The sequence below is a fragment of the Panthera tigris genome, chromosome D1 (genome assembly GCF_018350195.1).
Source record: "Panthera tigris isolate Pti1 chromosome D1, P.tigris_Pti1_mat1.1, whole genome shotgun sequence".
NCBI classification, from domain to species: domain Eukaryota; kingdom Metazoa; phylum Chordata; class Mammalia; order Carnivora; family Felidae; genus Panthera; species Panthera tigris.
Window position 1 is genome coordinate 2,269,847 of NC_056669.1, and position 288,358 is coordinate 2,558,204.

Below are 288,358 nucleotides of genomic sequence, written 5' to 3' on the forward strand. Positions count from 1 at the left end.
CAAATACCGTATATCTTCAAAATTCTCTTCCCCCGCTCACATCCACAAGTTAATGTTCCTAGTTTCTTTGTCTCTTTGTACACGCCCATCATGTTTGCAAGCCTTCTGATCGGAATAAATACAGGGCAAGGACCCTCACTCGGGGCTCTTGTCTTTTTCCCGGACACGAGCCATCTCTCGTTTGAATCCTGTGTCCGCTCTTTTGCTAGGCAAAAGAGAACTTTAGACTTGGAGTCTATGACACTGGCCATTTCTCTCAGACCTCAGAGGTGGGGCCATCCCACCAACAAGAGTAAGAGCCTTAGGAATTCACCAACCAGTGTAGCTGGATTGGATGCTGGGACAACAGCCCCCTTCACTGTATTAGCCTATTCCATGTGCTGAGAATCTCCCGAGACGCACAGACGACAGGTCTGAGTCACGAGGCGGTGCAGAAAAACAGCCTACTGACCGTGGGAAAGTGGGCTCTGATCCCACCAGTCAGTAAGGTGAGACCACGAGCAAAGTCTTAATTTGGCTGGACTTCAATTTCATCATTTGGAATAGAAATGGTGATGCCTGCTCCGACTGTCTTGGTACCATTTCCAGGATCAAATTAGAGGTAGGTAATGCCGTATTTTAGAAAACAGAAGGCCTATGACGCAATCACGAGGCATTACACAGTTCATCGTCACCATCAGGATAAAGCTTCAGTAGCCTTGGAGCTGAAGACATGTGCCACGCTGACCTCCACGTACCCCAGCTTCTCTCCCAGAGGACACTGTGACCTTTTTGAAACTGTATCCTGTCTTGCTCTATCACATTCCCTATCTGTTGGCCGGTGCCCTGCCTTCCCCAGCGGTGATCAGCTCCCAGCTTGGTTTGCAAGCTTCTAATTCCACTTACTTTTCTTTACTGCAGACTAGCGTCAATTTGCAGATGTTGACCGAGGACCTACTTCGTGTGTTAGACACCTTACCAGTCTCTTCAGAATGCAGAGAGGACGAAGGCACAGCCCACGAACTTAAGGAATTCACAAGAGCTGTGAGGCCATCACGGGCAGGAAAGAACGGTCAGGTTCATCGGGATACCCTCAAGGGCCGCGTTCGGGAATAGCTTCCACATGCGCCACGTTGGCGAAGAGACACATGACCCCAACATGGCAATAAAAGAAGCCGGGAAATGCGCTCTTCCGGAGGGTCTGGGAAGACGCAACATGGGATAGAATGTGCTGGCTGCTTCACACGGTCCCCACCACGCGATGCGCTCGGGAAGCGTGATGCTGGAGGTCGTGTGCGTGCAGCGCTAAGGGACCAGAGGGGATTGCTGTCATTCGAATCTGCCGAGAGCTTGGGGCCGAGGACGGTAAAGCAGAGGCTTGAGAGCCAGGTGCACCTTGCCAGACGAGCCGGAGAGAGGAAGGACGCTTTTCACAGGGAAAAGTGCAGAGTCACCGTCGAGGCGTGGAAATGCACGTGCTTTTGGCGAGAACAGAAGGTGTATTAAGTGGGGCAGCACAGCTTTAGACAATATAGTAAAATGCAGAACTAGGAAAAGAGGGCGAAGTAGATTTCTAAGGCTCTGGGATGCCAGGTTAGAATCTGATGAAGCCATGGAAAGCTATTCATTAGTTTTAATGAGAAACTTTGATGTCAACTGAAAAGAAGGTCTTCTGGTGGCCAAGTACAGGGAAAACGTAGCGTGGGAGAGTAAGAGAGGAGCAAGACTGACAGATTTCACACTAGAATTTCCTGAGGCGCTTTAAAAATACAGATGTATGGGCCCTTTACTCACCAACTCAATCACAATTTCTGGGACAAGTACTGTATTTTTCAAAGCCGCTCAGGTAACACTCATGCAGAGCCAAGGCTGACAGTCAGTAGGATACGGCAATGAAATTATAAGGGCTTGAAGGGCGGTCTTGTTTGTTACACATTTTAAAAGTCTGAATTTGGCAGATGAGACGAGGACACGATAATTTAATTGACTGATGGGTACTTGGGGTCATGAGTAGAGCTCTTCTAGCGCAGGCTGACGTAAAACCTTGGCTGGGCTCCCTTCGCGGGAGTAAATGACAGGACAGCATGCGACTATGTCCCAACTTGTGCAAGGCATTTTTCCACACTACCGATGTCATTCTCCAATGTTCTTTAAGCGTGCATTAGGTGTTATTGAGGGTAGGATTCATTGGCAATGTTTAAACACTTTCCAAAGTCACTTCTGTTTTGAAATGATCTCCTTTAACAGCAGAAAAAAGGCTCTCAGTCCATCTCCTAATCGTTCTTCACACCTGTCCCACCAGGAATGTGTGGGGCCGGGGGTTGGGGGTGGATTCCAGCTCACAGCCTTGACACCCACCCCAGGTTCTTGGATCACCAACCGTCCTGGTCACCAGCTTCCTTTTCATGGTGGATGAAAGGCACGACCCCCGTCCTCAGGACAATCGCAATCAAGAAGAGGAGACTGGCATTTTCCACTTAAGAATGGGGTCCTCTAGCCCCGGGACCCACTCTGGAAATTCGGGAGGCAGACGACTTGTGGGTGTGTTTGAGGCTGTTTCTCCCTGGATTCCGCATACACCTCGGACGTGCCTCCCTGCGTGGCTTTTGCCGCCTTGTTCTACGGCGGCCCCAGGGAGTGGAACACCTTGTTGCATCCACCACAGGCCCCAAGTTCACATGTGCTTCTAATAGTTCCCAGTATTCACACTTGCCATCTGGTCCCGGAGGGTCTCTCCTGGGCAACCGGACTGCTTGGCAGTGAGACTGACGTCTTCAGCTCTCAAAAGCAGTAGCTCCGGGGAGTTCCTGGGACATTCCCCTGACCCTGCCCCCGCACCGTCCCTGAGGAGTCCAGAATGTGGCCACACGGTCTTCTGCTCCAGGCGGCCCCGCCCTGCCATCGGCCGCCACGAAGCCCTCGGGGCCAGTTTGGCAAGTGCCCACGTGTCCTCCTCACCACCCCCCTTCAGGCCATGCGCACACGCTGACCCTCTGGAACACCACCGGGCATCTCCAGCTCCCCCAGCAAAAGGCAAACGCCAACCCACTAACGCCCCGCCCGCAGCCGTATTTCTCCATCACATCAGCCCCGTCGGCACTGCTGGCGTGGGATTTGAACTTTACACCCTCCGTTTCAGAGCGGAGACCTGACGAACACGCTTTCCCTAAACCAGGGTCGCGCGGTTTCTGACCCAAACTTCTGTCTGTGGTCCTTGGGGGGTGGTGCCAGATGCTGCTGAGGCTGCTGAAGGTGTACCGTGCGTGTGTGCGTGTGCACGTGTGTGTGCGTGCGTGTGTCCATGTGTCCGTGTGAGGCTGCAAAATGTGTAGTCGTGCGCGCGTGTGTCCAGCAGCTTGTGGTCATGTGTCACCTCCCGCAGGGTGTGAGGTGGGGCAGACTTGCAGCGGCTCTGTCCCCAGGGCTCTGCCGAGGGAACCCGGGGACGGCTGCGGGTTCCGGGGCTGAGCAGCCAGAAACAAGGCGGCACTCAAGCGCGCACTACGCTTATGCAACATATCACGGGTCCTCGGGTCCCAGCTTTCGAGAAAACAGGTGTGGAACATGAACGGAAGACATCGCACTGGCACCTCTTACGAGTTTTCGGCACTGCTTTCAAAGTACACAATCTGCACTTCACGGGGTCGCCAAGTGCTCGGGTGAGGCCGGTGTGCTCATTTGCATGCAAGTCCCCGAATGCCCTTCCGGCCCCGGCCCCTCCAGCTGCCGTTCCTGCAGAATAAAGGCTGACGTGCCCTGTGCTGTTCCAGGTTTGTGCACATTATCCCTCTGATATGCAAACAAGAGGAGGAGGAAGTTCTCCCTCTGCCCTAAGCATCGGGGGACTTCGAATGAAAAGGAAGAGGCTGGACTAAGCAGAAATGGTAATATGTTCACTCAGCACCCGTTTGAAGTCACCTTTGAGCGGCTGAAATATCTAGCTCCTTCCAAACCACTTCTTGGCTCATTTCAGCGGCAGAGATCACAGATTCGGAGATGTGGAGCACTGAAATGGATTTTGGGGATCTAACGTAGGGTACTCCTGTCGATGGGTCATCATCTCTGGGCGATCACTCACCTGGTCACTGCTGCCACCGTCCGGTGTCCTCGGTGACAGCTGCAGCAGGGACACCGTCAGCAGGGGCCACGCTTCGCCGACCCTCGGTGGCCAGAAGCACGTTTGACCATTCTACCCCCAGCATCTGCTTCAAGTCTCAAGGACGTACACCCACCCAAGTAAAACCTATACCTTTCTCGATCTCGATCGCTACTGTGAGGGGAAGAAAGGTGAGACCGGAGTGGCGGAGGCTTCCCCAAGGTTTTGTGGAGCGTTGGTGGCTGATTTGGATATAAACCTAGGGCTCTCATTCTTAGAGCTCATTCTGCACCATCTAAGTGGCCTTGAGCACATACCATGGGCCAGTCACTGCCCGGGACTGGGGACACAGCAGTGACCAAGACAGAAACCAGAAGAGCTTTTTCAGAGACACTCCCACCACCCCCCCACCCCCACCCCCAGCACAGACACTGGTCACGGGTCATCACCATCACAGCACAGATGATCAGAACCGTTGAAATTTCGTTGTGGAATCGTCCATCTGCCAGTGAGGGAGGGGAACATTCTCCTCCATGTGTTTTTCTTGCAAAGTATCCAGTTAGGGGAACACAGTCCTCACAGTGTAAGTGCCAGGAAAGACCAGGATTTTCAGCACGGTCGATTGATTGTTTCATTAAGTCAGTTGATTGGACACCTTTTATTTGTGACACGCTGTCTTAGGTGAAAAGTCTGGGGGGGGGTGGCGGTGGTGCTCTGAGCGTCAGTGAAAGCCCAGTCAGCGGTGGAGGGCAGGGGACAAATAAGACCTGTGAGGTGGTGGCATTCAGGTGGCCTTGGGAGGACGCGCTGTGGCTCAGCAAACACAGAAGGCATACTGGGGGGGAGCCGGGCCCCAAACCAGAGTGCACAGCATGAGCGAACTGTACGGGCAGGAGGCGTGCTCTCCGCCCTTGGTGTGGTTCTCAATTCTGCGGTTCTGAACCCACCGGTACCCACTCCTGCCCGAGTGAGGACCAGCTCTCCCCAGCGGCCCGTGGGGTCCCGTGCTCCCTGGTTAGGAACACAGGCCCTGAAAGCAGACCTCCTTACGTTCCGGCTTGGAACCTTTTTTGCTTTGGGATCTCAAATTTTCTCTCACCTGTCTCGTCTTTGAAGTGTGCACAGGAGAGGCCTAGGATTTCTGCAGGAGTCCAGTGAATGCCTGGCGTGAAGTCCTTACAGCACTTGCGGGGACATCCTCGATGTGTGTTCTTGATTACTGCGTGGACCGCAGGGAGAACTGCGTGCGGTATTAAAGGCTCCTGTTCAGAGGGCAGGTGTCCTACTCTCCACTCGGAACCCTGAGGGACCCTGAGGAACCCTGAAGGACCCTGAAGGGCGAGGCGCTGTTGCAGCGATCATGGCTTGGGCCATACGCTCCGTGGGGAAAATCGTAGAAATGTTTCCTGAAAACTGTGTGCTGCCTGCCACCCCCTGGGATGGGGCTGGGGGTTGAAATGGGTTTTCCCCTTCCCCACTTCTATTTTGGCTGTTTTTACCACCATCTATTACAATGCATGAAATACCTGAGTAGGATTTGTGGGCAGTTCGGTCCACCCACCAGGAGGTTCTGCAAATGGTCTGCGGTCTCCTGAGGTCCGTGTCCACTCTGCTCAGCTGGCGATGGTACCAGCCCCACTCCCCTGGGGCTCCTTGTCCTTCCCTCCCCGCCCCCAACAGCTTTGCTGTGTGGGATCCTTGTCCCACCTCCCGGTGTTTTTGGTCCATGAAATGTAAGAAGCTTTCTGCCAGCTTGACAGAGAGCCCTGGGCTCCTTCTCGGCCTGAGAGCAAAACTGCACTCACGGGTTGCCATCCAAAGCCTATGTGGGGCCCCTCTCCCCGGACCAGCCCCCTCTCGCGTCTGTGCACTGAGCCCCCAATCCAGCACTGCCCCCAGCATCACCATCCAACGTGCCCGCCCACATTGTCACCTGACCAAAGACACAGCCTATAAAAATTACGCTGATGATCCTCTCCCTGTAGCTCGTGAGGTACGTCTGATGGAACCACTTGTGCTAAATCATTAGGTTTTGCATAAACCCATCTACCATGAAATGAAACGCAAATTACTTCTGAAAGGAAACATTTACTTTTTTACCAACGATAATTTCCCTCTCTGGGCAGGACACCTGGGAACCTGATAATTGAACTTTCCTTTTACGGGTCACCCCTCCACCTCCCCACTTTGGTCCCTGGCCGCTGGCTCTGCTCGGTTGACTTTTAACACAACCGTCCACCTCTCTACTAATTCCAGGCTTGGTCTTGGCCAATTGGAGGAATGATCCTAAGTCAATAGACAAATTTTGGAAGGTGGACGATTTCTCAGAGGACTTGAACCAGGTTCGCACAAGATTGGCCGACTATCCGAGTAATGGCTGCATTCCATGGGCAACACAGGAGCAGGCTGTAACCCTGGAGAGGTGACGTCGCTCGGGGCCTTGCAGAAAGCTGACCGTTTTTTTTTTCCCCTTGAAACACCAAGCTCCATGTCACTGGAACATTGCACCTTTTTGTACAAGGCGGGTTCTGAAGGAGCAACTTTGAAACAGGGAAGAACCACGTAGCTGGTACGAAAAATGGTTAAAGGACTTAGAATGATTTAAAAAACCCCTTAAGCCTAATCCTTCTCCAGAGAGATTCGAAACCACGTTGGGAGACAAATAAACAGCTCGAGTCTAGCATTGTTCTTCCATTTCCTAAAGGCGACTGAACATTGACCTTCATACCGTTCCCAGGTAGGCGATGAGCCTCCCCGTGGCCTGTGAAGTCAGAAATTGCACACACACTTGTGCGTGCACACACACACACACACACACACACACACACACACTCAGAAGAAAACCAAAGAACTAAAGCACAAAAGCCATCCGATTCCCACAACTTGACTTTTTGGACTCACCTGCCTGTGACAAGATGCTGTGGACGATGTGGTGGCCATTCAGGGACATGTCACGAGAGCCTGGACTGGCCGAGGATGGAAAGGGAAGGTGGAACAGGAGACTTCTCCTCCAACAGAGCAGTGAGAGCTAAGGCGTGGTCCCATGAGCAGCGAAGTTAGCATCACCTGGGGCCCTGCTGAAGGGCCAGCGACTGGGCTCCCTCCCACACCTATCGAATCAGAACTCTGGGTCAACAAGCCCTCCAGGTGATCCCAACACATCAGGAAGTTGCGGGACCCCACCCCCTGCCCCCGCCCCCCACTCTGGCTCGATTCAGAAGGTATGGAACTGTCCAGATGTTAGGAAAGCAGGTGTGGGAAGCCTCCCAGGTGTGAGTGTCTGCTTCAGTCATTAACTAACTCAGGCACTGATGGCCGAGTCCTGAGTCCCCGGCCTCCTGCTACTTAGGATCTTTAAGGGGACTGGATGTATTTGCAGATACATACCTCCTACCACTCTTCCTCAAATGCACCCTGGCTGGCTTGTCTCCGACACTCCACAGTGGCCTCCAAATGCTGAATGGGATGGCCATTTCTAAATCTTCACCCTGTCTGTCCCTGCGGGAGCTCTGGGCACAATTGGCCACACATGCCTTTTAAAGCCATGTGTTCACTTTTCTCCGAGACTCTTACATCAGTGACCCTGATGACTCACTCCAATCAGGAACATTCAAAGAAACTAATTACCGAGCTCTGAGTAGGGTGCTGGGGACGGACAGGGGATAGGGAAGGATCCTGGGGCCATCGGGAGGGAAGCTGCCACCAGCTTCGAAAACTGGAGGGCAGGAGGAAGTTGCTGGAACCCCAGAGGGCACTGAACCACTCAGTCCAGGCGCCGCAGGCTGGGACCACGTTCTGTGGGCACAGGTGAGCACAGGTGCACTGAGCACAGGGTAACGCAGACTCGCGGCCCCCACGTTGTACACCTGAAACTCAGGTAACCTTGGGTGGCAACCCTACTCCAACACCAAACAAGTACAGTCACCTGCTCCTGGCACTTCCAGCGGGGTGGGGGGGGGGGAGCCCAGCCAAATTCCACTTGCTGGTGGCACTGTCATTTTCGGGAGATTTCCTGTCCATTTCTTTCTCCTTCATTCACTTGGATTCACTTCCAAGAATACCGGTTAGTAAGGTAACTATTTTAAATCTAACTGGAAGTGAAAGTGTTTACAGCTGTACGTCCTACACAGATAAAAATATTCCAAATGAAGAAGAAGAAAAAATACAGATAGATAGATTGATCGATCTGCCTCCTGGGACAGAGACCCAGGTGGAGAATTCGGAGGAGCTGAAGGCACACAGGTGACGCGTTCACCACCACCACACACGCATTACGTGTTGTTTCACCGACTGTTCCTGCCGGTCATTTGCTGTCCCTTGACCCCAAGGTCAAGCACGCCCCAAGGCTCGAACCTCTTTTCCATCTGCTGTCACCCTCATCGTGACGTCCTGCAGTTTCCTGGCTCTGCACACCCACTCAGAGTCATGTCTCTGCCAGAGCCCTGGACCCGCTCTCCACCTGCTTCCCGACTTCCACACGACTGGTCCGGTCAGGTTGCAGACTTTGGTTCATGCAGCTCCCCCCACCTCCACTCAGCCTCAGATTGTGGGAGCACAACCATCCGTCCTCTGACACCCGCATGCCATCCACAGACAAATCTCGGCAGCTCTGTTTCCCAAATATTCCAGGATCGGAGCACCTGCTACTCTCCCACAGTGTCTGGGCCACCATCACCTGTTGCCTGTGCTAAGGTGGCATCAGCCACCCCCTAACTTGTGTCCAAGCCGCTGCCCCACCCCCTTCAGCCCATCCTTAACAGACCCGGGGTGAAATCACAATTCCTCACCTCAAACCCCGGGGAGGCTCCCTGCACCAGCCAAGCCAGGATGTGCTGCAGAATCGGAAACCACAGCAGCTATTCCCACGGAGTTTTCTTTGTTTCTCAGGATCTACAGCTAGTATGCGTCATCAGGGGCTCTGCTCAGCACATCCCTCAGAACCAGGGTGATACACGCTCGGCCTTGGCGTGTGCTAACGTCGTCCCTGCAGTACGGACGGGGTGGGAAGATGGGCAGCGTCTTCTCAAGATTCCTCGTCCGCTTCCGTCTCACTGGCTAAGCCAGGTGTGTGGCAGCACAGCACAATTCTGCTCTAAAATCTCCGTGGCATGAGAACGGTCGGCCTTCATTGGTCGAGCATCTGCAGGCCAGCAGGGGTCTGCTGATCTCCACTAGGCTGGTGGGGGGGTGGTCAGCTGACCTCCACCAGGCTGGCTGGGGGTCAGCTGGTCTCCAGTAGGCTGGTGGGGGATCAGCTGATCTCTACTGGGTTGGCGAGGGCGGGGTGGGGTTCAGCTGGTCTCCAGTAGGTTGGTGGGGGATCAGCTGATCTCTATTGGGTTGGCGGGGCTGGGCGGGGGTTCAGCTGGTCTCCAGTAGGCTGGTGGGGGTCAGCTGATCTTCACCAGGCTGGCTGGGGGTCAGCTGGTCTCCAGTAGGCTGGTGGGGGATCAGCTGATCTCTACTGGGTTGGCGGGGTTCAGCTGGTCTCCACTGGGCTGGCTGGGGTTCAGCTGGTCTCCACTGGGCTGGTTGGGGGTCAGCTGGTCTCCACTAGGTTGGTGGGGGTCAGAGGGGGGTTCAGCTGGTCTCCACTGGGCTGGCTGGGGGTGGGCTGGCTGGGGGTCAGCTGTCCTCCAGTAGGCTGGTGGGGTTCAGCTGGTCTCCACTGGGCTGGTTGGGGGTCAGCTGGTCTCCACTAGGTTGGTGGGGGTCAGAGGGGGGTTCAGCTGGTCTCCACTGGGCTGTTTGGGGGTCAGCTGGTCTCCACTAGGTTGGTGGGGGTCAGAGGGGGGTTCAGCTGGTCTCCACTGGGCTGGTTGGGGGTCAGCTGGTCTCCACTAGGTTGGTGGGGGTCAGAGGGGGGTTCAGCTGGTCTCCACTGGGCTGGTTGGGGGTCAGCTGGTCTCCACTAGGTTGGTGGGGGTCAGAGGGGGGTTCAGCTGGTCTCCACTGGGCTGGTTGGGGGTCAGCTGGTCTCCACTAGGTTGGTGGGGGTCAGAGGGGGGTTCAGCTGGTCTCCACTGGGCTGGCTGGGGGTCAGCTGGCCTCCAGTAGGCTGGTGGGGTTCAGTTGGTCTCCACTGGACTGGTTGGGGGTCAGCTGGTCTCCACTAGGTTGGTGGGGGTCAGAGGGGGGTTCAGCTGGTCTCCACTGGGCTGGTTGGGGGTCAGCTGGTCTCCACTAGGTTTGTGGGGGTCAGAGGGGGGTTCAGCTGGTCTCCACTGGGCTGGTTGGGGGTCAGCTGGTCTCCACTAGGTTGGTGGGGGTCAGAGGGGGGTTCAGCTGGTCTCCACTGGGCTGGCTGGGGGTCAGCTGGCCTCCAGTAGGCTGGTGGGGTTCAGTTGGTCTCCACTGGACTGGTTGGGGGTCAGCTGGTCTCCACTAGGTTGGTGGGGGTCAGAGGGGGGTTCAGCTGGTCTCCACTGGGCTGGTTGGGGGTCAGCTGGTCTCCACTAGGTTGGTGGGGGTCAGAGGGGGGTTCAGCTGGTCTCCACTGGGCTGGTTGGGGGTCAGCTGGTCTCCACTAGGTTGGTGGGGGTCAGAGGGGGGTTCAGCTGGTCTCCACTGGGCTGGTTGGGGGTCAGCTGGTCTCCACTAGGTTGGTGGGGGTCAGAGGGGGGTTCAGCTGGTCTCCACTGGGCTGGCTGGGGGTCAGCTGGCCTCCAGTAGGCTGGTGGGGTTCAGTTGGTCTCCACTGGACTGGTTGGGGGTCAGCTGGTCTCCACTAGGTTGGTGGGGGTCAGAGGGGGGTTCAGCTGGTCTCCACTGGGCTGGTTGGGGGTCAGCTGGTCTCCACTAGGTTTGTGGGGGTCAGAGGGGGGGTCAGCTGGTCTCCACTGGGCTGGCTGGGGGTCAGCTGGCCTCCAGTAGGCTGGTGGGGATCAGCTGGTCTCCACTGGGTTGGGGGGGGGCGGGGTTCAGCTGGTCTCCAGTAGGCTGGTGAGGGTCAGCTAGTCTGCACTGGGCTGGCTGGGGGTCAGCTGGTCTCCACTGGGTTGGGGGGGGGGCAGAGTTCAGCTGGTCTCCAGTAGGCTGGTGGGGGTTAGCTGATCTCCACTGGGTTGGTGGGAGCCGGGGGGGGGGGGGGGGGAGTCAGCTGGTCTCCAGTAGGCTGGTGGGGGTCAGCTGATCTCCACTGGGCTGGATGGGGGTCAGCTGGTCTCCACTAGGTTGGTGGGGGTCGGAGGGGGGTTCAGCTGGTCTCCACTGGGTTGGGGGGGGGCGGGGGGGGGGGTGTCAGCTGGTCTCCATCGGACCCAGCAGGGTCAGCTTCAAGCTGCAGGTCGTGTGGGGTAGCTCTGTTAGGCAGGTTCATCCTCCTCCTGCAGTCAGTGGACTGGCCAAGGCACGTGGTTTGACTGTTTTGTTTTCGCTCTAGAGAGCGAGCCCCACTCGGCAAGTCCTTGCTGGCATCGCAGCCACTTATATCCCGTTGTCTGAAGCAGACCGCATGGCCAAAACCACGTGAGGAGAGGTCTCCTCCGTCTATGGTGAAGCCGGGACATGTATGTAGATGAAAGAAGGAGTGAAGACTTGGGGTGGGTGATCCAACCTGGCACACGTGGCCACACCCAACTTGAAGGGAGCAGGGAAATGCAATCCTCCCGTGTGCTAGGACATTCCGGAATGTCTGTAGGGCACCAGTAAGGATCTTCGGTGGTACAGACTAGAGTCTCATAATGGCCTAAAACGTTCAATAAAATCTGGCTTCTGTGAGCTTCCTCCCTTCATCTCTGACCACGCAACCTTGCTTACCCCATTCCAGCCCCACACCAAGCAAACTTCTACCTCAGGGCCTTTGCACTTGCTGTCCATTCTGCCAGGAATTCTCTTTTATCAGATATTGACATGGCTTTCTCACTCCGCCTCCCGAGTCTGGGGCCTCATGGGTCTGTCAGCTTCTACTCTGGTTTCCTACATCAACTCGATACCCAGTAAGAGGCCTTTTAACTGCCTGTCCTACCATGTCGCTCCCTGGATCAAAAACCCCGAGGACTTCTCAACACATGACGAACCCCATCCTTGCCATGACCTAGAAGACTCACGTGAATTAGTGCTGCCTACTTCTCTCCCTTCCGTGTTCTTGCCACTGAGTTCCTTGCCCACAATACCCTAGTCCTCTCGCTGTTCCTTACACCATCCCTAGCTTGCTTCTGCCTCAGGACCTTTGCACGTGCTATTTCCTTTGCCTGGAGTGCTCCTCCCCAGGGTATTTCCACCTATTTTCACTTCTTTTAGATCTCAGCAAAACTGTCACCTCCTTAGGAGAGACCTTCCTTCGTCTCTCTCAGTAGCTTTGTTCCTTAACAGCACTGATCATTATATGAAGCTACATGTGTGATTATTTTCTGTATCTACCTTGCTGCAAAGTCCACAAAATCTAGAACATTGTATTCTCGGTGGTCCTCTTCATTGGCCCTTGTGCCTAAAAGTGTGCCTGTCCTATAATGGATGTTCAATTATTATTAATTAAATAATGAAACTTGACCAGAATAGTCAATGATGACCTCTGGATCCATGCTCAGGATTGTGGGTGACAAGACTCTATGAGGAAATCCTTTACCGCTGCCCCCCATCCACTGGCCGAGACAGCAGGCGTACATTGTGATTAAGGATACTGGCCGTACAGGAATGGCCTGGAGGTCACCACTGGTTGACCTCGGGCACTTTGTTTGAAGTCTCTGGGCTTCACGTTTTCACCTTCATGAACCATAATAAATATAATAACAGGGTTGCATAATAAAAACTTTATGCATACTCACTCTTCAATTTCAGAAAACTCATTTGTCATTGGGTTATTATGAAAATTAAATATAGGTAAGCTTCAGAAAATTTCGGGGATACTGTAAGCGTTCAATGAACAGACACTATTATTTTTTATTTATCTTCTTACAATTTCTTAATGTTTATTTCTTTTTGAAAGAGAGAGAGAGCGCGCGTGCGCGAGCAGGGGAGGGGCAGAGAGAGAGAAAGAAGGAGATACAGAATCCGAAGCAGGCTCCAGGCTCTGAGCAGTGAGCACAGAGCCCGACACAGGGCTCGAACCTGAGAACCATGAGATCATGACCGGAGCCAGTCAGACGCTTAAACCCCTGAGCCCCCCAGGCGCCCCAACAGACACTATGATTAGTCAGTATTCATTATTTGTAGCGTCTGTCTTTGCAAACGTGCCCACTCCGCACGATTTATACGTAACTCCAAAGTCAAATCAACGTGGCGCTTTTGTGCAGTCATTCAGGGACAGGGTGAGAGCGGTGAAGCACCTGACGTGTCCCCCACGGTCCCAGCTGCGGTTGAGCCGTGGGCCTCTGTGCTCTTGCCCCAGCTCTCAGACCGTCTCTGTGGCCTTTTCAGCGTCCCGTCTTTTGCAGGTCTGTGCTTTTTGGTGGTGCATGTTGCCATTGAAAGAGGCACCCAGGCAGGTGCTGGAGTGCTGTGTGCCCTCAGTGTGAGAGGCTGCGGTGACGAATTAGAGCGCTGTGGCTGGCAGCTCAATGCTCGTGGCTCAGTAATCCATGGTAGATGAGGTGTCTCTAAGCAGAGACTCCTGCAAACAAGGGGATGCATTTGCCAGTGGAGGGAAATGTGACCAGAGGCTCCCAGAACGAGCCCCCCGTTTCCTGGCCGCGGGGCTGGCGATCAGTGCTCCCTGATCCCATGTGTGTGGCCGTGCTGGGGCAGCTAGGGACGGCAAAGAACGAGGATCCGCCCTCGCCCCCCGCCCCCTGATCAATCAGCTTCTCCAACGGGCGGTTTTCACGCAAAATCCTCTGTCTCCACAGGCTTCTTCCCTCCCCGACGCCCCCGATTCACGCCTCTGCCATCTGACATTCCCAGAGGAGCCAAGAGTGGGATCTGGCCGGACCTCGGGACCCAGCGGAGCAAGGGGCTCCCTCACAGCCCCTCTGCATGGTGGGGTCATTCTTCTCTCCCCTCCTTTGCGGTCTGACCCTTGCCGGGCTTTACGATCGGTGTAGACGGATCACGGCTGCCATGTAACTGGGGAGACATCTTCGAGTCTTCTCAGTTCCGTACGTCCTGACACGGACTCAGGTCCCAGTTTGGGTCAGGTGCGGCTACCCTGGCTATTCGGCCGAGGCACGTGTGTGTGTGTGTGTGTGTGTGTGTGTGTGTGTGTGTGTGCTGTGAAGTGTTATTGGGGCTGCAGGCCTGTGGGGGGAGCCCTAGACCCCCAGTCACGTGTGGCTGTTTACCCTTACACCTAGACTCCCTACCGCTGGCACAACGAAGGTGTCTTTGGCCACACCAGCCACATTTCACGTGCTCAGCAGCTACATGCTTCCGCCCCGTTCCCAGACCCTCCTCTGAGCTGCAGACCCACAGACCGAACTGCCTACCTCATGTCTCCGGCCATTTGGCATTAGTATCTCATATGGATTTCTCGATCTAATGCAAACCTCTCCCCCTCCCTGGCTCCCCATCTCAGTAAATGGCGTCTTTGTCTGCCTAGTTCGTTATGCCAGAAGCCCCCAGAACATTCCGTGACATCCTCCCACTGCACGCTCGATCCACACCAACTGTGGCCAATTAAACATTTAAAATGTGCTCCTCTTCGAGCCACAATCTTGTTGTCATTTCTGATGCCACCAGCTTAAATCCTGATGCCTCAGTCTCCTTCCCGTTTCCCGCTGGCTGACAGGTATTCAAATTTCGGTTCCTGCTCCAGTGTCTTAAGAAGACCAATTCCTAAAGGATCTCTTCCTGCCCCTGCTCTACACTCTACCTTTTGACATCGTCTCACGTCAGGCTTCTGCTGTTCACGAACACAGCGGGTTGTTTATGTGTTTGTGTGGCACCCACCAGCCCTCTCTCGTTTGATCAGAGCATTAGACGCGGCCGCTTAGTCGTTCTCCGAATCTGGTCCGTCGGGCACCGCCCTCAGCGACGTGTTTTCCGAATTCTGGAGCACTCACTTGTGAGCTTTGTGAACTGCTGTTGTCTCGTCTCCTCTGCGGTCACGGGTGTCCTTCAGCTTCCGCCCTTTATCATCCTTCTTACGGGGTCACCCTCGCTGCCCGAAGGACGGTACCCGGTCAGCGTCACCAGCCCTGGCTCTGCAGACGGGTGTGATTTCTTCTCTTGAAATGAGCCTCCCCCTCCCTGCCTCCCTAAGAGTTCTGAGTGAGGAGAGTCCTCCCAAGCATGCAGCCCACACGACTTCTTCCTCTGGGACGCGCCTGGAGCCTGCACTGCTCTCCCACCGTGTCACCAAGGCCCTGAATCCTCTCGAGAACTTTTCTCACAGCACTCCTAGAGATTTGCCCTTGACGGTCCGTGCACCCACAGGGGATCCACCCCTTCCCGTCTCTACGGCCTGAGCCCGGGGAGAAGCTTCCTAATTCGCATTCCCACCCCATCCTTCCCGCACGGGGCCATCTGCCAAAGTGCAGAATCCGCCAAAGTGCGGAAAGGCTCTCTGTCGCCCTTCTGGTTTTGTAAACGAGGACGCACAGGTCCAGAAAGGGAGGGCCTTCTGAGGTTCTCTCTCCTCCATTATGACACCTGCAGGCCCGTATGCTTACAGCCCCAGGCTTCCTCTCCTCCACATAAAGGACACAACTCCCTGCCAGCCAGCCACACAAGAGGATTCCTCTGTGACCACAGGATTTTCTACCTTTTCAAACTTCCCTCCAGTTGTGCCTCTAGACATTCCTTCCTGCCACTTCGCTTGTGAATCCCACCTACATTATCTGTCTCTACGTTTACCTTGTGTTGCAGGCCCTGGGTTGGGACCCCAAAGCACACCTGATACGTAGCGTGTTTTAACACGTTTTGTTGAATGAATGAACGAAGCACATAGTCAGTTTTCCCCATATTGATGGTGGCTAGGTATCCGTTCATAGAAGGTGATAAATACTCTGAAGTTCGTACCAAAAGGGGCCATAATGGCAAACATTTCCTTGATGTGTTCGACGCTCACGGAGCAGTGATTTCTTCACATTTGGCAATTTAAGCCTGTAAAGTGCTCCCTCGGGAAACCACCCGCTCTCCCGGTCTCCTCGAACGGCCCCCACCTCCTGAGCCTTCCCAACGCACACACGGACCCTGATTATGACCCTGAGACTGGTGTGTAGAGACCAGTGAGAACGAGAAGGAACGTGGAAGTCACAGGGAGAGAGGAAAGGCTAGAAAACACTGGAAGAGAAGGAATTTGTAATATGGCCTCCACCAAAGACTAGAGAATATGACCCAGAACACATTCTCAAAACAGAATCGGTACTACAGGAATTATGTAAAATATAAATTGAATCCAAGAGTAATTTTAACATTTGGTTCCTGGCCACTAAACCTGGCAGCCGGTATCCAACAGTTTAAAATAATGAGAAAGTCAAATGGTTTTATTGGAAAATGAAGATTTCTTGGCCCATAACTTGCTGCCCTAGGAACACGAAGCATTGGTTCCGGACTCAGCCCCACTCTCTTCTGATGTGGTCTGCTAAAGAATTGTTACGGATCGCTATAGAAATGAAATTTATTTTGAAAAAGATACAAGTTAACTTGCAAATTCAGGACTGTAACAGGAAGAACAAGCCTGAAGTCTTAAATTAAGTGTCTGGCCATTATGTTCAGGAGATACCCCGTGTTTTATGGTAAGTTTTGCAGACCTCTGTAGGCTTCAACTCGATTTTTGTAAACAACAAAATTTAAGTGGGTGTCAGTAAAAACCAGTGAGTTATAAATGTTCTCTCTTCTAGCATATTTGATCAAAGTTGTCAATAAACAACATTGTATTTCCTGCAATTTCAGGCATGAATACTAATCTATGAATTTTAGTTTAATATGCTATCAGAGGACCCTGGGAGGCTATGAACAATTTGGACATCTGTTAAGTTATTCTCGGAGTAAAAGTGGACACATGTACGTTTCAGGAAATAAAATAAGATTATTAATGTATTTGCATTAAGATACTGTGTAAACACACACACACACACACAGCTACCATGATTTTTATATAAAAATCCAAGTTATCTGAATTGACAACTATGCACAGCAGTATCTGCTTCCTTCCTGCCCCTTCCCCACACTTTGACTCACACATTACTGGTACTTCTGATGGTAAAATTGATCCTTTTTAATGTTTATTTTTTGTTTTTGAAAGAGAGAGAGAGAACGCATGTGGGACGGGGCAGAGAGAGAGGGAGCACAGAATCCGAACCAGGCTCCAGGTTCTGAGCCATCAGCACAGAGCCCGACGCGGGGCTTGAACCCACGAGGCCAAAGATAGGCTGCCAGCAACAGCACCAGATCCTGCAGTGAGGAGAGCCCCCCTTCCACTCGCCTCTGCCCCCTCGCCCGCCCCTGCTCAGAAGCCAGTGTCTGCACGCCTGTAGCCCCTGGCCTGGTCTTCTGGAGCGGGTAGGCCTGACCCTGCTGTGGGAAAAGGTTCCCAGGCGTCTGGGTGGTACCGACGTCGGGCCCCTAAGGAAGAGACAGGCCGTGCGCTTGTAGGGATGGAGGTCAGACGAGACCGTGTTTTATTAAAAGGCCAGCGGGGAAAACAGTCCAAGAAGCAAACAGCAAAACAGCAAAGTCTCCGGTCCCGCCCTGCTGCCCAGCTCGGGGACAGGGACCCGGTGAGAACCTGCCACCAAGGCCAGGCCTTGCCCTGTTCCTGCCTTCTGAGCCCCGGCCCTCGGAAATCACCCAGCCTGGTCACCCCAAACAGCCGCAGGCGTTCGTGAAAGTCAATGTGTAACACTGCACACTGGGGAGCTGCAACTGGGGAGGAAATGATGAAGGAGTTTTGTTCAAAAGCAATATATATTTTTCATGGAGATAAGAGGCATATTACATTTGCTACAGAAAAATGCCACGAGACGAAAAAGCTGCGTGCTGCCGATACGACAAAAAGCATAAAAAATTCTACTTACGAAAGTGTTCTGCCCTATGAGGTCACACGGAATGAAAGGCATTATTCCAGGTGAGTGAACCACGCAGAAATGCGGATTTATTAGGGTTTGTTTTGAAATGTAATTTGTACGGCGAGCTTTTTATTCCTTTGACGGCAATGAAACATTTATCTGCTCCATGTTGGAAAGGCAAGAGATAACAGATAACCGAGGGAGACGTTTCAATAAAACACTCAGGAAAGAGGAAAGAAACGTGAGTGAATACGACTGCTTGCATTTCAGCTAATAAATAAAAAGGGCAGACAGGGCTTTAACTGGAAACCGACCCGGTTGATGCAGCCCGGAAGGTTTATTAAAAATTGGGTAGAACACTGATTCTTCCTACTTACAGCTACGATGGGAGCTGCCCAAGATGACGCCACGTGCACCCACTTTGAGTTGGGGTGCACAGGCCAACGTCTTCATGGGGCAACCTGCCAGTGGCCGTGATGGGGACACAGGTCCTCACGACGAGTGCGCCTGCCTCGGCCATTTGTGATCGCGTCTGGGATTCTGGACAAGCGACCAATACGGCGATCTTCCCACTCCCCCGTCGCGGTACAAACACTGGAGGTTTCTAGGGACGTTTTCAAGGTGCACCTGCCATGAGCCTTCCCTCTCAAAGGGCTGAGAAAAGATGAAGTTACCACTAAGGAGAGGCCTGAACCTGGTCCAGGCTCAGAAGTGCAAGCATATTTAGGCCACTCGCCTGACCCCAGCGCTAACCCAGCCTGTCACACAGCCCTCACTGAGACGGTGTTAGCACACAGGGCCCCAGACTCACAGAAGAAATCAGCTCTTGATTCAAGGCAGAAACGGAGCCCTCTCTGAACAGCCCCACGGCTCTCTGGAGTCCACTGCGTTCTCCCAAGAGTCTTGCTTTGGAGAACGAGGAGTCACTCACTACTCTGTGGATTCAGTCTCCTTGAAAACAGACACTGAGGAGCCGGGGAGGGAAAATGACTCGAAACCCCAGGAATGAAACCCTGGTGGAGCAGGGCCACGTTCGTGGGCCTGTGATTTGCAGGTGGCTTCTCACAACACAGCTCCACAGATGTGGCAAGAACCACAGCCCCCAGATCTGACTTCACTTGGTCCGGAAGCCGGAATTCAGACTGGGGAGTGAGGATGTGATCGGGAATTTACGTCAGCAAAATTGGGTTGTTCTGATACATGAAAGCTTTCAGGCTGTAAATAATTCATGACGTTTGCCAGATATAAAACGCCATCGTAAATCCATATTTGTGTATCAGAGAGATAGGAACAGAAAAGCAAGATACATAAAACGAATTGGCCTAACCCGGGGAGTTTGGATCCATTATTAAACAGGGAGCCAATTAAACATTCCATCCAATCTCCAGTTACGTTAGTAATTCTGTGATCACCGTTTTCACTTTCAACTACCCAAACCTTCCGACCAACACCATTCTGAAAGGCTCCTACGGACTCCCCAGGCCATTCTCCAAAGGCGTTATTTCTGTGGACGGGCTTTCAGAAAGAAACCGTTCAAAGTTCTGTGACAGTTGATAAATTGTCTCTGGAAGGATTATAATAACAAACCTTCTGAGAAATTTTTTTGCGACAGGTGTTAAATGAATTTGCATGCCTCAGCAGGATGCATGAAAAGAAGACTTAATGACTTAATTTCTAAGGCATCTATATTATTACCGCATGCTTCTGCAGACAGGTAATTACTGTCTACATAGGTAAGCGTGTAGTGCGTCCCTCGGGAAAAATGGTCAGGTCTCTGCCTTTTCCCCAGAAACCGTATTTTTCCTTCTTCTTCTTCTCCTTCTTTTTCTTCTTCTTTTTTTTATAATTAGGATGTATCTATAAGAAAAGCCCATTTATTGGTTTTTTAGTATACACAGCGCTTTCTTTAAAAGACCAAGATCCAAAACTGTTTTGTGATTCAAATTTAGAAGTAAACAAAGTGATCTTCTGAATCTTCCAAGGACGCATTTCACGTATTTAATTTGTCCCTTAATGTGTCAAAAGATTTTAAGGGTCTATAGGCCTGTAGCATACGTAAGCTCTGGGGTACACGGAAGAAACCAGCTGATATATGTACACGTAGACACGGAGAGCGTACACACGTATGTGTACACGGGCACGCTCTCTGACACGATCATTACACGCCATCCTGTGTTCTGGGGGACAGAAGCTGATGAGGGGCCTTTCCACCTGCTGTGGCTGAGCGAGCCAGGCGGTGGTTCAGCACCCACCGGCTCTCACTGCTCTACGGGCCGGTCCTAAGTGCGGCTGCTGGTGGAACAGGGCCTCTCACAACCCCCCGCCCCCTGACACTAAAGGTTCCCTCACGCGCGAGGGGATTTGGCACACGTTCTCCTATCGCGGCGGTCTTGAGCTGCAGACGCAGTCGCAGCGCTCGTGGTGATCCAGCTGGATGTCGACGAGAGCCATGTGCTTGGCTCTGGCCCTCCTCCTGAAATGGCCAGGCTCGAACTGTAACACCTAGGACGAGAAGCGCGTGTCCCGTTAGCAAGCCCTTGGGTTCACGGTCACCAGATCCCCTTCTTCTCTTCGTGACAACCGGTTCCCAACCCCTGGAGAAACCAAGGAACACGACAGGCTGCCTGTCATGATGCACTCGTGTAAATATTGTTACAGTCATCGGCTCCCTGATGTGGAGGCTCTGGGGTCACAGGGTAATGCCTCCTGTGTTTGTTACCAACCTGCAGCACCGTGGGGAGCTCACGTGTCCCGACAGGGGCCTCTCGGTAGCTTTCTAAGGGCCCGATCTGGGCCAAGTGCTACTCCAAATACTGTCACAACTATCCCTCAGAACAGACGTATGTTACAGATAAATCCAACACTCAGCATTTATTACTTCTTGCAGACAGAACAGGGCATATGCTCTTGTGGCTGAAAGTGGGGTGGATGCAGAATGTTTTTCCCTGCGGAAGGGGATTAGTGGCCATAATTAAGCGGAAATACATTTACGTTCTGACGTATCTGTTGATATATAATGCCTTTTACGATTTAAAACAGATCAGACTTCACCATATTCTTTTTTTAAAAATTTTTAATGTTTATTTATTACTGAGAGACAGAGAGAGACAGAACATGAGCATGGGAGGGGCAGAGAGAGGAGGAGACACAGAATCCGAAGCAGGCTCCAGGCTCCGAGCTGTGACCACAGAGCCCGACGTGGGGCTCGAACTCACAAACCGCAAGATCGTGACCTGAGCCGAAGTCGGACACTTAACCCACTGAGCCACCCAGGCGCCCCTCACCATATTCTTTCTACATTAATACCTGCGTATCAGTACAGCATTTCTTCGTGAAGTGCATCCTCGATTTCTTACATTAATAAGTTGATTGCAATGACATGAACGGAGCTGGAGAGATTAAGCTAAGTGAAATAAGTGAGAGAAAGACAAACACCGTATGATTTCGCCTGTGTGGGACTGAAGAAACAAAACGAGTGAGCAAAGAGGGGAAAAAGGAGAGACAAACCAAGAACAGACTCTTAACAACAGAGAACACACGGGTGGTCCCCGGAGGGGAGGTGGGGGGAGGGGTACGATGGTACACCTGTCGCGATGAGCACCAGGGATGCAGGGAAGTGTGGAACCATCGTATTGTACTCCTGAAACTCCAAGTACTCTGTACGTTAACTGGAGTCTCAATACACGCTTAGAAAAGTAAGGTGAAACCGAACTTCAGCCAAGTTTAAAGAGAAGCTGTCTTCTCTCCTGCTTCTCCCCTGCTGCGGCCTTCGGGAAGGCGGGCCTTCACCATCGCAGGCAGAATCCCCCGGAGCGTCCTACTGTCGCTTTCACATACACTGTCTGGTCGGTTCGATTGCTTCTCTCGTTTATGCCCTCAGGTTCCCGCTAGCCATGACTTCTGCCTTCCTTCTACTGTCCCTTCACGGAGGTATCCTGTCCCCACCCTGGAGGACTGAGATGCTCCAGGAGGCCGTGCGCCCCATTCAGGGTCTTCTGGGCACCGAGAGCCAGGTCCAAGGACAGGGTCCCGTCCTCCAGCATCCTTGCCCCGGGGGCCACTGCCTCTTCAGCGTGCCTGTGATTTCCTTCTGCGTCTCCAAGGGGTGTGGGGCTCCACGTGTGCACTGAGTGGGGACGCAATATGCTTTGCCTCGTTTACTGCCATCCCGGGTGAAGGCCAGACGTGGCAAAATCCTGCCTCAGTGTCTGCACGACTATTCCTGGCATCCCTGCAAGGGGATCCCTGGCATTCCTTTACTATGGATTCTCTCCCCAGAAGTTTTCTCGGATGACCAGCTTCAAGTCATAAACCAAAACCATCTACTAGGAAACGGGGGTCCAGACTGCTCAGCCCTTGGCCCCCCTTCTTCAGCCATGCCGCCCACGGGGGCTCCAGAGAGGACAAGAACGGATGCTCTCCTTTGCTCAGTGTTCAGTCAAGCCGCAGAGCCTGGACCCTAAAGTGGGGCAGAGAATCCCACGTGCAGGGGACCCCCAGGAGGACTCGTCCCCGAGGCACAGAGACTCACAAGTGCTTGCTGTCGGTAAAGCTGGTCCAAAGGGCAGTTCCGACGACCACGTATATCGTATCCTTCTCCTCCTGCAATTCTAGGACACGTACAGCAGGGATCACACGCTCTCCCACAATTTGTTATGCATTCTACTCGCTGGATCATAAGCACATGGAGAACAGAGAAGCAGAAGGCATTACTAATGTCAATGAGGATGTTCTAGATGCTGCACGCTGTTGTAAGTGACTTTGCAAATGACAAATTATTTGCACTTCACTCCAGCCCTCTTAGGCACTCTCCTAGGTCTCCATCCATGAGGGAAGAGAGACACGAAGTTGCCCCCGGTTACACAGCCGACATCCGCTGGTGCCAGGACGTGACTCCCCCTGGACCAGCTGACGCTCCCACCCGTGCGTATTTGGTCAGAGGGCCTCGGAGAGAGTCAGAGGTTTGCGTCCTCCAGCTTCACCGAGAATTTCTCCACTGCGAGCCGGTCACTATCACCCAAGACCACACGGAAAGCACACCCAGGGGCTTGCAGGGCAGGGGAGTGACTTCTGAGACGATGCACAGGGGACAAATATGTCTGCTCAGGCCACTCCGACCGGCGCCTGCTCTGTCGCGCTGAGTTCTCGCTGATGGCAGACAGCAGCGCGTGCCCTCGGCTGACGGCAGAGACCAGGCACTTTCCAACGGCTCTCTTGCTTGTTCGGGGACTTTCCCGGTGTTTTATATTAAGCAGCGTGGGCACAGGGGCCAACGTGCTTTGCTGATAAGCCGGGAAAAGTGAATTGGCAGATGCCTTCCCAGACAAGGCAGGAAAAGCCGCGTCTGAACAGAGCGGAGGCTGGCCCACTTCGCCGGCTGATGGCAGCGCTGAGGCTCAAAGCGTTAACGGTCTCGGGTTCAGGCACACGGCGCTCAGAGGGAGAAGAAAGCAGAGACAACCTGATGAAACTGGGGAGGCGAAGAGGGAGACGGAAAGCCTTTATCTGGGAAGGAAGCCCGGCTGCTCGGGGGAGGTCTGGTCACTTTTGAAGGCAAGAGCCACCGCACGAATTATAGCCGCCCGAGGCCACTCGCGAATGGGCCTGTTCCCCGAGCGGTGGGACATCCAGAAACACAAATCCAGCCAGGAGGACCCAGCCACTTCTTGTCACCTGCGGGTGGGAACGGAAATCCTGACCCCTCTGTGTCACGTGGAAAACCACAGGAAGCCGGGAGGACTTGACTTCTGCTCACCGGAGAACATTCTGCCGGAGCCGGCTGGTGGCTTTCGTAACACGACACAAAGTCAGAGAGGCTCCGCTGGCAAACTACCATATCACAAAAGATACTTCACCACAGTTACGCGCCTCGTAGCCAAGAAACCACTGAGTGAATCATTGCCGTGAAGCTATTAACACTAATAAAACACTGGGCAGGAAAACTATGTGCTGAGTTGGGTCCTTCTTTATTGGGAAGATAAAAAGAGGTTGTTAAGGCCTTGTAACACTTCTCAAATTAATGGCTGACAAAGGAATATAAGGGCATATTCCAGGACAAATGCGGTGTATAAACCACAATCATTAAGAGTTAAAAAAAATTTTTTTAATGTTGATTTAATTTTGAGAGAGAGAGTGCGAGTGGGGGAGGGGCAGAGAGGGAGGGAGACACGGAATCCGAAGCAGGCTCCAGGCTCCGAGCGGGAAGGCTCGAACTCAGGAACCCTGAGATGACGACCAGAGCCGAAGTTGGACACTTAACTGACTGACCCACCCAGGTGCCCGCATAGAGTTTATCTTAAAAAAAAAAGCTTCCTATTTTTGCTTTCAGTTTGACTTCTTCCCTGCTCATAAGACTTTATGAAAGATGTGCAGAGGGTTAAGATTTTTAAGGGCTGGTAGTCAAGTTTTGTGATGAAACCTCAGTGATTACAAGCAAAAGTATTTGGAGGAGGGAAAATGTACTATTTTCTGCCCGGGTAACTGCTGAACTTGTGGACAATGGTCCCAGCAGAAGCAGAGCGTTGTGGTGGGAGGACTGGTACCGGGTCAGAAGACATGGTCCTCGGTAAGAAAGACAGGGGTGACAGCGTTTAACACTGTGTCCCTGGCAGAGTAAGTCTGAAGGTGATGTGACAGTGAGGGTCCGTAAAGCTCTCCTCAATACTGAAAATGCAGTCTTGCTACTGGAGACATGGAGTTTTCTGGAAGCACTCTGGGGTTCCTGTGGGAGCACCCTGGGAGCACTCTGGGATTCCTGTGGGAGCACCCTGGGAGCACTCTGGGGTTCCTGTGGGAACACCCTGGGGTTCCTCTGGGAGCACCCTGGGAGCACTCTGGGGTTCCTCTGGGAGCACCCTGGAAGCACTCTGGGGTTCCTCTGGGAGCACCATGGGAGCACTCTGGGGTTCCTGTGGGAACTCCTTGGGGTTCCTCTGGGAGCACCCTGGGAGCATTCTGGGGTTCCTGTGGGAGCGCCCTGGGGTTCCTCTGGGAGCACCCTGGGAGCACTCTGGGGTTCCTCTGGGAGCACTCAGCCGCAGTCCCACCTCTAAAGAAGAAAGAAGTCACTGTGTCGGCACCATACAGGCTGAAAGACTGCATGCTCAGCCTACGTGCTGTGGAAGATGTAACAGGGGCCTCACCAGGCACCGCATTTCTGAGCAGGGAATCAGCGTGTCGCATTTCTGAGCAGGGAATCAGAGGGTCGTGTCGCCAACGGGTCTGGTCTACCTGAAGGGCGGCACGCCCCAAGGCAGGAAGGCCGGACCCGGAGCGCAATCCAGAAGGGAAGGAATGTTCACATTCTGTAGCTCTCAGTGGATGAGCGAGGAGTCAGTGGGCCACACGGAGGCCAGACAACCCCACCCAACTCCGCTTCGCACTCTACGACTTCAGATGCTCTCATGGATCGGCATCCCCGGGAGGGGAGCATCCCGGCATGATGTCCGAGAGGTGGACGGGCCATCCTAGCCACAGTGACCGCCCCAGATCGTATCTCTGAGTCTCTCGCATGTGCCTGGTGCTCCCCCCACCAATTTGTTAGAGTCCTCACATGATTTCAGGCAGGCAGGACTCTGGCGGGAGGACGGTGCCACGGCTAACAGAGACCGGGGAATCTCAGGTCTGGGAACCCCAAATTGCAGGTGATTGTGGGGACGAAGGGAGGAAATCCGAGGCCCCACGGGGCTTCAAGTGCCTGGCCCTGGGGTGCCTCCCATGTGGCAAAGCTGGAACCGGAGGCCGTATCTTCCTTCCAGCCTCAACGGTGTCCCTGGAAAGCACAGGGAAAGTCTGCAGAATGCGCTCACGGCTCACCCAAAGACAGAAACGGAAGGAAGCAGGGAGGCTCTGTACCAGCTCAGAAATGCTATTTCCAGAAACAGAAGAGAAATGTTCTTGACTGTTGCTAGGTTGGCTATCCTCACAACCCCAAACCTCACCGCTTTTGCCACAGAGGAGAAAGTCTGTGGAAACCAATCTTTTCTCTGTCTCCTCGCCCTCAACTTGCAATTCTAGCTGAATCTGTTTCTACGGCAGATGCTTAAAACACGTCAAAACTCAAAGTACTATTCTTTTCTCCCAAGTCTGAGGCTCGACCTTTTAAAACCTCTAATCAATCTTTTGGTTCATATATAAATATCTACATTTTCTGACTCTTAAACTGTAACAGAAAGCAATCTTTAATATAAAATTTTACAGTGAAATAAGAGTAATGCTCTAAAGTCTTGCCCCCGCCCCCCGCCGCCCGGCTGCCATTTTGTCCAGAGACAGGAACGACTGTGCCAGAAACAGAGGCTGGTCCAGGCTATGCTCTGTAGTGTGGTAGCTACTGCCTGTGTGGAGCTATCTACGTTTGAATTAGTTAAAATAAAATGAAATGACAAGTCCAGTCCCCCATTTGTGTGGCATACACATCAAGGGCCCCATAACCGCACGTTGCCAGTGACCACCGCCCTGCACAGCCCAGGCTGGAAACGTGTCCATCCCTGCAGAAAATTCTACCACGTCATACAGGTGGTTGTGGGGGCCTCGTGACAAAATCATGAGAAGCAGCACAGAGAAAACCGACTTTGCTCTTTCTCTCTCTGCTACTTCGTGAGTTTTTGGCTGTTGCCTGAATGGACACAGATAGGGGACCAGATGATGAAAACCGTCATCTAATTTAAAAGGTCGCTGGGGCACCTGGGTGGCTCAGTTGGTTAAGCATCCGACTTCGGCTCAGGTCATGATCTCATGGTTCGTGGGTTCGAGCCCCACGTCAGGCTCTGTGCTGACAGCTTGGAGCCTGGAGCCTGGAGCCTGCTTCCGATTCTGTGTCTCCCTCTCTCTCTCTCTCTCTGCCCTGCTCACACTCTCTCTCTCTCTCAAAAATAAACATTAAACAATTTTTTAAAAGGCACTGTATTTCTAGAGAAGATCCTATCCCTTCATGCACATTATCAAGGCAGATGAGAACTGAAATAACATCATCTCACTGTCTACACAATATGTTTTCTGGAAACTTCCCTTTTGAAAAAATTACCACCTCAAAGTTATCTTTTGTATCCTATACATTCCAAGAGGCATAAAGGACCTACTATTAGCAAAAAAGGAAAAACACCTTAACAGGATGCTTACAAGTACTTTTGAGAACAGAAAGTCATAAAGAAGGTAACACTGCATCGCACAGAGAAGAATGCTCCAGGGAAACAGCATGACCCGTGGAAAGAGCAATTATATCAGCTCCATTAGGGGCTTCATAATTTTTCAGATTTTATTCCCTAAACGCCGAGTGCTGAAATATTTGTGCAGAGTCGCACAGTTCTGCTTATGTGATGGGTTCCAGTTGCCCCCGTAAGGCAGCTCGTGCCCCATAGAAACTCATTTCACATCTCATCGGTTACCAGCAGAAGCTAGGGACCCTGGCGTCTCTTTTTTCTGGGGTAAGAATACAGTCACAGAAGAGAACAAGAACAGGGATTTCCCCCTAATGAGCCCCACTCAAGCAACCCCCGTGTCTGGAAAGGGAGCCAGCCTCTCTTCTCTTCCACGGTGCAGCCCACAGAGTGGTCACGGGGACACATTTCAAGGGTGTTTTAGCAGTCCAGGGGCAATACGCCAGGCGCCTTGGTTCTGGCTGTGCAGTGGCCGAGTGAATGATTGATGCTGTTTGGTCCCTTGGTCTGGCGCTTGGCAGAGCGATTTTGTCTAGAGCTCTGCAGACTCCTGGATGTCAAAACACTAGAAGACGAGGTTTCAGGGATGCTGACATCTTAGACCCACTTATGTGATGGGCAGAGAACCAAGAGCTTCCCTTTCTCAATGTTAACTGTGCACAGAAATGTACAGGTAATGGCTCCCGGGTACAAAGACAAGAAGAGAAGGCGAGAAGGACCCTTCAGAGTTCTACAGTGTGAACTGTCTGGGAGGTGAGGGGTTTGGGGGCGGGGGGGGGCATATGTTTAACTCTGCCATTTCTGCCATAAACCATTTAAACAATGAAGCTGTACCTTCTATCTGAGCAGAGTCCAGAAGGAAATAAAGCACTCTACAGATAGATCAAGGGCCTGGACGTGAATCTTCTTCCGCGGCATGATGTCTGTGTAGACATCGTGTCACCTGCTAGATTATTTTAACTCTGTTCTGATTACTGCATTCTGCATGGACCCTCAGGGTGTGCCTAAACATTACAAAGTTCTGAGATGCAAAGGACAACGTCCAATCTGGACTTCACCGGGTCATACAAAAATAAAACACAATGAACACAGACCGTAGCGTTCTCTGGCCATGAGGACATTATGTTCCCCCGTGAAAACTGCAGGGTGGAGTAAGAAATTCTTACGCCTAAGGAAATAGCTCTGTGTGGGTCTAAAATAATGTGTTTCCCTCCTGAGGTAAGCACGGCCATTGTGACAGCTGACTTCCTGCACTTCCCAAGTCGAAAATACCACGTATGACACAGCCATTTTCATTTAGCTCCGAGGCTGCCTCCTTCGACCTGCTATTATTGTTGTGTGGGCAGGATAAAAAAGAAACAGCTTCACAAAGCTGGACGTTTTGTTTAGGGACCACCCTCGACTCCTTTGTTTGGGTGGGTACCGGGGAAAAGTAGCTCAAACAGTAATGTCTAATAATAACGTCTGCTTCATTGTTTCCATTCTCAGATTCCTGCGTGATGTTTGGCATCTTCCAAGGTGCGCTTCCTTCGTGCTGCGAACCACCCTGTAAGTGGTTATCTGAGAGATTTCCTTGTCGCGTGTCACATATGTGAACGCTTGAGTCTCTACGCTTGGTGATGTGGGTCCCCACGACTGGGAGGAAACCGGGCACCGCCACGGTCAGGACCGCGAACTCCCCCCAAGCCTGCTCTTACTCTGATGCTCAGTAACGAGCCGTATGTTTAAAAGGAAAAAAGCACAGTGTCACGAGTGACAGGAACACAGACTTGGCTCTCCTTAAAGGTTTGCTCCCTCTTTTACCCTCATATTTACTTTTTGTTCATTGTTGCCTCCTTTCAGAGCTGACGTCCTGGGGAGCACCCAGCAGTAGTCAGGAAAAACTGGTATTTTTAGCAGAAAGATATTATCATACTTAGAGAATTGAGAAGCCTCTAACTATATATGTTTTCTGCCAATTTACATTTTGTTGTCTTCACTCTGCCTAATCTTTTAAATTGTTTTTTTAAAGTCTATTTATTTTTGAGAGAGACAGAGAGAGAATGCAAGTGGGTTACGGGCACAGAGAGAGGGAGACACAGAATCTGAAGCAGGCTCCAGGCTCCGAGCTGTCAGCACAGAGCCCGACACGGGGCTCGAACTCACCAGCCATGAGATCATGATCTGAGCTGAAGTCGGATGCTCAACCGACTGAGCCACCCAGGAGCCCCTACTCTGCCTAATTTTTTTAAGTTTATTTATTTACTTTGAGACCGAGAGACTGGGGCAGGGGCAGAGAGAGGGGCAGAGAGAGAATCCCAAGCATCGAACACACAAACTGTGGGATCATGACCTGAGCTGAAATCAAGAGTCGGATGCTTAACTGACTGAGCCACCCAGGTGCACCTATCTCTGCTTAATTTTTTAATGACTTGATTGACTTCAAGTTTGGCCCTTAGAATTTTTTTTTCAATATATGAAATTGATTGTCAAATTGGTTTCCATACAACACCCAGTGCTCATCTCAAAAGGTGCCCTCCTCAATACCCATCACCCACCTTTCCCTCCCTCCCACCCCCCCCCCCCCATCAACCCTCAGTTCTCAGTTTTTAAGAGTCTCTTAGGCTTTGGCTCTCTCCCACTCTGACCTCTTTTTTTTTTTCCTTCCCCTCCCCCATGGGTTTCTGTTAAGTTTCTCAGGATCCACATAAGAGTGAAAACATATGGTATCTGTCTGTCTCTGTATGGCTTATTTCACTTAGCATCACAATCTCCAGTTCCATGCACGTTGCTACAAAGGGCCATATTTCATTCTTTCTCATTGCCACGTAGCACTCCATTGTGTATATAAACCACAATTCCTTAGAATTTTTTTAAAGCGGCCTGGATTTTTCAGTTATGGCCTTTAGGAATACCATCATATCACTACAAGGAGGCTAGTTAAGCTGTGCCTCACGGCATCATACATTTGATTACATAATCTACCAAGGGGGCTGTCGCCCACAGGTGGTATTATGTGATTAGGAAAAAGAGTCCCTTCTTCAGGAATGACTTAGCCCCGCCCCAAGGCACGTGGCTTGGCAAGGTTAGCACACGTATAATTTCAGCTCCCCATCGACCCTCCGGCTGGGTGCCCTTGTGCAGTGAACAACCCCAACAACTGTGTGCACCCTGGAGACTGCATCACATTTGCAGCTGCAAAGAGCTTCCGTGTGGTAGTGTTGCAGGATTGCAACCAAGACGGTTGACGGCGACTCACCTCATGATACTTCTTCACAGTTTTCCCTGAATTGCAGGAGCAGGACTTCCAGCTGACGGTCCCACAGCCACAGTTACCGCCACAGCGCTGCACGAGGAGGCAGCGTGGAAAGAAAACCACGTTGGTCAGCTTCAGCTCCTCTCGTAAGTTGACGGAGTAATTCCTGGGGGTGCAGCTGTAGCGCTTGACCTCGTCATTGAGCCTGTCCAGGTCAACTGTAAGAGACACAGGCACCATGTGAGGCGGCAGACCGCCCTCAGCAAGCACCCTCTCGGCAGGCATTTCTGGGCAAGGGGCCGGAAGGTTCTGCCAGGACAGGACAGCCTCACTCCAGGGATCAAATCTGCCCTTGGGATCTCAGTTATCAGCCCACACACTGAAGGGGGAAAATCTAATTCTCTTTTGACCCGATCTGCCCTGCAATGATAGTAATAACAATAAATAGAATGATCAACGACAACGAAGAAGAAAACAAAAAGATTCCGGAAACTTTGGCTCAATCTTTACCTTGGTTCAAATTTCTTGGCATCTTAAAAAAAATTTTTGTCTTAACGTGTGTTTATTCTTGAGAGAGAGAGAGACAGAGTGCGAGTTGGGGAGGGGCAGAGAGAGAGGGAGACAGAGAATCTGAAGCAGACTCCAGGTTCCAGGCTGTCAGCACAGAGCCCGAAATGAGGCTCAAACTCACAGGCTGCGAGATCATGACCTGAGCTGAAGCTGGACGCTCAACCGACTGAGCCACCCAGGTACCCCCTTTTATTTTATTTTTTTTAAATTTTTTTTAACGTTTATTTATTTTTGAGACAGAGAGAGACAGAGCATGAACAAGGGAGGGACAGAGAGAGAGGGAGACACAGAATCTGAAACAGGCTCCAGGCTCTGAGCTGTCAGCACAGACCCCGACGCGGGGCTCGAACTCACGGACCGTGAGATCATGACCTGAGCCGAAGTCGGACGCTTAACCGACCAAGCCACCCAGGCGCCCCAAGGTACCCCCTTTAAAAAAAAATTTTTTTTTAATGTTTATTTATTTTTGAGAGAGGCAGAGACAGAGAGAGAGAGAGAGATGGAGCGTGAGTGGGGAAGGGGCATAGAGAGAGGGAGACACAGAATCCAAAGCAGCTCCAGGCTCTGAGCTGTCAGCACAGAGCCCGACGTGGGGCTCGAACTCACAAGCTGTGAGATCATGACCTGAGCCGAAGTCAGATGCTTCACCAACTGAGCCACCCAGGTGCCCCATCACTGCATCTTTTTTTTAATGTAAAAAAAATTTTTTTCTGAGGAAATAAAATGAAATGTTCAGCCATCTAAGATAACTGCCTTTACCTTAAAAACAAAATAGATCCCCTCCTGATTGTAAAGAAACCACTATGTAAATATGACTTGAATTCTATCAGAGACTCATTAGGACAACCGCTGTAGTATATTTAGCTGGTAATGAAATCTTACAAAGAAGTGTAACGCAGGAAAAGGTTTTGGCTTCATTTTAACTCCAAGATCAACGAAAACATCAAAGAAAATGGTGTCTTCGGGCCACAATGGATGTGTATTTCGCACCGGATCCTGGAAGGCAGTACAGCACAGTGGTTAAGGGCCGGGCTCTGCACGAACCACGCTGACTGTGCATCCTGGTAGGCGGAAAGTGACCTACGTGCTGGCAGCCTCGGCTGCCACAGCACAACATTACCTATTTCACAGCAATAGTCCAAGGACTGAATCTCGTGTCCCCGGCACTCGCTTCTCCTTATTCATCCTGACTCGCTTCCCGTTTCCCTCCATCCTTCCCTTTAAAGTCAAAGGCTCAAAAGTCAAGGTTAAAAAAAAAAAGGCTCAAGCCTTTCTCCTCTGTCTCTCTTTTGGTCGTGGCTCTGGGTAAATGATTGCTAAGGGGGTGTGGTTATTGGGACCTCCATGAATTAAGAGCATCGCCCTAAATTCTCACAGTTTAGTCACGAACGTTTACTTGAATTGAAGTTCTATCACCGGGTCACGTGAGTTACAGTGAACGTCCTCAAAAATCCACATGAGCTTCCAGGTGCTTGGCGTCCAAACCGCGGGCTGGCGGCCACGGCCGCAGCTGGCTTGGCCCAAGAAGCAGGGAGGAGGAAGTCCTCCGACCACACTGGCCCCCACACCACGTCACCATGCTCCTGTCACCGGCCGGGGACGCGTGGGAGGAGTCCCACGGAGTCTGGACTCCAGCACCCCCCCCCCGCCCCGGGGTCTTAGTCTTAAACCCCAAGGGCCTGAGGAGCAGTTCACATGCTCTCTGGGGGCAGAGGCCAAGGCTGTTGTCCAGACTACACATCAGCGGGAAACCAAAGAAGCTCACAGTGGACAGAGGGTCCCCCAAATAGCGCGAGGTCAGCTGAAATCCGGCCACGTGGCCGGGGGACCTCTCAAAGGAGTTAAAGGGCACTGAGGTGCCCCAAGAGGCTTTCCACCTGGGCAAGTAGGTGCTGAGTCTCAAGGCCAGGGATCCCTCCCCCAGCTGCGGTGCGCTGAGCCCGCGGCACGGGGGGGCGGGGGGCAGGGGGGTGGTGGTGAAGACATGCTGAATAATTTCCATGCATAATTCATGGCTGTTTCTTCCTTCCTCTGTGAAGACATGTCATAAGTTTAGCCACAATCAATCCGGATTTAAATCGAATGAACTCCGTCTTGGGAAAGGAACCATTTTATTGCTGCTGAAGCCCTGGGAATAAGTGCGAGCCAAGCAGGAAGGGTTACATAAATGCATCAGGAAGTGTGGCCATCATCCATGACAAGTGTCACCTTCGCATCAATGGTGACGCTGGCCTGGGCATCACTGTGCGGTGATGGGGGCTGACGCGGAGGGCTGCACCTGCAGCCCGCGATGGTGGGGTCTGTGTGGTCTGCCCCGGGGGAGTGAAGAGGGCCTAGTGGCGAGAGGGGGTGGAGGGTGCGGGGGCAGAGAGGGATAGGAAGTCAGCATGGGCACCGAGCCGTTGAGGGTCTGCAGCTCGGCCCCCCGCGGGTCCCCTCACACTTGAGGCCGCATTCGTGGTTCCCACGCTTTCCCAGGGAGCAGTGAGAGCGAAACTAGCATCTGAAGCTCTTCTCCCCGTCGCTCGGGTTTCTAGCACATCAAGCGGGGAGGGGGCATGACAGGTGCCGAAGGAGGAAGCCGGGGCCTGCCTGTGCCGCACTGGGGAGGTGTGGTGAGGAGCTTCAGGCCTTGCAGAATAATAACCTGGGCAATGGCACAGCAGACGCTTCCTAGCAGGATTTGGCCAAACCCCAAGGCGCCCTCCACAACTCAGGGTGACGGACACGTCTGCCTTCCTCGTCTGGAAGCAAGACTCTTCATGTCCTTGGATGACCGTTTCCCCAATGGCAGTGGCAGAGTCCCCCCGCCCTGGCCACAAAGGGGCTAACAGCACACTCACGTTTATGCATCATCGGTTCGCCGACGGGACTAGAACCTGCGGCCCTGGGCAGCTGCCGTGGACTCCGGCCACCCTGCTTCCCGGGGCGTGGAGGCCACTGCGGCCCTCGATTTAGAGCCAGCAATAAAGGTTCCTCTGGCCGGACACCAGTAACTGCAAGGCATGACTGCAGCCGTCCCGTGGGGTGAGGGAGCTTCTAGTCAAGGGCTGGTCAGGCTGTGCAGCTGGTAGGCAGGCAGGAGGGTGAGGGGCCAGGAAGGCTGGCGGGGGGCGGGGGGGCTTCCGAGGAGGGGGCTCTGGCGTGGAGCCTCAGGGAGGCAGGGCCCGGGGACAGGCCACCCCTTCCATTCCTGCGTCAGTCTGCACAGAGGAGCACCGAGGGCGGCCAGGATGCTCCCGGGTTCATTCAAGGGCCCTGTTAATTTCAGTCCTTTACCCTCAAGTCACCTGCTGTGCATCACGTCATAATCCCGCCTTTGCCGTCCTTGGGAGTTTGGGCCCGGTCTTTTCATGGGTCTTCGACATCAGTTCGGTTTTCCAGGCTGTGTGCACAACCTGCTGGAGAGGCTGACACGTGGTCACAGAGCTGCACACGTGAATCCAGCGTGGGGCACCGCACCTATGGTGGGAGCACCGTCTTCTTGCAACCCTGGCCTCACAGCCCAGGCTGGGTGCAGCGGGTCCGTGCGTGGGGATGGGTCCTGGGGCTGAGCACCGGGAGGGGAGGCGGAGGGCGGAGGCACAGTGTTCGCTCTGCACTCTGCTGAGGCTCAGGTGCGGGAGGACGGAGAGCCAGGCTGGCCTGTTGGATCCCGGCCACTGCAGCCCGAGAACCAGGCAGCGTGAACATCTCTTCACACGCACGCCTGCCACACTCGCCATCCGTGCTATGAATTACACACCCCTCCCGGTCTCACTTCCACCGTGGAGGACACTGAGCCTCTGTCAGGTCCACAGCCACACCCGCAGTCAGTGCTGGAGCTGGACCCTGAATCCAGGCTTTTCCAAGCCTGCGGGCGCTGGGAGCCGCAGCCCGAAGATCTGAAGGGACAGGCAAAGAGTACCTCCCCCCAGCCATGCTGGAGCCTCCCACTGGGGGACTGCGTGCTGACCCAGTGACCGGGCTTCCCAGGCGCGTGGTCGATCCCGACCTGTCATTTTCAAGACGTTGCCAATGACAGACACCCGAGCATGTGCTCCGTGCCCACACACCCATTTATCAGATTCTGCTAGAAAAGTACACTGTCCTTTAGCAAACGGCAGAGAGCCTCTGTCTTCTTCAGTATTTTTTAAAAAAATTTTTTAACGTTTATTTGTTTTTGAGACAGAGAGAGACAGAGCATGAGTGGGGGAGGGGCAGAGAGAGAGGGAGACACAGAATCCGAAACAGGCTTTAGGCTCTGAGCTGTCAGCACAGAGCCCGACGCGGGGCTCAAACTCATGAGCCGTGAGATCATGACCTGAGCCGAAGTCGGACGCTGAACCAACTGAGCCACCCAGGTGCCCCAACAGGGCCATTTTCAAAGCAAAAGTGAAGCATCTTACAGAATTTTGTTAGTGGCTACAAATTAAATCAACACCTATGTACCAGATTTTTAGGGCATTAACTTCCTAGACTTACTTTGCAAGTTCTTAGTACCTTATAAAGTGCCTGGTAGGTCACTTTTTGGAGTTGTGCCATCCATTGGTCATAGATTTCTGATGTTAAAAAATGACCATTTCAGATCCCCACTTGAAACCCCACAGCCAAGAAGAAGGGGAGTGAGTGGAGAGCGTCTCATACGTTGAGAAATCCCCATCCGTTTTATGGGCACGGATCAATTTAGTGTATTTGTCTTTTTAGAAATAACTGCTAAGCACCTATTGAACTAGTTTAAAAAAATCTTTTTTACATTTATTTATTTTTGATAGACAGAGGCAGAGTACAAGTGGGGGAGGAGCAGAGAGAGAGAAGGAGACACAGAATCCAAAGCAGGATCCAGGCTCTGAGCTGTCAGCACAGAGCCCATCGCGGGGCTCGAACTCACAAACCGCAGGATCATGACCTGAGTGGAAGTCGGACGCTCAACCGACCGAGCCACCCAGGCGCCCCTCTTCTTCGGTATTTGAACAGCATAGTGAGTATCATCTCCTTCCCCAAAGTGAGGGAACCTATGTCTGTTCACAATCTTCATTTTGTCCCCACTCCTTCTTGACCTTCTTGCCCCCACCTATAAGCAGTCTTAGCCATGAAAACCAATTGGAAGCCATGCAAAGAGCTGAACGGATTGATAATTATTTGCCTTCAGAGGGAACCAATGCTGGGATTGTAGAGATTCTGTCTATAGGACAGACAAAGCCAAGACGGGCACATCTTGTTTTACTGTGTCTCGCTTGATTATGCTTTGCAGATACCGTGATTTTCCACCAATTGGAGGTCTGTGGCAACCCTGAGTTGGGCAAGTCTACTGGCGCCATTGTAAACATTTATTTGTTTGTGTTTGAGAGACAGAGGGAGAGTGGGGGCAGAGAGACAGGGAGAGAGAGAGTCCCAAGCAGGCTCCACACTGTCGGAACAGAGCCCAACACGGGGCTCAATCCCATGAACCGTGACAACATGACCTGAGCCAAAATCAAGAGTCAGATGCTCAACCGAGTGAACGACTCCGGCGCCCCTAACTGGCCCCATTTTTTCAGGAGCATTTGCTCACTTTATGTCTCTCTGTCACACTCTGATAATTCTTAACAGTACTTCAAACGTTTTTCACTATTATTATATTTGTTTTGGGGATCTATCATAAGTGGTTATGAGTCATAGAAAGCGCAGATGATGGTTAGTATTTTCTAGCAAGAAAGCGTATTTTAACGAAGCTATGAACACTGCCTTGTGGACACGATCCTGTGGGACACCTGACAGACTACAGCACAGCACATAAACCAAGCTCTCACACGCACTGGGAAACCCAAGCATTCGTGTGACTTGCCCTATCGCGGTCTTTGCTTTGTGGCTGTGGACCAACCGGTCCGGAGCCGAACCTGTGGGATCTCTGCCGTAGGCCTGTATCGTGCCTCCCAGGCTGGGCAGGCACGGCAGGGTGGTGATCCGCTTGGGATAAAGTGGAGTTAGGATAAAGCTGGGTTTCCCAGGACAGGTAGTTTCGGCAGGGGACTGCGCCCTAGGAAGAAGGCTCTTCTCCCTCAGTCCACGGGGGCACAGAGCAAACAGAGGCCTGGTGGGCATCCCCAGTGCTTCACAGGAAGAACCGGCAAGGGAACAACGAGGCCGAAACATCCACCACGAGCCAGAGCGACTGATGTGGAAAAGGCACATGTGCCTGTCCCACACTTACTCCGGCTCTCCACTGCTAATTGGAGCTTGCTGACCAACGTGAATCGAGTCACCTGCCCCGACGGGGGCGGGGAGGGGGGGTGGTCACCGGGCTGAGAGGACGATGGGTCAGGGCTTCCACAAAGATGGGCCAAAAGGAGAAAAGCAAGGGCACCAGGAGGAAAAGAACTAAAAGGGTTGCCGTCCCTGTGCTGACACCTCCCTCAACTGCCTCACTTGTGCCCGCACAGACGCACACGACACCATGGGACAATACGGTTTCTATTAATGCTCTCTGGCGAACCGAGCAGGAAATCCAGATGCTTACAAGTCACATGGGTCATACACAGTGGCTAGAGTCTAAAAAAAAAGAAGCAGCAGAAGAAGCTTTGCAAAGGAAACAGGCACCAAGCAAAACGGGGCCAGGAAAGTTTCTGGGTAAACAGATCCTAGAAAAGTTGACTACTTGCTGATTAGACTTCTAAGGAGTGAACTGATTTCACAGATACTTCAATCTGATGATATCTGGCTCCGATGCAGGAGGCTCTCCAGATTCCTCATGATGGCCTCAGGGAAGGGAGCGAAAGGGTGCACAGAGACATCCTGCTTCTGCACAGTGTTGTTTGAGTAATCACAGTAGGGGTCGCTTCCTGAGGGCCCACTGGCTTAGACAGTCTGCTCTCACTAATCCTCACACAACTTTGCAAGGTGGTTATAATTAGAGTCATTCTGCAGGGACTTGGGGGTCTACAAGTGACCTCCCCGAGGCCCCTGTTCTTAGGACATGAGCGAGAATTTTATCGCAAGTTTCCCTGACTCCCACTAAAGCATCCTCTCCTTTGTTCTATTTCTATCAAATTTGTGGTAGACAATTTTAACAATCATGAAGACAGCTTTTACTTGGTGCAAACTATGTGGTTCAGGAAGTTGAATGAAGCCATCCCTCTTTTGAGGTTACAAATTAGAAAAATAAATCCATTTTGATTTAATGTCCCCAGTATCTCTGTTTAATGTCCTGAGAGGTGGTTACAGGGGGATGCTATCTCAAGACTGATTTATCTGATTCATTGCCAGGGTCAGCCAAAAGCCTTTTGCAAGTTCCTACGCAGACATCAGATAGGCAGACAAAGAAATTTCCAAGCAATCAACGTGTGATGACTTCAGCTCGTTCTAAGCTATGTTCACGTCTTAATATATTATGAAATTATTTCCCTCATCTTAAGTCATGTTTGAAAGAGCAAAACCTGTATTTTCCTAGTCACTACACAAGAACATGATATAGAAGCAGCAACAAGTAACTAATTAAAAAATAAAAAGTATTCTGATCTACGATCTAGAAGAATTCAGAACCAATTCAAACAGTTTGATAGTAAACATATTTATTTCATTTAGTCCTCAGCTACTATGCCTGGTATTTACCTATAAATAGTTTTCAAATTAAAAAGGCAAGTGTTTTAGATCTTAGAGCTAAACAATGTCACGTAAGAAATCACAGAACTGGTATTGGAGTCTATGAGATGGGCTGATAACTGTCCCAGAGTTAGAACATCTAACCATTTAGAGGCTGTAAAAATGATGTATTTCAAACCCTGTCACTTTGAATCAATTTAGTATCAATATATTTGCTCCACTCAGTGTGGAAATAGTGATTTTTTTTTTTTTAAAAGAGGAGTGCATGTCAATTTTGGCACATGCACTAAAAAAAGGCCAACTCTTTGGGGAAGAATTTACTTCTGGTAAGTAAAACTGTAGTTCAAACCTATTAAGTTGGGGTGCCTGAACAATTATACCCATATTCTAATGACAACCTTTAATGTTGTAACAACAGCCTTCCCCCTTGCTATCATGTGTTGGATTTTTTTCTATGACAAACACACTATCATTTGGGAAAGTCAAGTTCTCCTGGAATTAAGTAAAAACACAGATCTCTTTTACATTGTTAATCTCCATTTATAAATGGCCTCTCAAAGCCCGCTCTGGTAGAGTTTGAGACTGATCATTTCTGAATTTAAAGTTGTCCAATTTCATGCTATGAACTGGGATAAAGAGGCACTGCCCTAAAGGTAAAGGACTGTGTTTCTGTTTTGTTTTTAACCAGGCTCCACGCCCAGTGTGGGGCTTGAACTCACAACCCTGATATTAAGAGTTGCGCGCACTACCAGCTGAGCCAGCCAGGCACCCCTAAAGGATTGTGTTTTAAAGAAATCACAGCTTTCAGTTAGGCCACAATAGTTACGACATGATTATACAGTTTGTAGAAGATCCATACAGCTGTTTACCTAACTAGGGACAAGTTTGCTATATGATTAGCATATTCGTTAGAAAAAGTAATGCAACTTGAACTTGAAACAACTTTTTTTTTTAAACTTTAAGGCAGCTTTGAGGTGAAAGTATGAGGCTGAAATTACTGGTAAAAATTGGGTTTGGGAACTGCAGTTATGTATGGATTTCGATTATCCGTGCTACCGTTTTCTCCATACCCTCTAAGAAACTTAACGTTAGATATGTTAACTTGTTCTATCTTCAGTCCAGAAGCTTTTACAGGCAAGTTTGAGCTTACCTATTACCCATGAGTTTTAGAAGTGTAGACAGTGAGGGGCGCCTGGGTGGCTCAGTCGGTTAAGCGTCCGACTTCAGCTCAGGTCATGATCTCGCAGTTTGTGAGTTCGAGCCCTGCATCGGGCTCTGTGCTGACAGCTCAGAGCCTGGAGCCTGCTTCAGATTCTGTGTCTCCCTCTCTCTCTGCCCCTCCCCTGCTCACGCTTTGTCTCCCTCTGTCTCTCAATAATAAACAAACGTTAAAAAACAATGTAAAAAATGTAGACAGCGAGGTCACCAAATCCGCCTTGCAATAAACCATAGAAGCAAAGCATATAGTTTTCTACCCAATATTAACCGTTTCTACTTTATTATAACAGTTCTTCACCCAGTGTGTGCGTGCTTTATTTTACAATTATAAAACTCTGTGTTTTGTACATTCGCATTTAAGGCTCATCTTTGAGCACCTCTCTTGGGTATCAAGAGAAGTGCCCCTTTGATGAGCATAGGCAATCAGAAGAATGGAAATTCCATAGTTACCCAGAACTGATGTTTGTTTTTGCACAACATCGTTAAAAAATGATCACATCCACGAGAGGGAACGTTTTTAGGAATCCTAGCAAGTTCACTCTTTATTTGGCATCCAGTGGACCTCCCTTGTCTGTAACCATTTTTCTGTTCCTGCTGTTCCTTCACCGCTCCCTTTCCTCTACACCAGAATATAAACCATGAATTTGTATTTTTAAGTTCTCAAAGCTGAGAACGACAGCTGGAATATTAAACGGGACTTGTCTGTGTGTGTGAGAGAGATACACACAGGTGGCCCAGCATCAGTGGAATGATAAACAACCAACCAGCACATTTAGAACAGTGCACAGACAGTGGTGACTCACCAGTGTTAAGTGACAAAGCACAGATCTGCCTTCGAGCCGTTTTAAACAAGAGCTTAAGAAGTCAGACCTGAGCCAACAACGGAAAGAAATGTTTACTCTGTCAGAAATAACTGGAATGTCACCTTGAATGCTCTCGCAAGGTTCTATCAGTAACCAAAGGCATTCTTAACAAAGCCTCCTTCATCAGTCTGTGGGGTGGGTTTCTATAAACTTTGGAAATATGCTCATGCTGGATTATTAGCATCTTCAATTCACAAACATTAATTGAGCACCTAAAACGTGTCTGAGGCTATGCCAAGAACCCGACATAACGGGATGAACAATGCCTAAAATGGTGGCTCTCAACCCTGGCGGCCTCTCAGGATCAATCTCCATTGGCCCCCCCTGGGAGCCATGAGTCGGGGTGTCTGGGACTGGACACCTGCAGCTTCTCACAGCTCCCCAGTCGAGTGGAGACGAGACCCTTAGGTCCTGGGATCTCCCATTCCCTCAGAGAAAACCCCACGCCACAATAACAGTGCAGGAGCAGGACACAGAAATGCTGTGACGTCCCAAGTCCTCCAAATGCTGGGGTGGTGGACTGCACAGGGAGGGGACGAGGGACAAGGAAGGCTTCGCCAGTGACGTGATACTAACATCCTTCAGGATTCTACGTAGCCAGAGTGAGCTAACACTTCTTGAACAAGCGCGCGGGGCTGGCTGTTCTCGACGGCACCACTAACAATCATTGGAGGCCAGTGTGGTCACACTCATGGTGCCAATGAGGAAACTGAGGCACGGGAAGGCCAGGGACTCACTGAAAAATCACCAAACTTGTAAGTGGTAGTGGTAGGATCTGAACCCAGACGCTCTGCCTCCAACACGACATAACTTCCGAGGGAAAGAACGTAATGGATTTCGATGATTTTTAAATTGTAAGAATCCAACAACCACGTGTCAAGAAGAACCACCCCTCAGATAGCCGTGGTGACTAAGACCCTTGAAGACAGAGTGGGAGCTTATCATTTCCTTGTCTGACACCATGGCTCCTATTCTTCTGGAGGTTTCACAGCACCGTGAACGTTTCACTTTCCTTCGAGTTGACCGTAGAAGAGACTCAAAGACAACAACACCACAGAGATGCAATTTCTCCTCTGTTGAATCCCACCTGAGCCCTGGGGACACTGTATGAGCTACAGTGACCTGACTATTAGGGCACATCTCTGTAACGTCAGGGCCACCGGTGACTCTCCTGCCCACCCTTGAACTCTACCTTTCAAGTATCCAGGATGTCAGACGTGAGCCATAAGCAACAGACCCAGCGGGCGGTTAACGGATTGGCCATTCCAGCCCAAATGCTCTGAGGGGCTGTGCCCACTAACACACACATTACCTATGCCAGCTGGCCAGGCTCACAGTTCTTACAAGGACCCCTGACATTCTGAAATGTACCAAACGAGCCCTATTTTAGCTAAATACCTTCACATCTACGATGCAAACGAGGCAGACGAGACTTTGAGAGATAAAACTTTCACGACAAATTTTAGCAAATAAAGCAAGAACATAATAGGCTAGAAATTACCATGTTATTCAAAAAAAGGTAACGACAAGATAGTTCTCTATTAATTTCATTTAAACATTCAAAGAAACATTATCAGATCACATCACTCAGATGTACAAGGAAGATATGATTTTTTTGAGTTTCAGTATTACAGCGTTAACTCAAGATGTTTTCTCATGAATGTTCTTCTCCCCTCCCTTCGTTATTCTTTCCTGGAACCCCCAGTTGAATGCATACCCACACTTGTGCAAACCATCCCAGGTCTTCTGTTTCTTTTTTGGGACATTTATATCCTATGAAGAGTCCAGAGTACTGAGCACACAGGAGACCCTCTTGAAAACCCCTTTTAGAGTAGACACTGAATGGGGACGGGTGAAATCCTCTAGAAGTTCTGACTACTGCTTAACTAGGAGCCTATCCTGCTGGCTGAGTCCTGAGTGAAAAGACTCCTATCCATCAGAGAGGCACAGGAGGCAAGAAACTGTGACTCCCACTTCCTCTCTGCTGCCTACTGGCCACACAGCCTGTGCCAAATTATCTACCTCTCTTGATGGTGAGGCTAGTCATACCTTGCTTGCCGAGAAGCAAGAAGCTGGTCCAGAAGATTTTACAAGGGTTTTTTCCCAGCTCCTAACGACGACGTGTCTTTGAACCAAACCTTTTGTAATCACATACACACAACACAGTTTGGGATTAAACACGGAACTTCCTTAGAAGGTACTATGGAAAAGGTATGTGATAAATCTGGCAGGAATCCTCTCATTTTAGTGAGTTAAATAGATTCCATTTTTTCGCTCTCGCTGAGTACTGCTATCTATGTTCCTATCGGCTTACAAAGAACCTCCGGGGCTGTGTTTCTTACCTTTTGACTTCCTGTCATGGTAGGACCTCCCTCGATAATGGGGGGTTTCCAAGTAGAGATTCTCAAGGTCTTCTCGCCACGATTCTGGATTGAAGTGCTTCAGCAGGTCCTCCACGGTATCGAATTCTGCGACTGTTTTGTCCAGAGCGTCCGCAGTGAGAGTGGGGTCCGTTACTGATGGAGAGTGATAGGATACCCCCTAGGAGTGACACACAGCTCAGTGTACTCAGAAAAAGTCCAGTGCTACGAAATACAATGGTCACGCAACTACACGGGAGGAACATCGACAGGCTTTTGATCCTAAGACGTTATGTGTGTAAATATCACGTGAAAGTTCTCTGCCAGAGTCTTGAATGACAGCAACTGACTGGGAAGTGAGAGTCATTCACAGTTTTGCAAATCACAACCAGGGAGGTTATAAAACTTCTAGTTCATCTGAAATATAATCATTACGAAGGTATTGACTAAATGGCAAGATCAAAATGACACCATCTCATTTCTTGGTTCAAGGTCCCAAATCATCCATGTTGGCATCAACAAACAACGATTAGGATTTCAATTCTGAACTCCTTCCGTGGCAACTTTGGCAGAATCCATTCTATTCCCCCATGTTTAGCCTCCATGTCTCCCCTGCACAGGTCACCTGGCATGACAGGGGTTGTGTGAGTGGGGTTTGAATGTCCTCTGGAGACAATCTGATACACTGTGGTACTTTAGCCAGGTTATTTACTGTCAACAAGGATAGTTAGTCTTCACCAAGACTGGGAGATTCTCACGGGAAGCACACATATATATTTTTAAAGTGCTGTTGCTTGCTAGTGATCCCAGCTGTCGTTAAAATATTCTCAGAAATACTCTTTAAATAGGGACTACAACATCACAGAGAGTCTGGAAGAGATCACGCATTTTGCCATGGGTTATGTCCCCACAGAAGTTTCCAAGCACTTACTTCACTAACCCTTGTATAATCTAGAGGCAAATGAGCCATGATTCAAACATCTCTGTAAAGATTCATGACCCATTAACAGGGAGATAGAGAGCACAGAGCCTCAAATGGTTTCAAAGTGTCTTTAAAGAAACTGCCAGACAAATAAGAAGCCTCAAGGGCAAACATCTATCACTTCGGGAAAAGGGGAAATAACAAAAACCTTTCGGGTAATGTTGTCTCTTTTTAGCCAGTCAAGGTCCAAGGTGTGTCAACAATGATGAATGACCGCCTGCCTCCAGAGGAATGGTGGTCCCTCTTCAGCAAGACTAAGGGGTCTTGTAAAAGCACGAACCTGCCCCTGGTGCATCTTAGGAGCGGTTTTCAAATAGGTCCTGTAGCGGAAAGGGGGTGAGGGGAGGTGGAGTTTGGGGAAGAGGCAGCGAGACCTGAGCTCCGCTGGTGAAGGTAGGAGGCCAGCTCTCTAATCCAGGTGCGTGTGTGTGTGTGTGTGTGTGTGTGTGCGCGCGCTCATGTGGGTGTGTGTATGAGTGGGTACGTGTGCATGCGTGTGTACATACATGTATGTGTGGGTATCTGCGTGCGTGTCTGTCTTCCTGTGTGTGTGCGTGTATGTGTGGGTATGTATGTGCGTGTCTGTGTGGGTACACGTGTGCACGTGTGTGTGTGGATGGGTACGTGTGCATGCGTGTGTGCATGTGTGTGCGTGTCTGATACAAACTGCATCCCGGCTATGCCACATCATTCCTGTTTCCATCCTTCTTGGCATCAGGTGCTAGAGTCAGACATTATGCTTCCGTATCAAAATTTCAAATTCCCATCCAACTTTGTATTATCTGGATAATCTACAGTCTACCTGGCTCATATTCACCAGGTGATTTACATTTAGCCTTGCATCACGATCATGTGGGTCTAAAATCCAAAAATTCACAAAGAGCTGGCCAAATTTGGGTGCAGGGCAGCATATAAAAGCTTTGAAATTAAAACGCCTCCCTCTTTTTCTGAAACCAAAGCAGGAACACGAATGAAGCCATGCTCATGCACGTGGAAGGAAGCCTCTTACGATGGATCTGGGGGGCTCTGGGCAAAACGTTTCCTGGGCTTGCTCCTGACTGTGCCGAGAGCTTGTGTGTCCCTAGACATCGCTTCAGGAGAAAGCCCTGGGTGGGGGTTCTTAGTCCCTGAGGGGGATGGGAAACTAATGTCTCCCAACATTAGTCTGAAAAGCAAGTCTGAACAAACCATAGGTAAAATGTGAAACCGTCCTCGTGTGACAGAAACACCAGGTTAGGAAATGAGGTGAAGGACGACTAGATGACCTCATAAACCCACTGGAACATTTGTATTTCTGGGGTAATCGTTTAAAAATTATTTTTATGGGAGAGAACTCACTGGGTATGCCCCCTCTCCGTGGCACCATAGATCTGATTTCATTACAACCGAATGACTTTAAAATGTTAACGATTTATAAAAAAAAGAAAAATACCCTGAAAATGATAAGCCATTCAAGAAACACAAAATACGGCTTATACAAAGTTCATGGCGGGTCCAAGGGTCCTTACTCGTATTCCAGAGGGTTCCTGAGAACCAGAACGCTGAGGGACACGACTCTGGGTCCCTGCTCTTTCTAGAGGGCTGAGCAGCACCTGGCCTTGGAACTGGGCCCAGAAAAGTGACCAGGGGATGCGGACCCAGCAATGAGCTTCTGGAGATCCTCCCGATGGACGGCACAATCTTGCTCTCAAGAGGACCCGGGTTATCCTGAATTCGCTAGGGGTCCCTGAAGCATGTAAGCTTCCGCACTTGGGGCAGGAATGTCTACACCACTCCGAGCCATCACGTGTACGATGCTGGAGAAGCCAGGGGACTTGACAGAACAGCACGCTGGGGTCCAGGGGCAAAAGCGGCCACCGGCATCCACTTGGAATTGCCAGTCCCAGAATGCCACCTGGCCAAGCTTTCCACCGAGCCTGCTCCCGGGACTAAGGTATCACCTGCCTCGGTTCCATTTTCGCCTGCCTGACAATGACTCCTGCACTTAGCTAGGTTCAGAGTGTGCATTCGGGACTATCACAAACAAATAAAACACTCTCAATATCGCCATCAGAAGCCTCACCGACCTCTTGAATGGGTCATGTTGTTCTAGTCCAGTGGACACGCCAGGTGAACGAAAGAGCCACAGAATCCATAGCTAAGGAAACCCTGCCACCTGAAGGAAGTTTCTCAAAAATTCCCCAGAGAGCAAGGGATAGCCCATCCATCACATGAAAAAAGAATCAACTCTGACTCGGCCGTACGGACGCAGGTGAGAGCCACGGGCAGGCTTTCGCCGCGCTTTTGTGCCGCTAACGAACACCTGCATTTATGACCTTGTATTTTACTGCTACACGGGTGCTACTCACAGGACTGGCGAAAACAAGGTCTGTTCTTTCTGAACAAAGGGAAGTAGCTTACAGAGGAATAACTACATTCGCGGGGAAGAACATGGGGGTGTGGACCACATTACGGTTTCAGGGGGGTTATGTTTCATTTCCCATTCAGAGGGCACATGCCTGGTTTGCACTTAAGCTGTCTTGCTGTAAACACTGGGATTTCTCACATCTGAAAAGATCCCTGAAAAGGCGAAGGTTCCAAGTGTCTCCTGGATTATCCAGAAACACTCTGGCAAAATTCCCCACTTGAGCCTATGCCACGGACCAGTCTGATGTGTCTGCTGTGCCTGGACGCTCCTCTAGCTGGAACCTTCTGCTCTGAAATGGATAGATACTGAAGTCCTTGTCCGTCCCTTGTTCCTGCAGTGGGTACTGGGGTTTCCTGGTGCATGGCATCGCCCGCTATAATCTACGTGAAATGGTAGAGCTCATCGCGACTGCAACATGGCTTCTGGTGAAGCTAACAGATCCTTCCACAGCTGGAGCTGTTTTGGGCTTGACCTTAGCTTCCCCATCAGTTTTTTTTTTTTTTTTTCTGGCAACAGAAAACTAAATTACTTACGGAGATAGAGCTAGTGACGGACTCCCAGTTGGTCTCTGAGGCTGCTGCGGGTTGGAAATCTTCCTAGAAGGCAAGAAACATCCATGTGAGTCCATCAGACCTCTGTTTCGTTCATTATGTGCACAATTTCAGTATCTCAGCCATCTAAAGCTTCTTCCAACTAACTGACAACAGAAATGAGGGTGCCGTCTTGCTGGACAGGTCACCATTTGTCTTAGGCACCTCTCCTCAGGAACGCTTCTCATTCAAGACACGGACATTTATGGACATAATGGATACAGTCACATTCACTCATAAGGGCTGGTGAAATGGAAAACGTGCAGACAGGAGTTCAGATTTTAACTCGGTCACCTGCAGGCTGTGTGACCTCAGGCAATCTACTTAACCTCTCCGATCCTTCTCTTCCTCATCTGTAAAAGGCTGGTGCGGGATGCTCCAAGAAGAGGGTAGTTTTGAGAGGTGCATGCACTAATTATGTAATTATAACTCGCACTTAATAAGGTGCCTCATAAAGAGTAATAACAGTCATTATCAGTATTGTTTATCTGGTTTGAACTCGGTTCTGCATCATGTTCAATCCTGCCGACTGAGCTGGTCTACGGTATCAGCGATCTTTCCAAAGATAAATTAACCGACAACGGGCCATTCCTGACTCTATCAAGAAATGTCAGGCAGAACGGCAGGGGAAGGAAATGGCTGTGGAGTGACAAAGTGCTACCCGAGGAAAGAAGGTAATGGGCAGACCTGAGACAGTTATCTCAGAGAAACCTCAAAGGGTTGGTGACAGCAATGGATCTTGGAGAAAGAAACTTCTCCTAAAAGACAAATGGGTCTCCAATTGGTATGTGACTGTCTTGCTAATTACTCTAGCAGCAGTAACTGTAAAAAACAGAGTGGGAAGGAAAGCTGATTCTACCATTTTTACACGTCACAGACGGTTTCTTGAACCTGCTAAAATAAAGCGAGTCAGGTGAGGTCTCCTAGCCAGACCAGAGCGTATGTGAAGATGATGTTGAGGAAAATTCTGATACTCAAATCTGCCGGCTTATTTACCCAAGTATACTTACTGAACGAGAGCTAAGTATCAGGTCTAAATTTCATTAACATTTCGAGGAGCTAGAAATGCACATGTTAATTGCTCATGATGAGACTGGTTTATGTATAAATGCCTGTGTTAGAAAAATTTAGTTGTTTACTAAGAGAGAACTAAGTCAAGCGTGGGGTTCAAGGAATGAACATCTATTAAAAACTGGCTAGATGTCATTATTCTGGTCTCAACTTCAGGAAACATGAGACAGAAAGAGAAATTGGGTCTCTGCACTCTGCAAGACAGGATTCTCATAAAAAGGACATGGAGATCCCACAGGAAACGGATGCATGCAAACAAATGAAGGTTGGTATTTATGGAAGTCTTCCAAGCAGGTGAGCAGGTGACGTTGGGCAAGAGAGACAACAGCTTCTCCATGTCTTGAAGGGGCTCCTGGTGGGAGGACAGATACCAGGTAGGATAAGTACCTGAGGAACCCTCACATCGTGGGATTTTCATTTTCATTCATTCATTCAATATTTGCTAATCACCAATTATGTGATACATTCTAAGCGGAGGGTAGAATCACGGAACTAAGAAACGACACCTTCCCTCTAGGATGTCAAAAGGTAAACACATAAACGAACAGGTAAGTAACATGTGCAATAAACTTATGTGGGACCTGAGAAGAAGTGGGCTTAGAAAAATCTGACCCAAGAAGGTGACTCTTGAGCTGAGTCTTATAGACTCAGGTAAGTAGATAAGGGAGGAGAGCGTCACTTGTAAGAAAGGTGGGGTACAACACTCAAGGAGAGACTGATGTCTAGACAAGGGTGAGGAACATACACAGAAAAAAGTTGTTCCTGGGGAAAGTTAACGAGTCCTGTTGGGCACGGCATGTTTGAGGTGCCCATGCAACATCCAGGTAGAGATGCTGAGGAGGCGATTTGCTAAATGAGAGTGGGCCATGTGAGGGAGACCAGGACTTTGGAGAGAGATTTGAGAGTCACCAGCACAAAAATCCAGTGATGGGTTATGTTGACCATGCATGAAAATCACAAGAGCGACAATCTTAAAATCTTGTAGCTGGAAAGAAGTTTACTATTATCTAGTGCAATCTTTTCATTTTAATGATCAGAAAACCAATTCTCAGAGACATAAACGGTATGGGTGTGCTCCATAGCATGTGGCCAACTTCTTGCAAAGCTAGGAGCACTAGAACTTGTTTCTAAGTACGAGCTGGGTGATGATCTTTCACATCATTGTAGCTGGCTTGGACGAAACAGTGTCCAAAGGGAAGTTAAAAGAAAAACAGGAGAGGCATAGAGCAGAATATTGGTGGAAGCTTCTATGGGGATACCCTTTGAGGTATTCTTAGTTAGATTTTATATCTATACTTCCTAAATTGTGTGACTTCAATTTACTTCATTTTCTTGCATAGGTATATGGTAAAAATGTCTGTTAAGCACTTTTTAAATATAAAGTGTCTTTATGCCCACACACCTAGACAAATACTACACAAAAACACTTTTCTCTTCTTTACTGTCTGGGCTACAGGATTCCAGCTAAAAACTTTAACATGTAAAAATGACAGAGGATTTCATTAACCTCCAGATAAAAAGTAAATTTATCTTCTCTTAGCAACATGATTATTAGACACTTAAAAGAAACCAACCTTCTTTTAGGTTATTTCAAAATTTGCCATTAATTATAAATGGCATATTTAAAATGAGCTTATAAAAAGGAAAAATGCCTCTCCAAGGAATAAAATGTAGAACCTATGAATTTTAGAGCTGAAAGGTCAGTCTTGGCAGGGGAAGGAACATAACCATTTGCTGTCTAAATCTATCCTTGACATGATGATCTCCTCCACCATAATCTCCTAAGGCCGTGCTTCTCAGTCACTAGCTTTCTCCAGGCTACACTGTCTCCAGAGCCCAGAGTCTGTACTCCACAGGATGGCCATGGTGGCCTTGTCTTTTGCCACCTTACTGAAAAATAACTGACATAGAACGCCATGTAGGTTTAAGGTGCACAAAAAGATGATCTGATATGTGTATATGTTGCTAGATGGTTACCACAAGAAGGTTGGTTAACACATTGAGGGCTTCACATAATTAAAATTGTGTGTGGGTGTGTGTAGTGAGACTATTTGAGAATACTCTCTCTTGGCGACTTTCAAGTATATAATACAGCATCGTTAATTACATCAGCATGCTGTGCATTAGACCCCTAGACTTTTATTCACCTTATAATGGGAAGTTCGTGCCTTTGGGCCAACAACTGCCCGCTTTCCTACTTTCTTGACCCTGGAAACCACCACATGACTTTATTTCTGTGAGTCTGGCTTTTTTTTTAATCTTAAAAAACATTTTAAGGAACCTCTATGCCCAACGTGGGGCTCAAGTTCACGACCCAAGCCCAAGAGTTGCACGCTCCTCCAACTGAGACAGCCTTTTTTTTTTTTTTTTTTTTTTTTTTACAGTATACATATAAGTGAGATTTATACAGTTTTGTCTTTTTCTACCTGACTTACTTTACTCAGCCTAGTGTCCTCAAGGCCCATCTGTGTTGTCTCAAATGCAGGACTTCCTTCTGCCTCATGGCTGAATATATACATCTCACATCTTCTTTACCCATTCCTCTGTCAGTGGGCACTGGGTTGTTTCCACATCTTGGCCATTGTGAATAATGCTGCAGCGCACGTGGAGGGTGAAGGTACCTCCTCAATACCGTGATTTAGTTTCTTTCAATTGTATAACTACAAGCGGGATTGCCGGGTCATACGATAGGCTTTTAATTTCTTGAGGAACCTCCCTACTGTTCTCCACAGTGGCTGGACCAGTCTGCATTCTCACCAGCAGTGCACTAAGGTTCCATTTGTCCACATCCTCACCAACATCTGTCACCTCTTGTCTTTTGGATACTAGTCATTCTAACAGGTGTGACGTGATACCTAATTGTGCTTACGATGTGCATTCCCCTGCTGGTTAGTAATGGTGAGCATCTTTTCATGTCCCTGTTGAGCATTTATAGGTCTTCTTTGGAAAAGAAATGTCTCTTCAGGTCCTCTTCCCATTGTTAAATCAGATATTTATTTATTTATTTATTTATTTATTTATTTATTTAATTTTTGCTATTGAGTTACATGAGTTCCTTATATATTTTGGATGTTAACCTCTTTTCAGATATGTGGTTTGCAAATACTTTCTCCCATCCCATAGGCTGCCTCTTCATTCTTCTGTTTCTTTTGCTGTGTAGAAGCTTTTATAGTTTGATGTAGTCTCACCGCTTATTCATTGCCTTTGCTTTTGATATCATCTCCAAAGAAAATCATCACCACGACCAATGTCTAGGAGCTTTTCCCTTATGATTTCTTGTAGGAGTTTTCCAGTTTCAGGTCTTATATTTAACTTGACTCTATTTTGAGTTAGTGTTTGTGAGTGGCGTTAAGATACGGGTCCAACTACATTCTTTTACATTTGAGTATCCAGTTTTCCCAACACCATTTCTTGAACGGAGTACCTTTCCCCAACAAGTATTTTTAGCTACTCTGTGAAAAATTAGCTAACTGTAGATGGATGGGTTAATTTCTGGGCTATTTGACTCTACTGGTATCTTTTAAACGTGTAGATCAACTCACTTCTCTCTTCTGCTTAAATCCCTCCAACAGCTTTCCACTGTACTTGGGATCTGGTCTTGTACAAGGTGGCCCCTGCTTGCCTCATCTGCAGCGTCTCTCTCTGATTTGAGGTTCCACGTTTCCCACATACTCTACTCCCACCAAAATGGCCTCTTACCATCTTTCAAATAACACTCCGGGGGTCCTCCCTTAGGTCAAAATCTGCTGCTGTTCCCTACATCTGGGATGCACTTTCTGCAAGTGTTACAGGGACTGGCTCCTCATTATTTTATGCTCACATAGCACATCTGTAGAGAACCCTCCTTGAACATTTTATTTAAGATACCCCCACTCTTGGCCACTCAAGCCACTTCATTTGCTTCATTTTCTTTCAAGCATTTACGACAGTCTGAAAGGGTGTTGTATTTGGTTTTCTGTTCATTATCTCTTTCCCCAGCTGGAGTGCATGCTCTGGAATGGCAGGGAGCTGATCTCTTCTGTGCTCTATGCCAAATTCTTAGCTGAGTTTTGGGTACATGCTCCCATGTCACTGGGCCCCAGGGTACATTCAGGGATGACGTCCGCCCGCTTTCCCGGCCACCCCGTCCGGGCAAAGCAGCACTTTCCAGTCGGAGCCCATTCTGATCAGCTGTGCCTGTGTCACACTGCCTCCTGCATATTTTTAGTATCATCCTGGGTAGACAGCTTGCTTTTGCAAGCTCCAGGCTAACACGAGACGAACTCCTCTACTGTGGGGTCTCTTGACAGAGCAGTGCCTTTAGCATTACTTAAATGCTAAAATAGAACCAACAGTGAATCATCACTTAAAATGTATCACAACGGTCCAGCCTACAAAAACACGTCTCTGTCCTTTGTGACAACAAATTGGGATTCATGCTTTCGAAGCCGTGTCCCATCCTTCCAAGGAGAGGGAACTATTCGCTGGCTCTAAGAGGTAGGTACCAATTCAGCGCTTTGTTTCCTTACCTCCTGCTGCTCCAGTGGAGTCTGTTTCATCCTGAAAGGAAGGAGATGCTATTTCGGCTACTTGGTTCCCTCAGTCCCTGCAGGGACAGCCGTGGGTGACTCATTAAGATGGTATCTAGGGGTCCAAGCCCTCCCTGGACCGAAGAGCAAACTGCAGTCCCGAGAGCCAGAGGGACTGTCGAGCATCTCTGAGCTAATCACGGCTGCAGTCAGGACTACAGTCCAAGAAGCTATTGATCTCTGAGCCGCATGCTTTCCAAGCCGCCCAGCGACGGCATGCGTCATCCTGTCGGCACCATCCGAGTCTACGAAGAATTCATTTATGGCATCACAAATAACTTATTCTCAGTTTACGTCCTCACGTTATAATACTTCAGGACCACATTCTGGCAGTGAAACTCATTATTTGGGATTTTGAAATGAAACCCGCTCCCTTAAGAGTCTATTTGGAGTAGTTTTGAAAACATGGACATGATTCTGAGATCTGTATTTTTTAAATGGCTTGGTTTTGAAAGATTGATTTGTGTGAGAAAACAGTTACATACTAGGAAGTTGGGGAGGTACGTAAAAACAAAAACTTAAAAGTATACGAAAACATAGATGGGTATTTGTATAACTGCAGTGTGGAAGAGATAAAATCCTAAGCATGAGCGCGAAAGTGAGAAAGCGTAAAAGTCGATACACCTCACGCATACTAAACGTTGCACAAATCCAAAAATACCAACAACAAAATTGAAAGCATAAACCGGCAGATATACTTGTACCAGACATAACAGAGAAACAGTTAATATCCTTACATGAAATCGTTACATCCTTAAAATGAAATGATTTCTTATACATGAAAGGTTGTGAGAGTATGCTTCATATCATACAAATCTGCTAGAAAAATGTACCAACAGCTGATTGAAGCACGACTGAAAATACATTCACAACAATAAAAAATAAACAATAAAAAGTGTGAGCACTTACCTCTAAAAGCCTTATGTTATATTATTAGATTGAATAGTGTTACCCATGTATTCTCCGGTGGAAAATAGAAGCATCTTTGGTAGAGATAATTCTCATCAGTTACGACAGAGAACTGTTCAAAGTGGGACAGTAAAGAAGTGTTCTAGAATTATGACATTTGATTCCACCTAAAATGTGGCTAATGCAACACCAACTTTTGATGATATAAAAACGGCCAGGGAAACAGGCAGGGAGCCATCAGCTCAGGGCCGGACAGGCACCCGTCCAGCTCCGTGTCAGGACGGCTGACTCACAGGCTGGAGACCAATCGAGCCGCGGGTTCGATAACACTACAGGCCATGGGTATTCTCACCGATCATCTTCACTATCAAAGACTGAGACATGATTGGGAACTTCATTCCAGACAGGACATGGCCGGATAACCCCTCCTGGCCATCAGTCACCCTGGGGTCATCCCAGAGCGAGGTGCTATATTCCACGTGGACACGGGGAACATCCCCTCCCTCGCCCACCAAGGCGACCAGTCACGGAATGCCGACGGCGGGTGTCCACGTGAGTCCCCGTCCTGAACCTTGACAGTGGATCTGGGAACAAGTGTCTTTGGAGACAGTTGTTGGCAGGCCAGGACTCTAGCCTGGAAGCTAACTGGCTGTACCACCTGTTCCCGGATCTCAACAGGGGATGGCTGTTCACTCTCAGCCTGGGTGGCTACACTGTATGTGAGTAGATGAGCCATAACCGGTTCACTGCTTGGGAGGATGATTTCTTCCACCTCTTAGAGCAAAAAATACGCGCTTACTTGGAGATTTTAAACAGCTTTCAGCCAAAACAATGCTTAACTTACCAAGGATGACTTATTTGGGGAAAGTTTTGAAGGACATTTGTCAGGGCATTTTCTTTTATTGTGAAAATTTTTCTTGGGTGTGAGGTTTCATATTTCTTCCTCAGAGACACAGAACACAGAATTTCCTCTCCTAACTCTGTCTGTGCTTCTTGGGTAAGTGCGTACGTAGAGGTCTTTCTTTTCAAATGTGAAAGAAATAGAGGGATTTGTCTGGATTCATAAAACGGTAACAAACAAATACACTATCACAATTTATTCCTTAAGTGATTCTTCATTTGTTCGTCACACTCTGCTCATGACCCACTGAGGAAAATCAAATAAAGCTAAAATTGGAGGCTGTGCCCTGAGATGACTCTATGGGAAAGATGTTTTAGAAGAAAGACTTCTGAGACTTTAGTACATGAATTTCTGGCATACAGTGCCATCAGTGCGCATGCAAATAATGACACGTCCATGACTGAACGTCTATGGAAACAGAATAAAACAAAAATGAAAATCCTTAGGTTCAATCCTAGTCTGTGATCCAACCAAACCTTTACAAGTGTATCTCATTATATGCTCATCATTGAATCAGCTCTTTTCTAAGTAATATGGGAAAGGCCAGCTTTTATTGGCAACGACATCTAGTACAAGTATATCGAGAGTTCAAGAATCAATAATCAACAAGAATCAAGAAGCGTATTTCAAAGTTAGAGAATTGGCCTCTGAAATTATTAACATAACTTCTTAGAGCTCTGAGAAGTCCTGGGTATGAGTCATCTGCTACTGGAAATAAAATGCTAATAAAATAAATAATCTTTAATAACAAATATCCCCCACAGATAGGACACACTTGCAGCTTTCCACTAATTCAAGAGTTGGTTTCACAACTTTTCAACCATATTATAATTTCTACTTTTTAGAGAGAAAGAGTGTATGAGGGTGGAGAGACACAGAGGGAGAGAAAGAGAGGGAGGGGGGAGGGAGAGAGAGAGACAGGGGGAGAGGCAGAGAGAGAGAGAGAGAGAGAGAGAGAGAGAGAGAGTGAGAGAATCTCAAGGAGGCTCCATGCTTACCACAGAGCCTGACACAGGGCTCAATCCTACACCCATTACTGACGATAGAGTAAAATGGTTTAATTTAGATCTAGGATTCGTCAACAAATCATCCATGAAATTTTGATGCCAATGTCCAAGTATTTTTTTAAAAGGCATTTTTCCTCCTATGTTGTAAGACCAGGTACTTTCTATATCTGATTTCTTTAGACTGGACTTAGCGTGGCGAGCTATTACAACAAGATGAGCAAAGATTAGACCAAACTCAAGTGCAATGGCCAAAGAGGAAAGGCTTCAGCAGGCAGCGAAGAAGACATCAACTCAGCGAGGGCATCATGGGGGCCACAATACAAAGCTAGAGAAGGGTGCAGGTGTGTTTGTAGACCGAGAGTGAATCTACCGTGATAGAAAACGATGAACAGCCTCCAGTTAGTGCTTGTGTACTATGGCCAGATGAAAACATAATGAGCCTCGAGAGGAGAGATGGATGGGCTAGAAGCTTGATGAAATTAACTCTGTGTTACCCAAACAAGGACAAAATGCAACTCTGCTCATAGCTTTCGCTGTGCTTGATACGGACCAAATGATAAACGAACATTTAATTTTCATCTAGAAAGATCCTGCCAGAGGTCTTTCTTCAACGTGTTGCTGGAGAGCTAGGTGCACATTTCAATTTGGTTAACGGCTCTTGTGAACGCGATCAAGTTGTTTGGTATTAAGAAAGCTCTACGACTCATCACTCTGCAGTGACAGCTGCCTTTTATGGAGCACCGATCACACGCCGGGCACTGTCTGAAACGCTTTGAGTACATCATGCCATCCATCATTTCTGCAGCTTTAGGACATGAGGAAGCGGGGAGACAGGATGTGGACAGAACCTGTCTCGGAAGAGGGTCTGCAGGGACCGGGACCCCAGGCTGCAGCTACCTGGACCCCAGGCTGACCCACCACGCCTTTGTCTCTGCTCCTGGGCTCACCCTTTCAGTTATCAAGAGTCCTTTCATACAATAAACAAACACCCTTGATTTGTGCTACGTACAGGTCTTCACACATTCCTTAAATGCATTTCGGAAAGAACATTTGGTTCAGTTCACCAGGAGCCTGAAAATTGTTAACGATGGTACTTGTGACATCGCTAAGCTAATCTTCCAGATAGTTACAGGCCCAAGCCAAAATGGATGGCTGAGGATAGGAAAAATTACAGGTTCGAAGTGAAAAGAAGAAATCCTGGCCGCAATTATTAAATGTTTTCATTTCCTTGCGCTTAGCGTACCTCCTGGTATACAGAAGGCACTCGTTTTACTTTCCGTGTTGCTTCCCTCGTTGAGGAGGAAAGACTGTGTCATACTCAAAATCCAACAAAGCATTTAATTTTGATTGGATAACTGTGCTAAAATTCACACTCCCAAGGATGATGTTATATGAACGGATTATCTTCATCTTGGCCAGAAGCTAATTATATTATTACAACAAATATTAGGAAAAATGGAAATCGCACACACACAATGAAGATTAAGGCCGCATCACCAAAATCCCTTGGCTAAAATCATTTCCTTTACAAACTCCAATTATCCCACTGCTAATTAAAACTTCTAAGATCTCACAGCAGGGAGAAAACGCCCTTTGAAATGTAATAGACAAAGCCATAGTCAACACAACCCATCATACTGGCAGGAAAAGGTGCTCATGAAACCTTGTTCAGCAAGTGACAGGTTTATAAAGCAAACAAGAACATCTAAAGAGGGACTCAGGGACTAAAGAGGGGCCCAGGGACGGGCCAGTCATAAAGCATTCAGAAAGCTAGTTGCTCTATTTAAAAATGTGAATATTGCCTAGGCGGGTGGGTTGGTGTTTTGGTGAAACATTTTCCTTGTGGGCAGTCACCCTGTCCCCACACTGGACCCCATGCGCTCAGCAGAACCCCCACCCATCACAATGATCATGTGGCCCTACAAGCTGCCCGGATGTGAAGCATTTAATAGCCATGTTCATCCTGCAGTAGTACGGAAATGAACTAACAATTAATTAAAAGCACAACCTTCTTCTCGGCCTGACCTGACCTGACCTGACCGTAGGGGATTTCCCGACACAGCTATGTGGTTAAACCAGCAAGTTGGGTAATGGCTAGTCTGAAACGGAAGGGCACCCTTCACTTGCAAATCACTCGTGACAAAAGGTGAGATTTGCACATGCTTGACCTCCAGGTTCCTCTTTCCATCCCCACTCAACTAGCAACTAAGGACAGCAGCTGGCAGGTGTCAGATCTTGAAGAAGCAGGCCTTCAGCCAAGCTTCTTGGTGCTGAGTTCCTCGTGGGTGTCTTTCTGATAAGGGCTGGGAAAGCGCCACAGAGACGAACACTCGATCCTGTGGCCAGGCTCCGTGGCTGAAGCCGGTGAAGACGTCCCTGGGTCCACATAACTTCATCATGACTCCCGAGTGAACAACGGGCGTCTTTTCCTACAGGTGCAAAAAGTCACTTCTGAGCAGGACAAGAGGCGTTTAAATGAGAGATCCCGCAATCTCAGTCCCAGTAGTTCATGTTTACGGACTCTGGCCTGTCACCAATTTCTCCTCTTGCCTGGGATGACATCAGCCGTGTTCGGCGGCAGTGTTCGGAAGTGAAAACACGAGGCTGGGCACAGCAAGGCTTTAATCCTAGACCGGCCCTCCTTTGCTTCTTGCTTGACTGTTTCTGTAGGATCGTGTGCTGCGTCCCGTACAGAATGCAAGTTCAAGGCTGCATTCCTCTAAGCCAAACAGAATCACCAAGATGATTTCTACTGCCGGAAGAATTAAAAGTACGATGCGCTCCAAAGGCAAAGGGAGAGAACACGCCCGAGGTTGGGTAAACCACGGCTTCTGCTCTGCAGGAGGGAAACAGCGGTCAGAGCTGACCGCTCCGTGGCTCAGTCGCCAGGCGGCCCGATACAGCCCCTGAACACCTGACATCTCACACGTACACCGTATTCCTACTTCCTTCATTCTTAGCGGCACGCTCTGGGGACAGAAGGTGCTGACAGATCACCAAGTTCACCGTTCTAGTCACAACCTTAAGACTTCTGAATGACAACAAGCTGGACCTCACCGTGCTGGGCCCCGGGCAACGCCCGGATGCATGAGAGGTGCAAATGCCCTGGAGGAAGATCTCACCTAGGTTAATACTCCTTCCCCTGTTGTCATTCCCTTTCAGGTCAGCAACTTCTATTAACGTCATTTACTTTTCTGAATGGCTTACCATTACGTGAAATTATCTTACTTATTTCTGGACCTGTTTCCAAGTCTGCGTCTCTCCGTTAGGTAGAGGGTAAACGCCCTCGGAGGGTGAGATGCTTTCTAACTTGCACGGTGCTCAACCCCAGCACCTACGACAGAGTCTGTTAACTAAGAGGCATTCGTAAGTACTAGTTAAATGAAAGAATGAATACTGAGTGGACTGCTTTGAGGGGCAAATGAGAGGATTCACCTAAAGCCCTAGCATACTGGCTGGTACGCAGCTGAGGGTGAATAAATATTTGTGGAATAAATACACCAATAACGCAAGACCTATGGAAATAAATGCTCTATTAGGGCCATAAGCAAAGTCCTGTAGGTCTACAGAGGAAGGAATGGCTCAAGTCTATGTAGGCAGACTGGAGAAAGGATTCAGAAGAAGGGGCCTTGGAGTTGACCCTAAATGACAATCAGGGATTTTGACAGTCAGGAGAGCAGACAGGTAGACAGGAGAGTGAGACTCTACTAAGAGTAGGCCATGCAGGACAAATCAGAGGGTCCTGAATGCCATGCTGAGCATGTTTTTGTTTTGTTTTGCTTTGTGTTTTTGTTTTTTGGTGTGGCATTTAACCATTCCTTCACCAGACATTTAAAGACTTCCACTATTTCTGACCAAGTGGTTCAAAGTGGTGGAGATCCAGAAAAGAACACCAAGGTCACTGCTCTCAGGGCGTTCTCGTTCTGACCACCCTTGACCTAAATACAAGGAAACCAGGCTCCCAGAAAGTCAGGCATCAGCATCACGGTCAGATTTGGTGCCTGGAGCCTACGTGTCCAGACATACTGGACCGCACCTGTCCTAGCTCGTAGGGAGCCAGATTTTCACACAGCCACATCTCTCGGGCCCCTGCTGACGTGCCTCCCTTTCTGTGTGTATGAAAACAAGAAAACAGAACAATGTTTTATCCTCTCGAATTCTGTGATCTTCAGCAGCATAATGGAGTTCCTAGAAAACGCACAGGAAACAACAGATCACTGTTCGGAGAGACGAGAGCAGTTGAAAAAATTGGAACCAAGAAATCCAATGCTGTTGGTATGGAAAACCGTTCTGGGATGTCCACAGTCTTCTAGGGCAAGCTTAGAATTAAGAGTCCTTCCTCATGTTGGTAATCAAATCCCTAACATGATAACAGCATTCTCCACTCAAATATAATTTAGTTCTATCTCGTTTCTCAGCAGGGTACAAAATTACCTTTCTTCCTCATAGAAGAGTTAGAATGTTTGCCTGATGAGAACTTTCAACAGATGAGGATCCCTTAAGCACTTCACGGTGACCCCTGAGGTCGGTCAGCAGGGGCTGATTTGGTGGGATTACTAAAAGCTATCTCGCAACCCGGCAGGGATCATAAAGACACCAGAATACAAATGGGCCCGATGGCTTTCATCACAGGATCTGTAAGAACAAACTAAATGAAGAGGAAGGGAGTGGCGAGCCTCCTTTGCTGAATAAGGATGGCAACACTCTGGCTGGTGGCAGGGGTTTAGTGATCCGTGGGCTAAAGCATTTTCACATCCCGGCTTTGGACACAGAGCACTCCGATTTGAATTCCACGTGGAACGCTGACTGGGTGACCTTGGACAAAGTAGACTCTATGCTTGAGGCTCCTGATTCATAAAATGGGAAAAGCACCTTTTTTTTTTAATCCCCCACAGGGGTGGTTGGGGATTAAATTAGATACCTCATGTGAAACTAACTGGCCCACGTGGACATTCACCGCACTCTTTCCAAAACTAGTACAGTCTTTCCAATATGTTATCTGTCTCCTGAAAAGATGGCCATGCTAATTTAATACCTCTGCAGAGGGTAGGCAGGGGGTAGGGGGGCCACAAGCCACTAGCTCTGGAGTCAGATGCTCTGGATCCAATCCCAACTCCATCCCTGACCAGCTGGAGTCCTTGCACCAAGTACTTAGTCTCTCTGGGCCTCAACATTTTCTTGTCAAAACGGAGGCAACAGCCATCGCTATCTCAGAGGAATGTTTTGAATATAAATAGATCATTCCATGGAAAGCTGCAAGAAAAACACCGGATGCATCAAAAGGCTGAGACGGAAACCGTCTGCACATTTCTGTCCTAGGAAACATTGCTGATTGGGCCACCCAACCTATAGTGGCCGAACCTTTCTTCACCTCAAATGGGCCCTGAGGTTTTCAAGTCTTCAGGAAGCTTTAACATCCCTCATCTTACTCCCACTCTCACCACCACCGCGTGAGCAGGTATGGGCACAGATACCTTCCATAAAATAAAGGTTTGCAGCCTCTGAGAGGAGATTTTCTGATTTCCTGAGTGGTCATTTCTGTAAAACCAGCAAGCAAGGGCTGTGCCTTCTGGAACTTTCCCCAAGGGGATGGAATGCATTCCTCCAGCCCCTTGACTCTATCCAGCAGTCTCTCTACAAAAGGAGTTCTACCCCAGCCTCCAGGAAATTACCGAGTGCTTCCTACTTGCTCGACATGTTCTAGGCATTGGAAAAACAGAGTCAACAAACCAAACACGGTCAATACAGTCACGTCAGGAACAGGTGTATGTATTTTGCCCACTACAAATTGTTATACCTACTTAAAGGACCATTATTCATGCATTCTTCACAACAGCAAACACAAAATTTCAAAAGGGCAAGAAATCGCTTTAAAATAGTTGAAGGAATTTATAGACAAAAACTATGTATGCACAGTCGCCTGGGTGGTTCACTAGATTGACTGAGCCTCTGACTTGGGCTCAGGTCATGATCTTGTGGTTTGTGAGTTCAAGCCCTGAATCGGGCTCTGGGCTGACAGCTTGGAGCCTGGAGCCTGTTTCAGATTCTGTGTCTCCCTCTGTCCCTGTCCCTCCCCTGTTCACGCTCTGTCTCTGTCTCTCCCTCTCAAAAATAAATAAACATTTAAAGATGGGGGAGGCGCCTGGGTGGCTCAGTCAGTTGAGTGTCCAACTCTTGATTTCGGCTCAGGTCATGATCTCATGATCGGTTCATGAGATTGAGCCCCACATTGGGCCCCGTGCTGACAGTGCAGAGCAGCTTGGGACTCTCCCTCTCTCTCTGCTCCTCTCCCCCACTCACTCTCTCTCTCTCTCTCCCAAAATAAATAAATGAACTTAAAAAAAAACCCCAAAACTATGTATGCATATGTAAGCCACTAATTCGCGCAGGCTCCGATCTCCTGGTAAGACATCTATCTCTACATCCAAACTACTTACTGCCATTTCTAACTTACGAATTAAAGCTTGTAATTCTGAAGCTCAACGAGACTTTACAAATCCCTGAGCAGTGTCTTCAACTCAGAGGCACTGGGCTGCCCCTGGGTACTGGGCCTGTCCTCTGAGGGCTTGTCCCCGGCGCCCCCGCATGGGAGGAGGGTACTTCCTGCCCCCAGAAGGCAGGCTTGGCCGCATGACTTCCTCTAACCAACTGAATGGGAGAAGCAGCTTTAGGACACACTGGGGCTCACGCTTGCTCTTTTCCCACTGCTGCCTGTCTGCAGGGGGACTGACCCTTCGGGCTGGACTCCCACATGGAGTGACATCAGCGCCTACACGAGTGGGAAGCCACTGGGATTTCAGGGATGTTCGTTACCGCAGCTTAACTTAGAGAACCATAGCTATTGCTGGAGGAAGTGTCCAAAGCCATGACATTCTAAAGGGGCCACAGCCTACTGGTGACAAAGCCAGAGCTAGACTCCACGTCTCCCGGCGCCTGGTCCAAGGTGTTCTCCACGCTGGCGCATGCTCGAAGAAGGACGCTCCAAGAAAGGAGAGTCCTTGTCTCCATCATTCTGCAGACCTCCAGGGTGATTCTGGTCACTCTTCATTTTCCTCTCCAAACCCCCCGGGGGGAAACCATGCGTACTACTCCCAAGTACCCTTCTGGTATCTACTCAGCTCTGGCCCAACTCCGTTGGTGCTGAAGAAAGAGAAGGAAAATCAGCTCGGTTTCAGAGGCAACCGACCGTCCTGGAAGGCTGAGTGGGTGTCCTCTCTGATGCGCACAGGGAACAGGGGAGGCCCACGGGGCAGATGTCCAGAGGCCGTGGTCCTCTTGGTCCTGGGGGGGGGGAGTGAGGTATGCATTCACCTTGAATCCAAGGTCTACTCCAAAATGTATCCCAGCCTGTGTTCTGAGACAAATAACACCTGCCGTGCGGTGTGCACTTGTCACAATGTGTCACCCGCTATTATCTCACGTAATATGTATATTTAGATTTTCAAAGGGAGAAATAGTCCACAGGGTGGTGGAATGCAGAGGGAGGTGGAGGTAATCCCACGCTAGATGCATGTGCAAAACAATGTTTCTTCTTCTAATATCAGTTCTCCCCAGGAAGAATCACTGGCATTTAAAAGAAATCATCTGTAAAGGAAAACCTTATTTTATATGAAATGATACAGAAGCCTTGAATGCACAGACACCAAATCGCATTTACTGTGCTCTCTCTGCATTTGACGTGTGAGAACCAAGAGGAAACTTTGCATCATTTAGGAAGACTCTTTAACAGTCATCTTTTAAAGTAATCTTCTGAAGCTATAGTAAACATGTACTCTATAACCATATTATCTTTCCTTTTTAAAAATGTTTATATATCTTGAGAAAGTGAGAGTGTGAGCAGAGGAGAGGCAGAGAAAGGACAGAGGATCCCAAGCAGGGTCTACACTGTCAGCGCAGAGCCGGACTCGGGGCTTGAACTCACAAACTGTGAGATCATGACCTGAGCCGAAGTCGGACGCTCAACTGGGGCCACCCAGGTGCCCCATGTTATCTTTCCTTCTATGCAAAGCATTAAGAAGTTAGCAAGGACACCCGGGGTCATGCCCTGCAAAATGCCACAATTATTTTTCTCATCCAAAGTGGTCAGCCACTAGTGTTTAGTTCTAGCTATGGGAGTTCTATTTTAAAATAAATCCAACACAGAGCACCTGGCTGGCTCAGTCAGTTGAGTGTCTGACTTCGGCCCAGGTCACAATCTCGTGGTTTGTGGGTTCGAGCCCTGAGCTGGGCTCTGTGCTGACAGCTCAGAGCCTGGAGCCTGCTTGGGATTCTGTCTCTCTCTCTGCCACTCCCCCACTCGTGCTCTGTCTCTCTCTCTCTCTCTCTCTCTCTCTCTCTCAAAAGTAAATAAACATTATAAAATTAATATAAATCCAAGAGTTGCAAAATCCCCCTTTGGTTGTATCTGAACTGGATGAAAGTTGTACAATGTTGTGTGTGCTGTGTTAATGGAATACTTACTGTAGAAATAATGCATTTGAAACGCAAAGCTCTTGTCTCTGTGCAGAAATGCACCTGCACCCTGATGGGGTGGGAGATGGGGTAGTGGTGGTGTTGGGTAGGATTAATGATGCAGCTCCCAGCTCTACCGTATGCAAACGTTGACCACAGCAGTCTCCACTCTAAGGTGAAATTCACCTTCACCTCCCTTTCAAGAAGTCTTTGGTGAACTCCTCTCATACTGCCTGACATTTCACAGCTTCCTGCCTTCCAGGCTGCAGGAAAGGGATTCCCCACCCCAGACACCGTTTCCCCCAGCAGAGACTGCACAGGAAACCCTGGCGGAAGGCACGGCTGGTCTTGGGGGCTCCCGCACAGAACCTGTCCCTGCAAGGTGACGGTACTGAGTGCTCCCTCTAGCACTGAGCTCTTCTCAGAGAGCACAGGATGCAGAGGGGGGGACTGTGCAATCATATTTAATATACAGTCACTACTCAGCCAATGCAGAGATCAGATTTCATCAGAATAAAAAAAAAAACCTTCACTCTCCTGCGTTAAGGGGAAGATAGTATTCTTTTAGGCACAACAGCAACAACAACAAAAAAGCCATAAACTTTTATAGAAAATAACGATATAAGTGGAGAAGAATCTTTACTCCCAGGAGAACACTACATTATCCTCTGCCAACCTCTTCGTTCACGGACGGGACAGAGAGCGGACGATTTACCGTACGTAGCCAAGAATGTTGCTTTTGGGAACCGTTTTAGCCTGGCCTCCGTATTCTCCGCAAAAATAAAAGGGAAACTTTAAATTGATTTTCTGACACTGGTTGAGCGTTCTCAGTCTAAAAACTACTGAGCAGAATAATTTCAAACTGGAGCAGCATAAGCATGATATGTTCTGGGAGGCGCCTTGTGGACCCACAGTGCTGTTACCCCTAGAACCTCACTGACGCCCCACTTACGGTCCTCTGAAGACCCTGCTTCCCTCTGGGCCTAAATCACGACAGCGGCCGCTGGGAAGGCCCCGCTAGGCTGGGACGTGTGGGTGCCTCCGTTCTGGCACTTTCAAACCCCTGTGATTTTTTATACAGGACAGTCCTATGGCCCTGAATCCGTAACAGGTGCCGGCCAGAGGTGATCAACATTATCGGGAAAGATACCGCAGGCTTACAAGCCACTTTATATACAGTCACCCCCTCGGAAACGCAGGAAGCTCGGCTGTTAGCAGTAAGAAAATTCTTCTTCCTTCCAGCTGTGGCTCTCTGTATCGCTGCTTCTGCTGGAGACCCGGCCACCTCCCCACAGTCACTAACTAGGGAGGCACCTGTGCTCCCGCATCTGTAGTCACTCACCTCCTGCCACCGGCATCCTGAATGACACCCGTGTCCACGTGGACGGCAGGGCGAGTACCCAGTGACTCCTGCGTCTCTTCTGTGCCCACACTTGAGCAGCCCCTGTCCACCTGCAATCTTATTGAGGACACGGTGCAGTCTGTGGCCATGACCTCCAGAACCTCACATGCCCTTGGGTTCTTGCTGCTGTCCCTCTCTCCTGAACCTCAGCGAGCCCTCTAGATGCTTCCTACCTCCATACTCCGCCACGGGCTCAGCCTTCCGTCGACCTTAGGGGCCTCACTGTCCATCACCTCAAATCCTCTCTCATCAGTGCTCATCAGCCCCCCAGCTGTCCTGTGGCACTCAGCCCTCCTCTGGACCGCTCCAATCTTTCTAGCATTTACTGTTGTCAATGATGCCCCCATAATCCTCTCTTCCTTTGCTTTTGTGATAGTATGCATGCCCTGATGTTCTTTTTTTTAATGTTTATTTATTTTTGAGAGAGCGAGAGAGACGGAGTGTGAGTCGGGGAGGGCAGAGAGAGAGAGGGAGACACAGAATCGGAAGCAGGCTCCAGGCTCCGAGCCGTCAGCACAGAGCCCGACGCGGGGCTTGAACTCACAGACTGTGAGATCATGACCTGAACTGAAGTCGGACACCCAACCAACTGAGCCACCCAGGCGCCCCATATCCCACCTCTTGATTTCAGCACAGGTCATGATCTCACAGTTCATGAGATCAAGCCCCATGACAGGCTCTGTGCTCACAGTGCAGAACCTGCTTGGGATTCTCTTTCCCTCTGTCTCTGCCTCTCCCCCCACCATCAAAATAAATAAATGAACATTTAGAAAATGTTTTAATGTTTATTCATTTTTGAGAGACAGAGAGACAGAGCATGAGTGGGGGAAGGGGAGGGAGACACAGAATCCGAAGCAGGCCCCAGGCTCCGAGCCGTCAGCACAGAGCCCAATGCGGGGCTTGAACTCAAGAACCATGCAATTGTGACTTGAGCCGAAGTTGGACGCTCAACCGACTGAGCCGCCCGGGGGCTCCTGGTGTTCTTCCTTTTACTTCTCCAGGTATTTCTTCCCTGGATTCCTGTCTTTTAACACCTTTTTGAGTGTTAGTGTTTTCCAGGATTCTGATACTTGATACTTAGGACCTGAGTAAACTGTGCAATAATAGTTAATATAGAGAAGCCAAAACTATTATTTCCTGGCTTCAGCAATAATACGTACATGAATGACACCCAACTGCACATCCCAAGCCACGAAATCTTGGCCAGAGAATCAGATCATTTTGCCAAAGTCCTCTGGCCACCCCCCGGTGGGTCCCCTAAGCTCTTCAAACTCAACATGTCCAAAACGGTATTTGCCAATACTCCCATGAAACCTGCTCATCTTCCTGTGTCCCTTTTCCTAGAATATTATAACCACCTTCACCTAATTTGCATATCATCAACCTAGTCACTACATTCTTCAGATCATCATTTTCTAATCCTTCAAAACCAGGTGTTCTACCTGACTTTCAATTCAGACGTTCATCACATCTCTTCTGGATGTCTATGATAGTTGCCTAGCCAAGTCTTTTTTTCTATCTTGCCCAAGTGCAGTCTATCCTCTGCTGGTCTGTCACATGGGTTTTCAAAAGTAAAATCAGAACAGAAAGTGCTACAATACCCACGCGATGTCTAAGCCCCAAATCCTTCAGGTTGTCCACAGCTTGTGGCCTGTTGCGGAGTATGGCAAAACCTTCGGTATCCGGTTCCCTCTTCCTCTGTGACATGATTTCCAGCTAGTCACTCGAATTTCTCTGGGCTCCCAGAATTATTTTGTGCCTTATCAGCCCTTTTAAATCTGTAGAGGCTATTCCCTTGGCTGGGAGGTTTCCCTCTAGCTGACTTTGCCTTATCATTTGGAACACAAATGAAATCACTTCCTTGGGATCACTATTAGGTCTGAGGTAGAGTCTGTCTCCTCCATGTTCCCAGAGTATAGAAGGACTTTCCGCGTACCTTCCATCAACTGTCCTGCTGTCACAGGAGCAGACACAGAGCCTGGAAGATACCAGGCTCTCCACAAAGACCTGAATCATGGCTGAGCTCCACAGGCATGATGGGACCCTTGTCCTTCTCGAGTTCTTAATGACAATCCTTCATCGGTGCAATGGGAATTCGATGAGTACATTGAGAGATCACATTTTCAAGTGGCCAACTCATTCTTAAGCTATTTGTATTCATGCAGGTGGCTTAAAGGTAAATGTTGGCTTATGGGTTAATGATTATATCTCTTCGTAAACATTTCCAAATGTGTGACAACTATACAGTCACTGTTTTGGCTGCAAGACGGGGGTTGACATTTAGTTTTATCTCCAAAAGTGTTTTTCTTCTTATTAAACTATCAAGGTATTGCCTTAAAATGAATGCCACGAAGGTGGGGGTAGCAGGTGACTAGTTCAATTATTTTAAGGCCGTGTGAAAAGAATATTTTTTCTATACTTCTGTCCTTTGATTTCCGAGTTACTCCTTCAGGGGCTTTTAGTATTGAAATTCAAGATATAGCAAAGGTTCTCATAGATTTAACTCGGCTAACAGGGTCAAAGTCTTTTTAAAAATTTATTCACTACACATATTTGGTTTCTTTTAAGGGAAAAAACATAGATCCGGGTAGCAATAAAATATTAACATACAACAGTAACCATGGTTTGCAAAATAATGTTAATTCTGGAACTTGAAAACTCTAAAATTCACATGCTGTGAAAAGAAAAGATCATCTTATAAAACAGGAAATATTTATATTTAAAAAGTCTTAAGATTTTAAAAGAGAGTTTGCCTGACAGAGATAATCATGCTTAATCAATTTTATTATTTAAAAAAATTTTTTTCATGTATATTTATTTTTGAGAGAGACAGAGCATGAGCGGGTGAGGGTCAGAGAGAGAGGGAGGCACAGAGTCTGAAGCAGGTTCCAGGCTCCGAGGTGTCAGTACAGACCCCGACGCGGGGCCTGAACTCACAAACCATGAGATCCTGACCTGAGCCGAAGTCAGATGCTTAACCTACTAAGCCACCCAGGCACCCCGTGCTTAATCAATTTTAGAGAAACGAGCAACAACAACAAAAAATGGCTGTGCTAATTGTACACACTATACATTTCAGAGGAATTAAATTATTCATCCAACAAAGGTCCTTCAGTAACTTCGCTAACTTGTAAATGCGCATGGGTAGGGTCCTCACACGGGGAAGAGTTAGCAGTGTATTTCAGACATTCTTTACATGGAAATGTCAGTATTACGTTTAGATGTAGGACATCTCATACTTGAAAGAACACAGAAATCAGTGAAATCACCTGTAAATATCAACGATTGATGCCAAGTCCCTATTACAATAGATCACGTATTATATGGAGTAAATGAGCTTTTACAAAAAGTTACGACTTCTTTGGTATCACTGAGTCTAGAACTGTACCTACTTTACCTGGTATTTTAAAGGGGAGGGTTCCACTGTGAAATAGGGCAAGTGACAAAAAGCTGTGGACGGGACTGTTGAGATATCTCCAAGGTGCCAAAACACAACAGTGCTACAGCATGAAACTCGGAATTGGGGCACCCGGGTGGTTCAGCTGGGTAAGCGTTTGACTTAGGCTCAGGCCATGATCTCACGGTTTGTGGGTTTGAGCCCTGTGTCGGGCTCTGTGCTGACAGCTCAGAGCCTGGAGCCTCCTTTGGATTCTGTGTCTCCCTCTCTCTCCACACCTCCCCTGCTCATGCTCTGTCTCTCTCTGTCATAATTAAATAAACATTAAGAAAAAAATTTTTTTAATAAAAAAAAAAGGAAACTTGGAATCAACTGTTTGTCTGCGCAGTGCATTGATAAGATGGGAGTCAGATTACTAAATCATTTTGTGAGTACTTTACTATAAGGTGTTGACAAACTTGTGAGAATTGTGAGAAGAGATGACTGATTAACGGACTGAGGAAAATGACGTGTGAGACAAGATTATACAAACGAAAGATATTGTTCACTGACAAAGGAATTAAGTACTCGATGTACACTACCTATAAAATATTTCAGAGACTTACTTAGGGGGAGACGATACAAATTTCCAAGAATTCAAAATGCATCACCATGAAGGGAAAGAATTGTTTACAATGCTCCCTGGGGGCAATAACGAGAAGTCAGGGCATGAAATTGAGTAACGGGAAATGTAGGCTCCGTATCTACAAAGTTTTCCCAATAGTAATATCTATTAAATTGCAGAATGGCCTCACAGTGAAAGGAGTGGGAACGCCATGCTGTAAGTCATTTCACACCAGAGTGGACTAAGTGTTCACAGATACACCTTTGGAAAGAAATCTACCCAACTGCTGGGGTGGAGATTACACTGAACGACCCACTGGGGTTTCCCTTTCTGCCTCTAGAAGCGTTACGTGTTTTCCACTGAGCATCTGTCTTCTGTTGTGAATATATTCCTAGCCTGGCTTTAGTTTTATGTTTATTATTTCAATCTCTTTTGATTTTATTTTTCTACAAGAACTCTAGTTTGTAAATCCTTTGGTTTGCCTGGATTATATTTTATGAACATCATGCTTCTAAATTAATGTCCTGAGCTCTCTAGAAGGAAACTGCTCGGAGGAAAAAGCAATAAAACAGTCAGAATTTTAATCCATTTTACAAAGCACGTGGAAGTGTATATATCCAGTTGTAAACTTATTGCCTTTAAAAGCTGATGAGGGAGCAGAAAGGAATTTTCTTATTTTTTTTATTGGTATCAATCCTGTCATAGAATCTTGTCTTTTAACCATTCATGAATCTGTCAGTATTTTGTGTTTTACTAAACCCTAATTCTTTTGCTATGGGTATTTAAAAATTTTTTTAATGATTATTTATTTTTGAGAGAGAGAGAGAGACAGAGACAGAGCACAAGTAGGGGAGGGACAGAGAGAGAAGGAGACACAGAATCCAAGGCAGTCTCCAGGCTCTGAGCTGTCAGCACAGAGCCCGACGTGGGGCTCGAACTCACCAGCCATGAGATCATGACCTAAGCTGAAGTCGGACACCCGACGGACTGAGCCACCCAGGCGCCCCTATGGGCATTTATTAATACTCATTTTCTCTGACATGACAATTTATGGGCGAAACGAAGAGCTATGTGATAGCTTTACACACTGAAAATAACTGCTGAATAGTTTATACCCAGTTATATTACACATATGTTTACATCTCCTGGAACCCTTGGCTAAGCAAACATTTATTGTACGTTTCAAACACTTGGGCAAAGGAACAAGAGCCTAGCAGGTTATCTTTGTGTCTGTATTCCATCTCACGTGTAAGACCCTTTTCAACTATTCAGGAATTCTCTGCCCATAAAGTGGTTTCTTACATCACAAATAAGACACAGCAAAGAGTGCTTCGGTTGTAATGTTTAGGAGCCCCAGGTCCTCTGTCAGTTCTCTCAGCCTCAGACTGCCCACCTTGGGAAAACTCACGGCATGAATATATTGCATAAAGCACGCTCACGGTAAAGAGGGTCATATGAGTGAAGAAATGGTTAAGGGAGGTTGTGATTTGTGCCACTGTCCCCAGTGTTCTCTTACATTGCATAACCCATCCCCTTCCTGCCTTTTTGTTTAAGTCCTAACAGGTTCTCTGCTGGCCCCATCTCTCCTCAAAGCCCTGTGTCTAAAATACTCCGGGAAATCACAAGGGAGGCTTAGTAAAGTGTATACATGAGGCTTAGAGCAGAGTTGCTCAAACTCAGCATGACTGATCCCTTGAGCTGGGGGGGGGGGGGGTCACACTGTAAAATAGTGACCAGCATTCTGGGTCCTTCACATGCTGGATGACAGTGGATTCACCCGACGGTCCTCACCCTCTGTGACAGTCGGGAATGTTTCCAGATACTAATATCTCACGGCTAGGGGACAGGAGGGAGGAAAGAACACCCCTGGCTGAGAACCACAATGGGAACAAGGTGGGCAAGCTCCGGGGGGGCGGGGGGGGCAATGGACACTTGGCCTTTTGGTTCTCCCCCTTGGACATCTCCAGGGTCCTGTGGATGGTTCTTCCCGCCTTGGACATCCGCAGGGTCCTATGGAGAAGGCCGTTCTCCCCAGAAGGAGTCACTCTATACCCCTTATTGAGAATGTCCCAGTGACAGGTTCACATCTAATTCTATGAGCCAATGACAGGAGGTGAAAAGAACTGGTGCAAATGTTCACACATGTTAAGACATTATCAACTAGGGTAAGAAGTCCACTATCTAGAAGGATAAATGTGGGTCCATTTATTTCACGCACCACATGCAACACAGGCATGTTCTAAAGGGTGCACCCGATTTCTGCCCGTCTAGCTTCAACGCACTGGCCAGTGTCAAAAGAAACAGTCGCGAAAGCCTGACGGTAACCATTCACTTGATCATAAACACTGAGAGCAGCAACACTACAAGGAACTTGGCCATGGGGCTGGCACACAGAAATGAGTAAGACAGGACTCCTGCCTTTGTTACATTTTCGGGCTAGATGATACGTAAACAACTCTTGCAAATGGTTGGGGGTGCTAATTAGAAGAAGGCGTCTCACGTAGGCAGGAGGAGGTGGTCACTTCCAGCAGGGAAGGCGGAAGGGCCCCACCTGCAGAGGTGGTGCTGGGAAAGGAGTGTTGAAAGACCAGAAGGTGGGGACGGCCCCGCACGCCCACGGTGCCCCAGTCTCTGCACCAGCACGTACCATCCCAGACTCGGCAACGCGCTGTTCGCACTTTCTGAGAAAACTCAAGCATGGAGATGTGAAAGTCTCTCTGAATGTCGACGCTGCTTAAGCAGCAGAGCCTGCACTGAGTTTCTGGAGACCTTACGGAGCCTGCTTGCAGCTCTTCTTAGAAATCCACCATGCCCGGTGTGGCTGGAGACCCAGGAGAGGAGCCAGGCTGGAGGTGAGAAGCAGGTATGGACCAAACCCAAGTGCTCTGTGGCTCGGGTTTGGATTTTCCCACAGGCAACGGATAACCGTGCAGGGTTTAAGGGAGGAGAATGGTGTATGTGTTTGGATTTGAGACCCAGAAAGGTCTCTTAGGCTGGGGTACAGAAGAAAGGAGGGGTTCAAAGACAATCCTGCAGGCAGAGAAACAGGAAGGAGAGAGATTCTTGGGTGTTGCCCAGCGAAGAGATGACGTAGCCATATGCACACTGACAGAAAAGAGAGAAAAAAGGGCTCACAGAGAAATAGATTAAAAAGGTTAAAAGCGGGGGGCGCCTGGGTGGCGCAGTCGGTTAAGCGTCCGACTTCAGCCAGGTCACGATCTCGCGGTCCGTGAGTTCGAGCCCCGCGTCAGGCTCTGGGCTGACGGCTGGGAGCCTGGAGCCTGTTTCCGATTCTGTGTCTCCCTCTCTCTCTGCCCCTCCCCCGTTCATGCTCTGTCTCTCTCTGTCCCAAAAATAAATAAAAAACGTTGAAAAAAATTAAAAAAAAAAAAAAATAAAAAAACAAAAAGGTTAAAAGGGGGGCACCTAGGTGTCTCAGTTAAGCGTCCCACTTCAGGTCAGATCATGATTTCACGACTTGTGGGTCAGAGCTCCTCGTCGGGCTCTGTGCTGACAGCTCAGAGCCTGGAGCCTGCTTCGCATTCTGTGTCTCCCTTGCTCTGCCCCTCCTGCCCCTCCCCTCCCTCCCTCTCTCTCTCAAAAATAAACATTAAACAATTTTTAAAAAAATGTTAAAAAGGGGGTACAGGACAGAATGGGGACTCAAAGTGGCAGGCCCTGAGCGTTCTGTGGGAGGGGCGTGCTCTCCTGAGGACCCGCGGCCTCCAGGGAGGGAGGGAATGCTGTCCATGCCCAAGGGTGACTGCAGGGCCCCGTCTGTACTTCCTTCACCGTCCCTGTTCTGTCCTCACTGGTGATCCTCTAAAGTGTTGTTGTGATTGCTCTTCACAAGCTCGACCGGCTCCCCTGAGCCCCCAGCGTACCCAGCACACAGCGGTTACCCACAATTCTCTGTTGGATCAACCACCTCAAATCGTCTTGGTAGTTGGCGTGTATGAGCATCACAGAGGAGCCAAACAGTATGCGAAGTGCTTGGCACCCCCTTGATATTTTCACTCCTATATACTATCCGTGTCTAGAAAGGCAGCCTAGAGGCAGGTGTCCTCCACCTAGAAAATCAGGGCAGGGCTGGGCGGGCCAAGCGTCACTTACGTACACGAGGATCATGTGACATATTCCATATAGAGATTTGTCTTTTCCTTTAAACTTGTGGCTGCCGAGACCGCCAGCCTAAATAAGAGGCAGGAGCCATTCAAACCGAAAGGTGGGGAGAAGCAGAGTTTACAGGACGTAAAGGTTATACAATCAGGTGGACAGCGAGAAGGAGGCCGGTACCACAAGCGAGTGCCGACAGACCCCCACCAGCAAGGAGGTGGTGGGGAGAGGGGACCACAGCAGGTGCCGGCCCAAAACATCACACACCGGTACGTGCGTTTTCCCTACACAAGTAGAGAAGTGGAACGTCTACGGAAGTCTTTTAAATGGCAAAATAGAAGACATTTTCTCTTAAGTCAAGGTCGGAAAAACAATGTCTTCAGAATGAAATCTGGTTTACCGGCCGAATGGGCGAGGAATCAGGACCGCGTCTATAAGGTACGCAGCTGTTTTGTTTTCTTTCTCGTGGACATTATCCCAAGAGGAGTATCGTCTTTTAAAGTGGCACCTCTCCCAACGCCTCCCCACAGGACATGAAGTGATGAAGTAACGGGAGACACGAACGAGCCGGCAGCTTGATTTGGAAGTAAGAGAACTAACTAATGACGAGGTCTCTTTTTATGCAGCGTAAATATATTTACAGTGATGTAAAGTGCGAATTCAATTTTAACGGAATGAAGAAGCACTCTCTGTTATAATACCTCAAAAACGTGGTGCATTTACATTTTACAAAGTGCTTTCCCATGTCTTATGTCATCTCATCCTACCATGGGCTGGCTACATAGTAGATGTTCATAGCGTGTTTCAGAAGCTTACGGAACGTGAATTCCTTTAGGGACATTTCCTATTACAGGATGAGGTGGGGTGGGGGGAGACACAGTAAGATTAAGGCTTATCACTGTCTCTGAAGTGAGATGCGAGTCCTGTGACACCTAAACAGGATGTGTCCACCCACAAGGCATAAGCACTGCAAAATCGCAAGGGTGAACTCAGCACGTTCAAGTGAAGTCAGTAGCAGGCACGAGCTTAGGGATGGTATCGTCAGAGAACAGTATGAATTCTGGAGCTCCGCTGATAGGGTAAGAATTCTTGTAAAAGGATACACCACAATCAGCCCAAGGGCCTTCACGGAGAAGAGTTCTGAACACCCTCTCCCTGAGATTCTGGTTCCGTAAGTCTGGGGTAAGTTCTGAGCACCTATATTCAAAGAAATAAAAATCCTTCTATGGTTCTAACGCAAACACTTGATTAGGGGTCATTTTCTTCCAACCTGGATGCTTCAAGCTGTCTAAATCATTCTCTGTGGCTTAAGCCTAAACTGCCTTTGGCTGATTTCCTTCCTTTTAGCTTTAGGATTTATTGCTTTTAAATGCAAATAACTTGGGACGGGTAAGGCTTTAAGCTGTTATCAGTCAGTGACTCATTTTGTTCCCTCTGCTTGGATTGAATGATTCCCCACCTCTGCCTTGGTCCTGGGACTGCTCCCTTTGTGACTCATTTCCTGACCACCTTCTCTTTCTATCAGACACAGTTACCTTTTCTCTCCTCCCCTCCCCGACCTCGGGCTTTGCATTTCAGTCACTGCTTATCCGCCTGTCCTAACTGTACTGTCTGGGGGGGCAGAGTTCCCACCTTCTTTGCACCCCCAGGACCTACTGTGAAACCTGATGGAGAGACAGAGATCTGCCAAATGCATGTAGCATAAAGGAGTGACCTAGTTCATTAGAGAACTAATTTGAGCCTGGCCTATGTGAAAGATTTGGCAGTGGTTTCAATTTGTGAGGAAAGAGCCTTTGGGGCAAAGGTGAGATGACATGGGAGTCCGGGCTATAGACAATTCCAAATCCTTTTGGAGGCACAAAAAGATCTTTGTCATTCTGCCTACACCCGGCCTTAGAAATAGCCATTTTATTTTCATATTGATGATAGCATATATTTTTGTTACACAAGGGAAACTCTCAAAAGGCACAGAAGAAAATGGATCATTTACAGTTGTTTCTTCTAACTAATGAAATAAAAAATAAAGCGCTGGTCTGAAATTTGAATTTAGACCTCTGCCTTTATAACTGATTTTTCTTTGGAAATGATTTTTTTTTTTTTTTTTTTTTTTTGGTTAATTAAGACTATGTGTTTATATTTATAAATATTTTTTAACAATTAAAAAAACCTTTCCAGGGCACCTGGGTGGCTCAGTTGGTTAAATGTCTGACTGTCTCTTGATTTCAGCTCAAGTTCATGTGGGATCGAGCCCCATATGTTGGGCTCAAGATGAGTGTGGAACCTGCTTAAGATTCTCTCTCTCTCTCTCTCTCTCTCTCTCTCTAGGTTACGACTATTGCTAAATGAAGTAAGTTTCTATTACAAATTCATATTTCTTTTTTGTCTGTTCTAAAGATATTTATTGTAGAGATTAAAAATACTTGGCGGTTTAGTATTTTTTTTTCTCCAGGAAAATAGCCAGTTTTAGTATTTCGGGGCCAGGGTGGGGAGGGGAATGCCAGAAGATCACATTGGGTACTTGTAGCCTCGAACGGCTCCACGCTTCAGACATCTGACTTGTCTTTGAGCCAAAGGAATATTTTAGGTGCTATTTGCAGAGTGTTTTGTAGAATTAGGTGAGGCATGAATGTCTTCCTACAGCCGTGACCTCAAGGAATTTTTCAAGTCTAAATATACTACTAAAATTAGAATCTTCATATTGAAAGTATAGTTCCAGATATTTTCAGGAAGAGTTCAAGGGGGACAAAGGGATTGTGTATCTAAAAGAGCGTAACGGAAAAGAGCCAGTAAGGGTTTACCGTCCCACAACCGACTCAGGGCGTACCCAGGTTTCCCACCTGGCACCGGAATCACACCACACGGCTGCTCCTAGGTCTGACCTCACTCTTAGTCCAAGATCTCCGGTGTCCATCTGGTTTAACACGCTGCACACTCGCTGTTGGGTCCCCCCTACAAATTAATATATTGCGACCCGACCCCCAGTGAGATGTACTGGGGCCCCAGGGGGGTGACGAGGTCATGAATGGGATTAGTGCCCTGATAAAAGAGCCTCCAGAGAGCTCCCTCACCCCTCTGCCATGTGAAGTTATTGCAAAAAGACGGCCAGCTATGAATTAAGTGGGCCCTCATCAGACACCAAATCTGCCAGGGCCTTGAACCTGGACTTCCCAGGCTCCAAACCTGTGAAAAATAAAAATTTTTTAAGCCACCCAGGCTATGGTGTTCTGTTATGGCGGCACATATGGACTGAGACGCAAGACCCCTTAACCTTGGACTACGTAATTCGATTCTAACCTTCCAAGGCATTTGAACGGTAACAGTAGCAGTAGTAATAATATAATAGTTCCACCTGGTACATACCAAGTGCACATCAAGCCCCTACGTCTCACAGGTAATCCTCACGCAGTTTTACGATGCAGGTGGTTCCTTCTGACTTTGCAAATGAAGAAACAGCAGCGGGGGCAGTTTAAATGTATGTCCTGGGTCTCACAGATCATACACAGATGTGAACTTGAGTGTTTCTGATTCATAGGTCCTCTATCCTATACAGAAAACCTCAAAAAAAAAATCAAACAAGGGGCCTTGGAGTGTCTTGAAAACCTGGAAAGCTCTCAAGGCCTTCACAGAGACCCTCAGAATAAGAGGCCGTCAAGACCTCAAAGACATTTTTGCCACCGCGTTTTTTAAAAAGATTTTTAACGTTTATTTATTTTTGAGACAGAAAAACAAAGTGTGAGCAGGGGAGGGGCAGAGAGAGAGGGAGATACAGAATGCAAAGCAGGTTCCAGGCCCCGAGCTGTCAGCACAGAGCCCGATGTGGGGCTGGAATCCACGAACCGTGAGATCGTGACCTGAGCTGAAACTGGATGCTTAACTGACTGAGCTCCCCGAGCGCCCCCATTTTTGCCATTATTACGAAGCCCTTCGTCTTTCCAGGCCGCTGACATTCTGCATGAGAGAGGCCACCTCAGCAAGTGCATCAACAGAGGACCAAGCCATGTCTGCTCTGATGTCACAATGACATAGTCCGAAGTGAGAGCTGCTGAAGTCAGGCTCTTACGGATGCAACTATATGCTCCTTGAGGTGCCAACGTGGTGGAGACAGACTTCAGAAGCGGAATACCCGCCTCTCCTCCAAAGCTCCCTTGACGTTTGACCCCAACAATGGCCCCCACTCTTCCATTCTCACAGTCCCCATCCCCCCCGCCAGTGCCCAGTGAATCCTGGGCCTCAACAGCTAAAGGGCCATCGGTAGGTTGGTACAACTTAAGACTTAAGTCTGGAAAAACACAGGCAATTTGCTGTTAGAGCATCTTTATAATCTCTGGCAACTGCTTTTATAGTTTTTACTCCAAATTATCAGATGCGTCATAGGAACTCAATACTTGCTGGTTCAGCTCAATTAAACATTTCCAGACCTACTTAGAACAACACCCTGTGAAGAACCTTCAGGAATAAACCAATTCCCTGCCTTCAAGGAGAGTCAGTGAGGCCTGTACAACAGTTCATTAAAAAAAAAAAAAAAAAAAAAAAGACTGGAAAGAAAGGCATCAAAATATTCATAGTACTTATATTTGGGTGATGGGAACTTCTGGTGTTAGTTTTTTCTCTTTTTCTTTATTACTATTCTACATATTTCCAGAAGTATCTGGGATGTGTGTATCTTATTTTTTCTTTGAAAAACCATAGTGTTGGGGCGCCTGGGTGGCTCAGTCGGTTGAGCGTCCGACTTCGGCTCAGGTCATGATCGCACAGCTCGAAGGCTCGTGGGTTCAAGCCCCGCGTCGGGCTCTGTGCTGACAGCTCAGAGCCTGGAGCCTGTTTCGGATTCTGTGTCTCCCTCTTTCTCTGACCCTCCCCTGTTCATGCTCTCTCTCTCTCTCTCTGTCTCAAAAATAAGTAAAATGTTAAAAAAAATTAAAAAAAAAAAAAGAAAAACCATAGTGTTGATAAAGACCGACAATCTGGGTGCCTGATGGGGGGGGGGCAGTATATATGGTTGAGGAGCTAAGGAGGAGGAGTTTTGACATGAATACGCTTTGACAGAGGAGGGCTTGGAGTTCTGAGGACAGATATGATACAGATATGAAAATTAAATGCCAGGGATTAGAGGCAGAAAGTCCGGTGTTAGTTAGGGAGAAGAGAGAATTGGATGTCAGGCTGAGGTCAGAACACGGAAGGCTTTCAGTTTGAGATGCTTCATAGGAAACTGGAGGGCATTCGCAAGTTTTTAAGTGGGGAAATCATTCGGCCACAGTTCTCCTTTAGCAAGGAACACACTCAGGACAGACTGGAGGTGAGGGACAGGAGGTGGAAAGACCAATCGGGAAGTGATCAGCAGGGCCTAGCCAAGAAGCAATGATTGCTTGATTCTTTATTCGTGTATCTCTCTCCGTCAGGGGTGCCTCCATGCCCTTTTTTTTAATCTTTTTGATTTATTTTTTTGCCTGCCTGACTCCAATTTTCCACTGCAAAATAAGGACGAGTCACTTTGAACCGGTGGCTCAATATTTTCACAGGTGACAGAAGCAATGTTGAGTGGAGGGCAGCCTTCATGGGTCACATTCCCACGAATAAAGGGAACAGCAAGGGCAGGAGTTTTCAATGCTACACGAGTCCTGTCTACGTGATCAATTTCTAATCCCTTTGTTCAGCTAGGACGGGAGGCTGGTGTTTCCCTTAAGTTCCAGGGACCTTCGACTTTGCCAAAGTGGCTGATTCCTACAGAGATGAAGCAGGTCGACCAGCTCTCCTTAGAGCCGGAGCAGAGGGGGGACTGAGTTCCCAAGGACTGTTACCGGAGATGCCCGACTGAAAAACCAAAGCATTAATCACTGTGGCCTTGAACCCTTCATGGAACACACAGCTCTCTGCTTGCTCTTCCGTAGGGGAAACGCTTCTGTCTCTATTCCTGCCTCAGTTCACAGATAGGGAGATATCAACAAACATTTCTGGTGTCTTTCATCCCAAAGTTCTTCCCTTCATCGCTTCTTCCCTCCTCCTGTTCTTCCTCCACCACATCCCCTTTCCTCGTTTCTCTCTTGGGCTGCCTGCCTTGGACCCCAAACATCAGGAAGGGTCTCCCCTCCCCTCCACTTGCTGGGCCCACCTGCTAAGCATGGGTGGGCATGGAATTGGCCATCCTCACCGGCTCTCCTGCCTGTTTGACTCTTTATGACCAGACCTACATCGTCCCTGCAGGGGGAGGGGCCTGTAAGTGTTCCCCGGTCTCTTCTAAGGACCCTGGACTCCTTAAAAGAATCTTTGGGTGTGAATTTGCATCACAGAAGTACACATGCCTTCTGGCTCTGGGTACCAGACACATTGTCTACTCTAGTTTTACAAGACAGCCTTGAGCTTTGGTGTTTCTTGGAACATCATTAATACAGCTGGTCTTCTGGTGATTTTTTGGCTTCTGTGTCTCTTCTGTACTGGCTAGAATAAAGAAACTACAGTAAGGGGTTAGCAACCTTCACCTCCAACACTTTGAATGTATGCCACAGAATATTCTGAAATGCCCTGTATGTATGTATGTATGTATGTATGTACGTACGTATTTATTTATTTATTTTATTGTCTTTGTGCCTTTATCTAGGCAACACCCCGCCTGACCCAGTCCAGTGAAGGGGAACAGAATATGTGACCCTAAGATATGTCGCTTTGGCATAAAGATTATTTTGAGCTGAAGGCAGCTGAACAGAAGAGACAAAGGGCAAGCTCTCTGCCCTCCCCTATATGCCTAGAAGCAGGATACAAATTTGTAAACGTGTCCCCCTTCCCCTCTCTACCAGAAAGGACAAGGTCCGTCACCAGCGATAACTCTAGACCCTTATCACCCTAGAGCAGCACCAGAGCAATCTACCCATCAAACCTGACTCATTGGCCCTCACATTCCATGAGTCTCCGAGTATTCATCTTCCACAATTTGCTGTCCTGCAAACTCAGGGTGCTTTTCCTTTGTCTTGTTCCTTCTCCAAAGATGTGCTGTTCTCTCGTTAAGATGTTGAACCGCCCCTCTGAGTTACTCATCACTGAGGGCTCCCAAGTGTATGCGAGATGCCCGTGTTAATACAGTGCTTTTCTCTTGCTGTTGTCGCTTTTGTTGGTGTAACCTGGGGGCCCCCAGACCCAGAACCTCGGAAGACAGGGGGGCATTCTCTTCTACCCACAATGTCCGTCTGCACGAAGTCAAGTGCTCCCCTTGCCCGTGGGCCCTGAATGCCCCCCACACGTCATCACTGCGATGCCCAGGGCCATCCTGGTGTGCCTTTCTCCCGCACAGGATTATCATTTTCTTATTAGCCACACCAAGGTCTCAGAAATATCTCCTGAATTTATAAGTGAACATTAGGCAGAGATATTTTTTTACTGAGGTTCGCTTCATAGCTCTTCAGGGAAGAAATACTGCTCTGTTTTAGGCATGTCTTAAATATGCAAGCCTTTTCTAATTTAGTCAAATGGCTTTTTCCTTCATTTTTCTTTTTGGCTCCAGCTACGAAAATATTAGTGCATCAAAGAGCCTGGTTATAGAGAGAAAGTTATGGGTATATAGAGAGGCACAGCCATTTAAAGTTGTGACGACTTTCTGGTTCTCAAGGACGAAAGTGGACTTGTAGCGTGCCCACGTAATTAAATACTAGAACAACAGGATGCTGGACCATCCAAGTGTCATTAAACAGCCTCTCTCTCAAAGCTGAAAATGTGTTTACTCAGCACATGGGGAGTCATCTGCTCATGTGATTAGCACATGGGGTTTATGAGGAAAATTAATTACAGTAGTAAAGGATTATTTCAACACTGTGTTGGAAAGGACTCATCAGCGTGGAAGAAAATAACCCCAAAGTCAGATAACACCTACAGATAATATGCATGGGGCTCTTTGCTGCCTCCATGGACCCACAGGACATCATGGATGAAACATGGGTATTCCCTGAGGTTTTATGCACAATTTTATATCACATCCATTTTTTTCTGGAGGGTCCACAGCTTTCATAGTTCATGGATGGCGCCTATGTGTGAGCTCTGTGACCACAGGCAAACTCCTAACTTCTCTCGTTCGCAAAGTTATGTCACCTGTGTTCACCGCCTCACTTGTAAAAATAAGACGGTTGGCCAAGCACTAGGTATCTAAGATACTGCGACTCCCTTCCACATTTTTCTTGAAACCCGTCTTCCCGTAGTGCATAGGTCCGTAGCAGAATAGTGATTACTGAGGACGTGCCAGGGCCTGAGTTAGACTCTGCACACGCGATGCCTCATACGTTTAATCCTCACGGTCACCCAGATGGTTGGATGCTATCGTTATTGTATTTTCATTATTATTATTTTAAAATATATTCTCCTCCTCCTCCTCAGGACTGTGCCAAATTATAAGTTCTATGACAGCAGGACCATAAAGCATTTCTTCACTACGCTCTATCCAGTACGGACCCTACTGCACAGCACATAATATGCGCTCAGTAAAAAGCCTGTTGAATAATGCATTGAAATAAGAGTTGGGCAGGGCCACGTGCTATTATCATGGGACTTCATTCCACCTCACTTTTCTGTCTCCTCCTGTTTCCTTAACCTTTTTTTTTTTAATCTATCTCCTCCTCTTCTGCTCCCCACCCCCACCTCCTGCAAGAGCTCAACCTGCCCTTCATTCCCCTCACCCACAATGTGCTTCTGGACCTGGCCACACCCTTTCAGAAATCATCCTTCGCTCCAAGATTATACTAAATTTTGCTCTTCAGTCCTTCACGAATTCTATTAAAGTTCTCATTATGTGTTCAGGTTTTAGGAAAGCAATCTGATTAAAACGAGTTCACTCACCCTTTCCAAAGAGACTCCTGATTCCTCAAAATGTTCTACGTAATTAGTGACACTTTAGGACATTAAAATTTCACTAAGAACATTTATCACCCCTTGCCTACGAAGGGCCACAAAAGGGAGACTCTGTCCTAAAGAATGTGCTTCACCCCACAGCCTCTGAACCCCCTGCCAGGCTCACCAACGTGGCAGGCCCGGGCAACCCCAGGCTTCTAGAGCCCACGTCTGTCCCTCCTGCTCTGCTCCTCTCCTGCTGGACCCTGTCCCTGCCCCACACGTTGTCTGAAACCTTGTTGACACTTTCTCGGTGTCTGGACTTAGCTGACCCCTGGTCCAAGCGCTGGGACTCTTGAGAGACACACGAGAAGATGGGCTGAGATGGGAAATCTCCTTTCTTACTCTTGACTGAGGGCTGTTAGGTGCTGTTGTGTTCCCCCCCTTACGTCTGCTCCCTTCCAGCAGCCTGCATCCCAAGACAGCAAGAGAACTATTACTGTCACGCGAAAGACATCTTCTCGTTTCTGTGCTAGGGTCTTACGATCTGTTGTTCTTTTCTCTCACGGCTTCTCACAGTGCCTCCCGCCATGACACTCTAGCTGTCCATCACTCTCCATCACACTACCCACGTCTATCTTCTTTCCTGCCTTTACCGAACGGCAAATAATTGGTTTGTGAATGCATCCTGACTTCCCTAGTTACTTAGGCATTTATTGTCCGTTTCTTCCCACTACCAGGCGAGGTCCTGAGGGCAGACACACTGTCTTTTTCAGGCTGGATCTCCAGGGCGCTGGACGTAGCTGGGTCTAGCTCACAGTAGGTATTCAATGAACAATCTCACAGCCCCCAAACCTTCAGTAGGATCTATTTGAAAGGAAGAAACTGATGGGGAGAGCTACTGTGTGGTCACCACCCTGACCACAACAGTCCTTTGATCTACACATAGTCCTGGCTGTGTGGCCAGAGCACCCATACATGTTCAGGATGTCCGACGATTTCATCTGCGAAAATTAGGACAGCATTTCCACACATTTTACAGAGAAAGTGAAGGCGTCCTTCACTCTCCAGCTCCTTCTGAGAATTCGGCTTAGGGGAATAGAATGAACTGCCCACACCATTAGTTTGTTTTTCTTTAACCAACTGGTAAGCCTTAGACTAAACAAAATTAGAATCTGCAAAAGGTGCTACAATTGGGAACCCTATCTTATGCAGTTCCTGGGTTTTATTCCTCCTGTTTGCTCTCCTTCTTCCCCTTCTTCCTTTTCTTTTTCTATTTGGAATAATTACTTACAAGGCAAAACCATGCTTCATGCAGAGTTTCAATCTCAGTGGAAATCCTAACTTCACTGCTAGAAATTCAAACTATAGAGATATATAGTTAAGCAACTGACCTGATAAAATTGCTTTTTTAATTGTTTGTAATAGGTACTAGCAGATTTCAAGTTATGAAATAAACTAGAATTATTTCATAAAAAGAAAGTTTTTGAGTAGCTTTAAAATGACTTCATTTTTTGTTTTTGAATGAAAAAAAAATGGCCCTTACATTAAACACATGTGTGCGCCATGCACAAACTCACACCAATAAACGTTTTTAGGTTTGTTACAACGTACAAGAAAATATTTCTACCATGGACAAAGGAAGTGGTGTGCATACACGTGCCCACCTACACAGGACAGCTGGGCCGTTTGCGTGGGAATGTCGAGTTCACCTGTCACCCGATGTGTTAATAACACCAGTGACGACGACAGTAGTCAGAACAGCGGATATTTGAGGAATGAATAAGTTCCAGGCAGAACACTCTACAAAAGTTGTCTAATTTCATCCTCACAACTACTTCACCTCAGGCAGTATGACCATCACTTTACGGGTGAACAAACCGTAGTAAATAGTAGAGTTGAGATTCACACTCATGCCGGGTGCCTTCTGGGAATCCAATGGGAGCCTTGTAATTGGATACCTTTCCAAAGACCTACTTAACAGATTCCTGACATTCCCCAACAAAGTGAGTTGGAGGTGGGAGAGCCTGATTTATTTAGACAACCATATCTTGCTAACAAGGATTTGATAACATTATCCATTCTGCCTAATTATGCCCTCTGACGTTTACCTCTTCTCCACAGTAGAGTGAAATGAAGGAAAAAAGCCTGAGCAGGAGAGCAAAAACTGAAATCAAGCAGTTCTAACGAATCATATTTTACCTGGAAAGAGTCAACTCAACAAACGGGCTAGCTAGCCGTGTATAAGGCACTGTGTAGAATACACACAGCAAGAAGACCCTTGAATAGTTCATTATGAATGCTGAAAATAAGACAACAGGCTTAAAATGGAGTCACTCATGCTAAGGCCCATGTGACCGAACTGAGACCTACTTATAGTTCTGGTTTCCCCCCAAATGGATTCTTAAAGCAGTCAGTCAGGAATCTCCTCATCAGCTCTAGTGCATCATCTACCTGACAGATCCCTGCTGTCTTCTAAACACAAGTAACTTTGCACTAACTCACTCAGCTTTTTGCCCAGTAGAACTCCCTTGTTCCCGCTCCCTTCTGCGTATATTAGACTTTCTGTTCGCATACCTCCTTGCAGCTCCTTCCTGTCGGCTAGCTTGGGGGCTGTCTCATGAGTGAGTCATTGAATATAGCCAACAAGACGTCTAAAATTTACTCAGCTGAATTTTTTAAACACCGTTAACTTGGAAGACACATAGATACACAATTAGTGACTGTAAAGGTGGGATAATTAGCACCATTATTTATTGACCATTTACTACATCCTAGGCGCGGCACGAAGTATTTGGTACCATTTAAAAGCCTCACACCAGTGCCAATTATCATCATTTGATACATGTGACAGGAAAGGGGAAGAGACTTGTTTAATATCAGACCATTAGTAAGTAGGGAAACCTTAGTCGATCCAAAGTGAGCTTTACAGCAAAACTCTGTTCCCATGAGGCTGTGCTCTAGGAGAGACTGAGACAGGTACTGTGGAAAAAAAAAAAAAAAAAGGTACAAGATCGAATCCCAAGCACATCACACAAAATTGTAACTTGTGAACCACTCGTGACCACAAATAAGTGATCGTGATGTGAACCATGAGTCACCCACCCTTTGGTGGAATGAAAACCTAAGCAAAGATGCACATGGGACTGGGCACCGCAAAGATGCGATGAGTACAGATCACGTAGATATGATTCCAGGGCACAGGGCTCCTGTGGCCCCGTGCACCTGCGAGTTGCATCTAGGGCAACTCCTTCTGTACCCGGAGAGTCACTGAGGTACCAGTTAGGAGGATGTCCCATGCGAAGCAGACAGGCGAAAAGGTAGAGATGAGAAGGGGGGTGGTCCCGACCTACCCAGAGAGCTAGCTGCCATTTTCCAAGAGGACACTCACTCCTCAGGAACTATTCTCTGCTCAAATTTCCCTAGATCTAGCATGCCTGAAGGTAGGCATGGCAAAAAACAGCTGCCTGTGACCCTTACAAGTTTTGTGGGGCTGCGTAACATTGTAAAAATAGTCGCTCAGATATACTCAGAGAGTGTCTGCTGTGTTTAATCCCTTGTCTCTGTATCAGCTTAGGGGTGGTCAACTTTAGGTTTTAGGCCCAGTCTCTGTAGCATCTGGCTTTAGAAACACTGCCCTTTTAAAGTCTCTGCAAGTACAATTTAAACACAAATAAAATGATCTTCCTGGAACACCTGGGTGGCTCAGCCGGTTGAGCGTCCAACTCTAGATTTTGGCTCAGGTCGTAATCTCACAGTTGGTGAATTTGAGCCCCACATCGGACTCTGTGCTGGCAGTGCAGTCTGCTTGGGATTCTTTCTCTCTCTCTTTCTCTCTCTCTCTGTCTCCCCTCCCCCTCGCTGCCCCTCTCTCTGCCTCTCCCCAGAGCGTGCTCTCTCTCTCTCCAAGTAAATAAATACACTTAAAAAAGTAAAATAAAATGATCTCTCCAATACACTGGTCAAGCCATAGTGACCTTCTATCCCTGTTGAGCAAGAAACAGGCTTTTATCAAAAGCCACACAGATCTTTGGGGCGCCTGGGGGGATTAGTCGGTTAAACGTCCAACTTCAGCTCAGGTCATGATCTCACAGTTCCTGAGTTCGAGCCCTGCGTCGGGCTCTGTGCTGACAGCTCAGGGCCTAGAGCCTGCTTCGGATCCTGTCTCTCTCTCTCTCTCTCCCTCTCTCTCTCTCTGCTCCTCCCCTGCTCACGCGCGCACTCTCTCTCTCTAAAATAAGTAAACATTAAAAAAAAAAAGCCCACCTATCTATAGTCCACACACCCCTGTAGGTGAAGCTCATTCCACCTCTTGGAATTGAGCCACCAAAGCTCTCTGGCTCTAGTTGATGCTATTTGGTGCCAGAGGCCTTGAGAAACCAAAAAGGAGCCTGGAACTGTTCTCAAAAACGCAGACCAAGAGATCAGTAGGGAAATACACCAAAAATTATAAGTATTCTCGCTCCTAAAACCCACAATTAATGTCCTGGCGGAGGTGAGCGAGTGAGTGACGCCAGTTTCCAGCCAGACTCAGAGGCCACTCAACATGCCGCTTAATGCTGGCCACTCAACGGGTGATGGGCTGGCACCGTGAGCTCGAACACCTCCAAAAAGGACTATTCATTCCCCCCAAATCCATACCTGTGCTGCCTCTTCCACAGAAAAGGAGTTATTTTGCCTGAATGACACTGTATGAGAGGGTGTTTCTAACTGACTTACGGACCGTTCAGTTTAGTCGTCAACTTTCACAGAAAGTCTACCCGTTAGCACTAACACTTCTTGATGTTTTAAGGGAAAAAAGGTCTTTCCCTGAGCCTATCCATCACCATCCCAACGTGCCCAGCCTGTGCAGCCCATGAACAGTGGAGAACAGAACAGCACTGAACACATTAAAAGACAGAAACAGAGAAACCAAAGGTTCGCCCTTGAGTTTTAACGCTGAGCAGCACTGATGTGTTTGCAGTAACGTAAGTCATGCCTGATGGATTATTTTCAAATTAAAACTGGGAGCGGTGTCGCCTCATGCTATTTTTTCATTTATTCTGATGTAGAATTCACTTAGCATTTAATAGCTCACTATTATGCAAAAAAGAAAAAAAAAAACCCACAGGAGGGGAGACAAAACACACAGTGACTCCATCCGTAGCCCTGGGTTCGATTTTGACATCCGTGCTTTGAAGACGGATAAAGACAGACTGAACAGGAATGAAGCGTGCTCATGGGAGAATAAAAGGTCACACACTACGAACACAAGAAGGGTTCAGGGACAGCCAAGGTCACAGACAGGTAAAATTATGCCAATGTCTCCCTGAGCCTAACTCACAGAACCCGGTACTTGTGCCTTTGTTCACTGTTCTCCCTTATTACAGCTTTTTAATAGGCTGCCATCCCCACCAGATTATGAGCTCCCAGGGGCTCAAGAACCCTGTCTGTCTTGCTCACCGTGGTATCTACTGCACCTGTCAGAGGCTGACAGTGAGCAGGAACCTTATAGAGTCTTATCAGTACCTGACTGAGTAAAGGAGACACCTGATCGCATGTGCCCAACAACGAGAATTAACTACCATGCGGATTTTGACTCAATAAGAGGTTGAGCATTTTCCAACGGTTAGATCCACTTAAACCTGGGAAGGGCTGTGGAGGTGTTAAGCAGGGGTGAGACACTCCTGGGTCTACTGGAGGAAGTTCACGAACTTTACGACTCTTGACAACGCTAAGGCTCCATGATCATGACAGAGACCCCTCCCACGTCTGGGTAATTTCAGCTGAAATCGTCCAGACTCTTCTCTGTGGCTGGAATGACACAGACAACTCTTTGAACTAAAGATACTCAACTCTCACATGCCTTTTATTTGGCTGTGCATTTACCTTGCATCAGCTGAACCAGAGGTAACACTGCGTTACTAATATCAACCATTTCCCTTTTTCTGTTTACTATGCGTAGACCCAAGCGTTGACCTAATAGATCAAAACAGTGCTCCTTACTCCAGAAAGCTTTATACCATGTTGGCCGTAGGGCAGTAATGCAGCATCCCACGGAGAATTAACACAGTTCACCCTCACACCACTGCGTTTCATCATAGAAAACGATCTCTGTACTTCGTGAAACCAGTGTCTGCTTTTGATCACAGGGCGGTTAGGATACTTACCACAAAAGAATAATAGATCTTGAATCCAGGTTTAGCCACGAAGTAGTCATCAGACTTGAATGTTATTTTAATTTGGTTTGTTCTTGATGTTATTCTGGGGGGAGCGTCTTTGTGTCCACACCACCGCCCTCTAATTACGGTACTGGTCTCAGATACATCTTCAACCTCCACAAAATCATACCTAGTTTCAATGTGACAGAAATAAGCAAATTTTGATTACAGCACGCTTTGACATTCATCCTTCCCCGGAGAAATTAAAAGTAACATATGTGATTTCTCATGACTACCACCTAACATGAAAATTAAAGCCTACAGAAATTTTTACAGGAAAGCCAGTCTTTGGGTTCAGTCTTTCAAATTCAAACGTCAATAATCTGAAAGAACGTTATGCACATTTAGCCATGAGTATTCCCAAATCAACAGTCATCAAAATGGGCCACTTTCTGAACATCTGGCTTGGAAGGGTTTCCTAGGAAAAGTAATAATTATAATCTGTTGTCCTATTTTTGGAGATCCAGCTTTAATTATATGCGCAAATATTTACTATATAAAGGTTTTCAAACCAATTCCCACTTTTAATTAATTCGCCACATCCAGTGGTCCCTTAAGAAATGATCCGTATCTATACAGCATGTGGAATCAGCATTATGTTACATCATCTCATTACAGAAAATAAATGGTAAAATAAAATAAAAAGCTCTCTTCCCTTCTGGAAACTGTCTTTTGCAAGGATCCTATAATAAACTAGGATGGTTATCATAGTGAAAAGCATTACGATTTGGGAGAGGGAGGTGCCCTAAGAAATACTGGAGGTATCTGGTTAAACCAGGGTGTGGATGAGGTGACGACCATGGATGGTTCGGCTCTGATGCTGGTCAGAGAAACACAGAATGCCAGGACTGAGGAGGTGGGGAAGGCCTCTTTCAATGTTCCATATAACCTTTCCATCACACAGTAGACTCTCTTCAGGGACACAGTGGACATCTTCCAGGGATCATCGACTTTATTTTCAGGACACCCCAAATCTCGGGACATTCTACTTGTGAGCTGAACTATCTGCCCTTCAGTTCCGGCCATCAGTCACTCTGCCTCTCCCCGAATGTCTTTGAATGCTAAAGTCACAACGCAAAGGATGGGCACTCTGGGCGAACAGTGGTCGTAGACTCAAGCCTCTTGATATGTTCTTCACAACTGCCCTTGCGGGATCAGCACGAGAAACATGGCGGCTGAATATGGAGAAAGTCTACCAGGAGGCACAGAGCTTTTACTGGACCGGGCGGGACCGTGTAACGACTGGGCGACTACACTTCGTTGACAGCGATTTATGGGCCCTTCCGTCCTTTTGCCTCAGTTTCCCTCTGAGCAAAGTAAGAGGTTTACACAAATTCACCGGCTGGGTATCTCTTGGGTGGTGTGTAAATTAATTACTTAATGTTTATGCGGTGCTTGGAAGGTGAGAAGCACTCACAAAGAATCATTATTCAAGCAATAAAATATTACAATGTAAACATCAAGGAGGCTTGGGAACAGATGGCAGGAAATCAAGCGCATTGCATTTTATATACAATATGTGTAAATCACAGTTACCACGCAAAGAATGAGTGTACTTGAAACTTTGTTAATACCACCAAAGGTCACTTTCTTGCGGTGTAAATCCATCAGTGTAGTTTTTCCCTGAGATGAAGTCAGTCTGTCTCTTCCTTCTTCCTGTCCCCTTCCCTGCCTCTTACTCCTCTATCTGCCTCCATAAATTTTGAGCCACAATTGGATTGGCTGAAAGGTCCCGAAAGGAAACCACCCTTAGCGTCTTCCATTTTCAAGGCATGGGTGCTGACACAGCTCCCATCTACCCGGATCAAAACCTCACCTCATCATGGAGACCTGGCTTCCCTTTCATGCCATCACCCCTTAACAATCCTCAAAAAAACATTTTTTTTTTCCCCGCACCAACTCTTTCCCCAGCACAGAAAATCAGTTCTCCCTTTCAAGGGTGACAAGACACAAAACCCGCTGGAGTGTGTTCTCTCTGTAAACGTGAACCAGCTCTTGGGGCACGTATTTGTGTCTGCTTTCTGGCATACATTACCCTCTGTGGTCCTAGAAAGTAACAGGCACTGCTGTTATTCTGGAAGAAACAGCCACACAACAAAAGCTGCCAGCATAATCAACATGCGACAAAGGACAGCCAAATTTGAGGCACCCTCTTCTTATTCAGAGGAAAATAAACCTGCTGAAAGGATTTGGCATTGCAGAACCCATGCGTGCGGGAAGCACAGAGAGGAAACAAAGCCCTCCCTCCGATACATACGCTTAGAAGGCACAAGATGATCGAGCAGACCCAGAAAAGGACGGCAAACGGACCATCTGAGGGGGGGTGATGTTTCTTTCTTCTCTGAGGCCCAGGATTTCAGGGTAAGGCCCTGACATGGTCCTCACCATCACCACCTTCCAGTGCGCGGGCTACAATGACCGGGGTCAGTTCCCGGAGCCCTACAGGGGCTCCTTACACGCTCCTTACAGCCACATGATGTGGCTGCGGGTATCGTGGGATGCTGGATGCATCTATGTGCTCCCAAAGGCTGCTCGAGGCCCGGCCAAGACAGGGGCCCTTCCCCGGCGGCCCGGCTCTGACGGGTGCGTACCTGGGGTTCTGTGACCGGGCCCTCTGCAGACAAAGCCTGTGCCCCCTGTAATTTGTCCGCTCGGATCTGGGCGGGTCCCCAAAGGAAAGCACGATTCGAGGTTTTACATCCATCGTTTCTTCCCCTTGGACGTGACCCCTGACCTGCGTTTCTCCCCACTCACCTGCAGATATCATTTTCCGCCTCCTCTAATCCGAACTGACTGTCAAAGGCCAGCTGTATTCTCGTTTTCTCCTGGGAACGCAGGCGCCACGTCAGAAGCAGGTTCCTGGGGTAGCTGTTGGGGAAGCGAGGGCTCTGCACATGGCCGTTTCCTGTCACCTGGATGGTCTCGTCTCTTCGGTACAAGTCTGTGAGGTGATTGCTGTCTGTTAGTAGTCACAAACTTGTAGAAATTAGTATGTTGTTCCAATTACGAGAAAGCAAAAAAACAAACAACAACAAAAAAACACAGCAGTTGAAAACATCACATTTCAAAGCACGTCGCGATTTCGTCTAACAACCTGAGACCAAGCGGCCGCTTTCTGGTTCTTTCTACACAGAACGGACAGACTCCTTCTCTTACCCCCAGTCCCCTGAGTCCTCACAAGTCTGCACTTGCTGGCGATATTTTGTGATTGGAGACCTCTTTTAACGTAGTTTTCGACAAAGCACATGAAGTCACCTCAGAACTCAGGTTCGTTTAGATCGACATTAAAATGAGTAAATAATTTCAAATAGTTCATTAACCCTTCCATTTTTCCCTATGACACAAAAAGCCCCCCAAAAAGCAAAACAACAACTTTCTGTTTTTCTCTACCCTTACAGCATTGATACTATAGCTTCAGCAACGAGCGCAGGTAGAACTCCAGAAATATCACTGAACAAATGACCGAGGGAGTGAAAAATATGAAAGGATCCAATGGTGCTTAATGACTACTCATTTTTAAAAATTTTTTTAATGTTTATTTATTTTTGAGAGACAGAGAAAGAGTGTGAGTAGGCAAGGGACAGAGAGAGAGGGAGACACAGAATCGGAAGCAGGCTCCAGGCTCTGAGTTGTCAGCACAGAGCCTGACGCGGGGCTCGAACTCATGAGCCGTGAGATCATGACCTGAGCCGAAGTCGGTCCCCCCAGGTGCCCCAATAGCTACTCATTTTTTATTCAAATGACATTTTCCAGTGGTTTCTGTATCACAAAAATCATTAGTTCTTTGCCTTAGTTTTTGGTGACTTGTGGGCCCAATTCTTGTATTTTCCACGTGTCATATGATAAAGAACTTGTGTGGTCTTTGTGCCGGGTTCTTGACCGGGAAATCCTACCCACTTAGAACTTCCCAGGTGACTGAAGGGTCTTTGTTATTCACCGTGGGCCCTGGGGCCACGTCTGGGTTTACACTAATGAGGCAATTAACTGTGCCCCCTCCCCACCAGTTTCCGGAAGTGGGCTGGCTATACAGTAAGACCAACCCAACCGTGTGTTGAAAGGCAGAGGGTTTGGAGCCCTGACATCAGCCTGACCTCACAACCTCCCTGGAGGAAAGGAGCACTGTAGATGGAGTCTGGTCCCATCAGCAGTCATTCTCCCAGTCCCACCTGCAGAATGAAACCCCGGGAAAAGTCTGGTCCTGGAAGCTTGAGTAAACCTCCCGGCTGTTGGTGCACGTGCACTTGCTGGGGAGGGCGCTTCGTGCTTGGGAACCCCCCCCCCCCCCCCGCCGCCAGCCCCCAGATCTCACCCTGTGTGTCCTCATTGGGCTGGTCCTGAAATGCACTCTTTACAATAAAACTCAGCAGTAAAACTGTCATTGTAACTCTAGTGCCTTCGTGAGTTCTACAAATTGTTCTACCAAATCATCAAACTTGACGGGTTTACGGGGGGACCCTGAATTGATAGCCTGTTGGTTATGGCGCCCCAAAATCTGCAGCTGGCGTCTGAAGTGCAGGGGGTACGAGCCGTGCCCATAAGCCGTGAACTCTGACCTAAGGCTGGGAGACCTGTGTCAGCCTGACAGCCGAGGCGGGCCCGTTTCTACATCCTTCCCACACGCTGAGTTCTTTGCACTTTGGATTCTGGCTGTGTGGACCCTGCCGGTGCTGCATCCAACCACAGTCCATTTGTGCTTGCCCGCAGAGCGTTTACTCGAGGCCTGTAATTCAGCGAGCCGGGTCAGGGAGGCTTACGTCGCTGCTGGAAGCCACGGGAAGGCTGGGATGTGGAGGGCGGCTGGAGGCTCCCCACGTACCAGAGGGAGGAGGAGGACACAGCCCGCGAGATGCAGAAGCGTCTTGCATGGGAACTGCAGACTTGAACCCAGGACACGAGAGCACAGCTCTGTGCCCCCTCCAGTGAGCCCAGCCACACGCCCTCCCCGGGAACGACAACCACTCTTCCTGGCTGGCCTTCCCCTCTTCTCTTCCCTTCACCTGACACTGCAAATGTAGCCGTGAAAATTGCCCGTCTGCTCAGCTGTCATCTGGGGCTTGTAGGAAATGGGGGAGGGCTGTTTGCGAGGAAGAGAAATGTCAACCATCCACCAGTCAATCAACAGTCAGTCACCGAGCACAGGATCTAAACATGATGTTTTGCGGTGTCTTCAACACTTCCATCACTGGAGATTTACCGTCATAATCCGTGCCGTGTTTCCTCCAGTAGCATTATTTGCTTAATAGTTCTCTAACTTAGTATTTTTACTGTGTAAGGTCATTTACTTATTTTGAGAGAGAGCGAGAGGAGCAGAGACAAAGGGAGACAGAGAATCCCAAGCAGGTTCCGAGTGTCAGCGTGGAGCCCGACGCAGGGCTTGAACTCACAAACCGTGAGATTTGAAGCCGAAGTCGGCTGCTGAACTGACTGAGCCGCCCAGGCGTCCCAGGAGATGCTTATTCCACTCTTAAGAAAGCAGGGGTGGGGTGGAGTTTCCTTCTGATACAGTGTGGTTAAGACAAACTGGTTTCCAGTACTACAAATTTACCACAGACCTATACTGCACTGTATTGAACTATGTCAACCTGAAAAAAAAATTTTTTTGTCAAGTTTCCCTATTTATTTTCCCTTAAATATCAAAATCCTGGGGCGCCTGGGTGGCTCAGTCAGTTAAGCGTCTGACTTCAGCTCAGGTCATGATCTCACAGTTTGTGAGTTCAAACGCCGTGTCGGGCTCTGTGACAACAGCTCAGAGCCTAGAGCCTGCTTCAGATTCCATGTCCCCTCTCTTTCTGCCCCTCCCCTGCTCATGCTGTCTCTCTCAAAAATAAACATTAAAAAATTAAAAAAAATCAAAATCCTGCCAAAATATACATATACACACACATGAATGATAGTGACCCCATTTATACTGCTCACTTTGGGCCAGACATTGTTGAAGCACTTTGCATGTAAACTGTTTACAAATAGGACACGGTATGCGTGTGTGAGCCACTCTGCGACGTGGCTATCACTGCCCTTCTACAGATGAAGATTCTGAGGCACAGAGAAGTCAAGGAATTTCTTTAAAGTCACAGAGCAGGTAAAGGATGGAGTCAGAGCACTAACCCGGGCTCTCCGGCTCCAGACCTGATGCTTTTAACCACTCTTCCTTACTCTTAAATTTGGTAGACGCAGTTTTAGACTCTTTGCTATCTGTAATCTGCTCTGACTTGTGAATCACACTGTTTACATATAGTGTATAACTTCATGCCGACTCAGGGCTGTTCTCAGCAGAAGAGTTATAATGAATTACAGTACAGACCCAACATACCGGGTTTACCCCGAATTACCACCAAGTCTTATAGATGAAGTCACCCTTCTGAATGAGAGCATTTACTGTGGTGTGCAATCATGCTAACATTGATGGGGCAATTATTACGCGCCAGGCACCCCAGTAAGTATATGATAGTCACTCAATCTTGCGACAACCCTATGATATTAGTAAATATCCCCCACGTGACCGAGGAAGTTCAGAGCATGTAAGAAACTTGTTAGCTCCAGGCACAGAGCTAGTGGTGAATCACAATTTGACCCTAGGCATTGACTCTTCAGAGCACACACCTTTAACCAGAGCGTCGTGGGAGCTGTTGAGCCACAAAAATATGAAACACATCACTTTTCATAGACAACAGTTTCCATGCAAGTTTATATGGCAAGAATGTAACTTCTTATTTTATATTCTCACACAGAAGGAAGTTTACATCCTCATAAACTCTGAGTTACGCATTTCATCTTTTTTTTAAAACCAATTAAAATGGAAAAAAAAAAACACGCCAAATGTTGTATTTGTTGATTCTGTCCCCAACCCTTTAAACAAACTCAACTCATCCAACCGAGTGTCAAAGGAGCTCATGAAAAGTCACTGCAGGCCACATCACTTCTGTCTGGGATTCATCTAGAACAGCCAAGTGGGGTTCCCAAATCAGACTCATTAACATCACCTGGGAGCTTGTTAGAAATGCACATGATTGGGCCCTACCCAGACCTACTGAGGCAGCAAAGCTGGGGGTAGAGACCAGCACTATGTGTTGTAATGGCCCTCCAGGTGATGCAAACGCTCCCTAGCTGGAGAACCACTCACCTCGAGGACCATCTCATGTGCTCTACTACTTTGCTTCTTATTCTTGACTTTCCTGGTTCCTGCACCTCCTTGCTATGACTCCACACCTCAAGTTCAGTTTTCCATCTGACCTCACCAGCTGCTGACCTGTTTGGGACTTGCTTTCCTGTCTTTGACCTGGGAGCCTCCTCCACCTCATCATTTCTGGTCCACAGGCGCCTACCCACCGACTCTGCAGGTCAACCCCTGACCTAGCTTTCTCCATTTCATGGAATCGAGTCGCCTACCCACCAACTCTGCGGGTCAACCCCCGACCTAGCTTTCTCCATTTCATGGAATCGAGTCGCCTACCTGCTGACTCTGCGGGTCAACCCCCGACCTAGCTTTCTCCATTTCATGGAATCGAGTCGCCTACCCACCGACTCTGCCGGTCAACCCCCGACCTAGCTTTCTCCATTTCATGGAATCGAGTCCTTCCTGGTCCCAACAGAGATACGTGGTGATCCATAACGTAATGTTTAAGAACAGATGAAATCATGAATAATGCTAATGCTTTTATTTCTTCTCAGGTCGTAATGTTATCTATGACAACCTAAAATGCAGAGGCCAAATGCTCAGTGGCTACATAAGGATGAAAATGCTTGATCAACGATTCCATCGGAACACAACGGTAGAATTACAGACTGCACCTGGTGCTCCCACAAATTCAGCACAACAGTCCAGGCCTACCCGTTTGCCCCACTGTCCCAGTCCAGGAGCCAGAGGCACAACTGATATCACAAACTCTATTCTGCAGCCAAGAGGCAAAAACAAAAAGCGGTCACTGAGTCAGGAAAGTCCTACCTTGCAAAGGGATATATTACAAAACTTCATTTGTGAAATGCCTGCTCTGTAATTATGCACTAGATCACAGAAATGGCGCTGGCCCAGACTATAGCTGAATGATATACAAACGAAGAAGTCCCACTTCCCATGCTAAACGACCACAACGAGGCTACTTGATTTTTGCAGGGAGCAACAGTGGTTGTAAGAATCCAATTTTGTAAGTCCATCATAAATATAAGTTTATGTAACAAAAAAGGAGGCAGTAAATATCATTGCTCTCATTCTGCTTTTTCTTTTAAATTTAATTTTGTTTTGTGACTTCAACAGGTAATGAAACCAGCAGCGAGAAGTTAAAGTGATTTGCTGCAGAGGCCGGCGTGTGTAAGAGTGGACTTCAGTCCAACCCCACGGTCGGTGTTCTCACCCTGGTGGCTTTCCCACCATGACGAACTCCAGGATTCCACACACCATGTCCTCTTTGTGGCTCCTGGTTCTTAAACTCATACTTCAGGGTCTGGGTCATGTGGCACTCAAGATTCACTTCGGGTCCAAGTGACGTGACCATTTTCTTTCAAGAGGATGCACCTGCCAGTGGTTTGACCATGACTAAGTAGTCAAGGGCAAGGCAGAGATGGGGAAATGGAATCTCAAGTCCAAAATCTCCAATGGGATAGACACTTCTGTCTGACAATAATTTTATACACAGTTGTACCTTGTCATCTCAAATAAGAGTACAAGTGGGTAACTCTAACGAGTTGTTCCAACACACATTTAGAACAACCTTTTTTTTTCTTATTTTAATGTTTATTTATTTATTTTGAGAGACAGAGAGAGAAAGGGTGAGCAAGGGAGGGGCAGAGAGAGAGGGAGAGACAGAATCCCAAGCAGGCCCATGTGGGGCTCGATCTCACACACCGTGAGGTCGTGACCTGAGCTGAAATCCAGAGTCAGGCCCTAACACACTGACCACCCAGGCACCCGGAAAATTTTTATTTCTTATATACTAGAAAAGTATTCCAGGCACCTAAGTAGCTCCTTCATACATCAATCTGTGCTGAACACATTATGGAAGAGTTTGAGTAAATCTTTTAATGCGGGAACAATGTACTCTGTGTTTAGCCCTTTTTAAAGCTAAGTGAGGCTGGTTAGGTACAGGAGACAAACACTGAAGATACTGAAAGGTGCTTTATAATTTCTTTGAAGGTCTCGTAGGAGAGTAGAAAGAAAAAATCATACGCAGAATGCTACATTCCTTGAGGAAAAGGAATGCCAGTGCCTGCTAGTGTGGGCAAGGGGAGACTCTCAAAATATATCTGAGGGGTGTGGGGGGGGCTCAGTCGGTTAAGTGTCCAGCTCTTGATTTCAGCTCAGGTCACGATCTCACGGTTCGTGGGATTGAGCCCACCTTCGGCTCTGTGCTGACAGTGCAAACAGAGCCTATTGAGATTCTCTCTCTCCCTCTCTCTGTCCCTCTCCGGCTCATGCTGTCTCTGTCTCTCTCAAAATAAATACATAACCTTAAAAAATGTAAAAGATGTATCCGTTACATCCACACACGGATGGATGTTCCTGCATAAAATGCGTATTCGGACTTCTTAAAAACTGAAGGGTATCTCGAAGTAAGACAACACATAAAAGGGAGCTTTATCAGAAATAAAGCAGAAAAATGTATTTCTAAGATGTCCATTTTGATGTAGCCAGTGCGCCTGACATTGTGGGGGCTACATTGTGGGGAGAGCTCCACTGAAAGGTCCTTCCTCCTATTCTGTACTATTTCCATCAAAATCTGTGCCACCGTGTTGACTATGCAAGCAGGCTGTACCACGCTGAAAAAGCCAGGGACCAAGAAAAAGAAGGACAACACTGGGAGAAAAAAAAGCAGGAGAATCTGCTGTTGTGCGTGGGGGCCACGCTCAGATCTACCTGACAACCTGCAGAGTCGGGTGACTGATGTAAGCATGGAATTTACAGCAGTGAGCTCAGCTTTGCCTAATGTGTTAAGATCGGGATTACCACAATTATCTTCGCATTCTCCCTCAGTGGCTAACAACACAGTATAGAAAGATAGAAAAACATCCTAGCATGCAAAATGGTACCTTCATTAGCAAGAGGCAGTGCAGGGCACGTTGAAGACGCAAACAAGAAAGAGGGAGAGGTGGAGATTACGGAGGAGTGTAGGGCACGGAGTCCCTAATTCTAAAACGAGTAGGTCGATGTGTAGGACAGACCCTAAGACACACAATGGGGATGAAGTGGAATTTAATTAGGAGACAATTTATGCAAAATCATCTAACTTCAAAAGCACAGGGCTGTGGTGCTAAAGGTGTAAGTTAGACTTCATTAGAAACGTTAGTTTAAAAATCAGCACGAGAGCATTCTTAACATCTCTCCCCTCCGTGTTTCCTAAGGCACCGAAGCGTGCCATCACTGAACTAACGCCTTGCTGGGTGTCTTGGTGGGGCCATGCTCACGAAGGAGACTCAGGCACACCTGTCCCATGTTCCTGGTGAGCACGAGGCCCCCCCAGACCCCCGATCAGCTCTCCAACAAGTCACCTGTGCTCACTCTGCTTTTAAGCAACTCGGGCACAAAGCAATTAAATGTCAGCCGTTTATTTTCAATTCTCCAGCAGAGATTTTTCTAGGAACTCCAGCCGTAATTCAAAACCTTTCTAATTATGAAGGTTCAGGGAGGAGGGAGTTGGTTGTCTGCCAGTTCGGCATCTTTTTTTTTTTTTTTTTTTTTAAATTACAGTTCCTTTTGGCACGCGCCAAAGTGTTAATGTTTTGTAAACAAACTTCCTCAGAGTAACAATTTGGAGAGTGTTTCTGGAGACTAACCTCACTTGATAATTCTCTGAGCTCAAAATTGTTCTTCTTGAAGAATCTGAGTCGAGCAACATAGGAAAATACAAAGTACCATGAATTCTTTTTTGCACATTTGCCAGAAACCGTCACCAGGAGTGCGGCGATGGCCAAAGTACCACGTGAGAGTGATTATTCCTCACCTCACGAGATCTTTTAACACACGAGGTTTTGTTGGGTCATTACACAATGGTGAGCGATTTTGGTAGCCTCTTGGAGCCACAGGCCACATGTTCCAAGACCTCCGTGGATGCCTGGAACCACAGATCGTATTGAAACCTATCTACACTATGTTTTCTCTAAACATGCATACCTCTGATAAAGCCTCCTTTATAATTAGACACAGTGAAAGATCAACAGCAGATACTAATGAAATAAAACAATTATAACAAGATACTGTGATGAAACTTACACGAATGTGGGCATTCTGTCTCTTTCCCTCAAAATATCTTATTCTGTACTCACACTTCTCACGATGATGTGAGGTGATAAAACGCAGCAAGGTAAATGACACAGGCTTGTGATAAAGCATGAGGTTGGTTACCCCTGACCTTTCAACTTTACATCAGAACTTTACAACTTTATATCACCTGCTTCCTGACCACAGGTGACCCGCTCACCAAAATCGTGGAAAGCGAGATGGCAAGTAAGGGGCCGGGGGATTACTCTATACTCTTTCCTGCAAAATGGCTTCTACTTTATAGGTATATTACAGAAGTGATTGTAAAATTATAATCAAATGAAAATTATTTTTGGTCTAGATTTAGAAAATTAAAGTCAGTGAAATTAAAGATTGCCCTAAAATAGCCATACTGTATTCTATCACATTAGGATAATTCATATTAAAGGGGCACCTGGGCGGCTCAGTCGGTTAAGCATCTGACTTCGGCTCAGGTCATGATCTCACGGTTTGTGCCTTCAAGCCCTGCATCGGGCTCTTTGCTGACAGCTCAGCGCCTGGAGCCTGCTTCGGATTCTCTGTCTCCCTCTCTCTCTGCCCCTCCCCTGCTCACGCTTTGTCTCTCTCTCTCTCTCAAAAATAAACATTAAAAAACTAACAATAAATAAAAATTAAAACAAAGGATAATTCACATTAATTATTTCCCCAATAATTCTTTTCTTCTACTGTAGACCTTTGTTTTCTGATGTTGTTGACACGTGAAGGATGTGAAGAGGAATGAATAATACCACTCAGAACTGTGGTAGGTGGGGATGGGCACTGCTGAGTGGCATGACAGAAAGCATTACAGAATCAGAGAACTTTTCACTTATCCTAATGTGAACCTAGAAAACAAGACAATCCCAACGACAAAAATTATCTGCTTTAATCATTGGCAACACAGATCAGAGACACAGAAAGATAACAGACAAAACAGAAAGGAAAGTCATACCCAGGAAAAAGTAGTTTCAGCCTTTTCTCTAGGAAACACTAATTATATGAAAAATTGTATCCTTACATCGTCAGGAAGACTGAAGTATGAACTCTGAGTATGCACAGAGAGTAAGAAGTTTCTGAAGTTATTTTACAGGGTAAGTTTCAGGAGGAAGCAGTCAGTCCAACAAAACCACCGCGGAATCTGAACAGGGGGGAACAAAGACAATGATTCTGAAAAAGCCCAGAGATTAAAAACGCAATTCATGTGACAAAGAGAAAGCATTTTCCTAATCACATGTGACTAAACATTCATCAAATCCAAGAAGAAAACTGGGAGTTAATATAAGGATCCTTATGATCTGTGTTCTGTGTATACCTATGTCTATGTTTGATATGTGCATTAATCACCTCCCATGTAATAATTACATAGATCTATAATTAGGCTTATGTGTTTATTAAGCTGCATGGCCTTGGTGCTACTTACAGATTGAGTCACTTTTCAATACCAAAAAAACACTTTTTTTGCATATTAATGTTTCTTTCTTCCTTTTTTTTTTTTGAGAGAGAGAGAGAGGAAGCAAATGAGCAAGGGACAGAGAGAGGGAGAGAGAAAGAGAGAGAGGGAGAAATGGGGCTCGCCCAAAGTGGGGCTCAAGTACACCCGATGTGGGACTCGAACTCATGAACCATGAGATCATGACCCGAGCCAAAGGCAGATGCTTAACTGACTGAGCCACCCAGGTGCCCCTCGAATATTAGTATTTCAAAATAGGGAAATAGTGTAGGACGGTCCAACTGTTAGGAAATGGAGCAGGTTGGGACAGAGTTTTGTGTAAGTTTAGTCATGCTTAAGAGAGAACTATCCACCTTACTTCAAATTCATATATTTTCATGTATAGCACCATTTATGGATGAAGTATAATTTACATTTGGATATCTAACTGTCACTTCAAATGCCTTTATAAAGTTCGCATTAAAATGGAGCTCTAAAATTAAAGGGTTTTTATGCATACAAATGAGTGTGGAAAAAGAAATGAAAAATATACATACAATAAAAAGCAGAGAAATGATAGCTCATCCATATTCTCTTGTAAAGAAAGAATCAAGCACTTTACAGGACCAAAGCTGAGAAGATATATACAAGTACATAAAGCTAAATTTTGACCTGTCACTGGGCCTTAAGAAAATAAATTCCCTCCCTACCTCAGACAATAAAATTAAAGGCAGTAGAAATTACTATATATCTCAGAATAGGTCAAAGAATTGTCAAAGCTATGACATATTAATGCAAATAATTCATACATTGTGATGGTGATAAACATCTATCTGTCAAAAGCTGATAGCTTTCAAGAGAATCGTTTGCTCTAGAGATCAGTAACTCACAGGAGCCAAAAATGAGAGGACAATTAATTAAGCAGGAAATGCACACAGATTTCCAGCATTCCTCAATCTTTCTGGAAATTCTTGAGGCCTGGGGGTGCCTGGGTGGCTCAGTCAGTTGAGCGTCCGACTTCAGCTCAGGCCATGATCTCACAGTTCTTGGGTTCGAGCCCCGCGTCGGGCTCTGTGCTGACAGCTTGGAGCCTGGAGCCTGCTTCGGATTCTGTGTCTCCCTCTCTCTCTGCCCTTCCCCCGCTCATGCTCTCTCTCGCAAAAATTAATAAACATTAAAAAAATTCTGAGTCCAAAAGTGCTAAGCTAAGCAAATCAGGAAAACACACACACACACACACACACACACACACTGGTTACAAGAAAGGTCACTGGCTCTCCGTCTCAATACTGAAGGAGAGAAATAATTTTGAAGACTTTTGAGATGCAATTGAGAAAAGTCATGAACTTGGGACTTTCATGGGGATAATGCACCAAAAGAGGTTATACTTTTATGGATCGATTCATGCTATTACCATTTTGTTAAAACAAGTTTTGTTTCAAAGCGGATGTGTTTTCCCCACAGAAGCTCCTGCTATGAAGCCACATCGGGTTTTACAGCGGGTGGAGCTTGGGAGCGGAGCCAGCCTTCTGTTTCTCGTCCAATCTCATGCGAACAAGTCTCACCAGTACCTTTACCGGATCTGGTGGGCCTCCTCCAGATTCTTCCCTCAACCCATGCACACTCAGGAAAGGTTAGACTGCGCCAGCCAAAGTCTCACTGGTTCTAACAAAAGGTTATTTCTTGCTCATACTACACATCCATCAACTTTGGGCTGGTGGGGGGGGGCCTGCTTCCTGTTTTCTCACTCAGGGGCCCCAGCTAATGAGGCATCACGATTGTAATATTAACAGTCACAGCAGGGGAAGCCTGGGGGGTGAAGAATTATCCACTGGTGTTCATGTGGCCAGACCTAACCTCCAGCAGGTGGAGTGACCTGGAAGTGACCACAAGGCTCTTCTTGCTTACCCCATGGTGAAGGGAAGGCCTGACCTGTGTCTGTGTTTCCCAACCAGTACCATGATCTATCCATACATGGAATAACATCCCGTTGCTTTTTCAAGATAAATCATTGTTAACGGTGGTGGGAGATGCAGTCGGGAGAGAAATGGGTAGGGGCAGAGAGTTCCTAGATGATCCCTAGATGGCTACGGAAAAAGAAAAATGTTGCGGAGTTGCGAGAAAAATACATTTGAGTAAGTGACCTTGACCTTTTTTTTTTTTTTTTTTTACATTTTATTTACTTTTGAGAGACAGACAGAGCACAAGTAGGGGAGGGGCAGGGCTAGAGGGAGACAGAGAATCCGAAGCAGTCTCCAGGCTCTGAGCTGTCAGCACAGAGCCCAATGCAGGGCTCGAACCCACGAACTGTGAGATCATGACCTGAGCTGAAGCTCAACCGACTAAGCCACCCAGGCGTCCTGTGACCTTGACCTTCTTTAGAACTTGTCTTGTTAGAGATAGCAAATGAGTTTCACCTAGTGAGTAAACTTAAATGGTGTTGACTTCCTGAAATTCTCTCTTAGGATTCTGAGCCAGCATCTGTTGGAAATGATGAACAACGTCTGTCACGGGTCCTGAATTACAGGGACAGAAGCATGTTTTTGCCAATCCTGGTTTGCACCACTCCACCACTGACTCATACTCTACATTTAGGCTTCCTCTTACCTGTTCAACCAGATTATACACAACAAATACTTGTTGAGTGAATATTTGCTTGGGAGTGACACGGAAACACTGGGTGGTTTTCCTGTCTCGGTTAAAGACATTTGTGGGCAAATTAAATTTGTGTAGCACGTTATTTACACGTTCTTCAGAATATCTGTAAATGTTCGATTACAATAATAATTTTCACAAAGAGTTAGTATTTACTAAACACGTCCCAGGTACGACAACAAGCGCTGAACGTTTACTGGTCTATTAAGAGCTCAAGGGAGCCTTATTGGTCCTCATTATGATCCCATATTCACAAACAGAAACTGCCTTGCTTAGACATAACAGAGATGATTCTGTTCTATATTCTTCACTGACTCTATGACTTATCTTAATTGTATCAACCAACTCTTTAAATAGTAGACATCAGATGTCTGTAACCAGTAAGCCGATTGAGGGGAAACACGGGAACGCGTGTGTTAATATCCCCTGGATTTTATTCTGCCCTCATCTCAAGGCTGTGCACGTCCAGTGGCTCTGGTGCTGGTCACCGCCAAGCTTATGACGGTCCTCAGCACCACCCGCTGTCCCTATGATCAAGTGGATGTTGCAAGAGTGAATGAATGAACAAGTACAGGAATTATCGGAGTTGGTAGATGACACTGCAGAATAAACTGTTCTCCATCTCAAGTAGGATTACCCTGCTTACTCTCTGTAACCATCATTTTAAAGTATAACTGTCATAGCAAATAACATCATCCATGAAAGGGCAAACTAAGTTAAACAATTAACACATGGAGATTATATATATATACATACACACACACACACACATATATATATATATGTGTGTGTATATATATATATGAGAGAGAGATGGGGGTGGGTAGAGAGTCAAACTAGAAACTTGTAAATACTCTAATACATATTGTCCTTTAGAGATTAAGACACTTGCAATATCCCCTTGGCGTATGAAGTATATGTCAATATAAGGCAAGCTCGCTCTCTTGTTGGACCACACCTGGGATCATCTAGAATCATTTTTTCAGATGTGATAGAAAAAAAGGTCTGCGCTCTAATAAAGGACAGTTCATCCGAGCATTTAATGAGTATTGAGAATGCTAATGGTGTGTACATGCATTGCTAAAGGGAATCAATTTGTGAACTCACATGGGCATCTTCGTACTGTGGTTTACGCTACAAAACTGGAAGGCTACACGGAAAAAAAATGACGAATGATATACCAGCATCTGTCTGGCTTCCCTGGGAGTGCATATATTAAAAATACTTAGTCTGTCCCACAACTAGCAGAAAAGAATCTGAAGTTATTTTCTGGGACAAGACCCAAAGCAGCCCATCAATCTTTAAGCATTTACCCAGATCTCAGAGAGCACCTGCCAGGAACCCGGAGTTACTCTCAGACTGTGCACCAGGTCGATGTTTTTCACCCTAAGTATGACGCCCTGCGGGAGAAGGCGCAACCTCCGGGTTCTTCTGTGACGGTAGATTTTGCAAAAGAGGAAAAAATACACTTTTCCTCTGCTGTCATCTAAGGCTTCAAGGATATTGCCATTGGATCTGTTGTTCTGAACTCCTATTATGATATTGTTTATTTCATTCATAAACCATGACCAATTTCTCTTACACTTTATTAGATTTTCTCCTGAAACACACTCAATAAAATTCTAACTTTTACACTGGCTAATCCTTTGTGAGCAATCCTTTGTGAGACTGCTGCAGAGACCTGCTAGGAGAAGCCAGCGACGGAAAGACGGTGTAGTTTGTTTTTCAGATTGACAGGCTACTGCTTGAAAAAGAAAGGCACATTTTGTTTATTCTCCAGGGGTCTCAGGTGTGAAGGAAGCGACATTTTTTTCAAAGTTAATCTTAGAAAAAGACCAGTTGCAGAGGCAAGCAGCACTATAGGTCATCTCTTGGTACTTCAAAATAAAAAATAAAAGACAGCATTGTCTTTGCATCTGGAATATTAAAAAACCACTTTAAAGCACCTGTGCACAAAGGAAAATGATATATTTGACATTTTCCTTAAATAACAGTACATGCAAAAGCAGGGTTTTCTAACTAGTATAATGTTCTCTTCATTAGACCTAAAGATATGTGTGTATACACACACACACACACACACACACACACACACAGAACAAAACAGGGTTTTAGGAAGTGAGACCTCTGAATAAATTAAAAAGTACCGGTGTATTAAGATGCATTAGACTATTGAGAATGTCATGTTTCACCAAATCACGGTGTCGTGTAAGTTTTGCATGTGTGTCCAATGTAGCTATTCTCATACTTTCTACGTCTAATTTCTCTTTTGGTTAAACACAGGGACCCAGAGACAATCCTTTCATGCATATAAGGAGCTCATGTGGAAACTACACTGAATACCAGCTGGTTTTTACTATTCACTTCATGTTCGTGCCACAGAGTCCCCAATCTCCACAGAAATACATTCCCTCTCAATTTATCAATTTTTGAAGAGGGGTAAGCTCTCCAGAAATATTTGCAGCTGGAATCCTGCTGAAATTCTGCACGGCACCACACGCTGCAATCAATTCACAGATCCCGTAAACTAATTAAGGCTGCAGGTACCAGAGGAACAAACACAAAAATGACTTGGCAATAAGGCAAACGTGTCACCTCGAATAAGAAGTCTGGACATAGAACATTTTCAGGGTTGGTTAAGTCAAGGCTTTGAGATCGCGTCATGGGCTCCCACCTCTCTGCTCTGCGAGCCTGGGACTGCAGGCTGTTCTCAGAGTCTGACAGATGGCTCCAGAAACTCCAGCCATCTCCTCACAGGGTGGTGCAGAGGCCAAGGAAGGGCTTTTCCACACAGGAGTCTCTCTTTAAGGAAGCAGAAACCTTGGTGAGCCCAGGTGGCTTGTCCGTGAAGCGTCTGACTCTTGATTCCGACTCAGGTCACGGTCCCACGGTTTGTGGGGTAGAGTCCTACATTGGGCTCTGTGTGCACAGCACACAGCCTGCTTGGGACTCTCTCTCCCTCTATTTCTCTCTCTCTCTGCCCCTCCCCCTGCTCACTCTCTCTCTCAACTAAATGAATAAACTTAAAAGTAGAATGGAATAAAAAATACAATAAAATAGTAAAATAATAAAGTAAAATTAAATAAAATTAAATATGGCCTCTACTCCTGGCCACTACGGTCAAATCGTAGTCCTCTGTTCCTGTGCTCTCCAGGCCCGGTTTCCAGTCTGGCCCTCAACACGGTCCTCACTGTTACATGAACCCAAGTGCACAGCCCCTCACCTGCCTCCGTGACGAAAAGGGTAGTCCTTTCGATTAGCAATCTCCATACACCCCAAATGCTTCAACACGGAAGTGTTTAATAACAAAGTGGAGAGGTCTTGATATCTTCTCCCACGTGTGGGATTTTCTGTGGGTTCCTGACACGTGTCTTATAAAGGCTGACTCGGCAGACCCTGTCTACACCTGGCAGGATGCTAATCTGGGGGCAGAAGCGCTGAAGCCTTATCTGGCGATCCCCAGGAGAGCCTCCCAGAAAGAAAGTGCACAATATTTGCTACAAGTGTCAGTGACGGGATGCTTGGCATTTGCTAAAAAGGCCCTTTTGTAAACGTGTGTCACAGTCACTTGTACCTCAAGAAAGATCTGAAAACTAGTAGCGACTGCTGCTGTTCCCCCTGAGACAGAGGATTTTTAATTATAAGAGAATCAAGAGGACCTTATGACGATAGATGGTAAGTGGGGATGATGGGAGGACTATCACATTTCTCGGGTCAGACACTGTGACAGAAAACTTCACATGTGTTTTGCTTCACTGACTTTGCCTGAAGCATTCATTCTTTTCCTGTCCTCCATTTCCGAGACAAGAAGCTTCTGGAAAATAAAGACTGGTTCTCATTCACTGTGGTATCGAGACCCAGTGGGAGATAATAAAAGGCTTTCACCCTATACTGAACAAGTGAGTGAAATCCAGAATATTCTAAAGCAAGATACTTGTGTGCATTTTCCTAGATGGAGGCAGTACAGGAAAAGGGAAGCAATCAGTCTATCTGTTGACCGAGTTGGTTCATCTGCAGTGTTGAAGCCAGGATTCACAAACCGTGCAGGCAAACCCCCCGACCTGTGCCCCTGCTAGGCTGCCTCTGTGAACTACAACGTTTTCTGTGGGGACAGGGGGTCTGTCCAACTCCCATGATACCCCGCGGGGCTCCCACTTCTCGGGGGTGAGATACAGCAGTGTCTGCACCACATAGCTGGGGCCCTGGCCCTCACACACCTGTCTGCTCTGGTATCCCCTTCTCTGCCTCCCTTTTATGCCCCAGTGAATGGATTCATCCTGAAACTCCACCGCATAGAGCGGTGTCTGGCACGACATGAGGCCCATTATAACTCCTACCGATTTAACCATAAACCATCAACAGTTACTTAGCATTTATTATTTTGTGCAAAGTACAACGATACAGGTTATGGGGCATAAGTACAAAAAAAAATCATAAACCCTAACAAAGCAAGGTACAGAGATGGAAAATCAAAACGCATTTCATCCTGAATGCCAACTCCAAAAATTTACGCGACTTTCCCTGGAGCAGTGCACCGAGAATCACGTTTCTGAGACCGCCGTGTGCCCTGGGTCAGGACAATTATGATCAATCCTGAGCACTGAGCGGGGTAAGTGGCTATTCACGCCTGTTCTATCTGCTACCCTGACTGTAAAAGGGCTAATATGAATGAGTTTTGTTTTTTTTTTTAAAGGTGTGTTTGAATGGACTGTTTGGTACTCCTTTCTAGCTGTGTGTCTTTGGGAAAAATCATCGATTCTGGGAGGCATTTTCTTCATCTGCAAAACAGTGATAACATTGGCTTTCTGTGGGAGGGTTACGAAACCCCCTAGCCCCCTTAATAAAAGTGGAAATGCTTTTCAAAATCTAGAGCAGAAATAAGAGACATCACGTAATGAAGCAGATGCGCAGAAAAATAACACAAAGGGGTAAATGAACAATGAATTCTAGCAGCAAACATTTCAGGAGTTCAGAAATGTGAGGCAGTTTTGGAGGCCGATTTATTGCTTTGGAGAGAAGTAACATATGTAATAAAATGTAGACACGGAGACATACGCTTAAATATTTTATATTTGGCTTTCCTTGACTATTTCTAGAAATGTTAGGCCCTGAAGCTATTTCATTAATTTTTTTTCTAATAAGTTTGACATGACTGTGACTGTGCACTGAAAACATAAATCCCAGAAAATGTGACACGATCTTATCCATTCAATGTGCCAAAGATATTACTCATAATTTATTGATAGCTCCTAAATGAAAATAAAAAATGGAAAATATGTTCCAATCTAGCAAGAATGAGATAATATGGATGCCAAAACAGAAAAGTATTAATAATTATTTTATTCTGCCACCGCTGTAATTTGATAGGTACCTTGTACACGTCAGGGAACATGATAAATTGTTTCTAAAGTATATTGAAAAGGCAATGGAAGACATATTTTTCTATTTAAATCTAAGGGAACAACTATATTTTAAGAGTATGGAGCAGGATGTGGTCATATTTCGTAGTCCATTCTTCCTGTGCCTTTACGTTAAGTGCCGAGTTTGATATCTATCCTAATATTACAATATTCCCTGTGTGGATCTATCCTACTAATGGAACAGTTTCAAATAGACAAGACCGTTAATACGAATATAAAGGTATTGAATTCCCTATGGTTTAACTTCAGTGCTGGGGATTTACGTATAATCGAGAATTAGTGAAAGAATTGAAATATTGGATTAAGGGATCCATTTTTCTAGACAAGTTCCAGGGTAAGGCTACTTAAAATGCCATGTAATGAGTAGCGTGGGCCAGGTTGACAATCAGAATATAGATTCCTTCGTCAAAAATTTCTTGCTACAATAAACAATTCCAGTAGACTAATAGTGCACATAGGGTCAGAGTTAATCTACATTTGGCACAAGTTCCTTATCTTATTGTGGACGAACAGCAAAGGATTTCTGGGAATGAGAGCAGGTCCGTGGCTCACATTGAGTTTTCTAAAGAAAACTAGAAACGGATTGATTCTCTTCGGTCTGACCTACTGAATCACGAGCATTAGTAAGAAGTATTCTAGAGCCTCCTTGCATAGCAGTGTTTTGGGAGAGAAAAGGGCACTGGGGTCGATTCTTAAGTGTGTCACGGTTACTATCGTTTCACTTATTCACCCTCCTACAGGGTCCTCCATATTTGCCATATGACTTTCTAGCAGCCCCCCTAGAGTCACCCGCTTCATTCTCCCACCCTGGTGAGGCTGGGCTTGGGAATTCAAACGGATTGAGACGACAGAACACAGGAGGAAGTGCTGACGGGCCAACTCTGAGCCTAGACCTTAGGGGTCCCCCTATGACTCCATACAACGCTCCTGTGCTTCTTTATTGCCATTAAAAGCACATGTATCGGGCAGCCTATTAGGACAAACACGGGAGACACACGGAGCAGATGTGGATCGAACCTAACGCAGAAGGCAACACCGCACAAGCCTAGTCTAGGTCTGTCAAATCCATTTGACCCCAGACACATGAGAATAAGTCAAGCCACTTAGTTTTGGGATGGCTGTTACACAGCTTATTCTTCAAATAGCTAACAAATACATGTACGTAGGGAACCTTCCAAGGTCAGGAGGGCTGCTGAGATGGACAGTGTTGGAGAAGCTATGGTCACACCCTGGGTCCGAGCATGGTGGAAGAGGGGTGAGTAACTAAGTATATGAGCAGTGCAGACAAAGTACAGAGTCCTGACCAGGGCTCTGATACAAGGGAGAGAGCATCCTTCCTTATTTTCTTCCCCACTTAATGTAGCAAAAAAACAAAAACAGAATGTAATACACAAAGACCAGAAATTTGTTAAAGAGGAACGTTGCAAACTAGGATAGAACAGATTTTAACCATTAACTAAAGAGGCAGAATTTGTATTGTATTGTATTGTATTGTATTGTATCCTAATGTTTATTTATATTTGAGAGAGAGGGAGCAAGCAGGGGAGGGGCAGACAGCGGGAGACAAAGAATCCGAAGCAGGCTCCAGGCTCTGGGCTGTCCGCACAGAGCCCGATGCAGGGCTTGAACCCAGGAACCGCGAGATCATGACCTGAGCCGAAGCTGGACGTTTAACCGACTGAGCCCCATGAGGGGGCGTTTTATGCTAATAGTAGAAAACATGTAGGCTGACATGAATAAACCTGCAGACTTCAGTTTGTTTTCTTAAAACAGTCGGGCTACAGTCAAAGTAGAGTTCTTATCCCACGGTGTGGACCCAATTGATTTCCTACTATTCTTAGTATTTTCAAGTTCTAACTTCATGGATCCCATCAGGATAGTGTTCAAGACTGACATCTGGACTCGACACCTCAGAGAGACAGCTACGCTAAGTTCTGTCTAAGTGGCTTTCGCGAACAGACTGGACAAAAGGACTGCTTACAGAGTAATGTTTTCCCAATTACTGTTCAGGGTGTGACAGTACAATAACTGTACTTTCTACGTCACTATCAAAGCACGGCTCTTACCCGTCTGAGGTCCTCAATTTCCCAAAACGCTTGGTTCCCTCCACACTGTGAGGAAGGAGAAAATCTGACCTTGACATTTACAACAATGAAAGTAAGATCATATTTTATCCTGGTTTCTGTTTGTAGAGTGTCAAGGCAAAATGCAGCGTATACATTTGAACCTTAACAAACTTTTAAATGTAGGTATGTCCACACATACTAAGTTTATAGGACACTTTGCTGTTTTGTTAAATTTTCCTGGATACTATTTGCGTAATAATTATAGAAGAATGTAAAAACTGCTTTTATTTTTTCAAAGGTCCATTGGTAGGTACCTCCAGTTGGTCAAAAATGAAAACAATGCGAATGATTCTAGCCCGAAGTAACAAAACGCGCCCACAGACTTTTGATTTAGCAGCCTTAATGAAGTGGCTACAGCCATTCTGGGGGGAATCCCTGGGGTGAAACGTTCCACTTTGGATAGCTTTGTATACAATCAAAAATCTGCCACAACTATAGCCTTGAATATCTTGGAATAAGGTATAATGAAATACCCAGGATCTAGTAAATAACAGTAGCAAGATGATCGATAAATATGTCTTCTGAGCAGCGATTTACATCTTTCTAAACTGCAAAGTTCTTCGCCCCAGTCCGTTTCAGACAGAATGTCAGCCATTCTGGCTTTGCAGAAAGCTCTTGGCCTCAAGAAATTCAATCTTCCTTTTGCAGTTAAGGCCAAGTCCTTCCAACTCACTCAATTCAGCAAAGACAGACTCATACTATCATTCTACAAATGCCCCTACCTACTGAGCGACATTTGAGACGTGTTGATTTTGAGTACAAGGGGAAAAAGGATGGCATTGACTCTTCTTATCAATACTTCTTGCTTTTTTGTTTAAAAAAAAAAAGTACACTATTGATCCGTTCTTAGTAAACTTTGCATTTCTCCTAATGTCTAGTCTTAGTCATGTAAAGATAACCCGCTGTTAAGAAATGTCACCTATAGGGGCGCCTGGGTGTCTCAGTCGGTTAAGGATCCAACTTCAGCTCAGGTCATGATCTCCCGGTTTGTGGGTTCAAGCCCTGCATCGGGCTCTGTGCTGACAGCTCCTGGAACCTGCTTCAGATTCTGTGTCTCCCTCTCTCTCTGCCCCTCCCTCACTCGTGCTCTGTCTCTCAAAAATAAATAAACATTAAAAATTAAAAAAAAAGATAGAAATGTCACCTATCTTTTCCATGAAACAAAGGCCAAAGTAAATATGACCTTCAGATGTGCTATGCAGAGGCTTAGCATTTCCCTTCCAACAACGGGCTGGTATTACAGCCACCGTGAACTCTCCAGGGGAATTCTACAGCCTGGCAAAATGCGTATTGTAACTTTCACATTTGCTGTTGACATTCTTATAGACTATTTCCCTATTACATCTAAAAGTCAAATTCGCAGTGAAATCACCACAACCTGCATCTCTAACATCAGCCATATTTTAATACACAAATACTGATACTGTAAGTAAAAAGGGTGTGCAAAGCTGGGACACTTTGGCTGCGTTAACATGATCTCAAACATCTCTTCAACATCTTTGCTTTTGACAACCTCTTGGAAACTCTCTCTTTTTAAATTTTTTTAAATATTTATTTATTTTGAGAGACAGAGAGCACACAAGCACACATGCACACAACTGGGGGAGGGGCAGAGAGAGAGGGAGACACAGAGTCTGAAGCAGTCTCCAGGCTCCGAGCTGTTGGCACAGACCCCGACGCGGGGCTCCAACTCACGAACCGTGAGATCATGACCTGAGCCGAAGTCGGACACTTAACCGGCTGAGCCACCCAGGCGCCCCGACAACCTCTTAGAAACGTAAACGCCTGTCATACAGGTCGTATTAACTAAGGCTGTGAGGGAAGAAATATCACTTGTGAGTGAAGGCGGGCTTTCCTTTAAGTCCCTAGTGAACAAAAAGGTCTTACAAAACGCACATTTTGGCAGTGAGTTTCAAGAAGTAGTTTTTATCTTGGGCTGTAAGTTAGGATGATCAAATAGGCAAATCAAAGGATTAAAATCTCCAAGTATACGCTTAAGAACACATCTCAGCATGGTGATGGCACACGAAAAGAATGAAAGAAAATTACCTGTCAGGCCCCTATTCTAGCCACCTTTCACATGTAAAACAAATTGGCCGTGGAATATGATTTTTTTTCAAAGCACCACAATAAGTCGGCTGAATTGCATACAAAGAACGGATATTTAAGTCAGTGTCTAATGTTTTGCTAATATTGTCAAAACAATGAGAGATAAACATAAGGCTTCTGTTAAAAATGTGCATACAAATGACCTATTTGCACATATAAGTGTCAAATTTGTATAATCTGTGCTTGAAGAACTGATCTCAAGACGTTGTGGGCAGAATGGGGAGCACATCCTTAACCAAGGATCATACCATGATTGATGCTTTAAAATAAGCCCCCAGTCAATGCCAAGTGGATTTCTCAGAAGTCAACGGGATAGCAACACGGAGAGCCTTTAAAATGTAAAAGCATCTATGCACAGTACCAGAAGTGTGCAAGGAGGGAACTGAACCTTGTTATATCCAAAGTCCACGCCCTTCAGACTTAGGTCAAACTGCCTGCCAGCCACATTTGATTATATATTGTAATTATAAAATACATAAAACTGTAAGAGTTACGGACGGGGCGCTTCTGAATCCGAATAGGTCAATTCAGAGCATCGGTTGAAAACACTGTCACAGAACACAGAGAATTCATAAAAGCCACCTTGAACCCAGAGCCAGGTCCCAAGGCCCTGCCCGGATGGTGTGAGGCATAAGTCCACTGCCTTTTTGTAAAATCGACATGTGTCGTGAGACTCCAGAAGTCCTTTGAGGACAGCACCCGTAGCACGATACTAAATATGGGACTGGCCCTAATGGTTTTTGTGCGGGGGCTGTGCCCTGAGATACAGACGACGTGCAGGTTATCTTCATTCGGGGGCTCGTTGCAGGGGGCGCAGCTGAGGAAGTCGATAAACTGAGACCAAGCAGGAGAAGGCGTAGCTCAAGGTCGCTGTGAGCACCCACATTTCAGCCCCCCGCCCCCGGAGGAACCACCCAGAACGGCCTTCAGAACGGCCCCCCAGACAGACAGGGAAGCCGGGCTGCGTGTCCCCCGAATCACGTCTTGCACGACCTGAGGCTTCTGTGCGTCCAGGCTGACGAGGGAGGCCAAGGCACACGGTGCCAAGTGTGGGAAGATGTCAGCACTTCTGGGAACACAAGCGTGGGCCCAGGGGGCACAGATGGGGAGCAAGAGGGTCTGCTTCCCAAGCACAACATCACACAATCTCAGCCTGGCGTTCGGCTGTCAAGGCAGGAGGAACTGTTCTAGCCGCTGGGAAGCAGAGGTGAGGTCTTGCTGAACCTGCTTTCTTCTGTCGCCCTTTGCTCTGGGACCCATCCTTATCCACAGACGCCCCCGAGGCCCCGTGCCCTTCTGCCCCACATGCCAGTACAGCAGGGGAGGGGGCCAGGCCTGCCGCTGCCCCTGTCATCCCCGAGGTCACCCACCCTGCTCCATGCCCGAGGCTGTCCACCACCTTCTCCTGACCCGCACCCAACTGGACATGCCCATCAGGGTGCCATCACATGTGCGGATCTCCGCATGCCTCTTGCCCTCCGACTTTGACTCTAACCCACTGCATCCTCAAAGGAAGCTGTCCCCTGGCCGTACCTCAGAGCCTCAGACACAGAGGTGTCTTCTAACGGCATCCAAGGTGACCGAATCTTGCCCCTCCAGCACTGGTGACGGAGGGAGAAGAAGAGTAGAAATTCTGTTGGTATTTATTTTAACAGATCCATTTAAAAAAGTGAGAGTGTGATCAAAGTCATTTTTGTTTTTTAAGTAATGAGGTTCACCATCAAAAAGGTTTGAAGGTCCTTCTCCGAAAGACTGGATGTGTTGACCAACAGCCACGGGACCAATGACCCCTGTCAACACACTGGTTCTTCAAGGGAACCTTCAGATGCTGCTATAAACCATGCCATGGAGCCCCCAGGCTTGCAACCCCGTGGCCTCATGGTTACACGGGCCAGTGCTAATGACTCTGGGCTTTCACGCCAAGGGTTTCACTTCCTCAGCTGCGTAATTTGGGTATTTGGTTTCTGGGTTTTTTTTTTAAAGGTCTTTGAGAAAGGTGTCCTACGGAAAGAGGCTCACTCACTGTCCCATCTAACACATACCTGCCGACAACAGGGATTCTAAATCATACTTTTGGGGAAAGACAATACTTACATTCTCAGCATCAACCTCAACCCTTTGGTTGCACGTGACGTAAGCATTACTCACCTTATTTACTATGCAACACTTTTTCACTCCTAATTAGGGCGGATGGATTGTCTTTACACTATGTTCTGTCTGCTTAATAATCCTGTAAGCACGTTATGAGCAAGGACTTTATTGTTGACTTTCTTTAACCTACAAGAACACCCTGCAGATTGCTATGGTTAAAAATGACACTGAACAAATGGTTGAAATAATGCACTATTAAATGATTTTCTTAGCCAACCTTTGAAGCACACTTCCTGGTTTTCAAACAGGTTGGTGATCAAGTCTTGCTACCATCTTGGGGAGCCTAGAGTTCAAGGCCCAAGGGAGTAGGGATGGCTTTAAAGACACAATGGCATCTGATCCGAGTCAAGAAGGGGCTAAAATTAACGTACATATTTCCTTCGGGATTTATAACCTGCATCATCTCTTCTGACTTCTCCAGGTTGTTAATTACTGTTACTACTCATAGAAAAAACAGTAACTTACTTCAGTGGAGTGTTTTTCTGTTTACAAGACAAATTCAAATTATCCATGAAGTCCATACCAAAATCCTATGCAAAAGAGATTATCATCACCATCCCCATTTTACAGAAGAGGATTATGAAGCTCAGAGAAATTAACGCTTTGTCCAAGGGCATTCAGATAATACGTGACACATTCAGGGAACTTAAACCCTATTTTTATGACTTCAAAGCTACAACAGGCTTTTGTGGCACCTGGGTGGCTCAGTTGGTTAAGCGTCCGACTTTGGCTCAGGTCATAATCTCACAGTCTGTGGGTCCAAGCCCCAGGTTGAACCCAACACAGGGCTCTGTGATGATGGCTTGGGGCTTGGAGCCTGCTTCAGATTCTGTGTCTCCCTCTGTCTGCCCCTCCCTGCTTGCACTCTTTCTCTCTCTCTCTCTCAAAAATAAATAAACATGAAAACATTTTTTTTAAAAAAGCTACAACAGGCTTTCTGTCTTACTGATCTGTATATCTTAACCAGTGCACGTGCATGCACGTGTGTGTGTGGGTGTGTGAGAGAGGAGGAGAGAGAGAGAGAGACTGTTTTCCATAACTGCAGGTACAAAACACTGTTGTTTTATGTAAGGATAGAATAACATATCTTAATTAAATTTTTATACTAGTTTTTGAAGATGCCTGTGTTTTGTTGATTTTCTTTTTGGTCACAGAGGGAAGAATGAGTCAATATTTTCAAAGAACAAAACTCACAGCTCTTTTTAAGAAATGATTCACTTAGAGCCTATTTTATTAAAAGTAGAGCATGACTTTTTCCCTCTAATTGAGGTATTTTGTATCTAGGATGGTCACAGTTATTCTAGATGAAAAGCTCATACTGTAAGGGAATGCTCTCACCTAGGACTCTGAAAGGGAAGAGGGAACCACGGTTAATTGCTGGGCAGATGTGCTACACATCCATCCCAACAACACAAATCACACCCCTACACGAGGCCATCACTGGTTTTGTTGTTGTTCGTGTGTGTGTGTGTGAGGTTGTTTGCTGCAAATTCAAGAGACGATGATCCTGTTTGCTTTAAACTTTTCTAAAAAGTAGTCTCAGATACTATTTTAATATCCGAAACCATGACTACAGTGCGGCTCCACATTTTAATTTTAATTCAATGCCAGTTTATCTCATGTTGCATAAGCAGTAATTTACGAGTTATCCTTAGAACATTTGGTCCCGTGTCTCTTAGCCACAGGCACGAAGGGTCCAGCACAACTCTCAAGTCTACATGAAAAACATTGCAGTAAGAACGTAAGATAAATCAAGACTTTGTTCAAAATGAACAGTGCCTTAAGTTGTTTTGAAGAAAAACGAGTTAATACTGAAAAATAAAAGTTTTGTCAGGGTTGTCTAGACATTTCTGTTCCATTTCATTTACAGTTTGTAAAGAAAAAAAAAATCAATGATCGTATCTTCTTTGTCTTCAACATCAGAAATGGGGCGTCTGGTTTTGAAAGCCAGGGTACCCATGTACTCTGGTTAGTTCCTGTCCTCCAGAGGTCACCAGAAAGAGGCTACTTACATTCTGTGTCTAACCAGCACTGAAATGTTTCACCAATACGTCAGTAAACAAGCGCATATCGGCAGTGAAGCCCATTTTATAAGCTGAATGGAACAGAATATTCCTAAGTGGAATACAAATGTGGAACAGGACAGGCAGGGGCGGCTCTATGTCTCAGCATAGAGAGAGAGCCCATGGAGATGCTAACACGCCCAAACCTTTCTAATAGCAAGAAGGAAAATGCTCTGTACCTGATGCCATTGAGATAGCCTAAAAAAGAATCCTTGTATCTGGGCTGCTCAATTTAATTTTTCTGAGAAAAACAGAAGGTGAGTTGATTTCTCTTTTATTTGCTGTTTTTTTTAATGAAGCTTTTGTTTACCAGACTTGTTTCTCATTTTCATGGTTGGAATACAATTAAATCCTATTGACAGATGGGATTCAGCCATGCTAATTACCACGGTGATCAATTAACTTGGCTGCTGTTTGGAACAGAAAAAGCTACATAAACAACAATCTGGAAATTCTGTCTTTTATGAGACCACTGTAGAGACATCACCTATGATGCATACACTTCATGAAATATCCAATTGACCATGTTATGGTGGCACAAGTGGCTTTTGTATTTATTGCAGATCTTCTCACTCTAGCTTTGTCCCATCAGAAAACCAGCATACATCCTGCTGCAAAGATGGGTGGACCCAAAGTGTCAGCTTAAATAAAGTGACTTGCCATATAACTAGCTTTTGAGGCGGCATGGCCGGTGGCTAGAGCCATCAGATCCTTCGTGTTTGGTAGGACTGCATGCTATTACTTCGTGCCCTACAGTGAGAAGTCTCCTGTGTCAGGGCTAAATGTGTATGGACAATGTAAACACTGGTTACTTTCAGAAAGTTCTGCATCAGCTTACCAATATGTGCATAGTTCCATCAACACCTTTATATTACAGGATGATATGCACCAGTTATATGCGTTTATATAAACATACACTAAAAGCACCCACCCCAGAAAGACCTTTGGATATTCCTGAATTAGCCTCTACCCATTTTCTAATAAAATATCTGCACAGGCTGGGGAGTAACGTAAGCTAAGACGGATGGACAACGTCATGCCGAAGACTGGAAGGAATCTTTCCCTAACTATAAACCAGATGAAGTGAACTGAGAAAAACACCCATGCAGATTTCAACCCAGGCACCACCTGAGCTCTTCCTCCTGGAACTATGACTGCCCCTTCCCCAGCAAGGCTTGGGACCGGAAGGAAGCACGGGTGTCTATTCTATGGGAGGATGCTGGGGACAGGGAGACTACTGGTCCCTCCCTGCACCAATCCTACCACCCACAGCATCTACAAGGACAACAGTGAACAGTAAGATGTGTGCGTGAGGAGAACGGAGTCAAGTGAGTGGTGTGATACCTCAAGGAAAGGACTGTCCCTCCAAACCCAGGCAGGAAAAACTTCACCATGACCAAATCCTTCTTCCGGACCCAATGTCATTGCACTTTCTGCAGCGAGCCTTTGGGCACAGTCCTATCCACGTCTGGCACAACAATCCAACAAGGAACCTTGATCGCTTCCAAGCAAGGTGCCTATGTGTGTCTTCTCTCTCCTACTAGGTATCTTGTTCTTTGAAAGAAGAAAGTGACTCCTACTCATCCGTCTGTCCCAGAAGCCACCAGCCCAGTGACTTGCTTATAGAGGGTGGCCATGACATCTTCATTGTGAAAAATGATTAACGTGTTTACGAGCTCATCTCCAAATGGCGTGTAAACTTAACTAACACGTAAATAATAAACAAGTCTGTAACTTTCCAAATACATATACTTCTGGGCAATTGATGGGACAAGACACTGCCAAAGATTTCCCACCAAGAATGACTCTACAGGAAGAACAAAGAGGAAGAGTAGAGAAGTCACAAGTAAATCAGAACTAAAAAAAAAAACAAAAAACCACAACCAAAAACCCCAATACAAGTAGTGGGTTCAGGCCTTAGAAGCATGCTCCTAGCAGCAGTAGGAAAGGACTCATGAAGATCCAGGATGCTGGTGCCACTGTGATGTGGACTCTTGTCCAATCTGTGGCTGCTTCCCCATTCATTCCAGCACTTTCGCTTACACATCATGATGGAGGCCCTTTGTTAGGAATTTGGGAGGGTTCACAGTTGAGTAAGACAGGTGATGCACAAACATCTCACACAGTAGTTGTAATGAAATAAAGATACAATTTTTAAAATAAAAGTTTAAAAAATGCTAACTCTTGGCTGTCCCCTAGCTGATATTTGGTCAAATGTATGCCATTATTCTCCGAACTTGAGGAGTACGCTCAGAAGCATACTGTCTTTTCTACCAACTACCATAGAAAAGACAGATACCTAGAAAATGTTTACAAAAGAACACTGTGTTGATTGAATATTAACACCACACGAGCGAAAAATTATTTTCTCATTTTCAGGATAACACATAATTACCTAAATGTAATGAGGAATGACGATGCTAGTGTTAATATTTTGACGAAGAAAATTTATGTTTGAGTTATTATGGTGTATTTGAACTTATGAATAGGTCACGATGGTATTTCTAAACAACAGTGTTTTGGAAATGTGCTGATTACAAGTTTGCTATAAAAGAGTAAACATTTAAAAAGGTTTGAATGATTTTCCCCAATCACAGCTCAAATGAAAACATCTTAAGGCTCTATTATCATTACTGTTACTATTTTGTGTAACTTGGTTATTCTCCATAGAGCAAAAATTTTTAAATGGAAACGTTCTTTTTCTAGTTAAGTTTCTAGAAAGTTAAGAAACAAGTATCAACCCACAAAATCATAAGTTGTTTTCATCCTGTCTTTATTACCTTAAATTTATTTAATCTGTAAGTGTTTCTCTCACAAATTACAAGTGATCTTCAGACTTTCAGTAATAAGGTGTGCATCCTACAGATCTGAGTTAATTTTTAAATGATTAAGACAGTGAAGGGATCATACGGCACAAAATTATAGCAGCAAACTTTCTTAAAAATAAGTAAATCACAAGTATATTTAGATTTGGGAAGTCTATATTTTGAAGCAGCCAAAAGCTATCAAGACATTGTGTTATTCTCAACATGCAATATATACTTAAAACATATTTCTTATGATTAAATGTTAAAACAGTAATCTATAAAATAAAGCAATAATACAACGTGCCATAAAAGTGCTCCCTGCTGGAAAAGTGTATATCTTTTTAATTGCACATTCTAAGTGATTGAGAACATGTCCTCACTACGTGTGCACTTGCTCTCTCCTCACACGTGTATATTTGTGCAGTGCAGGTCTTCTGTCCATATTCTGCCTCCTCACAATAAAGAAAAACACCCGCTGAGTTGCCAGCAGGTTGATACAGACCATGTTCTCAGGTCTCATGAGTTTCTTCAATTACATATCTGTTTATACATTTAAGTTAAAGGTCTTATCATGGTGTTTAAGCCTCAAAGATGGGCAATGCTAAACCTCTCAAATGGGAAACCTTCCAACGTACGAACAAAAGCTTGAACTTTCATCGGAGTACTGTTAATGTGTGTACCGAACAATTATCTGAGGAAATAAATGTTGTTCATTTGTGACAATGTATTGTATTATTGTAAAGCAAATGGAAGAATAGTAAGAAAATTAGTGGGTTAACCTCTGAATCAGCTTTGCAAATTCTGCATCTTTCCCAAGTTGCTTTGAGAATTTCAAGGAACAATTGCCCTGTCTTAATAAGTACTTTATTTTTAAAGTGATACCAGGCACATATTTCAAGCAAGGAATCCAAACACAGCAAGCTGATATGTGTGCTTAATGTGGTTTAATTATTATATATGCTACATACTAGACATTTACGAAGCTACTCCTTTTTCACAAAAAGACGTCTGCTCTGTAACGAGCAAGACATAGCGCTTTAAACATCAACTGACTTCACTGACACCATAATTATCTGGATTTTTTACTGCATTAAGGTTTTATCAAGAGGCAAATTATAAAGGGAATTGTTGTGGATTTATTCCAAAAAAATAACCTCGGGGTTGTTTAGTGGGCTGGCCTGAAATCAGCGTCATCGTTTCTATTTTCTGGGTATTTAGGCTGTACAAGGAGAATCGATTTTCTGAGTGATCGCCCTGAGACCTTGTAGGGAGTCTCACTTATCAAAGGAAGATTCAATTATGTTCCCATACTGTACTTATGAAAGAAGAGAAGTGAGAGAATATATTCACAGAAACTCGTCAGGAGAAGTTACAAGAACCCCCAGTTACCTGGATTTGTGCACCTAGAGAATTCAGAGCGCCCGTCATTTCTCACCAGGCTGTGCAACAGGAATTCATGCTGTGGGATCATTTTTATATTTAGGCGTATTTATATAGACTCCCGATGATCCCTGAGTTTATTATACAATCAGAGTAAGTTTGTCATTACAGTTTTGAGGGAAGATAATTACACATATGGCATCTCAAACACCCACGGTGCTGAGAGAAATGAAAGAATCAAACCACATATATGTAGTCCCAGAAGGCTGTGTTTAGCGTTTTAGATTCCAGGCTGCTTGCTTTGCAACAGAGGCGAGGTCTGCATAAGTGGCTAGACTGGAGGACCCTAGATCCCAGCTAATCCTGACATCCTGTGTGATACTGTGGGGAATGATGACACTGAATTGGCCAGACCTTGAGGCTTTCGTCTTTCCACCGCGTATTCTCAGGAAAGACTATACTAGGAAAAATGGCATTAATGCAAAATGCCACCAAAAGTAAAGAGTCACAGCAAGCTAATAGAACACATGGCATGAAGGTTAATTATGTTCAGTAACAAAGCAATGGTAACATGAACAAAAAGAACGTTAGCTTCTTCTTTGGATGTGAACCCTGGATCCTTGCTGTGCCAAAAAATCCAAAGCTTACTCTGCAAAAATGATCTCGCCCACTGTTTATAAAACACAAAACCCTAGCATTATCTCCCTGACAACCAACCGTCCAAAGCTGGTTGGTAAGACGTAGAATCTGAGCCTTGCTGGCTGGGTCTCACCTTACACTTGTTCTCAAGGTCAGCACGACCAAGGCTGATCTCTGATGACTCACCAGGACATCAACAACTACAGGAGTTTGTGAACTTAACATTTTGAGTCAAAAGGCCATCCCTCTCCACAAAGAGTGGAAAATAGCCCTAAGTAATTCACAATTTTCTACAGGAAAATTACAATGCAAGATTCCGCCCACCCCCCCCCCCCCCAAAACTGTTACAAAATCCTCCTCATCCTGAAGAGCCGCTCCCTTTCCGGTTAAAGGTGTGAAGGGAGGCCACGCACTTCTCAGCCCCCGGTTCTCCACCATGTCCACCCCCACGCGGCTGCCTTTTCGCCACCTTTCCGGAAGCCTTCCTGGCCCGACCCCCTCTCCGCATCCTGCATTTGTTCCCCAGACATTATTCGCTCCACCCGAGTTGTGCGGACTTGTCTGGTGTTTTTTCAACCCGCTGACTTTGTGTGGGTATGTGTGTGTGTGCATGTCCACCTACACCCCCCTTTCAAAGACCGCGGGGTCCTCTACGAACACAGCTGTCACTTCACATTATCCCCGGAACTCAGCTCATGCTTCGCACACACTGGGCATTTACTCCACGTTCCGATATGAATGAACAGGAGTGTGGAAAGATAATGACAGTCAGAGCAACGGGTGAGAGGCCATCCTTTCTTGGAGACAAACGAGGCCAAAACAAAGCATTTCTGTAGGCTGATGCAACCTAGAACAAACGGTGCAGGTGTTCCGACAGAACTTGCAATAAAGAGGCGGGGAGGGACAGGGCCGACGATGCAGACTACCTTGCGGTTGGTAAGGACACACACCTGGGAGGCAGGAGTTCCTCACTGAAATACAGACACAAAGAGTGGCATTCGAGGACTTCTCCACGGCCACCGTTGGCCCTGGAGGTCCTGTCTACCCTGACCCCGCGAGCCTCCGCTCAGGTGCCTGTGGGAGGGAACGGGCCCTCTGTCGGAGAGGAAGCCAGAGACACCCCCAGAGAGGCATTCATGACGCATTTGACTCCAGAACTGATGTCGGGTTGGTTTCCTCGAAGACGCATCTCATGCATCCACTGGAGGAAAGGGCCTATTTCTAACCAGGCCTCCATTTGAGAGCCTCCGTGTCACCCACGCATTCTGGGGTTTTCCACTCCCCACATCCGATGGGTAGACACGTGCGGTCCATTCTAGTCAGGGAACACTCTTGTTCCCCACAGAGCGGGCTGGAGCCTTCCTCGTATTTGTTCCTTCGACCCACAGTCCCCTGTCTGCACCATCGAGAACCCTTTACCTGGCTCTCTCCCCACCTGTCCCCATGAAGCGTGAGAGACCTCTTCCTTAAGTCAATTAAATGAAATACACACACACACACACACACACACACACACACACACACCTGCTTCAAATCTTCCCCGCTTCCTTTCTCTGTTTTCTCTCTTTGCCGCCCTTCCTTTTTTATATTTTTGGAGGGAGGACTCTTCCTTATTGATAATATTGCCATTCCTTGGACTCACGTGTGACTCTGTAAACCAGATTCAGTCATCTTCTTTCCAGCCTCACATCCTGCCACTCGAAACCACGTACAAATTTCTCCTTTACATTGGATGGCTCACATCCCTGGACAGAAAGCAGGCCGCGTCATGAATTCTGGCTTTTTTAATTCTTTTCGTCCGGAGTGACTCTCACCATTTTTCCCACGGAAAATGTGCATCCGTCAGGACCTGCCTGGTCTCCTCTGGAGCTCAACGTGTCTCAGCAGAAGCCCTTGCCTCCAGTACTGCGATTTCCCCGTTCACCATCGAGCCCTCCCGAGAGCGTGAGGTCACGGAGCTCAGGCACCGAGTCTGACCCCCACCCCACCCAGAGCTCAGGCACTGAGTCTGACCCCTGTCTTTTGCCCCAGGCACACAGGGAGATGCTGGCCGTGGAGGCGACCCGCACTCCCTGCCTGCAGAGTGACGAAGAGCACACAGACTATAGCTCTCAGAGGGCCCCGATGAAACCTTTCCCTGCTATTCGGGAAGAGCTCATCATTCCCAGAGGACGGATGGGCAGGGCTGGAAGGGCTGGCCTGGGAACCACACGGCGGGACCGGAGAGACCTGGCTTCTGGGGGAGCGGGCGTTCCAAGTTCCAAGCAGCACCACACAAACAGGGTCTGGAACACACACGTGCCCTCGAGGTTCCGTGGGGCTGGTGAGCAGCTGGGCCTCCCCGACAAGCGAATGAACGAGAGCCGGGGCACCAGGGGAGGACACCGGTGAGCCCGCCACGTGGCTGATCCCCTGCGCCGACCCGGGGCCCATGCCATGCTGGTCACCGTGTACTGTGTGCGGAGGGACCTGTCGGAGGCGACCTTCTCCCTCCAGGTCAGCCCTGACTTCGAGCTGCACAACTTCCGCGTGCTGTGCGAGCTGGAGTCGGGGGTCCCCGCCAACGAGATCCAGATCATCCACATGGAGCAGGTCCTGGCCGACGACCACAGCTCGCTGGGCTCCTACGGCCTCCGCGACGGTGACGTGGTGGTGCTGCTGCAGAAGGAGGGCGTGGGGTTCCGGACGCCGGGCCGCATGGCCAGCCTGCCCCATGTGGAGCTGGCCGGGCCGGCAGAGCCGGGCCCGTCGGGCGGCCGCCAGCATCCCCCCCCGCAGCACCTGCAGCGCCGGGTGCAGCCCCGCGGCCTCAGCTCCGGGGAGAAGAGGGTGTCCGCACAGAGCCTGGACAGCCCTGTGCTGATTCGGAGCATGCTGCTGTCCAGCCCCCACGACCTGTCGCTGCTGAAGGAGCGCAACCCCCGCCTGGCCGAGGCCCTGCTCAGTGGGAACCTCGAGACGTTTTCGCGTGTCCTGATGGAGCAGCAGAGGGAGAGGGCCCTGCGGGAGCGGGAGAGGCTTCGTCTCTACTCCGCGGACCCGTTCGACTTGGAAGCTCAGGCCAGAATCGAAGAAGAGATCCGGCAGCAGAACATCGAGGAGAACATGAACATAGCGATGGAGGAGGCCCCGGAGAGTTTCGGGCAAGTGGCCATGCTCTACATCAACTGCAAAGTCAACGGGCACCCTCTGAAGGCCTTTGTGGACTCGGGGGCCCAGATGACCATCATGAGCCAGGCTTGTGCCGAGAGGTGCAATATCATCCGGCTGGTGGACCGGCGCTGGGCTGGCATCGCCAAGGGGGTGGGCACACAGAGGATCATGGGCCGGGTCCATCTGGCTCAGATTCAGATCGAAGGGGATTTCCTTCAGTGCTCGTTCTCTATCCTCGAGGACCAGCCCATGGACATGCTTCTCGGGCTGGACATGCTCAGGAGACATCAGTGTTCCATCGACTTGAAGAAAAACGTGCTGGTGATCGGCACCACGGGCACGCAGACTTCCTTCCTTCCCGAGGGGGAGTTACCCCTGTGTGCCAAGCTGGTGAGCGGTGCTGGGCAAGAAGAGTCTTCAGACAAGGAAGCAGTGGACACTATTAAGCGTTCGGTCAAGGATTTAGGACGGAAAAAGCACTGAAATGGGTTATAGATATGCCACCACCTTGAGGGAGCCTCAGGTCCCGGGAAATTCTAAAATACGAGCTCACTGGCCATGTAATCATTAAAAACATCAGTAACAACCAAACCTGGCTTCAGCACTACCTTCTGAGATCCATCACTGTGTAAGTCATGATTGCTTGATCTCAGCCCCTCATCCATTCCCTTATCCCAACGTCACTGAGCCTCAGCCCAGGAAGGCTCTGGAGGTTCCACGTGATTTCCAGAGAATCCATCAAAGAAAATCAATCTCCTCCTTTAGAGACACTGTCCTATCAGATCACGGGGTGGCTCGTCTAAACCACATGCTGTTTGCTCATTCCCTAGAAAGAGCCATCGCTACAGACCCCACAGAACATCTGTAACAAAACAATTTCCAATCAGCACTAACAACTATTTACATTAAGAGAAATAGGTCTATTTTCACAGATGTTGTTTTCTTTGGGAAAAGTCTTAGAAATGGTGAGCCAGTTACACTCTGAAGTTGACTAATACTTACAAATGTCTGTTTTGGACAGTAGAAAGGCAGATTTCCTCATATTCTACATCTTCCCTTCCAGCGGACTCCCCTGGAAGCATGCTCACTGCACTCTGCCCCTAAAGGCTGTTTTGCCACATTTGAGAAAATGGAATTTTCTCCTAGGAAGTCTAAAATAATGCCCCCTTTCCCTTGCATTCAAAGAAACCCTGGTCATAAAATGAAGGCCAGCAAGTAGATTTTTTAAATTTAATTATATGGTGCAACTTGGAAGGCTAGTGGTTGTGCTGTGGGGCCAGTGGGAGGTAGGAGCAGGCAGTGGGCCACATCCCTTAATACTCATTTCAACTAAATCATCTAACAAAAAAACCCCAAAAAACCCTCTGTTTTAGGGGTGCCTGGGTGGCTCAGTCGTTTGAGCTTCTATTTTTGGTTCAGGTCATGATCTCATAGTTCATGAGTTTGAATCCCCACATCGGGCTTGCTGCTGTGCGCCTGTCAGCGCAGAGCCCATTTTGGATCCTCTGTGCCCCTCTCTCTGCCCTTTCCCCACTTACACTCTGCCAAAAATAAATATATATTAAAAAAAAAAAGAACAGTAGATTCTAAGTCAAGAAATACATGTTCTGATTCTAGCTCAATGGTACTTAGGCGTATCGGTTCACATCTGACACAACTCAGATTTCTCATCAATAAATCACTTTGGAGCAGAGAGCCATTGTCAGGTGCCTGGGCTTCATTATGATCTAGGGCATTCTTTAAATTAAAATTTCCCAACAAAATCTAAAGCCACTGAAAGCATTTCCCAAAAGTTACAGGAAAACAAAACGCTGTCATCACCATATGCCTTTCTTGGTTGGCTGCTTGGTGACACCAACCATCTTATTTCTAAAGAGTCACCTCTTCCTTCCAGACACCTGTTCACCGCCTGTTTTCTTCTTAATAGATGTTCCCATGCTCAGATGCCCCAACCTTGTCTGCATTCGCGCCAATGGCAGCATCCACTGAACTGCTAAAAATGAGCAATGGACAGACCTCTTCTCTACTTTTGCTCCTAAGTACTCAGCAAACGTAACTAACAAAAGGAAGAAATTCAGAGTAAAGTCAGGGATAATCAATTAAATGCCTGTGATGAAAACTGACTGAATAAATACAATGAATCCTTCACTGATAAAAATATGCATGTTCCAGGGTGCCTGGGGAGCTCCGTCAGTTGAGCGTCCAACTTTGGCTCAGGTCATGATCTCACGGTTTGTGAGTTCGAGCCCCGCGTCGGGTTTGCTGCTGCCAGTGAGGAGCCTGCTTGGCATCCTCTGTCCCCCTCTCTCTCGGCCCCTCCACCGCTCACACACATACTCTCTCTCTCACTCTCTCAAAAATAAACATTAAAAAAAAATAAGCACATTGCTCAGCAGTTTCTACAGGGTTCTGTTTTCAAGTCTGAGTGTCCTGAGTGCATGTCATGTGGAAATGCTCAACATAAAAGTTTGGTATTTGGCCTATCAGGATGTCTCACCCATAAAAACCAACCTGAAAACCATCAGATCTTTAAACTAAAAGGTAGTTTGCACGATATCACATCCCAACATACCCACCTTGCCTTCTTGGAGGAACATCCCTTGTAAAGTAGCTACAGTGACTCAGGACCAGTCTCAAGAATAATTCTGTTTCTGATTTTGAACTGAACTCTACTATTCCATAACTTCCAATAAATAGGTCTTCAAGTTTCCTTCTTCCAAGAACATATGTAATTAATGGGATTTCTCTGGCATGAAATAACCCTTTGAATACGTGAAACCAGTGTCACTTAAGTTTTAACTTAATTCTTTTAGCTGTCTCTCACAGCGTAAGTTTGGACCCATGTAAAAATTTCTGTCATGTTCCTCTGGACATATTCTAGCTTCTAAAAATATTACTTGAGTAAATGGGTTGATAAATTAAAAATACTTTTATTGAGCTAAAAAGCAATGATCTCCAAGAAAAATCAATAAGCAGAGTGGATGAATTAAGCAGTGTCCTTCCTGATTAATTTTTAACATCACTGTCTTTCAAATCAGATAGGATTTTAATAATTAGTTTCATGGATCGAAATCCTGACTCAGTCCTGTGTGCACTTGAATAGACCCTTGTCGATTAAATTTTAAATGGATTAGTTTTAGGAAAAAGGTTACATCTTTTGCATATCTATCAAGTAAATTAGATGCTATGCAATGTGCCTTCATATGTGACTGCCTTTAATCCTCAGGATAAATCCTCAAAATAGCCACCAACCGCATTTTACAGATGAGACATTCAAGGCTCAGAATAATGAAACATTCAGATATCCAAAGCTTAGTGTTCTTTAAACTCTTTCTTGACGACAATCTACATTTTTTTTAATGTTTGTTTTTAAGAGAAAGATAGCGGGGGAGGGGCAGAGAGAGAAGGAGACACAGAATCCTAAGCAGGCTGCAGGCTGTGAGCTATCAGCACAGACCCGAGGCGGGGCTCCAACTCATGAACCACAAGATCATGACCAAGTTGAAGTCAGACGCTTTGCCTCCCAGGTGCCCTGACAATCTACATTTTAGACTGCGACTCAGTTTCACATCACACACACACACACACACACACACACACACACACACGTAAGTTTATTTTTCCGAAACAAAAAAATTCTTGAAATAATATGAAATGTTTTACCCTTTCCCAGGCTATTACTTCAAAAAACTGTATTTTATTACTTAAGAAAATACATTTAGACATGTCCCACTAATTATCTCACCAAGGTATCCTGACCCACAATGTGAAAAAACTGACCTGCAGGCCTGCTGAGTTCAGGTCTTTCTGATTTCAACCTCCGTGATGCGACACATTTGAGTCCTAGCTACCAGTAAAAATTGTCACAAAATGTCACCAACTCGGATTCTTGCTACTGGACGTGAGTAAGCCTTGTAAGGAAGACGGAGAGTCTCATCTTGAATTTGCATATGACTGGTGACCTGGGCTCCCCCCCTGCTTAAAGGAATGCTTGCCAAACGCGGATAAATGACCCCGCTGCTCTGCAAAGAAAACCAAAACAAAATCTATGGAAATTAAACACCACTGGCAGAAAGGACAACAGAGGAGCAGTGGACAGAAGAGGGTCAACAATTATTTACTGAACACCCACGAAATAAGCACTGAGCCACACTCTCACAAACGTGGACATGTGCGAGTTATTTCCAGACCTCAAGGGGAGCACAGCCTGGCAGAGCCAGGGGAAAGACTTGTAATCAAGTGAGGCCAGAAAGGGTGGACGTGGAATGTGTTGGTGCAAATGAAGGAATGAAACTTATTGCGGGGGGTATTTTTAAAAGAAAAAACAAGCCACTGAGTGCACTCTCAATATGTCTAAAATGACCGACGCTGATTCTGGACAACAAACATCCTCTCCTCCTACAGTTCAGGCTGCTAACGTACAACTTCTACAGCGTCTGCTGTTGGGAATTATCGACTACGGGGAATGTACTACCTGGAAAACGAACAAATCTTCATTTTCCTTCTTCCGGTGAGACATCAGGATAAAGCACGCCACTCGAGGAAGCTGACCTAACCCTGTTTAAGATGACAAGCCATTTAAAGAAATCCATTAATCCCTTGGTTTCACCTAATGTCCATGTAAATGCCCGTTTCACCTAAAAGGAAATCACTATTGTCGATAAGCATGCATTTCGAGAAGGCAGTAATGCATTCTGCTGCAGTTAAACCAGAAGACTGATGACTGAGATTTGGAGAGCACACAGCCTCAATTTTTTTCCTAAAGCACCAGGTCGTAAAATTTCTCTTGTTCCTAGGGGAAAACCCACTCCCCAAAAGAAAAAGAAACGGGTGTCTGCATGTATGAATTCCTCTTCACTGCAGGCATTAAATGTTGCCCTTTAAAAAAAAATGTTTATTTTTCAGAGAGAGAGAGAGAAAACGCATGTGAGGGGGAAGGGGCGGGGGGGGGGGGTACAGAGGATCCGAAGCAGGCTCTGTGCTGTCAGTGCAGAGCCCAATGCAGGGCTTGAACTCCCAAACCCTGAGATCCTGACCTGAGCCAAAATCAGGAGTCAGAGGTTCAGCCCACTGAGCCACCCAGGTGCCCCTAAATGCTGCCTTTCTAGGAGAACAAGGCACTTCGTACAGAGGGTCATTGCTGACATCCAACATTCCATAAAGAAACATTTGAGGGAGTGGTTGGACAGTGATCTGGGACTCACCGCTGGGGAAGACACTGTTAAAGTGCTAACATTCAGAGTGGTTCTTGGAGACTGACAAGAGCCTGGAAAACTGAAGAAGAGGAACAAAGGTAAAGAAAGGGTAAACAAGGACGAGGGGAGGGGGAAAATCCCTAAAGGTCTATTGTGCTTTTAAAACTACATCTACCTGGGTTTAAGGGCTGTTTTATAAGGTGGGTGGGGACTGGGCTGAGATTAAGTATTGGCTGTTAGGTCCACACTACTTTATTTGTCACTGGCCAGGTATTTAAAGTGAAGCCTTCCTCACTTTGGAGCCTGAGTCAAACTTGCTTTTGTGCCCCTGCTTGTTTGCACGTCTGGCTCCACCTGTCAGAATCAGGCTTTCTAAAGAGTCCGTATCAGAGGAGCAGGGTCTGCAGTCCTGCTGTGGCTTTTGGTACAGGGTCCGTGTAGGGTCCACAGCAGGCTGTGGAGCTGGGCACACCTGTGGTGGCTTCCTCTCATTACCCCAAAGGACTCTTTTCTGATGGTGGCTCCCCTCCCCTTCCCCCTCCCTCTGTCCCTCCCCGCCCCTCCCCCCACTTCTTTTTTTGAGGAAAGACTTTTATCAAGCCAGCTTTTCTATTTCTAATCAGTAAGGCTTATTTTAAGAACACCATTAGAAAAATCATAAGGTAATCTCCTCCTGTGTGAACATCCATACGAGGCCACACAGGCTGTGCTCCAGAGGAGAGCAAAATGTCTATTTTCTACTGGTAACTGATATATGGATGCTGCGTCCAAATAAAGTAGACACTGAGGACCAACAAAGGCATTTTCCAGGTAATGTAATCACTTAATGCCATCAAATTCTTATGCTACAACATCAGTCACTATTCTAAAATCTTACTCTACTAGCCCTTTGTTGCAAGGACCTTGAGATGAAGAGGAAAATTCATTTAAATTTTTTTTAACATTTATTTATTATTGAGAGACAGAGAGACACAGAGCATGAGCAGGGGAGGGGTAGAGAGAGGGGGAGACATAGAATCTGAGGCAGGCTCCAGGCTCCAAGCTGTCGGCACAGAGCCTGACGCGGGGCTTGAACTCACAAACTGTGAGATCATGACCTGAGCCGAAGTCGGTCGCTTAACCGACTGAGCCACCCAGGCGCCCCATTTACAATTACATTAATTCGCATATTCTCCCTTCAAACCCATGTCAAGTCTAGAGATTCAATGAGTCTGTCAGTCAGAAAGTATCAATGTCTTGCATGCATCAACATCACTAAAAATTCAATATATTTTTTCAAGAGTCCAGTCACTGTCCTATGTCATGCAGAGACACAAGGAAATGTGACAGTCTGAGCGGTTAAAAGAAGTCAGATGAGCTGGAAAAAAATGCCAAGTAAATGATTCAAAAAAAATATTCCATTCGGTGCTGACTCGTGACATATAGAACATCAGTGCAGGGGATGGTCTCCCGCGCCCGATCTGAGCTGCTGACCGCAACATGGCAGAATCCCTGGGAGAAAATTTTATCAAGCAGCTACTGTGTGTCAGCCACGATCCCGGTGCTGGATGTGCAACAGTTTTTGGTGCTCAACCGGTACTTGGCGCTGCAGCCAGGCAAACAGGAGAATCTGTCCCCTCCTCAAAGATGAGTCATTCAGTGGTGAGGTGACCCAGCTAACCAAAGCAGTTCTCAGGGCGAACTTCAAGGTGAAGTCTGCGGTCTGCTCTTGCCTTGACCTGCGGTGGGTGGCACCGTGCCCAAATTCCTTCCTGGTGCGGGCTTAGTCTCCCAGCACAGTTTGACAGCTGTAAACGGATACTGGGCTCACAGGACCACGAACAACAGCAATGCGGGCAGAAGAAGTTAACTCCTAGAGATGAGTCAGCGGAATGGAACACTGTCACATACTTAACCTCCAGGGAATAAGAAGTGGGCTTCTCCTGGCCAACCAGATGGCAATTCTACAAATGTTTGGGGACTGTGAAAACCTGTAATGGGGCCCAAGTTACTAAGGAAAATCTAGCAGGTGTTGGGATTTTCCGAAGCGATAATGATCCTGTTCGTAATGTTATCTTTGGTATTCGGTATTTTGTACAAGGCAAAGAGTACCTGCTTAATAGATATAGATTATATGAATGAATAAATGGACAAAGTCCCACATTTATTAATAAGGTGATGCAGAGAAAGTGTGACTTTTTATTTTTTATATAAAATATTTAAGGTAGGTATGACTAAATTATATATAGTCAGATTACCTTTGTTTTTTTAAAAAAAATTTTAATGTTTTATTATTTATTTTTGAGAAAGAGAGAAAGTACGAGCAGGGGAGGGGCAGAAAGTGAGGGAGACACAGAATCCGAAGCAGGCTCCAGGCTCTGAACGGTCAGCACAGAGCCCGACGTGGGGCGTGAACCCACGAACTGGGGGATCGTGACCTGAGCGAAAGTTGGAGCTTAACCAACTGAGCCACCCAGGCACCTCTAGATGGATTTTCCTTGTATAATTAGAATAAATACATTCTGAGTTAACAACATGGGTGATATTCACATGTACAGATTTAAATGTAAGTGATCCAAGAAGTAAATCCTTAGGATGCTTTTAATCTGGGTAAATTGCCAACTGTTGCATTCCAAGGACAATCTAACTAGTTGGTTTGTGTGGCCGAATCCCCCCTTTGTAAAAACCAACAGTCTAACCTCATGGCAACACTCTGCATTTCAGGGAAACCAGAACAACTGGTCACCCTACAAGGGTTGGAACCGGATTTTTAATGTAAAGCATGAGAAAGAGGATACTGTGGATACCTCCAAACAGGGTGCACATTTAATGGGCCTGAATGATCGACGACCCGTGTTACCAGCATATGTCCAAATATACCTTGAAAGGAGAATGTCCTAGTCTATTTGCGGAAGAGAACTAACCCTATTTAAACTGATTCATCAAATGCTTCTGGACCGGAAAATGAATCATTTAATTTTTTTTAAATTTTTTTTAATGTTTACTTAGTTTAGAGAGAGAGAGAGAGACACAATGCAAGTGGGGGAGGGGCAGAGAGAGGGAGACACAGAATCCAAAGCAGGCTCCAGGCCCCGAGATGTCAGCACAGAGCCCGACATGGGGCTCGAACTCACGAGCTGCGAGATCATGACCTGAGCCAAAGTCGAATGCTTAACCTACTGAGCTACCCAGGCACCCCGAAAATGAATCCTTTTAAATATCATAAGAAAACCACATCTTAAGTACTAAAATACTTTAATGAAAGAACCCTAAATATTTTTTCAAGAAAACCCACAATACAACTGAAGGTGAAGAAGCCGCTTTAATTGTCAGGACCCCTTAGAAGTGGTTTATGTTTACACCACTATAAAAATGAAATCAATGGAAATGGATTTCAGAAAATAGGAGCAAAATAAATATTTCAAATAATTATGAACTTGGATTATCCTGAAGAAGCCCCGATAAGACAAAATTATACCATTTTTCACCCCGAGAGTAAGGTTAGTGGTGGAATGAATTTAAGCCTCAAAGTAAATCCCAGGTTGGGCATTTTCAGGGACTGTCTGAACAGAGGAGCAGAAACGACAAAAAGGAACACAAATAACGATGTTGCCTCCACATTTATTTTAAGTCACCACGTAACTGGCAGAAAGACAAGATGCACTGAATAGAACATAAGGTAGGACTGCACGGTGGGAAACCAGCAGATTTTGGACAAAAAGTTGTGCTTACAGACAGCAGATGATGTCCAGAAGCAGCAGCTTGGCCCAGGATGTGATTGAGGGGTGGGAGAAACATGGGGGGACCCCTGATCTGGCAGAAAGTTGTAGAGAGTTGGGGGCTGGGCGGAAGGAGAGGGAGATACCACCGGCCGATCACACTGCCACAGCAGCAGAGGCGTGAGAAGGTTCCAGGGAAAAGAGGTCAGCCACTGAGGCTCAGTGTGCCAAACAACGCAAAGAAAAGCCAAATGGCAAAGCGGGACCTTTCCCTCTGTCACCGCAAGGACAACAGAATCTGTGACAAGAGTGGCTTTCACAGACCTGAGCGGCGTGGGGGGAGCAGATGACTTCCGTAGAGCACCAGCAACATGTGGACAAGGACCTCGTCTTATCCGAGAGGCCCATTCTTCACTCCCTGTTTAATCACTCCCCTTCTGACCCACCTCCTCAAAAGTTTAGAGAGAAACGCTGTTAAGAAAAATGTTATATAAATATCCCAGAGCCAGGGCTGCAGGCTGTATTCTACCAGGAACAACTGCATGAAGTGAGAGCAACAGATGGGCAGCTGGGGTAAAACAGAAACAGAGATCTCTGTTCAAGCCCTGCCACCTGCTATCCCTTGGCGTCCGAAGCCAGAAATGACGGGAAACAATCTCGCTGATTGGAGATAAGCTGTAGGAGTTTACATATGGCAAGGTCTCCACTGTCAAAGCCTCATTATGTAATGACTCTTAAGTGCCTGGTCTCAAATTCTCTTCATTGACACAAGGCACAACCACACGGCTTGCTCTTTCTCTAGGTGTTCAATACGTGTCACGAGAAATGCAAAAACCTTTCCTGGCACCCAGCTCTTCACCATGATTCAAGCTCCACTGCTTTTGAAAAACTCATGCCGCAGAATTTCCAAAAGAACAGCAAGAATATACTGTTAATTGCTTGATTTTTACATATTTCGATGTACAGCTACTACTAGAAAGGCACGTGTGGAAGTTTCACATTTCCATGTGCACTGGAACTTTCCATGGGTTTGTGAAGGTCTAAAAACCCTGGCAACCAACTCAACAGATGAGTTTAGGTCCTGGAGGAAGTTAAGAGAATAGGGCAGAGATACAGCATCCTATAGCTGAAATGCCAAGGTCACGAGGTGAAGGTGACCGGTCAGGTTAAACATATAACGTCCACTAACAGGTGGCCAAAATGACTCTAGTATGTAGCTCAGGTAAATCTGCTTGGTGAGTGACAGGGATTAAGAAGCACGGCCTTATTTCAGTCTCCCAAGATACACATGAATAATCTGGGCCACACTTTCGAGGACGACTATAGCTTCCTGGACCCCCTATGTGGAGGAGTCCCCGGTGAAAACCTGTGGGTACTGTGTGGAGGGAAATAAAGAAATCACATTTGGCTCTAGAAGCCAAAGGAAACAGACGTTTCCTGAAGAGCAGGGGGTCCCACAGCGCTGAGAGGTTAGGAAGAGGGCTGAGAATTCAAGGCGAGATTTGGCAAGATGGAGGTCGCCGGTGACTTGGGCAGGAGTGACGCTGTGGGTGCGGTGAAGAAAGAAAGGTTCCTCGGAGGAGGTCCAGGAGTCAGCTGGCGTGAAGGAGATGGGGAGAGCTAGATCCTGAGAGCTCCCTCAGGAAGGGGTTCTTCCAGGGAAGAGGGCCACACCATCGTGGATGAAAGGGCCACAAGACCAAGTGTTTTACTATGGAAGTTACTGGGTGTATTTACATGTTGATGAGAATAATCCAGGGTGGGGAGGAAAATGAAGAAACTACAGAACAAGGGTAACCCAGGACCCAGATCCTTGTGCCTGAGGGGCAGTGGAGCCCGAAGAACAGGAATTTCTGGCTTGGGACCACATCAGGCAGATCGGACAGCCTGAAGACGGCCACTTATGCCCTCTTGTCTTCTCCTAACGACCTCAGCAAGGCCACGAGCAAGCTTGAGATGAGGGCAGGGAGCTGGCGAAAGACCTAGGAGGGAGGGCACGGGTGAGAGACTCATTAGTCAGAAAGGTAGCTGAGTGTTGGAGCGACCCTGAAGGCCCACTGAAGATTCCGGGTCCAGGATGAGAAAGAAAACCAGCCGTGCTGATGGAAGGCGACACTAGACAGAGGCTGTGCCTACGGAAGGGACCCTAGACAGAGGCCGTGGACGTTCTGGTTCCTGCACCCATTGTGCTATGCTCTCTGGGCGCTCTGTCCCCAGGATAAAGGAGACGGTGGTGCGCCCGTCCCGCTGGGAGGCAGCCAGCCTTGGGTGCGGCCCCCTGAGTTGACTACAGCTTCTAGAACCCTAGGTGGGGGAGTACTCAGTGTCTGTTCACCTGCACCAGAGTCCTCAAGGCAAATGGCCACCCCTCCAAGTGCCCCTGTGCCCACCCTTGGGGGCACATGTAACCAGCAGTGCCCCCACGTCTGAGACTCTAACTGTAGGTGTCGGCATCGGGGGAATCAGACACCCATTTAATTCACCACCACTGCTCTACACCCCCGTCCCCCAGAGCAGTTTTTAGACAGAAAATGGGCCGCGCGCCAGGCCACACAAGCAGAAGCTGGGTTTGCCCTTGTTTCTTCCTCAGGCCCGAGAGGTACTAACGAGCGGCCCAACAGGCTACAGATGAAAGCCAGGAACGGGGACAGCCGGCACAGGGTGGTCGGGAAGCGAAAACCCAGCTCTCCGTTATTACGGAAACCGCTGTCATGAGTTATCGTCATAATGAAACAGAAGTACAGGCCCAGGAGCGGCCAAAAAAAAAAAAAAAAAAAAAAAAAAGTTTGGTATTCAGGTATCGCCAGTACAGCATTAAATAGCATCCCACTACCATAAAACGGGAAAAATTAATTTTAATTGTATTGACCACAGGGCCTCCAACATGAACTGAGAATTAGTTGACAAGGACAGGGCAATAATTAAAGGCAATATATCAGATGCCGCTCAAATGATCAGCGGGGGGCTTCAGGCATCACGGTGAGTGACCTTTCTAGTTTGACACCTTCATTAATGATGTGTAGGAGGAAAGCCAGCATGTGACCAGGCTTTCCAAAACGATTCCACCTTAGGAGCTATTCCAAATGCGAGCTGCCAGCATCACGGTAATGACTTAAGTAGAAGTGAATACAAAGGTTCTTGGGAAGACTGAAAATTCAAGACAGGCAATTATACAGTGAGATAACAGAGGTATATGAGGAAAGTCCCAGGTCAAAATATTGAAGGGTGGCAGGATGAAGGGGAGCGGACTATACTACCCCCAAATCTGCCACTTTGACGTACTGATTTTTTTTAATTAAAGTTACTTAAGAAAGAGCCAGAGTAAGAAAAACACCCTGACCCTCCTTTGTCCCCATGAAGCAGGAACTGAATCTCCCACGTGAAAGGGACCCTCGTTGTACAAAGAGGATAGACGGCATTGCCATCACCAGAGATATGGGATTCGGGGCTGAGAAGTCTGTATACGTAAACCTTGTTGCTTCTTTACGCATTTGCTAGCCTACGCCCAAACTTCTTGGACTGGTCAATTCTTCGCGAATTTACTGTTTCCTTGTCCAAAAGGTGTAACAGCTGCCTTCCTCGGTCACTTGTTCGCATCTCATGTTTTTATGGGCTTCCACATATACCGAATTAAATTTGTTTTCCTCTTGTTAATTTGTCTTATGTCTAATTATTAGACCAGGCAAAGAACCTAGAAGGGGAAACGAGAAGAGCTTTCCTCCCCTACAATGGTGATTCCCGGGACAACCCATAGTTCTATTACTGACATTTATTGAATAAAAATGCCTGCCAGATATTACAAGCACTATTCTTGCACCTAGAGAGTGTAATCAAACATAGCACAAGTATACAAATAGTCATGGGCTTTTTTTTGTTTAAAAAATCTTTTAAACATTTTTGTATAAATTTTAAACTGGACTTAAATCCCTGTAACATAAAATTAACTCTTTTAAAGCGACCAATCCAGTGGCAATCAATACAGTCACGCCGTGGTTACAACCACCACCTCCATCCGGTTCAGAGATATTATCACCTCTCAAAAAGAAGACCCTGGACACATTCGGCATTTGCTCTGCTCCCTGGCCCCCAGCCTCCTAGCCTCTGGCAACCACCAATCTGTGTCTGTCTTCATGGATTTACGGGTTCTGTACGTTCCATCTAAATAGAACCATACGCTCTGTCACCATGCGGCCAGGCTTCATTCACTTAGCTGAGAAGCATGTATCAGTATTCATTCCTTGTGGCTGAAGCCAGCATGCTTGTGAATTAACCACGTTAATTTCCAAGCACCCCCCCTGGACCTACCTCCCAGTTCTGAGTGGCGACAACGTGGCAGAACCCAGCAGAAATCCACAAAACCTAGGATCTTCCGATTAATAACAACTCCTAAGGAAAGACCAGCCCACAAGAGTTTATTTTGCTAATTTTACTACAAGGGATCACTCAAGAAACTGACGATGCTACTGTTAGAAAACATTCCCTTGAGCGACACTGTGATCTTTACTAACGAGACAGGCTACATATTCACTAATGACTGATGAGCTGGAATCTTCAGAACTCCTTAGCTAGGATGATCTGGAGCTGAGTGGATTGCAGTGGGAATTGAGGAGACTTTGAGTGGTTTTTTTTTTGCTACTTGTTTTCCATCCAACCTCCAGGGTTGACATGGGCAGATGAAGTTGATTCTCTTTCTGGTGGGTTCCCAGAATTTTCATGAACCGGCTTCTCAACTGGTAACCGACCCACATCAGGGACGGATGAACACCTGTTCTATGAAATGTCCTGAGGAGCCTGTAGAAAAAGTCAGAAAAGATCTTCCTTTTTCCTGTTTTCATCTACGTCTCCATTCTGTGGGATCTTTACTCTATGCTGGGCAGAGAATTTCTATGTTCTTATTCACTGGCAGAAACAGAGCGAAGTAATTTATGAGACAGAATATTGGTCTTAATTGTAATTTTCCAGGCTAGGATTTTAAGTCCTACTTTCTTCTATTATTTGGTTTATATGCTTATGATTTAATTGACCAGATACCCCCTTGCTATGAAATCTGGAATGGTGAGCTTCTCTTAAAAATCTCAGTCCACTGAACTGAAGTAGGAGAACAATTTCCTAATGATGCCTTTGAGGAAAAAATAGGTGCTTTTTCTACTGCAAGAGTTTTCAGAAAGAATACTAAGAAGTGGAGATCCCATTTACAAAGCACAAATTTTCCTCTGAGGAGACATTATTTTGTTCTCTCTTGTACTTCAGATAGTTGGGTAAAAACACTATGCAAAATAACTGAAATTTCACTTTTTGCTGTGTCTGTTTTTCTCACAAATGTGTATTTTAAAATTTGTGGTCATTTTATTTACTCACTTAATTTAAATGAGATGGCAATTCATTCCTGCAGAAACTGATTGCTGCCCAAAGAGCTTTTAGACTGCAATTAGCTTATTACAAAAATGCTCCAGATGGGTATACTGTTCCTATGAAAATGGGTTAAATAGCTGTAATCGCTATAAACTGAAGAGAAATTATTTATATCTTGTGACATAAGTGTAGTCATCTATAAAACTAAACTACATCCACATAAAAGTAACCTTTTTGTGTGCCACATCAGTTATTTGGTACATAGTTTGGAATAGAAGGTACAGAATGAGAAGTGCATATAGTCAACAGAGCGGGATTTTATCAACGCTTGCATAATCCAGAGAGATCAAACGAGACGTGATGCTGAGACCCAACACAACACATGCTCAATGTAAAATTTGAGGAATTCATAAAGGAGGATGAAACAATGGCCCCAAATTCCCGAGGCTTGTCCTCTGTCACATGACAGAGATCAGGGAGATTTGCACGTGTGGGAAGAGGCAAGACAGAGACAGTTATGAGGGAGGAAGATTCATGGACCACAGAAGAAGAAGGGAGGCCGGCAGAAAAGGAGGCAGGATGCTTCTCCGGAGCCCAGCCGGCCAGGAGCCCGCGATGTCCACGGTGTAGACGCCACACCGGAGCCGGACGGGGGTCCCCAGGGGGCTCCACGTCACCTACCACAGCAGCAAACACCACCACGTGTGGATTACGTGTTTGCCTCATAACTGGATTTCTGCTGCTGGGAAAGGATTCCTGGAAAGGAGGAAGAAGGGGTCCTGTTTCTGGGAATGAGGCTCCCGGAAAATGGCACCTGTGTTATTGCACAAGGCCCCCCACCGCACGGGGGTCGCACACCCGCTGCTGGCCTTCACCAGCGACACTGTGTTAGCGTCTTCATTCCACCAGATGGATGCTGGTCAAAGAGTGAGGAAATTATGTACTTTCCCCATTAAATAATCTAAACGAAATGGGGCAGCGCTAACAAGGAAGCGGGCAAACGTGATCGGCGGGCAATACAGACACGTACGGGAAGTGGGTAAGAAACGTGAACTAACATCCAGCCTCATCAGACACAAAATGAACACGTGGGCAAGAAGGGATCCAGGGACACGCGCCTGGCCAAGTCTCTGGAGACAGCACTTGGAGGAGAAACGGAGAGAAGGGGATCAAGGTGGTGACGAATCAACAGGAGAGGAGAAAGGTGGTGAGTGGGGAGGACGTTTTCCAAGGCTTTAGTTCCAGAGGAAGAGGGGGAGGGCGCTGGAGGGGCCAGGAGGGCAAAGGCACAAGTGCACGTGTTCGGTTTCCCTCGGGAGGTACCTGCGGGAGGTGACAGGTCAAAGCAGCCACCAGCAACAGAGACAGACAAGACAGACACGGCACGAGGCAAGAGTCCTGGTGGCGAGCAGACGGCACGGAAGGGACAGGTGCAGGGATGTGTCTCGGGAAGGAGGACCGGACGGTTGCCCAGCCCCATGCTCCCCCTCCCACTAAGAACAGCAGGAATCCCTTAGAAAACACTACACAAAGAACATCTGGCATACTTAACATATTTTAATTTAACATGTTTAATACAAACACTACCTGCTCCTACCAAGGGCTTTGACGCAAATGTCATGTATGGTCAAAAGCAAATTCTGACAGGAGAAAGGATCCCTGCTCTGTTGTAACACAAAACAGCAATTCCTTTCAAAGAATTCACGATAAGGAACTAACACATATATCACACGGTCACACAGAAGCACGCATATTTATTTACACATACACGTTTAACACACACACAGAGTCTCACCAGCAGAGTGAGATTCAGCAGAGGTAGAAGGGAGATTTTAGAGCCAACTCAGACATGGGTTTGAATCCTGGCCCTGCCCACTTCTAGCTCCTTCTTATTCCCTGCTGTATGCTAGACATTCAGTGTAGTCTCTGGGTTAATAAACATTTGTAGAAGGAATAAATGAATAACATTTTTTGAGTTGTGAGATTTGGATCCCTTTTCTATAAACAGAACTAATCATCCTTCGAACTCAAGTGTGTTACAAGGAATAGAAATAACATACGAATGTGGTAATACGGTGTCTGGAAGTTAATTGGAAATACGTGGTAAATATCCATCTTTAGGGGTAAAAGTAAAAAAAAAGTAAGTACTATTTGAAAAATTAAGAGAAAGCTTAAATAAATAAAAAACTTTCTTTTTCTTAAAATCTGAAATTCGCCTTTAGTGTGATCAGTTTAAACTATTTTTTACTTGCAGAAACCTTTCCAGAATTTTTACTGAAGGGACATACCAGGTATCGACGTGTTGTTTTCCCAGTTTGAGTTCTCTGCAGGTGTCAAGTGAGATGATCCAACGTGCTACAGAAATTACGAAGGAAGCACAAGCGCGATAGAACTGTTGCCATGGAAACGCTATTTCTTCACTTTGCTCTCTTCATTTGGATGTTTGTTTCCCTTCACATGAGAGTAAGGAAGCACACACACAAATAACACCACTGAAAACGCTTTCTCCTCTCATTTAAACTTTCCTTTTCCTTTTTCCTTTTAAAATAACATGCCTAATAAAATCAACCAGCAGAAGCCGATTATTCACCCTGACCTCAAAGTTAAGAGATTAATCTACAACGTGGATATATACTTGGTAAAAACCCTGTTACCCTAAAACTGATCACGAGTTCTACTCTACAAAATCTACCAAACACGAAAGGTTTCTAAAACGTAGAATAGAAGAGAGAGTCATCCATACATATGTCAGATGACGTACAAATGTAAAACCATCATGCGTCTAAAGTGTATCTTTTCCGTATGGTTTACCTGTGTTGTACATGAGTGTACATTTAACACGAAGCAATGCCCTTATTTAGACACACCTTTGTCTGGACATTCGTACTGGGCTGAGGAGTGTCCAGGAATAGTTACATTCAAGTCCTAACCCTGGGTACCTGTGAATGTGACTTTATTTGGAAAGACGGTCTTTGCAGATGTAATTAAATTAAAGATCTTGGGATCAGGTCATGGATTTAGGGTGTCCTTGTAGAAGAAAGGAACAAAATATCTGGGACCAAGAGGAAGGCCGAGTGAGGACCAGGCAGACACTGAGTACTGCGGCTACAAGCAGGGGACGCGGGGATCGTGGGGAGACACCAGAAGCTGGGAGACAGGCCGGGAACGGAATCCTCTCCCAGCCTCTGAAAGGAACCGACATGGCCGACACTTTGACTTTGAACTACAGGCCTGGGCAACTGTGAAGGCACAGATGTCTGCTGTTTGTGGTAATCTGTCACGGTCAACCTAGGACACTAACGTGGCATTCAACAGGAAAGGAAGGTGAGGGAAAGGGAACATTGCTGAGTGCTAAGTGCTCTGCATTTAATCACATTTAACCTCACAAACCTTGGGGGGGAAATACCCCCTTTGACAGAGGAAGGATTTCAGGATCAGAGAAGCGATGTTCTCGAGTATTATCAACACTCTCAGATTCTAAGAGAATACTAGTTCTGATTAATTATGGAGGAAAGTGAAAAATAATTCGATCGAGGGGTGTTACAACTATTATGCATTTTAGGAATTACATTCTTCTTCAATAGCATGACAGTTTTTCTGTAAACTCATCAAAAATTGCATTTTAAACAATATTTTCTGTCCATATTTATATTTTAATAAGTTTATAAATCAATGATCTCATACAAAAATCAACTGCATTTTTAATGTACTAGCATAAACATTTGGAAACTAAATTGTAAAATTTCCGACATCGAAAACTACAAAGTTCTTATGAATGAATCAAACAAAATATATGCAAGATTTGTATGCAGAAAACCAAAAAACACTGGTAAGAAAAGTTAAAGAACACTGAGTTGGGAGACTCAATATTATGAAGTTGTCAATTCTTCATAGTTTCCCACATAGAAACAAAGCAATCCCAATCAAACTCAGCAGCATTTTTTTTGGCTAACACAGACAATATGATTCTTTAACTTATACATAAAACACAGGGCCTAGAGCCGAGGATAGCTAAAATAATTTGGAAAAAAGAAAAACAAAAGCTGGAAATTCCATAATACCTGATTTCACGACCAAGCTACAGTAATCAAGATAATTTGGTATTAGCATGTAAGTAGTCATATACACGTATGGAACACAATACAGAGTCCAGAAATAACCCCATACATATCCAGTCAGTTGATTTTCAACCCATTCACATATGGTCAAAATATGAAAATGAAAAAATGAAAATATGAAAATTTATCTTTCCAGCAAATGGTACTTGAGCCAGAAGGTATCCACACATTAAAAAAAAAAAAAAAAAAAAAAAAAAAACTCAAAATGGATCATAGACCCAAAGGTAAAGCCTATAAAACTTCTAGAAAACACAGGAGAAAATTTTCATGACAAAGATTAGGTAAAGATTTCTTAGATATACCACAAAAAGCATGAACCATAAAAGAAACAAAAAATGATAAACGACCTCATCAAAATTAAAAATTTCTCTGAAACATATTTCAAAAGCAGAAAAGATAAATCTCAGACTGGGAGAAGTTATGTGCAAATATGTACCTGGTAGATATTATATATTCTACATAAGATAAAAATTACATAGATACAACTTTTATGATTTAACGATGAGAAGAAAAATTCACTACGAGAGGGGCAAACGATGCAAAGAGACAGCTAACTACAGACGGGGGTGTGAGAGCTTGTGAGCACACGAAAGTCTTTTGGGGGAATGCAAATACAACCACAAAGGTAACATCAAGGCACATATGCTAGAACGGCTAAAACGACGCATCAGCCACTGGCCACACAGAGAGCTGGCATCACATCACAGAATCTCCACACAATGGGAAACCACTCAGCAAGAAAACGAACGAACTACGGACACACACAACGGCAGCCGCGGGTCTGCAAAGCAAGTGCTAAGTGAGGGAGCCCGGACACCCCGACGGCACTCGGCATCAGTCCATCTATATGACAGGAACTGCAGAGGCGGGAGACATATCAGGGACTGCCACACAGGGAGGTGGGAGAGGGGCAGACGCCCGAGGAGCTCCAGGTAACATCCTCACGTGACACACACGTTCTGTATCCTGATGGTGATCATGGCTATGCAACAGGTGACATCTGCAGAAAAGTGGCCTGTACGACTAGAAGGGGTGAATTTTACTGTGTGTAAGTTACAGTTCAATGAAACATCTGGCTAAAAAAATACATTTTAATAGAGGCGCCTGGGTGGCTCCGTCGGCCGGGTATCCGACTTCGGCTCAGGTCATGATCTCGCGGTTCGTGAGTTCGAGCCCTGCATCAGGCTCTGTGCTATCAGCTCAGAGCCCAGAGCCTCCTTCGGATTCTGTGTCTCCCTCTTTCTCCGCCCCTCCCCTGCTCATGTTCTGTCTCTGTCTCTCTCAAAAATTAAATGGACATTAAAAGAAAATTTTTAAAAAATAACATTTTAATGGCAAAATGGAGGGTCTGATGGTAGGGACATTCAGAACAGCCATAAAATCCTATGTGCCCTTCTGAAGTTTTATTTATTTATTTTTTTAACATTTATTTATTTTTGAGACAGAGAGAGAGCATGAACAGGGGAGGGTCAGAGAAAGAGGGAGACACAGAATCTGAAACAGGCTCCAGGCTCTGAGCTGTCAGCACAGAGCCCGAGGCGGGGCTCGAACCCACGGACATGAGATCATGACCTGAGCCAAAGTCGGACGCTTAACCGACTGAGCCACCCAGGTGCCCCTCTGAAGTTTTATTAACCTAGATGTGTCCTTCGAAAAGCCTGACACTCCCAAGCAAAGATAAATCCTAAACATCCCTAAACAAATATAATTTTTATATGTATCTTTTACTAAAAAATAAACACCTTTTAAATGTAACTGTCAACACGCTGATACCCAGCACCCATGATTCTTACACATCCTTCATTGTCCACTGTTGTGACAAACTAAGCACCAAGTGCCTCTTTACAAGGGAAACACCCCTCTCCCAGGTGGACACAGCCCATAGAGTTTTTAGCTCTACACTGTTGCAGTATTGTTATTATTCGAAAAGCAGTTCATTCACATCCAGTTCTCGAGCTGATGCAGCTTTTCCAATTCACATTGTAAAAATTCCCATTTTACAGCTAACGAGCTACAACTAACTCTTTACAACTGCTGGCACCTGCTTCCCGGGCAAGCCTGCTTCCGTGTCAGGTTCATCCACCAATTCTGCCCGTGCCCCAGGGCATCGAATTCAGTCCCCAGACAGTGCCCGTGTGACCTGTTTGTCTCTGCAAGCACCCCGAGAGCAGGGATTTTAGTTTATGCATCCTTACGGGTCCAACTCTCAGCAAAGCGCGTAACACCTAGATGGTGCTGAACATAAGTATGCGGCGAAAATAAATCATTTTCAACAACGGCTGTCATTTCTCTGAATGGGCCTCAATGAACGGTAGGCAGGCCCAGGAGGGACTACAGAATGCAACGGCATCTGAAGGACAACAAACCGAATCTCTCTTTTTTTTTCTAATATTTATTTATTTTTGAGAGACATGGAGGGCCAGTGGCGGAGGGGCAGAGACAGAGGGAGACACAGAATCCGAAGCAGGCTCCAGGCTCCGAGCCGTCAGCACGGAGCCGGACGCGGGGCTTGAACTCACGAACCGTGAGATCATGACCTGAGCCAAAGTCGGGCGCCCCACCGACTGAGCCGCCCGACGCGCCATCAGACTAAATCTTACTTGGGCTTCGCTTGCATGCCATTTGTCGATTTTTCGTTACGGCCTCGGGTCACCCCCAATGACACACTAATGGGGGTTGCATCAGAAAGAGGCAGATTTTGAGCGGCAAAGACTACACCAATCTGGTAAGTCATAAATCACATTTTGACGGTGTCCTGACCTACGTGGTCTCCTCCGCCCTGAGCCAGAATTTATCGCCTCTTGTAGACCAGGAGAGCATGATTCTCTGGCCCAGAAGTCTGGAGAAGCACGGTCCTGTTTATCCTGGGTCTTGGGACCCACCCAGCAGTAGGAGCACAAAGTAGGTACGAGCACTCTCGTAAGGAAGGGCTGCAACACCGTGTCCAGGCTGCTGACCCCCTCCCGTTGACACCGCTCCTGCCTCAGTACCACAAAGGTCCGCAGCCAGGGGACATTCTGAGCGGCTCACGAGGGGAGAGTCCAGCTTCCCAGCAGAACACTAAATGCTGAACATTTGTGAGATGAGTCAACAAACCTGCTACGTGCCGGGCGTGTTTCAGGAGCCGCACTTCCCACACAGTATGTTCGGGTGTGTATTTTTGATATGCTGTAAATTAAGATTTTCTGGTATTTTCTTGTTTCCAGTAGTTATGACCTGAAAATCAACCTTCTGGAGTTCAGTTGAGTCCAGACCTCTCCTCTCTTCGTACGATCCAGGCTCACACGGGGCGTTTGTTTTCTGTTCACATTCTGTGTCACGTTTCGTAGACCGACTCCTAATTGAGATACCACCTGGTATCATCGAAGCTATGGTTTTCTGAAGTGAGAGGGAAGGGGAGGCTTGTCTGTGACCCTGTGTTTGGACACGGGGCCTGGGGGATGGCACCAGCTGGATCCCTCCTCCACCAGCATCCGGGTCCAGCTGGCTTTTCCACAGATGCTTCTCATCCCTGCTCTTCCTGGTCCTGGAAAAGGCAGACTCCTCCCTCTGTTCCCGCCTCCTCTGACATCCCAACTGGCTCCGTGCATCCTTCACCCCGACTCCATCACACAAAAAAGACTTTTCCGAATTCAAATAAAATACAAGAGAGTGCATAACCGATGTATCCACTTGCTATGAAAAGGCCCATTAGAGTTTTGAATTAAATGATGTATTTTGGTTAGATTGCAAAAATATCCAGTTGGCGGCTGGCCGCCTCAGGGTATCTTAGAATTAATTGCCTATATTAATTAAATATGCGCATCTACCCAACGAAATCCTCAACGCACTGCACCGCGACCCAGCTGAGAAATGACGCAGAGAGAGGATACCTCATGATGTTACCACAAACATCACCCAAATGGTGCAATAACAGGAAAAAAAAAAAAAGTAAATTCAAACCTACTTCCTGGGCACAAAGGGGCATACTGAAAAATTCGTATTAAGAGGAAAACACAAAAAAGTCTTCAATCAGGTTAATTACCATTATCCACAACAGATATGCTAATGAATTTGTTCATCAGATACGCAGCCTTCTCTAGAGGCACAGAGTATCGAGCGGCGCTATTAATTTTCTCTCCCACGCATTCTTACAAAACTTTGTGAACATCCATCGTCCCGGAACCACAACAAAGACGAAACCCCTCTAATTTCAAACCTCCGTGTGGCTGCGTTATGTAAATGAGGAGCCTTCCTGGGGACCCAGCAAAGTAGGGCAACTGCCCCAGGCTCCAAGCTTTGAAAAGGAGGGACAACCAGACATCCCTCCAGCTACACTGCTAAGTATTAGAGAACGAGGGTGGAGTGTGGCGGTCAGGCTGTTGGCCAACGAAGGTAGTTCTGCCCTAAAGCAAAAGATCTTGAGGCCTTTCTAGAAATACGAGCACTCAGGACACAGACTCCCACATCGTTACCAACACTAAGTGAGACAGGACGCCTCTCAGCAGGTCTTTCAATGATGTGTCGTTAAGTCATGCTGTGTTAGAGGTGTGTGTGTGTGTGTGTGTGTGCGCGCGCGCACGCGTGTGCGCAGGTGTGAGATGGAGTGGTGAGGGGGAGACAGAGATAGAGAAAGAGAGATAGACAGAGATACACAAATAGATACAGATAGATGGCGCTAAACGTGCCCCCCACCTCCCAAATCCTGTTGTCTCAAAGGGCAGAGGAGAAGGAGAGGACCAACTAGGGAGGGAGAGGGATTTCGTTCGGCCAATGTGGGTCGTCTGCTCAGAACTTTATGGTAAGGGGTGGAGTCTGGACTGGGGACCCAGGCAGCGGGAGTTTAAAGCCTTCGCTTCGAAGCTATCCCCAAACACGCCATGACGTTGGGGTGTTCAACATGAAGTCACTGAACGTAAGCACAAGCACACTGTCAACACGCACAAAATATCCCTCCTGGCGGAGTCTGCTACAGGCACAGAAGACAGAGCCATGCTGACTTCACAACGCGTCCTTCCCCACCGACCTCAAGCACCTCACATATGCCACCGGGAACTGACCGTGTTGAGCTGGATTTATTCAAATCACCATGCAAAAAGCACCTTGACTGGGCGTCAAGTAAGTGTAAGTGCTGATGGGCGTGTGCTGTACAAATTCAACCTCCAAGCATTCTGTACAGATGCCGAAGTCCCCTCAAAAGCACATGGGACAAACCCCGTCCTGCAGGGCGGCTGGATGAGCTCCTCGTGGCCCCCCCCAGGAGGGGCGTGCCATCAAAACTCAGCACAATCACTTTCCACGAAAGTATTTTGGACTTTATGGAGTGGAGAATCTTGTATTTACAAAATAAAAGAGGCAAAAACAAAACAAAACAAAACCACCAGGTAAAACAGAAGTGAAACAGAGGCAGGAAAGCAAAGAAGACACAGGAAAGCAGTCTGTAGCAGCCATGTTCCGGTATCCCACACTTCCATGTTTAGTCCCGTAAATGTTGCCTCTCTGTCCATTGCACGCTCTGATTTTCACTTCCGTGAGGCAATTAGGGGCACCCGGATGGCTCAGTCGGTTAAGCGTCCGACTTCAGTTCAGGTCATGATCTCACGGTCCGGGAGTTCGAGCCCCGCATCGGGCTCTGTGCTGACAGCTCTGAGCCTGGAGCCTGCTTCGGATTCTGTGCCTTCCTCTTTCTCTCTTCCCCTCCCCCGCTCATGCTCGCGCTCTCTCTCTCTCTCTCTCTCAAAAATAAACATTAAAAGAATTTTTAAAACAGAAGCAAATATACCTTAAGCTAAAGGAGATATGTCTACATGTAGACGTTCTGGGGGAGTGTCATAGATATTTTTTTTTGAGGCAAGATCAAAAAAGGCTTAGTGTGTTCTCAATTACGCTCTGAAAATATGTCTTTTCAAAGAGTAGACCCCTGCTAAAGGCTTCTTGGTGGCTTGAATAACTATTCTCCCAATATTAAAATAGCCAGTTGAAAGGGGTACTAAGCAATTTTTCTTGTTTCACTTATATTGAAGAGTAAAGGTACTTCAAAACGTTAAATCTTTTCTATTGGAAATCAACCAAATTACACACACACACACACACACACACACACACACACACCCCTATGCATGCACCTTTCAATTTAATTCGAAGAATTACCAATGTGCCATACAAAGTGTCCTATTTCCCCAATGGTAAGATGGGAGGCTGAAAGAAACACGGAGCCAGCCAGGTGCACTGTCTCCTAATTTAGCAACTCAAGATAATTCTAAAGAATATAAGATTCAGATAGAAAAACAGGAATTTTAAGATATTTTAAAGGATAAGTGGTCTTTGCTCATGCATGTGGCCTAACGAGAGCTAAATGAATTTTTGCTTTGAATTTCCTACAGTCTCCTCCCTTTGATCAACTCAAAGATTTCTGAACACACAGAGCAATCCTGTTCCTCTGGTACCTGCAGCAATGGCAGATAAGGAAAATGTATTAAATCTGAGTTAATTAAAATGCTTTTTGCTTTATTTCTTTGGTTGTCTCATGGGAAAAAAATGCTAATAAGATTTCAGGGGAGAGAGAATTCTACGTGCAGAATTGCCAAGAAAATTCCAGTTAAGTGAAAGAGAATCATGGGCGATCACATACTTAGATGCTAACCCAAAGAAGAAGGTTTCTTTTCCATGTAATTGTTTTTAACATGTGAGATCAGAAAGCAACTCCTTTGCTTGGATCACTTCTCCATCCAGAAAATGGAAACTGTAACCATAATGGCAATGCTGTGTTCCTGGAGGCCACACCTTGTCCAGCCACAGCCACACGCCAGCTGCAGAAATCAAAGCCTTCATTTGGCAGATACCCACAGAGTCGGGATTTGAACCCGGATCCATCTGGCTCCGGGTTTCGTAACCAACCCCCAACCTGTCTGCTTCTGACTCCTTTGTGTAGGCAGTGCACACACGCTTAACCCCAAAGGAGGGACTTTTCATTCAAGTATCATCAAACGATAATGATTATTTCCTTTTGCTGTCTCTCCTCATGTAGCTTTTGTAATTTGGGATTAAAAAAAAGGTCTCAGGACTTCATTACGTACAGTCACGCTGTGTTTCCAACGGGGGGATGGAACCAGAATGCAACTTAAAAATTCCTCTTACGTTCCCAACAGTGACAACAATGACATAAACAATGTCATACAACGATGACATAAACATCTTAGGATATGATAGATAAGACATTAACTCTATTCAGATTATGATTTACTAAAGCATAGAATTCCAGTGATGACTTATCAAAGGCGGACAGCAGCTAATGCCCACTGGATGCCTCTGGCAGAAACCAAACAAACAAAACACAGAAAAACAAACAACAACAACATGGCTTCGGGATCTGGGGAAAGATCAACCTCACCTACTTACACAAAGTCTCTTCACTCCAAAAGTAGAAAAGGCCAAGATGTGGGGTGCTACCTAAATTGGTCTGACCAAAATCCCACTCTTCAGGTTAATACAGCTGCCAATTTAAATAGAGTAACACAGGTATTATATAGTTTTCTCATGTCATGTGGTGTTAAATTGGTTAATTTATGTCTTCAGTATATTTATGAGAAACGGGAAATTATATATTTATATATTGTGGATCCACCACTTTTTAAAATACTGAGATCCAATGTGAACATGAAAAGAATAGTACAAATAGTTTATGAAGACCCTTCACGGAGATTTTGACATTTCATGACAGTTGATTCACGCTTTTTGCTTTCTTTTCCCTTTCCTCCTTAGGCACATATGTGTATTTTTCCCCAAAACTCTTTCAGCGAGCCTGGTGCACGTGATGCACATTTACTAAGATTTCCATGTGTATTTTCTGAAAGTAAGAAATTCTCCCGCCCAATCACGGTCCAATTGTTAAAATCAGGAAACTGACATTGATACAATACTGTTATCTAATCTACAGACACAACAGGCCTTATTCAGTTTCTGAATTGTCCCAATAATGTCCTTAGGAGCAAATGGAAACCCAGGGTAATGCACTGTGTTACTGGCACGCCCCCTCTAGCCCCCTTTCCATCTCGGTCTCTACTCTTCTCTTTCGCGACACCAACGTCTTCGAAGGGTGCTGGCCAATTACTTTGCAGGATACCAGTAGCTAGGTTTGCTGTGCTTTCTTCATGATTAGACTCGATTGGTACCCTTCTGGAAGGAATACCGCAGAAGTTCTGCTGTCCTTTCCCAGGGCATCCTTTTCAGAAGCCCATTGTGTCCATTACAGACTCACAGCTGACAGTCCGTTTTTACTACTCGGTTAAGGTGCTATCTGCTAGGTATTTCTGCTGAAGGTCATCCTTTTACTTGTTGTTATAAATATACATCTGCTGAGATATATTCTGAGACTGAGTGTTCCGTCACTTGTGAAACTTTCACCCGTTTCTTTGAGTATCCATTGATGTTTCTTATCCGAAACAATTACTATCATGATGGCTGACAAATGGTGGTTTTCCAATTCCATCATTCCTTCTACATTTACCAGATGGCTTGCTACTAAAACAAAAACTTCCCCAGATGGGCTCACAGTCTCTACCTGTATTTAACACTTGTAATCCTCCAGTATCATCATTTTGACATTCATATTACACCAGTTTTAGCCAGTGGGAACGCCTTCATGTTGACCCCCGTTTCCTTCTGACATGACCCCATCATTCTCTGAACACTTTACCATTTGGCACGCACGATTTTCCTGGCTATTCTTGGACGTTCTCTGCCCCAGCCATGGAATTGGCCATTTCGCCAGGGAACCTTGGTCCTTTTTAGTGGAGAATGGTATATAGAAACCAGGAACGAGGTCATGGATTCCAGGCCTTCCCAGAGAACAGGGGTAGGGAACAGATGTAGATATCCGTTAACACCATCCCTCAGTTCACACGATTCCTCAAATACAAATCCCCAAACACAGGGTTTCTTCCTCCTTTCACTGTTTCTGTGTCTGTAACACCCTTCTCCACAGTGGGAAACCTGGCTTCCGTCATCTGTGATATATTTGCTTATTTGCTGACTCAGAATGAATAGAAAGTAGTTTCATGAGGTAAATGAGAATACCTGATTTAAAAAAAAACGTGTGGCCAACTAATTGCCTCGGTGGCAGCGACCTCCAACCCACACTTCTAGTTAGTGCACCTGCCCCCTCGGGCTCTGGTTCTGGCCAGCAGGTCCACGGAGAGAGCCACGGGAAAAGCATGAGGTGTGGCCATTTCCACTTCCTCTTTCGGACTCCTGCCATCATGGCAAGACTGGGCTAGTCTGGGTGTGGCCATTTCCACTTCCTCTTTCGGACTCCTGCCATCATGGCAAGACTGGGCTAGTCTGGGTGTGGCCATTTCCACTTCCTCTTTCGGACTCCTGCCATCATGGCAAGACTGGGCTAGTCTGGGTGTGGCCATTTCCACTTCCTCTTTCGGACTCCTGCCATCATGGCAAGACTGGGCTAGTCTGGGTGTGGCCATTTCCACTTCCTCTTTCGGACTCCTGCCATCATGGCAAGACTGGGCTAGTCTGGGTGTGGCCATTTCCACTTCCTCTTTCGGACTCCTGCCATCATGGCAAGACTGGGCTAGTCTGGGTGTGGCCATTTCCACTTCCTCTTTCGGACTCCTGCCATCATGGCAAGACTGGGCTAGTCTGTGCAGGGAGGAGGAGCCGGGAGGAGTCCGGCTGGGCCAGCCCCAGCCCACCTGACCCCAGGTAACCCATCGTGTGGTCGCAGATGTCAGGCTGAGCCCCGCCGACAAGAGTCGATCCAGCTGAGATGTGCTCGGCTGACCTGTGACCTCGTGAGAACAAAGGCTGTGATCTCCCAACAGTGAACGGTAATGTGTTTTACATTATTATTGTGACAAGGGACAACGGATACAAAGTGCCAAAATATCCTTGAAAAGGGGGCATTTTTAATGTTTCTTGGTGTCGGGATCTCGAAAATGCTGCGTCATTTCCAACAGGGCTCTTTAAGAGAAACTTGGTAGGTGTGATTATAAACTTTAAACATGTAAGTAAGGGATCACAAATACACCCTCGAAGAAAAGCAGGTATGACGGCTGACTGCCACAAGGTGTGGTCCGGCTCAGGAACACGCAACTAACCAGGGAAGAGTGGAGGTGTAAGTTACAGCTGCGTGTGAATGAACCAAACAGGTAACAATATGGTTGAGTCTTAGCAAAATCATACTAAGTGAAAAGTCCAGAGTAAGTCCAGAAAAGGTCATCCACAGTGTGATACCTATTTTCTGTAATGAGCAACTTGCAACAAAATTACGTAACAAGAAAAGCAAGGCGATGGTGAACAGGAGGTGGAGGAAGCTATTACCTTGGTTGGAGTAATCAGGTAGGTGGAAAAATCATACACAGCACCCCGCAAAACTTCTAGCTTCTGTTTTGTGGGATGGGCCCACAGATTCTTATTATACCACTGCAAACTTAAATACACTAATTTAAAGTCAACCACTAAAGAAAGCAGTCCACACACGGCCCCAAAATGCTCTGCTGTATGCAACCTGTGACCTGTGGTAATTTATGCAACAGATATTAGCTGCCATCTAACTTTCTCTTAGATGACCCAGCGTTCTCATTTTGTAACATGGTAACGTGAAAATGTGGTTGCAGATATGGCTGCGGTGAGAACGGTCAAGGTCACTGGAGACTCTTGTAGTAGGCTCTTTCTAAAGGGAGTCCAGGGGCGCCTGGGTGGCTCAGTCGGTTAAGTGTCCGACTTCAGCTCAGGTCATGATCTTGCATTCCATGAGTTCGAGCCCCCCGTTGGGCTCTGTGCTGACAGCTCCGAGTCTGGATCTGCTTCAGATTCTGTGTCTCCCTCAGCCCCTCCCCTGCTCACACTCTGTCTCTCTCTCAAAAAATAAACATTAAAAAACTTAAAAAAAAAATAAAGGGAGTCCATATACCTTGGCCATCTCTTTCTCACAATCAATCAAGTGGACTGTGCTATTGACAAATTTGCAAACCTCATTGTTCTAATGAACCATTAGCTGCATTTAGCTCCATAAGCCTTTGGCAAAATACACGAGGTCTATTTGAATTCACCATTCAAGTTTTCAGCTTTTTAAAAAATCCATACTGTGTCTGAAGGACTCATTTTGCCTCTCTGTCCAGTTAGTACCTAATAAGAGACGTGCTTAGGTGGTAGAATACTTTTGATACTTAAAGAAATAAAGAACAACGTGGTTTATGTCCCCAAGCTGAGTGGTCTACCGGGCTCCTCTGTGGCATGATGCCATCATACCTGATTCATTCCCCCCCCCACCCACGCCTAACTGCCCAGGTACTATGATCGTCTCTCTTTCCTCCTGGAAGAGCTCCATGATGACTTCTCCATGGCTCATCTATCTTTATATAGGTAGCATTTAACACCTAGATTATTGCAAAACCCTCGTAGCACAACTTCCTCCTAATAGCTCTGTGCTCTCTGTATTCACGATTATGACTATTCCCAGACTTACTATTTATTATTATTATTCATTACCATTATTATTTAGTGTGATCAAATTGCTCTTCAGCTTACAACCGTCAAATGTTTTCCATGAGAGGACAGAATGCATTTCTGCAGCTTCTTGCATGAATGAGCCTCAGGGGTCTGCAAGTTCTACGAGACAATTTTTAAATTCTGTGTTTTGATTTCAGGTTCATCTTTGGAAAAAACAGAAACTTATTCTGAATTATCTAGATAACTTTTTAACCCTGCATCATACTGGCATCTCCAAGGAGGCTTTGAAAAAAAAACATCAGTCCGTAGAGATTCACACCCAGATGTATTCTGATGTATTTGTTCCCAGAAAAGGGATGTGTCCTGTGTAGGAATTTGGACTGTGTATTTTCTAGGTGACGAGTTGTCTTGGGAGATTGTCAAGGAAGGGGCACAACAACGGTAGAAGGCATTCCTAACAGCTCCGGAGATGATGGATTACTGGTCAGGAGCCTGCAGGCTGGGGGCCCAGAAGGAGGTACTGAGGACAAGCAGGCGGGAGAGGAAACTTGCCAGATCGAAGGCAGTATAAAAGGGAACAGAGAGTAAATTAAGAGAGAGAGAGAGAGAGAGATGAAGGAGTGAAGAAAACAGAGTTAGAAGGACTCTGGTTTGGGAACTGCTGGCGTCATTCTCCCGAAAAAGAGAACAGCAGAGGGAGTGGGGATTTGGAAGGCAGGAAGTCAGAAATAAACGAGTTCAACGCTGCCTGCAGGTTTCTGGCCTGGGGGGCAGGACATCCACGTGCACAGGCCCAGAAGAGCCTGGCTTAAAAACACAACTCGATTTCTAGTGTCCGTGATCGTACCAACTGTTACGGATTCCTTCCCTGTCTGTCATGGATCCAGATTTTCTCACGATCCTCTATCCCAAAGGAGAGGAAAGGAAGAGTTTCCCGTGCTAGCTAAATGCGTTTCAGTGTCTGCGGTAAGCGCGTCGTCTTCCAACCAATCTGTTACAGGTAAATGTTCCATCAATGCCAAGTGCAGATTCCTTAACGATGTTTGTTGGATTGGTTTTGTTTTCTGTCCTTCAAAATGGCATGTGGGAGAGGGGGTAGCTTCTGGGCCTCGGGAGCTGGGCTGGGCTGGTCTATGCAGTCCTAAGGGCCTTGCAGACGCACCGAGGGGCCCCCTGTCTCTGAGCCCGGCCCTGGAGATATCCTGGCAATGTGACAGGTCCTCTCTGGACTGTTTCACGTCGCTTTGCACCTGCTGCGGTGGGTCTGGACCTTGGCATCGTCTTCGGGTCTCTCAGTCTGGGGGTTCTTCTGGAACCCCAGGAGCTAGCCCACGAGGCGGGTCCTGGTGTCCGAAGCCGGCCGAAGGACACGGTAGCCTTATCATGGGGAACTTCTGCATCGAGGGCACAACCCACATACTGTCGGACCACCTACCTACCCAGGCTGCTTATGTGGACTCTTCTTCCCTGACTGCTTCGCCATTGCTTTTGAGACAGGTTAGCATCGCTGGGAAAGGCTGGTGGGCCCGCCGACACTGTGCCCCAGGACACCAGCCGCTGAGTACCAAGTTCTCAGATTCCTCCTTTCCATCCCGGCTGTTTTTAACCTGATGCCTTCCCCTAGCTCTTCTTTTTCACTCACTCCCTCACCCCGCCCCTGTCTCCCACTCTCCCCGATTCAGGCCTTCTTCTCCCTCCCTCGTGGGTCTTCTAGGGGCTCCCCGTATTTGCCTCCTTCCCCAGGTGGTGTTTTCCCCGCCCTCTCCCTGGGGTCACACTGTGCATGAGGTACAGGTGGACAAAAGAACTTACCCCTCCAGGAGGGCCTGGGAGGAACTTCAAAATTTGAAAACAGCCTTATCACCCTCACAACAATTTTATGAGGTTAACAAGAGTCATGTTCACGGCACAGATGAAGAAAGCAGGATGCGACACGATGAAGGAGATCCCCACTTTGGCACAGAGGGCATTTCAGAAATAGAGCCGGGGGTGTCTGGGGGCCCACTGAGGCAGGACACGGCTCGCTGCGTCGCTGCAGCTGTAAACGTAACTGCCCACAGAAGGCGACGTCACCACTTGAACCGGGTTGAGCACAGCACTGGGCACGGCCCCTCCTCCCTGCCCCTCTGTTGCCCCCACACCGTAGAGATGCTCCACGCCTTCACGGCCCTACCATTTTCATGTTTTCCGTATTTTGTTAAAGTTTTATTTATTCTGAGAGAAAGAATGGGGGAGGCATCGGAGGGAGAGCCCGTGCACGCAGGGGAGGGCGAGAGGGACAGAGAGAATCTCAAGCAGGGTCTGTGCTGTCAGCACAGAGCCCTACGTGGGGCTCCATCCCATGAACCGTAAGATCATGACCTGAGCCAAAACCAAGAGTCGGATGCTCAACCGACTGAGCCCCCCCACGCATCCTGGCCCTAGCAACTTAGTGACATCTGCTCTCTTTGGACTATAACTCTCTACTTTGAAAGCATCTGTCTCCTACTTCTCTTTTTCTGAGTGACCTTATTATGCGTTCCGTGTGGTTTACCTCCTCCACCTGAAAGGCCCAGAAAACCCCATCCAAAACGCTTTTGAGGGTGTTAGCATGGGCTAGTCGATACGTAATCCATGTTGATTTTGGAAGCGGCCCACCAAAATATTCTTTCATTTCAGTAAGTTGATTATACTCTGACCAAATATAAGGCCTTTCAAATAATTATGTCGATGGAAAAAACATTTAGAATTTAGGTAATCGGCTGCTTACCAAGAAGGGCCAAAATATTATGAGAAGTCGCCTTAGTCACTTTCTACAGTTCATGTTTCCTCAATAAATACAAGGTTTAACATCGCCGGGGCTCGCCTGCACGTTAAGAAAGCATTCACTTAGCAACTGTCACGCTAAGAAATGTTTTTGCCTGTGATGCTTAAGGTCTGCTTCACGTACTACTTAAAAAGAACTGGGTAAATTGCTATTTTCACGTTAGTAGATAGCATTATTTACTTTTTCTCCCTTCTGACAGTAGCATGCGCAAATCAAAAACCTGAAAAAAACTCATCCACTGAATTAAAAACAATGGAGATGCAGTAGCTGAATAATTCAGGTTCTACCACCCAAGCAAGTGGAGGAAGCAGCCTGCCTCACCATCCCCATATCTTTAATTACCTCAGCACAATGTGGTGGTGACAGTATTTACTCAAGAAAGATCTATGGCACTGCAATCGGCCTATCTGTCCACTTCACTCTCCTGCTAAAATTATCAGGGTGGTACCTGAATTCTTGAACAGATATGCTAATTCTCGACTAAGGGCCACTTTAAAAGTCTGTCGACAATTCCCTTTACGAACGCTCTGTCTAGGTTATCCAACACATGTATGGTAATCTGAAAAATTAATCTTTACATAAATGCCCATATATCACCACGTCCGTGAAGGAAGGATTAATAGCAAGGATATAAAGAAAAAGGCTGAAAATATGACTGAATGGCATTTACGCACAGTATAAATGCACAATTCTGGGCAGAGCAATGAACCTCTAAAAATTTACACATTTTGTACGTGCTTTGAAGTATATGTCACATCGTTGAACATAATGGTGCTGACAGTGTTACCGCCTGTGAGCAGGAACGCGGCCGAGAAGCGTGAGGAGTCACTCTCCCTCTTCCCCACTCAGCACCTGGCGTTAAATGAAGTGACAAGAGGACTGGTATAGTGTGTCCCCTACCAAGAGAAGACAGCACTCTACCCGTCTGAATCATTAAGGTCCACCCTCAGCACGGCCCCGACTGAAAGCAGAATTTCCCAAGACTGGCATTCATCACTCTTTGGTCTTTAACACCACGGCCCACTGGCGTTACCAACAAGGGGATATGTTATGATAACGCGTGCTTATCAACAGTAAACAAATAGTGCTTAAAACGAAAAACAGAGGTCCCTCAAGTAATACCAACCATCACCAGGTTTGAACTACAGGGCAGAAATTCAAGTACTTTAAAATCACACATGGCATTCAGTAATTCAACGGTTAAGAACGATCCATCTAATTTGCTCATTCACTGAACACGCATCTACAAACACATGCTTTATTCAGGCACTGTATTAGATGTAGAAATACATAATGAACTAAGTACAGTGCTTGTCCTAAAGAAGCTTAGAGACTTGTGAGTTTCCAAAATTGAAGCAAGTTCTATGCCACAAAGGGTCAATGTGACCCTAAATTGTTCACCTTATATGAGGAAGGAAAGAGGGATGGGTGGGTGGGTGGATGGATGGATGGATGGATGGAAGAAGGGAGGGAGAGAGGGAGGGAGGGAGGAAGGAAGGAAAGAAGGAAGGAGGGGGAAGGAGAGAGGGAGGGAGGGAGGAAGGGAGGGAGGGAAGGAGGGACAGAAAAAAGGAGGGAGGGAGGGAGGAAGGAAGGGAGGAGGGGGAAGGAGAGAGGGAGGGAGGGAGGGAAGGAGGGACAGAAAGAAGGAGGGAGGGAGGGAGGGAGGGAGGAAGGAAGGGAGGGAAGGAGGGAGGAAGGAAGGAGGGGGAAGGAGAGAGGGAGGGAGGGAGGAAGGGAGGGAGGGAAGGAGGGACAGAAAAAAGGAGGGAGGGAGGGAGGGAGGAAAGAAGGGAGGAGGGGGAAGGAGAGAGGGAAGGAGGAAGGGTGGGAGGGAAGGAGGGACAGAAGGAAGGAGGGAAGGAGGAAGGAAGGAAGGAAGGAGATAGAAGGAACAGGAGTTGATCTGAATGAAGCCACTTAAAACAGAAACAAGCCTTTAGCAAGGGAAGTTAAACCATGTTGGTAGTTCAAAACCTGTGCAATCCAATTAATCCACAAAAATATACTGTATTTGGTGCTTCCGGGAGTCTAAAGAATAAGATTGTCTCACAATATTTTATCGTTTAATAGGAAATGGAGGAGTATTCAAGGCACACACTCCACTTAACTGTTGAACGGGTGGCAGGGGCAGCGAGTTCTACAGGCAACGGAGTCAGCGATCACAGGTGTTCCTTTCTCGTAGCGTGACAGTAGGGCTGACTGCGAAAGCGGTAAGGCCAATGGTTGTGTGGGATGAAGAACAGCAGCAAATCTTAAACACAAGAAAACCAGGTGCAGAGTCTAAACGAAGATCAGTGAATGACAAACCAGAAAGTTGAACTTTTTTATTTGTGAGTTTTCTCGTCTTCGAAGAGAATCCAGAAAAGCACGGACACGAAATGCCTTTCATACCATGATAGCACATCAGTAAGAGAACAGTAAGCCATTTTCTGAGCACAGACTTATGTCCCCGCATTCACTCAACACACCATCCCTGAGCATCTCACGTGTGACTTCAACTCACAAGACAGGTATTAGTAACAGATGTGAAAGTAGTAACACAAAAGCCACGGGAGGGATTTCAGACAAACCTGTTGTTACTTCTAACTTATCGCCAACCCTCCCCCATCACAACTCCATTCATTCCATGGCCCCCTCCCCACCTGGAGGGGACGGGAATTGGTAGTACGAGGGGGTTATCGAGGCCAAATGGAAAGGCTCTGTGGAAAATAAAGCTACTTCATCTTTTTTTTAATGTTTATGTATTTATTTTTGACAGAGAGAGCTCGGTGCATGGGCAGGGGAGGGGCAGAGACAAAGGAGGAGAGAGAGAATCCCAAGTAGGTTTGTACTGTCAGCACAGAGCCCAATGTGGGGCTTGAACTCAGAAACCATGAGGTCATGACCTGAGCGGAAACTAAGAGTCCGACGCTTAACCATCTGAACCACCCAGGCGCCCCAGAAAATGAATCTTCTAATAGTGGTTTTGAAATGTGGAAAAATTTGCACACAGGTAGATGAGAAACGAATGAAGAGAACTGGGGCCACAGAGAAGTACAAAAAACCAAAAACCGTAAGATATACAGGGCGCATGTTCATGACTGAAGCACTAAGAAAGAATGGCTGGCTGCTGCACCTTTTTAATTCAGATGTTTAGGATTAGTTATGTGGCCAAACTGTCTAAAGGCAAGTTTCCTAAAGGAAAACACTTCTCAAACTTTCCTATCAAGAACCACGAAAGGCAGAAGGGAGTAAATGTCGGGGCAGCCAGACCTAACTGTGGTCCTTTTTCAAAGTCTCCTGGGAATCTCGTTTAAAATTTAAACTGGACCCCATCATCTACCAATTAAGTCCTAATATTAAAATCATGGCTTGGGGCATCTGGGTGGCTCAGTCGATTAAGCATCCGGCTTCAGCTCAGGCCAGGATCTTGTGGTTTGTGAGTTCGAGCCTCACGTCGGCCTCTGTGCTGATAGCTCAGAGCCCGGAGCCTGCTTCAGATTCTGTCTCCCTCTCTCTCTGCCCTACCCTGCTTGTGTTCTGTTTCTGTCTCTGAAAAATTAATAAACATTAAAAAAAAATTTTAAATAAAATAAAATAAAATCATGGCTTCAATACCTTCTGGAAAAGAGCCAGACATCATGACATCATTCTGGTTCATATGCAAGATAGACTAGAACGGAGTTGAAAATGTCTAGAAATTGGAGGAAACCAGCTGTCGTGTCACAAGGAAGCTTATGTGACCCGTTGGAGAAGCCCACCTGGGGAAAAACTGATGTCTCCGCTCAACAACCAGCTCCAACTCCCCAGCTATGTGTCAGTCACGGTGAAAACAGAGTCAGGTACTCCCACAGACGACTATAGCCCCGGCTGATGTCTTAAGTGCAATTTCATAAAGAATCAGAGTTAGAAATCCCCAGCTAAGCCATTCCAAAGTCTTGACTTACAAAAACTCTATGAAATAATACATATTTCTTGCTGTTTTTTAACACCAAGTTTTGGGATATTGTGTTACACACAACAGATAAATAATACACAAGAGGATACGGATGGCAAATTATTTTACTTCTTCACGAACTATGCCAAGGCATTACCTGAGAACTGTGCACAGCCCCTAGCAATAAGCTGGTGGAGTTGGATTTTCAAGCTACTGTTGACAGAAAATTCATTGAGTTAATCTTCTTGGTAAGAGGTAAAATTGCTTGTTTTATGTGACAGATCGAAATATTCTCTGAATCACTATTCAGTTTGTTTTTTAATGTCTTGGAAAAATAAGTCATCAGAAGCTATTTTTCTTTCACCAAGAAACCTATAATTTCTGGCAAATTCAAACGAAGTAAGAGCCACAAAGAACATGCACGCCGTCCATATGATCAACTCTCTTCATCCAACTACAAAATTTCACTTTTATTATACTAATGTGGATAGAAACAGTACAAAAAAGTTGTTCTGCAACTGCAGCTGTTGGTAAGAATATTCAGCTACAAAAATATGCAAAATAAACCAAATTTATGAGAACAACAAGATCAGCCATTGATTCAGGTCTTTGTCTTGTCATGATTATCCCGTATTTTCCCTTTCAAAAAAAAAAAAGCCACAATTCAAAACCAAGTTTGAGTTCTTCAACAACATTTCTCACCTTGACATATACATAAGCTTTGAATAAGCTTTGAATCATGTTGCTCTTCACCATAAATTTGTCTAAAATGATAGCTATTTGAAGCCCTTGACTTTATAAAATAGTATTTTTGAAGTTTATTTATTTTGAGAGAGGGGGCTTGAACTCGTGAGCTATGAGCCGAAGTTGGATGTTTAACCAACTGAACCAACCAGGCGCCCAATAACATTTTTTCATGATCGCACTGAAAACACAAAGAGAACCATGGGCTGAGGTCAATACAGCAGTCAATTCTCAGCAAATGTAGCAACAGCCTCAATACGGTTTACTGAGTTTTGCTTTTCATAGAACTGCCAGTTATGGCCAAACTTTTTCCCAGCTGCTTACAACTGGGCAATATTTGAAGTTTAACATATCTTTGCTGATAACATTATAAATATAAACAAAGTCCACTAAAGTGTTAATTTTAATAGCTTTTATTGACACACGGAGAAGAATTTGAGCTCTAGGTATGTAGTCTCTGATGATGGCAGACAAGGGTGTCTGAGTGGCTACCTCTTTTTGACCCAAAAGATTTTCAATCTTATCGGTGACATGGTTTCACAAAATTTCTCGCATTATGTGAATCGTACTTTCAACGATCTTTCCAAAATAACTCTTAAAGGAGGTTCCAAGAAAAATGTTATTTTCTGCATCTGGTTGTATTTTTTACCACAGTGATCATATTCATAATTTATTTTGTTTGTTTTAGTTACCCAAAGACAGTAGTGACTGTTGTTCAAAATGCACGTGCTTAGGGGCACCTGGGTGGCTCAGTCGGTTGGGCGTCTGGCTTCAGCTCAGGTCATGATCTGATAGGTCGTGAGTTCGAGCCCTGCATCGGGCTCTGTGCTGACAGCTCAGAGCCTGGAGCCTGCTTTGGATTCTGTGTCTCCCTCTCTCTCTGCCCCTCCCCTGCTCACGCTCTGTCTCTCTCTCTCTCTCAAAACTGATTAAACGTTAAAAATTTTTTTTTGCAAATGTCTGTGATTTTTTGGTTCACCTATTTGAAAGATCAATTCAAAACACTAAGGTTTAAGCTTATTTGTATCATCGCAGCTAATTAACACACATAAAATTCAAGTTTTAAGGACATCCTACAATTGTCTCTTAAAGCAAATATACTAGTTGCGGCCAGCTGTAAGCATCCTCAGGACCCTCTTTTTGTTAGTCATGACCCTGTATATTTCAGGTTGTGGTAAGTTGTCTGTATAACATATTGGTTTCAAAAAAATTGGATTCATATTTATATTCTAGTAGAAAATGAGACCTAGCAAATTTTTAAGACTTAGATAAAGAATGGCATATAACTTATACCAAATATCTTGGCTCAGTTTTTGACCAACTGCAGAGAAAAGGAGAACACATAGATGATGGTTTTCATACAAAATATTTGATCTGGCCCAAGTCGGAGAAAAGCTGAAATGATGTGTGGGAGCAGAATTTTCAACAGAAAGTTTTAAAGCACCTGGCTTATAAGAGACAAAGACATAATTCAAAAGTTGTCTGTGAGGGTGCCTGGGTGGCTCAGTTGATTCAGAGTCCAACTCTTAGTTTCAGCTCAGGTCATGATTTCACAGTTTGTGGGTTCAAGCCCTGCATCGGGCTCTGTGCTAACACTGCAGAGCCTGCTTGGGATTCTCTCTCTCCCTCTCTCTCTGCCACTCCCCTGTTTACTCTCTCTGTCTCTCTCTCTCAAAATAAATGAATAAACTTAAAAAAAATTTTTTTTACATTGTATGTGAAGGTTTTCACAATGAACAGAAGCCGCATTATCTCTCAAGTTCCTGAGCCCTGATCACATCTCCTCTATAGCTTGTGATTCTAACACTACAACACCTGACAGCACAAAAGCATCAAATTTTCCAATCACTATTTACACAGAAAGTTTGTCTATTCTCTAGGCTTTCAAACAACCAAAAAATAAAGCAAAATGCGACATTGTCGCAACAGAGAAAAAAGTGAATTATGTGGATGTAATTAGAGCATGCAGATGACAAACTCTTGCAAGACTGCTTGATGAGCACTGGGTGTTGTGTGTTAGAGATGGGTCACTAAATTCTACTCCTGAAGCCAACACTGCACTGTATGTTAACTCACCAGAATTGAAATAAGAACTTAAAACATTAAAAAAACAAAACATATCCTCAAACTTCTAATTAATAAATCGCTGACAGTGCAAACATGCATCATATCATTCTGAGCCTCAGACTGCCTGCCCTCAGGCAAGTCGGTCCATCTCACTTGGAGAAGATGAGGATTGTCTGGGTCGTACTGTTAGATAAAACACAGGACAGTTAAATTTTAACTTCAGATAAGTGACAAGCAATTAGTTTACGTATGTCCCAAATATCACATGGGAAATACTTATACTAAAAATTACTCACTGGTGATATGAAATTTAAATTCGTTTGTGTGGTTCATTTTATGTGTGAACTTGACCAGACCCAGGCGCGTACTTATTCTAAGTATGTCCGTGAGGGTGTCCTTGGATGAGATTACAATGAAATCTGTTGCCTGAGCAAAGAAGACTGTGCTCCCTGATGTGGGAGGCCCTCATCCAGTCAGTAGATGGCTTGAGCAGAACAAAGAGGCTGACATTCCAGCTAGTCAGGGGGACCTTCTCTTGCCTGACTGCCTTCTAGCTCAAGGCATTGGTGTTTTCTGGCCTTCAGACTCAACTGAAACACAGGTTCCTCTTGGATCCCAGGCCTTTGGATTCAGACTAGAACTACACCATTGGCTCTCCTAGGTTTTAAAGCTTCCTGACTGCATACCTTGGGGTTTCTCAGCCTTTATAATCACAGGAACCAATCCCCTATAGTAAATCTTTACACACACACACACACACACACACACACACACACACACACACACTGTTGGTTCTATGTTCATTCTATTTCTCTGGAGAACCCTAATACAGTCTATATTTTTATTTTCTAAAGCTTGCAACCTTACCTCTGGGTTTGCATGACTCAAGTAACAACGACTATATTAAAACAATCTTAAAATGTACTTTGTGTCAAAATTTAGTATTTCAAATGTTGTGATGTTTATAATAATCAACATCAAAAGAAACTTGCCTGACACCAGGCGTAAGTATGAGTTGTGACCAGCTAAGACTGACAGGCCAGAACTTAGCTGTGTGAATTTACTGTTGCATAGAGATTGTTAAATTATTTCCACTTGGAGTGTCACATAACTTAAATTAAGATCTTTAATTACTGTATAATATATTCAAATAAATTACTCTCTAATCTAGCAGAGGAATAAAAAACAAGTCGATTAAAAGCAACAGAAAATGCCAAATATCTCAGAATTAGTCAGTGGAAGCTGAAAACTAGAAGGAGTAGGTCTGAATAATTTATAGATCAAAGAAAAGATGAGTTATTCAATCACCAGACTTTTTAAATCAAAACTTTCCATATTATTTTCAAAGTACTTGTGTTTTCTGCCATGTATATATAATCACAGTTACAATACAAGCAGGAAAATCCACAAATTTAACCGAGGTTCCTAATCTGGACACCCACGGAACCTGACCCACAGATACGTGTTATCTTCTCCTGCAGTCTTTTCTAAAAATTCAACTTAATTGAAAAATATGCTAAAATTGATTTCAACAGAATTGTAGATTCTTGGCCCTCATGTGCAACCTGGCCATTACAGATCACCTCCATAGGTTGACTTTGGTCTGGCTCTTCTGCACCCGATCCCAAAAAGTCCTCTCAATCTACACAGAGTGCCTGGACCCCACAGGCATTTGAGTTTGTAGTTCTTGGTTTTACAAGGGAGGAAATGCTGTTAAGGCTTCAGAATTCTTTAACGTGCTTCACAAGTATACTACCAATTCTGAAGGTACCAGAGAGGTCAAGATCCCACACTTGGGTTACAGCAAGCAAGCACACATCCGTGCGAGCTGAGCTCCTGGGCCCTGCAGACGTAAAGCTGCACGTGAAGAAAGCCTGACCTCAAGCTCTGGGAGGAGAGTGAGGAAGAATGCACCTGAACTAGTGCGTCCCCTCAACAAGTGTGCACCGGGTTCCTGTGCGAGTCCCCATATGATTCTGGGCGCTGGAGAGAACAGCAGTGGGAGCTAAGACAAGACGCCCACACTCAACAGAGCTCACATCCTGGCTCACAGGCTACCGACCAATCTGTAAGCAACACAGGTCCGGGAGCGGCAGCCGTCAGGGTCAAGACCGGAGAGAAGAGAACACAGCGCTGAACGAGAAACTAATTTACACTGCGTGGTTGCAGCTGTGTTGAGAAAATGGTGCTTAAGCTGAGATTGAGCGGTGGGGACAGAGACGTATGAATAATATAGAAACAATAACATATACAACACTAATGTAGTAATATATAATGCATACACACACTATTATGTATATATTCGGTGCCCTTCACCAGCTCCCAGAAATCGTAATACCTCCCATCACCAGAGAACATTTCAAAACAAGGAAACTGAGATGGGTAGAATACTATCCGCTCAGACATAGACCTCACTCATTCATCGGTCACCAGTTTGCGCTTTCTGGGTAGACGTGTCTATGAAGCTTTATCACGTGTACGTCTGTAACTACAAACACCATCATGACACAACTATTCCATCACCAGCAAGAACACTGCTTGTTTGCTCCTTAATTATCATAGTTTCTGCAACCTTAACCGCTGGCAACCACCAGTATGCGTGTTTGTAATTTTTCAAAATTTCTTTAATTTTATTTTGTTTCTAGACAGAGAGTGGCAGAGGGGAGAGGGAGAGACAGAATCCCAAGCAGGCTCCACATTCAGCACACAGAGCCTGATGTGAGGCTTAAACTCACGAACCATGAGACCATGACCTGAGCCGAAATCGAGTCAGTCATTCAACCAACTGAATTATCAAGTGCCCCTGTTCTCTATGATTTTATCACCCTAAGAATATCATATAAACGTGCTATAAATCGACCTTTTAATCTCACTCAGCAAAATGTCCTTGAGATCCATCCAAACGTCTGATGTTTACTCATTTACTCCTTGAAGGACATCTGTGTCACTTTTATGTCCCAAAAAATTACTGAAGACTCCAAATTGCTTTTGTGTACGTGTATTATATGTATGGAAAATGTACCATGCTGGAAATTCCATTGGAAGCATTTAAAAACATTTATTAATTCCCTTGAAATTAGCATTAACAAACCCATTATCTGTTCATAGGGATCTTCTGTTTTTCCGAGAAATGACTGTATCTGTGCAACTCTGTCTAACGGAAGGCCTGCCAGACTCACACACTGGCCTCGGCATTCAGTGCGCTGTGAGATCACAGGTCACGTGACCTCTGAGAGCCTCCTCTAAACATTCACGACAGAATGAGGGAGAAAAACTAACATCTTGCACGATGATGAAAAGCCTTGTGACCTTGTGGACACACTGAAGAGATCTCCAGGGCCCCCGGATTTCCTGGAGAACCACTGAGCGAGTGTCTTGGATGATAAAGAGGTCGGAGTTTACATGGAAGGAAGTTCAGTGTAGGGTTTTAAGCGAAGAGAGTGACAGAATCTGATTTTTAACTTTCTGCAAAATCACCCCTCTGGGTTTGGCAACCATCATGAACGCCTCGGGCGGTGGAGGACGGCCAACAGTGGCACAGGAGGCCTCAGGGGCAGTGGAGGGACTGATCGGGAGGCGACAGAACAGTGAGAGGAAGACAGACACAGTGTCCAAGGCGCCGTGAGGAAGCAGAGGAGGGAGATGAGGGAAGGAGAGGAAGCAGGGATCTCTCATCATTCTGTACCTACACTGGTGTTGGTAACTCTGGCAGAAACAGAACACTCTAGGGTGAATTTGGCAAAAGAGAAAAGTGTGCATTTAATGGGACGTTCCCTCCCTCTCTCCCTCCTTTCCTTCCTTTTTCCTTCCCTTGCCTTCCCTTCCTTTCCCTTCCCTCCCCTTCCCTCCCCTTCCCTCCCCTTCCCTCCCCATCCCTTCCCAAGCTGCTATCTCATTGATGGCGCAAGTTAAAATCAATGACATCTTACACGTAAAGGACCATACTTCTTCTCCATTCCACTACTCTCCAAACATAGATCAGGACGGACTACAGATTTCACAGGCAGTTCCGTAACAGCTCTTATAACGAAGAAGGCACCAACGTTTAATGATTCCATTTGCCTCTCCGTGTTGTTGGAGCCTTCGTTAGGAATAAACACAGGAGAGTTCAGACCAGAGGACAGTAACATTAGGTAAACATATCACCCAAACAATGTAACAATACTCACTTTTTTTCCAGATACTCATCTTACCCCATTCTTTTGGAGGATACTATATAAACAAAATTATTTTATTCGAGTGAAAACGGAGGCGTTTGTTTAGACCTACACGTAAACAGAGATTCCTCAGAATCAGCAACAGATAATTAGAGGGTCCCTTGTGTGCCGAGAATGTTCTTATAACAGATTCCAAGTTACGGGAGAAGCAGCGTCTGAATCCTTCAGGAATAAATTGTATATACAAGGTTAGCGGTCTTTAGTTTATAACGCAGTGCCCATCACTGCATTGATTTAGACATAGAGAAAGCCGTTCCCCTCTTGTTTGTCAGTTCGTAGGCTCCTTTCCTGCCTTCATTTTTTCAAAGGCACCAACACATGTATTCAAAAACAAAGCCTTTTCCTCAGTTGTCTTATTAAGATCACATAGACTCCAAAGGCCAGCCACCTGCCCAACGTGACGCGCTCTTGAAATACTGTACCCTCAATGCAAAGAAACCTTGCTTCTAGTCAGGGTTTTGGACCCTGTCTTAGTGCCGTACCCCCGGCAGGCAGGTGTCAATGGCCTATTAAGAACAAGACCCACAGCATTTTCATTTGGAGTAACGGGTAGAGAGACCTGGACTAATTTATAACAAAGTTCCCTGAGATGGCCGGCATATTCGACGGTCCACTCAAACTGGATAACACACCTTGCTCTCGCTCTACGAAATTGTATTCTCCCGCCTAAAGGAAACTGAAGCTTCACATTCTCTGAGAAGACATCTCAATTAGAGATTAACTGGGTTTTTTTCTGTGCTGTCATTACGTCATGCCGATCGCTGTCTGTTGAGCACACTCCTGGGAGTACAGGGAGCAGAGCAAGCTCTCCCATGGCGGGTCCTGTGTCTACGTCACCTCCGTGCTGCCTGCAGGTAGCACGTGTAAGGGCGGGTGCTCGGGACATTTCCAACTAAAACTCACACAACACAGGGGACTCTGGAGAGCCATAATTACCGTTCAACAAATCATTACAAGTTCATCTGTTTACTCTGCCTCACTGAATGTTCTTCAAAAGTGAAAACGACAGAAACCACGTCTACACATACCCCACGGGGCTCAACACGTGGCCTAACGATTTGCTCCTAAGCACTGCATTCATTTCTCCGTCCTGGACCCTTCATGGCCAGGAACAGCACAAAGGGCAAATGCACGGGTACACAGAAGCACCACACAAAAGACTTCCGAAATCTATGTGGTGCCGTGGTTTTTACGCATGACACCGGAAAATGACAACTTTTGAGTTTGGGCTGCCTGTCTGGATGCTGCAGCGTGGGACAAGCTATGCCTGAATAACAGATAGATCTTGTGTGGGACAAGGGAAGGCAGCCTACCCCAACAAGGCAGGCAACTTTGGGAAGGCCTCAAAGGCAACGGTGATGGAGAAGGGGGAGACCTTCCTAGACCAACAGCCAGGCCAGGCGCATCTCGAGAGGCGGAAAGAGACCACAGCAGCCAGAACACGCTCTCAGCTGAGTAAGCACTCTTTCAACTCACTGATCCCAAACTCCTCCCTCTACATCCAGGAAAGTTCCAGGGACACAACTGTCCGTTAGCTCCTTCAAGCAGGCACGAACACCCAAGTGGAATAAAACAACGTACAAGAGCAACATCCATCAGGAAGGGAAAGAAAAGAATGAGAAGATGCTACACCCATCTATCATTAAGAAACTCCAAAAGCTCAAGTCAGAAAGGCAAGAACCAATCAGTTATTTTGAGAGCAACGAACATGGGCGTCCGTAAATGGTAAACTGTGAATCAAAGACTGCCTTCAAACACGAAGCAGGAAACAGACTGTGGGGTCATCGAAGACTATTCCACGAAGACACTAGATTCGGAAAAAGACCCTGCAACATGGCAACAGCTGAACAGACGCTAAAAATCAGGGCTCATCTGGGGGTCATAAAATTAATTTACACTGGATTTGGAATCACACGGATTGCAGAAAAAAGGGGAGTCTAGAGAGCGTGTTCTCTCCTGGGAGGGGCACGCGGCTTGAACCCCTGGGAGGCCGCCATCGCAGTGCCAAAGCCACAACGGGTAAAACCAACATGGGACACCAACAATTAACAGGTGACGCCAATATTCTTGACTTTGTGGTACAGGGGATTATGCCCTTCCTATACAGGTTTGACGTTGAAAATCCCAAGTTCATACAAAGTAAACATTCCGTTGTAAGACTGAAACAAGGTCCCACGTAACTGTAGTTGCAGGAGCTCAGATTTGAGAGATTACTACGTACCTCAGTTGATCTTCCCCAACCCTCATGGCAAATGGTCTCCACTTTACAGATGCGGACACCGGTCTTGGTAAGGCTAGGAAGCGGGTCTGCAACTGGCCGGCCAAGGAGAGCACCCTGGCTTGAATCTGTGTTCATATTCTATTGTAAGGTGGAGCCTTCCTGACTTTCAGAAAGAGCTGACCCAAGAATGCTTTAAATAAAAGCCTCCCTGATACATGTGGAGCATAGCCCACTTGTCATAACCGAGTGAACATGACTTGCCAGTAACGTGCCTGTTATAACACAGCCAAGGGCACACAGACTGTGCAGATTCTGGGGGAGTTGCCCACTCTGTCTAGACGCAGAGATAGAAGCTAGAGAGCTGCCTCAGAGCCAGACAGCAAAGGATAAAACACAGGATTCCTCACCCCAAATTGACTAAGATCAACAGGAAAAACTATTAATGTCCCTATCGATCAAATCCATGATACGGTTTTTAAAACACTGATGGGAGGGTCATCTCTTCCTTCGAAGACAATAGTGCAAGGTAGATGGAAAAGAAGAAATCTTCATTTTGCTTCCTCTCTTTCTTCCCTCAAAACAAACTTTCCCTGGAAACACGTTATGACATCAACAAGAAAGAAAAGCTACGACTCTTACAAAAATCGATTTGCCATTTTTAACATTTAGGTCAACAAAACTTTCCCACTGAAATTCGGCATTTGTGAGCTTGATCTTAGCGCTCAGTCAAAGCTAAAAGCCAAGGTCCCGTAGAGCGAGGCACTGTGGGAACATCTGCATTCACCGGAAAGCAAAACATCCACGGCGCTTTTCACAGAGACTGTTGTTCAAGAAACATTTGCCTGTAATGGAGAAAGACAGCCAAATGGAATGAACGACTCTGTTTTTTGTTTGTGTCCCACATCCGAGGCGGGCCCAGCAGCTAAGAACGTGCCTCCCCTCTACCTGGAACGTGTCTCATTCCCCATCTCCAGGGTCTCTCAGGTCAGCCCCCTCGCAGGCTATGGCAATCACTCCCCACACGAGGCGGTTTACATGAAAACACATGGGGTAACTTGGCCACACCACGTCCAGCAGAAGCCCCGAAGGCGATCTACCGGGTCTCAGCTTGAGACCTCAAAGCATTCCCCAGGGCCTCTGGGCCAATCGGAACACTGTGATCTACCCAGATTTACAGCCGATGCCTCAGGAGGGAAAAGAAAAAAAGCACACTGCCAATGAGATTCTCAGACGGTCTTGGGCCAAAATCACGCTCACTTCTGGGTGTGTGAGTAGTAGAAACCATTTTGTGTGTAATTTTTAACTGGAACGTATTCAGAAATTACAATCATGCTGATCATTTATTTTCCCTTTATTCAAAAGAAATGCTTGGTACTGCAGCATCAGCTATGATTCTGGGACAGTCTGATTTGAGGGAGAGACACCATCAGGTCCTAAGTCGGCGTCTAAGGAAGAGAACCTTCCTCCATGGGACACATTTCCATATTTCAGCCCTCGTCAGCTTCTGCGTGACCCAGATAGAGCTAGTCCCAGGGAACACTCTGCCCGGCGTGATGGAGCTTACAGCCTCTGGGTGTATATTTTAACACCAACGCACATTTTCTTCACTCCCGCAACAGTGCTCTGATGTATGGAGGAGAGACAAGCCGCCTTTTAAAGAGCCTGGTTCCACACCTTGCTGGAAAGCAGGCTCGCGGACTCTGCCCATCAGCGAGTCAGTGAGGACCCAGCTAAGACCTACTCCGGAGGAGACAGGTCTTGTGGACTTAGAGCTGAGCCTACACCATTTATGTCATACACAGTAACAATTACCGCTACACAACCCACGGTTTCATCATCTTGATTTTGACCTGCTCCAAAACCTACATGCCATCGTGACAATGATCCAATCCTCGGGGACTTGTAGGCAGAGCAGACCACGAGCACCGAGGAAGCCGTCAGAAGGGAACTACAGTCTACATGCGTCAGGACTGGAAATGAATCTGGCAGGCAGTAAAGGAGAGGCTGACCTTAGGGAAGTGCCCCCCAGCAGGTGTTCAAGGAAAGCTTACACAGGATGTCTTTGCAGGTATTTTCCATACATGATCCCACGTCATTGTCACAAGGGCCCCATTGAAGGAAAAAGTGTATCTTCTAGCTTCAAGGTCAAGGGAGTAAAGCTAGGAGACCATGTAGGCCAGCCAAGCCAGCAAGACTATGTAAGCCAAGACTCAGGGAGCAAGGTGACATCCCTAAGATCACACAGCTCGCCAACGTCAGCGCCGGCATCTAAAACGCGCTAACTCTGCCTAAAGACCATGACTTTTCAACCACAACATGTGGCCCCAAAAGGTCTTCCCAGGCCCACAACTTGTTGACGAGTTCTGCTTACCAGGCAAGAGCCGAGGTACTGTTCGTATGCTGACTCACTAAAGCCTCACAACCACGTCATGAGGGGTGACATTTTACAGAGGAGGAAACTGAAGCGTCTCTGATCGCACCCGCAGAAGCCCCCCGAGGCCACAGTGCCTCGACCCCTTCACCGCTCTGAACAAAACAGACCGCACATTCGACACGCCACTTTACCGTTTTCGAAGTCAGTTCGAATGACATTCTAACAAGTAAGAGCTGAGACAGATTATAAAATGGCATTGCCAGACGACCTGTTTTTATAATTAAAACACGTCCACGGGGGGAAGGAGTACTGGTTCTGATGTTCTCGAAAGAAGCAATTTCTTCTTAGGCAGATTCCTGTCACAGGCACAGGGAGTAAGCAATTATCAAAATTTTGAGAAACATAATCCCCCTTTTGAAAACCGGCATACCGACGCTGTTGGCTTCTCTGACACGAGTAATGCGCTAAATTACACAAAAAGTGGAAAATGAATAGCGATTATATGGAAAAAACCGAATACGATCGTCTTGGGGTTTGAAACATTTGTCCTGCATTTCTCACTCCTTCTCAGATTCTGAAGGCTGACCCGAGAGGAGAATGAGTCACTCGACAGGTGGGCTGAGAACATGCCAGATCCGGCACTCTCCCACCACAGGAAGCGACGGTGGGGCAGCGCCAGCTGTCTGCTAGGGATCGTGAGGCAGATGGGGCTTGCCGTGGTCTCCCTCCCCCCCCCCCCCCGCTTTCTGAGTGGCCCTCTCCACCCCCGGGGTGGGGTCCTCCATGGTCCCGGGGACACACACCCATCCCACGTTGTAGTCGCTCTTCTGGGAGAACCCAAGTCTTTGCTGGAAATCCTATGTGCCTCCAAGATGAGAAGAGAACTGTCAGGGAGAGAGATTCGGGGAGAAGTGGAAGGGTGTGGGGGAGTTCGCAGGGGCTTCCCGGCCAGCTCTGGAAGGGGCCAGCACCCACACGCATGTGCACAGTCACAGCCTGGAGGCTCAGTCGGCTCACAAGCCAGGAGCCTTCTCCCCAGGGCAGGTCTTTTTTTTTTTTAATTTTTTTTAACCTTTATGTATTTTTGACACAGAGAGAGACAGCGCATGAACGGGGGAGGGTCAGAGAGAGGGAGACACAGAATCTGAAACAGGCTCCAGGCTCTGAGCCATCAGCACAGAGCCTGACGCAGGGCTCGAACTCACGAACTGCGAGATAATGACCTGAGCCGAAGTCGGACGCTTAACCGACTGAGCCACCCAGGTGCCCCAGGGCAGGTGTTTCTAAACAAAGTGCTCTGGGGTCCGAGGGTTCGTCCAAGGCTGGCCCACGAGTGCGGAGAAAACGGAATGGACAGAACTCTGCTCCTCTCTCCTCATCCCAAAAGACATCTCTCATCCATTTGTCTACCGAGGTTCTATAGAATAGTTCTCCAGGAGGTACCCTCCCCGCAGCATCCTCCCAGTAGGCTCGCTCTTCTCTCTCAACCGCCCAAACCCTCTCACCTGCTCGCTTAGCCGGTGACTTTGCTGCCCTTTTCCCAGAGAAGACAGAATCCGTGAGGGCTCCACTGCCTCGTCTGATCTCATCACTACATTACATAACGTTACGGGGCCCCACCATCCCCTTCCCCTTTCTCAGCAAAGCCCAACGCCTCTTCCTTTCTTTAATCCTCCCCACAAGGCCTTGCTCTTGGGGTTCTCTGCTCCTTCCATTCTACTGCCTCCCCCGTCAAAAAAGAAATCGCTCTTACTCTCACAATCTCCGCCAGCTGTGGCCCAATGTCCAACTTCTCCACTCTTTCTCAGAGTAGACCTGTCACCCCAACTCTTTCTTCACCTCCCCCAGTCCTGCATCAGCCCCCACCTCCCGCCCACACTCGTCTTACACCCCAAACGCTCTCAGTTGTTAACTCTATTCAGCCACACTTTGATTCCTAACTTCCCAGCCCTCTCAGCACCGTGTGGCCCATGGGCCACCCACCCTCCAACTTGATACCGTCCTTTCTCCGTCTCCAAGTCTGCACAACCTCTTGGATTCGCTCCAGTCCCTCCTGGCTCCTCCCTTGGTTATCAACCCTGGCCCTCTTCCCTCTGCACACAGTCTCCATAGGATGTCTCATCTGTACACTGGAACTTCTCTGCCAAGATGGCCAAAATCCACACCTGGAGACCAAAATAATATATCCAAAAACCTCGAGATACAAGCATCCGAAAGCTGACCTTCCCTAAATTAACGTCTTCACTTTCCCCTCAAAGCTTGACCTTCTGTTCAGTAAACCGAATTATCATCTGCCTGGTTACTCATCTGCAAATTTCCCCATGACCACTTCTCTCCCTCTCCCTCTCCCTGTCCCTCTCTCTCTCTCTCTCTCTTTCTCTCTCTCTCCCCACCCTCATCCAATTGTTGGCTGGGTCCTGTCCATTCTATTATCTAAACTACATGCACGCATATTTCTTTCATTTTTTTTCTTCGACCCTCCTGCCAAAATTTTACCTGTGACGTCAACCCTTACATGGACAGATGCACTAACGTCCTAGCTGGCTTCTCCCACACACACTTCCCTGTCTATAAGGCCGAGCAATATTCTCAAAATATTTATCAGGTCAAAAGAGTCTCATTTTTCAAGCCTTCTGATGGCATGCCACAGAAGTAAAGATAAAATTAAAACTCCTAAGTATGCCCACAAAATGGTGTGATCGGACTCCAGCCTCAGTTTCCACCGTCCTCCCAGCTCAGCACCCACCCACCAGAGCTAACTCCTACAGTTACTCAAATGGATCAGGATCTCTCCTGCCTCGTTTCTCCTTTTCTAGTAGGTTCCGCCACCTGGAAGTGTCTTACCTCTGGTCTTTCGCCACACTCACCTCTGCTGACTCTTCAGACATCTAAGTACCACGTCCTGCACGTCTTCTCTGACCACCCCCTCCACCTAAACTAACACCGTATTCTCTTAGTAAAATATATGTACTTATTTTGGCTTGTTCTAGGTTAAATGGCTGACCCATGATCCCCATGAGGGCAAGAAGGACATCTTTACTTCTCCGAACTACGACGCGACACCTGACCGTGCTCCCAGGAAGTGCTCAAAAATTATGTGTAAATCACGGAGCAAAAAAGATTTGACTATTAAAAACCACTCTTGCCTCTGAACTGAGTAGCCCTGTCAGCCCGAATCTGGCCCTGCACATAGGAGTTCAGGGGGAGGTTGGGAAGTTCACAGTGACACTCTGCCATCTGTGCCTTCAATTCCCATTGTAACACCTGTTGCAGTGTCACTAGCTACCTGAGAGGCAACAGCAACAAGAAAGAAACAGAAAGAAAATGAGAGGAGCAGGAGGAGGAGGAGGAGGAGGAGGAGGAGGGGAAGAAGAAGAAAGAGAAAAACATTTAATTTTTGTAGTTGAAGCACATTTGCTATGTAAGGAATACTCTCACCGTTTTCCTTTAAGATGTGGTCTATGAAACACGCCCCATAGAAAAGCCTATCATCTCGGTAATGAACGCTTGCGTGTGCAAAGCCTCCGTTACTGTCACTGTTTGCACAGGCCAAACACATGGCTATCTTCGGAAGGGAGCGTCCTAGGAACTCCAGGGTCACATGTACATAGAAATGAAATCCCTCTTCCTGATGTAGGAGGAAATAAAAATGCAACTTAGCTCTATTAGTTCTGGAGCAGATCGTTTCACAGCCCGTACTTTGAAACAATAACTCACTCTCCCAGAGGCATGAAAGAATTAATACAATCTGAAGATCTGCCTGAACAGGTTCCCAAGACAGTCATCTAGGCACTCGGAGAATGTGACACTGAGTTCTGTTTCCTGTTATTACAGTTTTCTGAAGTGTGTTCCCTGAAAAGATACTGATTTCAACCTAAAAATCCTAACTGCAGTTTATAAAATGAGCCACAATTTGAGTTTTCTCTTGTTCAGGAATTCAAATGTCCAGAAGCATCTCACTTTTCCTAAAAACAAAAACAAACAAAAAAAGCTACGTGGTTGCAAAAAAAGAAGTTCTTTTATCTATAGCTCTTGTAATGTGGTTATTGCTCAAAATATCAGGAGTGCTGGAAAAACAGCCCATGGAGAGCAGTGCTTTATTGTACAATTTAAAGCCAAACATTAGGGAAGAATAAGAGATGTGAATGGTCTATCTATTCAACTGGAATGAGAGAAAAAAGAAGTAATGCACACATCACAGTTAACCAGTGGTCCCCAAACTCATTTCTTCATTCAGCAAACGTTTTTAGACTCTACTCAGCTTGGAGTAAGAAATGATGAGTAGAAGATACACAGACCCCGCTCATTCAGTTTGCATCGTACATTCAGTCATTCAAAAAGCATGTCTGGGAGACATGGGCTTCCGGCTATGGGATGAATAATTCATGGGGATGAAAGGCACAGCATAGGGGACGTAGTCAATGGTGCTGTGATAGTGTCACACAGGGATGATGGCAGCTATATGTGTGGGGAGCACAGAATCATGTGTAGTCTTGTCAAATCACCATATTGTAGGCCTGAAACTGTTGTAACATTGTGTCAACTGTATTTCAATTAAAAAAAGAGAGAGAAGGGGTGTCAGAGTGGCTAACATTAACAACTCAGGCAACGACAGATGTTGGCGAGGATGCGGAGAAAGGGGATCTCTTTGGCACTGCTGGTGGGAATGCAAACTGGTGCAGCCACTCTGGAAAACAGTATGGAGGTTCCTCAAAAAACTAAAAATAGAACTACCCTGCGACCCAGCAGTTGCACTACTAGGCATTTATCCAAGGGATACAGGTGTGCTGTTTCGAAGGGGCACAGGCACCCCCGTGTTTATAGCAGCACTATCGACAAGAGCCAAAGTACGGAAAGAGCCCAAATGTCCATCGATGGATGAATGGATAAAGAAAAGGTGGTGTGTGTGTGTGTGTGTGTGTGTGTGTGCGCACACACACACACACACACACACACACACACACACACACTGGAATATTATTCGGCAATCAAAAAGAATGAAATCTTGCCATTTGCAACAACATGGATGGAGCTACAGTGCATTATGCTAAATGAAATTAGTCAGAGAAAGACAAATATCATAGGACTTCACTCATATGAGGACTTTTAAGAAACACAACAGATGAACATAGGGGAAGGGAAGGAAAAATAAGGTAAAAACAGAGAGGGAGGCAAACCCTAAGAGACTCTGAAATACAGAGAACACACTGAGGGTTGCTGGAGGGGTACTGGGTGGGGGGATGGGCTCAATGGGTGATGGGCAATGAGGAGGACACTTGTTCCCATGAGCACTGGGAGTCATGTATAAGAGATGAATCACTGAATTTGATTCCTGCAATCATTATCACACCATTGAACTAACCTGGACTTAAAAGAGAGAGAGAGAGAAAGGCGGGAAGAGCAGCTTTCTTACAAGTGTCACTTGTAGAGGATTCTGGGATCGCTGATTGTCTCATCTGTGTGTGACCAACATTTAATAACCTGGGCAACGGTTCAAATCAGCATCTGTACTGGGCCTGCTCCTGTGCCTAGGACAAGCATAGGCTGTAGGCAGGAGAGAAGACACCTAGAGGACAGTTAAAAACTCGAGTTGTCCTCAGGGGTGGCCGTGATCAGGCTGGTTAACAGATGAATGAGACGGGTGGGTCCTGACTCACCATGGGTTGGCTTACGTGAAGGCACTATTTACTTCCTCTTATCTTAACACAGCTTTTGATACTGAGTGGTTTGAATTTTTTTATGTTTATTTATTTTGAGAGAGAGCACATGCGTGTGAGCAGAAGAGGGGCGGAGAAAGGGGGAGAGAGGGAATCCTAAGCAGGCTCTGTGCTCTTTGCACAGAGCCCTATGTGGGGCTGGATCTCATGAATCGTGGGATCATGACAGGAGCTGAAATCAAGAGCGAGAGGCTCAGCCGACGGAGCCATCCAGGCGCCTCTTAAATAGTTTTGTTCTTCAATACGTCAGGCCTTCCAACACTTCTGGAAATCATCACTGCTCAGCTCTTGAAGGGGACGTAAAATGAGGTCAAGAGGTTTGCCCCAGACCTCCTCAAGAGCATCACTCACCGGGGCTGCTGATTCTTTGTCCCTGGACCATAACCCAAGCCGGTTTCAAAACAGCATTCAGCACACCCGGCCGTGTACCTGTACCCAACACCTTGATGAGGCATTTACCAGGGTGTTACTACGTCGGAAGTGCTCCTATCACAGCAATTACAAAGAAAACTGTACCGCATTCTTGCAAGAAACAGCATGTGTCACCTATCCAGGCATTTCCAAACCTTTCTAGTATGGTAGTCAGATGCGAACATTCTTGTACTCACCAGAAACCGAGGCTTCGAAATTCCTATTCTTACAGCTCACCTGGGACAAAGGGACAGGAGCACCTACCAGTCAGCACTGCTGGGGGAAGAACACTGTGCTGGAACGACGTCTGGTGCGTGCAAGGTAGTTAGCAGGTGGTTGGGACGAGCAGAAGCCCATGTTCGACCGGAGAGAAACTGCTTCGACACTTCAGGAACAATATTAACAATGATGACACAGGTGTAGTGCAGTGAGAGCACCCTTCTCCTGCGTGAAGTGCTTCACGCAGATTTTTCCAAGAATGCCCAGACCCACTCAGTGAGGAGTGTCCTTATCCCACTTTACAGATGAAGAAACTGGGGCTCAGGATACCGAGCAGCCCATCAACAGGTAAGCCACTGGGCTTTCACCCACACTAGATCTGAAGCCCTGTTCTTACTTCACAGCTAACTACACTCCCTCCAAGTGCAAGCGACTTCCAAAGGGGGGCCTGCTTGCAGGCTGATGGCCAATTTCAGACATTTAACATAGTGGATCCATTCACCTTAGAAGGAAAACTCCCAACCTTGCATTCTAGACGCCCTGAGCACTTTCTTCCGGCATGAAAATCATGCTCGACAATTAGAAAAGAGAATCTCGGCCCTCAAAATGCCTCCGCAGATATACTTTGCATGAAAATATTTTTATTATCGTGGAAATGGATCATCAACCTCTACTTGGAAACAAGCTACTTCAAACACTAAATTTGTTTGAACTTCTAACGACTACAAAGATATCCACCTGGTGCCTACTATGCGTCTGGCTTTGGGTCGGCTTTGGTTTGGCAAAGAGAAGAGCCGAGATGAGACATGGTGGCCGTTCCTGGTCAGTTCTCTGCTTCTTTGCTGGCCTTGAGGCTCTCCGAGATGCCACGGAATCTGGACCTTCCGGAAGAGATTTAAGAAAAGGAGACCATGGTGTGTCTGGAGAGGGAGGCTGTTCTCTTTAATTTCCACTTTCACCTTCTGTTATAAGAAGGATCTGCCAGTTCTAAGCAGTTTTAAAAGGCTGCAAATCATATACATAAAGGAGAAAGACTTTTCTTCTCTTTTTCTTAATTGTATCCACCAAATATGAAAAAGAAAGAAAAAGTATGTGACACAAATAGACAAGTCACACAAAATCATACAACCTGTTGGAGATCTTGTTTTATTTTTGAGGATGTCGGTGACATCGCTCATATCAATTATTGAATGATTTCTTAAATATTTTTAATGTTTATTTACTTTTAAAAGAGAGACAGAAAGCGCAGAAAGAGAAGGAGACACAAAATCCGAAGCAGGCTCCAGGCTCTGAGCCATCAGCATAGAGCCCAACATGGGGCTCGAACACACGATCCGTGAGATCATGACCTGAGCCGAAGTAGGACACTTAACTGACTGAGCCACCCAGGTGCCCTGAATGATTTCTTGAAATGGTCTCCTTAATAAAAGCAGCTTAAAACCAAACTAAAAGAAATTTAAGTCAAACAATGACACCTAACGTCGTGGGGGATTTTCTCGGAGTCACTTCCGACAGTAACATCAACAGGTGGATACGTCTGCTGGTCTGTTGCTCAGAATGAGCTCACGATGAGCACAACACCCCCAGTTAATCAGCAGCAATGCCAGAATGTGAACCCAGGCAGTCTGGGGCCCCACTCTCTGCCCAATTTCTCAATGACATCTTCCTTCTTAATTTACATAATGTTGCAAAACATGATCAGACAAAAATATATAACTCTTGGTACCACCTGCGGTAGAGAAAGTGAAATCTGGATTTTATAAGATCTCAAATTTTCCTTCTGAATGTTCTTTCCCTTCCAAGGTCTATCATAAACAAATTACCAAAAAAATACAGAAGAATATCATGTGGTCACTCAAGCTCAGACTCTGTCGAATACTTAGAAATTTGAAAGAGCCTCATCCTTTGGCACAACAGGAGTAGAAATGGAGACTGAGACACAGTGTGTCTAAATATTTAAGTTATAAGTCAAGCGAACAAACTGTTCAATGAAACTTATTTCAACATAGCTTGCATTGCTTTATTGATATTTTGAAAATTTAATTAAATCCTACTCAATCTTCATGATTATTATAAAAGTAAAACTACTTGTAAATCTAGTATTTCACGCCCATCTGGTTGCCAACGTTGGTGTCGGGCCTCACGCGTGTCATCCCTATGATTACATGCATATTTTTCAAAATACCACGAACCGTGTCTGTTTGCAAAATGCTAATTACCATGTTCTGAATAGCACCGGATTGTTAAGGCCTTTCAAAGCACAAACTGGGAACATGAAGAGCACGAATGGATGCTCACCGCGAACAGAGAACAAGGCTTCTATCCGCACGCGAATCTGCTGTGTGCATGCCCCACCCCGAGCAGAAGGGTTTGACGGGTGAATACGTCTTCTCCCTTCCTTGTGTGGCCCCACCACCTAGCCGGGGGAGGGGGGGAGGTGGGGGGAAGTGTCCGTCCCCACCACCTAGTGGTCCGTCCACCCCTGGCGGCCTGCACACCTGTACACGTTTGGATGCAGATGGCTGGCTGGTGACTCAGGACAAGAAGTGCCCAGAGGCGGTTCTGGGGACCGAGCAGGCTGCGGGTCACACTTTGCCTGCATAAAGCACAGGCTCCTGAGGGACCACGTGCCCCTGTGCTATCTCCCAGCTCTGTGTGTGTGTGTGTGTGTGTGTGTGTGTGTGTGTGTGTGTGTGTGTCTGAGGAGCACATCCCACTAAAATGTAGGTCCCAGGTCCCGGTGCAGGGGTCTCTCTGGCTTGGGTCTAAGGCTGGACTACTTTGAAATCTATGAAATGAATTTTTCCTTTGAACTAGAAGGTTCTGGAGCCTGCAGCATGGCTTCAAACCCCAGTTCCCTATTTACTGGTCCATGTGGCCACAGACAAATCACCATTCTGTGCCTTTGTTTCATTTTTAAGATGGCAATATTAAAAATATTTTTTTTATGTTGGTTTATTTATTTTTGAGAGAGAGAGAGACACAGCGTGAGGAGGGGAGGGGTGGACAGGGAGGGAGACACAGAATCAGAAGCGGGCTCCAGGCTCTGAGCCATCAGCACAGAGCCCGACATGGGGCTCCAATCCACGAACTGTGAGATCATCACCTGAGCAGAAGTTGGACGCTTAACTGAGCCCCCCAGGCACCCCATAAGATGGCAATATTAACAGTGTCCCCCTCCCAGAGTTGTTTGATGAAGACTAAATGAATGAACACATGGGAAGTGCTCACATGGTCACACAGGCCCTGGCATATTCTAATGGGTGCATAAATGTTATCCCTTTTTTTCATAAATATAACCATCTCTTTTGTTTTCTTCCCCAGTCTGCTCTGTAAATCTGATCAAGTCCTATTTGTAAGTATCCATTTGTATCTAAACCTTTCACCCAAACAGATTTCTCTCTTTCTCAGTAAGGAAAATATCCAAATAAAAATGGAAAATTGTTCGTATGTGTATGAGAGAATCTATCTAACAGTATGAAAATATTTCACTCACGATTTATCACACATCTACCCAGAAACTTCCCCAAGGAAGTAGGCTCAGTCTCTAAATGCTATGCATCACTGGAAACAGGTGGTAGTATTCAAAAGGACCATGTGCAATAGCTGTCTGTTACCTGTAACATTTATACCATATGCAAATGTACATAGATCAACAGGAAGACGACACAGGGAAACTGTTATTTCCCACTAGTAAGGACTTCCTTCCTGCTGCTCACCCTATATATCAGTATCATAAAAGGTGAGACGTAATCATAATAAACGTTAACATGTCCGTGAAATGGATTATGTGCCTGTCACCTGCTAAGCCCTTTATGTGCATGGCTCGTATAAGCCACACAGCACCCCCACAAGGGGTCTCCGTGATGACCATTCAGTAGGATGGGGAAGCCGAGATCGAGACCGGCTACGAGGTAACGTGTCAGAGACTGCACAGAGAGTTAACGGCTGTGTTTGAACCCGGGTCTCTGGCTGGAAACCTCTGCGCCCCCAGATGCAGCTACAACACGAAGGGAAAGTTATATTCACAAACTTACGTCCTCATCATGGTCCCCTGTTCATTATTTGACGTTTGTTAGCAACAAGTTTTCTCAAACTACCTGAACTAACCAACGAATGACAGGCTGCTGGATTGAGTCACCCCACTTAGACTACGAGTTCAGGGCTGACAGCAAACGGGAAGAAGAAAACATAAACCGTGTTTCCGCGAGCGAAGGAAAGTGTGTGGCCAGTTACTCAACCCACCCACACAGGACTCTTCTTGTCAAAGAAGAAAGCTCTTTGTGGCTCCAGTTATTCAAACTGTCTTGGTGTAAATGTTCTCATATTTTCCAGATGCTTATTCAGCTCTCCATGCCATTTTCTCTACGTGGAGTCAGTGACACTCTGTACAGAGGTGACGGCTCATGTAATTCAGTTGCGTGGGCATGTCGTTTCCAAAATGACAGTAGAAAATAATGTCCCAAGGAAACCAAAGTGGACAGAATACCGAGTTATCGCGTAAAAGAATTCCTAGACATTCTTGCTGGGTTTTGGGGGGAGAATCCATACTTCTTCAAAGAACAAAGTAAAGTTCTAAGTGTGTTACGTATAAGATGCTTATAATACCAAGAATCAGAGAAAAGAGCTTCCACTGGAGACTGGACTCTAACGAGGTCTACAATGGTACATGTGGTTGTCAGAAGCTCCTGATGCAGTGACTGTGGGAGGGAAAAGGTACAGTAACTTCTAACAGAAGGGCTTCAGAAGTACTATCAAATCTCCACCTAAAAAATTAAACCAGTACCAGGGGGTAGTGTCACTCACACGTATACTAGAAACGTACGTTTTTGTAGTGGGGGCAGAAAACATCCTTGCTAGCTGGCTTAAGGGCATTCACACCAAACGCCTTAGTCCGCTGTGTAATCTCCAATTTCCAAGCAGTCCCGTTGTAAACAACACGAAGTAATTCCAATTTTTCAACACTCTGGCACTGCTTGTTTGCACAGTTCCTCGGGAACCCACTAATGGATAGCACATGCTTTCATTTTTCATCTCCGAAGAAGCTCAGCACACGACCGAGGACCGCGGCCAGACCAAGATCCCGGCACAGGCTGTTTCTTTCTTCGTTTGTTCCGGGACAAAATCGCTACCTCTGCGTCAGCACAAATTCCAAACTGTGATAGCGGGGACAGTTGTTTTTGCTTCTAAAAATAGGCGTCATTTATATTCATACAGATCATACGCTAATGAGGAGTCCGGGATTGACACACACAAGACAGAAATCCCACACATTCGGCCACCGATACCGGTGCCCGGCACCTCGTTGCAGGCTGCAAGGCAACACACAGACTGTTACTTGGGGCGGGGGGCTGGCTCAGTGGGTAGAACAGGCAACTCTTGACGGCGGGGTCGTGAGTTTGAGCCCCACGCTGGGCGGAGAGATCACCAAAACTTAGAAACAAACGAACAAAAAAGACTAAGTTCTAGGCCTTTCACAAGCTTCAGGTACAGCAGGAGACATGAGACCACTTCTCCTTATTACAATCCATAGTGGCCAGAATTCCAAGGTGACCCCTGAGGACCCATGCCTTTGCGTGACCCCCTCCCCCGAGTGGGGGCCGGGCCACTGAAGGCGATTAGGCCAGAACATATGACAAAAACTGAAATAACTTTGCAGATCGCTGACTTCAGATTATCCCCCAAGGACTCAATCGGCTGAGCCCTTCGTAGAAAGGTCTAAGGCCAAAGGATGAGGGGCAGCCACATGGCAAACTGCCATGTTATGGGGACGGTCACCTGTCAGGGAGGGCGGGCGGCCCCTGCTTGCTCAAGACCTCAACCTGCCCACCGCAAAGAACGCAACTCTGCCGACAGCCAGGGAGCGTGGGAGAGAACCGCAAACGTCACATGAGACTGCGGCCCCGGCTGACACCGTCACCTGCATTCGAGCAGAGGACCCCCCCCCCCAAACCGCATTCAGACCCTGCAGCTACCAACGTTCTTGGATAACGAATCCGTGTGGCTTTCGCGTGCTATGCTGGAGGTGACTGTGCAGAATCACGAAACGAAGACACAAGCCCTGGAAAAGGTAAAGTCTTGTGAATTTCACGATGAATAAAACCTTGTTTTTCTCCAGTCTCAGAATGCGCAGCAAGGCACTCTGGAGTCACATAACAGCTATGGGACCTTCGGGAAGTCACTCCACCTTGCGCCTCAGTTTCTTGGCCTACAAAACGGGGAATAATACCTGGAGTTTGTAAGGGTTCGGCGAGAGCCCAAGAATAAGCTCCCCATAAAATAGTATCACTGCTCCCGTTACCGCTGTAATTATTACTGCCAGCATTACTAATGTGACCAAGGCACACACCTGATGCCTCAGCCAGGCGAGAAAGTACGAATGGGTGAGTAAACGAGTGAGGGAGTTCTGGAAAGGCTCCACGGAAACTGCAGATGACTGTGAATGTGGCAGGCGGCAGTGGGTTTTAATCATTTATTCATTGAGACCAAATTACTGAGCCCTTCGGAATCATTTTCGTCGCAGTGCCCAAGGCAGGGACCGTTCAGTGACGACCGTCAGCCCCGAGAGGAAACGTGCCTGCGGTGTTGCAACCAGAGATTGGGAGAGACAGGAGCCTAGGAGCTTGCAGAGCTCTGTGAGGACTCGACAAGGCCGGGGCGCGGTTTTCGTGGGTACAGGAAACCGCAAACCAGAGGCCCCAGGCTGCGTCTCTCCCCCTCCCCTCCCAGCCCTTACCTGCTATTCTCCAACATCCCGTGCAGGTACTTGGAAAGCTGCATCCCGTGCAGGTACTTGGAAAGCTGATGCCTGAGGGTCAGGCTTCTCACTCAGCACACGGCTAGGGGGCGGGGAGGGGGAGAGCTGTGATAGTCCCCAGAGACCAGGAAGCTGGCTCACACCACCCCTGCCCCTGCCCCTGCCCACTCCGAGTCACCAGATCTCCTTGGGAGAAGCTCGCACACGGCTGGGGCCCTCGCTCTTGTGGCTGTCACGTGCGGGATGAGCCCGCAGTCTCCCAGCTCTGTCAACAGGGCTTTTGCATTGAGGACCGTAGCAAACAGAGAAGAGACTCTCAAAAGGCTACACAGCAACCCTGCACAGCTATGCACCTGAGCCCAGGGAAGAGGGAGCAGAAAAAAAACGGGCACCTCCCTGGAAGGGGCCTAACTGCACAGCTTCCCGGTTGCGGCCCGAGGGTCCAGTTTCTAACAAGACTGTATCTAAGTGTTAGTACCTAGTATTAATATTAGTACCTAGGTGTTAGAGCTTCAAGCCCCTCTTTGGAGCACTGACAGGTCTCAGCACACCCTCGACCACGGGGAGTCACTAAGGACAAAGAAGTCAGGGTGCACAATCACCAAGTCGAAGGACAAGCAGGCGCTCGGGCTGGGTTGCCTGACAGGCTCCATGTCCCAGACAAGGCCACTCTGTCAAGACCGGGAGACGGGGCTCCACATTTTGTCTAATGCACAGAAACCACCAGAGAGTCAAAGGAAATGAGCAAACAGGACTATGTTTCAAACAGGAGGAAAAGATAAAACTCGACAGTCAAAGACCTCAGCGGAACGGAGATAAGTGACGGATCCGACTGAGAGTCTCAGGTAACGCTCACAAGGATGCTCATGGAAGTCAGGGGACAATGCCCGGACAAAGTGAAGATTTCAACAAAGAGACAAAATGTTTCCAAAGTACCAGAAGAAATCACAGAGCCGAAACACATAATAACTGAACTGGAAAAAAACCAACAGGAGGGTTTCTTAGCAGACTAGACTGACTAGAAAAAAGGACGAGTGACGTGGGAGACAGGGCAGGGGAATTCATAAGCCGAGGGGAAAAATCCAATAAACAGAGGGAAGACGGCATAAGGGCCTTATGGGACACAATAAAGTGACCCAACACACACAGTACAGGGGTCCCAGGAGGAGAAGACAGAGAGAAAGGGGCAGAGAGCTTATTCAAAGAAACAATGTTTGAAAACTTCCCTGATCTGGGGAGAGACCCAGATATCCTGACCCAAGAAACTCCAGAGTTTCAAGTAAGATGAATCCAAAGAGACCCACGGTGAGACACAGCGTAATTAAACCGACAAAAGTTAAAGACAAGGAGAGAAGGTTAAAAACAGCCGCAGGAAGACAACGTGTTACACGGGGGAACCCCCAGGTCAAAAAGATGAGCCACACCAAGCGCCGGGGAGGGTGTGGTGAGAGGGAGCCCATGCGCCGTTGTGGGAATACAACCTGGTGTGGCCGCTGTGGACAACAGGACGACGGTTCCGCTAAAAGTCAGACGTAGAAATACCATACGATCCTGCGATCCCACCTGGACATACATCCAAAGGGAGTGACAACAGACCTCAGAAGGGTACATGCATTCTCGTGTTCATGGCAGCCAAGATAGGAAAATAACCTAAGCATCCGTCAGCAGACGAGTGGATATCGATAGCACACATATATATACGCATATGCATATACGTATACATCGCATTTTCTTTAGCCATTCATCTGTTGATGGACATATACACACACTGAAATATTATTATATATATACTATACTATATTTAAATATATTTAAACATACACCACATATATTTATATTTATATATATTTATGTTACATATACTATATATATTTATACTATATTTTTATTTATATGTACTTATATATATATATACTATGTATATGTTATATATTTACATTATATGTATAAATATACTACATATATTTATACTACGTAGTGAATATTTAGCCATGAGAAAGTAGGAAATCCTGGCATTTGTAACAACATGGCCCTCGAGGACATTCGTGCTAGATGAAGGAAGTCAGGGAAACACAATACTGCATACCATCTACATGGAGAATCTCAAAGTGTCCAACTCATAGAAACAGAGACTAGAATGCTGCTTGCCAGGGGCCGGGGGGTCGGGACATAAGGAGATGTTGGTCAAGGAGTATAAACTTCTAGATATAAAATGAATAAATTCTGAGGATCCAGTGCACATCATGATGAATGTAGTTAATAATACTGTATTGTATACTTGAAATGTATGCACTTTAATACTTGCTAAGACAGTAAATCTGAAATGTTCTCATCACAAAAAAGAAAAGGCAAATATGGGAGGTGACAAAGGCATCAGCTAATGCTTTGGAGGCACTTGTTTTACAATATATATGTTTCTCAAATCAACACATACTTCACCTTAAACTTACACAATGTTACATGTCAAATCCATCTCAAAAAAGCTGAAAAAAATAAAATTCACAGCCCCGATGTTACAAAGCTCTGATCATGGCTGAGTGATGGCAATATCCATGAGGTTGAGGGCTCTGTTTGCATTTTTGTCTCCCTTCTCAGTGGTAAGATTACGAGAATTTTAGGAAAGAGTCCAAGAATAACTAAAATCTTAGGATAAAATTTTTTGAAAGCCACTGGAATTGAAGAAGGTATACAACTAAAAAAAGAATTCTCCTTAACCATTAAGTGCATCTCCAAAAATGCTTTTTTATTCTAGTGCCAAGAGTTTTAACTCAAGAAAAATAATGCTTCTGCGTATTGAGTGAAATTCTACAGGAGGAAAATGTTCCCAGGGTGCTTATTATTACAAGTACAAGAATTCTAGGTATTTATTAATATGACAATAACAATGACTATAACCACATAAACAGTCTGATTCCTAATAGATTGAATGTTTATTTCCTATTATTCTCCAATTCTTAAAATTCCCATTCAGGAAAACTAAAATGATACAAATGAACATTAGTTACAAATCCATCCTGTGAGATCTGATTATTGATTATTTCTGCTTGAATAATTAAATCCCATCCTCTAGCCTTCTTGGCTCTGGATATCTCAAGTAACATTCTGCTGAAAGAAACTCAGGCTGGAAAAAAATAAGAAATGCGGATGAAGGTGAGGGCATTTTAGACATGTGCTCATTCTACAGTTTGGATAATTATCCATTTTCGGAGATACGCAGAAGAAGAGTAATATGCACATCCAGTTTGGATCGTTAACTATTATACGATCCATAATAAACTGCGAACTGTAAAATCAAAGATGGCCGTAAGTCTTGGTAAAACATCTATTATCACTGCATCTAAACCTACTCCAGGAGGTCAGAAATATGCTTCCATAGATTCTGGGTCTCCGGACTAAGGATTTTATTCATATCCTAATTACACGTCAATCACAAGTAAGAATCTGGATAAGACCAATGTGTTTGTCATCTCCAGGATGTCTGCCATTTCAAACATTCTAAAGTGCAAAGTTATTTCCTGTATTTTCCAGTGAATTCAATTAATGAAGGAAAATATAAAGCAGAATTAGTAAGATGAGCGCCAATGACGTGTACTTAAAAATTAAGAATGGGCCTGTAACAGAAAGAGGTCTCTATTCGGTTGAAAGGTCTGGCTGGCACCAACATCAGGGTTTAGTAGCAGCACCTTTAAAAATTATTTTTACGGGAGGAAACCATCTACACCAAAGGTTGTAGGTTCCTCGGGATCAAAAAGCTATCGTTAATTCATTTTCAATCATTAAAAAACACTGACTGAGCACCTCTTTTTTGCCGGACCCTGTAATGGGGACTGGAGCCATGGCGATGTCCCAGCCAAGCTCCTGGCCATGCAGAGCCTACACTTCACTGGGAGGGGCTGATAACAGATGAGGAGACAGTGACACGTATCATAAGAAAAAATTACACAAGATGTGAGTATGGGGAGTGAAGATGGCTGGGAAGGAGCCGGGTAGGAAAATGGCGGTCAGACAAGACCTGTCCAAGGAGGTACTAAACCCCATGAGTAACTAAGTGACATGCAACCCTACCCTTCAGTCAACTCAACCAGTGAACGATTTAATTTATGCTCTAATTTAAAATTATTCTACAAAATCTTTTGCCAAACAATTAACACGAATCTTGTTAGCACTATACCTACTACCACTAGTTGGCAAGAATCAACATTAAAGTAACTTTTTTTAAGTTTGCTGATTTTTGAGAGAGACAGAGACAGCATGAGCAGGGGAGGGGCAGAGAGAGAGAGGGGCAGACAGAGAGAATCCCCAGCAGACTTTGCACCATCAGCACAGAGCCCGACGCAGGGCTCAAACCCAAGAAACTGCAAGATCGCGACGTGAGCCAAAACCAAGAGTCGGACGCCTAACCGACTGAACCACCCAGGTGCCCCGTAAACTTGATTTTTGTAAATCAAGGAGCACGCCAGAGATTTAAGAATAACATAGAAGTAAAATTGAACTCAATGAATGTAACTGTCATTAGGGCATCAATTTTTGTCTGTTTGGTCCACTGTTGTCTCCAGTGCTTAGAACGGTGCCTGGCAAATACAAGCTCTTGACAAACATTTGCAGAATGAATGAACGAATGGATGGATGAATGAATGAAACAAACAAAAAACTAAAAATCTCCTGCTTATACTACATATCAAGGATAAGGCAACAACAACAACAAAAAGGTACAGGAAATCATGCCTTCTATCCCTGTAGAACTAACTTACAGGCCAGTCAGGGGAAGCAGAGCTATTTATAAAACATGGCAGAAGGTAGTCAGGATAGTTCCTTGCAAGCACATGAGAGAGGGAGAGAGAGGGAGGGAAGGAGAGCTGTGGGGTGATTCCAGTGGGGAAACAGGAATGACTTTAAGAAGGAGGTAACATTTATGTGGCTTGTGGAATTGGACACAGTCGTAGGAATGCCAAAGGGTACGTCAAAGATACTCGTTGACCAAACAAGTTTGTCTTTAACCAGAATCACACACAAGACAGCAGGTGTTAAAAAGCACAAAGAAAAGAGCGAGCAGGTCCCTGTCCAGGGAAGAGCCAGTAGCCAGCTATGAGTGAGGTGGACATCTTATGTGAGGAGGGGGGAATGGGCCATGGAGGTCCTTCAAGGCCGCGTGTGTAACCCGAGATTGAGACTGAGGAGAATTCTACCCGAGAGCTGCTCTGCTCTCTCTCCAGTTTACCAACTTGAGTATCTCAACTCAAACTGGCATCATATACACATTTGAGACAGGTGCCTCACAGAGTACACTTCAGAACGCATGCTACTCTGCCCCTACTAATGGACAGATGCATAGTGGACACGTAAACGACAAATCTGTATTGCACTGAGGCTACAACACCCAGTCTAGAAAAGTTATTTCTAAGTGATAACTCCACATCTTACTCTCATCTAGAGGTTTCCAACATTTTGTACCCTAAAGACGGCCAAATATTCCTGTGGTTTTCCCCATGCCCCACATCACCCTTCCACCAACAAAAAACTTTCCTAAGTTTTTGGAATTGGGGGCGGGGGGGACTCGGTCGGTTAACCGTCCAGCTCTTAATTTTGGCTCAGGTCACAATCTCATGGCTCATGACTTCGAGCCCGGCGTCGGGCTCTCTGCTGACAGTGTGGAGCCTGCTTGGGATTCTCTCTCTCCCTCTCTCTCTGGCCCTCCCCTCTCACTCTCTCTGCCTCTCTCTCAAAAATAAATAAACTTAAAAAAAAAAAAAAAAGAAATACTGCATCACTTTTTTTCCCATTCCAAGTAACAATGTTCTCCGCTTTCCCTTCATATCTGAAAAAAGTTCTGATCCCTAAGTTTATCTAAATGACACATGGGTAGGAATATGCAAACTGACATTCTTTTAATCAGACCACAGCTACAGTAAAATGAACAACAACAACAAACCTGGAAAGCAAAGAGAGACACCTGCTTTAAGAATGTCTATCTTGCTCGAATCCAGAGAAACCACACAAAAAAGCTTCTTCAAAACAACAAAAACAAAAACAAAAAACAAAACAAAACACAACAGGTCTGCAAACTTTATCCTACTACAAAGCTGGGGCTTTCAAGGTCAAGGAGAACAGCCTATGGGAATAAATGTTTTGACCACTGCGTATGCTCCATGTTTCTCAGTTACTTCTATATTTGGAATTTCAGAATCATGGGGTGGAAACTTCAAAAACAAAAGAATTGCAAAATCCTGCCAGTGTGTGAAATAATGTACTATCAGAGATGTTTTGATTGAGAAGCTGACCCAGCTTCAGGGTCCCTCCCTTGCAAGGGCTCCTTGAAAGGTCCTGCGAGAGGCCCTAGGAATGTGTTTACCAAGTCACGTGTTTTAGTAAATTTTGCAAAAGTAAGATATTTTGAATGCAATCATCTAAGACCATTGTCTCCTTCCATCAGGCCCCCCTCGCGTCAGGTGAGGATGGAGGGCTCAGTGCGTGGAGGACATATTGCCAAGTCGTCCTAAGGAAAGCTGAGCAGAGTTTGCATGTGATGGACTCCATTTCTATGGGATACAGCCATGCCCTCGTATGGGCAAGTCGTTGCTCCTGTGCTGGTATAGGAATATGGCTTCCAGAATTCTCTTCCCACCTACTGTGCTGACTCCTCTCGCACCTGTCGTCAGGACACAGAACTGCAAAGCCAGAGGTTCTGTGGAGGTAAGAGCAGGTCCTCTGGTGCCTGTTTCCAGAATAACAAAAGTAGAGGATGAGAAGAAGGTTGGAAATATGTGGAGGCAGTAGTTGGACTATGGAACAATCTTCTATGTCTTCCAGGTGGTATATGAAAGACACCTGACAGAGATTTGCAACAACCTCAAGAAGATACTGGACATCACTAGTAATAAGTTGTGATGCTAAGAACACCTTTCCAGAGTGTTAAACAATGGGGAAAAATTGTTTTTTGATTAGCCATGCTGAAAGAAAGCTTGCACAAACTTCCTGTTCTCTTTACAGAAAATGAAAGACACACTCATGGTCATAGGTAGAACATTACGTAATTAGTTGTTATTACTGATCTCTCTCTCAATATGTATGTACTGTCATACCAAAATTTCTGGTTTTTTCTTTTAAACAGAACCCCCAAGGAGCACCTGGGGGGCTCAGTGGGTTGAGTGTCCAACTTCAGCTCAGGACATGATCTCGCGGTCTGTGGATTCGAGCCCCACGTCGGGCTCTGTGCTGACAGCTCAGAACCTGGAGCCTGCTTCGGATTCTGTGTCTCCCTCTGTCTGTGCCCCAACCCCGCTTGTACTATCTCTCTCCGTCACTCAAAAATGAATAAACATTAAAAAAAATATTTAAATAGAACCCCCCAAATTATATAAGCTTACACGCACACAAAACTTGGATTACTCCCTTTCCCTCAAGTCAATTTACACTTTATCTCTCTCCTGAGGACTTCACGTAAAAAATTCTGATGGGTCATTTAAAGAACGATTTTTAATTCGCACATAGATGTAGAAGAGTGAGAGGCAGGGAGAGATTAGTGCATTTCTGCTGCCCTCCATTCTGTGACAGATCAATTAACAAAGCCTCTGGGAAGAAAGCGTGATTTCCAAGCTTAGGATGGGGCTCCTTCTCCCGCAGGGCTGGTGTGGCCAAGCTGGAAGCCAGGACCAGCATCGCGTCTCATAAATGCCTGCCTGTACCAGCCATCCAAGAGTGCGACAAAATACTGCCCCAATCCTTGGGGCTTAATATAAATTCATGATCCCATGGTTCTGGAGGTTAGAGTCTGAGATGTACCTCACCGGGCTAAAATCAAGGTGTTGGCGGAGTTAGGTTCTCTTGGTGACTGTATCTTCCAGCTCCCAGGGGCCTCCTACCTCCCTTGGGCCCTGGCCCCCTTCCTGCAATGCCAGGCTGAATTCCTCCATGCTGTCACGTCTGTGGGTCTCACCCTTCTGACTCCTCCTCCCACTTACAAGGACCCTTCTGATCGCCCTGGGCTCATCGGATTCTCCGGGAAAAGTGAACGCACGTGACCACGTGAATAAATATTGCGGGGCCTATATGTGTCATTTTAATTTAGTGAAGCTATTTTCAGTCCACGAGATGTTTTCAAAACATCTGCATCTGGTGTGAGTACATCTCACGGTTCTCTGAAGAAAAGTGTATCGTTTATACACAATTACAGAAATGGAGAGCTAGAAAGAATACCTCAGAGATGGTTAGGTCTAGTGTTACTCAACCTACCTTTGGCAAAGGGCAGTTTTTCTCTTTAATGTTTGATCTGCCGTTGACAATTTTGTAATACATAATAAAAATGAATTATCAAAAAATGAAATAATTTGAAAGGAAAACATGTAAGTTCTATTGTTTAAGTAGGTTTCAGCAGACATAAAATGATTCTGGCAAATCATGCAGAATACTTTGATTTTTTGCACTTATCTCGGGAGAGATGAATTCACTGGTCATTACTGGTTCCCAAACCACACTTGGCCTGGCACTGATAAAATCCCCTTATTTTATAGAAGAGTAACATGAGAACCGTAAGAATTTCCAATTTTCTTGAGCACTGGTTATATACCAAGCATTGATCTGGATTCTTCACATAATTTATTTTACTTAGTCCTCAAAAAATCCTTTTTGATGGACACTATACTCATTTTACAGCTGAAAATAACTGACGTCCATAAAATAGGACACATCTGAGGAACCCTCTTGCACTACTGGTGGGAATGCAAACTGGTGCAGCCACTCTGGAGAACAGTATGGAAGTTCCTCAAAAAGTTATAAGTAGGGGCGCCTGGGTGGCTCAGTCGGCTGAGCGACCGACTTCGGCTCAGGTCATGATCTCACGGTCTGTGAGTTTGAGCCCCGCGTCGGGCTCTGTGCTGACAGCTCAGAGCCTGGAGCCTGCTTCTGACTCTGTGTCTCCTTCTCTCTCTGCCCCTACCCCACTCATGCTCTGTCTCTCTCTGCCTCAGAAATAAATAAACATTAAAAAAAAATTTTTTTTAAGTTATAAGTAGAACTACCCTACCATCCGGCATTGTGCTACTAGGTATCTACCCAAAGGATACAAAATTCTGATTCGAAGGGGCACATGCACCCTGATGTTTATAGCCGCACTATCAACAATAGCCAAAGTATGGAGAGAGCCCAAGTGTCCATCAACAGATGAATGGATAAAGATGGGGTTTATATATACAATGGAACATTACTTGGCAATCAAAAAGCATGAAATCTTGCCATTTGCAACTACAGGGATGGAACTGGAGAGTATTAGTCTAAGCGAAATTAGTCACAGAAATACAAATATCATATGATCATATGTGGATTTTAAGAAACAAAACAGATGAGTACAGGGGAGGGGAAGGGAAGGAAAAATAAGATAAAAACAGAGAGGGAGACAAACCATAAGAGGTTCTAAAATATAGGGAACAAACTGAGGGTTGCTGGATGGGGAGGTAGGTAGGGGGATGGGCCAGATGGGGGACGGGCATTAAGGAGGGCACTTGTTGGGATGAGTACCGGGTGTTGTATGTAAGTGATGAATCACTAAATTCTATTCCTGAAATCATTATTACACTACAGGTTAACTAACTTGGATTTAAATTAAAATAAGGGCGCCTGGGTGGCTCAGTCTGTCGGTTAATCTCCAACTTTGGCTCAGGTCATGATCTCGCAGTCCATGAGGTCGGGCTCTGTGCTGACAGCTCAGAGCCTGGAGCCTGCTTCGGATTCTGTGTCTCCCTCTCTCTCTGCCCCTCCCCCACTCACACTCTGTCTGTCTCTGTCTCTCTCCCTCTCAAAAATAAACGTTAAAAAAAATTTTTTTAATAAAAATAAAAATAGGACACATCTGATAACATATTAACAAGCCCAGGGAAAGCTAAGCATCTCTCTTCTGGCCCTGTGTGACTGATACCTGAGACAGAACCTTCACTGAACACTTGCTCCTTTCTTTGGCTCAATGGAAAAGAAAACGTTCCCTTCTTCTCCATTTTTAGAGTAACAATCTAGGAATGTGAACAGCTTGGAATTATACCTCGATCTTGCCGATTTTGTGTGTACAAAGCGCATGCGGAACAGAAGATCAGATGGAGGAAAAAAACTGATATAGAAACGAAAAAGTTACGAGCTCAAGCCCAGCAACAACAGTTGTTGATACAGGACCCTGATCTCCTTCCTACGCGTTCGACACAGCTGCGTTTACATTTCTTCCCTACTCATGTTAACCCCAACAAATTAAAACACTGGGGAGTTTGGGCAGTTTTGTTATTTCTCTTTTTTCTAAAGAATGTTTTCCTGGGAACTTCCACGGTAGGGACTATCTATTAAATACGGTATCCCGTCTAGGAAACAAGTCACTAGTTTTTCCAAAAAGCCAGAAAGATAACCGAATACAAACATAAAGTAAGTACAATACTAGCAGCATTGCATTTTTAAAACTTCTGACCATCCAAGCGATTATGTGACACTTGGGAAGTCAAGCCCAGACCCTAATGATTAGTTCAGGCACTGTTTTTGAACCAAGAGGCCTTTTTCTTCCTTAAAATGGCCTTTAAATAAGAAAGAAAACTTTGCTTTTCATATGCAGACAAAGAGACAGAATGTAAACAGGGCATCAGGGCCATCAGCTAGACATTTCAAGTAAAAAGTTCTTGAAATGTCTAGCTAATTGCCTCAAACCACTGCTTTGTCTATGAAGACAAGTGTAGTTGCTTGGTGAATTTTAAGTAATGAGTACAAGCATCTATTATTAATAAGTGTTCTATCAATTTTTAAACCTAGTAAACTATGAGTCAATACTATCCTGAAGCCATGAATTCAGCTAATTAAATATGTTTAAAGTGGCATTCACTGCTCTTTATTTTGAATTCATGAATTCAAAGGAAAAATAAATAACTTGTTAGCAAAGCTTGCAATATGAATGCAGACTTTGAAAGGTTTTTCAAATGCCCTTTGTTTCATACACACCTGTGGTCCTTTGTGTGCTATTCCTCCTGGGATTTGGTATCAAGATCTCTAATATGACTTTTGCCTCCTCTTTTACGATTTTAGCATCTACTGTAGTCGGGGCGTGCTGACTCCACACAATCAAGTCAATAAAAATCAATTAAAAATTTGCTTGTAATTAGCAAAAGCACGACTAGCACAGTCCTTCTATAGCTCATCAGCACAACAGGCTTTGTGGTCTATCCTTCTGGCTTGGGTAAGATCAAACCAATCCAGCAAGGCTCAGTCCAGAGGGTGATCATTGATGGGTTCACCAAGAGTCAGGGACTGTCTGTCTCCTCCTTATCAAACTCCCTGCTGGGGGAACAATGGTGAAAAGCTTGCCCTTGACTCAGGCAATGGACTGTCTGGGCTTTCTGTTTGTTTTTCTAAGAAGCAAACTGCAATTGTGGAAGAGGGTTAAGGGTCCAGAAGGATGGCCAACACAAGACAGAAGGTTGCTGCAGAAGGAAGTGTGCCTGAAAGATGTGAGCTAGAAACAAACAGAATATTCAAGGAACCGGAATACGTCATCTGAAGGGACACGGGGACAAGGCCTGGAGTTGGATGTTAAGGTGTTACGGAACCAGGCTGGAACGCTGGCGGAAAAACCAAGCGGCACTCAGAGATCTTGGTGTATTGGAGATTTATTTAACACCAGTGGGTTCAGAGGAGACCGTTTCTCCAAAGATCTGAGCCCCGAATGAAGGGGGGGAGAGGTAATTTATAGTTGTCAGCTTCCATATCTGCGGAGGGTTTTCTCATGCCCGGCAAACAGGGCAAGAAGAACCCGGAAGAGGGGTCTCCAAGCTGGAGACCAGAGCTTGTTTTAGTCCCACTGGCCATCTTACGGTGCAAAACTTTATTCATTTTCCCAACAAAGGGACCCACAGGGCCGCGAGCTATGGGTCACGGGAGCGCAGACAGGATGTTTGCAGTAGGGATGGAGACAGAAAGCTGGTAAGGAGGTGCTTCTAGACATAAGATAGAAGAATCCAGCAGCACTCTCAAATATCCAGCTCAAGGGGCTAAGTGGCCGGACTGCTCAATAAGATACAAAAACACCGAAGGAAGAGAATACCCGGCAAGAAAACAATGACCGTTTTTGTCATGTTGAATTGATACAACATGGCGACGCTTCTATAATCTTGGTGAAATACGCGGGGCGCCTGGATGGCTCAGTCGGTTAAGCGGCCGACTTCAGCTCAGGTCATGATCTCACGGTCTGTGAGTTCGAGCCCCACGTCAGGCTCTGTGCTGACAGCTCAGAGCCTGGAGCCTGTTTCAGATTCTGTGTCTCCCTCTCTCTCTGACCCTCCCCCATTCATGCTCTGTCTCTCTCTGTCTCAAAAATAAATAAATGTTTAAAAAAAAAAAAAAGAAATATGCAAGAAGAGATGCCAAGTAAGCAGTTTGCAAAGTTCAGCGGCGGAGGAAGACCGAGGAATCAAGAGCAAACAGGGTCATTGCTGGGATGAGCGAGAATGCACTCACTCCTAAAGGAAATACACAGAGTGGGGAGAGGCCAGGACAGAATCCTGGAGTTTATCAAACTTCGTTCTATGCTATGTTAATAGTGCTGTCAGGTGGACCATCCCAGATTCCAAACGCTGTGTGTTCCCAGGCTCAAGCCAACTCAAGTCCTTCCCCACCTCCTCCCCTCCCATGTCAGGAACAGAGAAGCTGTGTGCCAGTCTGTGTCCTCCAGCACCAACGTAACTATCAAGGGCACAGAAAAAATAAATACCAAGAGATTTGAAGAGTTCTCAGGACGGAGGAAAGGGCCATTCTGTACACGCAGCTGTTAAGTCAGTGCCATCTGTGGGCATTTCTAGGGGGTAGACTCCACTTTCAGACACGAAAGAACTTTCTGATTACTGAGCGCAGAGCCGTGAAAGGCGGTGCTTAGGTACGGCGGGGCGTCCCCGTCGCGAGAAGTCCTGTAACGACACCGCAGAGATGTCAACGAGTACACGCCTCGCAGATCATCTTTAAGGCCGTGGTGCCTGCCACGTGTAACTATTACGAATTCTCATGCTCATTAGCGCAGCGGTGTTCGTGTTCATTTGTTTCCCATTCATTCAGCACAGATTTCATAAAATTCATTTCATCAACGTGGCTAGAAAAAGTTTACATGCTTTCTACCAGTTATCGTGAACTTTCAAAAGGCAAATGTAATTGTTTTAATGATGAACTTTTCTCAGCACTGGCTCCAGTCCAAACCATACCCTTCCTAAAGATCCTGGGAAAATGAGGTTTCTCTTGCCCAGAAAAGCTGCACACTACATTTGGGCTTTCTTGTTCACATAAACTGTTTTAAGAATTTAAAATCAAGGATCTTAACGAATCCAGACCAATCAGTCACTTGAATGCATCTTCAAGGAGCAAACAACAAACAACGCTTTTTTTAGCTAGCATTTTTTTTTCAATTGGATGAGTCAGAAATGCTGATTTTTAGACTTACAATTGCCTTTTACTATTAAAATTGCTACAACAAAGAAGTTCTCAGATAACGACCATCTTGATTACCAAGCTCTTTGGTACTGAAAGATTTCCAGCTTCATCTGTGAGCAACTCCCTGAAGTTTCAGGAATAGCCAGAACTCTGAAAGCAGTAATGGCAGGGAAGGATCCATATGAAAGTCCTGGGTCTTCTCAGAGCCTTGGGAATGATCATAAAACTTGCCTCCTTCACAGCACGACAGAAGTCAAGAAGCATGTGATTTGGAGTCTGAATTTCCTGTCTAGCCGCTATGTGACCTCGACCCAGTTAATTAACCTCTCTAAATTCCCTCATGTGACAACAGGGCCAAAAATACACCTCTCAGGGAGGTTTTCTGGACCAAGTGAAATAATACAAATAAAGGACTTCACAACACAAGAAACACGCACACTCGCTTTTCATTATTCATTTCGTTACACTGAGAGAATTGCTACCTTAAATAAAGTGCTTTTAAGAGATTCCAATTTCAGATTTTCAGTTGTCTATGTATGAATTCACAGGAACATATTTACTTTAAATGGGAAATCATAGATTATAGCTTTTCAGATCTAAACTGAATAAAACCACATGAAACCATCCCCCAAAGGTTTCCTATTTAGTAGATTCTCCAGAATATACCACTCTCAGGATCGTGTTAAGAATCCAGTTGCCTGAAGGGGCACCCCGGTGGCTCAGTCAGTTAAGCATCCAGCTTCGGCTCAAGTCATGATCTCACGGTTTGAGGTTTCAAGCCCCGTGCCAGGCTTTGTGCTGACAGCTCAGAGCCTAGAGCCTGCTTTAGATTCTGTGTCTCCCTCTATCTGCCCCTCCCCATTTGCGCTGTCTCTCAAAAAATAAACATTAAAAAAGTTAAAAAAAAAAAAAAAGAATCCTAAGGCATGTTATTACATTGTTGTGTATTTATCAATAAATCTTTATGTAAGAGCACAAAAAGTTCCCAAAATTGTATTTGCAAATATATAAAACGCTCTATAAATCTGTTAGCAAACGGACGACCTGAATACTCCTCATACTGAAGTCAGGCAGTGAGTAAAGGTGTTCATACTATGATCAAGAGTGACAAGGCACAGGGTATTCATTTCAGGACCCACAATAACAGTGACACCATCACAGAGAGTAGGCATCCCACATCCCATGCATATCATATGATGAAGACCAAAGCTCAAAGGCTCAGGGCACAGCACCGCAGTGCTCGCATGCAGTCACTGTGGTGGGCGAGGTTCAGGGGAGGAATCTCTTCCCCCATTTCTGATGGTTCCTCCCATGTGGAGACAGCTCCACGCGCATAACCCTCGCCTCTTACCATCCCTTCCTTTTTCTCCAAGAAGAGTAGCTAGGTTGACACTTAGTGAGCTTGGAATGAAAAGCAGAACGTGCACAGTCCTCGCTGTCCTGCTTAGATTTCACTGCAGGAGGACCGTGGGAAGGCCTCCCCCAGCCCAACAGTGCTGGACCTGAGGGTGGGATTCTGCCGCCAGTAAGACCGCGCACACTCAGAAGACATCTCCAACCCCACTTCTACTAGAATCATCTGCCTCCTCCTTTTGCTTATCTCACAGGGTTTCAAAAATCACACGGGGAAGGCACGTACTGATGATGAGGTCTCTTTAAACTCCAACAAGCTCAAGGCTATTCAGTTGATTTCTAAGGAGAAAAACAACCTTTGTTGAGCACCAACTATGAACCAGGCATGATGCCAGATACATTAGAAGAAATAATTAAAATGCAATTCCTGTTCTTCAGAAGATTACAGTCTCGTAAGAGAGGGACAGGGACACAGCACGGCGACAGAATGTGGCGAGGGCCCTACATGTGGCACTCGGGCAATCGCGTGTACGGTGAGAGCTCACGCACAGGCCGCAGCTACAACGCTCCCCCCACCCCGACAGCAACACATGCTGCAGTGCAATGAAAAGGGGCAGGAATAACTACGAAAGAACTCTAAGTCAGAAAAAAATCGTTTGCAAACCACGGTACCCTTGGCGTAGCCAATTACACGAGTTCTCCAACTGCACAGGAAGCCCACGGAAAGTGCCACGGCAACAGAGCTTCCACTTGGCTCTTCGTGGAGTTTTTGGTGGCAGTTGGGGGCAATTCTCACAGACCCTCTAGCAGCAGCAACCCCATGCCCACCGCGACGCTAGCCTCCCGTTTCTTACCTTCCGTACTGTCATTCCACAAAGTAGTTCCTCTGAAAATGAAAACAGCTGAAGAAGATAAAAGAACATTATGTAAGAATTTCTGTGTAGGGCAAGAGGATGCGAGCGCTGAGGCCCGGGGAGGGAGATGGAGAGCAGAAAAGGGAGCCTACTGTCCCGTGGGCAAGGGCCTCCCACGTCCCACTACACCCTGGAACTACCTGGGCATCTCCAAAAACGCTGATGCCTAGATCCCACCCTCTGACTTCCTGGTTTACTTAGTACAGGTACCATCTGTGCTTAGGGATTTTTTTTAAGCTTCCAGGAGATTCCAGTGCACATCTAGTAAGACAGCCATTAACACACACAAAATGGCAAGGAAGTGACAACACCAGATTCCTTTTTCCAAGAGGTCAGATTTGTACTGTGTGGAAGCCTAGATTCTAATCTGGCTCTAATAAGCATGGAACGTTAACTATGCGTTCATAGTTAACTCCAAACTATTTATCCAGAGGTGGCTGCACAGGATAGCTTTCAATGTCACATTCCAGCTCTGGTATGCTTGTACACCAGCCTGAGTTGTGTTTGTTGGTTTTCCAAGAGATGAAAATGATTATGGCGTAATTAAAAAATGTGTGTGTGTGTGTATGTGGTGTATGCAGATTTAATACGTGTATATATATTCATATATGTGTAGATTTTATCTACATCAGGGAGAGCTTTATGCGAGGGAGCTCAAAAAGTGAAAGAAGAATATGAACAGCCAACCACAGGATCCAGAGAGGATCTGACGACCTCAACACAACGATTCACGGACCTTCTCCGAGTCACCAGCACTGCCATTTATTTTGTGTTAGCATAAGTACTAGTATTTAGTATTCTGATATATTTAGTCCCAGTGCCTCTCTCCAGTCCTGGTACAAAGTCCAAGGAGAAAGTTATTAGCAGAGCTTGGGGCATAGAAAAGCCAGTGGATCGATCAGTCATGCCCAGGAACTGTCCCAAGGGAACAGCAGTGAGCCTCCCAGCATTCCAGCCTGCCCACGCCCCACCCCGGGTCTCTGTCCTCTGCAAGGTGTTTAGTGCTCAGCCTACCCTGTGCATCCAAGAAGGGGAGGAAAGTATAAACAGACATGGGGATGTCTGTCTGAGAAAATGTGGTGTAGGCTGATCAGTAATGGCTATGACAATCTGAAACCAGGGGAGAAGAGGCAGGTTAAATGGTGGTCCAGGAAGAAACGGACTAATCTATCAAAAAGTGATGCAGAATGTAAAGTTTGTACCCACCCAGTATGACGTGAGGTCCCTTCTGCTTCTGTCATCCCGACCCCTGTTGGATGAACAAAGCCTGGCCGATTTTCGGGGGAACGATTTTGCTCCTCCTCATGCTGGCCAGAGGTGTTGGGACAGTGTGATTTCTGAGTGATTTCCTACAGTGTTGGGAGGCAATGACCACCAACCCGGGAATTCTCGATAAAAAATTTTTTAAGTTAATTTTTATTTTGAGAGAGAGAGAGCATAAGCAGGGGAGAGGGCAGAGAGAAGGAGACAGAGAATCCCAAACAGGCTCCATGCCATCGGCACGGAGCCCGATGCAGGGTGCAGACTCACAAACCATGAGATCGTGACCTGAGCTGAGATCAAGAGTCAGACGCTCAACCAACGGAGCCACCCAGACACCTCCTCAATAAATTTTTATTACCTAAAAATTTAAATTAAATTAAATATAAATAAAATAAAATTTGTGCCCAAACAGTTCTACCGAGAGAGCGGATGTGCTTCTCCTTGGCACCTGTGCACTCAACACCAAGGGTACCCTTTGTTCATCACGGCGACCCAAACACGCCTCATGTATATAAGCATCCCTAGGGCTGTACTGTCACCCCCCAGCGGATACCCTTTAGGTACACCAAAAGGCTGGCACAAATGCATGACTCCACACACAATAACGTGTGTATTTTTCTCTTCTGTTGCAAGCCTGCCATAAAAAATAAGAAATGTTTCACTATTTAAAAAAAAAAAAAGTGCTGATTCAGAAGAGGCAGTATAGAATGTTTTGCAATGAGAAAAACGTGTTTGGCAATTTTGGCTTCCCTTGGGAAATCTAATTCATTGAACTATAAAACGAGAGCAAAAATCATATGTGCTTGGGAGATTTACAGTGAGGATTAAATGAGATAATGCACATACATAATGTGCGCGACGCTCCTGGCGTTGTCCCACCGTGCTCAAATATGCTCACTGAATGGTGGCGACTGTTGTTTTTTTTTGTTGCTAGTACTGTTGCTCATAATTCTTAATTACAATGCTGCATTCCGAAATTACCCTCACGGTGACCTAAAAACGCAAAGCCCGAACATCCTGTGATTCAGTGGAGTCTCCAAATCAGTGCTGCGACCACCAAGCTTATAATCAACGTTGCAAACGTTCTGCAGGTGCATCTTGAAAGTCTGGGAATAAACTGGGAACCTGCACGAATCCTAAGAATGTAAGAGACACAGCAAACTTCAAGGAACCTGGCAGAGCACAGGTGGCAGAAAGCCACCTCCGATCTGAGTTCTGTATTTCCCCAGCGACAAAGGTCTCACTCTGCTACTGCCATTTTCTTTTGTCTATTTTGATTTTTCCTTTCTCCATTGACAACATCAAAAAAATTTTTTTTTATCTTTCCAGGTAGCACCGCATGGCAGCTCTTTAGGCACCCTGCAGAGTGGTTTAATGATGAGGAAAGCCGGACACATTTTCCCTCCATATCCCGCAAACATCACAGCACGAAGATTTTACAGCATTCTCATCTACTTTCCCCTTAACCTGCAACGTTCTTCCTGTGATCCTCCTGAATCATGAGCAGACACATGGAAATAAAAACATGCCTTCCCAGTCGTGTCTGTAGGAACATGCTATGTTTCTTTTTGACTTAGAACAAAGAGGAGAGGGAAAAAAGAACAGAATCAAACGTTGTTACCATGACCGTGGGGAGCCTTGCACACCAACATCAGATGCTTCCTTGAAGCAACAAGCCGCAAAATTTACCATCTTAAAAGTTGGCAACACAGTGCCTCTAACAGAAGAAACTTCAGGGGTGCCTGGGTGGCTCAGTCAGTTGAGCATCAGACTTTGGCTCAAGTCATGATCTCACGGGTTCGCGTCCTGCATTGGGCTCTGTACTGATGGCTCAGAGCTTGGAACCTGCTTGGGATTCTGTGTCTACCTCTCCCTCTCTTCTCCCCTGCTCATGTTCTGTCTCTCTCTCAAAAATAAATAAACATTAAAAAGAAGAAGGAAGAGGAATGAGGGAGGAAGAAGGAAGGAGGAGGGTGGAGGGAGAGGAAGAAGAAGGAAAAAGGAAGAAGAAGAAACTTCAAGTTAAGGACCTTGATCAGTTTCTTGATGATCAGTTTCTTGAAGGCGGAAAGCAAGACCTGAAGAGTTGAAAGGAGATACTGAAAGGAAGAAACAGTTGACCCACTCAGCACAGGACATGAAGGGCGGGGGAAGGGGGGGTGCAGGTGGGGACAGCAGCATGGAAGACAGAGAATGAGGGGGACAGGTGCAGTCTGCAGAAATGTAGGTACATGGAGGCTCAGGAAAGGTATGTAATGAGGCAGAAAGACCCTCTCTGTTCTAAACTCTTTTTCAACTCCCCCTTTCTTCACCAGAACTCGGAGTGAAGTTGAATGCACCCGAACCTCCTTGCAGGCTGGCACTAGCAAGATTGAGGGCAGATGTTTGGGTGTCTAGGTGGTGAACTGCCCCAAAGGGAAGAGTAAAGGCCGTGGCCATGCTGGAGGAGCACCGAGGAGCACTGAGAAGCACCAGCACTGATCCAGGTGGGCATGAGATGAGCCCAGAGAGCCAATCTCCACTCCTAGGATAAGGGCAATGTGTGGGTTACGTAAGTTAACATCTCTGGCTGCTCAAACAACTAACATAGAATAAAAATATCCTTACACCTACCTTCCTGACATGCCCCTTATACTAGACTTCTTGGGGCCTGAAGAAGCCAGGTGTGTTCACCCACAGGACCCCTGACTTTGCTGTCCCTCTCTCTGGAATGCTCTTCCTGGACAGTGGCTCAGTTTTGTCTCCATTGGGTTCAAATGTCCTCAGAGGGACCTTCTCAGACCACCTCTCTAAAGTACTTCCCTTCCCTTGGATCAAAGCCATTTTCAATCACCTCATCCCACTTTATTATTTTCATAGACCCTAAAAACACCTGCTATTTTTTTGGTTTATTAACTGTATTTCATTGAATCCAAGAGGCCATCAATTACAAGATGTACTCATATTTGTTGTATTCCTAACAAAGCAAAATGCTGCCAATTAAACTAAGACACATGTTTTCCCTACAGTTTTGAATTCTGATTATATATTTAATTAAAGGATGTTCTTTTACATCTATTGAGACATTCTTATCATATATCACTTTCTCACAAACATAAATGGGAAAATATAAATGAGATAGGCTAGTCATTGTTTTGCGGTTAAATACAAAGTCATCGTCATTCTGCCAAAAATGAATGTTAGCTTCATTAATATCAGTTTAAGGGCTCTGTTTCTGGCCTTCCTGCAGCAACACTAACATTTTGTTTTCATGTCATATTATACTGTCATCTTCTCAAAAGGATTTTAAGTGGCGACTAAACTCAACCTGTGGACACATGATGCAACCCAACTGGCCACAATATGGCGTCTTGTTAACAAGTCTGGGCATAAGCAGGAATTGACACCTCCCTCAGACTGCTGTCTGGTCAGTGGTGGGAAACACCTGTAACTGTGAGTCACGTCTGACGTCAACATTGAAATGGAATGTGTGTCTTAGAATCAGCCCAATATGCTCACTGATTATACACCCTCTCACCCACGGCCCCTCCATCCTGAAAACCTAAGATCTCTGAGAGCAAGAACCTTGTCTATATATCCCTAGGTATCTAGATTTAGATACCTAAATCTAGTGCCTTGGTGGCTCAGTCGGTTAAGCGTCCAACTCTTGATGTTGGCTCAAGTCATGATCTCACAGATCGTGGGTTCAAGACCTGTGTCTGTCAGTGCAGAACCTGCTTGGAATTCTCTCTCTCTCTCTCCTTTTCTGCCTCTCTCTCTAATAAACTTAAAAAAACAAACAAAGAGGGGCACCTGGGTAGTTCAGTCAGTTAAGCATCTGACTGTTGGTTTTGGCTCAGGTCATGGTCTCACGATTCGTGGGTTCGAGTCCCACATCAGGCTCTGCACTGACACTGTACAAAGCCTGCTTGGGATTCTGTCTCGGTTTCTTTCTGCCCTTTCCCTGCTTGCCTGCTCTCTCTCTCTCTCTCTCTCTCTCTAAAATAAATGAACATTAAAAAAATTTTAAAAAAAGATGAAACAATATACTTAGCTACTTGCCTACAACTAGACAAAAAAATGCCCACTGTTCTCAGTCTGGTTCCCTGTAGCCTCTTTTCAAAACTCTTTTCACGGGGGCCCCGCTCTCACAGCGATTTCTTCTGGCATCTACTACTTACATTATCTTTTCAACCATGCTACCTTTCAATGCTCTTCTACTCTGTATCAGGAGTAAGGCATGCTCACAAAGATATTCATTAAGGAAAGCAGTCTAACGAGCTAGTGACTACAGATGATATACTTCCGTACAGCATTATTTTAAAGAGTTCTTTTTTTTTTAATTTTTTTTCAACGTTTTTTATTTATTTTTTGGGACAGAGAGAGACAGAGCATGAATGGGGGAGGGGCAGAGAGAGAGGGAGACACAGAATCGGAAACAGGCTCCAGGCTCCGAGCCATCAGCCCAGAGCCTGACGCGGGGCTCGAACTCACGGACCGCGAGATCGTGACCTGGCTGAAGTCGGACGCTCAACCGACTGCGTCACCCAGGCGCCCCTAAGAGTTCTTTATGCCAAATACTTATGCTCTTGTTGAGACCATTTTCTCATCTAATCAACGACTGGTCTTACAAAGAGATTTGTAAGAGCACAATTAGCTGATGTGTCAAAGTAAAACATACTTCCTCAAATACTCACCCCACCTTTCCTTGATGATCTGGAAAGATACCAAATGAACAGCGTGACTGCATACCATATCACACAGTGACTGTATTCATCAGGACAAGATAGTTGCTGCAGTAACAAAATACACCGCTGTGTTACAGTAACACAACAACCTGGACATCTCAATACCTTCGCTCAGAGTTTCTTGCTCACTCACATAAATTCCAAAGCAGCCTCTGGACTGTGTGACCCTCTTGTGGCTCCACTGTCTAGAACTCCCCAGTTGCCGCAGTAGGGGAAGAACCTGAAGGAAGAGACACAGGCTCTCCCACCTCTGCCCAGAATTGACAGAGGTCACTTCAACTGCTGCCCAGGAACCAGAATTAGTTATGAAGATTCACTAAAGAAATAGCCCATAAAGTAATCCCTGGCTTACAGTCATAGCACTCGAGGAGGTTAACGTATTATATTATTGTTATATCTAAATACTACCATTTCAATCCATTGTTATTGTAGTAATATAATTATATAAATATTACCCTTTAATTATTATCATCTCCATTATTGTTATCATCATCACAGATTAATTTTGAATTCTGGTCATTTACATTTCACCAAAGGATGAAAAGTGAGTAATATGGGTAAGAATTTTCCTGAAATCCGTAACACATCCCACTTGAATGATGATCAAAATGTAAGTTCTCCGATTGTACCACGTATTAGTGAATTACAACAGGGGAAATTTAAGTTCTTGTAGAGATCAATGAGTTTTTCTTTATCAGTTATTTTTGTCACAATGCTCATGATCCCATCAAATGATGGTAAAACGTGAAAATGAAATTTTCCTTTAACTGTCCATGTAATATCTGTAGAGAACAGAGTCGGGGGTCATGCAAACTTCCCAAGAACCTGAGGATGAGGAGTCATGCTAAAATTTCCAGAGAGGACTGTACATAGTGATCCATTCTGCAGCATTCGCTAACACATTTCCCCAAAATCTCCCTGAAGAGGTAGTAATTCTGCCCATCACTCTTGCACACGGTGTTGGCTCCTTACAACTGTAACTGAGCTAAAAACATCTAAAAGATTTCTTAGATAATATGAGTTACAAGTAACTCATCTCTTAGATAATGTGATTTGTTTACAAAATGAAAGAAAAATCGTTAAAGTTTGTCAGATTGCATTTCCTGTCAACAGGTTGAACAGAAACGAGAATCCTGCCCTTAGTTTTGTAATTTTACTTACACGCAGACCAAGAAACTTCTGTCATTAGATTCCACATTCAGCCCAGTAGTGAGTTCCGTCAATCTCCAAACATAATCTGAATTCATGTATTTTTCTCCATCTCTATGGCCCCCCTCCTAAACCAAGCCACCATGATCTCCTGCTTGAATTACCGCAGCTGACCCCTAAGTAGTAGTGTCCACTCTTAACCCATCCTTATTCCCTCCCCACCATAATCTACTTCTCCCCGCGGCCAAACAGATTTGCTTAAAATAATGCAACACAGGACCTTCCCTCTGCATTTAGAAAAAACCCCATCCGTCCTCCAGCCCCCACAAGATCTGCTCACCTGCTATGACTGGTCTGGCTCTGCTCACCATGTGTCCTAGGTTACGGACTTAGGACAACAGTAATTACTCTCTCTCAGTTTTCGAGGCCAGAAAGCCAAAACCAAGGTGTCGCCGGGGCCAGGCTCCCTCCAGAAGCTTCCGGGGAGAATTCATTCTTTGCCCGTCCCGGCCTCTGCTGGCTGCCGGCTGTCTTTGGCTCATGGCTGCCTCCCTCCATCTCTGCCTCCCTCTGTACATTGCTTCCCCTCTTCTGTCTGCATCTCTCTTATAAGAACTCTTGGGATGGCATGAAGAGCCCACTCTGATGGTCCAAAATAATCTCCTTAGCTAAGATCCCTAACATAATCATATCTGCAAAAGCCTTACCATATAAGGGAACATTCAGAGGTTCCAGACCAAGACCTGATGTCTTTGGGTGGACATTGGCTTTCTTTCTGTTCTAACTACGGGTGTTTCCACTTGGTTCCCACTGCCTGGGATGCTCCTTTTCCCAACCTTCACGAAGCCTACTCCTGGACATCATTCAGGTCTCACTTCAAATGTCACCTCCTAAGAGTTTATTTCCGTACAGCCTCACCCAACATCACCACCTATCCACCCCACTGTTACAGCCCTCTGTTTCACTTCCCACTGTTGGAGACAATCCTGATTATTGATTAGTGTCCTTTACTTCTCCACCTCCCCAACCCTAGAAAGCTAGTTCCATGAGAGAAGGGATTTTGCCTTTCCTGGCCTTGATGGTATACCCAGGACCTAGAACCGAGCCCAGAACTATGGTAAGCACCCAACTGTTTGTTACATTAAAGAAAGATTAAATGGTTGCCGGCATCCAATAAAATGGCACCAAAGATGACTTTTTTTTTGGTTCTGATTAATATACTGAATCTTTAGAAATCATGAACAATGAAATAGGAATTCTCAATAATTTCATGGAGATTTTAGCAGGATTTTATAAACTAAGGAAGTGTTTAAAAGCTGGAGAACCTTCTATAATGGAACTTCTATGGGGCTGTTTCTTAAAAGTCATAATAATAAGCCAAGTTTCAAAGTTCTCATTACACTTCCGGCTCCCACACTGAAGAGAATACGGCAAAGATGTCCAAACATATTTACACAGTTGGGGCTGCCCAGCATGAGTGATGGAGATGCTCTCACATCCCCAAGTGTGGTGGTGTTATCAGTAACAAGTGATCTAGTTCCCACAAATGCTATCTTCATTTACACATGGGTCTCTATGGGCATCCTATTTTTAATTCATAGGAACAAACTATTTCCCCTTGAGTTACATACCAATAATAATCGCTAATATCTATTGGGATCTACTATGTCATATAATGCACTAGATAAAAAGCTATATAACCCAGTCATATGATGATGCATGAATGCAACATCAGGATTATGAGTTCTATTCTATTGATTAAAAAATAAACCAAAACAACAAGAAAACTTCAGCTCAAAGAGCTGTATCTCCTCTTGTGTGACGGAGTGCTGAGCCCTGGATTCTGCTACACCCAGCGTCTGGGCAGATTATCCACCAGGGATGTGAGGTGGTAGAACTGAAGACACCCAGCAGCCACAGGATGGTACCTCTTATTTACCAATATGGCCCCATGTTAGGACACATTCCGCACAGACCAGTCCCGTGCTTACTCGATCCACCTGATGGATCTCTGACAACCACATGCATTTCCACACCACTCACTGCTCCTATCAGCCACTAATGAAATACACAGGAAGCATCACAGTAGCAATTACACTCCCTAAGAGTTTCGTTTCCCTTACCCTTTGCATGTATAAACCCAGCTGTGTGTACATGAATGGGCGTTCAGAGGTTACACACGCACAGACACACACACACACTCACACACACGCACGACCACCTTTGGAGTACTATGTACCGAGTCACTGCTGCGAAATCAACAACGGCTTACACACATTAAACACTAGCCTTTGTTTTGTTTTCAGACGCTCGGCATTGCTAAGGAAATACATCCCATTTATCACAGTTAGAAACATCCTAAGTATACTATTAAAAGAAATTATTGTTCGGGATTAGAAAATTTATCACAGATATGAAATGGAATTCTAAGCTGGGATAATAAGCCTCATAAAAAGCCCAATTAATTCAAATGGTACAATGCCAGGGACACTGGCTATGGAGACACACGATGGCCTTGACCATCAGAAGGCACCCAGTCTGCAGCACTGACGGACCCATCCAGTCATGATGCACCTCCGGAGGCAAAGTCCTGAGAACCCTCACTCCACGTCCTTAAGAAGCCCCCAGTCAGTATTTGGATTAAGGACAATATCTTCATTAGGGATACTTGGGTTTCAAGCAGCCACTTATCTTTGGTACCAAGAGGAACTTGGGGCAGACACAGAAGTCTCCTGAAACCCATGGCCTCAAGGGTGTGTTTATGCAGGTCCCAAGAGGGGCCCAGAGTCACAAGCAGGTCTGCTCCCTGACTCCCCGCCCCCATGGGCGGTCTGCCTGTCCTTTCTCTGGTCTGACTGGCTTTCTGCGCTCCTGTATGCACAGAACCCCAACACTTACTCCTCAGCTTTCAATGACCTCAGATGTCAGCACAATCTTTGAGCCCAGATTCAAGCTTTCCAAGCAAGGGAATCTGGTTGGACCCAGGCTGGGCGAAGTGTCTGTCCATGCCCAATGTCCTGAGGCCAGTGGGGCAGAGCAGATAATACACTCGCTTCTCAGCAGGCACTGTGATTAAAGTCTCAGAACAGAGCCATGAATAAAGAGGAAAACTAACCACTATGCCTATATGAATAATGAGACAATCACAGTTAGATGGCATAATATCCACAAAACACTTAGTAAAGGTGGGTGAGAGAAGGCTTGAGGGGTCTGAAGCCAGAACCTGGGCCTTTCTCAGAAGGCTGTTCTGTTCGGTGGCAATGAAGAATTTTGGAAAAGGAGGGACCTGGTCTGACTTCCACCTGCTACTTGTGTGTGGAAGAGACACCAGGATGGGAGCAGGGAATCTTAGAGAGGAGGAGTTCTATTCACCACTCACACAAAACACCCCAGGGAAAGCCACTTTAGAAAAGGCTGGGGTGAGTTTAGGCCTGTGCTCGATGAATTTGAGGCACCTGCAAGACAGCTCTGAGCTGTCTACAGGGAACTGAAGGTCAGGGTCGGCGCTCAAGGGAGAGGTCTAGTAAGTGGTGGGAGGGATGATAAGTCATATAAAATACATGCACCGGGAGTTGTGAGAAATTGGAGCCAGAAGCATCAGCTCTCGGGGACGCTGGGAAGGATTCTCAGGCAGCAGGTAAGGTAACAATGGATTTGAGTTGGAAGGAGCAGAAGGGGGGTGTCTGGGCAGACAGGTGCAATGGGGTGCCAGGGGGAAGAGAGGGAGTCCCGATAACAGTGAGCGCGAACGCAGAGGCAAGTCTGTGAGCCTCACCTCTGGAATCTGAAAAAGGAGGTTGTCAGGCACACTGAGCTCTTCTGTACACAGAAAAGGACCCAGAATCGTCTCCATGATTCAGTCTGTAGAGAATGGACAGCCAAGGGAGCCAAGGTTACACGGGACTTCGGAGCCTAGCAACTGTCCTAGAACTCTTCTCCAGAAATAAAAGCGACCCGTCTCTAAAATCACATTGCAGGCCACCAGTTGAGCACGACAGATTGAATGAGCGCATTCACCTTCCCTTCCTCAAAAAACCCACGAAACATCACCTCCCAGGGTAAAAAGAAAATAAGTCATGTCTGAAACTGACACATCTAGAAACAGAAGTAGATGCAAAGAAATAACCAAACAAATGCCAGTTACAGAACAACACCAGCGTGCTCCAGGAATTAGGACGTGTTGACAAAAGGCATGGCAAGGGCCAACCTTCGTTACTACAACCCCGAGAGACTTTTCTGTTTGGATCTTCGACTGCAGATACGTACTGCTCCGAGAAATAAACATTTTATGAATTATGGCATCACCGATGCGAGAATGAGATTCAGGTTGCATGTAATTTTGCACAAATACACCTTTTCCAGTAATAAATAACACGGGGAACGTGCTCACATGGCACTAAATCTACGTGGACATGTGCCCTGCCAGGCGCATTCTCCCACACCAGTACTCATCTATCAGCACTCGTGCTTTATTACAGATAAAATAGAAAGAAGCGTCCTGCCTGCCAGACTAAGGACTTTTAAGAAACACTCAAAAACATTCAGGTCAATTCCCTACAAGATTTTACACTCATATTTCACTTACGAACATCATACAATTTCAGAAGGAGAAGTGGCTTTGAGTGGAACCAGCCCCGGGCCTGACTCGGCGTCTGGAAAAGAAGGGTTGTCTGAGAGGGTGTGAGAGGATCTGCCCGAGGTCCGACAGCTTGGATGACCGTCCGGAGTCCGGCCTTTCCGTCCTTCCTGCCACTAAGCCCCGCGTTTCTCAAGCTCTGGTCTACTGGCCACTAGAGTAGGCCCATTACGCCAAACGGCCTGCACAAAACATTAACCCTGCTGTCCATGTGAAGCACATTTAGAAATGTGTCTGCTGTTCGGTAACAAGAAGGGATCTTTGAACACTGGACCAATACAGGATTGCAACCCAGATGAACAGAAAGCTCCAGAACTCCACTTAGGACACAGCGGTCAATCAGAAGGATTCATCCCTCGTTCATCCGACCCGCAGATGAATCTGACCCGCAGCTGGTCAACACAGGCTGCAGCAGGAGAGGGAATTAGACCAAAACATGTAACAAAGTGTGGCGATGGGCACTAAAACACTTCACGGGACCTGGAACACTTTGCAAAACCCTAAACTCACAAACATGCCCACAGACACAAAGATTACCGCATTGTTTCTAGAGTCGAAGTACAGCTCGATTGGTAAATTTTAATCATTAGCACAAGAAAAGGTACCAGCGCTCCCAGAAGTGCTGAATCCCCTTAGTAGCCCACTTTACGAAGTCAAGGTCGAGTTGATCTCACGTTGCTGCCGGAGACCATCGCGGCTGCTGAAAGGGTCACCGCTGATGGCACTGACGGGCTTGCACACAACAAAGTCTGTGATGACCGACTGTGAGCCTCCCCCATACCTGAACATTCTGCCCCCGACATACATCACCTCCGTGCACCTTCTCACTTCCAGAATGTCTGCGGTTCTCTGTATGGAATTCTGCCCTTCCCAGCAGGCCCCCCTTCCCCCCAGCTCAGGCTGCCTTCTGCAGCCTCTGCCAAACCCCATCCTACCTCCCCACAGCTCCCCGTCCAGAACTCGGAGCCTCCCCTTAGCAGAGAGATCACGGGTTTTGCTGCCACATAAGCATAAGCCTGTTTCCCCAAAAGAAAATGAGCTTCTGAGAGCAGAAAGCCGCCCACCCATCTTGCACCCTCCACCCGCAGCCAATTCTTGCTACACTGTAGGCATCCCACAGCCTGGCCTGTGTTACGGAGATGAAGCTTTTGTTATTAGGAACAAATGAGAGGCATGTGGGTGGTTCAGTCTTAGGTCAAGGGTCCAACTTCGGCTCAGGTCATGATCTCGCCGTTCGTGGTTTTGAGCCCAACTTTGGGCTCTGTGCTGACAGCTCGGGGCCTGGAGCCTGTTTCAGATTCTGTGTCTCCCTCTCTCTCTGCCCCTCCCCTGTTCTCCCTCCCTCCCTCTCTCTGTCTTTCATAAATAAATAAATAAACAAACAAATAAATAAATTCTTTGAAAAAAAGAACAAATGATACAAATCCCTAAGTGTGACAGCTAATGTACCACAACAATTCTACGTGTTCATGGAAAACAATGTCATGGTGTACATTACCCCTAAATGGTATTTACGGAACAGAGAAAAAATTGACAACAGATTCCGGTTTTTCCCTTAACTCACTTGTCATTAAAACATAAATCCACTTTTAAGAAAACCCAAGGAGGGGATCCACATTTACAAAGCAGACACCTTAGACAGAAATTTGCAGCACAAGAGGTATCGTGACAAAGCTCCAAAACGGCAAAATCCTAAAAATCACAGTAAATAAACCAACAACCAAACAGCAAGATCCCTGGTTAAATTAATTTTGTGTAGCAGCGTTTAAAAGGCTTCGATTCTCCAACTGGCTTAGAAAAGTCGTTTCCTCCCAGCCCCGTGCGTATTCCCGGAACGTAATGGTGTCGACACGCGATACAAATTCACATGTACGAACTTCTAACATGCTTCTACTATTTGATGAGAGAAAGGCCAGCATCCTTGCAGCTTAAATTCTTTGCTTCCTTGCTACCCACCACGTGGTCGGCAGACAGACAGCGTGGGTAAGCGTTACCAGGGGTCTGTGCGATGCAGACCAGCAGAACTCAGCTAGACAGCCTGACTCTGCGGACCCTGCATTTCAACAGGACCCACGGGTATTCAAACGCGCAACCCACTCCGGGAAGCACAACTCTGGTTCACCTGCTTTTCCTTCTTTGTGGTCCGGATGTGTTGCTTCGAAAGAAAACAACTCAACAGCTACAGTATTTCACATACCGTAGGGTCACAGCATGCATGTCACAGCGCTTTGAATTTTTCCAGACTACTTTTAAATACGCGTGTCCCCTTTCAGTCTCCATTACCCACTCCAACACCACCAGGGAAAAGTGTACTTCCCACGCGGCAGATGAGCCAGAAGCGGGAGTTGCTGATCAAGTAAAGGGACACACGCCACACCCCGTCCTCAGAGCACTGTTACGGCAGGGGGAGAGAAAATGTAACCCGAGTGCAAGTAGCTGAAAAGTAAAATGAGACGATAAAGAGGAGAAGGGGACCACCAGGTGTCCCTGGAGAAGCTACTAGTTACTAAGCGGTGACAGAACAAGTCTATGTGGGTCTGAACCGACCCGGAAATCAGCTTCTGGGACCGCAATCCAGTCACGCACGTGGAAGACTGAAGACTGATGCAGATGCAGACTGATGCAGACTTAACGTGTACAAGCTACGGCTTTCAGTGGGACAAAGGATACTACAGTGGTTTTCACCCGAAACAATCACAGCTTCGGAAACAGTAACATAATTGGAATCTACTGCGTAGTTCCTCGGGTAATAAAGAAAGCTCTCTTCCCTAAAAACCAGCGTTGACACTGCACACGGTGACAAAGCTTGGGGCCCTTGCCACGTTTTAATAAATAACACTGTCCGATCGCAAAAGAAGTAGCAGCACAGACAACCACTCAGGCTGGTGTGCAAATTAAATCCTCATTAAACCATTTGAATATCAGAACAAATATAGCACCAAATTGTAATGCCAATTAGAATTTTGTTTCTCAGTCATCACCATAAAACAAAGAGCAACTACAACCGTGTTATTTCAATAAAGTCGTAATTACGCGAAAACACGCCAGCACAAAATGCAAAGACTCACAGCAAGATGTATATGCCAGTACTGCAGTAGAGACGACATAAAGAGATTGAGCCCACTTACAACCAGTGAGCGCACCTCAAGTCCAGTACATTAAATAATCCTCTGGCTGGAAAGGTAAGGAAACAGGGAGGTTAGTCCTCTTTGTCTTTCCTGACCTCTGCGGAAGGAGTCCTCCAAGATGGAAACCGTGGAGTCATTCTCTTCTTCCCCTTCTCCTTCCTCCTGCTGGAGCCTCACCCTTCAAAGCAGACAACTCCAATGCCACACGCTCTCTGGACACCCCCTCCCCATTTCCAACAGCAACCCCGTCTGCATGTGACACAGGCTCCTGAGGCAACACATCCTACCCAATCACTGCGACCGCCAATGTCCCTACGATTAGTACTGTCCTTTCCCGGTTATCCAGGCATTTGGAATTCTCTTCCATGGAACAGAACCCAATCCGTTCCAAACTCTGTGTATTGACTTTACGGCTGAAATACTTCCCTTGCTTTCTATTCCCATGGCTAAGAGCTACTTGTTGGCTCTGGCGACATCTCCCTGGGCTATGAGAATAGATCCCACCTGGTCCTTATCCAGTCTCCCATCATGGGAACATGGGTGCCCTGGAGAAAGGGGCTTCTGTGGTGGACCCCACCTGACCCTTGCTTCCTTCTCTCCCCGTTTCCAATGACACTGCTGCTCCACATTACTCAGCATGTCCTCTCCTTCCTGGAGAAGAGATGCCCCTATGTCCTCACCCAGTCTAGTTTCCCAACCTATAATGTTCTCCCCTGGTTCAGGTTTCAAAAACAGTCTCAGCGGGAGTGGGTTGAACGGGGACTCCGCTCAAAAAAAAGATAGGTCTACACTCTTATTTCCAAGAATTGTGAGTATTACCTTACACAGCAAGAGACATAAGTTTGGGATCTTGAGAAGAAAAGCATTCCTGGATGATTCACGTGAGTCCAGCATAAAATCTCAGGTATCCTCAAGCCAAGGGAGATCGGACACAGGGAAGCAAAAGCAACGTGACCGTGGAAGCAGAGGCTGGAGGGATGTGGCCAAAGCTAAGGAAAGTCCAAGGCCAAAGAAAGGCGAGAGGCAGATTTTCCCATAGAGCCTCTGTAGCGAGTGTAACCCTGCTGACACCTCGACCTTGGACTTCTGACCTCCGGAACAGGGAAAGAATAAATTCCTGTTGTTTTAAGCCACCAAAGTTGTTGTAACTGAGTGTACATATATATGTAAAACATTAACCTGCCTCTGGGTATACGTATATCCTTAGATGATCTAGTTATTTTTTATCTTACTTTGGTTTTTTTTTTTTTCTGGGTTTTTTAGTTGTTTTTTTAAAATCTCCATCTTATTTACCTAGTAGAGTACTTTACTAACAACAGAGGCCCGGTACATATTCATCAACTAAATCAATGACTTTTCAAGTCTTCTGTGGGTTCTCCAACAAGAGAAGTAAGTGTCCAGAGGCACCCGGCGGCTCAGCAATTAAGCAGCCACCTCTTGGTTTTCGGCTCAGGTCATGATCTCACAGTCTGTGAGTTCAAGCCCCATGTCAGGCTCTGTGCTGACAGTTTGGAGCCTGCTTGAGATTCTCTCTCTCTCATAGACTTTAAAAAGAGAGAGAAGTCTCAAGTTCTTGAGGTAGTTAAACGAGAGTCAGATGGGACTGATCACATTTCAGAAAAGTCGAAGGTCCTAAGAACTTCTTTGTGACTAGAACAAGGGAGAGGTTTCCAGAAAGAGATGACAGTGCTGCTAAAATTCTCTAGGAAATGCAGACTGTTCAGAGGTCACCCATGACGGCCTCCCGTGAGATTCAACATCATGCTGCGTCAAGGAGCAACAAAACGGGCCTGACTACTGCATCCCCATCACGACCGCCTGCTCTCAGCATGTCCTGCGCGAGGCCCGGAAGTCACTCCTGGAACCACAGGGAATGCTCCAGCAAACAGAGCTGTTCTCGGAAAGCAATGAGCCTGGGGCTCAGGCTCCCAGCTCTGTAAGAATGAGGGCCTCAATGTTAGGGAGCTGTGGAGATTTTCCTTATCATGCTTATTTCAAAAATAAGGTTTTATCAGGACTAATTCTGTGTAAGGAAAATGAATTGCTTTCTCTATTAAACATGCTTTTTCACAGGTCTGCTATACTTTTGTATGTACTTTTTTTTTTTTTTTTTGGATAAAAAGCTGTAACTTTCGGGATGGCTGGAGCTCAGTCTGTTGAGCATCCAACTCTTGATTTCGGCTCAGGTCATGATCGTGGGATCAAGCCCTATATTGGGCTCTGCTTGGATTCTCTCTCTCTCTCTCCCTCTGCCCCTCCCCTGCTTGCTCTCTCTCTCTCTCATTCTGAAATAAAATTAAAAGAAAAACAACAAAGCCACTCCCTCCTTGGTATGAGGAACACTCCAGATCACGAATCATCTGCTGGGGCTATTTTAGAGAACTACTGATTAGATAGCAACGTTTATCCTACAGCCAATATCTGTGTGTAGCCTCCACATTTCTGAACATGCTTGAGGGGAGCAAACATGGATTAGAAGGGGTTCTTGAACCAATGCTTGTAGAAGAAAGAAGAAAGCCTGACCGTCTTGGAACTCTCTTTCGATTTTGGCCGCCATCAAAACACAAAATCTGGCAACGGATCTGACTTGCAAGGTTTGGTTTAACCTATTTTTATCCTTGGAGGCGCCATTTATATTTCATGGCAACTCAAAGCTCTCTGAGGAAGTGATCTTGGGAGACCACCCTCGCCGTGGTTCCAGGGTAGAGACCCCTCCACATACGTCCTTGGCATGTTCAGCTCACAGCCTTATCTCTGGTGCAGTAATCTACTGGCCCCAAGAGTGTCCCCACTCGGGCGGGGGGGGGGGTGGTCAGTTATCTCTTACTCCCATATACATCTGTAGCAGCTCCTGTGCTGGGCGCATAGTACATACTCATCAAACGACTACTGAATCAGGAAAAGCTCACACCCCTAGAGCTGGATTTACATTCTCTTCCTTGGTTACATTACAAACCTGATTCGTCTGCTTTTCAAACCCAGTTAAGATTATTTCAAGGCAGCTTCACTTTCTGTCCTTTTCCCGAAGGCTAGTTTGTATTTCCCTGCATACTGCTTTGAGACGTGAAAGGAACCTTGGGCAATTCAGGAATGGGTTTCATCCTGACTTCCAACTTTATTTAGATTTGTGTTTTTATGTACACGAAGCAGATGGCTAAAAAGTGAAGGCTCTCCTGAAAAGGCTGTAAACTGGCTCGATCCACAGCTTCGGCTTGAACACACTCCAGGAAACAGAGCACTGAAGGTTAAGATTATAAATAAAAACACAACCAAGGGAGACCCACAAGTTCTCAACTCTTACTCAACTCTTATCACCACTTTTTAGTTCCAAACGTTAAATATAGCCATTATACTGACCATAAAAAAGCCCAGACTGAACACGACTTTGCAAAAAAAGGCAGATCTACTGATGATATGACCAGTAAGGGATTGATGAAGTCACGCTCATTCTTGCCATCATCTTTACGAAGATCGACAACTGCCGTAATTACAACAGACAGACGGCGTCTGCATAGTGTGCGACAAGCAACAGATGAGCAGTCAGAAAACCTGTACCTGCATCTCGACCCTATCACGATCCACTGTGTGACTTTAGGCAGGTCACTACACCTCTCTGTGCCATAGAGCAAGACGGCATAGACTACCTCAAAGAACTCTTCCAGCGCTAAACTTGGCTGTAGACACAGCCATGACTACCCCTTGTATAAGGCACAATTTTCATTGTTTAAGGTATACTCTGAAAAAAAGTACTGAAAGTTGACAGAAAAAAACCTGAGAAACAACGCAGGCACCCAAACGCTCCATCTTTCATCAAGGGTTGTTTCCCCAGGTTTGGGCTAAGTGTTACGTACGGTAGTTACTGACTCTTCACATTCGCCTTCTTATATAGGTGTTCTTCTTCTGGTGTGTGTGTGTGTGTGTGTGTGTGTGTGTGTGTGTGTTGCTTGCAATGTCTGAGGCCGGAGAGGGGTTGAGTACTTTCCCAAGAACACTACCTCAGCTGAGGTCTTGTTACCTTTAACTACCTTTCCACCCAGCCTCCCATAAGCCAGATTTCCTTTTCATGTTCATGAATTCGGTAGCCTCTGTTGGTACAAACTGGATGCTCCGTTAGACGACACTCTTGTCCCCGTAAGACAGGACTCTTTTCTGTACGCACATTGGCAACCATCCTACCCAATACGGTCGAAAAAGTATTAGACGGGCCAACTTACAGTGCCAGTTAACATGGGGAGTTTTACATTTTATTTTATTTTTTTTAATTTTTTTTTAATTTTTTTTTTAACGTTTATTTAATTTTTGAGACAGAGAGAGACAGAGCATGAACGGGGGAGGGTCCGAGAGAGGGAGACACAGAATCTGAAACAGGCTCCGGGCTCTGAGCTGTCAGCACAGGGGCCCGATGCGGGGCTCGAACTCACGGACCGCGAGATCGTGACCTGAGCCGAAGTCGGCGCTCAACCGACGGAGCCACCCAGGCGCCCCTTATTTTTTTAAATATTTTTTTAAGTTTATTTATTTATTATAAGACACAGAGGCAGAGAGAGAATCCCAAACAGGTTCTATGTTGTCAGCGCAGAGCCCAACACGGGGCTCAATCTCATCAACTGTGAGATCACGACCTGAACAGAAATCAAGAGTCAGACGCTCAACTGGCTGAGCCACCCAGGTGCCCCTACATTTTATTTTAGCTTAAAAAACACATGTGCATGACTGTGACCAAGTTTTCATGAAGTACAGAGATCTTTCCTTTGAGTACGTCTCCTAGTATAAAACTCTTTGTAATCTTTCTTGCATAAGTCATGTCCATAATTTATCCATAATTTCCATTTCCTCTTTCTTGAAAGTAGAGAAAGACTTAAAGACACACATGAAGCAATTTATCCACGCAGCCCTTCAGGCTTTTTAGACTTATTTATTTTCACTCTTTGTAAAATAGTTGAGTTGTCTCACATGTACCTAACTGAACAACACTTAATTCAGCAACTCACCTTTAAAGTTTGGCTATTTCAACCAAGTATTTGCTGTAATAAATAATAAACTCTATTAGACTCGTGTTGCATCACACAATATTTAACTGAATTATGTAATCATATCAACAGGTACAACCAGAAGACACGTGTTTGGGAACAAACACAACAGATCCTTGTTTATCTCTGTATCTCAATGACGGAACTAGAAATGCGTTCAGGGGAGCGACACAAGAGCCCTGCCATCTTGGGCATCAGTCGGTCAGATGTTTTACATTAACGCCATACCACATGGTTAGTCTACCTCATAGGATAAAAGAGGTCCTGCGGCATTAATATGTTCACCTGGTGGAGATTTTCCTACTTCTGCAGACCAAATCTCACATGACCAGATAGGTACCTCAATACCAGAGAATGACCCAGATCTTGTGGGATGTGGTGCGTATCCAATTGGGGATTCTCTCTTCAAAAAAAACAGGAGCAGCTGGGTGGCTCAGTCGGTTAAGCATCCAACTTCAGCTCAGGTCATGATCTCCCGGTTCGCGAGTTCAAGCCCCACGCTGGGCTCTGTGCTGACAGCTCAGAGCCCGGAGCCTGCTCTCTCTGTCCCTCCCCTGCTCATGCTCTTTCTCTCTGTCTCTCATTTCAAAATGAACATTAAAAAAAAATGAAAATGAATAGATAAAATTAGGTAACAGGGCCGTGGAAGCGACCTAGTGAGGGAGGGGGCCTGAGCTTCTTCAGCTTCCAAGTGGGTCCACCCCTGTATCCACAGAAACCTTCCTCTTGGGCTTCACCTGAACTGCACTCTGCTGATTCATTCGCTCGTTCAGCAAGTATTTCCCGAGCCCCCTATACACCAGGCACCATTCCATAAGCCAGGGATACAATAGGGAATAAAAGAGCCCCAGTTTCCATCCTCAGAGCTCAGAAGAAGACAGGACATACACAAGCGAAGATAATTATATAATTTCAGGCAGAGGGAAGCGAGAATGTACACAGCAGGTCCCAGGGCCTAGTCAAGACGGAATTGTCTTGAAAGCCTGTTCTCTGAAAATGCAAAGTGTCTCATGAACAACGTGTTTCCACGAAAGTAGAGTCACGCTGTGTCCTGACACATCCAGATTTGTTGAGGAAAGTCTCAGCTTGAGAAGCAGTTCCTTCCTTAGAATAAACTTTTTCTAAACCAGGTGTTCGTCCCGAGCACTGAGTACACCTCAAAACGGGCGACCTGAGGTGAGCCCTGCCCTCGAAGGAGAAAGAAATTTTGTGGTTTTATTGCAATGCAAGTTCTACAGGGCATCGTTATGGAGCATGATCCGAGGAGACGGTTCAAAAGTCAGTGAGGGAAAAACAAGACAGTCTTATGAGCCACATTTTACTTGACAGAAATGCTTTTGCTTCCCCAGATTATTAACAAATTAAAAGGTCATGCCAACAAATACCCAACCCAAAGTCTGGTGGAAATATGTCACTGAACAAAAAGGAAGAATGATGTATATTTCTGTAATAACTTTTATTAATTATCTTCCACTCTGGACCATACAATGAATGGTAGATCTGAGATTTGCAAATGGAAAACATCAGTGTTCCTAACATTTAATTTTCCTTAAAAAAAAGCATACTGCAAACATATGCTGTTCAAGGCCTCTAAATCCAGGGAGATACAGGTTACTCAGTAAAAAGCTGTATCAAATCTCTAATAGGTTAAAGCCTTCCCAAGACTCAGCAGGACTCTGTTTTTCACAAATTGTTTACTCATCAGCCAGAAAGAGTCAATTTTAAAAATGGTCAAGTGATAAAAGAGAATGTTATCATTACCTAAGTCAAACTAAGTCGCAAACGGAAAAGAATGCCAATGCTGGTTAAACACAGATTTTTCCATCCGTGACAGACAAATGAAGTAGCAGCTGCTGTTTGCATAAGAAGCTTCTCAAATATCAAAAACTTTGCACCTGGCATAAAAACCGAGTAGCCTGGCTGACTGCATATCTATTAGAGGACCGTAAGTTTTTTCTTTTTAAGAGAATACATGAAAACAACCAGAAACATCAAAAGTTCCATGCTGATAAAATACGAAAGCAAAATAGAAACCCCAGGAAATTTGCCCATGTTAGATTATGAATCCCCCTAAAAAGTGACTCAGTTAATTTCAACACATTGCAAAAAAGAGCCAGAGAAATAGCTTCCATAAGTTATTTTTTATTTTGGAAAAAGACCAATGATAACTTGTGTTAGTCTAAATAAATGATATTAATGTCCCAGAACAGTGCTGTTCAAGTTGATAATGGCTAGCCACATATTAGTGCTGAGTTTCTGAAATATGTCAAGTCTGAAACAGGCTGTGTTGTAAGTATAAAATGCATATCCTATTTTGAGGACTCACATGATAAAAAGAATAGAACAAGGTATCTTAACGTTTTGTTTTATCTTTTTTTTTTTTTTTAATTTGAGAGAGAGAGAGTGCAAGCAGGGGAGATGGGCAGGGGAAGGGAGAGACAGAGAGAGAACCTCAAGCAGGCTCTTCGCTCAGTGCAGAGCCTGATGCAGGGCTCGATCCCACAACCCTGGGAGAAGACCTGAGCTGAAATCAAGAGTCAGATGCTCAACCGACTGAACCATCCAAGTGCTCCCATCTCAACATTTTAAAATATTTACTGAACACCAAAATGATAGTATTCGGGCACTGACTGGATTAAATAAAATATACCACTGAAATTAGTTTCATGCATTTCTTTTTTATGTGGCTGCTAAAATTCTGTAAATGACGTAGGCTGGCATCCTGTCTCTGCTGGACACTGACGCTCTGGAGGGTCGAGTGTAGAGTTCAATGTCAGCTAATGGAATTGGGCTCAGAAATTCAACTGGAATTCTCTCATTCTGTCCTGAGTTCCAAATTTCCAACAACCCTAGTATCTGCAAATATCTCATCGGGATATCCCTTTTCAATGTTCCACCACGTATCATATAATATCACCACGGCACTAACACATACTACATATGTCCCTCAGCATCCTCTCCCGACTAATAAGTACTCTGTGGATGATAAGCATGACACATAGCTAATTAACAAAGGAATTATCACCACATCACTTTCGACACTGTTGCCCCACACTCTGGCCTAGAAACTAACTAACACACACTGAAGGTACAACAAAAGTCTGTAGAATAAACAAGAGCCGACCAAGGCACAAAGGACATGGGTTAAGGGAGAATTTTAAGAATCAGCGAAACTATAATGAATTAGGAACATCGCCCTTTTGATCACGTCAGGACTTAATTTGATCGGGAAAACAGATGAGAGTTGAAGCCAGAATTTTCAAAATATCCGGACATAGAACTAGGGCAAAAGTAAGGCTTGTCTTAACTAGAGAATTCTCACAGGCAGAGTTCTAAATGCACCATTACATTGTCAATACAGATTTCCTGGCCAGTGCAATGTATACACCATTAGAAAACTGAACTCAGCAAACAGTTCGACTATTCATCTTTCAAATCAAAATATCTTTCATGCCCTCCCTTAGTGTCTGCAGGTGCTGTAACAAATTGCCACAGACTGACTGGCTTAAAACAACAGATATTTATTCCCTTACGGCTCTAGAGGCCGGTGCCATGATCCAAAATCAAGGTGCTGACAAGGCCATGCTCCCTCTGGATGTTCCAGGGAACAATCTATTCTTTGCCTCTCCTATCTTCTGCTGGTGGCTCCTGACATCCCTTAGCATGTGGCCATGTCACTCCAGTCTCTGCTGCCGTGGTCACACCGCCCTCTCTCCTGCCTGTGTCAGATCTCCCTCTGGCCCTCTCCTACAGGGACATCCACTCCAAAAATCCAGGACTATCTCCACAGCCCAAGAACCTTAGCACCATCACACCTGCAAATTCTTTGCCACATAAAGATCATTTAGAGATGCCAGAATTAGCACACGAACCCTTTGTGGGCCACTGGTCAGCAGAAGACAGACTCCAACACATAATTTTCCTATCTGCTCTAAAGTCTTCACCCAAATTTGGCCATTTTCATACGGCACTTTGTAGTCTTTATTAAAGCCAATGGACACAACCCAACTTTTTTACGTAGCAATCATGCGCACCCATAACTGCTCACCCATAACTGATTACTGTCCCCACCTTGGTAGTGACCTATGGGTCTCGTGTTCCCATGCTGTCACGTGCTCACCACTCAGCCCACATCTCCGTAGGATCTCATAAACATTAGTATTCTGAGAGGATGATTTCTCACTTCTGATACATAATGCTTTCGTCCCCCCAAATAACTTATTTTTGATGAACGCTTGGCAAGTAACGAGGAGTCTCCAGGGAATTTCTGCAAGTTTAGAGCGGCCAACCAACTGGTCTTGTGCTCAAAGGAAACTGGGTAACAAGTGGCTGTGCACATGCAAATGTTGTTCCAAAAATGATTTTCAATGTTTCTCAATTCTATTTTCATAAATTTTAGACAGGCATGCAAACTGGATGTGTAAATGGCACCAAGGAATATAATAGTCATATATAATTGATTCAACTATTTTAATTATTCTAAAATTTACTGAGATCCCATAGACTAGAAAAGTTGTATGTTAATGACAGATTATCATTACTGTTCTTTTTTTTTTTTCAGTGTATTTGAGAAGTGTGAAATTTCCATCATTGGAGTCACATTCCCAAGAGAGGGAGTTAAAAAAAAAAAAATGGTGCCTAAAGGTGTCTTTTTTCTACTGCCATCCAGTGGTCAAATAATCATACTGCACATCACACAGTAAAATGTTAATTATTAAATATTAAAAACTTACTGGGCGTTGCGAACCGAGCCCACATTGTTGCTGTTACGGTTCAGGAGTATTTAGGCTAACATCTAAACACGTAAAAGAGAAAACCAAGCAAGTACGACTCCCAGCTCTACAATTAAGAGATCCTTTTCTGCTCAAATTTTAATTCACAGAGTGGCGCTAACCAATGAGGGTGATGTTTTTCAGCCTTTGAAGAATACCGTGCTCAACCAATGTCATTTTCTTCCGCACTCAGCACTAGGGATAGATGATTTATCGTTAAAATCAGGTCAACACGACCTTCAAACACAAAGCAGGGCGCTCAGTGGTGGCACTCAGAGGGCCACTGCCTTGCCCTGTGCTGATTCACAGGCACGTTTGATCTCTGCGGCCCGAGCATCAGCTTCAAGAGAGCAGACCCTGTGCCTCAGGCTGGACTGTTTCTGCCCCAGTGGGTCCTACAGGGCGCGGCCTGCGGGCAGCACCTGCTACACACCTGCTGGGTGAACCCTCAGTGCTTATGTTTACGGGGATCGGGCTGGGTGAAAAGCATCAAACTCAGCACTGACACAAAACAATACACAGCCACAGTAGTTCTTCTCCAGGAATGTACAGGATCCCCCCATGTGCTGTATTTAAACCAAATACCTCTCACTCCATTCTTTTATTTTTGATTAACCACTCTGTAAAAACCCTTTCAATCCACACTTACTCCATCAGGGAACTTTCTGTTTTTATAGGGAATACGCATACTTTTTATTCCATTCGATAGCACTTCTCTTGTTTCATCCCCAGTAAAATAGCATATTAGCTCAACACGCTCTCCCTATACAAACAGAATGGGAAGCATTCATCTTTCCTTAATGTCCATTAACTCATCATCCAGAGTGAGCCTCAAGACTTGTTTTCCTGGGTGGCTCAGTCGCCGACTTCAGCTCAGGTCATGATCTCACTGCTCGTGAGTTCGAGCCCCGCGTCGGGCTCTGTGCTGACAGCTCAGAGCCCGGAGCCTGCCTCAGATTCTGTGTCTTCCTCTCTCTCTCTGACCCTCTCCATTCACGCTCTGTCTCTGTCTCTCAAAAATACATAAACATAAAAAAAATTTTTTAAAGACTTGTTTCATGATCCTTCATTTATTTTTACCTCTTTCTTTTGAGCTTTTATTAATTTTGTGTAAAAGCTCTCAAATATTAACACTGGAAAGGAAAGGTATCCCTAAAAGGATTTATTCTACTCAGTACAGGTGTGGAGGTTTTTTTGGGGCAGGGGGAGGGGAAGAGTAAATTCTTCACACACTTCCTCAGTGTTCGTCCAAATTTAACCCTCAAATGTCACGCTCATGCCCAAGGAGGCAGTCTGAAGTATGTGTCATCTTGGCATGACCCACAAAGTCGTCTGGAAACAACTCCACACCGACCACTGTTGAGACGCGCTAGGAGAGAGCACTTTGCCACGTTCCAAGTACTCCAGAAATACCAGGTATTATTATCATACGCCCACAATCAAAAAATCACTTCCTTTAAAAGTTGATTACTTCATGCTCACTGTGCCTGTATTTCCTGTAAAGAAGGGTCTCCCTCCCGCCTCCCTGCCTTTAGATTTCATCCATGTGGATACTGCACAGGCTCCCAGAGCTAAATAACTTTCCATCTCCACAGCCTTCCCCACCTACTCCTCGTCTTCTATTGCCTATCCTGTTCCCTGATACCAACGGCCCCCAGACAATGAACAGAGACCTTCAGAGTTTAAATACCCTTTCTGCCATACAGTTGCCCACACAACTGGTGTGAGGGCTCATGCAGTTCCACGACCAGGCACAAAACGAAGACACTGGCTGTGGGTGATGCAGTGACTCCTCAAACCTTACTGAGCCCCTCCTACGTGCCAGACAGCGACGCGGACAGTGAGGACGCTTGGCTTTAGTAACGACAGCAAGGGCGCTCACATCAGAAGAAGTCAGGCAGGTAAACAGATACCATTATAGGCTTCGCGATGGAAATGTGGGATAAATAAACGAGTAGCCAATTCTCCCTGGGGGGGGTTGGAGTTGAGAAAGTCTACAGAGCGATACAGTTCCCGTCAGTACGCTCCCTCGACAGTCCATGCAAACATACTCATGCTGTGTCCGCAAGAACAGCAACGAGAAAGGATTAATACCGTGAAGGCACTCACCACTGGATGCATAAGCTCAGAGTTACAAAAACGAACTGCTTCACTAGTAGGCTTCTAACTTGGAGAGTGTCCTTTACCTGTGGGACTGCCCTCACGTTCAGAGCTCAGTCAAGAGCAGAGGCAGCACATGTACATTCACAGGCCTTTTGACACATGAGTGGCAATCGACACTTCGGACAAAACTAAGATCTTCCAGAAACTATCAGCGAGCAAAGAGAGAAGATAAGGCTGAGGTCAGAGCCTTAAGAAAACATACAAGGAGTCACAGGGCAGAGAGTTAGATGAAGATCCTGCCAAGGAGGAAAAAAAAAGTAAATAAAAGAGTACTCCATGATCTCAGAAAACAAAATCCAGGTGTTCAAAATCCTATTTCTATAGTTATAAATATCCTATTTAGAACATTTTAAGCTTATATATATAATGTGTTTACACATATCTCCCCCCAAAACATTGCAATTGTAGCATTTACTAGGTTGTCATATATATATATATATATATATATATATATATATATATATATAAAATCTTTGAAGGCTCTTTTCTGTATTCACAAAATCCCCACTACATTCTAAGATCTTTGCTGCTTCTTTCATTATTCATAAATGGTTACAGGGACAATAACACATAAAATATACTTTTTAAGGCCTTCTCTAATCTTGCTTCTTCAAGAAACCTAAATAAACCAAGTACCATCTTGGTTCCGGCTTTATCACTATTCCAACCTTGCACTTAGGAGCACTTGAGGCAAAGGAGAGTCAGCGGCAAGCCAAGGGAAGACCAAGGTTCAAGACAAGACTAGCCCACCTGAAAGGACGCTACAAATCACAGTGACGTCACCCAGAGCAGTTCAGTGGAGCCACGGGGTGACTTCATGTTGCAGTGGGTGAGGCAGAGTACAGGAAGTGGAGACAACGAGTTGTGGTGACCCTGAAGATGCTTACATGGCGACAAAATAGAACAACAGTAAAACAGCTTGCATGGGTTGTGGGTGGTGCAAAGAAACTTGACCGTCCATGTTGGCTGAGGAGACAGAACCAGTGAGGAGGGAAACATTAAAGACAGGAGAGTAGTAAACTGTGGGTTTAGGTCATAGGACTGAAGGAGTGACAAAGAGGTGGATTCATCCACAGGAGAGAGACCCCTAGCACACACCCTCATACATGACGGACCAGAACAGAGTCTGACTTTATTCTGACACAGTATTAATGATGATGCCAGGTATAAACAGTTATCATTGTTCAGCAATCACACTGTTTGTTAAGCCATAAGCTGTGTTCACTTAAACCAGTTGGGTGACAGAGACACAGAGGTAGACATATACATCTATCCACCCATCCGTCCACCCATCCATCCATCCATCCATCCATCCATCCATCCATCCATCCGTCTATCTAACCATCCATTCACCCGTCCAACCATCTGTCCACTCATCCTTCCACCCATCCAACCAACCATCCATCCATGCATCCATCCACCCATCCATCCATCCATCTATCCATCCATCTATCTAACCATCCATTCATCCATCCACCCATCTGTCCATCTAACCATCTATCTATCCATCTATCCATCCATCCATCCATCCATCCATCCATCCATCCATCCATCATGACATGAGCTGATATTAATCCAAGTTATTCCATTCTGTAATTATGTAGTTATTTTTGTTTTCTAGCCAAAGAACTATACTTTGCACTTATTCCTGTTGAAGGTCATAGGATCAGCCCATTATTTCCACCTAAGAGCATGTGGATTTTCTCATTCAGCAGTCAGCAAACTACACCCTCAGGCCCACCGCCTGTTTCTGAAAATAACATTTTATTGGAATGAACACAGCCACACCCATTCATTTATGTAATTTCAATGGCTGTTTTCATACAATGGCAGAGCTGTGTTGTTGCAACAAAGACCTTATAGCCTGAAAGCCTACAATATTTACCGTCTGGCCCCTTTATAGAAAAAGCCTGACATTCTGTGCATCTACTCCAACCTACTAACTGTTCTTTCCAGACAAAAAACCCAAGTTTGGAAGATGTGTTTTCTATGTCTTCATCCAAGTTATTGAGAATTCTGACTCCAATATGGTCTAATCCAAAGTGCCAGTAAAATCCCTCCTCACCTCCCTCTTGCCTAACACAAATCTATTAGTTACCACCAAAAGCATGACAAGAAGTTTATTATAATCCAGGCTACAATCATTCTTTCCCACAAGGCTGTCACAGAAATGCCAATTTTCTGGTTGAAATCCATACATACTTAAGCTAATACGACTTTCAGTTTAGGATACTGGTAAACCCATCAAACATATCATCTAAACTTTCTCTTATGGGTCACGGACATAATTTTAAAAATCAGCAATGTTACTGGGCTGTGATATAGTCATTCCCTGGTGGCACCCGGAGATAGGTATGTCTCAGCCTATTCAGACTGCTCTAACACCAGAGACCGAGTGGCTTTTAAACAATAGAAGTTTATTCCTCATGGTTCTAGAGGCTGGGAAATCCGAGATCAAGGGCTCAGCAGATTCGGTATCTTGCTGTGGTATCCTCACACAGCAGAAAGGATGAGGGATGTCCCTGGTGTCCCTTTGGTAAGGGTGCTAACGGTATTCATGACCTCCCAAAGGCTTCACCTGCCAGTATCATCACAATGGGGGTTAGGTTTTTAATGTATGGATTTTGGGGGGACCCAGACATTCATTCAGTCCCTTGCAGGCTGGAACTTTTTTTGCCTTATTTAATAAAAAGCCTGAGCCAGCTTTGCTTGCTTAGGTCTTACGAATGCTTTCCAAGGAGTGCAAGTCTGAGGAGTCAGAGGAACTGGCAGCTGTCACTTCTCCATGCCAACAGCGAGCTAACTTGTAACAGTGCTGTCCCCCAGTCTAACCTGTTCTCTAGTCTAACGTCATGCTCCTGCCTCACTGTGGATGTGCAAACCACACGAACGAGGGCGATCGAATTACACAGAAAGTAGAGGCGAATGTTCTCTCGGGGTCTACCACGTGAATCTTACGAACTCACGTCTACACTCTGCGACACCGATTTTGGCTTTTTGTAAGTGGGTCTGCTGCACACGTATTAGTTCATTTCATCGCATTTGACATAGTAGAAGCTGCCGCATAGCTAAAGTCTGCAAAAGTCGGCCGGGGCTGCACTGCTTACTGAATGTTTCAGTGAAATGCGGAACTTGTCACGTTGGGGCTGAAACGACTTGCTCGAAACTAACACAGCAGATCATACAACCTCTGCTCACAGCACACGGCCGGCAGGACTCATGGAGCTGCTTCAGCCCCCAGGCGGCATGCTGGCTTCCAAATTTCAGAAATCAGGAGTCCAAAGACACCAGATTCCAAATCTCGTCTGGCTCGTTTTTATAGGTAAAATGCTGTCCCTAAAACAATCTGCCTTCAGAAACACTCTACAAAAAAAAGTGCTGGAGTAAAAATCCAAAAATCAGAAAACATCACTCCTCGTAATGAGAGTTAAACCCTACGCCCATGCTACGATGCTTTCACAGACATCCCTGCCTCCCGATTAGACAAAAACCACTAACCTGCACTCAGCACAAATCACAAAAAAGCACAGCATTCATCTATCAATATTAAAGCTAATACATTGATGTCAGCATACCATGGCGCAGAGCAAAGATCTATTATTACACGCATCATCAACGCCCGGAAGAAACAAGGCATGCTTCATTCTCATTCTGAAAAAAAGAAAAAAATCCTTGGAAGAAAATATTTCTTCCTGTATCTGCACATGTGCACTTTAGTGTCCCGTGGGCTTATTCCTTTATTTATGACTTACATCTGGTCCTGAAATACGGTACAGGGAGGGAGAACATTTTTGCCGCAGCGTTTGTTTGGGATTCTTTCTTTGCTGGTAGTGTCATTCCCCTGGAGCTTTTTGCCAAAACTGTCCTGCACAGAAAAGTTTGTGTAAAGATGTTCCCTTTTAAACTGCATGAATTCTGAAATACAGAAGTTTGAAAGAACGTAAAACGTCACACACACGAGGCAGGCTGCCTTCACTATTTACATTACCATAAAGCGACCTCAGATACAGTGACACAATCTAGCATCTGGTGTGCTGAGCTGCACACAGGCATCCGGGGGGATGTCCCAAGGCAGCTGCACCTAACATCTGGAGATTTCGGGCAGGAAAAGTCAGCCATGTCGGCCACTGTCATGATGAGAAATTAAGCGATCCTGTGTTCATGTCCCACGGGCAGTGGAGGCACAGGGAGACTGTTCCTGGCCAACTTACTGGCCTGGCTGACTTCTTAGGAACACTGGCGGTCAGTATTCAAACACAACACAGGACCTGTCTTCCTCCAAAGTAATTCTTTCAGTGGCTTCTCACTGTGCTACAAATAATGGCCAGACTCCCTAACCTTACTTCCCAGACCTTTAGTTAGTGGACCCTTGAAGGCTATGTTCTCCTGTCCAAATCGTGGCAGGCACTGTATCTCTTCACTTGCAACCTCCAGCCTCCTTCCTCACCGCCTCCAACTTCTAACTCCTACTCATCCTTCATCCCCCACTTCAGCCGTCACTTCCTCCAGGAAGCCCTCCCCTGTGTCTCAAATGTAGCTTAGGCGCTCCTTATGAATTCCCACACCCCTGTGTATTTCCTCCACAAAAGCAACGATCACTCTACACTGTGCCTTCACACTTCTCCGATTGCAACCCAAAGTCTTTTCAAAAAAACAAAAACAAAAACAACAAAGAACAATCTTACGATGGATTCAAATATGTGACACAGAAATGCTGAAACACATGTAGACCTGTTCTGTTGAGGAAGGGGTGGACAGCCTGAAGCGATATACGCTCAGCCCCCTGGCACACAGGCGATGACCTCTAAGGTGCTTCTAGAAAATCCTGGGGCTCTCCAGAATGCATCTGAAAGGCACGTGCAATACACTAGAACTAAGCATGGACTTGTTCCTACTGCCCAGAGACTGCAGGCTGTAAGAAGGCAGGAACCCTGAATGTTTTATTCAAAACGTGCTAGATAACCCTTCATCCGGCACAACAACTGGCAAAGATTAGGGACTCAATAAATAATTGCAAAATACGTGAAGAAGTTACAGTAGGGGTCAGCAGCAGAGCTCAGGATAAAGACCTATTTGCACGCTGGTTTTCGACCTTTCGTGTTTAGAGGACGGTCCCGGTCGAGTCAGGAATGAACTCAACAGAGACAACCTTAAAGAAAGCCAGGGAGCTTGTCCTGACTGGCATGGCTCGGATGGACCAGAAGCCTACAGCTGGCGCACTTAAAAGACGTTCTTATTCTGATATAAAGAAGAATTTCATAAAGATGTTGGCGAAGTACCCATGTACTGCAAGGGTAAGCGCGGGACAGCACGCTTATCACCGGCCATCAGAGACCAATGACTCTGGGGACCTTGCTCCATTGTCTGGCCCTACTGTTCTGAAACAATAAAGCTTTCCTCTCATTCCCTGAAAGGGAAAATCCCATGTCATGGGAAAACCTCAATGTCATTATTGTAACTCACAATCTAGTGGCATTTCCTACTACAGTGTATGTCCACCAGTTTCCACCCACCCATTTAGAAGAATTTGTATTAAACAGGCAAGTCAAAGTTATATTACATTTAAAATATGTGATCATCACTAGGCTCTATGAGATCATGAAACTTTAATATCCTCAGAGTCGAAAAGAAAATATGAACACAGAAGAACATAAGGGCTGACCCTAATGCTATTCTTCACTTTCAGTCACTTAAAAATAATTTATTGTGGGCGCCTGGGTGGCTCAGTCGGTTGAGCGTCCGACTTCGGCTCAGGTCATGATCTCACGGTCCGTGGGTTCGAGCCCCGCGTCGGGCTCTGTGCTGACAGCTCAGAGCCTGGAGCCCGTTTCAGATTCTGTGTCTCCCTCTCTCTCTGCCCCTCCCCTGTTCATGCTCTGTCTCTCTCTGTCTCAAAAATAAATAAACGTTAAAAAAATTTAAAAAAAATAATTTATTGTAAATTAATACTGCAGTGTATAGAACAGACATCCTATAGATAGGAGCGTGTGTGTCTGTGTATGTGTGTGTGTATATACATATAGGATATTGTATGTCAGTTTTACTTCAAAATACAAACCAACCCCAATCATTAATTGTCCTCTGCCTTGTCGCCTTCCCTAAAAGATCTGATGTTCACATGGAAGTCGATGTGCGGTCATCGCTGGTGACAACAGAGACCCATATTATCCAAAACACAAGCTTGACTCCTTCGAGATCCAAGGCCACAATTAGTAAAACTGCAGGCCTATCACTAGACAGTGATAAAGTGACAGACACTTGAGGCACTGGCGTGGTAAACAAACAAACAAAACTAAATTCAGAATCATTTCCCACCAGCACCTGAAAAAAAAAACACAGAAAACAACAAAATGGATCAAGACAACGAAGAGTATATCCCACACCAACTAGGAAGTTCTATCTAAATTTAAAAACAAATGAGTAGGGGCGCCTGGGTGGCTCAGGCAGTGGAGCGTCCGACTTGGGCTCAGGTCACCATCTGACGGTTCGTGGGTTCAAGCCCCGCGTCGGGCTCTGTGCTGACCGCTCGGAGCCTGGAACCGTGCTTCCGGTTCTGTCTCCCTCCATCGCTGCCCCTCCCCCCTCTCAAAAATAAAGATCAAAAAACCAATAAAATAAAATAAACACAAATAAAAATAAGTAAGTAATACCGTCGGTTAACTGCTACCTTTACGCTTCTGATCCACACTGAGCCAGCAACGCTGGTTGTGACCAGTTGTCACCAAAACACCAACTGTGCAGGCACGGAAATGAGAAGAGGTAGGAATGGGTGTCAAAGGCAAACCAGCGAAAGAAGAACAAATATGATACCAGGAGAAGTATAAATATGCAATTGAGTTCTGCAAACTGTTATACTGGAATCCTTCCTAGCCAGACGATCTACTTTCCCTCAGAGGCAGGGACCAAATTCCACCACCACTGGGTCACCTTCACCCATTCTGCAGCTACAGCGAACGGGTCTGCCGATATCCCTTTTACAACAAGAACACGTTGTGATGGAGAGTTCTGGAAGGCCGGGAGACCGCGGCAGACCAGCCTCCCACACTGGGTACAAGGAGATCATCCCGTATCCATTCTAACACTTCCCTGTCATTTCTAGCAATGCCGGCTATCTGGAGCTATCAGCTACAAATAGAATGAAAACAAGGTCTGTGGGTGCATCAGGCTGGACAGAACCCCCACCCCCAACCCCGCTTTCGTGCCCACGACAGGAGGCCCTCCCTGTTTGCTCCGATCTTGGCTGCAGCATTAGGGAGCAGCTAATCGGGTCAGTGGGAAGAAACTGATGGCACTCAAGTGTGAATGAAGATGCTTCCATCACCAGATGCAGGTTTCTAAAACCCCTGGCCAAGAGTCACGGCTAATTTTTGGCTGTGATTTCCTACCACTTGTAATCCGAGAGCCAGCTCATCCAAGGATGCCAAATTAACGTTTGAAAACTTTGACCTTCTGTATTTCCCCCTGTCCTCCCCAAGCTTACACCCGGTCTTAATCTGACAGTGCAAAGGGCAAGACTATCTATCGTCTCCCTTCACCAAGGAACTCTGGGGGAATAAGTTAAAAACGTCTGGAATCAGAGGTTTTAATTTAATAAGTGATTATTTTCCCTCATCACCTTAACTGTTGTGATGAAAACTTTCCAGACAACGTCTAGACTTTTTCAAAGACCCCTTATTCTCACACCCTCACCAGAACTCTGTGGCACCGTTTCTCAACTGAGTTTTGGCTTTTTTTTTTTTTTTTCCATTATCATCATTTGCCCTTCAGAAGCTTGTTTAGACTTTTTTTTTTTTTTTACTAATCACGTCCCTTCCTATCACATGCTCACACCGCAGATATACTGTCTACCTCTTCACACATATGGGCCCTTCAGAGGACCACAAACCATCATACTAGTCAAGATTTTTTCACCCTCCAAGATCTGATTTTGCTGTTTTGGGGGCAATTTTGGGTCTCTTTGAAAAAACATGCCCTGTGACACTGAAAATACGCTGCCTTTTGACAATTCCCCAAACTAAAAACCCATTATGAGTATGAACTTTGCTTTACTCTGTATATAACAATTTTTTTAATCTAACCTTCTCCACCCCCACCCCTCCTATTTTGTTTGTAAAATGAGACCGACATTGAGGAAAAGTGCTGAGCAACCCAAATTAATCAAAGTGTGTGTGTGTGTGTGTATATATACTGTTAGTAAATTGCAAAACAGCTTGAACTAAAATATGAATAAATCGATCCAGGGTAGCTTTTGAAATTTTGATGAAACAAAGCATGTATCATACAGACTAGATAGATGAACAGTGTTCTAACAATGAAAACTAAGAGGCAAGCATGCTTTAAAAAAAATACTACAAGCTGCAGGACTGGGTTTTAGTTGGAATCTTGGGTTGATGGGCAATGGTTACACACTTTTCATTTTCTGTCCTTGACGTCTTGTAAGTGATACTTGGGAGGCTAAGGATTGCAAAATTATGGCTATGAAGTCATGCAAATTATACATGGCATTTTATTCGACACAGCCTAGAGGGCATATAAAGTGCAAACGTTAACAAATGTAAAATCTCAAACTAGGAGAAAAGATCGTCCCCAGTGGAAACATAAACGAGTAAAGCAAAATTATAAAAGTTTGGTCTTGAGCCCACACCTTTTTTTTTTTAAGTGTTAGTAAGAAAATGCTGTGCTTTCACTAAGATGGAGGGTATTCAAATAGGCACTGGTGGGGTGTTGTACATAAAAACATCGCGGTAAAGTAACGCTGGGAGTAGGGGGCATCTTCTGGCCAGGAGGTGACTCTTGAGGCTTCCCTGGGCCCCCTGCACACGCCTACGTCACTTCCTGTGACTTGCACACACTGAAATCCATAGTGTATCTGTCACCAGAAAATACAGTAAAGTCTTTTCAAAGTTCAAAAGCCTTTCAGCAAAGTCCAAATTCAGGGCACACCAAGAGAGAAACTGATAAGGGAACAAGATGGCCAATATAAATTCACCGAGAACACACACTGCCAAGTCAAACAGTGAAGCCAGCCTGGGGAGTTCCTTGGGGATGTGTTAGAACTTCACACAGACAGACAGAAAGATACTATTACTGAAGGAAAAAAACCCAAAAACCTAGGGGTCAGTTCGGGTAAGGTGGGAGAAACAGCTTCAGATTCCTGGGAACACGAGTTGCAGGTGAGAATAAAGGGATAGATCAAGTTCAGACCTGGGGGGTAACCCGCGGAGAAGCTGACCTAGGTGTCCCCCAGATAAGGGACACAAACAGGCCGGCCTGGGGCCCACGGGGCTTGCTGTACAAACCCTTGTGCTTGTGCCAACACAGGGAGACCTTCTGCGCCTGGAAAGTCACCCTGCGTTGCGGTGAAAGCCCAGTGTCCCCCGGACCCTGAGCTTCGGAGCCAGCGCTGCGCCCCCAGAGGAGGGTCACTGTGGGGACAAACAGCACACATGCTGCACACGGGCACCTCCCCCACATAATCAGTACAGCTGTCACCCTGGTCCAGGCTGACTGCGGGACACAAGGACATCATTCCCTGTCCTCCCGTGGCTACAAGACACATAAGTCGCCCAGACAAAGCCCCTCCCGAGCCCCCATCTACCCGAGTCTCAAGTGCACAGAGCCTGACCTGGGGCGGCGCCGGGACGTGGGGACCTGCCCCCTCGGGGGCCCTGAGCCACCTGACCCCCCCCCCCCCGCCACCACCCACCCCCCTCCCCCGGAACAGGGAGGGACAGCACCCGCCGCCGCGGAGCCTTACCGCGCGTCCCACGAAAGTTTCCCTGTCCCTACAGAAGCGGACGACGGCGACACGTCGGTGACCCGGCGCACGACCCGGCAACGCGCGAGCCCCTTACCATCTCTCCGGAGGCCGGCGGCGCGCAGGGCCCGCAGGGACGCGCTCTGCGGGGCCGCGGGGGCGTCCCGACAGCCGCACAGGTTGGCGCACACCAGGGTGTAGACGAGACCGAGCGGGCGCATTGGGCCGGCGACCCGAGACGCCGGGCCTGGGCGCTCCCTGCACCGCCCGCTGGAGCGCGTGTGGCCGCCGGCAAAGCCGAGCGGGACGCACAACAGGTTGGCGCGGGCCCGCCCCCTCCGGCGCCCCGCCCCGCCCCGGCGCTCGGGACCCGGCCGGCCCCACCTGCCCTGGCCCTGGGGTCGGGGAGAAACGGCCAGCGCCACCTACCCCTCCCCGCGGGGGTGGGGAGCCCAGCAGGCCCCACCTGCCCTGGCCCCGGTAGGGGGCAGCTCCAGGCCCAGGGCCTCCCCACCAGGGGTCCGCTGTTGCTTGCACACAGTGCGGGACTCACCGCTTGGGGGGGGGGGGGGTGCTTGGGGATGGGGGCCTAGGCGGGGGGGGGGGGGGGGGGGGGGGGGGGGGGGAAGGGGGGGGAAGGGGGGGTTGGGGGATGGGGCATTGGCTGTGGGGGGTGGGGGGAGTACTTGGGGATGGGGGCCTTGGCATTGGGGGTGTAGGGCTTGTGGATGGTACGGGGGGGGGGGGGGAGTTCTTGGTGATAGGGCCTTGGCAATGTGGGTGGCTTGGGGATGAGGCCGTGGGGGTGGGGGTTTGGGGGGCTTGGGGATGGGGCCTTGGTGATGGGGGGAGGTATTGGTATGGGGCCTTGGCGGGGTGAGGGGGGACATGGGGAGGGGGCCTTGGTGGTGGGGATTGGGGGGATGCTTGGGGATGGGGCCTTGGCAGTGGGGGTGGGGATGGGGCCTCACACGGCTGGGGGTTTGGGGATGGAGCCTTGGCGGGAGGGGGGGGGGCATGTGGATGAGGCCTGCAGTTGTCAGTGTTCAGTTTGCAGTGGCTCAGATCAGATCCTGCTTAGTGAGGATGTGACCGGGTGAGGCAGCAAGAGGGTGCAAGGTTAAGGAGCTCCAGTGAGTGTGACCTTAGCAGGGTCCAGGTCATTTCTCAGGGTGGGTGAAGAGTGGGCAGGTCTTTCTTATCTCACAGGGCTCTACCCATGGGGTGTAGTGTACAAGACATGGTCAAGGGCCTTTTATAGGCCCACCCACAGCCCCTGCGCATACAAGGGGTTAGAGGTCAGGGGAGCCTCAGCAGGGGTACACTGGCAAGGTGGAGTTGGGAGAGCATCACATTCTGTTCCTTTGTGGTCCTCAGCAGGAGGCAGGGACAGCAGGCCTTAGGGCCTCCCTGCTCTCAGTATATGGGAGTTCAGAGGCCCAGACAATTCACTCTAGATTCTAGAAACTTCTGCGTTCACATCTACTTCCCCGGCTAACCAACTGTATTTGGAACAGGAGTGGATCTCACCTCTGCTGCTTCCTAGCTTTGTCACCTTGAGTAAAGCACTTGACCTCTGGAGCCTCAGTGTCTTTACTTAGAAAAGGAAGGTAGCAATTTTTAGTTTGTATGGTTTCGGTGAGAATTATATGAAATGATTTTAGTAGATAGCTCTGTAAGTGATTCAAATCCAAATTCACATAACTTCTCAGCGGTTCACTGGTGAGCCCTAGAAGAGACATTTTCTAGTCTCGTGTGGGCCCCCCAGTCCCTGGCAGTCTGGGGTGTGAGAAGTAAGTGATCTCCACAGAAAGAGAGCCAGAAGCAGCTGAGGAGGGTAGAAAGTTCCAGAGAAGAGACCCTTGGCCATGACACCATCCAACACTGACCAGGGTACCTGAGTTCTTTCCATAAGATTCATGTGGTTCGTCTCTTGGCATTGTGTCTGAGACACTGTTTTACAAAGGGCAGGTTTGTGGGTTGTGAGCTCAATTTCCAGAGCGGCGTTATTGTTTTTTCTATTAAGACTTTATTTTTCCAGATAATTTTTAAGTTCACAGCAGAACTGAGTGGAAATTTCAAAGATTTCCCGTACGCACTCTGCCCCAACGCACGGGTAGCCTCTGCTCTCATCACAGGGCACATGGGAGTGGTATATTTGTTAAAACTGATGAACGTGCGTTGACACTTCATAATCACCCTAAGCTTACGTTACGGTACACATAATGCTTACATATGGTACACCTGATGGTTACATTATGGTTCATTCTCGGTGTTTGGACCAAACAATATGGGTTTGGACCAATAATAATGACACATATTCATTGGTAGCTGTAATACAGACTACGTTCACTGTTCTAAAAATCCTCTATTCTCCAGCATTATTTTTTCCATAAATACAATCACTCTCAGACTTAATTTTCAGAGTTATTATGTCAGATAATAACATTTTATGAATATTTTGTTTCAAATACTCGTAGGGATATAAAAGGTATTTCTATGGGGCATGATCAAAAAGTTTGAAAATCACTAGAAATAAGGCTGATCACATTGTCTCAAAATATAATCAATCCCTTGGGGCGCCTGGGTGGCTTGGTCGGTTAGGCGTCCAACTTCGGCTCAGATCATGATCTCACACTCCGTGAGTTCGAGTCCCGCGTCGGGCTCTGTGCTGACAGCTCAGAACCTGGAGCCTGTTTCAGATTCTGTGTCTCCCCCTCTCTCTCTGCCCCTCCCCTGTTCGTGCTCTGTCTCTCTCTGTCTCAAAAATAAATAAACGTTAAAAAAAAAAATTTTTTTTAAAAAAACAAAATATAATCAATCCCTTTAAGAGGCACCCAGCGGAGGCATAAGATTTGGGTTTGCATTCAATCATCGACTCATCCAACAAGTATTAATTAAGCAATAGATTTGCCCTTTGCCGTGCTCTAGTCTAAAAACCCTAGGGATAAAATACCGAACATGAGAGAGAAAGTCTGAAGCCCTCGGAGCTCACGTTTAATGAAAGAGAGAGCATAAACAAATATATAATAGAGATTTTATATTTTAATAAAAAAAGCGAGTCTAAGACTAATAAGATAGGTGTAGGGCTAATTAAAATGTATTGTACCATTTTTAAATTTTTTTTTTTCAACGTGTTTTATTTATTTTTGGGACAGAGAGAGACAGAGCATGAACGGGGGAGGGGCAGAGAGAGAGGGAGACACAGAATCGGAAGCAGGCTCCAGGCTCTGAGCCATCAGCCCAGAGCCCGACGCGGGGCTCGAACTCACGGACCGCAAGATCGTGACCTGGCTGAAGTCGGACGCTTAACCGACTGCGCCACCCAGGCGCCCCTGTACCATTTTTAAAAAGTAGTTGAAAATGCTTATTACATTTCAGGCCCATCTCCTGAAATGAGACTATAGGAAAAACTAAAAAAGTGTGCAAGAGGCTTAAGTCATGACAAGCATCAAAATGCCAAAGAGGATTATTTATCTCGATATCTTTCATAAAATACTGAATTTAAAGCATCGAAAGTAGTGTTGCCTGAGATACGAATACTGTGTGCTGTGTAAAGGCATTGTAAATTCATATTATCAAGTATTTTAGCTGGGAACAGTAAAGGACGTCACATGGAGTCTGCATTTTCTTGATCTTTAATGTCACTAAATATCCAAAATCAATAATAAAACCAAAACAACTAGGCATAGGCACTCAATAAAGATATAGTGAGAGGCTGAGGAAGGTCAGGTATGAAAATAAAAGATAAAACGATTCAACGTACTTTTTACCTGTATCTTAAACTAACAGCAAAACATTGAATTTGACACCTCATTGTTTTAAATGCTCAGTTAGAAGAGCTTGAACCAACACGATTAAATTGGATTTATAAATGTTTATTACTATTCATAATAACAGAAATCCACTAATCTATATCCATTGTTCAATGACATTCATATAACTGTAAAAGTACTCTAGTGTTCAGAAACAATTTTTAAATACGCGAGTAATTTATAATAGGCGTGCAAAGTGCCATTTATCCCAAACACATGTTCTAGCAGTAACAATTTGCTAAAAGGGTAGGTCAGGATGTGACACTACTTTTTATCATATACTCTTTTCCTTAAAGTAAAACACAAGAGTGGTGTTTTCCACTACATTTTCAAATTTGCTTGGCTTTTTCACTAACTCATAAAAGCCACAGTGGAAAACAAATGAAATGGGGCTTGTGTCATTTTCGCAGGTGGCTCATACCAGTATTTTTTTTTTAACTTGTACAGCCTTTAAGTTACAACTCGGTGCAGGATCTTCGTCTTGACTATGGTAACCATGGAACGAAGCCTACCGTCTTCAAAGAGGACATCTAGGCATCATCCTCCACTCACCCATCTCAGAGAAAGCCAGGCACTCTGACCTAAAACTCCCGATTTCTGCTCTGCCGGTGACCACCGAGCTTTGGCAGTATTGAACTTGCATGGGACATAGATCCGTTCCTCCAAAATGAGGGTGTTATACTAGATGACCTTCAAGATTTCTTTTGGAAATCTATTTTGTTTCCTTTGTTAAGCTTTTCCATCTCTCTCTCTCTCTCCCTCCTCTTCTCTGTCTCTTTCCTGCCCCACCCCCCTTTTACCACGGTCTATATATGTGGCTTTATCAAGCTCAAATGCATTTTAAATAGTTGTTGGAAAAAGCACGTGCAAGAATAACAGTATTCTGCAAACTTTAACGGGCGGATACTTGAAATATCATTCACTCATGTGTGTGTCAGCCCCCCTTATCTGCGGTTTCCCTTTCCAGAGGTCAGCCGAGGTCCAGACCCCACGAAACCTCCTCCTGCCGAATCTTTGGAAAGTCAGCAGTAGCCTAGCTCTGTGTCACCGTGCCTGCGACCGTCCTCACGTCCTACCATCTCATCTGGCAGGCATTCGCTCACGTCAACTCCTCATAAGAAGCATGAGTCCAGCAAGATATTTGAGAGAGAGACCACATCCCCATAACTTGTAGTACCGTATAATAAAATTGTTATAATTGTTCACTAGTTACTGTTGTCAATCCCTCAATGTGCCTGGTTCATAAATTAAACTTTATCATACACTCAAAGGTTCATTTATCATCCAATCCTAATAGTTACTTTTGCTTTCAAAATTCTGTTTTCTCTACAAAACCAGTGGTTCTAAGGCATAACAATACAGACAAGGAGAATATGTTTTAGTGGTGGAAATAATGAAGGAGATGAAATATAACTGATTAAAATCACGACAGACTTAGAACAGAGACAAGATAAACTGTCTGCTTTAAGACAGTTAGCAAAACGATTTCGACCTATGCTTTGGCTCAGAAAAACCGGATTAAACTCAGTTTATTTTTGTAATTGAATAAAAGATAATGTTTCAATCGTTGGTGCCAAAAAATTAAATTGAATATTCATAAGATGACAAACCGTGGTAAATTTTCTTAGTTCCGAACGATTTGAGGGACCTAGAATACCAGCACGGTTACAGAATATTTTATATCAAGTCTGTGCAAAATATGCCATTAAATTATGACTACTCATCAACAAAAAGCACATAATTTTTTGACCCATTCAATGCCTGTCTTTTAACAATTAAGTTTTCCTCTTGTTAAACTCTGTCACATCTTTAACTGACTCGTTTGCTACATGTATCGTATTTATTCTTTTATTCCCATTATTATTAATAGTAAAATAATGTGCAAAGACTTTGAAAGCACCTTTTCTTAAAAGTATCACATTATCTGTGTTTAAAGAGGGAGGAAATGACTCTGAAAATATGTCTCTTAGGAGACTTGAAACTTAATGATTTATTTACTCTCTTCCAAAACAGCATTAATGTCTTCCTCTTCCCAATTATTAGTGAGGGAGCCCGACCTCTGAGCATTGTTCTTTCTCAATAGGCCATAGTACTGAGTTCCTTCTGGTTAAGTACTTTTAAAATTGTAACTGTGGGGTGCCTGGGGGGCTCAGTGGGTTAAATATCTGACTTCGGCTCAGGTCATGATCTCACAGTTTGTGGGTTCAAATCCCCACGTCAGGCTCTGTGCTGACAGCTCAGAGCCTGGAGCCTGCTTCCGATTCTGTGTCTCTCTGCCCCCCGCCCCCACCGCTTTTGCTCTCTCTGTCTCTCTCTCTCTCTCTCTCTGTCTCTCAAATAAACAAAATTTTTTCAACGAAGAATAAAATTATAATTGCAATGGCGCATACTAAATAAATGTATAGCATAAAATTATAAGACAACTCTTCTCTACTTGGTACCCTCAAATCGAAGCCCATTTCTATTTCCTGGGTCCTAACTTGAAGATAGTTACAGCACATGGCAATACAATCATAAGCCCAGGGGTGTTCAATGTATACTACACTCTTTTACTCTGTGTGTAATGTATACGTACAATCACCACACAGTGTCTAGATTCCCAGGTAGCGATGTCACATACAATTCATCCAGCTGACATACTCTGAGCGCTAACTTCCAGATTTGATCTTTAAGAACTGGGTTTGTTGCGACGACCAGCTTGACTTTTTGACAGCTCACAGAGCCAGTCAGCCAGTCGGGTAGTCTGTCGCGTCAAGCATCCGTTTTCTTTTATTTCACTGAATTGACCAGTGATTCCGCGTCATAGAATGAGTCGCTGAGTTCTGCGTCCGCCATGGAGAAGAATCGCTACATCTGGAATTTTTCTTCAGCTTAGTTGTACGTTTTATTTCCATGTATCCGTTCTTGAGCTGCAATATCTAAATTTAAGGTTTCAAAGAGGAATATGTTGCGTATATACTGCAGGATTCCTTCTTAATCGATCTGGGATGTCTGCCAGTCTCCTTCAGAATGCCTTGCTTTTATCTTTATAAGATTGGCTTACATCCAGCGAACTGTCATACTTTGCGTTCTCCTCATACCTTGGCATTTCTCGAGCAAGAAATTGGTATTCGGGTCTTTAATGTCCCTTTCCTGGAGTGAGAATTTTATTTCAATCAAGAAAATATTTTCTTATATTTATGCCCCTTGGAATTCCGTATTATACATTTATTCTTTTCAGCTGAGCCCATTTTGAATTTATTAATGACAGTATTTAAAACTTGTGCATTTAATCCTTATTAATGACCAGATTCTTTTTTTCTAGCCAACTAATTTAACGCTTCTGATGTGTAATTTTCCTACATTCAAGGAGTTGCTTTTGAGGGGTTGAGACTGAGGCCATCTTTTGCGTTCTGAAATCTCGGTTATCTTTTCTGACTTCCCTCCCTACTTTTTTTTCCACAAAAGAAAATAACATTGCACCGTGGAAGAGAAATAAGCATCAAAAGTCTTGCACAAAATTACAAATGCAGTTTACTTTTTTAAAAAATGATTATTTCCCTATGTTGAGAGAGAGAGCAGGAGCAGGGGAGAGGCCAAGAGAGAGAGGGAGAGAGAGAATCCCAAGCAGGCTCCACATGGTCAGCACAGAGCCTGACAGGGGGCTCAAACTCACGAACCGTGAGATCATGACCTAAGCCAAAATCAAGAGAGAGACACTCAACCAACTGAGACACCCAGGAGCCCCAATACAGTTTACTTTTAATAAGCTAACTTAATCACATCATTAGACACTAACCCTAATTTTTCTCTAAGATTTTTTTTTTCTTTTGAGGTCTCAAGGAATTTGTTTCCTGTATAAAGGCAAGAAGTGTCCCTTGTTTGAAATTGTTAAACATTTACCAGTGTGAGACTGTTTTGACAAAGTGTGGACAATATTTGCCTGTGTCATTGACATAATCTTACAAATACATTTTCGGTATTCTAATTAAAGAATCCTGCAGTGACCCTAAAGTCTAATATAATGTGGCATCTTTGCAAGGTCATGATGTGTGTTTCACGATTATATTTTTTAGGTTTGAGCATAGGCTAATAGCAAAGCTATGAAGAGTCAACACTAATTCAAGTTGTTTCTTGGCCATTTCTGTTTTAGGGTTGGCTGGAGTGACACTCCAAACCTCTCAGGAAGGTTGGAAGGAAGCAGCAACCTTGTAGAGTAGGACAATCAATGAGACGCAATTTCAGAATGGGCCGCACAGAGGGAAACACAATAAAAATTTAACAAAGAAAGGATGTGGGATACAATACCAAAGAAGTAGGTCATTTCAAGGGAACAAAGGCAAAAAAAATCCAGATCTGTCCAATTTATAGTTCCTTAAATGGCTTGGCTTTAAAATCTGCTTGGGCGCCCTATGTAAATGTCGGAAAACTAATGTGCATGGTAATGAGGCCATAGGAGCAGTGAAGTATCTGTGTGGAGACCCTGTCCTAATGATTAGGAAGATAAAAGCATGGGAGTGGGAGACCTGTGGTAGGGGTGAAGGTGCAGAGACACCGAGAGATGATCTGTAAACACTTGAAGACCCAATTTACGGAAGAGTAAACAAACTTTCCCTCCTCTGTAAAGCATGGAAAATTAGCGCAGGGGGCTGGCTAGGAGGCACATTCCAATTATTACCCTGTTTAAAAAGCACAAAAAAACCTAATGTGACCTGTTTCAGAATAGAATTAAACGTACCTGGGGGTGCCTGGGTGGCTCAGTCGGTTGAGCGTCCGGCTTCAGCTCAGGTCATGATCTCGCGGTTCATGGGTTCGAGTCCCACGTGGGGCTCTGTGCTGAACGCTTGCTCAGAGCCTGGAGCCTGCTCCAGATTCTGTCCTTCTTTCTCTGCCCTTTCCCCACTCGTGCTCTGTCTCACTCTGTCTCTCAAAAAAAAAAAAAAAAAAAAGAATGAAATGTACCTGAAGATAGAGGTTGTTGTTCTGTTTTGTTTTGTTTTGTTTTAATTACTGAAAGCATTATCATGGGGACTTGGTAAACAGCAGGAACATTAAAAATGAAGTGGCTTCACCAAGGACAAGTTTTGGAAACTTTTTCCCGACTCTAGGATATTGTCCTTTTGTAGTTAGCTCCCCCCAAAAAATTATTTAGTTTTTGGACAACAATCCTATCATATTCGGCACAGCTGGGAATTTTAATAGTTCTGTTTCAGGTCATTTTCAAATGTTTGTAGTTATTAGGAGTGTTGGCCAGACCCCCAGGAAGCACAGCAGCATTCTTAATATGGCCCTAAGGCATATGCAGGACAACCTTATATTGAGAATAAAAAATATGCAAATTAATGATCTTAATCTGACCAACACCTTGAACAGGGCGATGACCACACATATATTTTTCCCTAATGCATTAAAGTTGACGTAATTGTTTTTCTAGTGCGATATTAATTTTACCAAGCTTGGAAAGTTGTTGAATTCACTTTTGAGGCCAAACAAAACTGCAGAAAATATGAAAACATTAAGGCCAATAAAATCTGGTATAACTTACTTTGCACGTTGTTTTGAAAATACTCATGCAGCAACTTAAGGAACTATAATAAAACCAAGGGGCCATCTCTGAACAGCCAAACTAGGTGTTCCAAAGATCATTCTCGAAAGTCTGTATACTTCACTCTGTGGGAAAACTTTAGGCCCTAAGTCAGAGCTGGCTTGGTCTTACTTTATGCATCATTTTAAGCAGATCAAATATGAGGTTTCTCTATTAAGTAGCAAACTGGAGGGTGAAACACAAGAATAATAATATGGCAGAATTGAGAGTGAGAGAGGACTTTTACAAATGTATACAAGAAGAACCTAGAACTCAGTATGGGGTCTGTGCCTATTTACTATGCTTGCAAATATCCCGATGTATCTCTTTGGAGCTCAGAGATATCAATGGGATGTCCATTAATTGAAAAATATAACAATGGTGCTAAATTACTGTGAATACATTTGAATTCCATTGGCTATATTCTATTTAGTAGGGTAAATTTTTACATTGTCAATATAATGGAAATTTACTTTTAAAGATCAGATATTAGGGGCACCTGGGTGGCTCAGTGTGTTGGGCATCAGACTCGATTTTGGCTCAGGTCATGATCCCAGGGTCATGGGACCGAGCCCTATGCACAGCATGGAGCCTGCTTGGGACTCTCTCTCCCTCTTTCTCTCTCTGTCTCAAAAAATCAGATATTAGTATTATGACATATATGTATAGGTATACAAGTTAACTCCAACTTAAACCAAAGCAATAGTTGGTTAGCATTTGTACAAACAAATTTTGTCAGAAAGCAGCATTGCAGATTTTGAATACTTAGTTCTCACACACCTTTGTCTAAATAAACACATGAGGATTTTGTTAATTTGTATAAACAATACTAGAGATGAATTTTCATTGCTGAAGTGAATACGGTTCTAGATATGTGGTTGGTAGGAAATGTTGGTGAGACTCCCGTCTGGAATGAACGAAATATAAGAATTTAGCAAGGTTAGCAGTCGAATGCCTTTGGTGCAGAGCACGGTCTTGACCAGACCCCATCGGACATACATTCTCTCGCTTCACAGAGTTCCTTATCTCCTGAACTAGGTACAAGGCCAGCCAGTCCTACTTCCAGGATGCCACTGTGTTGACCTCAGAGTAAGTCTGTCATGCACGGCACCGGGAGCGTCTAAGCAGAATTAGACTGTGCTCAGAGTGGCTGTAAGAACTGGTTATTTGTTTTGTACTTGTTTACTAGTAACGTTTATCTGAAATAAAACAATTTGTGGGAAAGTTCCAGGGGGAAGAACATTTAGCCTTCATCTACCTTAACCCATTTTATTGGGTAAAAATGGGTCGCATTTACCCAATAAGCCTACCATTTGCTTCATGACCATATTAGGTCAGTTTGCAAAACAAACATATGTGATATAATTGTGTAAGCACACTGTATGATAGAAGGCCAATAATTTTGCAAAAAAATAAAATTCTATTACCTAAAATTTATATTATGACCACCTCAAATTTTGATAATACTGGATAAATATGCAATTATCTGTATTAAAATCAAACTCAACCTTTTATTTTTAGTAATTTAGAGTTCCACATAGCAAAGAGAATACACTAGAAAGAAACCTCACAAAGAATATTAGATAACTATAAAAGACTTTTTTCAAAGAGTGTTCCTTAAAGCACACATTTTATAACATATTATATTAATAATGTTCTATAATAAAATAATTTTCAGAAACACTACGTAATTTGCCACTCTTAGATAATCACAATATACATCAATATATTACAGGCTCTGAGAAAGTTTTATTAAAGAATCCTGTTTAATTTTGCTTAATCCAGCATTTCCCCAACATATAATAGTGAATTAGAAGGAAATCTGACTTGGACGGAACTTTAAATTGAATTCTATGCTCAATATTTGGGTTGGGCACTCATAAACTAAACTTCATATATTTTTTAAAAATTTTTAATGTTTATGTATTTTTGAGAGAGAGAGAGAGACAGAGCATGAGCAGGGGAGGGGCAGAGAGAGAGGGAGACACAGAATCCAAAACAGGCTCCAGGCTCTGAGCTGTCAGCACAGAGCCTGACATGGGGCTGGAACCCATGAACCATGAGTTCATGACCTGAGCCAAAGTCGGACGCCCAACCAGCTGAGCCTTCCAGGCGCCCTAAACTAAACTTGATATTTAAGAAGACTACCAGAAAGGTGAGGGACATGAAAATACTGAGTCACTAAAACAGAAGACATTGGAGAATACATGTAAAAGTAAGTTTCTGCACATAAAATTGTTGTCCTGGATAGGAAAGAGAAAATCTACTTGGCGTATTTGGCAAACAGTATGCCGCATATCATCAATTCTAAGATGCATTTCATTTTCTCATTTTGAACAGCTCTACAATCAGGATAAACCCTTGGTGTCTCTCAAATGCTCTTGGCCAGGGGCAGTCATAATATGGTCGACATCACTTGTGGCCTCTGGTAAGAGTAAGAACACGCAAGCATCAAACTTTATGAGATGGTGTTTGTGGATAGAAGAACGTTTCAAAGACAATAGTGGAGCATTTTGTAAACAAATGCTATATTCTCGACATTCTTGATGACTCAGAAAATGACATTATATGGAAAAATACAGAGTTAAATCTTTCTCAACCAAAAAATTATTCAGGAGAGTTGGATTCTGAATTGGAACAAGCTTCAGGGATACTTAAACCAGTGTATTCTGCTAATAATGTCATTTTTATTTATGCACAGAAGTAATTTAAAAAATTATGTATGAATAAGTTATGTATGAAAATTATGTATGAAAGGTTCTTTGAATAAGCATAACATTTCTAAAGATAACAAAGCATTGATTAGTTTAATTAGTAGTTTAATTGACAGCTTTTTTTTCTTTCTCAAGGGTACACAAAATAATGGCACATCTTAAGACTTTACCTTAGCTATGTTTAATTATGTTAATTCTCCAATGGATGCTAGAATTTTAAAATATCTGTCTTGCCATCAAATTTCTCAAAAGAATTCAACAATTTTTTACTAAATAGCTTTTATTTTCAGATAGACGTGTGTTCAGACTGACCATTTTTAGCAAGTCATAGAGAATTGATCAAACTGAAATATGTCTATACAATAGCTACAATGGCAATACTTGGCCTAAAATTTGGGCAGCCCAGTGGATTTTTGCCCCAGTGTGTTGGTTGGCGCCTGATAGGGATGATGGTGAAAACAATGAAGTTGACCAAAAAATGTGTTAAAGATTTGCTGCCATATGAATCTGCAATTATTTGATAAGCACTTGGCCAAAAATCTGATGCATGCATTTCCTTTCTAAAATCTGCGATGAGATTTTTGTCTGCGCTGATGCATTAAGTGACTGAAGCTGCTTCCAGATTTTTTGTTTTGTCATTCTTCCTCATCACTGACTGCTGGTTGTGTTACACTTCAGTAGATTTGAAATTCAGTAGTAGGAAAGCTATGATCGCCAAAATACATACATTCTATTTTATCTATTGTATGTATTTTCCTCTTTTATAAATCAGCAACTTTAACATTTTCCTTTTAGCAGAGAGTTATTAAAAATGAAAACCCTATGGGAATGCAAGCTGGTGTAGCCACTCTGGAAAACAATATGGAGGTTCCTCAAAAAATTGAAAATAGAACTACCCTGCGACCCAGCAATTGTGCTACTAGGTGTTTATCCACGGGATACAGGTGTGCTGTTTCAAAGGGACACATGCACCCCCATGTTTATAGCAGCACTATCGACAATAGCCAAAGTATGGAAAGAGCCCAAATGTCCCTCGGATGAATGGATAAAGAAGGTGTGGTATATATATACAACGGAGTATTACTCGGCAATCAAAAAGAATGAAATCTTGCCATTTGCGACTACATGGATGGAACTGGAGGGTGTTACGCTAAGTGAAATTAGTCAGAGAAAGACAAATATCATATGACTTCACTCATGTGAGGACTTTAAGAGACAAAACAGATGAGCCTAAGAGAAGGGAAACAAAAATAACATAAAAACAGGGAGGGGGACGAAACAGAAGAGACTCATAAACATGAAGAACAAACAGAGGGTTACTGGATGGCGTGTGGGAGGGGGGATGGGCTAAATGGGGAAGGGGCATTAAGGAATCTACTCCTGAAATCATTGTTGCACTACATGCTAACTAATTTGGATGTAAATTAAAAAAATAAAAAATAAAACAGGTTAAAAACTACAAAAAAAAAAAAAAAAGAATGAAACCCCTAGCATATATTACGGGTTACGCCTCAGCGCAGTAGGACCATAAAATCCTTCCTTGTCTCTAGGAAATGCAGTGAATTAATAAAAGTGCCACCATCGTCTAGTGTTTCTCCCTCCCCACTTTTCTAATAAAAATGCAGAGAGAACATTGAGCGGCTCAGGCTTGCTCTAAAGAAAATAGGGATTTACAGAGCAGCTGTGTGTGGATTACGAAGGAAGAAAGGCATCTATGCTGGGAAACACGAGCATTAAAACATTCACCTCTACGGAGGTGCCACTGTGTTCGTCTGCAGCGTCTACATTAGGTTCATCTCGGCAAGAAGAACGTGATGGATTTGGAAAATATTAAATTATCCTGATTTTTTCACTTTGTCTGGCAGTTTTTTTCCCATAAGGTCAACTAGCCGATCTTTAGTCTTTGTGATTAAAAGTGGGATGAACGTATCATGATAGAGACGCAGGTGTCCTTGTCCTCCAAAACCGTGTTAACATTTTGTCTTGGCTCTGTCATTCCGATGGATGTGGTTAGCCAGCAAAAATTTAAGGGGAGATGCTTGGCATCTTTTCACTGCTACCTTTTCACTGCTCAAGTAACTTTGCCAGACTGACGCGCCAGTAATTCCATTTTGAAACAATGAGTTATCCAAATTTTCTGCTGACGTTGGCTCACACCGCCTTGCATGACACATTTTAAAAAGCAGGGTTGGATTTGAGGTTTAACTGTTGAGAGACCTGAGGAAGGAGACCGATAGGCTGAGAGAAAGGGGGAGATTTCTGGAGACAAGTGACGTAAAACCGCATAGATGAAAATCCTCCTTCCTTCAGAAAAGCTTTAGGAGAAGCGCACATGTAGGTTAAGTTTTAAGATACAACGGCTGAATGACAAAACAAAGTCGGATCTACTCAAGGACATCTTGGGAGGACAGTGCATCGTAATTAGGATCCGGGAGCGTTTCACAGACAGGACGGTTGCACATGAAGCCATGTGAAATGCCACCGGTATGAAAAGGTAGAGCATCATTTACAGAAAAAAGCCCAGGTTCAAAGGGTTCAAAGGGCGATCTCCATTACATGTGATCTCAGCCTGCTCACTCAAAGAATACTTTACTCATCTGTGGAATGGGAAGATAGCATTATATCAGAGGTTGATTGTATTAGTGCTGGGCACAGGGAAGGCACTATAAAAGTAAAGACTACCATTTTATAGGAAAAGAAGTTCACAGTCCAAAAAATATTAGGGTAGCAAGCAGAGAACTTTTTTTGGGGGGTCACATAAAGGTATTTGGTGTCTGGTTACTTACGGGGAAAAGACATGGGAAGATATAAGGGGAGAACTGGAGAAAATGCAGGAGGTAAATTGGGTGGATTGTGGGGCCCAAGGAATTAAATATTCATTTGTTAAGTCATCCAACCAGTATTTATAAAACATCTGCTGTGGGCCTGGCATTGTTCTAGTTGCTAGGGATATGACAATAAACTAAACACTCCAAGAACTAGCAGTCACCTGTAGCTGGTCCTGGTAAATACCTACCAAGTTATAACAAGAGCTAAGAGTAGAAAAGAAAACAAGGGGTGGAAGGAGAAGAGTCAAGAGTTTAGGATGTTTGGGGGTGGGGGGTGGGACTTGACATTTTAGACAGATTAGCCAAGAAAGGTTTTTCTGAGAAAGTGACTTTTTAAGTAAAAAGCTGAAGGAAGTGAGACAGCAAGGCATGCCCATATCTGAGGGAAGCACATTCCGCAGAGGAAATGGCAGCTGCAAACACCCTGTGGCGGGAATGTCCTGCCATGTTCCCAGAACCGGGAAAGAGGCTGGTGGGCTGGAGCCGAAGGAATAAGTGGGCGAGTCTAGGGGCAAGGAGTGGCCTTGGGGGCAGATTGTTGGAGGGCTTGGGGGGGCATAGCACAGACCTTGGCATTTCCTCTGTGAGATGACAAGTCTGGGTTTTGAGCACCAATGTGGTCTCAGTTATATTTTAACAAGTCCATCCCGGCTGCCGAGGTCAGAATGGCTCAGAAAAGGGACGTAGGTGTGAGAGAAAGGAGGTCAATGAGGATGCTTTGAATCTCACGGGTGAGAATTGGTGGTGACTGCTGGGGTTTGGGGTGGTTGGACGTGTCCAGATTATAAACGAATTTTTAAGCAGAACCAACGAGATTTGCTAGTGGATTGAATACAGGGTATGAGAGAAAGGGAAGAGTTTAACATAATTCCAAGAATTTTGGCAACGGGAAAGATGGAGAACACTGGAGGAGACTTGGGTTTGGAGGGATTATCGGGATCCGGGGGGGGGGGCATGGCAAGTTGAAAATGCTTTGTAGACATCCAAGGGGAGATGTCGAACAGTTGGACATACAAGCCGTGAGATGGATAAGATTACTTAGGGAGTGGTTTGGACAGGAAACAGAAAATATCTGAGGACCGAGGCCTGTGAGTACCAACCTGGAGAGCTTGGAGAGATGAGTAGGGACCGAGAAAGACTACTGAGAAGTGGCCAAAAATGCGAGAGAAAAAGATGCTAATGTGTGTTCTGGAAGCCAAGTGAAGATGTTTCATATTAACCAGTGTATGGATTGGAAAAGCAAAGGAGCAGTAAAAAGAGACAGCGAGACATCTAAGAACATTTTTTACAAATTGAAGGAAAACGTGTATGTTCCCCAGGAGAAAACAGTGGTGGGAAGGCCTCATTAGAAGGAATTAACCAGAAAGAACAACAAAGCAAGTAGCAGTTTTTCAAGGCAGAGTAGGGCTGACCATCTGCACTAGAATCACCTGAGATGCTCATTAAGACATGCAGGTCCCAGGCACCTGGGGGCTCAGACTCTTGCTTTCTACTCAGGTCATGATCTCACGGTTTGGGAGTTCGAGCCCCACACTGGGCTCTGTGCTGATAGCATAGAACGTGCTTGGGATTCTCTTTCTCCCTTTCTCTCTGCCCCTCCCCTGCTCTTTCTCCCTCTCTCTCTCTCTCTCTCTCTCTCTCAAAACAAAAACTCGCGGGGCGCCTGGGTGGCTCGGTCGGTTAAGCATCCGACTTCGGCTCAGGTCATGATCTCACGGTCCGTGAGTTCGAGCCCCGCGTCAGGCTCTGTGCTGACAGCTTGGAGCCTGGAGCCTGCTTCAGATTCTGTGTCTCCCTCTCTCTCTCTGCCCCTCCCTGTTCATGCTCTGTCTCTCTCTGTTGCAAAAATAAATAAACGTTAAAAAAAAAATTAAAAGAAAAAAAATAACTCGCAAGTCCCTGAATGAGAATTTTTCATGGAAGACTAGGAATTTGTATCTTCAGAAAGTTCTACAGACGATTCTTATACATGTTACTAAGAGTAACGAAAAATTTAAATAAGGGAATAGATGCCCAGGAACAGTTTAAAGAGTCACATGTACGTGTGCAAATGTAGGTTGTAAATATGGAGATGAAGTGACCAGTTTCAGGCTCCCACCCTCATGATCTACATTTTTATCCAAGAACAGGATTAGATTACAGCCACACAGGGAAGAAATGTACTGCTTTGACTTTCAAACTTAATATCCTTTCTCCCCGAATGTATTACAAAACTCAAATTGGCAACATTTGTTTTTCCATTTCGCTTCGTGCTCTGTGGGGGAGGAATTGAAAATTGAACTTTGCAAGGCCTCCTGTGGGCTCGCTGCTGCCTCCAGAGCACACGCAGACGACAAGTACAGTAGAACCCATCATTACATCGTTATTCCACGGATGCAGCGACGTTGCAGGTCAGAAAGGATCTCCTCTTCCTTCACGCACGCACAGTGCACGCACACCCACGCACACAACGTGCACGCTCACTCACGTGCACCTGATATGCAAGCAGCGTCTGCAAACCCCTACGGTAGATTTTCATGTTGGGCTTATGGAAATCCATTTTACTGCCTCGTGAGTAATTTCAGCTGCTTACGTGTCCAAGCAAGTTTCTACCCTAATCTTCAGGATCCTGAGAGATCTCAGCTCTCACGGAGCTGATCAAGGACTGGGTGTCCATGAGATGTCCGGCAGCGTGAAAAACCATCGTGTCCATTCCTGGTTCAACAAACTCTGATTGCGTGTGGGGAAAGTGCCAGGGATGAAGGGGAATGGGTGATGTCCGAAATCAAAAGTGAGAATTGTAACAAGAGCCTCTAGTAATTATCTTGTGCTTTCTGGGTTCTGAATACTGTCCCCGGTAGTTTACATTCACTGTCTGGTTTTATCTTTTTAGTCCTATGGGGTAGAACAGATGAAGAAGCTGAGGCCCATTGACCCCAAGGTAGAAAGTGACCAAATTAGATTTACAGACCGGTCCGTGAGATGGTCACTTCTGTTTTTCCACTTTGCCATCCAAGCAAGCTCTTTTGGAATGCAGCGTGACTACTGGAGTTGCCGAATTGTTCTATAGATCCTGTGTTACAGCCATATGTGCCACGCCACTCGTATGTTTGCATGTTAACCACGCGGGAAATACCTACGAGGTGCATCATGGTGGAATAACTATGGTGAGGTATCGATCTAAAGAGACTGAAGGTCCAAGAGCAGCCTGCTGTTGTTCAGGAATTCAAATATACAGAACCACAGGGACACGAGAGGTGTAATGTCCTTACAGATAGACTTTCTCCGGCTTACTGCCTCTGGGCATCCAATCCGACCCTCCCTCTGGGCTCTAAGTCACTCGGTGTTCTTCTCACAAGGGATGGATGGTTACCAGCTATGCTGCTTCAAATACCTTTCCTGGCTGAACTTGTCCTCAAAATGGATACTCTGAAGGGTTAGTAGCCAGATCAATGTATCTCAAGTCTCAAGTTACTGCTTCCTTTATTCTATGTGCTTGATTCTATCCATAGATGGTTACATTGCCGATTGAAGGTTTCTCCCTCACTCCGGGTAGATTTTTTCCTACGCATCAGAGGTTCCCCCAGTCATTTCTTCCTTCTTCTGACATATCCCTGTTACCCTGACATCGGTAATGCTGCTGTTAGGCCTAAGGAGGGGTTCTGGGATATAGGAAAATGAGAATTCAGATATGGAGGCTTTAACTGGGTGTTAGGTGTAAGTGATGAATCCCTAAATTCCATTCCTGCAACCAAGGCTATACTACATGTAACCAGAATTTAAATAAAATTCTTGGAAGAAACAAAGAAAAGAGACGGAGGCTTCAGTCTCACTGCTGCCCTTAACTCATCGTTGGGTTCTTGGAAGGTTTCGTATCTTTCCTGAGTCACAGTCTCATCATCTTTAAAACAAAGTCGTTTGACTATCTTTCTTACCTTTCCCTGTCTAATATCCCATCTTTCTGCGATGATTCTTTTCAAAAATACATCCAGAGAACTATGCATTTCCCTTGCCTTAGTTCTGTCTCTAGCCAAAGAAGGTGTATATGCAATTCCCTATGAGGATAACCCATCAGAGGCCATTTTATAAAAAGCAAGACATTTTTGAATGCAAACTTAGTTCAAAATCACCTATAATTTTTCAACACAGTGATAATCACTTCTTACCTCTCCATGTTCCTGTTTGCTTGCTTCTTTGTTTTCTCACTAAAATTAGGGCCATTTTTCCTTTTGCATACTGCTTTTTTTCCCTTCAATGTATTGTCCTTAGTATTTACTTTCCTTAAGTCATGTGAAAATACCATTTTATTTCTGCATAAATTCCCAAGCTAGTGTTCTAACCACACTAATGCAATCACCTCTGTGGTGGGACACTGGTTTGTTTTCAATATTGCATTATTTTGAATTATAATGTACGAATATGTGTCCATATATATATATGCAATGGTTTCATCAATAACATAAATTTCTAGAATTGGAATCACTGGTCAAATATTGTAAATATCTGTCCACATGAGCTGGACCCTCTTTCTTTCCAGCCACCTTTCCTGTCTCACTGTGTTCCAGCCACATGCACTTTGCTGCTGTTACATCGTGCGAAGGTCGTTTCTCTCTCAGAGACCTTGACCTCACTGTTGGTTTTCTCCACCCTCAGGGCATCTCTGTCTCTAGATCTCAAGGCTCACTCTATTCCTCCATCTATTCTGTTCCAATGTCACCTTCTCGGAGGAACTTTCCATGCGTCTCCGGTCCCAAATAGCCTCTCCCCCGCCATTCTCTATCTGCTCCCCCTGCTTTTGTCTAACATACGTTTGCCACCGAAAATCATGTTGTTTAATTGTGTAACTGCCTCCGTGTACTTTTTACTGTCCCCCTTCTCCTTAGATTAGAAGCTTCCCGAGCAGAAGAAGTATGGCTATCTCTTTCCTTCTGGTATGAATTCCTACCACCTAGAACCCTGTCTAGCATATACTAGTCGCTTACTTAATATTCTTCCAGTGAATTATCTGAATTTGTCATTTACCCATTTGTCTTAGTCTGGGCTGCTATACTAGAAATAACGCAGACTGGGTGGCTTGTAAGCAACAGAAACTTGTTTCCCACAGTCCTGGAGTGTGGCCAATCCCAGATCCAGGCACCTGCAGATTCAGCGTCTGGTGAAGGTCCTTTCCCGGTCCATGCATACCGGTCTTCTCACACTGTCCAAACAGGACAGGAGGGGTGAGGGGGCACTCTGGCATCTCTTTTATAAAAGGGCATTACTGCCCTGATGAGGGTTCCCTGAGCACGTCCCAAAGACCCCACCTCCTAATACCGTCACACTGGACTTGAGGGTCTCGGCAGAGGAACTTTTAGGAGACAAAGATATTCAGCTCATAGCATCAGCTCTCTTTGCGGATGTTTCTCTTTTCGTTGTAGAGAATATTTCAACAAAATAAGACCACTAACCTTATTAATCTCATTTCAGTGTCATTATGCTATTAATCTCAATGTAATTATCTTATTGTAATAATAATCCATCTATATATCCCATAGTTTTCCTAGTTAGTTGTTTGTTTTTTTAGAGTGAAGAGTGGAAGAACTTTTTTCAAAAAATTTTTTAATGCTTATTTATTTTTGAGAGAGAGACAGAGCATGAGTGGGGGGGGGGGCAGAGAGAGGGAGACACAGAATCCGAAGCAGGCTCCAGGCTCCCAGCTGTCAGCACAGAGCCGATACGGGGCTCGAACCCACAAACGGCGAGCTCGTGACCTGAGCCAAAGTCGGACGCTTAACCAACTGAGCCACCCAGGCACCCCTGGAAGTCATGTTTCTATAGCTGTTATTTTATGGTTCCCTTCTATAATATTACACTCAAAAAGTCCGCAGCCCAGTAACTGACAAATATTCACATATTATTTCTTCCAGTTTCTTTATTCCTTTTTCTTGCTTCCTTCTCAAATTCTGGGATTTATTTTGATGCGTGTCATTTGTCTTATCTCCCTTCTTTAAATTGAATACAATGAAACCCAGAAAGAATTTTAATAAACTATTTACCGACCCAGAGTTCCTCCTGTGAATATGTCCCTGGCTAAATGAGAGGAAAGAAATGCAGTTTGGAAATTTCTTTTCCTTCAGCTTAGTGTGTCTGCTACTGATTACAGACGTATTCCTTTCTCACACAGCAGCCCCTGGAACCATTCTGATATGAATGCAGGGACAGCAATCAACTACAAGATATAACCAGAAAAGCGGTGAAACCACATGTTTCTTAAAATGTGGCTGCTGTTCCTGGGGAGGTGTTTGAATGTCGTTCTGTCTGCTTGAATGTGACGCCGTGCGTGTTACTAATCACGCATACGTGATCTCACTTAGTGACTTCAGATATTTACCCCGCGTTGCAGGTTTTACAGACGAAGAAACTGATGCTCTAAGAGGTTAAATAACACTCCCAAGGTCGTATGGATAGTAAGTGGCAGAATTGCGGGGGGCCTGATAACAAAGCCAATGATGAAAATTGCACCTCAAATGTTTGCACGACCATAGGAGAGTGTACTGAGCTAAGTCTATCCCACAGGTCTTTCTGCCAGGTACTCACAGCAATAATAACACCTATTTGATGGGCAAGGTGATTACGATTTAGGCACTTGCTCAAGACCCCACGACGCTATGTACACTGTTTCTCCTTCTTTGTTTTTCTTTGAAGATGTTATTTAAATTCAAGTTAGTTGATATATAGTGTATATTGGTTTCAGGAGTAGAATCCAGTGGTTCATCAGTTAGAGACAAAACCCAGGGCTCATCCCAACAGGTGATGCCTTCATGCCCATCACCCATCTAGCCCATCCCCCCCCTCCACCGCCCTCCATCAACCCTGTTTGTTCTCCATCATTAAGAGTCTCTTGTGGCTTGTTTCCCTCTCTGTTCCCCCCTTCCCAATATGTTCATCTGATTTGTTCCTTAAATTCCACATATGAGTAAAATCATATGATATTTGTCTTTGGCTGACTTATTTTGCTTATCATAAAACCCTCTAGTTCCATCCATGTTGCTGCAAATGGCAAGATTTCATTCTTTTTGATTGCCGAACAATATCCCATCGTATATACATATCACATCTTCTTTATCCATTCATCAGTTGAGGGACATTTGAGCTCTTTCCATTTACCAACACTTGGCTATTGTTGATAGTGCCAGTATAAACATTGGGGTGCATGTACCCCTTCAAATCACTATTCTTGTATGCTTTGGGTAAATACCTCGTAGTGCAGTTGCTGGGTCATAGGGTAGTTCTATGTTTAACTTTTTGAGGAACCTCCATACTGTTCTCCAGAGTGGCTGCACCAGTTTGCTTTCCCACCAACAGTGCAAAAGGGTTCTCCTTTCTCTGCATCCATGCCAACATCTGTTGTTTCCTGAGTTGTTAATTTTAGTCAATCTGACAGGTGTGAGGTGGTATCTCATTGTGTTTTGATCTGCATATCCCTGATGATAAGTGACGTTAAGCATCTTTTCATGTGTCTGTTTAGCCATCTGGATGTCTTCTTTGGAGAAGTGCCTATTCATGTCTTCTCGCCATTTCTTAACTATATTATTTATTTTGAGGGTATTGAGTTTGGTAAGTTATTTATAGATTCTGGATGGTAGCCCTTTATCCAATATGTCATTTTCAAATATCTTCTCCCATTCCATAGGTTGCCTTTCAGTTTTGCGGATTGTTTCCTTCGCTGTACAGAGCATTAATCTTGATAAAGTACCAATAGTTGATTTTTCTTTTATTTCCCTTGTCTCTGGAGGCGTGTTGAGTAAGAAGTTGCTGCAGCCAAGATCAAAGAGGTTTTTGCCTGCTTTCTGCTCAAGGGTTTTGATGGCTTCCTGTCTTACATTTGGGTCTTTCATGCATTTTGAGTTTATTTTTGTGTATGGTGTAAGAAAGTGGTCCAGGTTCATCCTTCTGCATGTCGCTGTCCTGTTTTCCCAGCACCACTTGCTGAAGACACTGTCTTTATTCCATTGGATATTCTTTTCTGCTTTGTCAAAGATTAGTTGGCCATACGTTTGTGGGTCCATTTCTGGGTTCTCTATTCTGTTCCATTGATCTCAGTGTCTGTTTTACTGCCAGTACCATTACTGTCTTGATGATTACAGCTTTGTAATACAGCTTCAAGTCTGGAATTGTGATGCCTCTAGCTTTGGTTTTCTTTTTTAACATGGCTTTGGCAATTGAGGTCTTTTCTGGTAACATATAAATTTTAGAATTGTTTGCTCTAGCTCTGTTAAAAATACTGATGTTATTTGGATAGGGATTGCATTCAATGTGTATATTTCTTTGGGTAGTATAGATATTTTAACAATAAATGTTCTTCCAATCCACAAACATAGAATGTTTTTCCATTTCTTTGTGTCTTCTTCAATTCCTTTGGTGAGTGTTCCATCATTTTCAGAATACAGATCTTTTACCTCTTTGGTCAGATGTATTTGTAGATATCTTATTGGTTTTGGTGCAATTATAAATGAGATGGATTCCTTGATTTCTCTTTCTGCTGCTTTGTTATTGCTGTATAGAAATGCAACAGATTTCTGTACATTGATTTTATATTCTGCAAATTTGCTAAATACATGTATCAGATCCAGCAAGTTTTGGTGGATTCTGTCAGGTTTTCTACATAGACTATCACGTCATCTGCAAAGAGTAAAAATTTGACTTCTTCTTGCTGGTTCAGATACCTTTTAATTCCTCTCTGTTGTCTGATTGCTGAGGCTAGGACTTCTGGTCCTATGTTGAACAACAGTGGTGAGAGTGTTCCTGATCTTAGGGGTAAAGCTCTCAGTTTTTCCTCACTGAGGATGATATTAGTTGTGGATCTTTTGTATATGGCCAGAATGAATCACATACTGGGCAATAAATCTGGCCGCAACAAGTACAAAAAGTTGAGATCATAAGCATGCATATTTTCAGACCACAACACTATGAAACTTGAAGTTAGCGACAAGAAAAAATTTGGAAAGACCACAAATACATGGAGGTTAAAGAACATCCTACTAAAGAATGAATGGGTTAACCAGAAGATTAAAGAAGAAATAAACAATACATGGAAGCAGATGAAAATGAAAACACAACAGGACAAAACCTATGGGATGCAGCAGAGGCAGTCCTAAGAGGGAAGCATATAGCAATACAGGTCTTACTCAAGAAGCAAGAAAAGTCCCAAACACAGAATATAAGCTTGCACCTAAAGGATCTGGAAAAAGAAGAACAAGTAAAGCCCAAAACCATCAGAAGAAAGGAAATAATAAAGATTAGACCACAAATAAATAATATCAAAATTAAAAAAAAAAGATAGAACAGATCAATGAAATTAGGTGCTGGTTCTTTGAAAGAATTAACAAAATTGATAAATCCCTAACCAGACTTATCAAAAAGAAAAGAGAAAGGACCCAAATAAATAAAATCATGAATGAAAGAGGACAGATCACAACCAACACCACAGAATACAAATGATAATCAGAGAATATTATGAGCAATTATATGCCAACAAACTGGGAAATCTGGAAGAAATTCCTAGAAACACATAAACTATCAAAACTTAAACAGGAAGAAATAGAAAATTTGACCCAAGACAAGTAAAGAAATTGAACCAGTAATCAAAAATCTCCCAAAAAACAAGAGCTCAGGGCCAGATGGTTTTCCAGGGGAATTCTACCAAACATTTAAAGAAGAGTTAACATCTATTCTCTTGAAGCTGTTCCAAAAAATAGAAATGGAAGGAAAACTTCTAAACTCATTCTATGAGTCCATCATTACCTTGATTCCAAAACCACACAAAGACCCCACTAAAAAGGAGAATTACAGACCAATATCCCTAATGAACACAGATGTAAAAATTCTCAAGAAGATACTAATAAATCAAATCCAACAGTACATTAAAAGAATTACTCACCACGATCATGTGGGACTTATTCCTGGGCTATAGGGGTGGTTCAATATCTGCAAATCAATCAACGTGACAGTTCACATTAATAAAAGAAAGGATAAGATCCCTATGATCCTCTTGGTAGATGCAGAAAAAGCACCAAGCAGGGGTGCCTGGTAGGCTCAGTTGGTTAAGTGTCCCTCCAACTCTTGGTTTTGGCTCAGGTCATGATCTCTAGGTCATAGGATCAAGCCCTGTCAGGCTCTGTGCTGAGGGTGGAACTTTCTTCAAATGTCTCTCTCAGCCCCTCCTTTGCTTGCTCTCTCTCAAAATAAATAAGCGTTAAAAAGAAGAAAAAGCATTTGACAAAATACAGCATCCTTTCTTGATTACAAACCTTTAAGAAAGTACAGATAGAGGAACATACCTCATATGCTGCATTGGTCCCATTAGGGCTGTTTCAAAATACCTTCACCCTTTGGGTAAAAGTGATTTTATTTTTTTTTTATTTTTTTTTTATTTTTTTTATTTTATTATTATTTTTTTTTGGGACAGAGAGAGACAGAGCATGAACGGGGGAAGGGCAGAGAGAGAGGGAGACACAGAATCGGAAACAGGCTCCAGGCTCCGAGCCATCAGCCCAGAGCCTGACGCGGGGCTCGAACTCACGGACCGTGAGATCGTGACCTGGATGAAGTCGGACGCCTACCCGACTGCGCCACCCAGGCGCCCCTGGGTAAAAGTGATTTTAGTGAAGGATCTATGTAAACTAGAGTAGGCTAACTCTTATAACATTGAGACCCCCAAATTTATAACGGTTCAAACGCAATTAGGGTGCTATAAAAACTAAATATGACCATTTTTAAATGATCACTCATTTTACAAAGTTGCACATTAAAAGGAACAGCATGTCTTGGAAAAATAGAGATGGGAAAGACCCTTTGAAGCCTATGGAGCTTTGTAACGTGAATGCTCTAAACAGAACACTAAAAACAAGAAGAAAGAATATTAGTACGTTCAAAACACGTTTGTAACTACATGACATCCTGAAAAGGGAAGACTGTAGAAACAGTAGAAGTGTCAGCGTTTCCCAGAGGTACAGAGGATGGTGACATGGATAGGTTGGAATACACGGATATTTTTCAGCTCTTCTCGATGACACTACAGTGATGGATACATGTCACCTACTTTTGTTAAAAACCGCAGAATGTTAAGAGTGAGTCTTTATGGACTTTGGATGTAAAGTATGGACTTTGGATGATAATGATGTGTCATCGTACATTCATCAATGGTGACAAAAGTACCAATCTGATGTGGGTGTTGATAGTAGGTGGAGCCTGTGTACGTGGTGGGGGTGGTCAGGGGTAGATAGGATCTCTGTACTTTGTACTCAGTTTTGCTGTGAATCTAAAACTTTCATAACAAAATACACTCAGGGTTTTGAAAAGAACATGTGAAACTTCTAGTAAGTAAGAAAATACTTGGAAGGTAGTTTTGAAAAAGTGGAAGAGTAAAGGTAGGAGGGTACGAGGAATAATTGAGCTTCAGTGTCCCAGACACAAAGACCAAGGAGACCATGCAACGTTTGTGATGCAGAGCAGGTGACCAAATTTAGGGCAAACGTGGAGTGGATGGAAGTCACAGTTCTGTCCTGTTCTGTCACTCTGTCCAGCCATGGTAGCGGAGTTAGTGCTCTGGAGCTGTTGTTCCATGACACGAACCACGAACACACGGGAGAAAAATCACACGCAAAGACATCACCCGGGCCTGATTCTCATCATTTCCCCATGTGGCAACCTTATAGGAGCTAGTCCATCGTAGAGACTGTGGTAGGACAGACCGGAGTGCTCTGTTCCTCCCCCAACCAACAGTAGCATTCCAGTGAACCGGCAGGGTGTCTGGCTCCATCCATCCCTCTCTTGTCCTGAAAACAGGATAAGAGACTTAGGGATACCTCCAGGGGGCCCTTGGACTGATCTCCATTTCAAGCACCCTGGAGGAAAAAGAGGTCAGAGAAGCCTTTGTAAAAGATTTTCCTGGGCCAATCCTTTCTCTCACTAAATCAGATGACTGGATTTGCACTGCACGTACGGGCTTTCCCTACAAGGTCTATTACAGTATCACTTGCTTTGTAAAGAGATGGTGGTCACATCAAAACTCATATTCCTAGAAGGGTCAGTCATGAATATTTACACTGTATACTGATGGCAAGAATTTAATGCCTGATGTAAAAAAAAAAAAAAAAAAAAAAAAAAAAAAAAAAAAAAGATGTCTTTTTTAAAAGATCTTTTGTTCTTAAAACCTTCTATTGTGATACCTTAGTGTTGGGACCGTGACTCGAGAGGTGAGGTCTCACACGGTACAGAAAGGGATTCGAAATCTGACTGCACCACATGTCACCTGTGTGATTTGGGGCAAAAGGATTGATTACGCTGAGCCTGAGGTTCCTGGTCTATAAAAACGGAGATGGTCATACTTACCCCATAGGAGTTACCCTGTAACTCACCTCTGTAAGTTACAGGCTCGATGAAAAGGCCAAAGACTTTGGAGTCTGAATAAATGACTCCAAACGAAGTGGTGTTAGTTCTGGCTCTGCCATTTATTATTCATGCAATCCCTGGCAGATTATCTAATCCCTCTACGCTTTGGTTTCCTCACCTACAAAAGATGAATAATGAGAATACGGCATATCTGCTCTTAGGACGGATGGGTGTCACCTAATAACGTGCCTGGCGTTTGCATCCATTTAGTAAGTATTCATCGTTTGTCCCCATCAGTGGGACTCCTGCTCTGGGTGTTGGAAGACAGCAGTGAGGACAACATCCGCGTCCTTCATGGAGATTACCTTCTATTTGGAGTTAAGGAAAGGAGGGGAAGGAGATACAAAATAAACAAATAAACAAATAAGAAAAACTTCAATAGTAATTAGCAGGAAAAAGAAAAGAAACCAAGAGATAAAATACAGACTGACAGCGAGGGGAGGGCTACTTTCCAGAGGAAATCATCCTTCACGAGACGGTATCTGGTCTGAAAGCCGAAGGACGGGGAGGAGTGGAAGAAATGCAACTGAGAGGAAGGGCCGACCGGGCAGAGGACAGAGTCAATGCCCAGGTGGAGGCTGGAGGCACGTGGAGGTAATGGGCCCACTGCTCCCGTCCAGGTGAGACGCGTTGGTGTTTTAGACCAGGAGGGCGCAGGTGGCGGCCGGGGAAGACGGGGCAGGCCCAGAAATGGTTTGGAGGCCTGGTCCCTGGAAGGTGTGCGGTGACTGAAAGAAACAGATCGATCAGGGTTGACCCCTGGAGTCTTCCCCTGAATCACGCGCCGTGACAGCGGATTGCGCGCGGTGGGTACGTTTTAAGTGGCACTTAGGTTCGAATCGGACACCGAAGCTGCTTTGCGTGAATGAAGATCGGATGAACGCAATGATTGTTTTTCCTTTCTGAATAATTCCCCTCCCTCGCTCTGCCTTCAGTTTCCCTTTCACCTTTTGAGGGGGCTTGGAAGCTTCCGGGCTCAAATGCTTCATTTTTTCTTCTCCCTGTTACTTCCTGTGGGGATCTGGGGCCACGGTGAAGCAGATACAGAGAATACAGGGGGTATTTAAGAACATAAACACTAAAAGAAGAGACTTCTGAAGACGATGACATCAGTGCCATGACCTGTGGAGTGCTAATTCATCAAGCCTTGAAGTGAAAAATAAAGAAGGTAAAAATGATGTCGTTCTTGGCTTTGCTCCCAGTGTCTTAAAATGATGCCTCCACTGAGCCACCTGACAGTGTCCAGAACCTGTAAGAACTATGGCATTTCAACAAGATTTTCCCCCACCTCCTTTTTGATAATTGCATGCTAGGGGAGGGGAGAAAAGAATTCCTCACAGTATGTAAGTAAGAAATGCCAAAGTTGGGGGGTGGGGAAGAACTGCCAGTTTTCATGATTTCCCTTTCTTCCAATTTTCCATACTCTTCCCCTTTTGGTAAAAGAAGGGAAATAATTCTCGATGAGGAACCCTTCAGGTCCCACCAAACTGTAACGTGAAAAGTACAGTCCTCGCCTTTGCCTGTGCGTCTACAGGCGTGCTGTTTTCTTCAAAACAACTTCGCTAATGCTAAGATTGCTCCTTCTCCAAAGAAATGTGTTAGTGGTGAGATAAATACAATTAGAGTTGAAGATGAGAGGGACAGTGGGAACAGAAGGTACTTAATCATGCAAAGGAGACTTTCCTTAAGGCTTGAAATCCCCTCCCTGCGGTCCGCTAGGGATAAACCAATCATAAAACACACCAGCGTAATTCATTATGACCCTTCAGGATTAATAGAAATTTCAATATAGCAAAATATTAAACCAACGTCTTTTAGCAAGTTTAAATGGGAGAATGAACGAGCCCATTGTAAGTAATCATGCAGAAACATCCACCGATATAGTCGACCATAAAAAATATCACCCCAGAAAATGAAAATGAAATACTTGTCTGGTCCAGATAATTGGAGCAGTTAACATGCCAGAGACTCAGGCATTCAACCTAGATGAATATAAATTATTTATGCCTAACTCAGGGTCTCCAAACTGGAAGCTTCATCTTTAAAACTGTAGTTTCTTGGTGGGGGAAGAATGTGCTGGCTTCAAGCTTTTTACCTCACAATGCTTTCTAACAGACTCCCCAGTGTTTGTTTTACGTAGGCAGTACAACTGTTTTGCCCCAAGGTAATCCTGTGCTCCTCCGGAAATTACTATTGTTGAGGCTTGGCAACAGCTATCTATTTCAGAGAAGTTTATTCTTCAATATCAAATTATAAAAACAAATGCCTCTTGCGTGGGTAATGACACTCTTAAGTATCCTACTTTTGATAAGTTCAAAATGCATCATACATATAAACAAGTTAAGTCCATAAAATGCCATTTTGATCATCAAAAGTGCATTATAGAAGCATCTTAGGCATTGTTTTCCTGCAATTTTATTCTATGCTTAAAATTTCTTTAAAACCAGAGAAATTGGCATGAATAGATCATGAGTTATATGTAGGGATCCCTGGGAAGTGTATGAAATGCTTCTTGCCATTAAGGTCCCAGTATAAATGATTACAAGTAGTGATGGTCAGCATTTCTTAATGCCGTGAGTTTCTTAGTAAATGGATGTCTTGTCAGAAATTTTCTCATCTCCTCCCTTGAAAGAGAGAAAGAAAGAAAGATAGAAAGAGGAAAGAAAGAGGAAGGAAGGAAGGAAGGAAGGAAGGAAGGAAGGAAGAGAGAAAGGAAGAGAGGAAGGAAGGAAGGAAGGAAGAGAGAAAGGAAGAAAAGAAGGAAGGAAGGAAGGGAGGAAGGAAAGAAGGAAGGAAGGAAGGAAGGAAGGAAGGAAGGAAGGAAGAGAAAGGAAGGAAGGAAGGAAGGAAGGAAGAGAGAAAGGAAGAGAGGAAGGAAGGAAGGAAGGGAGAGAGAGAAAGGAAGGAAGGAGGGAAGGAAGGAAGAGAGGAAGGAAAGAAGGAAGGAAGAGAGAGAGGAAGGAAGGAAGGAAGGAAGAGAGGAAGGAAGGAAGGAATAGAGAGAGAGAAAAGAAGGAAAGAAGGAAGGAAGGAGGGAAGGAAGGAAGGAAGAGAGAGAAAGGAAGAGAGGAAGGAAGGAAGGAAGGAGGGAAGGAAGGATGAGAGGAAGGAAAGAAGGAAAGAAGAGAGAAAGGAAGAGAGGAAGGAAGGAAGAGAAAAAGAAAGAGAGGAAGGAAGGAAGGAAGGAGGGAAGGAAGGAAGAGAGGAAGGAAAGAAGGAAAGAAGAGAGGAAGGAAGGAAGGAAGGAAGAGAGAGAGAGGAAGGAAGGAAGGAAGGAGGGAGGGAAGGAAGGAAAGAAATGAAGTTTCCTCACCTCAGTACGCGCTGATATAACTAAGATAACTTCCGCATGGCCAGTCTTGGGCCACGTGGCAAGCCGGAAGAGTGGAACTGATACCCAGTGGTGTCGAATGAAGAGGCCGGTACTTAATGCAGTGACGCCAGGTTCAAGCTCCCACGCGCGTTCTCCCACAAGTGCTTTGTATAGAGAAAAACCTCCAGGTTTTCTGATCTGAAATGCAGATCTCAATTCTTTTGCTCATGTTGATACTATCCTCTGGTTACCAATAACGTACTTTTTCAGATTTGCTGCTGCCCCCTACGTATTCTTAGACTCGGCGTGAACACCAACAGTGGACAAAATTTGCCATCAGGAATGGCAGGTATGGTCCTGACTTGTCCCAAGGTGAGTGGACTGTGTGCGTGGGACTGGCCTGCAGCAGCCCCATTAACATTTCTGGGACCTGTGTTTCTCCATGATTGGCACGGACACGATTTATTGGTAGCAAATATATTACTGATCCTTATGTTTTATTTTTTTTTTAATATTTAATGTTTATTTACTTTTGAAAGAGAGAGACAGACAGACTGTGAGCAGGGGACGCACAGAGAGAGAGGGAGACACCGAATCCGAAGCAGGCTCCAGGCTCCCAGCTGTCAGCACAGAGCCTGACACGGGGCTTTGAACTCACGAACCGCGAGATCATGCCCTGAGCCGAAGTCACATGCTTAACTGCCTGAGCCACCCAGGCGCCCCTCTAACTTAAAGACTTTAAAATTATGCACTTAAAATTTCATCTCATGGCAACTCTGCTATTTCTTTGTATTTCATTTCATATTAGAAATCACATTTAAATTGATGACCCATTCGCTGTACTCGCGGATGGTGTAAGGCTCATCAATAATCCATAGACACACTTTTGCAGGGGATTATAAACTACCATTTTCCCAAAGTTTTGATTGGGAATGATGCTGAGCTGGGCACATGACGTCATAGCATTTGCCAATATGTAAACAAACAGCGCAAGGATCAGCTGGTGTCCGCCTAAAAAATAAGGTAAAGTCTCTTCCTAAGCTTGTTAGTTCTGAAAAAAGGTGATTATATATTTTGTATGTGTTGGTGGATAGGTCGATCATGTGAGGGCAGTCCATGCAACATGAGAACAAATATTTATTTGATAATATGTATCAATGCTGCTTTCTGAAATTGTCAGGGGACTGTACTAACTGCAATCCTGGCACTCTGCCTGGAGGCAGCAGCTCACAGAATGCCATCCATTCCTGTGTGTGTTATGCATGCCACTGGGGACTCACATTTGAGATTGTGGAAGAATGCCTGGGTTTGAGTTTTGTTCTTTTAACTTGTTAGCAGAATAGTGTTGGACAAATCAGTTAGCCTTTCTGGGTATCCATTTCTATGTTTCCAAAATGCTGTGTCAAATAATTTGGAGTATGTGTGAGCGCTTTGCAAGCTCTAAAAGCATTACCCAAATGCTAAACGCTTTACTCCCTTTCGAGGTGTAGATAAAGGGACGGAGGGAAAAGAGACTGTCAAGTTGAATCCCATGTTCTTGCATACACATCATTTAAAAACGGATAACCTGTTGTGTTAAAATCATTAAAAGGATTGAATATTATAATTATACCTCTGACTTGCTGTGAACTCATTTATTGCAGCATTTAATCTTGTGTGGTGCGACAGAAGGGATTTAAAATATGTATCTTCGGTGGATTTTTCAAAGCTGATGCAGTTGTTCCCGCAATGTTTTGTGAGAAAAAGAGCAACTGAAGGAAAAACGGATGTCGAGCGCTCTGTGCTTTCAAAGGCAAGAGTGTTTCTTGCTAGGTCAGTGGGATCAGGTAACTGCAAAATAATCAGTGCTTTGCTTCGTTAGCACAGATTTAGTTTTGTCTCCACAGAAACCTGGAGTCTTCAAATACACGGCCTCCTCTCTGAAATTTACTTACATACATGTCAAACATTATTTGTAAGGGGATTGGGAGAACGCTCTCCAGCTAAAATTCTAGCGACCATAACATCTCTATCCTGATGCTGTTTCTTTCCCCACATTCTACGTTTTATGGTGAAGACTTAGGAGAGATGGCCCTGGACCGCGCAGAGCAAAAATTTTAAGACCCAAGACTTGAACCCTCAGCCTGTGGAGGCAAGGCTTTGGCTGAATTATAAATTCAAGGTCTTACACATTAAGAAGAAAATGTGTGTGGCACTAATGTGACTCGTAGGGGTGCAGGGCAGAAGGTGCATGACTCCTTGGGCCTTTGCCCTGGAGGCTCTGCTCGCGGTGAGGCTGCTGTGATCACAGAGCTGGGGGGCTCGTCTGGAGGGCACTGGGGACCACACTCTTCAACTGTCACCAGGTCCCTTTGCTTTCCTTTGCAGGACGTTTTAGCCTCCTGGGGAGTAAACCTTGAACTGAGTCCAGTTTCTGGTTTTTATCCTCCTTGATCCAAGACCCAGACGCTGGTCTGCTCTCTTGCAGGTACTTGAAGTTCATTCTTTAAAGGGGGCATGGAAAGAATTCCTGGAAATATGTCCCTTCCCTTCTGCCGTCTCCTGCTTGCAGCAGATGTGTGTCGGAGGCAAGTCTATTTCTGCTTTTGCTCTGATATACATTTTCCAGTTCAGATGGATCGCTGAAGCCACACATAGTTTTTCAAGGGCGTATTTCTTTTAACAGCAGAAGTAATTCATTTTCATAAAACATGAGCAGGGAACCTGAGGGCTGAGGAAAAAAATTCTAGCTGGATGCTTTCCTTCATTTAGGCTGGGGATTTCTAGAAATATGGACCTATGGCTGACCTTCTCATTTTAAATGGCGTCATTGTTACTTACTTATTCAAATATGCGGACGGTGGTGTGGATGGCAGGGTAATATTTTTATTGGCGTGAAAACGGAAAGCTCTGAGATATATTTAGCTCTATTTTACTGCTTATTATTTCTACATGGCCTGTGTCCCCTCTTAACCATAAAGAAGCAATCAAGTGGGAACAAAAACAAAAGGCTTCTCTCCGTAATTTTAAGGACAGTCAATTCAACTCTAACCTTTAGTCACGATCCAACAGGTATAGTGCACTAGGTTGAGAAAGACTGAAGGGAAAATGTGAAAAGCACAGAAACCGTGGTCTCAGGTTAAAAAGCTTCAGCGACTTCCTTTTGTACAAATAATGAAGTTGGACTCTCTTAACGTGGCCCAAGCCGCTCGCCATCTGGACTCTGCCTTTGTCTCCAGCAACACCTGTTCTCACTCTTGTCCTTGCTCTCCACACGCTAGACCCACTGGCCCCCTTCCCTTTGCACGAACGCGCCAGGCCCTTACGCAGCTGGGTTTGCTCACATGCTGATTCCAGTGCGCAAACACTATTCCTCCACTCTTTCTGCAGGCGGCTTCCTGTCTTTTCGAGGTCGGTGTTAACGCAACGCGGGAATTTCCCAGCTAGCATCTGAATGCACTCCTACCCTTATCTTCACTGTTACGTTTTGAGTTTTCTCCACTGTCCTTACAGCTCTGTCGATCTCTGTGTTAGTGTTGTGGTCCGTCAACTCTGTTGTGTTCCTTCTCTCTGAGAGGTTGTACCCTGTAGTGGTTCAGAGCACACGGTAGGTTCAAATTCTCGCATGACTGCCTACCCGTCCTACCATTTAATTCTTCTGCCTCGGTTTCTTCATCCGTAAAGTGGGGCTAATAAACCCCCCCCAATCTTTTTTAACAGCCCATACTAATTTTGCTATTTTTTTAAAGCATTACAATGAAGACATTAAATTATACATTCATGTGGTGTGTGTGGTCATGGAATTATGAAATAATACTTCTAGAGTGATGTGCCGACAAAGTTGAAATTTTTCTCATTGAGTAAGATGCAGATTTCCGGTTAGGTAACTGGTTTGAAAATGGTTTGAAATGAGCAAAGTGTCCGTAAAGAAGTTCTTTCACAGAAATCAAAAAAGGCAATTACGTTTTCACACGGATAAGTTAATGTCCAAACCTGTGGACCCGGAGTACAGAAAATACTCTTCGATGACAGAACTGGGTTTTTGTAAGCAACAGCAACTTTACATAAACACTTCCTGATACGTGTATTGAAGTAACATTGCATGAAGGTGAGCAGTTTCGTGTTAAAGAGTTACAGAATGGATGTGGTGTTCGCTACTCATTTCACATTACAGTTTGCACTCACCTACCTCCCCCGGTTTATTAAGAACTCAGACAAGCACATCATTTGGATATTAATTTCTCAAAATTTAAACTAAGTGAATTTCTTTTGACTAATTCTTTTCCAAATCCTGGAAGCACATAAAAATACTAACGCAAAGTATTCTGCAAAGAGGTGGAGATTACTGAGTTAATATACACAAATTATTTACAATAATATTTCATGTGCAAAAAGACCTCAACAAATCGAGCTGTTATTATCACGTGATTGGCTACATGACTCTCCAGTGCCATGAACGAGGTGTGGCACGTGTTGGCTGCTCACTGAAATCTGTAAAATGAATGAACAAACGAATGAATGAATGAATGAATGAATGAATACATGAGTCACAAACAAGGGACCAATCCATAGAACTCAGGCTTGACGATCCATGCTCCTGGGTGCTAGGTACTTTCTACCATGTTTTTCTGTGAGTTGGGGTAAATGAATTAACCTTCTTTCACATCAGTTTCCCAACTAACAAACAATATGTTCAGACTAGATGACTCCAGATCCCTTCCAACCTAAATATTTTATGATTTGGGCACCTAAGTGGCTCAGTCGGTTAAGCATCGACTTCAGCTCGGGTCATGATAATTACGGTTCGTGAGTTCGAGCCCCACGTCAGGCTCTGTGCTGACAGTTCAGAGCCTGGAACCTGCTTCGGATTCTGAGTCTCCCTCTCTCTCTGCCCCTCCCCTGCTCATGCTCTGTCTCTGTCTCTTTCTCAAAAGTAAACATTAGAAAATTTAAATATGTTATGATTCTACATTAGTCACGTGGGCCATGAATTGAACGTTTTACTTTCCTTAGAATTTAAGAATTCTCTAAAAAGATAAAGCATCCCTCCTGCCCCAATCTTCCTGGATCTCTAAAGGATTTCTGATTATCTGGAGTCTACCCTAGGCACAAACAGAACTCCACCTGATTCAGTCCACTTGAAGAGTAGTCTTCTGGAATTTTCTAAGGATTATATAAGACCACAGCACACAAAAAAATGAAAGAAATTAATATTTTTCAAGTGACTATTACATTACAGTTCCCATCGAGGGTCCCTTGCATATAGTTTATAATTTAAGGCAACAACCCTACAGTGTAAGTACATTTATGCCCATTTTACAGATGATGAAACAGACATGGATTAAGCAATTTGCTGGTGCTGGAACGTGAGTCAAACCCCTTTTGGAATCTGTGTTTTGTTCTGTTATTTTTTTTTAATGTTTATTTATTTTGGAGAGAGAGAGACACACATACACACAGAATCCCAAGCAGACTCCAGGCTCTGAGCTGTCAGCACTGAGCCTGACATGAGGCTCGGACCCACAAACCGCAAGGTCGTGACCTGAGCCAAAGGTGGTCGCTCAACCGACTGAGCCACCCAGGTGCCCCCCTGTTAATGTATTTTAAAATTGAAGTATAATTGGGGGCGCCTGGGTGGTGCAGTCGGTTAAGCGTCCGACTTCAGCCAGGTCACGATCTCGCGGTCCGTGAGTTCGAGCCCCGCGTCAGGCTCTGGGCTGATGGCTCGGAGCCTGGAGCCTGCTTCCGATTCTGTGTCTCCCTCTCTCTCTCTGCCCCTCCCCCATTCATGCTCTGTCTCTCTCTGTCCCAAAAATAAATTAAAACGTTGAAAAAAAAAATTAAAAAAAAAAAATTGAAGTATAATTGACATATAGCATTCTAATAGTTTCAGGTGTGCAACATCATGATTACATATATGTGTATGTTGCAAAATGAGCACCACGATAACTCTGGGTTATTGTTATACTTACGAAATTCTTTTCCTTGTGATAAGAACTTTTAGGTCTACCCTTTAGAAACTTTTAAATATACAAGACTGTATTATTGACCATAGTCACCATACTGTATGTTACATTATTATTATTTTAGATTCCACATGTACGTGAGGTTATATAGTATGTGTCTTTCTCTGTCTGACTTATTTCACTGTGCACAATACCTTCAAGGTCTTTCCATGTAACTAGTGGCAAGATTTTCTTTTTTCTATGGAAGAAAAATATGTCAGTGTGCGTATACGGCACATTTTCTTCATTCATCCATCCGTCCACTGATGGCTACTTAGATGGTTTCCGTGTCTTGGCTATTGCACATCTGCGATGAACTTGGGGGTGCAGATATCTCCTCAACATAGTGATTTTGTGTCCTTTGAATGCATTTCCAGAAGTGGAATTGCTGGATGACATGGTTGTTCTATTTGCAGTTTTCTTGAGGAAACTCCATACTGTTTTCCACAATGGCTGCACCAATTTACATTCCCACCAGCAGTGCACGAGGATTCACTTCTGTCCACATCCTTGCTGATCCCAGTTTTCTTCCTTTTTGATAACAGATAGCCATCCCCACAGGTGTAAAGTCATATCTCATTGTGGTTTTGATCTCTATTTCCCTGATGATGAGTGAGGTTGAGCATGTTTTCATGCGTCTGTTGGCCATCTGGATGCCTCCTTTGGAAACATATCTATTCATATCCTCTGCCCGTAATGTAATTGGATTGTTTGTTTTTTGCTCTTGAGTTGGAGGAGTTCTTTATATATTTTGGATATTATTCCCCTATGAGATGTGTCAGGTGGAAAAATCTTCTCCCACTCTGTAGGTTGCCTTTTCATTTCTTTTTTACTGGTGTCCTTTCCTTAGCAAAAATTGGAAGTTTGATGTCATTTCATTGGTTTACTTTTGCTTTTGTTGCCTTTGCTTTTGGTGTTAAATCCAAAAAAATCATCGCCAAGACAGATGTCCTGGAGCTCCCTGTCTATGTTTTCTTCCAGGAGTTTTATGGTTTCAGGTCTTAAATTCCAGTCTTTGATTCATTTTGAGCTGATTTTTGTGTGTCCTGTAAGCTAGTGACCGAGTTTCATTCTTTGGCACGTGGCTGTCCAGCCTCCCCAGCGCGATTTACCAAAGAAGCTGTCCTTTTTCCCTTGTGCATTTTTGGTTTCTTTGTCATAAATTAATTGACCATGTATGTACGGGTTTATTTCTGGACTCTCTATTCTGTTCCACTGATCCTTTGTCTGATTTGTGCCAATACCTACTGTTTTCATGACCACAGATTTGTAGAACTTTTCGAAATGAGGAAGTGTGATGCCACCAGCTTTGGTCTTTTTTCTCAAGATTGCTTTGGCTGTTCGTGGTCTTTTGTGGTTCCATTCAAATATTAGGCTGTTTGTTCTATTCCTGCAAAAAAAATGCTGTTGGGATTTTGATAGCATTGGCATTAAATCTATAGATCGCTTTGGGTCGGTGTGGTGGCAATATTAATTCTTCTAATTAGCGAACCCTGAATATCTTTCCATTTATTTGTGTCATCTTCCATTTCTTTCATCAATGTTGTATTGTTTTTGATACACAGGTCTTTCACCTCCTCGTTTAAGTGGAATCTGTTTTAGAATGAACAACTGAACAAGAAATGATAGGAATGAAGGAGTGGGCTAAATAATGTGTTTCCTTAAAGAGAACAGTCTATGTAAGTGTGTTTTCAAAGAGAAGCAGAACATCCCTTTGCATGGAGTTCGGTAATTCTCTGTTCAGGTCTTCACCTTAGCTTCAACCACACTCCTCCCTTTCAGATGATTTTTGAGACTCTTACCAGATTTTCTCTATCTAGGAGTTCCAGCTGTAAAGCACCAGAGAATGTAATTTGAGCAAACACTTAGATATTCTTACATACACTATAATTTGAGATCCATTAATCTAGTCTTTTAGGTTCTTCCATTATTTTTTTCCTACATTCCCCATCGTCCAGTCTGGCTGGACTTCCCAATCTACTCAGCTCTGTGTTTGTCCTTTGTCCTTTTGTTTTGTCTTCTCAAAAAATGTTGGATCCAAATGTTGTCTTGTTTTTACACCTGAGCTCATGGATGTTGTTAGAGGAGTTGCCAGGTGGGCAGATGGAACCCTCCCATGAACTGTGCTCACCAACCCAGATGGATTCTCAGGAATCATTGAACTCATCCCTCATCTTTTCTGTTCCATTGTCCACACATTTTTCATACAAATACATTTTCATCCTCTTAAAGCCTCCTCCTTTCTGCCTCCCTCTTCTTTTCTGAACACGCTGTGCTCACTTGTGACCTTGGACCTTGGCCCACAACTCTCGCTCCGTCTGAAAGTCCAGCCCTCTTCCTCCTTTCCTGGCCTGTAGCTACTTACATGAGACGTTCCCTTTAAATGTTCCCTCTGTAGGGTATCGTTCTGGAGCTCCTCAGGCAGACCCAACTGTCCTGTCCTTTGAGACACTGTGAAGATTTCTATTATAGCACCACATGTATCGCCCAACGTGGGACCTTTAGAAAGTGAAAAGGTGCTGGCAAAAATGACATTATCTAGCATGTATAAATTAGGACTGTCCTGAGAACATTGGAATGTGTGGTCTCTCTGTGTATAATTCATGTATATGTTTACCTGACTGTCTTCTCCCATTCGTGTCTTCATCAACAGTGCTGTTTTTACCTTTTTACCCCCAACTCCAAGCATCGTCCCCGGCCCCTCATCTCTGGTTGGCTGAGTGAAGGTTGGGTCTGTAAAAACTCCAAAGAACAAAAGGCATCAGGGCCCGGGCACCCCTTGAGGCTGGCAGGGAGGTTTTCTCAGTTTCTGTTCCTCTGTCTTCCTGCTCCTCACTTCTTCCCTGGAACATTATTCATTCTGTTTATTCTTCATCTTCTGCTTTTGTTCTTTGCTCTTAAGCTGGAGACCAGGAGTTGGAAAAGATACGACCAGCGATAGCTCTTAAATGTCAAATAAAAACATTCCTCTCCTGAGGGCTTTCATAACATCGAATATTTTTTTTTACTTTTGTTCTCCTTCAGCAAATATTTTAGAAGAAGATCAAAGATATTTTCCCCATAATTGCTGTACCTAAACATACTTTTTTTTTCTGTGCTCGCTTTGAAGGAAAACTGGCCAAAAATACGCTGTTAATTTTGGTCTCCTAATGCAAGCTCAGTGAATAGTTATAAAATAACTTGAAGTGTTGACCATGTTCTTCTCTCTTCTCATGTCACTGTACTCTCAGCCATCCACCAGTGTAGCATGTGCTGAGTCCTGAGGATAGGATGCTGTGGTACATGCCAGGGATTCAGAGATGAGTGAGACATAGACTCTGTCCACAATGACGCAAGTGGTTGCCTCTGAGGGTTTAAACCACTCACTTCAACTGCTTCCTTCATCTCACCCTTCCCCCCGCACATTAGAACATATCCATCAGCTGGAACATTTGCCAAACATTTCTTTGGGAACTGACATAAAACTCATGGCAATAACTAATAAGATCAGCATTAGTTTAGATAGAGGTTGAGGTGCTCTGACAAAAAGGCTACAAAAGGTAATGGTTGACTGGCGATGGGTGGGGGTCTACGAGGGGGGGGAGCAGGGGAGGATTCCAAAGGCGCACCTGGAACCTTGGAGGGACGATGGATTTCTTCATGAGTGTCACTGTGGCGATGGCTTCACAGGTGAATATATAGATTAAAACATACCAAATTGCATAGTCTAAGTATGTTCAGATTATTGTATGTCAAATATACGTCAATAAATCTGTTACAAATATTGTAGCTCAGATACGATGGGGGTTTATTTCCCTCATATACATGTTTGCTCTACGTAGTCTGTCATAGACACACAGCGACCTGAGGTCACTCAGGAACCCAGATTCCCTCCATCTTTTTGTTTCTTCATCTTCCTGGAACGTTGTCCTCACCTGCAGAGTCTGTGTTGGTTTTCTGCTGTGCCTTCTGACCTCCTTCATGAGGAGAAAAAGGCACACATCAGGGAAAGTGCGTGGTCTTCAATCAGAGATGATGTGGAAGATGCACGTATCCCTTCTACTCATCTTTCTTCTCCCGAATTTAATCATAAAGCCACAGACACCTGTCTGTGAGGGAAATTAGGAAATATGGATCCTAACCAGATGACTTTGTGCCCAAGTAGAACTCTACTAGAAAGGAGGAGAGTGAGAAGGAGGTTTGACGAAGCAACTAGCCCTGTGCGCAGTGACCTTATTTATTGAGCGTGTACTCTGTATGAGGGCCTGTGTTCACTGCCCTAATATATTAGCTAATTTGTTCTTCTCAGTTCTTCTGCAAGAAAGATGGAACCATTTGACCTACATAAAAGGTGGAGTTCATCTGATTCTGCTTGCATTTGCTCCATATATTTTTAAAAATTTTGGGGTTACTTGGGTGGCTCAGTCGGTTAAGCTTCCGACTCTTGTTTTCAGCTCAGGTTGTGATCTCACAGTCGTGATATCGAGCCCCACGTCGGGCTGTGCACTGACAGCATGGAGCCTGGTGGTATTCTCTCTCTCCAGCTCTATACCCCTCCCCCCCCTCAAAATAAACAAAAAAATTTTTTAAAGTTTTATTAAAAGTGTTAAAACTAAAGAAAATAGTTTACTCATGTCTCCTACTTCCCACGCCTCCTCTTGCAACAATCAATCTGTTCCCTGTATCTATGAATTTGGTTTGGTGTATTTTTTTTTAGATTCTGCATATAAGATCATACGGTATTTGTCTTGCTCAGTCTGACTTATTTCACTTAGCATAATGCCCTCAAGGTCCATCCATGTTGTCACAAATGGAGAGATTTTATTATTTTGTATATATGCCACAATGTCTTTGTCCATTCACTCATTGATAGACACCTAGGTCGTTTCCATGTCTTGGTTATTGTAAATAATGCTGCAGTGAACATGGGGGTGCATGCATATTTTCAAATTATCATTTTTGTTTTCTTTGGATAAAATCACAGAAGTAGAATTGCTTGATCATACAGTAGTTCTAGTTTTAAGTTTTTGAAGAAACTCCATATTGCTTTCCATAGTGGCCGAACCGATATACATTACCACTAATGGTCCATAAATGTTCCCTTTTATCCACATCTTCAACACTACTTGGTTTTCTTGTCTTTTTGGTAACAGTCATTCTAACAGGTGAGGTGATATCTCCGTGGTTTTGATTAGTACTTTCCTGATGATTAATGATGTTGAACATCTTTTCTTATACCTGCTGGTCATCACTATGTCCTTATTGGAAATATGGCTATTCAGACCTTCTGCCCATTTTTTAACCAGTTTTTTTGTTTGTTTTCACCTCTTTGCTATTGAGTTATATGCATTCTTTACATATTTTGGATTTTAGCCATTTATCAGCTATATAATTCGCAATTATTTTCTCCCATTCAGTAGGTGGCCTTTTCATTTTTTTTGGTAGTTTCCTTTGCTGAGCAGAAGCTTAAAGTTTGATGTAGCCCCACTTGTTTGTTTTTGCTTTTGTTGCTTTGGATTGAAAAAGTATCACCAAGGTGTATGTTACGGGCCTTACCGCCTATGTTTTCTTCTAGGAGTTTTATGGTTTCAGGTCTTACATTTGAATCAATTCATTTTGAGTTGACTTTTGCATATGGTATAAGACAGTGGTCCAGTTTCATTCTTCTGCACGTGGCTGTCCAGTTTTCCCAACCCCACTGTATATTCTTGGCTTCTTTGTCGTAAATATTGACTGTATACGTGTGGGTTTGTTTCTGGGCTCTCTCCTCTGTTCTGTTGGTCTATTTATCTGTTTAATGCCAATACCATACTGCTTTAAGTATTGTAGTTTTGTAGCATTGTTTGAAATGAGTGTGATGCAACCAGCTTTGTTTCTCTTCCGTAAGTTTGCTTTGGCTATTTGGTTAATTTTCACTTTAATTGGGATTTTATAGAGGAAAATTCTTGCCTGTTAGATCAGTGGTTGGTGATTTTCTTTTCTATAAAGGATAAATAGTAAATCTTTTACCTTCGCAGCATGTAAGGTCTCTGTCACAAATACTCAAATCTACCATTATAGTGTAAAAGGGTCCATAGACAATATGTAAGTGAATGAGGATAGCTGTGTTTCAGTAAAAAATTATTTTCAAAAACAAGGGCTGGGCCAAATTTGGCTCCCAAGAAGTAGTTCCCAATGCCAAGATAAATAGGAATTTTGGTGCAGTGCAGGATATGCTAGGGCACACTGATATTTTGGCCACACCTCGTGCACAATGAGAATGATTTGTTTTCAAAAAAATTTTTAACGTTTTTATTTATTTTTGAGACAGAGAGAGACAGAGCATGAGCAGGGGAGGGGCAGAGAGAGAGGGAGACACAGAATCTGAAGCAGGTTCCAGGCTCTGAGCTGTCAGCATAGAACCCGATGTGGAGCTTGAACTCATGGAGTATGAGATCATGACCTGAGCTGAAGGCAGACACTCAACCAACTGAGCTACCCAGGTGCCCCGAGAATGACTTTTATCTACATGTGTTGCCACCTTGATTTACTGCTGACCCAGGGACACAGAGCTATAACCTGCATCACAGCCATTGCCCTGAGCCAAAGACCTTAACTCTCAAATTTTATTATTTATTTATTTAATGTTTATTTCTTTTTGAGAGAGAGACAAAGGCAGAGCACAAGCAGGGAAGGGGCAGATAGAGAGAGAGGGAGACACAGAATCTGAAGCAGGTCCCAGGTTCTGAGCTGTCAGCACAGAGCCTGACACGAGACTTGAACTCACGAACTGTGAGATCATGACCTGGGCAGAAGTCAGACCCTTAACCAACTGAGCCACCCAAGTGTGCCAACTCTCACATTGTAAACTCAATTTCTAGCTTGGAAACATTCCCAAGCAAAACCTGTTAAGTCTTTTTCTCTGCATATCAAGAAATGATTGTGAAAAACTGAACCTCCCAAGAGGTTGAGATCATGTGACTTACTTTTCTATTTTCATCCGACACCATCCATTCCAGCACATTCTAGGCTCTATGCCTTGTTTCTTCATTAGGTCTTCAACAGTCTGTGTCTTCTGATACTTCCCCCAGCCCGTTAATATTCCCATTGCTTCAAATTTGAAGACTCTTTCTCTCCTCTCTGTTTGGTCAATCCCCATCCATCTTTTAAGACCATGGGGCAAATGGTACCTCTGTTCTGAAGCTTCTCTGACTGACCCTCCTCCCACCTGCAACAACATACTATTCTTGTCTTATCTTTACTCCTAAAGAATGTCTTACACCATCATGGAGTTATCTGTGCGCGTGTCTGTCCTCTGGTGAAGAACAAATACCCTGACGAGCAGAACTGTGGGTGTTCATTTTCCTGTGTTGTGCATCCGGGATGGTGTGGGGGGTCACAACAAACACAAAGGGCATGCTCCTGAACAGGTGAACGAATGATCTGTTCTAGTGGCATGAGTGCAAAAACGTCATTAACCTTATGAATTCTAGACGAATTGCTATGCTTTATTAAGATATGTTAAAATGACTCAAGGATTAATAAAAGAGATGATGACCTGGCCACTTCCCCTTTCGGTTCACAAGCGAAAATGATAAGTGGTAAATTTAGAAATTTTTTTCATATTCTAATTCTAATTCTTTTGCCTGGCCATTTAAAAACCACCAATGGGGGGCGCCTGGGTGGCGCAGTCGGTTAAGCGTCCGACTTCAGCCAGGTCACGATCTCGCGGTCCGTGAGTTCGAGCCCCGCGTCGGGCTCTGGGCTGATGGCTCGGAGCCTGGAGCCTGTTTCCGATTCTGTGTCTCCCTCTCTCTCTGCCCCTCCCCCGTTCATGCTCTGTCTCTCTCTGTCCCAAAAATAAATAAAAAACGTTGAAAAAAAATTTAAAAAAAAAAAAATAAAAAAAAAAAATAAAAACCACCAATGGTTGCTCATGCTCCCTCAAAATGAGAGCCAAAGTGTTTCGCACATTGGCTGCACATTATTGTTACCTGGGAAACTCTAAAAAGATGCTCGAGCTTGGGGGGCGCCTGGGTGGCTCAACTGGTTAAGCGTCCCACTCATGGTTTCGGTTCAGGTCATGATCTCACAGTTTGTAGGATGGAGCCCTGTGTCAGGCTCTGCATTGACAGTGTGGAGCCTGATTGGGATTCTCTCTCTCTCTCTCTCTCTCTCTCTCTCTCTCTCTGCCCCTCCCCCACTTATGATGTCTCTCTGAAAATAAATAAACTTAAAAGAAAAAAAAAAGATGCTCATGCTTGGAGTCCAACCCAGACCAATGAAATCAAGATCTCTGTGATGGAGAGACAAGAATTGGAATGCTTTGACTCTCATTGGTGATCACAATATATGCAGTCCCCACTATGACCCACAGTGAGAGTTCTCTCCCTTAGTTATTTTGCACGGTAAAAGGTTTCATGTTAACTCAAATGCAATGGGAAGTAACATGACCTACCTTACATATTATAAGGATAAGTGCAGATGGTCGACAGGGAAGAGTGGAAGAGAAGTGGACCAGTTAGGAGGCCATCAATATAGGAAGTTATCGTAACACTCCTTGATTCTAGACGGGAAAAAAAATGTTTCCTGCCTAATTTTTAGTTACTCGTGTATTTCGTCTGATGACAAAAACACATTTTGAGAGCATTCTAGTAAATTGCTGTTATATTGTGCATATATGTCACATTTGCCATGCCATATATCCCCTTTTGATTATTGAAGGAGTTCATGCACACTAAGCATCAGAAGCGTTATATAATTATGTCTGACGTGCACACACCTCACACGTGTAATCTGAGATAGCCACTGCCTTATAAACTTTTATGGTGCATTTTAAGGCATGTAAAATTTAATATGATTTTGAATAATCACTTTCACTTAAATTTCAGCAGTTAACACGCACACAAATTAAAGTTTATTAAGAAGGTAAATGCCTAATGAGCAGAAGGGCAAAAAACAATGCTGCTGAATTAAGAAAGAAGAATTTTTATTACACATTTCATTATGTTCGGTGCATTGTGTGATTTCTGCACAGCGATGCTTACGACTGGTTCTCCCAATTCTTAAAAGCCTGCCAAGATGTGTCATGGAGCTGCGTCTCGTGTTTCTCTCCCGATCTAAACGATCCTAATTGGAACATCCTCTAATTGGAACATCAACATGGGCCATATGGATGTCCCACCCATTGTTCACCAACCAGATGTCTCCTGAGCACCTACTATCATTAACAAAATTAGCCCAGTCTCTTCCATAATAGACAATAGAATCTGAAAGATCCACTGTCTGGTAAATTCATGCATTCATTAAATATTCATTGAACTTCTGCAATATTCAAGGTATGTCTCTAAGAGTTTGGAAACTTAAAATGGAATCTAGCATGAACACACATACAGAAAACCAGTTCTGAAGTCACGTGTGACAGGGAGTTGGAGCACGTATCTGAATCAGCAGCCCCTAGTCAAAATTGTTATCTATCAGAAGGCAGGAACATATCAAGTGCTTTGAGAGTATAGAGGAGAGGGCGATTATATCAGCTGGAGGTGTGTGTGGGGTAGGGGTGGGGTTGGGAAGCACTTTGAGAAGGTGAAGTGATCAGTTGTGGACCCGGAAGGATGAGCAGGGTTGTGTATCCAGAAATAAGAGGGGTACCTTCCTTCTAACGCTGCCATGGGCAAAGGCAGGACGCAGCAAAGCCCAGAATTAAAGTAGACTTGTGTATGACTCTCACAAACATTGTGTGACTCAAAAAGCAGTCCTATTTCCTCAAAGGCTCAGTGCTTTCCCTTGAGAAATACATCTACTAGGAGTGACAGTTTTCTTGGAAGGTTTAGCACTGTAGGAAAAGGGACTCTGATATCAAAACAGCCATTCCCCCCCCAACAAGATATGTTTAAAATCAACAAAAGCCAGCTTGTTTGCCCCTAAATTATTACTTGACAAGTACAGACTTGCTTCATGTTAGTTGTTAACCAGACCTCATAATTTTGACACAGGGAGGGTTATTTTCCTGTGTGTGTGTGTGTGTGTGTGTGTGTGTGTGTGTGCGCGCGGTTCTTGTCCTTTTTTATTTCTGGGTACTCTTCAATATTGCATTTATCCCAAGGTAGTCTTCTGTTTGTCCCTGTGCTGTGTGGTCAGCCCGGGCAGCGTCAGTGAAGCAGAGGAGTGCGGAGTTGGTGGGAGGACCACGTGGAACCTCACGGAAACAGACAACCATAGGGCCACCCTTCCGCAGTGTGTTCTGTGGGAGGCGCTCTCCAGAGAACCTGTCGCCCACGCACACAGTTACTGCCGCCCTAGCCAGGTGAGGTAAATACTGTCCTCTGTCTCTTCTGCAAAGAAGAATATCGAAACTCAGGCCACTCTAATGTCTTTCTGAAGGTCACATAGTTAGGGTATGACTAAGCTGCTGCTCAAACCCAGGTCCACCAACAGCAAATACTCATCTCCACAGCACCCTGCTGTTTCTCCTCAGAGTTCAGACCCTGTGCAAGGCTCCACTCATTTGCCTCAATCCATCTTCAGGCTTCAGTAGGAACAGTGCCCAGCTTCCCTAATGGGCACAAGACTTTTTAAACAGCCATTGTCGTTCTGTCTGAATTTAGTTCTCTCTCAAGAACCAGGCCTACGCAGGCAGTCTTTAGGGCCAAGGAGGCATTGGGAAGAAGCCAAAACTCATCCAACAAAGGAGGCCATGAGTAAATCAACATACTGATGGCCTGGGTGTGTGTGCTGTGCAGTATTCCAGCAGAATTCCACAGGAGCAACCGAATGGAACTCCGGAACAGAGCAGTCCCTGCAAGGCGAGATCTGAGGTCTGAGGGGAGTGTGCAGGGTGCATCCCTGGAAGCGTGACAGCAGTGGAATGCTGGACAAACGGTGGTTGCCAGAAGTCATCGATCCTTGTGGAAAGAGCTTTTACACTTCTGGCACTCTCTTTCTCAGGGCCCGAAACAGCAGTCTTCCAAGTGGCAAAACTGGTTCGTAAGAGAACATTAATAAGGAGACATGAGAGGACAAGACACGAAGTCATCATGGCCACAGTGAAAGGAGAGCTGGGGTTGGAGTTGGAACAAGGTCTGGAAGGGCAGGATCACAGGGGACTGTGCTGAGGTTGTGGCCAGCGGCCTCTCCATCCAAATGCCCAGCCTTACTGACTCATGGCGTCTTGGCCCGGTGCGCACAGGACGGGCATCTGGTGAGCATTTCTGCTGTGCCGTTTCTTCAGCTTCTGCTTGCCTGGTTATCATGCAGTGTGATCACTCTTTATGTCAAGAACCAATGTAAACCAGTCCAGTCAGGGCCTCACCACTCACGATCAATTTCTAAAGAAGCTTAAAAGGCTTTAGAGACAACACAATTAAGGGAAGAACATTTGCTGTTAAAAAAAAAAAGAGTGAAATTTGTCATTAGGAAAATATTTTAGACTCTGAGGTCAGTTTGGCAGAAGAATAATCACCAAGACATCAGCATTTCCACGTCAAAGAGACTCCAGTTCATGAAGGAAGGACTGGCCCAATTCTGCACTGCCGTTTTAGTTAATGGAGCTCACAACTGTCTATGACTGTAGGGAGGTCAATTCTAAACTCGTGTGACACACAAAAAAATTAATAAATAACGATAAAAATGTTTTTCAGGGGTGCCTGGGTGGCTCAGTCAGTTGGGTGTCTGACTTCAGCTCCGGTCATGATCTCACAGTCTGTGAGTTCAAGCCCTGCGTCGGGCTCTGTGCTGATGCCTCGGAGCCTGGAGCCTGCTTCAGATTCTGTGTGTCCCTCTCTCTCTGCCCCTCCCTCGCTCATGCTCTGTCTCTCTCTCTCTCTCTCTCTGGCAAAAAGAAATAAATATTAAAAAAAATTTTAATGTTTTTCAAATTCCTAGAAAATAATATTCTACACCCCAAAATTGTTTTTAGTAAAATATTAGTGAACATACAACACTAACATGTTTGTATGCAATAACTAAATGAAGGAAATGTTTTTACGTGTATATGCAATACCAGCATTTTCGTATGCAATACCTAAATAAAAGAAGTGTTTTATGTGTTTGAGATTGTAAGTGGGCTACCACAAAAGGCTATTCCTGTCTTTTATTTTTAGAATGAGAGCAATTTTTTAAATAAAGTTTATTTATGCATTGAGAGAGAGCATGAGCAGGGGAGGGGCAGAGAGAGAGACAGAGATAGAATCTGAAGCAGGCTCCAGTCTCTGAGCCATCAGCACAGAGCCCTATGTGGGGCTCGAACCCACAAGCCATGAGATCATGACCTGAGCTGAAGTCAGACGTTCAACCGACTGAGCCACCCAGGTGCCCCAGAACAAGAGCAATTTTTTTTAAATAGAGTCTATTTATGGATTGAGAAAAAGCATGAGCAGGGGAGGGGCAGAGAGAGAGAGAGAGAGAGAGAGAGAGAGAGACAATCCCAAGCAGGCTCCATGCTGTCAGCGTGGAGCCTGCCACAAGGCTTGAACCCATGACCGTGAGGTCAAGACCTGACTGGAAATGAAGAGCCAGATGGTTAATGGAATGAGCCACCCAGGTGCCCAAGGCTTTCCTTTCTAAGAAGATACAAGGAGAATGATTTAAATTTGAAGTTCATTTAAGTGGACAAACTTGGAGGCAATGACTTGCACTACGCTTAACACATGCTGATTATGTTTCTATGACAGCAGTTTTTGCCATACTACATTTCATGT

The 288,358-nt window shown here is 45.5% G+C and overlaps 2 protein-coding genes across 4 annotated transcripts; one reads left to right on the forward strand and one right to left on the reverse strand.

The window, feature by feature from the left end:
- Positions 1 to 18,025: 18,025 nt before the first annotated feature.
- Positions 18,026 to 239,370, reverse strand: PDGFD (platelet derived growth factor D). Of its 3 annotated transcripts, none has more exons than XM_042957827.1 (7): positions 239,172 to 239,370; positions 91,087 to 91,273; positions 88,282 to 88,462; positions 46,845 to 46,907; positions 42,905 to 43,103; positions 30,355 to 30,569; positions 18,026 to 20,463 (listed from the first exon to the last, which is right to left on the reverse strand). In XM_042957827.1, the coding sequence occupies exons 1-7, from the start codon at positions 239,293 to 239,295 to the stop codon at positions 20,338 to 20,340; spliced, it is 1,095 nt and encodes a 364-aa protein (XP_042813761.1). In that variant the 5' UTR covers positions 239,296 to 239,370; the 3' UTR covers positions 18,026 to 20,337. The 3 variants fall into 3 exon arrangements, with proteins under 3 accessions (XP_042813761.1, XP_042813760.1, XP_042813762.1); XM_042957826.1 differs by having other exon boundaries at positions 91,087 to 91,291; XM_042957828.1 differs by lacking the exon at positions 239,172 to 239,370 and adding an exon at positions 124,153 to 124,526.
- Positions 124,643 to 126,082, forward strand: DDI1 (DNA damage inducible 1 homolog 1). The gene has a single exon (XM_007099243.3). The coding sequence runs from the start codon at positions 124,775 to 124,777 to the stop codon at positions 125,972 to 125,974; it is 1,200 nt and encodes a 399-aa protein (XP_007099305.3). The 5' UTR covers positions 124,643 to 124,774; the 3' UTR covers positions 125,975 to 126,082.
- Positions 239,371 to 288,358: the final 48,988 nt, after the last annotated feature.

What these genes read in the sequence shown, in the direction of transcription:
- PDGFD (XM_042957826.1), bottom strand. Translation starts at nt 239,295, where the DNA reads ATGCGCCCGCTCGGTCTCGTCTACACCCTGGTGTGCGCCAACCTGTGC. An exon ending in CGCCGGCCTCCGGAGAGATG is followed by an intron (nt 91,292 to 239,171) that starts GTAAGGGGCTCG and finishes GACTACTAACAG; the next exon opens with ACAGCAATCACCTCACAGAC. An exon ending in GCGGAAAATGATATCTGCAG is followed by an intron (nt 88,463 to 91,086) that starts GTGAGTGGGGAG and finishes CATTGAAACTAG; the next exon opens with GTATGATTTTGTGGAGGTTG.
- DDI1 (XM_007099243.3), top strand. Translation starts at nt 124,775, where the DNA reads ATGCTGGTCACCGTGTACTGTGTGCGGAGGGACCTGTCGGAGGCGACC.